This window comes from Hemicordylus capensis, chromosome 1, assembly GCF_027244095.1.
Source record: "Hemicordylus capensis ecotype Gifberg chromosome 1, rHemCap1.1.pri, whole genome shotgun sequence".
Taxonomy (NCBI): Eukaryota; Metazoa; Chordata; class Lepidosauria; order Squamata; family Cordylidae; genus Hemicordylus; species Hemicordylus capensis.
In genome coordinates, this window is record NC_069657.1 from 32,625,431 (window position 1) to 32,884,331 (window position 258,901).

General features: G+C 44.5%; 2 protein-coding genes, 3 long non-coding RNA genes and 1 pseudogene across 13 annotated transcripts in view; 3 read left to right on the plus strand and 3 right to left on the minus strand.

Moving 5' to 3' along the window:
• The window catches only part of FAM181A (family with sequence similarity 181 member A), a 3,273-nt gene extending 2,024 nt beyond the window's left edge, over positions 1-1,249 (minus strand). Inside the window, exon 1 of one of the 2 annotated variants that reach the window (XM_053285496.1) lies at positions 1,216-1,249. The gene's annotated coding sequence lies outside the window, so the exon portion shown is untranslated. Of the gene's footprint in view, positions 1-1,179 lie in introns of both variants that reach the window. The other variant, XM_053285497.1, reaches the window with a different exon arrangement.
• Positions 1,250-8,569: 7,320 nt separating this feature from the next.
• On the plus strand, positions 8,570-24,985 carry LOC128340427 (uncharacterized). Its single transcript, XR_008313709.1, has 3 exons — positions 8,570-8,680; positions 23,223-23,557; positions 24,729-24,985. It is a non-coding gene; the product is annotated as an uncharacterized LOC128340427 (long non-coding RNA).
• Positions 24,986-121,760: 96,775 nt separating this feature from the next.
• Positions 121,761-125,852, minus strand: LOC128326391 (uncharacterized). Its single transcript, XR_008308028.1, has 2 exons — positions 125,705-125,852; positions 121,761-125,268 (listed from the first exon to the last, which is right to left on the minus strand). It is a non-coding gene; the product is annotated as an uncharacterized LOC128326391 (long non-coding RNA).
• Positions 122,627-122,745, plus strand: LOC128341328 (uncharacterized; annotated as a pseudogene).
• PRIMA1 (proline rich membrane anchor 1) lies at positions 125,506-212,909 on the plus strand. Of its 5 annotated transcripts, none has more exons than XM_053253090.1 (5): positions 125,506-126,372; positions 127,312-127,452; positions 157,400-157,547; positions 193,057-193,186; positions 204,418-212,909. In XM_053253090.1, the coding sequence occupies exons 2-5, from the start codon at positions 127,360-127,362 to the stop codon at positions 204,518-204,520; spliced, it is 474 nt and encodes a 157-aa protein (XP_053109065.1). In that variant the 5' UTR covers positions 125,506-126,372; positions 127,312-127,359; the 3' UTR covers positions 204,521-212,909. The 5 variants fall into 5 exon arrangements, 3 of the variants coding, with proteins under 3 accessions (XP_053109065.1, XP_053109077.1, XP_053109059.1); XR_008308012.1 differs by lacking the exon at positions 125,506-126,372 and having other exon boundaries at positions 126,657-127,452; positions 204,418-206,625; positions 209,446-212,909; XR_008308018.1 differs by lacking the exon at positions 125,506-126,372 and having other exon boundaries at positions 126,657-127,452; positions 204,418-205,217; positions 209,446-212,909.
• Positions 204,765-219,007, minus strand: LOC128326386 (uncharacterized). Of its 4 annotated transcripts, none has more exons than XR_008308027.1 (5): positions 218,640-219,007; positions 216,807-217,029; positions 216,115-216,245; positions 215,566-215,720; positions 204,765-204,837 (listed from the first exon to the last, which is right to left on the minus strand). It is a non-coding gene; the product is annotated as an uncharacterized LOC128326386 (long non-coding RNA). The 4 variants fall into 4 exon arrangements; XR_008308026.1 differs by lacking the exon at positions 204,765-204,837 and adding an exon at positions 209,386-209,504; XR_008308025.1 differs by lacking the exon at positions 204,765-204,837 and adding an exon at positions 211,724-213,681 and having other exon boundaries at positions 218,640-219,006.
• Between the last annotated feature and the right edge of the window lie 39,894 nt (positions 219,008-258,901).

Sequence of the window (258,901 nt, forward strand, 5' to 3'; positions counted from 1 at the left end):
GATGTGAAGCTGTTGCTTGGTTGGTTTGGCACATTTGTATACCACCGCAATGACTCAGGTCTCCAGGCAGTTTACACAATAAAGCATGTTAGTTGCTTTAGATGTTATAGATTAGTACTGATGTTATAGACTAGATGCACAACTTTGGCATTCCTGCATATGTTGTACTACAATTCCCATCATCCCTGACTACTGGCCACTGTGGTTGAGGATGATGGAAGTTGTAGTATAACAACAGCTGGAGGGCCAAAGTTGTGCAGCCCTGGATTAGTGGGTTTATGCTGCAGGTCTGTAACATGTACCTGCTAATAATGTGATGTGTCAAGCAGCCCTTAAAGCAGCTTTTTACTTTTCTCATGTGACTGATTTGAATATTATACCTATGTTACCTAAACTTTAAATTCAGTTTAAAAGATGCTTTCTTCTGCATTCTGTCTGACATCACCAGCATCTACATGTGCACATTAATGGGGTAATAGAAACTCAAAGGTGCTTATCTTGTAAGTATGAACACACATCTGCTGTCATGCTCACAATATACACAACTCTACATGCCACACAGACATTCCTTATGTCATTGATAATTGCTTCATAGAATTATGCACGAAGCTATTATAATGCCACATAGATATCCACATACCCTCACAGTTACATCATATATACTCCCCACCTCCCACCCGCCCTGTGCCACAAGTGTACTATACCCAAAGAAGACAGTTATGCTGTTCCTTAAAAAAGCAATAACTTTAGCTGGATGAACATGTATTTGGTCCAAATAACTAGCTGATCCAAATATAGGTATTATCTCAAATCCTCATTTTTTCTCCTGTGGGACCAGGACCGCTGAAAAGACTCTTCTGTATTGTGCATGCATTTCCTTACAATTTCACTATAAACTCTCCGCTAAATAATGCATGCAGTACCACCATGCATATATATACTCATAACATTCATCTCCCAACATATTCCTTTCTGTCTCTCCCAATCTTACAAACATCACAATCTACCACTGAAGCCCCACTAATTAATCCTGTTACAACAGGTAGCATTTAACCCTTGAGTAGAAATCTATGCATTGCTTTCATGGCACTGCAGTCAAACACATATAGCCCTCCCAGCTAGATTGCCTCTTAAATATTGCGTGTTAACTGTAACTCTGGTAGAGAAGAGGACGCTCACCAGCTAATCTTGTTACATAGGTTAGACACTACCAACCTTTAGAGAAGCAGCCGGACTCTGTGAGTGTTTTGCAGCACTTGAGTAAGCTGAATGAATATCAAGTCCTTCTAGTTAGGAGGCTTTCTCAGACCAATCAGAAGCCACTTTGCCAAATACAAAGCATCCCAATCAGGCATTAGGCTCCCTGTTCTCACATTCTTTGCCATCACAAATTGTCACCATGGGGACAGCCACAGAAAGACAGCTAATAAATACGATCATTTCCCTGTGATTCCTACCATTCTCCCCCTTCCCAGTCCCCTCCTCCCTTTTTCTTAAACACAATCAAACATGATATGCTGAGGATGAGTAAAGAAAGTTTAGAGGCCCTTTTCTCTAAACTACTCCAAAGCTGTCTGAAGGCTGGCAGTAACCATGCTTGAGTAACATTGGACAATGCTAGTTTGGAAGACCAGGCTAGCCTACTTTTTAACTGTTCTTGATCGGGGCCTTTTTCCCCCTTCTTCCCTTAAAGGGAGGGTGATGTCAGAAAAAGGTAGGAAAGGAACAAATCTCTAAAGAGATGTGTAGATATCCATGGAAAAGGAGCTTGAGCGCTCAAGAATCTTGTCTTTATGTTTGCCCCCTCAATTGAGCCACACAAAAGCTGAATTACCCATTCAAACCACCCGGACAAAAGGATGGAGTTGGATAGTACTCTTGCATCTGTAGTCAAACAGTTAGAGACTTAAATCGAGTCGTCATGATGGAGAAAGAGTTAGACAAAGCCCATAGAATTGCCATCAGCAAACATTTTCCTGTGTCATATTAGTGGGTCTCCATGACTCCCCCTGGCCCAGGGACAATAGCACAAGTTTGCACACTCGACTACTGTCACCCTGCCAACGCTGGCAAGGAGCAGAAACAGGACAATCCTTTAAGGAGAAAGCATGCCCACTGCAGGGAAGGTAAGAAGAGAGGGAAGAAAAGCATGTGAAATGCTAATTGAGCTGCTTCCTTTATTGATTCAGAGTTATGTGAGTCCTCATCCTCCTTGCAGGGTTGTCCTTAGGGGTGGCAATAACTTAATAGTGTGGTAAAGCCAGGAGTCCCACACTGTGTGCTATCCCCACAGAGATCTTTAAGAATAAGAGGGAAAAGTTGCCCTGAGTGCATTTCAGAAATGCTAAACATTCAGAACTAAAGACAGCTTGCAATGCAATACCTTCAGTCATAACTTAACCCAAGGCTAGAGCAGACTCAAGTCTGACTGTTTCCAGTCTAAGCATAAACACTGATTATGCAGTGCCTTCAAGATATATGAAATGCTGTATATGCACTTCCAAACCCTGATTCCAGTCAAGCCAGTGAGAGCCTTTATCCCTTCAGAGTGCTAGATTGTCAAAACAACATTTTTGCCCTTGCCAAATAACTGCGTATTGAAATCAAACATCAACAGAGTGTTGAAGTGGGAGAAACTAGAGAAACAGGCCTATCCTAATCATGTTTACTCAAAAGTAAGTCTCACTGGTATCAATGGGACTTATTTCTAAGAATACATAGGATCACAGTGCTAGTTTATGTAAATAATAGTTAGGCTAATAAAGGGATCTTTGAGGCATATACTTTGCATGTTTAAAGTCTGTCATATATGTCTTTCAGTCACAAATATTTGTACTGATTTTATATTTGTCCCTTTAGAGCACTTTGTAGCTGCTATCTGTACAGTTTGCAGTAAATTGCCACAACACCAGGCTAGCATGTAGGACTAGGCTCAGGGATCTCCAGGTTCAAATCCCCATTCAGCCATTAAGATCATTAGGGTGACTCTGGACCAGTCACTTATTTCTCAGCCTGGCCTACTTCACATTGTTGTGAGTATAAAAGAGAACCTTGCACACCATCTTGAGCTTGGAGGAAGAGCAGGATATGAATATATTTTAAAGAGGATCTGTGAAATTGATTGCCAGGAAATCTAGGACCAACAAACGGAAGTACATTTTCACACAATGTATAATCAACTTGTGGAATTCTCTGCCACAAGATGTGGTGACAGCTAACAACCTGGATGGCTTTAAGAGGGGTTTGGATAACTTCATGGAGGAAAGGTCTATCAATGGCTACTAGTCGGAGGCTATAGGCCACCTCCAGCTGGAGAGAGGGCATGCCCTCATCTCCTGCTTGTGGGCTTCCCAGTGGCATCTGGTGGGCTACTGTGTGAAACACAATGCTGGACTAGATGGACCTTGGGCCTGATCCAACAGGGCTGTTCTTATGTTCTAACATACACCATTAAGACTGTTGATGAATTGATTGTGCAATGGCAGGCTGACCCAAGATGAGTGTTTGCTCCCTGCCTCTCACTATGGGGGGAAGAAAGGTAATTTAAATAACTTCAAAACTCTTCAGTTTTCATTTGAATGGTTTGGATTTTGTCTCTAATTCCTTGATTCTTGGAAATTTCTAAAGTTCTAAAATCTGAAAATGTACACATGCTATTACAGCCTGTTTCTTAGAACTAGTTCTCATGATTATGTGTAAACACTGAGCAGGATCCAGAGCATGGTTGTGTGAGAAAAGAAGCAGTGAATAGTTTGCCCTGCTCCACAGTGTTGCACAACTGCTAGTGAAAGACCTTCTCCAAGACACATACAAGATTGAGTGAGAGAAGCAATGTGTTGTGCAACGATTGGATTGTGCTCCATGTTGCACTAGAAGTAGTGCAACATCTTCCACTAGGCAAAAACAAATATAGCTTTCTTCATGCGGTGTCCTTAAGCAACAGACTTACTAGCACAGAGGTCAACATTCCAACCAATGGATTGAAATTACAACGAAGAAAATTTAGGCTAGACATTAGGAAGAATTTCCCAACTGTAAGCGCTGTTCAGTAACGGAATAGTCTGCCTCGTGCAGCGGTGGGCAATCCTTTGCTGGAGGTTTTCAAATAGAGGTTGGATGGTCATCTGTCAGGGATGCTGTAGCAGTTTCCTGTACGAAGCAAGAGGTTGGATTAGAAGACCTCCAAGATCCCTTTCAACTCTATTATTCTAGTCTGGTTCCTGCCTTTTGACAAAGAATCAGAAACAAAGAGGTCACTCACACAATCAAAAACTGTATTCTACCCATGTTTGGGAACTGCATGTGCTCCCATTTTTTGGTTGTGTGGAAGCAAGATAAAAGGAGAATTGGTAGAAGTGATTTTGTGAAAGCAAGGTAGGAGGAAAACCTGGGTAGCTTATCCTACCCTGGAAGTTTTTCACATGGGGCTTTTAAAGCCCTTTAACTCACATCTCCTTTGGAATGGAAGCGGTGCATCCACATATCCACATATCTGCCAGATTTATCCCAAATTCCCTGCAAGTTATAGGAGAGCAATTCACACACAATTTCAGTTTTTCCACTATGTGTTGGAGTGTAGCCCGATTTATATTCAGGTTTAAAAAAAAAAATCCACTATTTGCGGCGGTTTTATGGGACAACTTCAGGTTTGCAGTAAAGCCTCCCAGTAGAGCCTGCTGTGTGTAAAAGTCCCAGGTAGCTTTTCCTACCAAAAACTGGGAGCACACACAGCAACCAAACCCAGGCAGAGCACAGTTTTTGATTGTGTGAATGACCTCAAAATGTTTCAAACAGATGTTTCAACGTATCAAACAGATGTCTTATCTGATGTTTTTACAGGATTACCCTAGATTTTATTCAGCATGCATCCCTAAACTTTAAAGCATGACTACTCATCTTCAGCCCTCTTGCAGATGTTGGCCTACAACTCCCACCTTCCCTGACTATTAGCCAATGTGGCTGGAGATGCTGGGAGCTGTAGTCCAAACGCATTTCAACTAAAATATAGTCTTTATCAGTGACATTAGTTAAAACAGATCACGCTCCTTGTAATCCAATGTGGTCATTTTAAAATAAAATGTTGAAATCTCATAACAGAACTGTCTCTATAAACATCCTTTCCCTGTATCTTCAAACATCCTAGTCCAAAAACAACTGGACGGCCACAGTTGTGTAGCTCTGCTCTAAAGTCATGATATAAAAATAAAAAGCTTAGATCTTTCTCAGTTTTTTCCAAAACCGAAAATAAATAGGCCTATCTATTGAGGTCCTAGTAGAAATGCAAGTGTAGATTTTCATTAATACTTTATTTGTGTATTTCAGTTGCCTCCATAGATATCTACCAGGCTGCTCCTGAACTTATAGGAGTCAGAAATTGCTGTCATGTTTGTATCATGAGTTGCTTTAGCACAGAATCTGATGCCTAACGGTCCTCTGGTGGTAGCAGCCTGTATGGAAGACCCAGGAGCACGCAGGATACAAAAAAACCAGGAGAGTTCTATCATTCTCCTAGGTCCTGGTAATGAATGCAAGCTGTGTGAAAGGTGCACGATTGGAACATTCCTGCAACACTGGCTGCTGCCAACAAAACAGCTGTTGGGGATCTTGGAAGTCATAGTAACTTGAGTGCATTCAAAGATTGCACCAAACTGTGCTGGCAACAAGTCCAGCTGCAGGGATGTGTTGCTGCCAATAGAATCATTCTCAAATTCATCCTGCAATTTCAGTCTGGCTCTTTTGCCTGAATAGGATGGAAGTGGGCTAACATGCTTTAAACGACACTTTAAACAAGAAACTATTACTGTCCAAATCAGATTTCTGTAATCTTTTCAGGACATCTTTCAGTAGCAGTGACCCTTAACTAGAAGATTTAGTACAAATAAGAGATTACTATTTTGTGGACTTTTTAGAGCCATTCTTCTCAGCTTGGTAACTGGACCTGGTGGCTTCCATGCTAGAGTCCTGGTGCTCCTGAAGCATTGCTTTTCCACATCAGCTGGGAATTGAATTAAAATGGAAGTTCCATACAGCACTTTAATATAGCACTATATCATTGAACAGTGGCTTTCTCTGTGGACAAGATCTTCCTGTAATGCTTGCCAGTAATGCTTTCATTCATAAAAAGACCCTGGCAACTTCAGTTAAAGACCACACTACAGGATGCATTGAATGCATAGTTTGGCCCTTGTGCGCTTTATTTTTTGTATTGTTTTGGAATCAGCCTTGCAGGTCCCAGTCCAGTTTTGGACTGTGATGAGGTGGAGGAAGGTTTTAACACTTTCTTGTTGCAGGAGGAAATCAGGGAGTCATCAAGGAGAGGCAGGGCAGTAATAATGGGTGACTTCAATTACCCACACATAGACTAGGTAAATTTACAGTCAGGTCATGACAAAGAGGTCAGATTTCTAGATACGCTGAATGACTGTGCCCTACAACAGTTGGAACCAACCAGAGAGAAGATGACCTTGGACTTAATCCTGAGTAGCACCCAGGACCTGGTGCGTGATGTCAGTGTCATCAACCCTTTAGCGAACAGTGACCATAGTGCGATCAAATTCAGCATACACGCAGGGAGAGAATCACCAAGGAAGTCTAACACAGACACTGAATCTCAGAAGAGGAAACTTCTCCAAAATGAGTTTGGTGAAAAGAAAGCTGAAAAGGAAAATCAGGAGAGTGACTTTGCTCCAGAATGCATGAAGTTTACTCAAAACCACAATACTAGAAGCCCAGTTATAATGTATACCCAAAAGGAGGAAAGATACCACTAAGTCCAGGAGGATGCCAGCATGGCTAACAGGTAATGTCAAGGAAGCCATAAATGGGAAGAAGACTTCCTTCTGGAATTGGAAGGTCTCTCCAAATGAACAGAAAGGAACACAAACTCTGGCAAAAGAAATGCAAGGTGACAATAAGGGAGGCAAAAAGAGAGTTTGAGGAACATTTAGCTAAAAGCATCAAGGGGAATAACAAAACTTCTTTAATACATCAGAAGCAGAAAACCTATCAGGTAGGTGGTTGGACCATTAGACCATGAGGGAGTGAAAGGGCTTATTAAGGAGGATATGGAAGTTGCAGAGAAGCTAAATCAGTTCTTTGTGTCCATCTTCATGGCAGAGGATACTGAGTATACACCTGTTCCTGAACCAGGCTTTTCGGGGATGTATGCTAAAGAACTCAGTCAGATAGAAGTGACAAGAGATGATGTTCTGAATTGTCTCGAAAAACTAAAAACTAGCAAATCGCTAGGGCCGGATGGCATCCATCCAAGAGTCCTTAAAGAACTCAAATGTGAAATTGCCTACCTCCTTGCTAAAATATATAACTTATCCCTGCAATCAGGCTCTGTACCAGAGGACTGGAAAGTAGCCAATGTAACACCCATTTTCAAAAAGGGGAGATCTGGGAAATTACAGGCTGGTTAGCTTAAACATCCATTCCTGGCAAATTAATGGAAAACATCCTCAAGAATAAAATTGTAAAGCACATAGAAGAACAGGCTTGCCTCACAAATCTTGCCTCACAAACCTTTTGGAGTTCTTTGAGAGTGTCAACAAGTGTGTGGATCAAGATGATCCAGTTTACATAGTATACCTGGATTTCCAAAAAGCTTCTGACAAAGTTCCTCATCAAAGACTTCTGAGGAAACTTAGCAGTCATGGGATAAGGGAACAAGTGGATTGCTAGCTGGTTGAAGGACAGGAGACACAGGGTAGGTATAAATGGAGAGTTTTCATAATGGAGGGAAGTAAGAAGTGGGGTCCCCCAGGGATCTGTACTGGGACCGGTGCTTTTTAATTTATTCATAAATGATCTAGAAGTAGGGTAAGCAGCGAGGTGGCCAGATTTGCAGATGATACCAAACTCTTCCGGGTAGTGAAATCCAAAAGTGATTGTGAGGAGCTCCAAAAGGATCTTTCCAAATGGGGAGTGGGCAACAAAATGGCAAATGTGGTTCAATGTTGGCAAGTGTAAAGTGATGCACATTGGGATGAAAAAACCCCGCCAAGTATTCACTGATGGGATCTGAGCTGTGGGTGACTGACTAGGAGAGGGATCTTGGGGTCATGGTGGACAGCTTGTTGAAAGTGTTGACTCAATGTGCGGCAGCTGTGAAAAAGGCCAATTCCATGCTAGGGATTATTAGAAAGGGGACTGGAAATGAAACTGCTAATATTATAATGCCCTTATACAGAACAGAACTTTATTACGGTCATAGACCAATATACAAGAAATACAAACAATGCATCGTGTAAATACAATTTTAAAAGGAGAGAAATATATAAACTACTTATGAAATGCATTGCTAAACACCCAGGGGCGTAACGATAGGGGGGGCAGGGGGGGCACGTGCCCCAGGCGCCACTTGGGAGGGGGCGCCAAAAAGTGCCCCTGCCAGTCCCCTGCTTTTGGCAAAAAAAAATTATTGTGTGATTTTTTTTTTTTGTCATTACGGAGATCTCCGGTGGGCGGGAGCTCCCATTGGCTGCCGGAGAACTCATGACCACCATGCTGGTTGTCTCAGTTCCTCCCCCCCTGCTTGCTGCACGCAGGAGGAGTGGAGCGGAGTAGCTTGTGAGAGCTGCTGCTGCTGGGGACGTTCCTTGACTCTGTCTGCCTGCCGTTTGCCCACCACACTGCCCTCTGGCTGCATTTTATTCTTCTGTTCTGCATTAACAAAGTAAGTTTCATTGCTCAAATCTCTCTCTCTCCCCTGTGTGTGTTGTGTGTGAGAGAATGCCCCTACTCCCTTGCATAACGTCCTCCTTTTAGCTCTTCTGTGCTTTGCATAGCAGGCTTCACCTCCCCCCCCCCCCAAAACCGAGGGTAGCTGCCTGCAAGTGGAGCCAGTGGCGCTCTCCTGGCTTGCATTGTGTGAGTTTCTGGCTTGCATTGTGTTTCTGGCTTGCAATGTGTTTCTGGCTTGCATTGTGTGAGTCCCGGTGGGATTGCAAAAGGAAACTCACGCAATGCAAGCCAGGAGAGCGACTTGTGGCTCCACTTGCATTGCCCGAGTTTCCTTTTGCAATCCCACCTCTGCAAAAGGAAACTCATGCAATGCAAGTGGAGCCACAAGTCACTCTCCTGGCTTGCATGCATGAGTTTCCTTTTGCAGAGGTGGGATTGCAAAAGGAAACTAGTAGTACTAGTACACAAGATCTTTGCAGCTCTGCTAGTAATTACAACTTCTGGATCATCCCTTAGCATGGGGGGTGGGGTGGCAATTTAATTTGGAACTCATTAATATAATTTTTGAATAATGTTCAGTCTGTCTGGATTAATACTAGGTTTATTCTTTATAGCAGATTTTTATTAGCAACATACAGTCTATAACATTTTCAGCCTTGTTCATTTGGTGCATATTGTAGATGTTCTGTCTCCAAAACATAAGTACAGCATCTATATTTTTGAAGGGGGGGGGGAAATCCCATTTAATACAGTGTGAACAAATTGGTCCAAAAAGTAGCAATGGGAAGTTTTTCTTTCTGCCCCTGTAGCTTTAATAAAATAGAGTGCACAAATATCACTTGATTAACAGCTGCGATATTAATTTCCCTTTTTGGTTGCTTGACTCACAGAGAGAATCATGTCAAGGCAGTGGAGAACCAATTAAATTGATTTTAATCTTTGTTAGGGAAGATAACATGCCTTTTTCTCTCCTTGTTTAAATAATTACAGTTTCAGTAGGTATTATTTCTGGCTTTAAAGAAATTGGTATCTTAATGTAATGGAATTCTTCTAATTACATACTTAATAGTTTTTTAAAAGTTAATCACGGTTTTTCATTCAATGTGTATTTTGTTTTACATATTAAACTTATATTTTCCTTTGAGAGAGTTTTTAAAAAAAGAGGAAATTGGGAAGGCTTTTTTAAAACAAAGAAAAATCTCACCCCTACTTATTCATGATCTTTTTGATTTGCCTGTGTAATTTCAAGCAAGTCAGATGTAATTGCAAATAACATGCAGAAGATCCCAGGTTCAATCCCTACCTCCAGGTAGGGCTGGGAGAAACTCCTGCCTGAAACCTTGGAGAGCTGCTGCCAGTCAGTGTGGGCAATAGTGAGCTAGGTGGACCAATATCTGACTCTGTAGACAGCTTCCTACGTAATCAAACCATAACTTGCCCTTACGTTCAATCCAGTTGGATGCATTCACATTCACAGCTTACATCCAATAAACTGCTGAGTAAGCCCTCCAAACTAGGATCACACAGTGTGGTTTGCAATTCTGGTATATGAAGGGCCCAAACCTCAGTTTTGCTGTTCAGGTGCATAGGCAAACGGTGATTTAATTAAACCAGGAGGTTATTTATTAAGACTGTATGAGAGGGAAGCAGAAAGAGGAGGAGATCATGGCTCAAATAATGGTGGCTGAATGTGGCCATTGAGTTTCCCAGGAATACAACCAACGTAAAGTGTGCTACAAATAGACATTATTATAGAATTAATAAACATAGAATATCTATGATAGACTAGAATATATGTCTATTATAATTTAAGTCTCTATTATAATATAAGCATAAATCTTGAATAGACTAGAATATCTATGATGGAAAAGACTAGAATACCTGTCTTGTCTTTTCCATTTTGGGACACAAAACCTATTACTATGTTTAAAAGCATTTATTTTCTGGCCATGAGGACTGCAAACTTAGGCTGTTAGTATGCAAGACATTTCTTTAAAATATATATTTCTAAAGAGCCTTGTAGCCTCATGTTTCCTTTTTCCTGTCCCAGTATACTTGCATGGATGCAGCCCACAACCCACATTTGACTATGACTGTGACACATTTCCATATTTCCGGGGGCAGCCGGGGGGAAGGAGAGTGGAGGGGGGCGCAATTTCAGTGCTTGCCCCGGGCGCCGTTTTCCCTAGTTACGCCTCTGTAAACACCAGATCAAGTTTTGCAGATTATAAAACAAAACCTGGCCACTATATTAATAATTTTTTCATCTGGGTTATAAAAACTTCAAATAAAAAACCATCAGAGTGTCCTAAAAACTTAGACAATAAGGGGGAGATTAATCTCAAGCAGCAGGCTTCCTTAAAAAAATCACTTGGCCAGAACCACTAGGGCAGAGGCAGGCAGGGAAAGGGATGTCCTTGAATTTGCCCTCTAAAATGGCAAATGGAAGAGCGTCCATTCGGCTAATGTCAATGCACTTCTGAATTTGGGGATAATAATATAATACAGATAGGCTTGAGATTAAACAATTGCGCCCTAAGATAGACAGTCTTAGAAATAGAAGCAGCTTCCTTTTGCAATCCTACATCAATGGTGCGTTGTTTGATCTCCCCCTTAGCCCTGTCATTGCCCATCTGAAGCAGAACTTCTGGAGAAAACCCATAGTAAGTTAATTTATCACTAATCAATGAAAACCATTTAAATTTAAATGAATCATTCTTAATGAGGGAAGCCAAGCCTGAGCTGGAGGACATATAATGCCCTTAACATAATGATGGTGTGGTCACACCTGGAGTACTGCATACAATTCTAGTCACCACATCTAAAAAATGACATTGTAGAACTGGAAAAGGTGCAGAAGAGGGAAACCAAGATGATCAGGGGCCTAGAGCACCTTTCTTATGAGGCAAGGCTACAATACCTGGGGCTATTTAGTTTAGAAAAAAGACAACTGCGGGAAGACATGATGAGGTCTATAAAATCATGCATGGAGTCGAGAAAGTGGATAGAGAGAAATTCTTCTCCCTCTCACATAACACTAGTACCAGGGGGTCATCTCATGAAATTGATTGCCAGGAAATTTAGGACTAACAAACGGAAGTACTTTTTCACACAACGCATAATCAACTTGTGAAATTTTCTGCCACAAGATGTGGTGACAGTCAACAACCTGGATGGCTTTAAGAGGGGCTTGGATAACTTCATGGAGGAGAGGTCTATCATCGGCTACTAGTTGGAGGGCTATAGGCCACCTCCAGCCTCAAAGGCAGGATGCCTCTGAGTACCAGTTGCAAGGGAGTAACAGCAGGAGAGAAGACATGCCCTCACCTCCTGCCTGTGGGCTTCGAGGGGCATCTGGTGGGCCACTGTGCGAAACAGGTTGCTGGACTTGATGGGCCTTGGGCCTGATCCAGCAGGGTTTTTCTCATGTTCTTATGTTCTTTTTCCTGCAGTCCTGATCCAGACTGTGAGATCCTTGCAGGTGCTCTTTCCTCCATGATGGAAGCAGGAAGCTTCCATTGGCATCAGTGGAAGTTTTCCCTGCTGGTGGAAAAAGCAGCCACAATAGGGTCATGACAGAAGGAAAGGCTTAACATCTCCCTCCATCCCTGCTGTGGTCTGCATCTGTAAGTTCCCCATGGCTGATTTTAAAAAAAAAGTATGCAGGGTCAAACTTGAGTATAATTTAATAAGTATTTTGGATTCAAAAGTTTATTGCTTGCCAGGTTCAGCCTGTTTTAATGTCTCCTGTTTTATTGAGTTAGGCAGATGCATTAATTATGAATAGTCTGTTAAACGGCCGCCTGAATAGCCTCTATTAATTTCCTCAGTATCAGTTTCTGTTCCTGCTTGGAAGGGAGGAAGAAGACATTTCATTAGTTAGGGTTTCCTGACTCCCCCCCCCCCCATTCACTTTTGTAATAACATATATTTACAATATATTATTATAAGTTTAACAATTCTAGTATAAGTATTATAATAAAAATGAAATGAAAAACTAATGCAAGTAAACCAACAATTAAATCCTTCTCTGCCCCTTGCAAGAATAGAAATAGATACCGTATTGTGGCAATTAAGAGAGAGTATTCAAGGGGAAGTTAACAGTCTGTTCAGCAATCCTACTGCACTGTCTAAAGCAACAAAACAGACCAAATGCATGCAAGCAGGAAATGTCTAATTAAAGACACAGGAGCCCTGAAAAGCTGTAATAGCTCTTTGCCTGCCTGTATAGAGTGGGCAGGTTGGTGCTACAATTGCATTTTACTGCCAAAAAATCTGCCACAAATCAGCTCTCAAAAAATACAGAGAGCAACACAGAAAACACTGCAGTGTTATAGGCTGCCAACAGATGCTCTGTAAAAAGTGAATGAACAAAGTGACAATTCCAGAGAAAGTGGCTAGTGTGGAAGCAATCTCATTATACACCATTGCAGAGAGCTAGGCATAGACTCATTAATTCTGTCTCTTCCAGCATGAACAGCATGAGACGCTTTGGCAAAACTCTTGCTTTAGACTAGGGGTTTTCAAACTTTGGTCCCCAGATGTTGTTCCAACAACATTTGGGGACCCACGTTTGAGAACCCCTGCTTTAGATACTTCTGTTGCTCATGACGATTTTCCTGCTTCTTGCTTGTGCAGTGGAATGAGTAGCTGAGATGTATGATAAAGGAAAACTCTGCCAAAGCGTCTTGCAGTTCATACTGCAGAACATTAATCCTTCCTTCCAAGAATGTGACTGAGCTTCTTGGGGGTGGACAGAATCTGCAGAGAGGAAGCCTTTGAGTGCTTGATTTTTTTTTGCCAGGTCTCCCGTTGTCTATCCCTGAAACAGAGAAGGAAGACTGCCTCTCACTTTTCAAGGCTCTGTCAGTTTTCAAATATATATATATATATATATATATATATATATATATACACACACACACACACACACACACACACACACACACACACACACACCCCATATCTAGGGGATCTTCTTAAAGCCCTTTCCCACCCTTAATTAGTATGAGGACTGCTTTAAGCAAGGGCAAGGGTAGAGCCACCATTGGGCTAATGGGTTCAAAGAACCTGGGCCGCCACCAATCAGGGGCTTCAAGCACGGCCCCAGAAGCGGGGAGCATTGTTTTGGTCCCAAATGGGGCTGCGTGGCCCCATTTGGAGCTGAAATTGGCCTGCACTGCATTGGCAGTGTAGCCAGAGTGACTCCCCCTGCCTTAAAGGCAGGGAGAGCTCCTGGTCCTGCTGCCAATGCAGTGGGGCTGATTGATCTCTCTCCCAAACAGGACCGCACAGCCCAGTTTAGGAGAGAGGTCAGTCCATGCTGCACTGGCAGCACGGCCAGAACGGCTCTCCCTGCCTTTTAAGGCAGAGAGAGTCGCTCCGGCCCACTCTGCCCAACACAATGTGGGCCACTCTCCCTTACAAACGGGGCTACGTGAGTGTGGCCCCATTTGGGAGGGAGACCACATCCCCCGCGTCTGATGTCAGACGCGGGAGCGGAGCCAGGGGGCCACGGCAGCCATGCATGGGCTGCCGCCAGCCTCCCTATGCCATTGAGCAAGGGGAAGGGAAGTTTGTTCCACTGAAAGACCAGAGGTACCGTTATTGTTCCACAGCCATCTGCAAGTAACAGAGGCTCCTGGGCGCTTTCCAGATTAAACCCTACAACAGGGTCAGTACGGATCTGCTAAGTGTGCTTTCATACTTCCTGTGGTTGTGACACGGCAGTCCCTGCACTGACAGCAAGGTGTTCACATTTCTGATGCCCTTTAAAAAAATATCTTTGCATTATAGTGCTACAACGTTGAATGTGTATCGCAAAAAAGTAACTGTATTTTCACATTGTAGGAGTTTGAGATTCTTGGGATTGTTTTTAATATGATCCTGCCAAACTGAAGCATTTTACCGCAGTTGTAGCGTGTAATTTGGAAAGTGCCCTGGTTTGGAGAACTGTATGATTTGATAGAAGAGCAAAAAAATGTTCACAAGCAATGGGTACAGTCCAACCAAGGTAAGCAATGTTAAGTTCATTGATCCCACTGAAAATTGATTTCAGTAGGATATATTAAAGTATTCATTTAACACTTTCATTGAACTTAATGCACTTTAAATCCAACAAATGGCTGGATTGTGCCTAATGTCTCAAACTGTAGTTCTCTGTCTCAAATATATTTCCATGATATTCCATATTTGGACATGTTGCACATGTGTACAGGTATTTGTACACACAATTTTTTTTTTGGTAAATTACTGCACACACGTTCTTTTAAGATGAAACATGTTCCTTTAAAATGAAAAGTGAACCTGGGTACAGGCAGGATACAGATCGCAAGTGTACTTTTGTATGTGCATTGAATGTAGTGTGTGAATAACTGTACCTTGATACTGCTCTATATGTTCATACACTGTACACCAATTCTACATGCATTAAAGACGCATGAATAGAGCTATTGTCAATGTTTAGTATTTAACATGATGCAGGTATAGAAAGCTTAACTTACCATTGATTTCAATTTGCTCTTAACTGTCACTTTTTATATTTTTATATTATTACTTTCCCCATGTTTCATATTCTGCTGCTCAGATATGACAAACCATCTATCTTCATAAATAGTATAATATTTATTGATATTTGAGATCTGTATAAGGCAAATCACAAATCATTTATAATTTCTACTATGAAATAAATCTAGCAAGGGATTAAATTACGTTCTTACAATGAGACATACAAAGGGCAGGTTCACACTTAATGTGCAACCCTAAGTTCTCATGACCTCCCTCAGCCCTAGGAGTTGGCACTCCCCACTTCCATTCCCATGTGCATGTCTCCTTCCTTTGAACATTAGGCTATGCCGAGATTGGCTGCAACTTGAATCTACCAATCTCACCATATTGCTTCAAGTGACCCAAGATCTGAAACTCACTTCAGCCCTACCATACACTCTCCTCTATGTGTTCCTGAATTGCTTAACAAGAAGGGGAAGAAAGCATCCCATTTGTATCTGACAGCAAATTCCATTTTCTTTGATTTTATTTATGCTCAATTTTGCAGGAAAAAAATGATATAAGTGAACTACAAACAAAACAAAAATGGGGACAGCAACATTGTCATGAAATTCTGTTCCACAGAAACCTTCATTATATGGCAAAACTGCTAACTGAATTCTACACTGAATGCTATATTTTTATAGAGATTTTGATGCTCTACAATTGCCATATCTCAAACATTTTCAAATCGGAGCAAGGATTTGTGAGATATATGCAAAAAAGCAATTTTTGGCTGTTATTTTCCCAAGTTGGCAGCTAAATCTCAACTCTGAATATTTGGGATTTTTAGTATGTCACTTACAACTTTGTCCTCAGCGTCTGTACTGATTCTTAAGACTTAGATTCCCGCTCCCATTATTTTATCCTAAAATGATGGCTAAACATAGAATTTGCTTTTTTCACCACTGCACCACATTGATTTGATGTTTTCATTGAGTTTATTCACAAAATCTCTTTCCTCAAGACCTAAGATTTAGTGGCCAACAATGGACCAAGAAAAATAGATAATGTAATCTTGCACAAATAAGGCGGGGATACAACAATGTTTGTAAGAAAGCTTGAATGAAGCAGATCCATGAAGTCTTGTGATATGCCCTTTCAAAGGAATGTTGTACTGACATCAAAATACATATTTCCCTACAGTCTAGTATATTTAGAAGTTACAATTTTGCACATTCTTCTTGTGGTCTCAGTCCCCAAATCTTAGAATATTTAGAATTTTAAAATTCAGTACACAGCCAATTTTTTTTTAATATATACAATTTGTAAAGAAGAAAGTATTCCCAATCCAGCTCTTGGATAGTATCCCCAATCCACATATGTGCTGTGTGACAAGTCACACAGCTGAGCTTCACCATCTGCATCAGATGTGTCTATGAAATTTGGTGGGGACCAGAATGTGCCTTGCCATATGTATTTGCATCAGTATGTATATGCATGGATCTCCTTTGCTGGACTGAAACACATGATGTTATGCCAACAAATTAACCAGTATTAGGCTAGCTACACATTCATTATATACCAGCAACCCATAACACACAATGAGAAAGCAGTCCTAGACGTATCTGTCAAATAGGTATAGCTGGAATATATTAAGATCTTGGTGGTAATCCATTTAGAAGTATTTGCTGATGCAAGCACCATCCAAGAGTGTGTTCATACCAATATTCTTGTCATATTTTTCCCCATTTCACGCCATTTCCCCCATCCTGTAGCAATATTAATCTACCAGCCTTTCTCTTTGCAGAACTTTGGCCTCAGATTCCTGCCCCAACTCCCCGTAAATTAACATTGGATTAGTACAATTGTACCCATGCACCCATACTCAACCCAATATATTTGAAGCAACAGTGGAAAGAGAGGACTTGAAATGGGGTCATGAAATGGGTGGGTTGCATAGGAACATAGGAAGCTGCTTATACCAAGACAGACAATTGGTCCTCTAGTTCAGTATTATCTACACTGATTGGCAGTGGCTCTCCAGGGTTTGAGGCAGGAGTCTTTCCCAGCCCTACCTAGAGATGTCAGGGATTGAATCTGGGGCCTTCTGCATGCAAAGCAGATGTTCTAACCATTGAGCTATGGCCCCGGCCTTTTAGGATTCCAGGAATATGGCTAAATATCTTCAACTCTGAGAAGAGAAATCAAAGAAAGCAGTAGATGAAATTATTTTTATTTTATTTTATTTTATATTATTATTCGCAATTAGCAATGGATGCCCAGATGAAATTGTAAAATTGTGATTTAAAAAAATAATCTCAGTAATGATGGAAGAGGGGCAGGACAACAGCTGGGAAGAGGGGCAATGAAAAAACGGCAAGACTAATGCTGCACCAAATGTTCTCTCATTTTGATTTTCAGGTCAAAACAAGTGCATTTTAGAAATGGAAAACCATATAATTGTTAGAATGTTCTTTTTAAAATTCAGTTTATTAGCTTATCTGCTGAAATCTGATGCCATTTCCCCCCTCCTAATTACTGTGTTTTCTTGCTGGATTAGTCACATTGGGCTAGGTGCACATTGATTATTTGCCAGCAACACATACATGGAATGAGAAAAGTCAAGCAGGGCATCACATACTGAATGAGACGATAACTAATCACATTAAGCGAAATGCTGCTATCAGTAAAGGCAAAGAATTTGGAGTGAGGGCGCCATTTATTTGAACAAGCCAACACTTTTGAAGCAATTATTGAAAACCATCAAAGGCTAGGGTACCTTTCACTGCAGCTGAAAACTCACAAAAAGCAGTAAGTCCTTTTGGCTGAGCCCCAGTCCAGAACAATTGCTTGAAGGTTTAATGAGGTGCCAGCTTTTGAGCTACTCTACTCACCTCCTGAAAGTGGAATGCTAAAGAGTAACAATGCATGACAGATCACAGCATCTGATTTGCCTGCGCTAACCTCTTTAGTAATTATTAGTCGCAAACAATAAGAAAAGCCACTGATATAGATGCATCCCAAATCATATCCTGCTCCCACATTTCTACTTGCATTTTTATTTAGGCCATCGCCGATTAACTCTAATGCACCACCTCAATGCTCTGTGCTGCTCAGAGAGTAGCTCTTGAGGCTGCGCCAACAGTCCCTCCTTTGGTGTCCCTGTCCCCCTGCAGTTGGACGACAAAAGGGCAATGGAGTGAAGAGCACGATCTTCTGAATAAAGAAAGCCCTTTCAAGGTCAGCCTCAGGTTGAGCTGCACAGGGGTTTCCTCGAAGAGGCCACCGAAGCCCTTTTGTTCCTCTCTGCTTTCGCCATGTTCATCCCAATGTACATCTGAAAGGAACAATTAACAATAGGGCACTCCTCTTGGAGTTTCTAATGCACTTTGAAGTGTCCACTGAGGAAAGGCATAAGAATGATACATCATTTTAACTGTGAGACTGTCAAAGTCCTACAGCAGTTGAAAAAAATGTCTCCCCATGCCCTCCCAGCATGCAGACAGGGACCAGCTGTAGAGCCACTTCATATCTGACATGTCACTCCTCTGACGGCTGGCTTCCTGGGAGTTTGGGTATACAGAGATTTGAAGGGGGGTGGGGAGACCTGCGTTAAAGGAAACGCAGCAAGCCTTTCTTTCAAAACTTTCTTTTCCCATAAGAATTAGTCTCATATGTAAATGGATAGCAGTTGCTTTTGAAAACAACTATTTTAAATGTCATCTGGTGGTGGCCGTCTTCACGCAAAACACAGAAAACATCTGGCTACATGTAGGCCTTGGGCTAAGAAGTCTTAGGATAATATTACTAATGCGGAAATGATTTCAGAATTAGAAAATAATTTACGATGGGCTGCCTAACCCTGATTAAATTTTTCAATGGAAGTCCCATTGAAATTAATAGGACAAGTTAGTCATGACTAACAGTAGGACCTGTTAGTCCAAAGTTAGTCATAACCCCGGCTAACTTGGCAAAGAGGCCCCTTTTAACGTGGTGATTCTCTTTATTTAGCAGGGGGAGAGTAACAGGCCCTATCCACCCCCAGCACAGTACGTCCAGTGACTGTTGCTGGTGTCTATCTTGTGTTTCTTTTTTGTGTGTGAGCCCTTTGGAGACAGGGTTCCATCTTATTTGTTTGTTATTTCTCTGTGTAAACTGCCCTGAGCCATTTTTGGAAGGGCGGTATAGAAATCAAATGAATGAATGAATGAATGGCTTGTTCTATTAATTTCAGTGGGACTTCCACTGAGTAATTTAGTGAGGATGTCAGCCAATTTTTCCTTAATGTTTGCTGTGCAAAGTTGTCCTCAAAGACACTACCATTTGTTTGCTTATTACATTTATATCCCATTCTTCCTCCAGGGAGCCCAGAACAATATACATGGTGATGTTTATCCTTACAACAACCCTGTGAGGTGGACTAGGCTGAGAGATAAGTGACTGACCCAGAGTCACCCAGTAAGAACATAAGAACAGCCCTGCTGGATCAGGCCCAAGGCCCATCTAGTCCAGCATCCTGTTTCGCACAGTGGCCCACCAGATACCACTGGAAGCCACAGACAGGAGTTGAGGGCGTGCCCTCTCTCCTGCCATTACCCCTCTGCAACTGGTACTCAGAGGCATCCTGCCTTGGAGGCTGGAGGTGGCCCACAGCCCTCTGACTAGTAGCCATTGATAGACCTCTCCTCCATGAAGTCATTCAAACCCCTCTTAAAGCCATCCAGATTGTTGCCACATCCTGTGGCAGAGAGTTCCACAAGTGGATCACGTATTGTGTGAAAAAGTACTTCCATTTGTTGGTCCTAGACCTCCTGGCAATCAATTTCATGGAGTGACCACTGGTTCTAGTGTTGTGTGAGAGGGAAAAGAATTTCTCTCTCTCAACTTTCTCCACACCATGCATGATTTTATAGACCTCTATCATGTCTCCCCGCAGTCGTCTTTTTTCTAAACTAAAAAGCCCCAGGTGTTGTAGGCTTGCCTCATAAGAAAGGTGCTCTAGGCCCCTGATCATCTTGGTTGCCCTCTTCTGTACCTTCTCCAGTTCAACAATGTCCTTTTTAAGATGTGGTGACCAGAATTGTATGCAGTACTCCCAAGTGTGGTCGCACCATAGTTTTGTATAAGGGCATTATAATGTTAGCCGTTTTATTTTCAATCCCCTTTCTAATGATCCCTAGCATGGAATTGGCCTTTTTAACAGCTGCCGCACATTGAGTCGACACTGTCAACAAGCTGTCCACCACGACCCCAAGATCCCTCTCCTGGTCCGTCACCGACAGCTCGGATCCCATCAGCATATACTTGAAGTTGGGGTTTTTTGTCCCAATGTGCATCACTTTACAATTTCCATGTAAGTTCCATGGCTTGTAAGTTCCATGGTTTGTAAGTTCCATGGCTGAACAGAGATTTGAATTCTGGTGGGTCTACCTACTCCTAGTCCAACATTTGAACAACTACACCATGCCGGCTTGCAACCATAATATAGAAAGGTTCTAAATGTCTCTGTTGAAAGAAAAAGGAGGAATCTGAGAAGAGGTAAACATCTTTGTGTGTTTAAAACCATGCTGGTGGTAGAATTTTGGAATGAACTACTTCTGACTGCAGATGTGTGGTCACAATTTTAAAATGTTTCTCCAGCAAAAACATCTCCCTGCATATAACAAGCATCAGGAAGTCGGATGCAGCAAACCTTTCTCTTTGATGTGCTAGCTTACTACATGCAAGGAGCTTTTAATGTGGATGAACATCCATAAATAAGCATGATCCTTCACCCAGGGCTGGCCCAAGAAATGTTGCTGCCTGGAGTAGAGCTTCAAGTGCCACCTCTTCCTTCACCCCTTCTCATTCTGTCTATTAAAATCACACACCCCCATTGCCTTCCTTCTTTCACATCTCTCCCTTTTCCTTCATTAGCTATTTGTCCCTCTCTCTTTTATTTGCTTAGGGGAGCAAATGTAAAATTAAGGATTCCCATTGAGTTATCTCTATGGATCGATGGACATGTATGGATACTAGCTTACATACTGCACAGTGCCTTGCCAAGAACTAGTGCAAATAGGGTGCATGTGCTAGTTCTGTGTGAATCCCTGTTGCTTCCACACGAAGCAGTCCAGAGAGCCTCCGTGATTTCTAAGAATTGCATCAGCACTGAAGTGATTATTTCTCCATCTCTCCTAATGGGAGAAGCGTTGCTTTGGTGCTGATGCAATACTTAGGAGCTTTCCAAGCTTACTTCCAGTGTGGTGTGGACAGGTTTGGGCTCACACGGAACTGTAGGGGAAGAATGGCAGTTCAACTCCCATTGGCAGAGCAAATCCAGTTTGGGGCGAATTCAGCCAAGCAATAGGTCTGGACACAGTTCTTTGAGTTTGGAGAACAACACGGATTTATTTAGATGTTACAAAAGGGTAGGAAAGCTGAGCTAAAGGATGAAAGGGGAGAGAGACTAAAACAGCCATCTCTGGAGAGACAAAATGGAGACTAACACTGGAAGAACAAAGCGGGGAGGAGTCCAGCACTTTTATCCATGACCCTAAAACCCCACCAGTGGTCACTATGAGACATTGCAGCTGAGAGATGATGCTGCCAGGGTCCTAGTTCCAACAGGAACCAGCTCTGCAGTGGTCCTCCAAGGTTTTAGATGGACATTTCTATTCCCTAGCTGGAGATGCCAGGGATGGAACCTGGGACCTTCTGCATGCAAAGCAGATGCTCTTCCATTGGGCTTCCATCACCAAGTACAAACCAACTATTCTTCCTATATCAAAGCTGAAGGGGAAGAGCGGTTCCTCAGCACTGGCTCGTTACTGTTTACTGCTTGAGATAAACAGAAATGAGCTGCCTGCCCCCTCACTGGCTCCACCCTTGAGCAGGAGCCACCACTGATGCTTCCCCACCCCCTGCTATGCTCCACCCCTGCCTCCTTCACCAGCCCAGGTGCCCACTGCCCTGGCCCCGCCTCAGCTGCTGGGCACACCGCCACTGCATGGCACAAAGCAGCATGGATTGTGCCTCCAGCACACTCTGTGCTGCTATGCCAACAGAAGGACTTTCCCTCTCCATCCCCATCCTGCAGTCTCTTTCCTCCAGGACCAGACTTGTCCAGCCAGAAAATGGACACGTTTGATGCTTGGAGGGGAGAGAGAAAGGGAGAGAGAGTGCTAGTGTCACTGACTTAAGCAACATAGTGATGAAGAGGAGAAGCTCATAAGAACAGCCCTGCTGGATCAGGCTCAAGGCCCATCTTGTCCAGCATCCTGTTTCGCACAGTGGCCCACCAGATGCCGCTCGAAGCCACAGGCAAGAGGGTGGCAGCCCCCCCCCCCCCGCTGCCTCTTTCCTCCAAACATCAAACTTGCCCACTGTCTCCAGACATATTTATGCTGGAGGAAAGAGAATATTGGGGGGGGGGGGCGTTTGAAGGAGAACTGCTGTTGGTGCAGTAATGCAGTTCAACTGGTGCAGAGAGGGGCATCATGCCTTGTGCCATGTAAACACCCAGCAGTGAAGACACACTCCAGCAGCAGAGGCTGGGCAGCAGGGGGAAGAGAGGTCATTGCCTGCTGGCAGGTGGGGTGCCAGCGGGGTAATGACCAGAGATGGGGAAGTGCTAGCACAGATGCGGCAAGGACAGTGGCCAAAGGCAGCTGAGGTAACACCCGCAGACTGAAGTATGGGTGGGCAGGGTGCCTGCACTTGCCACCCTGTGGCACATTCACTGCCTGGTGCCTTTGCCTCACCTGGCCTCATGGGGGAGCCGCCCCTGTGTTTCCTTTACGAAGCTGCTTTGTACTGAATTAGACCATTTGTTCACCTAAGTACTGCCCACACTGACTGGCAAGGGCTCTTCAGGGTTTCAGGCAAGAGCCTTTCTTAGCCCTACCAAGGATTGGAGCTGGGACCTTCTGCATGCCAAGCCCAGCCTCAACCACCAAGCTGTGGCTGCCCTTTCCTAACTAATTCCCTAGTGTTGGAACCCATGCCATGAAGCCGTCAGTGGAGCCTTCTGCAAATCAGTCTCTCTCTGTCTAATTTCCCACCAGGTTGTGATCAGGATACATGAAGTAAGAGTGGTATGATGAAAAGACCTACTGAAATAACTTTCACTGGAGAAAGATCTTCCATTGATCCATATCTGGCTATCAACCATCACCAAAGTATTCAGGAGCCAATCCCCAAGATTGGGTCACATGAAGAAATGGAACCCAGCTGAAGGAGTGGGCGGTGAAGCTGGCTTTGGTTTAGCCTGCACTCCAGTGGAACATCCCTTTGCTGTCTCTCAGTGAATGACTCCCATTAACTCCCATTGGGAAAAGAATGTCTGTCTTTGTTGGGGTCAAGACTGCAGCTGGTGTAAAACCTGACAACTGCCTTGAAAGTGAGTGGACCCACCTCCACCAACAGGGACCTCATAGTTTGTTTCTAGGTACAGAGATCCTTGCACACACACATCCACAGTGATATATGCAATAGATAGGCTCTGTCTCTAGGCCCAGCACACCTTCCATGCTGATGGGCACTTCTTTAATATGTTATGAAGACCTTGGGGCTGAACTGTCGAAATGGTTGGCACTCAAATTCACACGAAAAATGTCACTGGACAGGAACAAAGCTTGCACTTCTGTGTTTGCAAAGTACCCCTTCTAACTGAGCAAAGAGACACCTTTTAAAGTGGTGATTCTCTTATATTTAGCAGGGAGGGAGAGCAACTGGTCCTCTCTAACCCCAGCACAGCATCCCTCCAGTGACTGTTTCTGGTATCTGCATTATATTTCTTTTTAGATTGTGAGCCCTTTGGTGACGGGGGACCATCTTATTTATGTATTATTTATTTTTCTATGCAAACCGCTTTGAGGACTTTGGTTGAAGAGCGGTATATAAATGTTGTAGTAGTAGTACATGGCAATCCTTCTTAGGTGTGTTTTCTAATCACAGAGACACATGCACATCCTTTAAACAGAAATTGCCCACAAATGTGAAGCCTAAATCTTTGTTGCTGGCTGCACCCAAATAAAGATACTTTAGTCATGTAGTCATATGCATTGTAGCAGATTAAATTAGAGATTAAATTTGCATAAATTTGTATATGGGTAAAAACAATAGTTCTGAAGCAGGAAGCATGCCTTATTTGTTTAAAGTGATGCATGCATGTATAGCATGTGTCATAGTCAATATAAAGCCTGTTCACGCAGTCATTTGAATCTAGGTTTAATGTGGGTGATTGTGTGAGACCATACCAAGGTGGGAATCTTGGGCCATAAACCACTTTAGCATTGGTTCTCACAATCACTTCAGTGTTGGTAACCCACATTAAACCTCAAATCAAATGACTGTGTGGACAAGCCTATACAAAGTATTCTCACACACAGGAGGAAGCATATCTTTTAAGATGATGTTTGCCATTTGCAATATTTTTAATAAGTGTATTTATGTATGTATGTATTTACTTATTTAAAATCTGTAGCCAGATTTCTAATAGTACTTCTTGTACTATTAACGGCTTCAGTTTGAGGAAAAGTCAGATTACCTGTCATCTTTTATTTTCCCAGATAATCCAGATATTAAAAGATCTAGAGTTGATTTCTCCTAAAGCAAAATGTGAAATGAATTTGGTGTCTCCATCTGAAAACCTTTAGCGAAAGCTGAAAGTATTTGCATAAGAAGAGCAAAGTTCTCAAGGAGGGTTTTCTGGTTCTTTAAATTGACACTGCATTTCATCTACAGTGTAATCTGAAGTAAATTAGGAGCTTTCTCCTCAATGAAATATTCATGGAATTTTGAAGGAAATAAAAAAAGTTCAAAAATATTCGAGGTGGGGGGAGAGATCTGTTTTATCCAGAGTAAGCCAGTTTCCAAAAATCTAAGATAGACAGATGTGTGTTATCAACTCAATTGTAACCTAGATTCCTGAAGCAGACACCTTTCACTATGGGTTTTTGAGGATGGATGAGGAGTCACAATCATACATCTCTGCCTTCCGGCCTCTTCTGGTCTATTCTGGGCTTTAAGTTATGAGCTAAATTTTGAGACCAATAAAAGCGACGTGCAGGGGGAGGGGAACAGTTGCTACCCAGAAGTCTGCCATTCAGGCAGATGGTGGAATGATTTGATATGAATAGCCACTGTCAGTCTCATACAGCGAACTTTTCAATTGTGCTACGTGTTGGACGGCATGTGACTAATGCCATTATTTTGCAGGCTGCAGGCAGGACACAGCTGTTTCTTTAAGAATGAAACTGGTTTCACTAATGGACAGTAAATTTATGGTTAAATCATTGGAGGAAATGCCCGACAGCCAACACCGTACTACATAATGAGAGCCGACCAAATCCCATCATCATGGCTATAACCAAGTCTTTTTCTTCTCTAAAGCACTGGGTGGGAAAAGGCTCTGGTTTGAGGTTGAAACTTGAACTAGCTTTATAGCTTTGCAGTCTTAAGCTGCTTCTTTACAACCCTGACAGCTCCTGTGTGAACAACCATTGGATTTCCTTATGCAATTCCAGACTTTCCTCACATGTATGTGCACATGTGCTCATATGCACACATACACACTTCAAGTAGTGTCTAGATTATGTTCTCAGCAAAGGGCAAGGGTGTATAGCTCATTTTCTTTGCAGGATGTAGCTTAGCTCTCTTGTTTGAGTTAACTGGAATTAGGGTGGCAAAGGGCAAAAAGCTGCCATCTCAAATTTCCAGGAGGTAGGTAGAGAAAGGAGACTTTAGTGGAAGGGGAAGATTCTCAGATAGGGTTAAAGTTCATGATTAAATTGCACGAAAGCAGTGTGTTTTAAGACCAGTGTTTTGCTGTGTATAATAATGAAATGGTATTTTCAATGTATCGGTCAAGCAATGGGGTGTGTGTGTGTGTTTGTGTGTGTTTGTTATGCATATATAATAAATGGACCCATTTAATTGTTTTTTTAACAATAGACAGTGAGGTCATTCACAGAATGAAAAACTGTGTTTTACTTGGGTTTGGGAGCTCTGTGTGCTCCCAATTTTCAGTTGTGTGGAAGCAAGGTAGGAGGAAAACCTGGGTAGAAGTGACTGTGTGGAAGCAAGGTAGGAGGAAAAGCTACCCGGGTTTTCCTTCTACTTTGCTTCCACGCAACTGAAAATAGGGAGCACACACAGCTCCCAAATCTGGGTAGAATACAATTTTGATTGTGTGAATGACCTCAGTATGTAGAACAGGGTGTGCTAAATTGTGGGGAGGAGAGTTCATTTTTCTTGGTGAAAGATCCCATTTCAGGAGGTGGAATGATGAAGCCACTACATTGGCTTAGCTGGAGCCAGCTGAGCAGCTACTTGGCTCCACCTTTCCCAGAACTATCTCCTTAGTGGCCATTCAACCTCCTCATAGGCAACTTCAATCTTTTGGTACCTAAACTGGCTTGTATTCCTTTTCCTCATCCTTTTCCCATTTGTATAATGTCTACATTAGGCTCTGCATGATTTCTATGTCCCCACTTCAGAGGTAACGTTGCTCGCATGGGGGGGGATTTTTTTTGCCAATCTCCCCTTCCCCATTCTTTAAAACAGGGTTGCAAAGAGCACTTCTGGGGGAAGGGGAAATTGGTGAAAATAGCCCCTCCATGTGCAAGTACCAGTGCATCCAAAGTGGAGACATTCCTGATGCAAAAAGGCATCCTTGCACTTCACAGATGCAGTATTAGTCAGGATGTTGGCAAATCATTTACGATTTTCTAAGCAGCATTTGTAGCTTTAAAAATTTACTCCTGAAATCGCCTTCCAACACATGAGCACCTAAGCTTCCAAAATGTGGATGCAACCACCGAGAAAGGGCTCAGCATTAGTCAGGATATCAAGATTATTATAACAAATAATATTGTTGTGTGAGTGTGTGAGAGAAAGAATAGCTTCTCCCTCTTAACTCTCACCACAGCATTCACAGTTTCAGAAATATTTATCGTGTCCCCCTAAACTAAAAAGCCTTGGCTTTATTAGCTGTCCTTCACAGCAAAGATGCTCCAATCTCCATTATAGTCACTGTTCTTTTTCAGTACCTTCCTCAGTTTGACCATTTTGGTATTTTAAAAATGGGGCATCCAAGAAAGCACCCAGTATTTCAAATGTGGGTGCACCGCAGAATTATATTACAAGCAAACCCGATCATTGGTCTACAATGAAATGAAGGGGCATATCCTTGATGGAGCTTGAGCGTTTGAAAAATTCACCTGCTGGTGACCAATGTTTCTGGCAGAAAAGCATGTAAGATACTCACTTCAATATACATATGCAGGACTCCCTCTAGTGACTGGCCCTAGTAGTGATGGCTTCTCTGTCATTTTTCACCAACAAATGCAGGGGCAGACAAATGTGATGATGTTATAAGGGCCTTCTTTAGACACTGTAGTATGCGTGTTCAAGTGTCTGTGCACAAGTATCTATTGCTGTATGAACGACAGCGCTTGCGTTCATTCCTTTAAATTACAGGCCCCCTGATATGCAAATACAGATACACTGTTCACAAAATGTACATGCACTGAATATATTGTGTGAATAGGGCTAAAGAGTTGCCCCAGCAGTTGTTATAGGAACCAGATGACCCTTTGCAGAGTAAATGAATCACAAGTACACAAGATGACACATGCTTATTTTAGATTCATTGCTCTAGAACAATTTCCATACCTTGTTATAATTATTTGTGATCACAGGAATAAATTTGAATAAGCATTCATTCAAAGAATGAATGTCTACTAGTCTGGTGGCTATAGGTCACCCCCAGCTTCTGGGGCAAGATGCCTCTCAGTACCAGTTGCAGGGGAGCAACAGCAGGAGAGAGGTCATGCACATACCTCTTGCCTGTGGGCTTCCCAGAGACTGGTTGGCCATTGTGGGAGAAAAGATGCTGGATTAGATGGGCCTTGGGCCTGATCCAGCATGGCTGTTCTTATCTTGGTATGTTAATGACTCACACAACGCTAGCCTGTGAATCTCCAGTTAGCGAAATTCTGTAATGTCCTTCCTTAGCTCAAGACTATTGTGCCTCCTCACCAGCTTCCTTGACATGCAACTTCCCAGTGGCTGCTGTGTGTGTTGTGCATTATATTGTGACCATTGGGAATGGAGGAACTGTGGTATCAATGGTGCATTTAAAAGGTGAGCTATTGGGTCTGATGGCTTAGCCATGGCCCTGAAAACAGGCTCTAGGGTTGAGTCTGTTGAGCCCTGGCTCATGTTAAACCCCAAATGACAGGACTGGAGATCTCTGTTCAGAGGCACTTGTGCAATGAAGCACTTGCGCAGTGACCAAAGCTGCACTAGCGTAAGACCATTGTGCAGCTGCACTAAATCATGGGGATTTTCAGAACTGTGCTCTTGCTTGTTTGTTTGCAGAATCCCATTCTTGTTGTTTCCTTTCATTCTCTGTTCATCTCTGTTCCTCCAGAACATACGAGAGTCCAAGAGGTGCTTCACAGGAGCAGTGTGAAGCACTGAAAGGAGGTCTGCAGGGAGGGTGGGTTTGACCCGCTCTCCCCGCAGATGATTGCTTACCCTTCCTTGGGTGAACGGATCACCTGCCCAGATGAGCGACGGTTCACCTATGGCTCTCCTGCACCTCGCCCGGCAGCTCCGTGGGTCAGGTGCAGGGAAGTGCTGCCATAAGGCGCCCCTGCCCCCTGAAGCCCTAATAATGCACCACACGAGTGCGCGGTGCATTACTGGGAGCCTCCCCCCCCCCGCCACCAGTGTTTTTGCTGCTCGTGAGAATCGCTTCCAAGTGTGTTTAGCAACATTTTGACTCTGAATACCCACTTCCTGTCATTTGTATCATTCAGAAGTTCAGTGGTAGGATGCTTCCTTACAGATTCAAAATTAGTCATCTTGTTCACCTCTCTTGCCTACAAAACTCCTCGTTGCCTCTGACACACACACATAAACACCTGGGCCCATAACCCAGTATTGCAGAATGATTCCTTGTTTTATAAGGAATTAAACAAAAGGCTTAACTTCAGTTGCAGGAACAACATCTTAATTATGTATTATTTCTTAACACTAGCTAAAAAGGTAACAGCCACTTCTGCAAGAGGGGGAGAGCAAAACCAACCGAACTAATAAAACAACCAATCAACAGAACCGAAGACTGACTCCACCACAAGGACTTAGCATAGATACATACATATAGAGGTAAGTATGCCTTGGACAAGTAGAGAGACAATGCTTAATTACACCGTAAATTCCAACACAAAATGTGTGAATAGGGCTGTGCACAATCTCACTGTCCCTTGTACAACACATTCAATTAGCCTGGAATGATTGTCCAAAAAGCTCTAATGCTATTCTTCTTGGTGTGTTTTTATACCTTGTCTGAGATTTTGAATGCTGCTTTTTAATATTATGTAACTGATGTTTACTGTTCTTAATAACACATTTTAATCATTTTATCCTAATTTTATATTTGTTGTATTTTAACTTATGTACACCACCTAGAGATGCACATGTCAGGCAATACAGAAATATGACTGGCAAATAAATAAATTTTATTCATTTAATTACTGTATTTATTTAAAATATGTATACCCCACCCATCCAGTACACTACTGCTTGGGGTGTTCGCTCAATAAAATAGTTACAGTATATAATAAAAGTAACAAAATTAACCAAATTAAGTAAACAAGTTAAAAGTCAGGTTAAAAACCACAGTGAGTATTAAGTTCCAAATTAAAAGTTACTGTAAAAGCTAAAAATTGAGAATTATAAAAACTAAAATAACTAAAGATGGAACATTAAGAAGCCTTTTTAAAAAGATGTGTTTTTAGTTGTTGGTTTTTTTAAAAAAAACACTGAGGGAGGGAGCATGGCAAAGTACTTCAGAGAGGGTGTTCCAAAGCCGAGAGGTCACAACCAAAAAGGCCCTGTCTCTAGTCCCCGCTAACCGGATCTCTGTTAGTGGTGGGGCCTTGAGCAGGGCCTGAGACGATGAGCAGATGGCCCTGGCAGGTTTATATGGGCAAATGCCATCCAACAGGTACCTCAGCCCCAAGCTGTGTAGCGCTTTAAAGGTCAAGACCAGCACCTTGAATCTAGCCTGGAAGCAGACCAGTAACCAATGAGGCTGCCGCAGGATGGGTGTGACACTCATGAAGCAACTTGCACCCATGAGCATCCTTGCAGCAGCATTCTGGACCAGCAGAACCTTCCGAACTGTCTTCAAGGGCAGCCCCACGCAGAGCACATTGCAGTAGTCCAATCTGGATGTTACCAACTTATGTGTGACTGAGGTCAGGTCCGACTTCTCCAAATAGGCTCGCAGCTGGCATACCAGCCATAGCTGGTAAAAGGTACTTCTGCATACCACCGCCACCTGCTCCTCCAAGGACAACGTCAGACCCAGAAGCACCCCCAAGCTGTGGACTTTGTCTTTCAGAGGGAGTGTGACCCTGTCCAAGACCAGATTTACCTCATTACTCGGATGATCAGTTCTACCAACCCAGAGCACTTCTGTCTTATCTGGATTAAGTTTCAGCTTGCTTGCCCCCATCCAGTCCAGGACAGCCTCCAAGCCCCAGTCCAGAGCATCCACTGCCTCCCTGGTGTCTGCTGACTTAAAAGATAGGTAGAGCTTGGGTGTCATCAGCATATTGATGGCACCGCAGCCCACATCCATGGATGACCTCTCCCAGAGGTTTCATGTAAATGTTACATGGGGGACAGAATACATCCCTGTGGCACCCCATAGGCCAAAGGCCAAGGGGTGGAGCAGGCATCCCCCAGCACCACCTTCTGAGTATGACCCTCCAGGTAGGAGCATAGCCACCATATAACCATGCCCCCAAGTCCCAACCCAGAGAGATGACCCAGAAGGATACCATGGTCAGTGGTATCGAAAGCTGCTGAGAAGTCCAGGAGAATCAACAGAGTCACAGTCCCGGCGTAGGTCATCCACCAGAGCGACCAAGGCAGTTTTCGCCCCATATTCAGGTCAGAAGCCACACTGGAAAGGATCTAAGTAATCAGTTTAATCCAAGATTGCCTGGAGCTGAGAAGCTACAACACTCTCTAACACCTTGCCCAAGAAGGGGAGGTTTGAAACTGGTCAAAAGTTATTTAAGTCATCTGGGTCCAATGAGGGCTTTTAAAGGAGGGGCCTAATGACTGCCTCCTTCAGGCGAGGAGGGACCACCCCCTGCTCTAGAGAGGCATTCACCACCCCTGCCACCCATGGACCCAGTCCCTCCCTATATACCTTTACCAACCATGAAAGGCAAGGGTCACATCCAAGATGATCAAGCAAAGCTCAGGCAGGGAGACAGTTAGACAGTGGGGTGGGTGGTATACCAACAGAATCCGAACCTTATCTCATGATCCCATCACTACATGCAGGCACTTGGTCAGAAAGGCGGACAGTGCATCTGGTGAGGGGGATGGTCTCCTGATGAACCAGGGCAACACCACCTCCCTGCCCACCCCGCCTTGGCTGATGCTACACCCGGAAACCTGGTGGACACAACTCGGAGAGATTTACATTTCCCCCCTCATCCAACCAGGTCTCCATAATGCATGAGAACCAGCGTGGTGTAGTGGTTAGAGTGCTGGACTAGGACCGGGGAGACCCGAGTTCAAATCCCCATTCAGCCATGAGACTAGCTGGGTGACTCTGGGCCAGTCACTTCTCTCTCAGCCTAAACTACTTCACAGGGTTGTTGTGAGGAGAAACTGAAGTATGTAGTACACCACTCTGGGCTTCTTGGAAGAAGAGCGGGAGATAAAATGCAAATAAATAAATAAGTAAGTAAGTAAATAAGTAAATAAATAAATAAAATGACAGGTCTGTGTGCTCATCCAGAATAACCTCCTGGATGGCTGTGGTCTTTGCATTTATGGACCTGTCATTTAATAGCACCAGCTTCAGGCAAAGAATTGTAAGTAAGTAAGTTGTTGTTTTGAATTCACTTTGGAAAGAGAAAGCAAAAAATATATTTGTGAACGAACGAATAGAATAAAATAAAACAATGACCTGGTTATATGTTACCTTCAGTGGTGTGCTTGCCACCTCCCTTCATAGCTGCTTCCAGGTCACTTCAGATAATACTGGAGTCAGTTCTGCCCATGTGGTTAGGGCAAATAAAGTGGTTACATGTCATGCCCAGAGCACACTGAAGCTGATGCTGCCAATATGTCTAATCCTCCGTAACCAGGGAGATGGAAAATACATGAACCAGAGCAGCATATATGGAAATATACAATACCCAGAGCAACCCCTGGGACAACAGCAAGCCGAGATGTGGGCTGGTTTACCAGGCTCAGTGTATCCAAATCCCAGAGATTTCTGAGGCCAGGTCTAGTAATGTTACAAGGTGGATTCTGGTGATGTCACAAGACTGCCAGGGCTTGAAAAATGGCGGGGTGGGTGGGGGTGGGGGGTGGTATATGGTACTGTAGTAGAACGCAATGGTAAACAGGCAGAGCCAGCAGCAGCCCCCAAATGATTAATCTTTGACACCTATCCCCTTGATTAAAAAAAGGAGCAAAGTGTAGAAAGGGATCACATATCGTGCACTGATACCTCAGCCTAATAACACTGCATTTGTGCAAATTGTGTTACACATGATTAAGCCTATTATATCCAGCTTGCATAAATACAATGTTACTAGACTGACACACTGTTGCACAATATGTCAATCAAATCTTTTTGGCATACTGGCAACCCTGTGTGCAAATCCAGCCTGATTCAATAGACTGTTGAACAGAAAACGAGAGTACGTACAAATTTGGATCAGTGGCATTATTGTTTTACATAAGGCTTAATAAAACTTTATTTACGTTTTATTTATTTTATTTTATTTTATTTTATTCCAGTTAAAATATTTCTATACCACCCCAAACTTGCAGTTTACAATAAATTATTCACAATTAATTATGGAATTTGGTTCCATAAAGGAAAGGGCACATTCTGTGAATCATACATTTATTTTATTTCTTTATTTTAGAAAATATATATCCTGCCTTTCCAATCACATGAAAGCTCAAGCGTTAAAAACACAGTAGATAAGATTTATCAGATTTATTGTTTAAGATTACGACAATAACATTTTATGAGCAAACAGTCTTACAACAAAGATTAGCAGATAAAGCTAAGAAGCATAACTAATTAAAGGCCCACTGGAAAGATCAGGTCTTCAGAAGTAATAAAAAGGAAGATAGGCTGGCTGACAGATAGATCTCCACGGGCAGGGAGTTCCACAGCCTGGGTGCCAGCATGGAGAAAACTTCTCATGTCACTACCAATTGAACTTCAGCTGCTGGGGAGCTTGGAAAAGAGTCCCTTCCCTTCAAGTTCTCTTAATAGAGGTAGGCAGATGAGAGAGCAGATTCATATCTCCTTCTCCTTCTTCTCCAGTTCCGCCTCCTCTCTGCAGAGCCTGCTCTCCGTTTCATCCAAATGCGGACAAGAGAGCGGGGTGGGGTGGGGTGGGGTGGGGAGTGGAATGGAACCCCAGGTCCATTGGACCTGCGGTTCTGCATTACATGTGAATATGGCCAATGTCTGTGAAAACCTATTTGATGTGCCTTTAGATGAGCCTTATTTACAATATGAAGCAAGTGATGTTTCATATTTACAACCAGTAGGGGGTGTGTTGTGCTTTAATTATTTTCTTCCAACCGCCACTTGAAATAATGACTCAGGCTGTAAATAAAGTGACAGCATCTGTTGCAGTTCCTGACAATCAAAAATATGTTTGGTTCCAAAACTGAGGTCTATGGATAACATGGTAAATGTGCAGTTACAGCCATTTCTTCAGGCTGCTTCTCATGAGAGTGGTGTGTGTGTGTGCTTGTTTGGTCCTTTTTTTACACATAACCGTGTTTTTAAAAAATACACGTTTCATTAATATAGTGATCTATGTATGTGGACAGTGGACAGTGGTCCATGGGTGTGAAGGATGCACATGTGTAATGTTCACCATGTGCAGTGGCACTAGCTAAGCACAGCGAAATATAATAAGATCATTATAAAATACACTATTGAAATATCCCTACGGGGCATTATGGCTGTACTAAATTTTATCCAAATTGGTCCCGGCATTGTAAAGTTGTTAGGGGGGAATACACACACAGAACCCTTTTGAAATGAAATGAGTTCTAGAATTCACTTATGGGATATCAAGGTTTCATGTCCTCTATAATCTTAACATGTATACCAAATTTGGTGCAAATCAGTTAGGCAGTTCACAAGTTAGCCCACTTCCACTCAAGGTCGCTCATCTGCCATCTTGAATTGGGGTGGATGATGTCATCACAAAATATGTAGTTGGGGTGTCACTATCTGGCACTACAACTGTACCTAATTTGGTTCAAATCGGTCCAGGCATTGCGACATTGTTAGGCACACATACACATAGACAGACACATGAACACACATACTGACAGCAATTGTTAGGAGGACACACACGGACAGTCACATGAACACACATACAGACGGCAAGATGAAGGCTGCTTTCCTTGATGAATGTAGGCTACAAACACACTACTGAAATGTTGCTGTGTGGCACTACAACTGTACAAAATTTGATCCAAATCAGTCCAGGCATTGCAAAAATTTTAGGGACACACACACTCATAGAGAGACGGATGGATGGACACACACATAGCAAAGTGATCTCATAAGACTACTTTCCATGAGGAAAGTAGGCTAAAAATCTCATATAAGCTGATCTCATATAAGTTCAATCCTATCAATAAACACTATACAGTATCTTTTAAAAAGGTACCCAGAAGGAGAAGAAGAGGCAAGACAACTGACCTTAAAAAAAACACACACATTCATAACCACTAGCAGATGAAGAAAAGCAGAGGGATCCATAAGTAGACTGACGTAAGCCAACGATCCAATATGCTTTTGCATTTCCAAAAGCTTTCTTCAAAAGTTGGGCTTACTTTTTAGCAGACAAGGACTGCAAACAGGCATTCCCTCTCTCTCCGCTTGTCATTTGCTAGAATTTTACATACATTAAAATTAATGTTTTCCCCCTCCAACTAGGTCAGTTGAATGCAAATGTTCTATTCCCTGGAGGATTAGGCATCATCACTCCACTAAGGGACATGCAGCACAAATCAATCCCCTCAGTACTTATCCCAAAGCAGATCCATGTGGATCAGTGTGCAAGTCTGGCTTTCCCAGCAAAGTCTTAATTGCAAAGTCCTAAATGTCAGCACAGGGGATATTTCTAGAAGGGATTCTCTGACTGTCACAGTGTCATGTGCCCAACTGCAATGAAAGATCAAAATTCTATGGCAACAGATGGAGGGCATCGGGAGCTGGGATTGTGGCCCTTCCATGAGGCAGGGTGAGGCGGTCACCTCAGGTGTCAGGAAGAGTGCAGGAGGTGGCAGGCACTTCCCCTTCTGCTGCCACAGACACACCCACCTGCAGATTGGGGGGCATCATATTGTCCTTTGTTGCAGGCAGCAAAAGGCCTTGGGCTTCCCTTGGTTGGGCAATTCTTGAGGCTCACATCCCCATGGGGGGTCCACTGCTCAGAGCCCCTGAACCCTACTGTTCTTCCTACTGTTGCTGCCTGCTCACCTGCAACTTTTAAGTGAGTGAACAGTGACAGGAGCAAAGAGAAGGAGCCGCACCTTCTCCTCCTCTTGCCATCTCCCTCTGTGTAGAGATGTAGAGGGGCAGGAAGCGAGCGAGCAAATGGGCAGTGGTGACTGCAGCAGGAAGAATGTAGGAGAAGGTAGGCTCACTCAAGGAGGGGCATACACTGTGGGCATCTTGCCCAAGGGCTCCCAAAGCCTGGAGACAGGGCCGGATTAAGATGCTGAGACTTGGTGTGTGAGCACTGTAAGATGTTCCCCTCAGCCGCTCCTGGAAGAGCAGAAGGTTCCAAGTTCCCTCCCTGGCATCTCCAAGAGAGGGCTGGGAGAGATTCCTGCCTGCAACCTTGGAGAAGCCACTGCCAGTCTGTGAAGACAATACTGAGCTAGATGGACCAGTGGTCTGAATCAGTATATGGCAACTTCCTATGTTCCTATGACCCTAAACTATGTCATGCTTCAAAAGGCCCCATAGCATTACAAAACAGGTCGGAAGTCCCAACCTGGCACGTCAATTACCTCGTCAATTACAGCAGTGTTCATCTGGAAAGGCAAACACTAAAGTCAACCACATGACCTTCTGCTGGGCCGGAGAGGGTGGGGGGTAAGACAGGAGAGCAACTGCCTCCCCCCCCCCCACAATGATCTAGTAGCAACCCCAGCTGTGCGGCTTGGGTGCACACATGACTGGCACTGCCACAAGGCGTGCAACATTCTGGTGGCTGGGTAAATGCATCCCAGCCTCCAGATATCCTAAAATGCATTGCACAATGAGTGCAGTGCATTGAGGGATTACCCCATGAGTCGGCCGCTCTAGGTGCCCGGCTCTGTGTATGCTCAGGCTATGTGCTGCTTGAGCATACACACGACCCTGAACCTGGATAAAAGGGCATGTTCGCACCCTTTTACCCAGGTAAAATCCCAGGGTAAATTCTCAGGCTATCTGGGGAGGCAGCACCGGAATCAGCCCTCAATCCTGACACTTTACACAAGCAACCCAACCCAGGCATGGATGATCATGTGAACTGCCTGACTGTCTGGAACTGTGATGGCAGGGGTTGGTCTAAACTGAGCCCTGCCCTAAAGACATTTGGATATAATTTAGTTATTTCTGCACAGATCAATAAACTCAGTATGATAAATAATTGTGTAGCCATGTAAGTATTTTTCTCTTAAATGATAATGTCTATTCTAGAGTCTTTCCCCCTTTATTTTTCAACCACATATGTAAAACTTGAAATATAGTCATTTTTTTAAAATTCAGAGGCCCCTCAGAATGAGAAGCTGTAGCTTCCTTAACTTAGCATCCAGGCATTTTAAATTCTGATTCTCAGATTTGATTTGATTTGATTTTTAACTAATTTTAAAATGAATTTTTCACACTGCTTTGTATTATATTTTGTATTTTCTTTTCTCCCTTTTTGTCTGTTATGATGTAATGTGTTATGTGGGTGGGGGTGGTGGGGGTGGTTATGTTTTAATCCTGTGTTGTGAGCCACCCAGAGAACAATTTGTTATGGGGCGGCTAGCAAATAAAGTTGTTCTTATTTATTTATTTATTTATTTATTTATTTATTTATTTATTTATTTATTTATAATAATTTTAGCTTCTGCTTAGATCCAGCATTGCCTGGAGCCAGCAGTGGACATCACAGTATGATGTTACTGACAAAATCACATGGACACCAGATTAAATTACAAGGAACCAGCTTTAGGCTGGATGTTAGGAGGAATTTCCTGACTTTGACTGTAGAACAGTCTACCCCGCACAACGGTGGGATCTCCTTTGCTGTAGTTTTTCAAACAGAGACTGGACAGGCATCTGTCAGGGATGCTTTAGCAGATCCCTGCACTGAGCAGAGGGTTAGACTAGAAGATCTCCAAGAACCCTTCCAGCTCTAACATTTGTTATTTCTATAAATGGCAGTGTGGGAATGGGAACATGAAGGAGATGTCTGTGGGGGTAAAGAAGGGGGGGATAGAGTCAGCACCCAAACAACTGTTAAAAGCAAAACAAAAGCCCTACTGGAAATGGGAGCTGTTTTTCAATGTTTACACAACAGAACACAAAACAAACTAAATAGCTTCACCTCAGTGCCACTGTTTGTATCCTATCATAAAAAACATAAGAGTCATATGGCCCAAAGCCTTTCTAGTCCTTCTAGTTGACCAGCCTAGATGCCACTAGGAAGCCCACAAGCAGGTGATGAAGGCATGCCTCCCCATTATCATTGCTCCTGTGCAGCTGCTATTGTTACAGTGAAGGCCTGATTTATATACTAAATATGCTTATTAGCTAGCATACAAAATTAGGCCTGTCTCATAGTGTCACCAAGTGACCAAGTTCTTTATATAGTGACCATGTAGGATCTGGGCGCAAGGAAGAAAGGAGATCAAACCAATCCTAAAAGGATTCAATGGGCTTTATTGAGTATAAAAGAATAACAACATCAATCTAGCAGAGCAGAAAGCAGAACACTCTATCAATATTACTAACAGTATTTAAACAGAACATCCTAGCCAGCACCAATGTTCAACCCGTGTTCCTAACTAACATATGTGTGTGTATTAAATCTTCCTAAAGCCTAATATAATTCAGATATAGACAGAAAAGGAGGGGGGGGAGGTAAAGAAGGCTGAGGACTGGCGTGGTTTGGGGAGATCAGGAATTAGTAGAGGGACGAAGGGAAGGAAGAAGAAGGGGAAGGGATGAAGGGATTCAAGGCTTGTAGGGGCAGCATATTACCAGGATCAGAGGCTTTGAGAGCGGTGGATCTTTCAGCTGAAGGAGCGAGGCTTTTGGCTGGAGACAGGAGCTTTTGGATCAAGCATGCAGTTTGCTCAGAGCACGGCTGAGAGTCAGAGCACCATGGCTGGGGAAGTCTTGACTTCTCACTGCGCAGTAGAAGTCACAGACAGTTCCTGTCCATGGACAGAAGTTCCTGCTTGTTGCCCCGCGGCAAACTCGTGAGCAGATCTTGCATGTAGGCACAAGATTGCTAACTCTCTGTCCAGTAGCCTCATTCTTTATAGTTGTATTTTCCTTTGATCTCTCATAAAGTCTATTCAAATCTCATCTTTTCCTGGGTCCCCAAAAAGGGGTGACAATGCTGTTACCTTCTGGACAATGTCTTTTAATTATTCAGGATATTGGCCAGTCCAGAGAGATCTGAATCTCATCTTCTGTAAACTGTGCGCTTAGAAAGGGAGGGGGGAAACATTGCACAAAGCAAATCTGCATCTCTGAGCTGCAAATGGGCATCTTCCCAGATTTTCCAGCCTGACCCCAAAAGGGTGTTAAAGTGTTAGTAAAGTAAGAATTAAAGTCTATAGGTGTTTTCTTTGTATGCATCTACCTATGTTGAATTTCTATAGAGAGCAATTGAGTCAATCATTGACAAGGATTAACATGGACTTCTTGTAACAGGAGAGGGGAGATCAGCCTCTGGCCTCTTCCACAGACATTATTTGATAGTGAGTCACATTTTAGCATTTGGATTGTTCAGGCCTGGCTTTTGTGCTTCCTTGAGTACCCATTTCACAATACAATGCTGGGTCACCTCTTCCCTCACAGATCGGTTGAGATCTGGGGTGTCAGTTCACCCTGAGCCCAGGCATTAATTGAACTCTTAATATAAAATGAAATCAGACACAGGCCTGAATTCCCTATACTTCTGGGTTGGTACCTCTGAGTCTAATATGTTGTGGTGCCCATAACGCTATTCCAAGGCATCATGCCTCTGAGCCTGGAGGTAGCCTAGTAGTCAGTGCTTTTTGTGTACAAACAAACAAACAAACAAACAAACAAACAAACCAGTACTTTTATCTTGGTTATTATATACATAGGCACCTTATTGTATATTTACATCTATCTATCTAGCTATCTAGCTATCTACACACACACATACACACAAACAAACAAACAAACACACACACACACACACCTCAGACAATCATAAGTAGGTATGGGAAACTGCATTGTGCTGCATAACCCAATGGGTAGTTCTCCTCTGATGGTTGCAAACTCATCTTGGATGTAAGCACCCAGCACTAACTCTATAGGCAACTTTGGTGCCCCAATGTCCACTACCTCGTTCGTGGCCCATTACATGCAAGGTGGCATGGCCATGCTCCAAAAGCACCCAGTGCAGCACTTCAGAACTCATTTCCCAGCTGAGATTGCAGCATCCGGCAGGGTTTTGTCTTCTTTCCCTACCAGTAGTCAGTACCAGTGCATAGCATCACAAAAAAAGCACTGTGAGTAGCCATTGATAGACTTGTCCCCATGAATTTGTTTTGGCTCCCTTTTAAAGCCATCCAAGTTGGTGGCCATCACCACATCCGGTGGCAACAATTTCCATAGACCAATTATGCCCTGTCTTAAATTTCCTGCCGTTTGATCTTTGTGTTCTGTCCTGGTTAGCCCTGTTCTAGTGTGGGTTATTATTTGTGGGTTGTCACTGTGGGGTGTGTGTGTGTGTGTGTGTGTGTGTGTGTGTGTGTGTGTGTTTGCAGTCTGATGATGAGCCTGTTGAGCCAGGAGCAAAAGATGGTGTTCCACAGACTTGCATGGCCCAGTGCCTTAGCAATCATCATACTGATGGGTGCTTCAAGGTCTGAATGTATACACTGGTAGATTTTACCCATCATGCCGTTTCACTGAAGTCAAATGAGGATGCACATTGCACATGTACAGTTGCAGCTCTATGAGGAAAATATACAACCCCTATAAACAGCAGAAGGTGATTTGTGACAGAGGATAAATGTTTCTTGTCTCCAGCCAAAAGGCTGTCATACCTGACTCTGCAGAGTACAGATGACTCTTGCACAACATGAAAAAGCTATTATAGCCAGCAACCTTTCTCCGCTTTTCTAATAAATGCATCCAGGCTACAGAGGAGGGACAGCATAAATAATGCAAAGCAGGGGAATAGGGTGAAACCTTGTCCATGGAAGGAACTTCTCCATCTCTCATGAAGATTTCCCAGGATTTGTTTGGCAATGAAATTGGGCCTAACTGAAAATATTAGAAATCAGTTGTCAGGTTTTCATGCACCAGCAGCTCATATTATTTATTTGTTTGTTTGTTTATCAGATTTGTACACCATTCCAAACTATCATCTGGGCATTTAACAACAACATAAAAACAAGTTTAAAACATACACAAAAACTTAAAACAATTGTAAATCAAACACAGATTAAAACCTAAACAATTTAAAAAGCTGAAAAAGCTTGGGTGAAGAGCAGTGTTCCCTCTAACAGGAATTCCCAGATGTTGCTGACTACAACTCCCATAATTCCCATGAAAAATCCATGGCCGCTGAGGATTCTGGGAGCTGTAGTCAACAACATCTGGGAATCCCTGTTAGAGGGAACACTGGTGAAGAGGTGGGTTTTCAAATGCTTTTTAAACATTGTCAGAGATGGGGAGAATCGTGTTTCAGTAGGGAGCGCATTCCACAATCTCTGGGCTGCAGCCGAGAAGGCCCTCCCGTGTGGCCACCAGCCAAGCTGGTGGCAACTGGAGACGGACCTCTCCAGGCGACCTCAATGTCAAAGACCCTTCCAAACATCTCCTTCCAAAAGGGCCTGTTTCTGCTTCTTGGCTGGTTTTTGGGAAAGGGAAATGGGGTCATTGTAAGGGTCTGTGCATTTTAGAGCTTTTTTTAAACAATGGAAGGAGATGTGTAATAGCCAACAGATGTATAGATAGTAGACTACAGCCCTATTCAGATGTTGTGTTCAGCACTTGTATGAGTGTACAGTGTGCACAGGTACAAATCTAAATACAAGTACAGATATATATGTGTTATGTTGAACGTGTGCAGAAGTTTATTGCACAGTAGTAAACCTCTTGTCTGTACCACACATTTGAGGGGCCTGTGCCGAGGTTCACTTTTAAAATGAATGCAGATACAGTCATTCACACACAAACATATACAGGTGTACAGAAATCTGCACTCAGGCACAATATAATGGCTAAATAAAGCTAATCTGGCAATGAGAAAGAGTTTTAGAATAGGGAAGGAATCATCCCACAAGTGCATGAAGGATCACTTACTTTTGTATGTGTCTGCCTGCTCTTTACGGTTTTCATCAGTGGTCTTGTTCTGGTGCCGTTGCATGTAGAGGGGAAGTGGGTAGCAATTGGAGAAAGATCCTTTTCAGTGGTGGCATCCCAATTATGGAACACTCTTCCCAGAGACACTTGGTTGGTGCCTATTTGTCTAGCTTTTCAGCACCAAGTGAAGTCAATTTCCTTTCCTGAGCTTGCTTTATTCATTCATTCATTCAGTTTCTATACCTCCCTTCCAAAATAGCTCATGGTGGTTTACAATTAAAACAAAACAATTAAAATCAATTAACAGTTAAAACAGAGATTATAAAACACCATAAAACAACAACAATTTAACAGTGAGAACAGCTTAAAAACCCTGAAAAGCCAGGTTACAACATTAAAAACATTTACAACAACCTAAAAACAATAACAATCCAAAAATCATTACATTAAAACACCAAAGTATGACTGGATGGATGACTGATATTATTCTTGCTGTTTCTCTGCTTTTATGGCTACCTATATTTTGTTATTTTTATAAAATACTTTGGTGTTTTAATGTAATGATTTTTGGATTGTTATTGTTAGCTGCCTTTGAAACTTTTTCTGAACAGCACAATGAAGATGTCTTATATAAAATGAATAAATATGCCCTAGTCTATTATTATGTCAGTTATTGTATCGTACAGTATCTCTCTCCTTGGACATGTTCACCAGGATCCAGCTCTGTTCACATCTAGGCACCAGGCAATTGACATTGCCCATTCAGGGAATGGTGCAAAGCTATATTCTCTCCTTTCTGCAAGCAGACCGAGAGCGCAAGAAACTATGCAACTTTGGGCATTCATTCAACCATGAGATCTTCTTGGGTGTGCGTATCTCTGTTCATTGTGCTAGTGCCAGAGCGGTGCGCATGCGTCCTCCTCGGCGAGCGCGGCAGCGTCAGAGATGAGCGCGTGTGCCGAGGAGGGTGCATGCACGCCGCTAGCGCTCGTCTCTTTTCAGCCTTTGCAAAGTTTAAAGCCTTTACAAAGTTTTTAGTAAAAACTAAACTTTAAACTTCTTACAAAGCTCGTCTCTTTGAAGCCTATTAGGCTTAGCCTAATACAAACGACGACGGGGGGAAATTACAAATTTTTCAACGGACCGGCGCCAGAGGGGGAAGAGTGGCGGGGGGGGAGTACTACCACCACCACCCCCCACTTAAAGAAACAGTCCCCCCCGTGCCGGACTTGGGGCCCACCGGACCATGCACACCCCTAGAGCCCGGTGGTTCCAAGGCGGCTAGCCTGCCTAATTCCCCCTTTCCTTAAATGAGGTTAAGGGGAGTGAGCGCTCCGTTAACCTCATTTTTTTGCTCGTGTGCCACTGTGGTGCACAATGACACATTAGTAGACCCCCGACCAGGAGGCTGCAGCCAGCCTCCTGGCCTCGGGAGTCTCTCCAGAATGAAAACATATCGATGAATACGCCTGTGCAGGGGTGTAGCAAGGCTGGAGTGGGCCCAGAGACAAGATCTTAAAATGGGCCCTTCACCAATATACACACACAAACACACTTCACAATATATAGTGCACTCACACTCACATCCCCATTATGAATAAGAAATTCGGAACATACCTGCTAATACCAGCTTTTTGCATGGAACATCCTATCATTCTTCCTCTCTCCCTTACAAAGGTGTTGCTAGGTACTTAAAAGATCCAGGGGGTACAACACGGGTGGGCGAGGAGTCATGTGACGTACCTCTGGGGAGCCCCTTGAGGCACAGGGGCCCCGAGACAACTGTCTCCCCTTGGCTAATGGTAGTTACACCCCTGCGCCTGTCCCTGTCCTGGGTTAGCCATAGGAACATAGGAAGGAACATAGGAAGCTTCTCTATACCGAGTCAAACCCTTGGTCCTTCTAGCTCCGTATTTTCTACACAGACTGGCAGCAGCTTCCCTGAAATTGGAGGCAGGAGCCTCAGCCCTGTTGCTGCCAAGGAGGGGAGGGCACTTGGAATCTTCTGCATGCAAGCATGTAGGTGCTCTTCCCAGAGCGGTCCCATCCCTTCCCCTAAAATAGGCCTGCTCAACTTTAGCCCTCTTGCAGATGTTGGCCTACAACTCCCATAATCCCTGTCTATAGGCTACTGTGGTTTGGGATTATGGGAGTTGTAGTCCAAAAATGGGGGGGGGGGCTAAATTGAGCAGGCCTGCCCCAAGGGGAATATCGTACAGTGTTCACACATATAGTCTCCCATTCAAATGCAAACCAGGGTGAATCTTGCTTAGCAAAAGGGAAAATTCATGCGTGGTACCACAAGACCTCTCCTCCCATGTGCCCCCCCCCAAAAATTGAGACGTCTATGCCCCTGTCAGCCAGTGGGACTTAGTCATGACTAACTTAGTTGGGATGTTGCCCAGTAATGGTTTTATCTGGAAGAGTTCTCCAATGCGAAATCCCCTATCTGCAGTCTGAAGTGAGAGCCACACCACGCCATTTTCCTTTTCATGTAGCTTGGCTTCCACTCTTCAGCAGAGAAATATCACAATTCATCATATCGGGGATCCACACCCAAGTTTTTCTCAGCTTTGCTCACCCTTGACAAGTGTGACGGCTCAACTTTCAACTTTAAGGCAAAATTATTGTGGGGCAGGATATATTAGAAATGCTTTTGGTTTACATTATAACTGCATACAGATGTGTTGCATCTACTTGCTGGAAAGCTAACAAGGTTTTATTTTAATGAGGATGTAATTCCTGGGCATGTGAACTGTTTCTTTAATCTAATTTTCACACAAATGTAATAAAGAGGTTTAAAAAACAACACCACAGTTGCTTTGCTCCCGTTAGGACTTGGCAGACATCAAAGACCCTGAGCCTGCTTCCTTGGCAACTTTGGGGCTTTGGATCTGGAATCACTTGCATTTTGCTTAATGCAGGTCTTAAACTGAAATGGCATGCACTGCCCTAGTCAGGGGCATTGCAGCCATCCAGCTTAAGGTTCCCTGTGCAAACTCCCCCAATGGGCCGTTTGCTTCCCTGATTCAGGTGATCAACAGTAGCTTGGGATGATCTGAAAGATGGAAGGGATGCTTTACTTGCTGTTTTTGTGTTAAGATGTAGTTTTATAAACATTGTACTCTAAGTAGCACCTCTCAGGCCTTCTGACAGGGCTGCCGCAATACCTAGCATTGCATTACATGCCCCATCGGCAGGGGTTGAGATATTTATTTATTTATAATATTTGGACACTGCCCCAAACTTACGTCTCTGGGTGGCTCACAATATAAAACAAATTAAAACAAAAATTAAAACATTAAAAGAGTTCTAGTTAAAAGGTTGGGTAAATATATGTGTCTTTAAAAACTTTTTGAAACTTGTCAGATGGAGAGGCTCTTCTTTCAGCAAGGAGCACATCCCAAAGTCTCGGGGTGGTAACAGAGAAGGCCTATTCCTGAGTGGCCACCAAACTAACTGGTGGCAACCACAGATGGACCTCTCCAGATGATCTCAAAGGGTGACGGAGCTCATAGTGAAGAAGATGTTCTCTTGACAGTCGTCAGAAATACCTGGAGGCTGGGCTCTACTTAAAATAAAGGTAAAGTTGTGCTGTCAAGTCAGTGTGGACTTCTGGCAACCTCAGAGCCATGTGGTTTTCTTTGGTAGAATACAAGAGGGGTTTACCATTGCCATCTCCTGCACAATATGAGACGATGCCTTTCAGCACCTTTCCTATATCGCTGCTGCCTAATATAGCTGTTTCCCATAGTCTGGGAAACATACCAGCGGGGATTCGAACCAGCAACCTCTTGCTCCCTAGGCAAGTTACTTCCCTGCTGCGCTCTATTTAAGGAAATAGTAATAGTTAATTCACTGTACATGAATGCAACACATTCCCAGGCTCATACTTGGAGGCAATAGTTATTCAGTGGTCAAAGAAATGCACATACTCAAAAGCACTCATCCTTTCACATGGCTCAGGATTGACACTGAAAACAAGTTCTGGGACTAAGCCCTGGTGCACAGAGTCTCGAAGGCCAGGAATTCCCAACTTTAGCTCCCCAGCTGAGTCCCATCATCCCCAGACAAGATGGTCAAAGGGATCATGGGAGTTGTAGGCCAACAACGTTTGAGGACACAGGGTTGCAAACCCCTGTTGTAGTCAAAGTGTACGTATATGTACGAGGCCTGTTTCGATTACTAAATGGTGAAGGAAGGAGGCACAGCTACAATACCCCTGCTAACTTGGCAAAGAGGCACCTTTTAATGTGGTGATTCTCTTTATTTAGCAGGGGGAGAGTAACTGGCCCTATCTACCCCCAGCACAGTACCTCCAGTGACTGTTGCTGGTTTCTGTCTTGTGTGTGTATTTATTTTATTTTTTTTAAGATTGTGAGCCTTTTGGGGACAGGGATCCATCTAATTTGTTTATCATTTCTCTGTGTAAACCACCCTGAGCCATTTTTGGAAGGGCGGTATAGAAATCAAATAAATAAATAAATAATAAAATAAATTGAACAAGGGGTGGGGGACAAGTGTCCCTGGGTCCACAGGCTGGATGAAAGCTTTCCCTTTACTCTTCCCCTTGTACATTTCTGATGAATAAGGCTGGTGGGGGCATCATCCCTTTTAGTCCCAGGGCCCACTCCGACCTTGCTGTGTCCCAAAAGACATGGAGATTGTTCACATGACCGGGTGGGCGGGGCAGAAGGATGGGAAGGGGAAGGCTGGTTTAACTCACCTTCCCCTCAGACGAGTGGTTGCCTGTTGCTAGGAGTGCAGGCCATGCTCCCAGACGATCTGTGCTACATGCCTGCAGCATGGAGCTCTGGAGACCAGGACGATGTGTCCTGGCCTCTGGAGATCCCACAATGCACCACATGGCATGTGTGATGCATTGGGAGATTCCCCCAGGAGAAGCGCGCTCTAAGCACACATCTCTGTGTTTGCGGGGGCTAAACATAACCCCAGGGAACACAGAATCCCGGTGCCCGGGTTAAGGGTTCGCTCAAGCCCTTATCCCTGGCTAAGAGCCAGGTTTCAAGGTGGGCTAGGCAGCACTGCCCCACTGGGATCGGGCCCGATCCCAGTGGTTCTCATGCTCAGCCTAACCCAGACTGGGCTTCCCTAGGCTGGTTTAGGGTGCACATGAGAATAGCTTCATTCTACGCATGCCAGGAAGCAGTTTCTTCTTTTTGTTTTTAATTTGCACACACCTCAGGGTTGGTAGTAAAATACCCATTCTGGGGCTAGGCTCCCTGCTAACTGGTGAAAGAGGCAACTTTTAAAAGTGGGCCTCCCCCAACTTTTAAAAGTGGTAATTCTCTTTATTTAGCACAGGGAAAGCAACTGGCCCTATCCAACCCCAGGACAGCAGCCCTCCAGTGTCTACTTTATATTTCTCTTTAGATTGTGTGTGGACAGGGTGCCATCTTATTTATTTATTATTTCTTTATGTAAACTGCTTTGGAAACTTTTGTTGAAAAGCGGTATATAAATATTTGTAGTAGTAGTAGTAGTAGTAGTAGTAGTAGTAGTGACATTTAAAAGGTATAACCTGCCTTTCACAGTTTCACGGAAATGTTGCTAAACCTGAATAAAAGTGTGCAACCTTCCCCTCACCCAACTGAACCCTCAAGAAAAACCTCCCCAAAACTTGCTTACGCTTTTGCAGTTGTGTGCCTTGTGTGGGTGGATGTCCAGGCAGGGGGCATGTTTCAACAGATGTTACTTTTCTGTTATGTAGAACTGAGGAGAGCATGTAAAGCCATGTAATGTGGGCAAAGTGCAGATCAGTGTTGGCCCGAATGTACAGGTGAACCTTGGAAAATTAGAATATTGTGCAAAAGTCCATTAATTTCAGTAATGCAAATTAAAAGGTGAAACTGATATATGAGACAGACGCATTACATGCAAAGCAAGATAAGTCAAGCCTTAATTTGTTATAATTGTGATGATCATGGCGTACAGCTCATGAAAACCCCAAATCCACAATCTCAGAAAATTAGAATATTACATGGAACCAAGAAGACACGGATTGAAGAATAGAACAATATCAGACCTCTGAAAAATATAAGCATGCATATGTATTCAGTACTTGGTTTGGGCCCCTTTTGCAGCAATTACTGCCTCAATGCGGCGTGGCATGGATGCTATCAGCCTGTGGCACTGATGAGGTGTTATGGAAGACCAGGATGCTTCATTAGCGGCCTTCAGCTCTTCTGCATTGTTTGGTCTCATGTCTCTCATCCTTCTCTCGGCAATGCCCCATAGATTCTCTATGGGGTCAGGTCAGGCGAGTTTGCTGGCCAATCAAGCACAGTACACTGTATACTTTTCAGAGGTGCGATATTGTTCTATTCTACAATCCTTGTCTTCTTGGTTCCATGTAATATTCTAATTTTCTGGGATTGTGGATTTGGGGTTTTCATGAGCTGTACGCCATGATCATCACAATTATAACAAATTAAGGCTTGACTTATCTCGCTTTGCATGTAATGCGTCTGTCTCATATATCAGTTTCACCTTTTAATTTGCATTACTGAAATTAATGGACTTTTGCACAATATTCTAATTTTCCGAGTTTCACCTGTACAAATCTGCACGTGTGTACACATGATCACTCAACAGACCGAATGTGTGTACATACACTCACACATACACGCACAAAACCTCAGAGAGGAAAAATTCCTCTTTCAGAAGCCAAATGACATAAGCGATCTGCCCCTCTAATGGGGTGGGGGAGAAGAGAACAAAACAGACATACTTAGGAACATAGGAGCATAGGGAACTGCCATATACTGAGTCAGACCATTGGTCTATCTAGCTCAGTATTGTCTTCACAGACTGGCAGCGGCTTCTCCAAGGTTGCAGGTAGGAATCTCTCACAGCCCTATCTTGGAGAAGCCAGGGAGGGAACTTGGAATCTTCTGCTCTTCCCAGGCTCCCCCTCTCTGAGTACCTTCCTCCCCCTTCCCTAAATACATTTCCGGGGGCCCTGATCATCACCACTTAGAAGCAAATCTCCCATACTGGGCTAGGTTGGGTAGGTTCCCCCCTCCTTCTCCAATGTAAAATTTCAATGTCTAGTGGGGGCGGGGGGAACAGACAAGTAGAATTAAAGTGTTCTTTAATTTAATTTAATTTAAAGGAAGCTATGTTTCATCTATTGAAGTGCGGAGTGCATCAAGCAAAGCTGTCATATTATGGACAATATTCATGCCTTCAATGATTATTAAGGGATATGTGGCAGGGGGGACCCACTCAGGGGCATAGCTAGGGGAGAGGGGGCCCGTGTTCATCCCGCTCTCTGGTGGCCCCCCAGAGTAAGGGAGATAATGAAGAAAATAGGGAGGGATAGAGCTGGAAGTCCCTCAGGAGCTGGGGGCCTGTGTTCTTTGAACCCTTTCGCTCAATTATAGCTACGCCCTTGGACCCACCCATGTTCTTCCAAGTGCTGCTGTTATGGACAGGACATTCCTCTTTTGAGCTGCCCAACTCATCTCTGAAAGGATGCAGGGGTCAAGAAATATATCACTTGAGGGGAAAAGGTTTCCTTGCTGGTTAATTGTTTCTTCCTTAGCTATCTAGCTGTGGAAATGTCAAAAGCCTCTAAGCACAGCAGGGCTAAAGAAAAGATAACAAGGTGCTAGCAAAAGAGAGATAACGACACCCTGGCATTTGGAGTATATGTTTTCTTTCCAGAAAAAAGTATTGCCTTATTGCTGCCGTTTAACCAGATGCTATCACCCGGGGCGTAACAAGGCTGGAGTGGGCCCAGAGACAAAATTTTAAAATGGGCCCCTCGCTGATACACACACACACAAACACACACACACACACACACACAGACACTTCACATGTGACTTGCCTCTGGGGGGCCCCTCGAGGCGTGGGGGCCCCCAGGCAGCCGCCTCCCCTTGCCTAATGGTAGCTACGCCCCTGCTATCACCCTCTTCAGGCATTCTGCAAGTGAGTATGCTGTGCACAGGTACGCGTTGCCAAGTGTGCACAGGCAAGGCCCACCCCTGCCATGGTGTGCTCAAACAACCCTATCTTCTTCACACTCTGTGATTACAGCATTTGTCTGAAGAGACAAAGGGCCAGTTCGGGCCATCCTTCTCCCTCAAACCCAGTTCATGTGATTATAAATGGGAATGAGCCAAGAATGCACCCATCCTGACATCTTTCCCAGATGTCCTGACATCCTCCCACCACATCCCTTTATCACATGGACGGTGTGGTTCATCCAAACCACCATTCAACATGCAACCCTAATACTGGGTCATGGGTAGTGGTGTGCACGGAACCACGCGGCACGGTCTGGCACTAAGCGGGGGTCTACCTTTAAGGGCAGGGGGGTAGAACTTACCCCTCCCGCCGCTCTTCCCCCTCCGGCGCTGCATTTTAGATTGAAGTTTCTGGGGCGGCAGCGTTCCTCCCTGCCTCCCCTGCCCCCGTCGTTGCCCGGAAGTCGCAGTAATACGAGCACGCATGTGCGCGGCGCGGCACGCATGCGCCTGTCGCCGCCATGCGCGTGCGCACCGCGACGCGCACATGCGTGCTCGTATTACTGCGACTTCCGGGCAACGACGGGGGCAGGGGAGGCAGGGAGGAACGCTGCCGCCCCAGAAACTTCAATCTAAAATGCAGCGCCGGAGGGGGAAGAGCGGTGGGAGGGGTAAGTTCTACCCCCCCTGCCCTTAAAGGTAGACCATGTTAGAGGTTGTTTATTTTTACCCACAATAGGTAAAACAGCAGAACACTAAGGAATGAGCACACACTTCAGTTACAGAGTAGGTAGCAGAGAATGGTTTGGATATTGCAGTTATTTAAAGAAAACACATGGAGATCCTTGTATGACTAAACACTAAATATTTATTGGTTAGATACACTTAGATAGGAAAGACCTATCTCTAATCTAAAGGACTACATAGTGGATAGGTAAGGAGAGAGAGAGAGATGTTTCCATCTGCTCTCTAGGAGGAAAGGAAGGATTGTGACTCAGCACAGGAAGTGCTGCAGAGTCAGTTCAGGGGTCACAGAGTAGGGACAGATCGGGAGACCCTGACTCACTGTCTCTACTTCCAATGCCCCTAGTGGTCATTAGGACAGTTGGTGCAAAAGGTCTGGAAGTTCATCTCCAACAGACGCCCCCCCTCAGTGCCGGACCGCCGGACCGGTCTGGTTCCTAACCGGTTCGGAGGCCTCCAACATGGCCTCCGAACCGGTTCATGCACATCCCTAGTCATGGGCACTATATTTTGGTAAAACATTCATGAGTAGAACAACACCTGAACAGGGTTAATGCACATTATGGTTTATGCATAGTGCTATTTCTCTATAAAACACAGAATTATTATTTTTTTAAATCAAAGAAATCAGTTCTCTCCCTGCCCCCCGCAACTCTGTGTAAAAAGAAACTGATACGGGGCAATTCATAGAGATGATATTCATGGGGCAATTCTCACAAAGCCCCAGCCAGGATCAACAGGAAACATAAAACATAAAACAAACTAAAATCTACAACTGTCAGGAATCTCTGCTGAATGGAACTTACAGTACTTGTGAATAGACATTATAGAAATATCTTGACTATGTGGAAGGGTATTGCTACTTACTAGAATACTATGTTAAGTGTTGTGTTGAACCTCAACTGCTGTGTGGAACCTCTCAAGTTCCAGAGTGGTTCTGGTCCTTTCTTGGGGAGAGATTCCAGAAGCTGGTGCTGGGGGATTTCTGCTCGACTCCTTGGCTTTTGGCCTGTGGGCCCTCACAAGGCTTAGTAATGTCCCTCATGCTGTTTAACATCGGCATGTAACCACTGGCAGAGGTCATCAGGGGGTTTGGACTGAAGTGTCATCAATATGCAGTTGACACTCAGCCCTGACATCAGATTCTATGGAAGCAGTGAATGTACTGAATTGGGGGCTAGAGGCAATATTGGGCTGGATGTGGGCTAGGAAACTGAGGTTAAATCCAGACAAGACAGAGGTGCTATTCATCAGTAGAAAAGCCAATCGGGATAGGCTGATTCAACCAGCTCTGCATGGGGTTGTATTCCCCTTGAAAGAGCAAGTGCACAGCTTGAGAATGTTGCAGGACCCAGCTCTGGTTTTGGATGCTCTGTTTTGGATGCCTTTGCACAGCTTGGCCTAGTGCACCGGCTGTGTCTTTCTCAAGAAGGTAGATCTAGCCATGGTTACCCATGCCTTAGTCATGTTGCAGCTGGATCACTGCAATGTGCTTTACATGGGGGTGCCTTTGAAGAATATTTTGAAACTTCAGTTGGTGAAGAATGCAGCTGCCAGGTTCTCTTTGGAACTGCTCACTCAGAGCATATTACATCTATGCTGAAAGAGCTGCCCTGGCTGCCAGTTTGTTTCCAGATCCAATTCACGGTGCTGGTTATTACCTTTAAAGCTCTTAGCGGTTTGGATATCTGACGGACTGCCTGCTCCCAAGAGTTTCTGCCCACTCAACAAGGTCGTTGTGAGGGGGCCTTTGCCCCATGTGCCAATGTTGAGAGAGTTTTGTATGTGAGACAGGGCCTTCTCTGTTGTGGCCCCCAGGCTCTCCCAGTGAATGTCCCCTCTTTGACATCTGTGGCTGCTTTTAAAAAACAACTAAGGTCATTTTTATTTGTTCAGGCTTTCCCCCCTAGGAGCTGCCAGGTCTCTCAGCTCACCTGCTTCTGTTTGTCTTTTTTATGGTGGTGCCCCCCACTCCATGGGGGGGGGGTGTTTTATGGTTTTTACTATTTAACCAATTTAAAGCTTTTAACTGTGATTTTTATGGAGTTTTATTGTTTAGCTTTTGTAAACTGCCTTGGGATGCCTTTTCTTATGAAAGAAAAGCAATACCTAGCCATACTAAATGGCTCTAGGGCAGAGGCATCCAGAAACAGTTGCTTAACAACTGTTACAATATAATACTATTTTCAACAAATATTCCATGAACCCTGAATTTCCAGTTTGTTAATCAGCTTATTCATAGTTCTTCCATAGATGGTCTGGATGAAACATATGTAAGCAGACCAGACATTTTCAGACTCATCAGTTGATTTCTTTGTATTCATGAGGTGTAGTTCATGAATCTTCAGTTCAGTCACAGGCCTCATTGCATTTCTTTTCATAGGTTATGGAAACATTGTGGAAAAGGATGGCATGGATTGGAGCTTTGCAATTGTTCTTTTCAGTATTCAAAAATAACTTAATAACTCAACCAGATGAATATGGCACAGAACCATTCCTTCAAAATGCCTTATAAGGTATTGAATAGTATGCTACAGGAATGCAGGTTTAAACCTTGTGATGAAGTGCGTGTTGGGTTGGTTTATTTTTGCCACCAACCTGACATTTTTTCCCCCTTGCTCAGGCTTCTCGTTTAGGCAATTTACAATCTTAGATTTGCATTTATGCAAATCAAGTGATCCATCCAAATGAGCAATAGCTCTCACTGGAAAAGAGGCAGAGCTATGAATAAATCTGCTTTTAGTCAAATACAATGTTTTGTGAAAAAACAGAAAACCATATGAAGGATCCACCTAATCAGCATCCTGTTTCCCCCAGTGGCCAACCAGATGCTTCTGGGAAGCTCCCAAGCAGTGCTTGAAGGCAAGAGTCCTTCCTTACTGTCATTGACCCCCCACTGATATTCCTGCTAACTGGGCAAAGAAGCACCATATAAAGTGATGGTTGTCATCAGGAGAGGCCCGTATAAGTAGGGCAGGGTGGTGGTGGTAAACAACCTGCAGGTACGACGTATTCCCATTCTCCTCTCCCCGCCCAGGCTACTTCATTCTGCCTCATTTCACCTGCTGCCACGTTAACCCTAGGCTGGTTGGTTATCCACCTAGTTGGAGAACCGATGAATAACCAGTCCGTGCGCCTTGGATTAATGTGGCAGAGAAAACAAGGCAGAGCAAGGTGGCTAAGGCAGGGAATGGAGAACGAGAACGAGCCATACCTGTGGCACATGCAGGCCTTTCTTTGTTGAAAGGTGGCATATAAATATTTATAACGGCCAACATAACATGCAGCAATAAGTCAACCAGAAGAGATCTGAATTGTGTACATTTTAAAATACGTGTTTATATTTATGGGGTGGGGTTGTGTTTCTTGCTGGTCAATTGGCTATAATAAAATTTTTATTCATTCAAGCCAGCAGAAGAAGGGTTGCACGTTCAGAGAGCCCTTGGTGTCCCTACATTGAAGGCTTCTTGTGATTTGTGCAGCTGAGGAGATTTGGAGGGGGGACAATTTTCGTGACTCTCCCCTTGCTGCAAAGGACCTTACCATTTGCATAAATATGTGCCTAAGGGCTGCACCGCCCTCAGGCACATGCCTATGCAAGTGGAAAGGGCTTTTGTAGTAAAGGAAGAAACACAAAAGTCACTCCCACTCCCACTCTGCAACTGCTCAGCTGCACAAGAAGGGAGGACAGCTGATCTTATGGTAGCAAGCATTAGTTGTCCTCTTTGCTAAGCAGGGTCCATCAGGGTTTGCACTTGTATGGGAGACTATATGGTACCCACTTTTCTAGCCTTAGGAGGAGAGTGAAGACTGCTCTTTTTATCCAGGCTTTTAGACAATGAGCTGTCCTTTGTGCTTTCAAAACTTTTTAGCTGTATTTGTTTTTATTGAATTGTTGTTCTCTTGTTGCTAACCGACCTGGGGGTCTTAGAACAAATGGTGGTATGTAAATATAGATAAATAAATAAATGTGAGAACTGTAGGATATTCCCCTTAGGGAATGTGGTCACTCTGGGAAAAGCTTGCATGCAGAGGATTCCAAGTTCCCTCCCGGGTATCTCCAGATAGGGCATGGGAAAGACTCCTGCCTGTAACCTTGGAGAAGCCACTGTCAGTCTGGGTAGATAATACTGAGCTAGATGGACCAATAGTCTGACTTAAGGCAGCTTCCTATGTTCCTACGGACATGTGCAGAACCAAGCTTAACCATGGTTCCGCATTACATCTGAACCAGCTCAACATCTGAATTTTCAGATGTTTTTCATAGAAGCTAAATAAACAGAACAAAGCCGGAAAAGCATATTGCTAGTAGCAGATTGTGAGCTATCTGTGACCAAGCAATGAACAGTATTGAGTCACTGGAGATGAAAACATTGTAGTAAGGGCATAATACAGTCCTAGGTTCCTATGGTCTCTGTGAATATGCAGCCCTTCTACAGCTGACTTACCACTACGTATCATTTTGGCCAGTAATAATAACACTCATTAGAAGCATACTAGTAGTAGCATACTTTCTTTGAACATGAAGAACCATCTCCTTCTTAAAACCAGTATTTTGGAAAACTAGTATTTTGGAAAATTGTGTTGTAAACCTCCCAGAGACGTGAGTTTTGGGCGGTATAAAATAAAATAAAATAAAATAAAATAAAATAAAATAAGCAATATTTGTAGCATGCATACAGCAACAATTAGCAGTGACTGTTTGCAAAATGGGTTGAGAAAATGTGGCCGAGTGTTCAGCATCAAAATATTTGCTTGTTCATTCTAGCCTGAATGTTGATTTGTAAATGCAGGATATGTTAGCAATCCATTTCTCCACAGGTTTGTACAGAAAGTATCTTGAGATTACCATACTGTGCCTGCTACATGAAAAAGGATACTGTGCTTTAGCTCATTGCATATGTATTTACATGTCAGATATTGAATTTCATCCTCTTAACAACTCCCATTGATTGCCTGTTTATTTTGGCACAGTCTGTCTCCTGCAGAAGAGAAGATCGGTTGAGATTAGCATAACTCCACTGAAGCCTTTTAAGTCAAATCTGTTTATACCAGTTGAGGATCTGACCTGCCAAATATAGGAGCTGCCTATGATTTTAGTCAGGGTGATTATGTTGTTGGTGTGCCTCTAAAGCTTGCCTGTTTCATCAAACATTACAATGTTGAAATGAAAGAGCATAGAAAAGAAATCTGAGAAACTTGTTCCTAAACACACTAGTCTTGTTTGAACAAGTTCAGGGGTGAACAAGTGTTCCAAACTATCCACACAGCCCTTTGCAAGCAGAGAGGCCTTGCTTCACCTTCGAATTACGGTAAGTGATCAGAAGCAGGGGTGTAGCAAGTTCGGAGTGGGCCCAGAGACAAGATTTTAAAATGGGCCCCGCCGCACTGAAGTAAATTTTATATTTACACACACACAAAAATATACACACACATACACACATACACACACACACACACACACACATCCTAGAATATCATCCTAAATTATTTTTTAAGTTTTTGTAAATTGTGGACGATGCAAGTCAGTTAATGGTACTAGAGAAAGACATTCTGTTCTGGTAGCTCCAGGTCTTAACACTCACATCAATTTCGGAGGATGAATACAACTGAAGGAAGCCCGGGCGGGTGTGTGGTTGGGATAGTTAGTCATGTGACCAGACAACTGTCTCCCCTTTCCCTATTATGGTTACACTCCTGAAACATGTACAAATAAGCCTCTGGTGAACCTCGAGCATTCCCTGATTGGTAAGAATAGAATCACCTTTGTTCATATGACATTCTATGGACACCGGACCTCAACAGGTCCTTAAATGAAACATTTTGACATTGAAACATTTTGCACATCCCCAGTGTACAGTGTACACAGGTTCAGATATATAAACACAGGTACAGTTATTTCTCCTGCTAACTGAGCAAAGAGGCACCTTTTAAAAGTGTCGATTCTCTTTATTTAGCAGGGGGAGAGCAACTGGCCCTATCCATCCCCATCACAACATCCCTCCAGTGGCTGTTGCTGGTGTCTACCTTATATTTCCTTTTTAGATTGTGAGCCCTTTGGAGGGCAGGGAGCCATTTAATTTATTTATTGAAAAGCGGTATATAAATATTCATTGCATTTGTATTTGTATTCACCTGTTATGCTGGACACAGATACAACAGTCCACTTCCTGTCTGTACTATACATTTGAGGTGCCTGTACCTAGGTTCACTTTTTAAAATGAACACAGGTACAGTCATCCACACCAAAACATCTACAAGTGTACAGCCATCTGTACACTTTTATGGCATAATGTCTGAACGATGCAACCGAGCAAGTCAAAGGTAGCCGGGGCCTTCCTGGCTCAAGTTGGGAGGATGAAGAGTTGCGCCCCAGCAGTATGAAGAGTGGGAAATTAATAGTGTGCCTAGTGGGGTGACGAAAGGCAGCAGCAGTGGGTGGCGAAGTGGTGCCCATGGTGGGGGAGGTAACACTTGTCATTTCCTGAGCCATTTCCTGCATCTTTGCCTGAGCTGACCACCTCACCCTGCCTCACAGAAGGACCATTCCTGCCCTGCCCTGAAAACAATTTCTCTTCAGACACTGTGAGTGCTGCAGGGCAAAAGTGTCCCCACAGTCTGTGCAGATAAATAGTGTCTCCACCGTGTGTGTTCTCTGATGTACAGAAAATGTGGGAAGGGATTCTCACTGCTCCCCTGTCAATCATCCCCTCACTCCCAACAAACACACTTCTGGCACTGGTTGTCTGAAGCGGGAGGAGCCGTACGCATGTTCAGTGGCGAGTCTATAAGCTGCAGTTGTGCTTGATCAAGGCAGAAGTTCACGGAATCGCCAGAGAACATGTACACGGCCCCTCTCCCTTCAGACAAATAGCACCATGAGCATGTCTATCAGGCATGAGGGTGTGATTGACAGCAGAGCAGCCGTCACGTTCAGGGTTTGACTGCCTGGGGTAGTGGGGTGCCCTGCACACATCCAAAAGTGAGGACTGAGCCAGTGCTGTGTTGGTGCTCATCTTTGGGGCCTGGGAGATAGCCAATTTATCCCATGACTCTGGCCGGAAAGCTGTTCACTGAGAACAAACACTACAAGACAGTTTGTAGCAGGTGCTGCAAATGTTTCAGCCAGTTTCCCCCCTTTTAATACAGAGACACATTAGTCAGATTATGTAACCTTCTATGCTCAGCCTGCTCATTTCTCCAAGGTTCTCTCCCCGTTTCTGTTCGTTGCGTCCAGTTTTGCAGCATAATGCTATTTGCAGTGCCATCCAGTTAACAGCAGCCATTTAGAGGGAGAGAAAAGAAAGATCTTTTACCCATATGTTTATCTTGCTAATGGGAATTAGCTGCATGGAAAATGAGCACAAACAGAATTCATTTGCCAAGGGAGAGAAGAGGGGAACAGGCTGGAAACTATCAGGCAGATTTAGTGTATGAACATCTCTTGCTAATGGCTGGCTGGTCTTGTTATTAATCTAGATATAATGAAGTTAAGCTTCTTTGTTAGCAGGCCTGGAGTATTGGTTACATTTCATTTCTTAGAAACAGATCCATTTTTCAGCCATATCTTATCATATTTTCAATCATGTCTTTAAAGGCCCGAAGAGTACAAGTAATGCAGGAAGACGCAAAGATAAAATTATAAAGATAAAATGCTCCAAAGTTTTAAATAATAAAATATAAAATGCTCCAAGGTTTTTGGCAAGGTGCAGATTTTGATAAGAACATGGGATTTCCCCCCACCCTGGCTTTGGCATATGGCTTTCTCCATATGAAAGAGCCAGAATTAAAATTCCACCAAGGCAGAAATGAATAAGTGAAGGGGAGCATCAGAGCCCCACCCACTGGCCCCGCCTCCAGCCTCCAAGGTCCCTTTGTGCATGGAAGCCCTATTAGGGCATTATGTTGTACAAGTGTACAGATGTACACTTGTGCATATTTTTGTGTGAATGTCTGTACTTTCATTCATTTTAAAAGTGAGCCTCAAATGCATGGTACAGATGAGAAGGGTACTTCTGTATGTGTGCTGCACATAACATGTCCATAAATGTATCTGTGTACAGATCTGTACATGTGTACACTGTACACTCATAAGAGTGTTCAACATAATGTCTGAATAGGACTAGAGTCTACACAGGTAGACTCAAACATGTACACTCCGTTCGGACATTGGATTGTACATGTATCTGTATACATGTACATGTGTTTGTGTGAATGACTGTGCATACATTTAAAAGTGAAACTGGACAGAGAGGCCCTCAAATACAGGGAACAGATATATACAGGCCAGTTTGGTTGATCTCCAACCTCAACATGTAACCAGGTCAGAGTCACACCAAGAGCACGCTCACCCTGATGTCTCTGAAGGACATCCCAATGTGCTTTTGGAATGTCCTTTAATCATGTGAGGAGGACACTAATCTGAATCACCCTTCTACATGTGTTCCAAACCCATGATTTTGGATTGCATGTAGAGAGGCAATCAGATCACACACACCCCCCCGCAATATGTGATAAAAAGACACCCCAGCAGAGCATCAGGACGACCTTCAGTGATGGGCAGGCACTCTCTTGACACAACTCTACCCTGGAGCTTTCCCAGACAGGCAGCTTTACTGTAGCAAGACGAGCTCAAAGTTAAGCCATTCTGAGCATTGCACCAAAGTGCTACTTTTTTAGGACGCATATAATGCACAATAACTGCAAATCGCCCAGGTGGGGTGGGGAGCTGAATGATGCCATTGGCTGTATGAACGGCGGCACTTTCTGTAGCTGTCCCAATGTTTCTGTAAGTGGTTCCCTCATATTTATTTATTTATTTATTTTTAAACATATTTCTATATCACCCTAAACTCATGTCTCTGGGTAGTTTGCAACAAGCAAATAAACATGAAGTTAAAACATTAGTTAAAATAAATGATAAGAGAAAACTTAAAAAGTAGTTAAAACAAAATAAAAATCGTAAAAGTTAAAACATTAATAAATAATAATAATAATAATAATTTGATTTCTATACCACCCTTCCAAAAATGGCTCAGGGTGGTTTACAAAGAGAAATAACAAATAAGATGGCTCCCTGTCCCCAAAGGGCTCACATTCTAAAAAGAAACATAAGTCACACACCAGCAACAGTCACTGGAAGTACTGTACTGGGGGTGGATAGGGCCAGTTACTCTCCCCCTGCTAAATAAAGAGAATCACCATGGTAAAAGGTGCCTCTTTGCCCAGTTAGCAGGGGTTACAAATTTAAACATTACAATTTAAATTTTAAAACAACATTTTTAAACAATGTTAAAACCGTTACAACAATATTTAATTAAAACCCTGGGTGAATAGGTGCATCCTTAAAGACTTTTTAAAAGTTGTCAGAGATAAGGAGGCTCTTATTTCAGCAAGGAGCATTTTCCAAAGCTCTGGGGCAGCAGTGGAGAAGGCCCGTCCCCGAGTAGCCACTGGACAAGCCAGTGGCAACTGTAGACGGACCTCTCCTGATGATCTCAGTGGGCGGTGGGGTTCATAACCAAGAAGACAAGGAGGTGGGTCTCACGATCCATGAGACCCGCTTTTTTAGAAACTGTGGGGAGAGCTCCCTGCAGACGAGCAGGCAGGGAGCCCTGGGCGGCCGGATCTGTCGCCCACACGGTTGCCAGCTCTGTGACGGAGCTGGCAGGGGGTGGGGAAGCGGGGGCCACACGGCCCCCACAAGCCACAGTATGCCCTGCGCAAGCGCGCAGGGCATACTGAGTAGACCCCCAAAGTCGGGAGGCGGCTTTTCGCCTCCCGGCCAGGGGTCTACTCATGAGTAGGCGTGGCGCAAAGGTGCGCCATGGCTACTCGTGATTTTAAAAAAGCAGGTTTGCGGAGCACTCACTCCGCAAACCTGCTTTTTACCAGGGGTTCCAGAGCGGGTTAGCTGCTCCAGAACCACCGGGCTCGGCTGTGAGCCCGGTGGTTCTGACGATCAGCAAAAATTGGGCTAGCGGAGGCTAGCCCGAGTTTTGCTGATCATCAGAATAACCCCATTCTCTTAAATACCCAAGGACCAAGCCATTTAGGGCTTCATAGGTTATAACCAGCACCTTGTAGTGTGCCCAGAAACGTATCGGCAGCCAGTGTAGATCTTTCAATACTGGAGTAATATGGTATCTCTGAGATGACCCAGAGACCAACCTGGCTGCTGCATTCTGTAGTTTCCGAACTACATACAAGGGCAGCCCCACGTAGAGCGCATTGCAGTAATCCAGTCTGGAGGTTACCAGCATATGTACCACTGTTCTGAGGTTGTACCTGAGCCATGTGGGTCCAATCGCCACTAAATGGAAGGAACAGGGTTGTATGATAACCACTGCACCCCTCTGGGCTCTCCCTATCCCTATTCTGTCCTAAATCCAAAAACCTGTTTCTCTGAACCTTCTTTTTTCTAGCCAGCCTAGAGTTCATCTAAACACTACACTTTCATCTCGGGCACCATGCTCAAATGGCCTCTTTGCAAGTTATCTGGTTAATCTCTGTAACACATTTTAATAATAATATTGCCTTAATCAGCTCTTTTCTCTGCTGTACCCCTAAACCCTTCAATAAACTGATTGTATCTGTGAACTTCAACTTACTCTCTGTCCGTTCATTTCCCCAGGATCAGTACTTTGCACAAATTTATTCTGACATGGGATTGCTCCACTCCAGCTGGCTAATTTCCCCACCACAAGCCTGGACGCATTTAGAGGTGTTTCACTAATCACCCCGGAGCATTTCCATTTACAATATCTATGTAAACTGCTTTGGGAACTTCTGTTGAAAAACAGTATATAAATATTTGTCATATTCATATTCGTATTAAATTGCCATTTGGAAAAGCTCCTGGTTAAATGTAGAGGCTGGTGATTATCAGAACTGGGCCATAGGATGTGTACTATTGTACATGCATTGAATGTATTGTGTGGATAGGACTGTGGAGTCCCTGGATGCATGATCAATTGTATGGAACTTCAATAAGGATTACATGTACAGAAGGCTATGTACTGCATGTTCAGATGTAATAGGCCCTTGTACAAAGGGCCCTTGAAGGTATGGGGGCAGCAAATTTAAAACCCATCCCCACCACTAACTTCCTTTATTCATTGATGAATGCATTTATAGAGCTATATTAGAATGTTCACATTAAAACTACTACCAGGATATACATATTGTGACCCCTGGTGATAAAGTGCAGTGTTCTAATTGAATTTAATGTATTTTAATTCTATTGTTCAGTAACTGCAACTCCAGTATGATAGTCAGTGGGCATTGGTTTAAATTCTTGAGAAAAATGGTTAAGCCAGATAAGTACCCACAAAAGATTTTTATTTGAAAAGTACTTATGTTCACACTACCGAATGAGATGGGAATCTGGTGGTAGAATGCTCCTAAAATAGTACAACAGACTGTACCTCACTTCAGCCAGCAACGTGTGGGTCATATTTTTGAATACAAACAAAAATCCTGCAAGTATCAAAAAAGTATGGCAGGGAAGTTTGATTGTTTATTTATATGTTAGGTTATTTATGTATTTATGTATTTATTATTTGTTCGATTATATTATTTAAATCTTATTTAAAAGATTTCTATCTTTACTTTCACAAAAAGTCCCAGGTTGAACTACAACCTTTCTCTTTGATGCTTTAATCAGTAGTCTACTTTCAGAGTGTTTAAAAAAACAAAACAAAAAAACCCCAAACACTACCCAATGGAGACGCATTCAAAAATACTATCTCTGACTTGCAGTCTAAAGTGTTTACAGTCTATTGCATACAGCCTTATTCTAATTTGAAAGCATTCAGAATCATTATTACACCCCGCAAACACCACAAACGCAGACTAGGACAAAATATGAAATAGGCAGAGGAAGGGAAAGGAGATGACAGAGGGGAAAGATTCCATAAAGTAAAGCGGGGGGGGGAGTGTTAGGAAGGGACCGAGAAAACACTGACTGACATGCCCCACAACTTTACGCTGATGTTGTAACATTGCATTTGTACAGTTGTGCAAGAGTGCACTTTATGCAATTGCAAAAATTGTGCAGAGTTGCACAATGATACAGCCATTATTTCCAGCTGCATCGTTGTGCAACTCTGGTTGTGCAAACTGTGCTCATGTGAAACTGCACATGGGCAATGTTACATCATGAATATAAAGTTGCACAAATATCAGTTGCTGTTTCCTCCCCCAGTATCAACTCTTCCTCAGGTCGATTGCTCCTGCAGATTTATGGGATTCTGAAGTTAAGGACAGCTACACTGTCTCAACCCCAGCTCCTTCTCCTGAAAGAGGGAGACTTCTCTCCAGGGATGCCAGGAATGGCTTCTCTCAAATCCATTTTTGAGCAGAGACTGGAGGTACCTCGAGCCTCTTTGTTGAAACTTTGAGGGGTTAATTCAGTTAGGTCCGAAGGGGAATGATTTGACAGTTGTGCTAAAAGACACAAGTGAAAGGAATGGGTTAACAGTTGCAGTAGGCATGTTTTCGGTTTGACTGATAGGATAGGAAAGAGAAAATGAAGTTGCTTTGGAGGCCTTCTCTCTGAGCTATTATATAGCAACAGAGACCATGTGTTTGCTTGCATTTGATAATAAAACTTTGCCTGCATTTGATAATAAGACTTGCAGAGTGAAATCTTACTGCCAGGGCCAGCATTTGTAACAACACCTCCCCAGCTCACCTCTCCTCAGCATTCCTTCATCAGCACCTAACATGATTAGCTAACCATGTAAAAGGTGCCACTAAAGTTGTTGTTATTGCTGCAACAGACGAGCACGGCCACCCCTCTGGAACTCACTGGCACCGTAACATGCTCGGGTTTGCTTCTGAGGGAGGCAACACAATGCTCAGAAAAGAACACAAAGAACAGCCATAAACTAGGTCTGTGTGCTCCACTGTGGAATCTATTTGCTTTTACCCTTGCTCCTCTTCTGAACATCTTCACCACATGTTCAGAACAGGTTTTTAAATACCAGTCTAAAAATAGTTTCGCAGGGCATTTTGAAATCAATATTTTACGAAGATCTTTAACACCACTGCTGCAGATATAAGAACATAAGGACAGCCCTGCTGGATCAGGCCCAAGGCCCATCTAGTCCAGCATCCTGTTTCTCACAGTGGCCCACCAGATGCCGCTGGAAGCCACAGCCCTCTCTCCTGCCATTTCTCCCCTGCAACTGGTACTCAGAGCCATCCTGCCTTTTGAGACTGGAGGTGGCCCACAGCCCTCCGACTAGTAGCCATTGATGGACCTCTCCTCCATGAAGTTATCCAAACCCCTCTTAAAGCCATCCAGGTTGTCGGCTGTCACTACGTCCTGTGGCATAGAATTCCACAAGTGGATCACGCGTTGTGTGAAAAAGTATTTCCGTTTGTTGGTCCTAGACCTCCTGGCAATCAATTTCATGGAGTGACCACTGGTTCTAGTGTTGTGTGAGAGGGAAAAGAATTTCTCTCTCTCCACTTTCTCCACACCATGCATGATTTTATAGACCTCTATCAGGTCTCCCCACAGTCGTCTTTTTTCTAAGCTAAAAAGCCCGAGGTGTTGTAGTTTTGCCTCATAAGAAAGGTGCTCTAGGCCCCTGGTCATCTTGGTTGCCCTCTTCTGCACCTTCTCCAGTTCAACAATGCCCTTTTTAAGATGTGGTGACCAGAATTGTACGCAGTACTCCAAGTGTGGTCGCACCATAGTTTTGTATAAGGGCATTATAATGTTAGCCGTTTTATTTTCAATCCCCTTTCTAATGATCCCTAGCATTGAATTGGCCTTTTTTACAGCTGCCGCACATTGAGTCGACACTTTCAACGAGCTGTCCACCACGACCCCAAGATCCCTCTCCTGGTCCGTCACCGACAGCTCGGATCCCATCAGCATATACTTGAAGCTGGGTTTTTTCGTCCCAATGTGCATCACTTTACACTTGCTAACATTGAACCACATTTGCCATTTTGTCGCCCACCCCCCAGTTTGGAGAGATCCTTTTGGAGCTCCTCACAATCCGTTTTGGATTTCACTACCCGGAAGAGTTTGGTATCATCTGCGAATTTGGCCATCTCGCTACTTACCCCTGCTTCTAGATCATTTATGGATAAATTAAAAAGCACCGGTCCCAGTACAGATCCCTGGGGGACCCCACTTCTTACTTCCCTCCATTGTGAAACTCTCCATTTATACCTACCCTCTGTTTCCTGTCTTTCAGCCAGTTAGCAATCCACACATGTACCTGTCCCCTTATCCTATGACTGCTAAGTTTCCTCAGGAGTCGTTGATGAGGAACTTTGTCAAAAGCTTTTTGGAAGTCCAGGTATACTATGTCAACTGGATCACCTTGATCCACACACTCGTTGACACCCTCAAATATGCCTGGCTGCTGTGATTGAAAGAGTGACTTGGACCTACATAGCTAACTGGATGCATGCTTACACAGAAATAGGACTCAGTACCTTAAGTGGCGCAGCAGGGAAATGCTTGACTAACAAGCAGAAGGTTGCCAGTTTGAATCCCTGCTGGTACAGTATCGGGCGGCAGTGATATAGGAAGATGCTGAAAGGCATCTTCTCATACTGCGTGGCTGGAGGCAATGGTAAACCCCTCCTGTATTCTACCAAAGAAAACCACAGGGCTCTGTGGGCACCAGGAGTCAAAATCGACTTGATGGCACACTTTACCTTATCTTACCTGACATCCAGACTAATGCCACACTTGCAGTAGAGTGTTTTTATTTGCACAATGGAGGAGGAGGGATTTTCAGTGATTCCTCCTTCCCTCTACAGCTACCTGTACCTCCAAAGAGTATGTCCAAGAGGATCCCCCAACCCTCAGAGACTTATTTTTGGAAGGCAGAGGTGGCTGCAAAAGGAAGAGAGGATCGCTCAAAATCACTCCCCACCACCCATGCATCAAAAAACACTGTCTGACATCCAGAGCAACGGAGAATTTGCAAGACTTTGCACCTTGGGTGCTCAAATGATGTTGGATTACAACTCCCATGTTCTTTGACCGTTGTGGCTGGGGATGAAGGCAGTTGTCGTCCAACAACATCTGGGCACCCTAAGTTGGAAACCTCTGCTCTAGCACATATCCATGAAAATGCTTGTGCATAATCATTAAGACACTGTGCAGTTCACAAACTGCATTCACAAACCGCAGCTGCTGAGGTGCCTTCTGAACTGCTGTTGAGATGGTAGGACCATTCTGCTTTTCTGCTGTACTTTTAACCTAAACCACAAGCATTCTGAACTTTGACATCCATGCTGAATTATCAGAGCTTTTACAGTGTGAAAGCAAACAGCACAGAGCAGAGAGTCTTCAATAAGAGTAATATTGGAATTGGAGGGGGTGGGGCTCCAAAGCTTGGCATGAGAATTAGGGTTTAAGTGTGTTTATCTGTGAGATGTTGGAGGATGTGTAATTAATGGGGAGAGGGAGGGAGAGAGAGAGAGAGAGTGCAGAGTAAAAAAAAATTCCAACAGGTTTCCTCTAATATAGAAACATAGGAAGCTGCCTTATACTGTTCTATCTAGCTCGGCATTGTCTACACTGACTGGCAGTGGCTCTCCAAGGTTTCAGGTGGGAGTCTTTCCCAGCCCTACCTGAAGATGACAGGGACTGCACCTGAGACCTTCTATGTGCAATGAGATGCTCTACCACTGTGCAATGGTTCTACGTGCTTTATTTATTGGGAAGCAGAGCTGGTCGTGCAGTAGCGTTCCTGAATTGTCCCCTTTGCTAAGCAGGGCAATTCATGCTTGGTTTGCTTTTGGATGGGAGACTACATGTGAGTGCCGTAAGATATTCTCCTTAGGGCATAGTGGCCACCATAGCATAGTTGAAGAGCATCTGCATGCTTGCATGCAGAAGGTCCCAGGTTCATGCCCTGGCGTCTCCAGGTAGGGTTGGTCAGGCCCGGAGCCTGACCACCAGCAGCCCGTGTGCGGCCACGGTGGCCCTGCTCACCCCACCCCCCGTGTCTGACGGCAGAGGTGGGGGGGCGTGGTCTGGAGCCGCGTAGCCCCTTTAGGAGCTAAACTAAGGCTGGCGCTGCTTTTGCAGTGCAGTCAGGAGCGGCTCTTCCCTGCAGGGCCACTCCTGGCCGTGCCGTGAATGCAGCGGCCATTTAACTCCCAAACAGGGGTTGCGTGGTCCCTGCGTGGGAGCTAAACCAGCACCCCCGCATCTGACCTCAGACGTGGGGTGTGTGTCGGGGCTGCGAGGCGCAGCCCCTGATTGGGTACAGCCCAGGTTCTTTGAACTCGTTCGCCCAATGGGGTTGGTAGAGACTCCTGCCTGGAACCTTGGAGAGCCTCTACCGGTCAGTGTAACCAGGCCTGCTCAACTTTGCCAACACCACCCCCAGCTGTTTTGGGATGACAACTCCCATAATCCCCAGCCACAGTGGCCAATAAACAGGGTTTATGGGCATTGTAGGCCAACATTTGCAGGAGGGCCGAAGTTGAGCAGGCCTGGAATACTGAACTAAATAGACCACTGGTCTGACTTGGTATAAGGCAGCATCCTAGCTTCCTGTGTCTCAGGAACCTAGATTTGTGGGCACCCACATTTTACAGAGAGCATGATTTGGTTTTTCTGCCTTGGGCACAAAAACATCTTGGGCAGGCCTTTTAGCTCTCCTCTGAGGACCTGATAGTGACCACAAGAGTGCCATTTGAAATCAGCCTTTTGGTATTTTTGAAGCTAGCAAGTCCAATGAAGGGACTGCATGTCTTGCTTTAGAAGTGAAGACTCCTGCTGGCTGCAGCGCATGACTGACCGTCTTACGTTATGGAAAGAAAAGCTCCTGAGTTCCTGCATCACCACAGAGGTGCCTGCCAAGGCTTTCTACGTGGGGAGAAATTGTTCAAAAGCCGTTCATCCATGAGGGATTCTGTTTTCAGTAACACTGCCAAGGTCAAAGAGACCAATTGAGCTCTGTTATGCTGAGTAAGTAATGGTCGGGCAAGGCAGAACAGCCTTGGGGCACTTTTAACTTTTACACCCACAGACTCCTGCAGATTTGATCATAACAGTGAGAAGGCGTAAGGGGAGAAAGGGGAGGGGGTAGCTCAGTGCCGTTTAGCATTGCCACCTTTTTGCCTGGCAGTTTAGGGACTGCCTAGCCATTCTGTGCACCTGTGGATATTGTGGCGGATGAGATCCCAGGTAATTGTGGGCATTAATTAGGGCAATTGCTTGCCATAATTTCATCAGATTCTAGCATCCCAGCTGTGGGGTGGGTGGAATGCAGGGGTCCAGATCCCTCCGCAAAGCATTTGAGGAGTTTCCTCCTTCATTTTACTGAATCCCCCCTATTAATAACCCATATCTCCTCCTGCAAAAGTGGCTTTCCTCTTCCCACAAAAAATGTAAGTGAGGGGTTGCTCCTCAAGCTGTTCCTCCCTCTGCATCCTTGGGGAAATGCACAGGGATTCAGGCCTCTATGAACAGCCCCCTAGATGCATGAAGACATGAACAGATACACCGTGAGTGAGGACAAAGGCAGTTAATGCTGATAAGTGATTAACGAGGAGGAGCAAGAGGATAGGTTCTGGCAAGGGAGAATGGCTTCAAGGCCGTCCTTAGAAAGCCCTGGTGGGGTGCAGGGCCCAGAACAAATCTGCTAGTGCATGGCCCCCTTCCAATTAATTCTAATGGGGGTTAAAAGAACGAGGCCTGGGGTGGTCGCCCTGCTTGCCATGCCCTAAAGACAGCCCTGAATGGCTATAGAATGATAGCAGGTAAATGGCCCCAGTACCCTAGCCTAACCATGTACCTCAGGAGTAAATCTCATTTATCTCAGTGCTGTTTCCCTCCTAGTTTATATGCTTTATATGCCTTCGCTGTGTTCCCCCTGCAAACAGGGGTGTTGCTAGGTACTTAAAAGATCCAGGGCCCAGGTCCACGAACCATTTTTGATAATTAAACTGAATTATACCCCCGCAAGAATAATTACGTATGTTTTTTAAAGTCTCTAATAATAAAGTCTCTAGTAGTAGTAGTAGAGGAAGAGGACACCCATAAAGGTGGAAGCAGCAGAGAGCTAGGGGAAGCTAAGCGCTCAGCTCTCTCCCATACTCTGCTCTCCTCCACTGCTGCACTTCCTTTCTCAAAGAGGAAAAAGGAGGTGGCTGATGGGATTTGGGGCTCTGAGCAATTCACTGGGTGCTCACACACCATGGGCCACGCCCTAATGACACTCTTGCCTGCTAGTAATGGGGGATATTACATTCTTTGTTTTTCAGAGATGCATTGTTCACTCCATCCCTAAGGTCTTGCAATATAAAAGTCCTTTTCCAACCTCATGTCGTAATACAAGCAATTCACTAGTATGCAATGATAGATAGATAGATAGATAGATAGATAGATAGATAGATAGATAGATAGATAGATTATATAAAGTAAAGTCATGAAACTATCCTTTTGGCATAATTGGCTAAGTGAAGTGAAGGCTTTGGCTTGATGTGCCTGTTCACCATTCTCTGTTGTTCAGTTTTTTAAAAATACAATATCTCCCCTGAAATAATGTAATGAATTTGGCACACATATTCAGAACACAACTCAATAGCTCAAGTTTAAACACCAGATCAACCTCCACACCTACTTTCAGGGAGGTCAAAAAGACGAGGGCCCACAGGAGTGTCCTTTTCAAGGCCAACAGCAGCTGTGGGGAACCCAATTTGGAGTGGGACTTTGGTAACACAAAGAACTAAAGCCCCCCATGCTGCAATCCCAATCCACAGGCCCCCAAACTAACTGCTATTTGCGGGGGGGGGGGGGGAGATGAGGCATGCAAGTGCTAAGCATGCAGTAAATGTCTGGTCTGATTTAACCCCGTGAGGTAGCCACTTCGCCATGCATCCTAGCAAGACTGCCTATGGATTTAATCCGAAAACATTAAGTTGCAGTTTTCACCCCTTCTGGTAATTTATTTCAACAACAACTACATCTAAAATAACACAAGACTTCTCCACCAAAGTGGCTACTGCTGTTAATTCCACTGCAGGGGCCTTTGCCAGTCAACTGCATCTCACACTTCATATCCCTACAGGAGGGTGATTATCTCTTAACAGCAACATCCTTTGCCATGGATTTGAAAGGCAAACTGGTGAGCACATTAAAATGTGGAGAGCTCCAACTATACTAAGCAGAGGGAAAGTGAAATTAAATAAAAGAGTAAATAGCATGACATGTCCTCTGCATATAGATATTGGGGTCTGGCCAGCCAGGTCTGGGGACAATCAGTTTATTGCACACAAATCCTGCTTGTGCTATTACACTTTGAAGAAAGAGCAAGAAGGAGAGAGAGAGAGAGAGAGATTAGCTGAGGGCAATTACAAAAATATATCTTGTTGCCTAATACGGCAGCAAACCACTTTGCGACAAGGAGCACAGCCATTTCAGAATGGCTTCAAATGCCAATAAAACTGTCTGCCTTATCCATTCCCAATAAAATATCATCCACTAGTTCAACCAAGACTGCAGTGAATCAGCTCCTCGGTCAAAAAAAGATCCTTACTACAATCTGCGGTCGATTATATTGTAACAAAGTAATGTTTTATTTCTTTCCGTCTTCATTAAGCGGACCTGAAAACTGAGTATCATTTTAATGGCCAGCACTACAAAATGGTCTTAATTCCCACCTCCCCCTGCATTAATACTTCAATCATTTTACAACAAAGCTAAACACTAAATGTCAGGAAGTATCCATCAGTTTGGATCCATCCAAGCCCAGATCCATCAGTTTGGCCTGTCTGAAGTTTAGAATGAAATACACACATTATGTTCAACACTTCTATAATGAGTGTACAATGAGTATACAGTGTACACAAGTACACATCTGTACACCAATACAGTTATTCACACAATAGGCCTGTTCCCACAATCATCAAGATCAGGGAAGGAGGCATTCTACCCTGGTTTGCATGATTGTGTGAACTCGGGAAAATCCCTCCAACCCAGGCTGCTCAAAGCAGGGTAGCCCAGCTTCCTACGCCATTAGCAGCACACAAACAAATATTCCCTTTGGGTCAGCAAATCTAGGAAATACATAAGTAAGCCAGGTGTAGTACTCATTGTTGAAATCAGGTGCTGATAGTCCTCCAAGGCCTCCATGGCTTCCCAACATGCTTTGCATTGCTAGTAGACTGGAGAGCCTCATTACATCAGCAGCTGCCCTCTGATTGGCCATGGAGCAGGAGGTGGACCCAGTCTTGCTGAAGCTGCTTGAGCCAGAGAATCATAGAGTGTACTTTGCAGACTGGCGCATCCGAGGCCAACAGCCCCTGTAGCCACGGCTCTCTGTTGTTTCCAGGCCTCCTGGGTCTCCATGGCTGGTTATAAAAGGCAAGTGGATCCACCTGACCAGAAATGCAAGGTAGGAGAGCTCTCCTCTCCTCCTACCTACTAGCTGAGGAGAAGGAGATTATGAGAAGTGTTTGGAAAAAGAGGAGCTGGTAGATATGGAAGGTGGGGGGGACTGGTCACGTGACAGCAAGCATGACTTGTCTTTTTTGTTAAGCAGGGTCTGCCTCAGTTTTCATTTGAATGGGTGACTACAAGTGAGCGCTGTAAAGGGATGGAGCCATAGCTCACTGGAAGAACATCTGCATGCTTGCATGGAGAAGGTCCCAAGTCCACTCCCTGGTATCTCCAGGTAGGGCTGGGAGAGACCCCCTACTTCAAACCTTGGAGAGCCACTGCCAGTTAGTGTAGACAACACTGAGCTAGATGGACCAATGGTCTGATGCAGTATAAGGCAGCTTCCTGTGTCCCAAATGCTGCCTTGCCTCATCGCCCTGATGGGGGCCAGCCCCCTTTCAAAACCAACCCTTGCAAGCTTTGAAAGTGGTGCAAGGAGAAGGGAGGAGGGAATGTTGCCAGCAGCCTCTTCTTCTTTCCTTGTGTTTCTTACAAGCTTTGCAAGGAGGTTGAGGAGATGCACCCCTTGAAAAATCTTGCAAGGGTCAGAGCAGTCCTGAAGAGCGGCTCCACTAGTGGTGACAGGGAGTATCTTGCCACCCTGCTGACACCCCAGTAATCTGCCACCTGAGGCGACTGCCTTGCCTTGCCTCTCCTCGCCTCATGAAAGGGCTGCCCTTGGGAACCATCACTGTTTATGCCAGTTTGGAACCAATTTCAATGTATATGGTGAATGTGACCGTCAGTATCAAAGATAGGCTCGTCTCGATTTCTGGTGGACTTCTGTGCTTTTAATGGTTACTCAACAACCAGGCATTCAGCAGGTCCTCTTCTGCATCTCACCACTCTAAGCTATGATCAGGTAATAGGAGCTGGTGTATATTTTGATGATCACTTGCATTAATTTTGTCTCCTCATCATAGGGCAAGAGGTGATGGAATCAAAACTTATGACTAACAAGACAGTGAGGTCATTCACATAATCAAAATCTGAGGCTGTTCTCAAGCACAGCCTAACCCAGGCTAGGAATGCCCAACCTGGGTTAGGCTGTACATGAGAACTGCCAAGATCGGGCCCAATCCTGGTGGGCCACTGCCGCCTAGCCCAGTTTTTTAGCCCAGCTGTTTCCCGAGGTTAAGTAAGGGACTGCTCCCTTATCCTGGGCTTGCCGCTTGTGTGCGAGCCGGGTTGCTTCCAGCCCGGTTGCACATAGAGATGAGCGCCTAGAGCACCCATCTCTTGGGGAAATCCCCCAATATATTGTGCATGTTGCAAGGTGCATTGTGGGATTCCTGGAGGCCGGGACAAGTCCCAGCCTCAGAGCGATTGGCCTTGCTCCACGATGCATGGATCAGGGCTGATCGCGTGGGAGCGTGGAGAATGCTCTCACCAGGAAAACAATGATCGCTGGGGGCGGGTGGGGGAGTAAGGTTTGGGAAGCCTTCCACCACACCTGCCTGCCTGCCAAATAGGTCATATGAATGGCCCCATTGTGTTCTACTCAGGTTTGGGAGCTCTGTGTGCTCCCAATTGTGTGGAAGCAAGTTAAGAGGAAAACCTGGGTAGGAGTGATTGTGTGGAAGCAAGGTAGGAGGAAAAGCTACCCAGGTTTTCCTCCTACCTTGCTTCCACACAATCAATTCTACCCAGGTTTTCCTCTTGCCTTGTTTCAGTTTTTGATTGTGTGAATGACCTCAGTGTTTCAGTGAGGTTAGCACTGACTAAGCATGACAGGAGACCTCTGGGTAAAACATAATCCAATTTATTGGAGGATACATGGGGTGGGGGGGGGTATAATGCACTGTGCATATTGCAAAATAGCAAACTTCCTATAGGGAGCTAGGAGCATAAAGCCATCCAAGAGAGTGAGGAATGCACACAAACCCTCCAATGTTTTTTGTGGGAGTGGGAGTCAGCGTGGTGTAGTGGTTAGAGTGCTGCACTAGGACCGGGGAGACCCGAGTTCAAATCCCCATATAGCCATGATACTTGCTAGGTGACTCTGGGCCAGTCACTTCTCTCTCAGCCTAACCTACTTCACAGGGTTGTTGTGAGGAGAAACTGAAGTATGTAGTACAACACTCTGGGCTCCTTGGAGGAAAAGCAGGATATAAAATGTAATAAATAAAAAAATAAAAATAAGTATATTTAAGTGTAAAGTGACCCCCTGCTAAGTGAGCAAAGAGGCACCTTTTAAAGTGGTGACTTTCTTATCTTTAGTAGGGGGAGAGCAACTGGCCCTAATTCCAGCACAGCATTTTTTCCCCTTCAGTAACTGCTGCTGGTATCGACCTTGTGCTTATTTTGTAAATGTGAGCCCTTCTGTGACAGGGAATCATTCTATTTCCTTTTCTCTGTAAACTGCTTTGAGAACTTTTTGTGGAATAGATTATATAAATCGGAGGAGGAGGAGAAGTTGAAGTTGTTCTGTATTTTATTTTGGGTGACACTAATGCTTCTGTAACTTGGGTGGTGGAGGCTCCGTATAATTTGGCAGCCAAGAAAATCTGGGGAAAGGAACTGGATAAAATTGCTGTAAACTGATACAAGGACCATGAAAAGTAGTGTCCGGAATGTGTACTGACTGTAAAGTTTCGTAATGGAAAATAAGAAGCTGCTTTATACCACCTCAGACCATTGGTCTATCTAGCTTAGTATTGTCTACTCTGACTGACAGTGGCTCTCCTAGCCACACCTAGAAATGCCAGGGAGTGAACTTGCAACCTTCTGCATGCAAACATTCAGATGCTCTTCCACCGATCTATGGCCCCATCCCTTAAGGGGATTTGAACTAACAGCCTCTTGCACTCTAGGCAAGCTGCTTCCCCGCTGCTGCACCGCCATCACTGGTGATATATCACTAAGATTTACCATGTATATATTGATGCTATTCTGTCATGATTCTATATTGTCATGGTACAATAAAGTTTCCCTGATCATATTGTTATGCTGTTTACACACACTCTACCAGATGTTATTGACTGGATTTGGTACTTTAATTATTGGGCCCTTTCCAAGGGTCTAGGATAACTAAAGAAAAATTAAAGATAGTGTGTAGTATTCATGCTGTCCCGAGTAGTGTGGTCTTCTGTAGTTAATGTGTGGTAATTTTATTGATCCCCAAGGTGTCAAGATGGTGTTCAAGTTCTTTTGGTACTGCACAAAGGGTTAGGGATGAGCCCAGACCTGTCCGGAGGCCATTCTGAAGGCCTCCGGACCGGTCCGGACATGAGGGTGGTCCGGCGGTCCAGCACTGGTGTGGGGGGCTCTTTAAGGGCAGGGGAGGGTGTACTCCCCCCCCGCACCACATTTCCCCCACTGGCGCGTTCGTTTTGAAAAGCTTCTGGGGCGGCAGGATACCTCCCTGCCGCCCCTTCCCCCAGTCATCAGCAAAAGGCTTCAAAAAGCCTTTTGCGCGTGTGCACGTCGCGGGTGCATGTCACGTCTCTGTGTCATGTGTGCACGCGCAAAAGGCTTTGTGAAGCCTTTTGCTGATGACTGGGGAAAGGGGCGGCAGGGAGGTATCCTGCCGCCCCAAAAGCTTTTCGAATTGAATGCGCCGGCGGGGGAAACGCGGCGGGGGGGAAGTAACCCTCCCCCACCCTTAAAGAGCCCCCCACACCAGTGCCGGACCACAGCTCCGCGGTTCCGTGCACATCCCTACAAAGGGCACCAAGAACTATTTGCACCACTATTGTTTTCTTTTCCCTGAGCCACTCAGTTTCAATCTGAAGTTCCTTGTACTTGGTTATTTTCTCCAGTTGTGTTTTGTCAACTCTTCTATTCCCTGGGATTGCAATATCAATTATCAGAACCCAATTCTTCTTGATGACTGTCAGATCCAGCGTATTGTGTGCCAGATGCCTATCAGTTTGTATTCGAAAATCCCAAAGGATCTTTCCCTCCCCATTTTCTGTGACCTTCTCAATCGGATGATTCTGCCAATTCTTGCTTGCTGGCAATTTGTGCCCTCTGGGCACTATCTTGATGAGGTGGAGGGGCTTGCGAGCTTTGAGGATGCAGAGTTTTATGCTGGAAGGTCACCCAAACCAGACAGGCCTCTGCTGAGAAGCTGGATTAAATGTGCCTAATCCCATAACCATGGTGAGAACAAGAAAAAAGAATTCTATACCGGATCAGTTGTCGCCCGGGTCAACAAGGGCCACGTTGAGTGCTAGAGTACCTGGGCACTTGTCAAAAAATGGGTCACAGGACTCAGGATCTTTAGCTGAGAAACCAGGACTAGAGACTGTAGCTATGGGAAGAACAAACTCAATGTCAAAAATTTACAGTCACAGAAAATCGAGGTATTATTATTATTATAATTATTTATTAATAATTTGATTTCTATACCACCCTTCCAAAAATGACTCAGGGCGGTTTACATAGAAAAATAACAAATAACTTATTACTTTAAATCGAAATGTGGATTCTAGAAAAGAATGTTTGAAATTTGGAGACAAAAACATCTGAACTCGGAAATTACGGAACTTATATTATATTATTATTGTTGTTGTTTACACAGTCAGACAGGTGTTATTGACTGGTTTGTTTTATCCAGATATCGAGTCCTTCCCAAGGACCTGGGATGGCTGAATTTTATTATCAATGTTGTCGCTGTTATTATTATAGATATCGTTGCAGAATATAGGCTGTTCCCAGTAATGCAGCTTTTTGTAATTGGCTGATGGTGATTTCTGTGGCCCCTATGATGTTGAGGTGCTCTTCAAGTTGTTTTGGAATTGCATCTAGGGCGCCAATTAGCACTGGGATGATTTGGGTCTTCTTCTGCCACAGCCTTTCAATTTCAATTTGTAGATCTTTGTATTTTGTGATTTTTTTTCTATTTCTATTTCTTCTATTCTGCTATCCCCTGGTATTGCTATGTCGATTATTTTGACTTGTTTTTCTTTCTTCTCGACTACATTTATATCTGCTGTATTGTGTGGCAGATGTTTGTCTGTTTGTTGTCGGAAGTCCCATAATATTTTTGCATCTTCATTTTCTACCACTTTTTCAATTTGATGGTCCCACCAATCTTTGGCTACAGGTAGCTTGTCTTTTTTGCAGATGTTCCAGTGTATCATCCCTGCTACCTTGTCATGCCTTTGTTTGTAGTCAGTCTATGCGATCTTTTTACAACAGCTGATTAGGTGGTCCGCAGTTTCATCTGCTTCTTTACAAAGGCGGCACTTGCTGTTTGTTGTTGATTTTTCTACTTTTGCTCTTAGTGCATTTGTTCTTAGTGCCTGTTCTTGTGCAGCCAATCTAAACCCTCTGTTTCTTTCTTCAAGTTGCCATTCTTAAGCCATTGCCAGATCTTGGTGATGTCTGATTTTCCACTTATATTGTGCAAATATTGACCATGCAGGGGCTTATTTTTTCATTTTTCTGTTCGGTCCTTGACTTGTTCTTTCTTGTAGGCCTGCTTTGTTTCATTGGTGTTGAATAGTTTTGCATTATTGACCATTTGAAGTGCATCTTCTTCACTGTCCTTGATATATTCTTCAAGGCCTCTTTTCTCCTCCTCTACTGTTTGATGGACTTGCAGCATTCCTCTTCCACCTGAGCTATCTACATCACTGTCTATAGCCTATCTACATCACTGCGGAGGTTTAGAGCATGATTGATGGTCAGTATTTTGTGGTCTTACGATCTAGCATCTCTAGCTCTGCCTGGGTCCAGTCTATTATTCCTGCAGTGTATCTGATAACAGGTATAGCCCAGTTGTTTATGGCCTGTATGTTGCTCCCGCCATTGAGTTTGGACTTTAGGATTTTTCTAACTCTTCTGATGTATTTACTTCTAATTTTTCTTTTAACTTCAGTGTGTGCAATGTTATCAGCCCGGAGATTATTATTATTATTATTATTATTATTATTAATAATAATAATAATAATAATAATAATAGAGTGAGCAAGCATCTCCCAAAACCTGGACCTCCCTCTTACATTCTAAAATGTGTATTACAAACATGCATTTAAACATAGAATCTAGAAAGCTGGTTTGGACCATACTGTCTGACCAGTCCTACTTCCACGCAATTAGGGACGTGAGCACACTTGTCCTGCCCACTTCCCATTGTGCCCTTGCCTAATTGTGTGGAGCAGTGGGAAAGTAAACTAGTGAATGTTGTTGCCTCAGACAACACACAATCCACTAAAGCTGAGAAATAGAAATACAGCTGGGTATACAAGGAAACCAAAATACATTTTATGGCTCAGCACTGAACTTTCTGCAAATTCATCAGGGCTGAGATAAAGCAGTTTCATCAACATATTCTGCTATACCACCCATAAAACCAAGGGAAGTCCATAAATACAAACTTTCCCTTTGAAAATTACAGATAGTTGGCTCTTGCCCTGCTGCCACAGGGTGATATTTCATTGCAAAGAGATGCAGTTTGCGGGGGTGGAGGGACCAAATGGATCAGATGAGTTTCAAATTTATGGCACGATGTGCTGCTGGATGTTTTTTCAAAATCCAAATCTTAATTAAATGACTCTTTACACCTTGCAAGATGCTATACTTGTCACTGAATAGTTTGTCTTTGTCAAGTTTGCTGTTTCACATTTTAAAAAATGATTATGTTGTTGGAGCTGCAGAGGTTATAAATTCTGAGCATCCTGTTGGACCAAAGGTCTAGTCAAGCCAATTCCAAAATGCCATTAGGTAGAATAGTCAATCGTTGTCATTGGGAGTCCAGCCTGTAGCAAAGACATCCAAGCATGAAGGCTGTCTGTGTGACAAGGAGGGACCATTAAATATGCCTTCAGGATTTGTAAAGTTGATCTCTCCCCTCTAGGAGAGGTGGAAACCATAAGGCCTTGCAGGATAAGAGTTCTGGGTACTGGCTGTTGTTGAACTCCCTGTTGTTGAAGGGTATCCCCATCTCTAGCAGGTTCATAAAGAGCACTCAAGACACATTTATTTTATCAAGCTTTCCATCAGCTGTGAGTTGGGTTTTTTATGGTTGCTGTTATTTCTGTTTAATTGGTTTAATTAATTCTAATCTGTGGTTTAGAAACATTACTGGCCTTTAAGGAAGCCCTTAAACCCACCCCTCTTTTTTTGGTGGTGGTGGGAGGGTCTGGCCTTCCAGGGTTTTAAAATTGTTGTAACTGTTGTAAATGTTTTAAAACATGTTTGAATTGCTTAGATTTTACATGGTTTTAAATTTGATTTTTAAGTGATTATATTTTGTTTTGGTTTTGTAAACCACCCTGATCTGTTTGGATGGGGCGGTATAGAAATGTAATAATGAATGAATGAATGAATGGTTATGGTTATGGTTGTTTTTCACTTTTGTAATGTGTGTGTGTGTGTGTGTGTGTTTCTAATTAACTGTTTTAATATTTGGTTTTAATTCTGGTTCTGTTTATTTGTAAACCTCCATGAGACATTTGTATGAGGCAGTATATAAATGTAATAGATAGATATATAGAGACAGATAGAGCGATAAAAAGGTAAGCTTCCCTCCCCTAACCCCACAACTCCATTCCATTGCATTGAAGTGATACTGATTATAGCTGATACTGATTATCAGCTCAGTGTGATCCAGACCATCCCCTGCATCAAGCTCTTTCCCCAGTGGCTTTGGTAGTTATCAAAAAGCACAGGACATAGTATGACTCTTCAGACTACTACAATGATGACGATGAATATTTATATACCTCTCTTCAACCAAAGTCCTCAAAGAGGTTTACATAGAAAAATAAATAATACATAAATAAGTTGGTCCCCTGTCCCCAAAGGGCTCACAATCTAAAAAGAAACATAAGGCAGATACTAGCAACAGCCAGTTGGAGCCTGTACTGGGGTTTGCTAGGGCCAGTTGCTCTCCCCCTTCTAAATATAAGAGAATCACCACTTTAAAAGGTGACTCTTTGCTCAGTTAGCATGGGTATTAGCACATTCTGAAATCTACTTACATAAGAACAGCCCTGCTGGATCATGCCCAAGGCCCATCTAGTCCAGCATCCTGTTTCACACAGTGGCCCACCAGATGCCCCTGGAAGCCTACAGACAGGAGTTGAGGGCATGCCCTCTTTCCTGCTGTTACTCCCCCGCAGCTGGTACTCAGAGGCATCCTGACTTTGAGGCTGGAGGTGGCCTATAGCGCCCCCCTGACCTAAGAAGTAGGAGTATCTTGCCATAGCAAAGCAGTATCCCCAATACTCAACTCTGCCTACTAAATAGATAGTATTGATGGCTGCTGATTGGCCCAGGAAATCAACAGGTGGTGGTGGTGGTTCCTGTCTTTCTGCTGAGAAAAGTTGTCTACAAGTATGACCAACATTATTTCTGTCCTAAACCAGATATCACAATTTGCCTAGATAATCAGTCCCATCCAAGAGAAACTGAAGCTGACCAGCTATCATGTTGGATATGGATGCCTCTGCTAACTGGGCAAGGAAGCACCTTTAAATGTAGTGGCTCATATGTGTGTGTGTATACATATATACACATACACACTGGGAGAGAAGTATCTCTTTTCAACCATAGGAGCGCAGAGTTCTTCTGGTGTCTGCTTCTGGAGTGTTCATTTGTGAGTTGCTCCAGAACAGAGAACCTTTTTGCATTCCTTTTGTTATATAAACTACTCTGTGAACTTTTTTGGTTGAAAAGTTGTACTCAATATATTAATGACTGAGAATGATAATGATAAAGATTTGAGACTTGCTTGTTGTTACCTGGATCCAAAGGGTTCAAGTCTCCGCCCCAGCCACAAAAGTGGTCACATCATTGCCTCCTTAAGGCAGGGGTTATCAGACTTGGGTCTCCAGATGTTGTTGGACTACAACTCCCATCATCCCGAGCCACAGTGGCCAAAGGGAAGGAATGGCTCCTGGTCCTTTTAAGGAGCCATAAACTGCAACTCTGACAGCTTAATTAGTATCAAAAGATATCACCTGCCCACCCACTCAAGGCAATCGTGAGAATCGCCCCAGTGTTTTGATTAGAAGTTTGTCCCAGTGGGGATCCTGTAGAGAGTGTGGGGGGTGGAGTCAGAAAGAAAAGGGAGGGAAAGGAGAAGGAGAAAATAGAGCTGTTTCTGGAGTAAAGTCTTAGTTAAACAAATATAAGATTGCTTGTATTTATGAGGGAAGCAACTATAAAAACCTCCTGCACTGCTCTTTTCTGGCCTGTTAGTACAAGGAGACTTATTAAGACTTATTATTTTTCAAATGAAAAACTAAAGTGCTTGCCTTTAGCCAGAACATGGTGGTAATACATAGTTTAAATCATCCCAACATTCCTTAAGTCAGTAGTTCAAGGTTCTCTGTGGGCTCAAGTCCTGATTGAAACCCTGATTTTGGCAAACCCTCCAATGGCATTTCAATATTATTTGAATAAACTGGTTTAGAAACACTGTCCATGTTGTTTGTGTCCTTTATTTTCAGAAAATCAACGCAGTATTAATAAGCTGCCAGGTGAGACGGCAGAACTTCCTGTTGAGCTGCTGTGTGGGGGGAAAGAACTCTGTGCTAAAAATATTTGGAGAGATTTATTTGATACATCCACACGACATCTTCTATAATTTATCATTTCAGCTCCTGCTAGCTGTCTTTTCCATGTTTTATTTTTGAATGATGCCTTTGCCACCTTGCATTAAATTTTCAGTACTTGATACTCTGCTTGATACAGCTCAATAGTATACCTGATGGTTGCTTTTTCCTAGCATTATCTCTTTGTTTTGCAAAGGTACCGACTCTAGTTTCCATAATTCTTCTCAATATAAATTAGTTGTGATTGTGGTGTAATAGGACTGTACTGTAGTTCAGTGGGAGAGCATCTGCTTTGCATACAGAAGGTCCCAGATTTCGTTCCTGGCATCCAGGTTTAGTTCCTGGCATCTCCAGGAACATAGGAAGCTGCCTTCTACCAAGTCAGATCATTGTTCCACCTAGCTCAGTATAGTCTACACAGGTTTGTTTGTTTGTTTGATTGATTGATTTATATACCACCCTTCCAAAATGGCTCAGGGCGGTTTACAACAGAATAAAAACAAGTAAAACCAGTTAACAATTAAAATCAAAACTATAACAGAATAAAACCAATTAAAACCTTCAAACAGCTAAAAACCCTGGAGAACCAGGGCAAACATTAAAACAGTTAAAACAAATTAAAAACCCTGAAAGGCCAGGCCAAACAGATGGGTTTTAAGGGCTCTCTTGAAGGACAGTAAGGAATTAAGATTACAAATTTCTGCCGGGAGTGCATTCCACAGCCCGGGAGCAGCTACAGAGAAGGCCCGCCTCTGAGTCGCCACCAAACGAACCGGTGGTAACTGTAGACGGACCTCCTCAGATGATCTTAACATGCGGATTGGCAGCAGCCAGTAGCCTATAGCCCTCAGACTAGTAGCTATTGATAGCTAGGGCTGTCCTTAGAGAGCCTTGGCAGGGTGCGGGGCCCAGGGCAAATCAGCCAGTATGGGGCCCCCTTCCAGTTAATTCTAGTGGGGGTTAAAAGAGCGGGGCCTGGGGCAGTCGCCCCATGCCCTAAGGTCAACCTTGTTGATAGACTTCTCCTTTGTGAATTCATCTAAACCTCTCTTAAAGCCATCCAGGCAGCTGGCAGTCAGCACATCCTGTGGCAGAGAATTCCACAAGTTGATTATGCTTTATGTGAAAAAGTTTGTCAGTCCTAAATTTCTTGGCAATCAGTTTCATCAGATGACCCCTGGTTCTAGTGTTCTGAGAGGGGGAGAAATTAAATGGTTGCAATAATTACTTTAATAATGAGATTTTTAAGTGTGTCTGTACAAATTTAATGGATAGCAAGTAACAGGATATTTCGTTCCGAAAGAAAAACAGGATTACTCTATGGGATGTCACTGAACCAATAAATATATCTATGAACTTTGGATAAACCCGTAAAATGAAGACCACATCAATCATGAACTAAGGAGACATCTTTAAATCAAATGAAAGTGATTTAAAGCAGGAAGACTGAAAACAATGACTACACACACAAGACCTGCACCTGGTCAAAAGTAACCAAAATGTTGTTTCCCCCCTTGGCTTGAGCCACTCTGAAGAATGTTCTAGAATTAGGCACGTTTGACTGGAGAAGCAATATTTCAGGACTCCTGTGGACCAGTGCCTGATTAAGTGGCGAATAAGTAGCAGCATTTTTCACTCTGAGGAGATTTGTAGTAAAGCATAAACCTTTCTGTCATCTCAGGGCAAAAAGCTAAGCCATTCCAGGAAGACGAGCGAGACAAGGAAAATGGAGCAGTGGCTTTAAATTTTAGCACAAGGTACTAGAGGTCCTTACAGGTCACTAAAACCCAATGAATTCACTCACTCTCTGCTTGATGTGCATGAGTCATAGGTGTGCATAAGGTTGGTGTGTATGAGTTATGCTTGCTTTATCTCTGTGCAGACAGCCTTTGGGAGAATTACATTATTTAAGTCTTCTATAAATAACCAACACTAAATCGCCTTTGTTGGGTAAGAGGTCAATAATGCTCTTTTGCAAGCAGAAACTTCAGGTTTGGTTCAAATAGTCACTATTATAATGAAACAAGCAGCACTTTATGTGAATTTTTTCCCCCCTTGGACTGCTGCAGCTAATAAATGAGCCATCTGGGATGGATGGTATCATCTGGGATGGATGGTATCATCTGGGAGGACAAATGCACATTGTGAATTTTGACAGGTTCTACACACCTAATGATGGAAAACAGGTGATAGTATTGCAGTACTTTCAGCTTTCAGTGTGCTATCAAGCTTTTGTTGTCCCGACCACTGGGCCGGCAGTGGCCAAATTTGCAATGGTACTTTAAACACTTTTAAACAGTTTTAAAAACACAAAAACAATTATATAATTTTATTGATGTTGTCAGAGGAACGGCGATGAAAATTGGCAGGGATGACCTCCAAAGATTGCTCCAGGGAGACTGTACCGCAATTTATTCATTGTTACCCTAACTGTGACTCTAACCCTTTCCTGCTAACTGAGCAAAGAGGCACCTTTTAAAAGCAGTGATTCTCTTTATTTAGTGGCTGTTGTTACCTCCAGTGGCATTTGCTGGGGTCTGCCTTGTGTTTCTTTTTAGATTATGAGCCCTATGTATTAGTTATTTTTTCTTTGTAAACCACTTTGCAAACTTTGGGTTGAAAAGCGGTATACTGTATAAATATTCGTCATACTCGTATTCCTTTCCTCTGTGCAAAAATGTCTGCAATTTCACCTGAATCATTTGCAGATAGGGATAAGGAAGGGGTGATAACATAGAGAAAGCTGTGAGTGCAACAATGACCCTATCCCCCAGCACAGCATCCCTCCAGTGGCTGTTGCTGGTGTCTGCCTTATGTTTCTTTTTTAGCTTGTGAGCCCTTTGGGGACAGGGAGCAATTTTATTTATTTGTGTACAGTGGTCCCTTGACTTACGAACTACTCGACATAAGTATTTTTCGAGTTACAAACGGCAGTTTTAGATCCGGTTTTAGATGCAGTTTTTTCGACTTACAAATTTTTAGATGGGGTTTCCTCGACTTACGAATTTTACATGCGGTTTCCTTGACTTGCCTGCCTGTTTACTGCCTGTTTATTCTTGAAAAGAAATGTCCCTGTGCAGTTTGCAAACCTTACTGGGGGTCTGGGTCTTTTTTCTAGGCTCCGGAACGCATTAATCCGTTCCCAATGCATTCCTATGGGAAACTGCTTTTCGACTTACGAACTTTTCGACTTACAAATGTGCATTCGGAACGGATTAATTTCGTAAGTAGAGGGACCACTGTATATCTATGTAAACCACTTGGGGAACTTTGGTTGAAAAGAGATATATAAATATTCATCATATTCATATTCCTTTCCTCTGTGCAAAAATGTCTGCAATTTCACCCGAATCATTTGGGGATGGGGATAAGGAAGGGGTGATAACAGAGAAAGCTGTGAGTGCAACAATGCTATCACTTATTATCTGGCTCTAGGGGTATAGACATTGCCAAAAATCATTATGAGCATTTGTCTCCTGAGAAGGTAGTGATGGCCAGAATTTGTGGGCCTGGCTCATGTATTAACCTCAACAAAGTCTGGAGCAGCAAAACGGAAAGCTTACGGTACATCATCATTGAGAACAAGAAGAAAGAGTATAGAACAAGCAGATATCTCTGTCTTCTTCCCCACAAACCTGTTTAGACACCCTCTACCAAGTCCCCCTACCATCATTGGTTAAATGGGCAGTGGCATCTCAGAATTTCCTCTGCCACGGAGGCTCGGATATGGAATGCCTTCCCCGAAAAGGCTCACTTGGTGCCAACCTGGGGCATCTTAGCCCCAGGTGAAAATGTTTTAAATTTGGACACAATAATTAAATATTTTATTAGCCATGTTTTGTGACTAATTTTAATATGGATGTTATGGTTTCTGAAGGTTTTAGTGATCTTTGGCTACTGCTCCTGTGATTAGTATTATTGTGTGAGTTTTAAATGGCATTTTATTTTGGGAGGTTCACATGCCCAGCACCAACAGGATGATCGTATGCGGCGGGAGGTAAGCTTTCCAAGGTTTCCTCTGCACCCGCCCTCACCCTTGATCGTGAGAAAGGCCCCTGTGTTTTATTTTCATGTGTACACCACTCTGGGAATCACTGAAGGATGGTTTATACACTGACAAAATAAGCTCTGGATGTTTCCATTTGTTCATTAAAAATACTAACCCTCTAGAAGTCTAGTTCACACATTGAAATATCTAACCTGATATTACATTTATTCTTATTACTATTCAGTTGAAGGGAAATACCTTTTGGTTTACAGGGATAAGTATGGGTGTGGCAGCTACAACTAAGCTCCAAAAAGCGAGGAAATTGAATGGAAATTGATGTTCATGCCATGAGAGCATGAGATGTGATATCCAATCTGAGATCTTGTACAGGTCTACAAAATCATAACCATGGAAACACAATTTGGCTAGGTCATCCATGCTCCAACCCACTACCTGGAGGAAGCTCCACTGATCTAATTTCTGCCTGTTATTCAGCTGTTACATACAGAGCTCTGGGCATGGGGGAGGCATGTAATGCTTCAACTATAGCAGTTATAACCCTCAGCGTGTGTGGTCCTCTGCAACATCTTTTGTGACGTCTGAACCCGTCAATGTCACGTTGCCAACATTAGGTTCTCTCTGCTGCCCAGCATTCACCTGACACTGTAAACAAGAGCTAAAGTTGAGTGGAGAATGTCAGGCAGTGGAATGAACCTGACATTGTCAACCTGATGACAGGTTTGGATGTTGCAAAATGAGCCTAAATTGTGGTTTGTGATAGGAGTGCACACACCCCAGGAACCTCTGATTCCCTCCAACTTATCTTTGGGCAATTATCTGAACCTGCCCATGGGGGGGGGGGAATAACAATAATAAGATGGTCCCTTGTCCCCAAAGAGCTCACAGTCTAAAAAGAAACACAAAATGGACACCAGCAACAGCCACTATATAGGGACATTGTACTGGAGTTCAAGAGACTGGTTGCTCTCCTCCTGCTACTGTAAATATAAAAGAATCATCACTTTGAAAGCGTAGAGGAAGAATGGCAGTTCAGTCCCCAAATAGTAAAGCAAGATCAGTTTGGTGAGAAAGCAGCAAAGCAAGAGTTCTTGAGACAGTTCTTTATTACTGAAGAACTACCAGGATTGATTTAAAGAAAAGGTTACAAACAAATGTGAAAGAGCCTGCAGCTTAATTTCAGCCCCTGGTGGCGCAGTGGTAAAACTGCCGCCCTGTAACCAGAAGGTTACAAGTTCGATCATGACCAGGGGCTCAAGGTTGACTCAGCCTTCCATCCTTCCGAGGTCGGTAAAATGAGTAGCCAGAATGTTGGGGGCAATATGCTAAATCATTGTAAACCGCTTAGAGAGCTCTGGCTGTAAAGCGGTATATAAATGTAAGTGCTATTGCTATTGCTATGGCTGAAGAGAGAGACCAAAACAAACAGCCATCTCTGGAGAGACAAAATGGAGACTAACCCTGGAAGAACAAGGAGAGGAGGAGTCCAGCACTTTTATCCATGACTCTCATACCCCAACAGTGGTCATTATGAGACATTGCAGCTGAGAGCTGATGCTGCCAGGGTCTTCGCTCCAACAGAAAGGTGGTCTGTGATTGATGGTTACTAAATGGCTTGGGACCAGGTAACCTGAGAGAGTGCCTTGCCCCATATGTCCCTACACGAACGTTAAGATCTTCTTTGGAGGCCCTCCTCTGGGTGACCCTGCCAAATGAGGTGAGGTGAGTGGCTAGCAAGGAGAGAGCCTTTTCGGTGGGTGCACCCTGTTTATTGAATAGCATCCCCAGTGAGGTTTGCCTGGTTTCATCACTTTGTTCTTTTAGACTCCAGATAAAGAGTCTAAAGAGCTTTTTGTTCACCCAGGCCATTTAAATTTTGGTTTTCAGATCTGATCTGATTTTTAACTAATTTTTAAATGAGTTTTTAAGCTGCTTTGTATTGTATTTTGTATTTTCTCTTCTTTCTTTTTGTCTCTGATTTAATGTGTTATGTGTTTTTATTGTATGTTTTAACCTTCTGTTGTGAGCCGCCCAGAGAAAAATTTGTTATTGTTCACCAGCCAGCGTGGTGTAGTGGTTAGAGCGCTGGACTAGAACAAGGGAGACCGGAGTTCAAATCCCCATTCAGCCATGAAACTAGCTGGGTGACTCTGGGCCAGTTGCATATCTCTCAGCCTAACCTACCTCACAGGGTTGTTGTGAGGAGAAACTGAAGGATGTAGTACACCGCTCTGGGCTCCCTGGAGGAAGAGCGGGATATAAAATGTAGATGATAATAATAATAATAATAAATAATGGGGCAGCTAACATATAAAGTTGTTCATTATTATTATTATTATTATTATTAGTAGTAGTAGTAGTGTGGGTGGTATTTTTTAAAATAATGGCTTATGCGTCCATTGACTATTTTTTATATAAAATTAGGCAGAGAAGAAATTACACAAATACATAAATACATAGGCAATTTCACTAATATTGAAACTGTTATCCTTTTTTAATTTTTGATGTGAACTGAACATCTCGATGCCAGGTTAACAGCTAGTCCTTTAGTGAATAAAGCTATTTTTTCATTCAATGATCCAAACAATCAGTGGAGCAATAATGCCATAAAGACTGTTTTTTTAGACAGTATTGGTATTGATGCATAATATAATTTGAAGTGCAAATGGATTTCCCATGTATGTAGGATAAGCAATTTGGTTCATCCAGTTGGAGACACAGAATAGGTGAGAGTGTTTGAAATGTTTTTGTTTTCTTGCAAAACTTGATGCTGACTCCAGAGTGCTCAGTAATGTGTCTCTGTCATTAGCTGCTAATGCTCAGGTGCTCTGCTGCCACTTATATAATCAAGCTTGAGAATCTACCACATCAGCTTTAAACAAATGTCATAAGGCTTTTTTTTTTTTTTTAAATGGAAACCCTGGGAAGAAATATTATATTTGTAGATGATATTTTATTATTCATGACTGAGTCAGAAAAGCATCTACTGAAATTCCAAACCTGATCACTCTGCCATGATTTCCCATTTTATAATACTTTACATTTATAAAATGCTTGTCATCAGAAGACCTTAAAATACTTAGGATGCCCTGGGATAAATGCCAGCATCAAAAGGATGCTTCAAACAGTGTTTTGCAGTTTCAGGGCAAAATCTTTTTGCTTTTGACTTTCAGTTGAGCATGGATTTTGTACTCAAACATTAAAGATGCAGCTGAATAGGTGACAAATTTAGGAGTCAGAAAAGGGCTAACGGGATATAAGCTGACATCCAGTGATCATTAAGGACTAGTTTGCAATCTCTCTCAGAGATAAAGGAATTGTTCTTTTTCTCTCTCTCCAAATGTAACAACCGAGATTATAGCTGTATTTCCTGAGGCACTGTCAGATACTTTTGGATAAACTCTGAGCCCTAAACTGAATTAAGTTCTAAACGAAATCACAGCTGCAGTAGCATCACTGAGAGCCTGTTGTGAAAGGGTTCATAATCAGCTCAGTCATAAAGAGGTCCTGCCTGTAACAATTTATCATGCTTGCGTACAAAACTGCAGGAGGAATTCCACTGTCAGTTCTGTTTTCCTAGACCTAAGCACCAGATTTCTACAGAAAATGCATCTTCCGATTTGAATTGCTTCAAGAAGGAACCAGAAGTTGGCACTACAGTTGATCACACATCTCAGTTCATCGGAAGTAGCTGAGTTGAGCCAGAGGTATCTCATACTGTGCAGGAGGAGGCAATGGTAACCCCCTGCTGTATTCTACCAAAGAAAACCACAGGGCTCTGTGGGTGCCAGGAGTCGAAATCGACTTGACAGCACACTTTTCTTTACTTTATGAGGAGGAGAGTTGGTCTTGTGGCAGTAAGCAGGAATTGTCTCCTTTGCTAAGCAGGGTCTGTTTGAAGGGGAAACTACATGTGTGAGCATTGTAAGATATTCCCCTTAGGGGATGGGGCTGCTCTGGAAAGCAGAAGGTTTCAAGTCTCCCCCTACCTGCGGCATCTCCAAATATAGTCGAGATTCCTGCCATAAAGAACATGTCTGCACCTTCTTCTGTGTGAGAGCCCATCCTCTATTTGAAAACAGATCATAACTCCCCTTAGTCTCTTCTTCTCCATGCTAAACCTACCCAGCTCCTTCAAGCGTTCATTCTGTATAGAAAAGGTCTCAAGGGAGATCCCCGGCATCTTCAGTTAAATGGATCTCAGGTATCAAAGGCTTCTACTTGCTGCCTTAGAGAGCTACTGCCAGTCAAAGCAGACCATGGAGACAAACCAATGGTCTGATTCAGGAGAAGGCAGGTTCATATCTTGACACTGGGGCCATTCACACGACCGGGCAGGTGGGCGGGGCAGGGGAAAGTTGCTCAAACCTGCCTTCCCCCACGGAAGAGCACAAAAATGCTGCTGGGAGCGCGGAGCATGCTCCCAAATTATCCGCGCTGTGGATGATCCATGCAGTGTGCAGCTCTGGAGGCCAGAATGACACATCCCAGCGTCCGTCCAGATAGCCCGCAATGCACCATGCCATGAATATTGCAGTGCATTGATGGGATCCCCCATTAAGGGAGTGGTTGCTCCCTTAACCTTGGATAAGAGCCAGGCTTGGGAGTAGGGTTAGGCTGGGTAGGTGCACCAGGATTGGCAGGGATCCTGGCACTCCCCAAAAGTGGCCTGGGATCCATGTGGATCCCAGCCCGGGCTAGGCTACTCGTGAGGACAGCCTCTTTAAATCTCTGCCCAGAAAACAGTGACATTGTCAAACACGGGCTTCTGTGTTAACAGAAAACAATCCACATGCCTAGGTGTTTCCCATCTTTAATCTTAAAGGCAAGCACAGAGCATCTGGCAAAATATACCCTTGAAATGACGACTGTGGCCAACTCAATTGAAATACATTCTGTTGTGTCAGCACCAGCATCTCCAAACATAGATCATGCAGTGACTTGTGGAGAGGTAACACCTTCTGGCAGCTTGCATTACTAACAACTAGAAAACAGATGGGTCTCCCTTCTGGGCTGCAGACCGAACTGTAATATATTTTCTGAATGGAACAGAAAAGCTTAATATTTCAGAAGGACAATGACAACAACAGCAGCAGCAGAAGGCCAATTTGAAGTCCCCGATTCAGATTGGCTGCAGCAAGTCGAAGCAACTGTTCTTCAGGTCTTCTTTAGTTGTAACACAAGTGGGTCCCAAACTTCTGGTGGTGGCAGCTTGTAGAACGATTTGGTCTCTTTTCGTGGGGAAATGGAAACGTGAACTTTGACTAAAAATAAACCTGGCTTCCATGTTCATATTCATGGCAGAAGGGGAGATATGTTTGCGGTTGAACTTTCACCATTGATTGATTTAGGCTTCATACAAGTATTAGTACATAGAGTAACTAAACATTCAAAAAGTTCAGTAAAAGGGGTTCTGTACAGCTCCCTAGCAGGACTCTTTGTATAGGGCAGCAGCAGCATTTCTCCTACTCCAAGGGAAGAAAGGAAGGGTGGGGTTTGGAGGCTGGGTTGTACATAAGATGTAAGTACAAAGCACTAGGAACATATGAAGAAAGGGCAGAGCCATCATTGGGCGAACGGGTTCAAAGAACCCGGAATACTGCCCCCAGGGGCAGCGCCTCACGACCCCAGGCATGATCCCCCCCCCAGTCTGATGTCAGACACGGGCAGCATTATTTCACTCCCAAACGGGGCCGCGCAGCCCTATGAATTATTAGTATTATTTACTAACACAACAGAAATATAACAGTGGCTGACATAATGCACAGCATACCGTGGGTAGTTCTGCACCATCCGCACTCCAGAAGGCATCTAAAGCAACGCTTGCCCTCTTGCGCAAGAGTGTCCTTGCACTGATACGTATGTAAATTCTGCTATCATGCTTGTGCCATTATTTCCAATGACCATAGCATCATGCAAGTGCGATTAAGCAATTGGATGCATTAGTGCAAGAACACTCTTGCACAACAATGCCGGCACTGCTTTAGCTACCTGCAGCAGCAGCATTGCCGCCATCCCGGCTCTCCCCCAAGCTATGCCCATGCACCTAAGAATATAAGAACAGCCCTCCTGGATCAGGCACAAGGCTCATCTAGTCCATTATCCTGTTTCATCTGTGCATCCTGTTTCATCTGCATCTGCGCAGCACAGGCATGCACATGGCCTCTGCACATGGAAGCCCTCAAATTTAAAGGGAGGTGCCGGCGATTCGGACAGCCGGATCACATTTCAGCACATCCCTCACTTCTGCCTTCTTCAGCTGCTCTGATGCTTTTGAATAACATCAGAGCATCTGAAGTAGGATAAAATGGAGACCTCATGCCTATATACTGTTATATTTCTGTTATTTTAATCAACAATAAAGTTATATATTAAAGTCCAGAGGTTGGTGTTTTCCCACAACAGTCAACAGAACTAGCTAAAGAAACAAGCTTTTTTAGACTTAAAGCACAATTTTTGTGTCATTGTTTAATTTGGCTTAGCATCCTTTGGCTTAGCATCTCTGACAGTCAAATTTAGAATAATAAAGGATTGATAGCCTTCATAAACATGGAATGGACCCCTTGACCCCATTATCCTTCTGGTATCTGACTCACTCCTTGTTCCGGGACTCTTAACCAAGGATCAATATCACATATACACTTACTAAGCCTTCCATCTTGGGATTTGAGTCATGCTTTTCTTTTGCCACTCAATAATGTCAAAGTACAACCTCATATATCCTGTCACTGCAAATCAGCAGTGACGTAACTCTGGCTGACCATCCTTTGAAAGCAGACATGTAACTGGAGCAATTTCTAATATCTAAACAAAAGTTGACACTGGGAATATATGAAGTCAACATCTCATCAACCAAAGCCTTGGGTTTGGCTGCTGGAGGTCAGCACCCTCTGTTATGGGCACTGGCTCTTTGCTCCAGGACTAATTTTACTGAAATCACTGGCAGACTCACAAAGGACTGGACAAGATGATGATTAACGGAAATGAGCTTGGATGAATAGCACACAACCCAACAAGGAATTTGGCCGTGCCCCAGGGACAGACGTAACCCATCTGGACTTGACTTTCATGCTGTTAAGGCCCAAGGACTAGAAGTAGGGTTGCCAGTTGACCTGAACTCTCCCCTTCCTCCTCTATGAACAGTTACACCCTGACCCTCAAAGCCTGCCATGGGCATAAATGCAAGGAAGGACATGAGACATTTTGTACATGCAAGTAAGTAAGTAAGTAAGTAAGAAGAATGGCTTTTTTGCTCTTGCTGTAACTTAGGAAGTGGAACTCCAAAGATTGCACCATCGGAGGCTAATGGGTGTTTCCACAGGAAATATCGGAGATTCCCACTTACATGTTGCACAGTGGCTGGAATCCAATGAGCTTCTGAGGCATGCCACATAGGAACATAGAGAGCTGCCTTACACCAAATCAGAGACTATTAGTCCAGCTAGCTCAGTATGGTCTGCTCTCAGTATTGGCAGTGGCCGTCCAGGCTTTCAGGCAGGAGCAGGGCTGTAGCAAGGTTGGAGTGGGCCCTGGGACAAAAAGTGAAGACCCTCACCCCACCCAACCCCACCTCCATCCTCCCTGCCAAAGATACACCTCCCCCCACCCCCGCCACATATCTTTGCTGCGGAAGGACTGTAAGGACATGGTAAAAAGCAAAACATTCTTGGCACACCCTCTCTCCCTATGCAAATACTATCACACACTCCCAACACATGCAGACACTTTTGTATTTTTGTCTGCTCAGTGACCAAAATAAAGATTCCATTCCAGACACTTTTACTCTCTCTCCACCCCCCTCCCCTCTCTCGCCCTCTCCCTCTCTTTCCCTCCCTCTCCCTCTCTTCCTCCCTCACCCTCTCTCTCTCCCCACTCTCTCTTACACACACAGACATTTCCCTTGCTCAGAATATACTATCTATCTATCTATCTATCTATCTATCTACACATACCATGGCTTGAAGCTGAGATGAGTCCTCCAGCAGTATGCCAGTGAGTCTGGGAGGCTTCTGTTTGAGAAGCACAAGCCAAAAATCTCCTTGAGTGCATGGGACAAGTGTGATACTTTGGAAACCATCTTATAAATGATATTTAATATCTTATCCTCAGCTTTAGTTTTAGTTTTTTAGTGATACCTTTTAATTTCAGTTTTAAAAAGTTAGGTTTTAGCCTTGTTAGGTTTTAGCCTTGTTAGGTTTTAACTTGTTAACCTTTTAACTTTTTTTTAACCCTATATAGTATCTATTTTATTAATGTTGTAAGTCGTCCCAAGCAGTGGTGCACTGAAGGAGCACTAGGAGAAGAGAGCCGGTCTTGTGGTAGCAAGCATGACTTGTCCCCCTAGCAAAACAGGGTCTGCCCTGATTGCATATGAAAGGGAGACTTGAAATGTGAGCACTGTAAGATGATGGAGCCATTCTGGGAAGAGCAGTGAGCACTGTAAGATGATGGAGCCATTCTGGGAAGAGCAGAAGGTTCCAAGTTCCCTCCTGGTATCTCCAAGATAGGGCTGAGAGAGAATCCTGCCTGCAACTTTGGAGAAGCTGCTGCCAGTCTGTGTAGAAGACAATACTGAACTAGATAGACCAATGGTCTGACTCAGTATATGGCAGCTTCCTATGTTCCTATGAAGGGGCGGGGTATAAATATTTTAAATAAATAAATAAACAGACAAACAAACAAACAGCTTTGCTTATGTCCTAGAAGTCTTAGTTTTTTTAATTGGTTCTGTCCACATCTACTCAATGAGTATGCACAAAATCAAGAGATGTTGGAAGTGCACTACCTTGGAACATGGAGATTTCATTCTTTGCTACTGTGGTCAATAGCCATTGACATACCTACCTATCTTCCTCAGTTTTGTCTAAACCTTTAAGAAGTTGCTATGCAAGTGGCAATGAGTTCCACAAGATATTATTTTTACTGGATGAAGGCAAACTATCTCTTCTTTCTGTTTATCTGCTGCAAATCTACTTCATCTGATGTCCCCAAATTCTCCTGTCAAAACTAAATAATTGCAAAGTGCATCACTTACTTTTACAGCTTCTTCACTTTCTTATGCAAAGAATATACAAACACAAATAAACACAAGTATTAAGCAACAGTAGTGAAAACGCTAGACCCTGTTTGTAATGCCATATTTCAGCTGAGAGTTTCTGATGACTTTTATTAATTATTGAATCATTTCATATATTATTCAAGCTTTCCCTGCCATTTAAAAACCCCTCTTTAAGCAGTGGAATCAATCAGCTGGAGGCTATCAGCATATGCACCACTGTTTTAAGGTCATTTACCTCCAGATATGGGCGTAGCTGACATATCAGCCGTAGCTGATAAAAAGCACTCCTGATGACTGCCTCAACCTGAGAAAGCAGAAAGAGTGTTACATTCAGGAGCACTCCTAAGCTATGTACCTGAACTTTCAGGGGGAGTGTCACCCCATCCAGAACAGGCAAATCTAAACCCTCTCTCAGGTCCCACCCACCCACAGTCAGTACCTCTATGCTATTTGGATTCAACTTCAGTTTGTTATTCCTCATCCAGCCCATTACCACCTCCAGGTGAGCATTTAGGGAAGTTATGTCATTTCCTGATGAGGCTGAGATGGAGAAATAGATCTGGGTGTCATCAGCATATTGTTTACACCCTGCACCAATGGAAGAGGGTGGAAGAGGTTTCACAGCAGGAGGTGTTCACAGGTTGCATAGGTTAGAGAAGCAGCTCCAAAAGCATCATCAACCTTCTGTCCTATTGGCCACTAGGAGCACTGAGAATATAGTAAGCAAGGGTCTTCCTCTTTGTTTCCCCTCTTGTTGTTTCTCTCTCTCTGCTCTGGCTTCTGATTGGTAGACTGATACTCTCAGGTCTCCACCTCCTCTTCCTGCCTGCGTGTTGCATTTTACTCTTCCCCCTTCCTTATTCTGCTGTTGTTATCTTGCTCACTTCGAGGGCCCGCTGGAGAGAGGGGTGAACACGGCCCCCTCTCCCCTAGCTACATCCTGCCATAGAAAGACATAGAAAGCTCAGGGACAAAGGCTCTCTATCCAAGTGCCAAAAAGCTCCAGTTTTGCCTCATCCGTCCAAAGGGCATTCTCCCAGAAGCATTGTGGCTTGTCAATATGCATTTTAGCAAATTCCAGTTATGACAAAACTGGAGCTTTTTGGCAAGTCACATCAGCTCTATGTCCACAGATGAAAAAATGAAGCTTTCAAAGAAAAGAACCCCACACCTACTGTGAAACATGGAGGAGGCTCGGTTATATTTTGGGGCTGCTTTGCTGCATCTGGCATGGGGTGCCTTGAGTCTGTGCAGGAAGCAATGAAATCTCAAGACTATCAAGACATTCTGGAGCGAAACGTACTGCCCAGTGTCAGTGTCAACAGGATAATGACCCAAAACACACAGCTAAAAGCACCCAAGAATGGCTAAGGACAAAACATTGGACTATTCTGAAGTGGCCTTCTAAGAGCCCTGATTTGAATCCTATTGAACATCTATGGGAAGAACTGAAACATGCAGTTCGGAGAAGGCACCCTTCAAACCTGACACAGCTGGAGTAGTTTGCTCAGGAATAGTGGACCAAACTACCTGTTAACAGGTGCAGAAGTCTCACTGAGAGCTACAGGAATCGTTTGTTTGCAGTGAATGCCTCTAAAGGTTGTGCAACAAAATATTAGGTTAAGGGTCTCATCATTTTTGTCCATGCCATTTCTTTTGTGTTATTATTTGAAATATTCTGTTGCATCAAAACTGTAAAGCAAAGTCTGATTTTGTTAAACCTGGAATAAACAATGATGGGTGCCAATTACATTTGTCAGTTTCAAATGATTTCCGAGACAATTGTGAGTTCTTTTTTCGTGCAGGGGTACCAACATGTGTCCACGTGTGTAAGTTTTGGGCGGTATAAAAATATGTTAAATAAATAAATAAATAAATAAATAAATATTATTATTATTTATGTATTTAACATATTTTTATACTGCCCAACATATACATCTATGGTCACTTTATACACAATAACCAAAATTTAAAACCAACAACAATAATAAAACATTGAAATGATTAAAACCGTTTGAAATCTCAGTACCAACTTTAAAACATGTTAACGAAAAGGCCTGATTAAAAAGCAACAAAGGAGGCTCTGATTCTCTTTGGGAGTGTGTTCCAGAGTCCTGGGGCAGCCCAGCTGCTCTTCATATAATGGCAGGGAAGATCATGGCCGCACAGGGGCAAATCGTAATGGATGTATCCAACATGGGGGCTTCATTTTTCAAGGAACACCTCAGCAACTCTCGTGGGTAACAATTTAGGAGAGTAGTGGCCCGTATGTGTGAAGCAGAGCTTCAGTAAACAAGCCGCTGGTGTGGCTCATTCCCACTCACCTGTCTCCGCCCTGGTGGCCTCATTCTGCCTTGCCACCCCGTTAACCTCAGACATGTGGGCTGCTCATTTATCCAGGTTGTGGAACCAGGCAAATGAGTAGCCCATGCACCTGGGATTAACACAATAATGGCGGAGGGGAGGCAGGATGATGCAGCCAGAGTGGGGAATGGTGAATGGGGATGAACTGCAACTGCCACCTGTTTCCTGCCATCCTGGCCACCTGTAGGGGCCACTACTGATTTAGGAGCTGCCTATTTAGCTGTTTCTCGTTTACTTGAGTCCTCAGCCCTGCGGGTTGTCAACTGTCCCTCATTACGGAAGATGTCCCTCATTTCAGGAATTAAATGTTGGTCCCTATAGGGACAGCATTTGTCCCTCATTTATCCAATAGCATATAATTAAATTGCATATACATCAATGATACTCAGGCTCTTGATTACCACTGTAATGATTACCCACCCACCCCCAGCCAGCCCTCACAAAGTTGTGGCCCTCATTCTGGAACTTGTGTCCCTTATTCTGGCAATGAAATGTTGGCAACCCTAGGCCCCTGCCCAAAGGCAGATCTCCCTGGTATACTACTCCTCAATAATATATAGTAGTACTCTTTATCTTGCTGAGCAAAATACGGTGCTAAGTCATCATTGCATGAACATAAAATACAGAAATACTAGCTGACCGGGCGCATAGCGTCTGCGCCCCTAGTTTGACTCTCCCCCCCCCACCCTGCAGCCCCTTCTCCCTGTCTTCCGGCAGGTGTCTCTGATGCCCACACGGCCCGCTTCTCCCCTCCCCCGCTCACGGTTTCTCCTGCCTCCTGCTGCTGTCGCCTCTTCCTAGTGGTCCAGCCGCCTCTTGACCCTGGCGGGCGTGCAGGCCACCGCTCCCTCACCGTGGCTGGGGCTGCTGCGGCCGCCTCCATTTTCCCCAGCAGCAGCTCAACGGCCTCCTGTCACGTGTGAGCTCCCGCCGCCTCAGCCTATCAGGTGCCTCCTCTGCCCAGCCAATCAGCTGGGTGCCAGGATGCACATTCTAAAGACGCGCCCAGGAGGATTATATATAGACTAGCCGACCTGCAAAGAGCATCTTTGCGCTCTTTGGGGCTGGCTGTTCCCCCCTCCCTCCTGCCCCACTCTTTTGCCCCCCTCCCCGTCTCTCCTGCTCTTCTCTCTTGCCCTCCCTCCCTCCCCTGCCCAACTCTCTCTCTTGCCCTCACTTTCCCTCCCACCCCTCTCTCACCCTCCTTCCCCCCTCTTGCCCCACTCTCTCTTGCCCTCCCCTCCCCCTCTCTCTCTTGCCCTCGCTCTCCATCCCACCCCTCTCTCACCCTCCTTCCCCACTCTCTTGCCCTCCCCATCCTGCCCCCTCCCCCTCCCTCCTGCCCCACTCTCTCTTGCCCTTCCCCTACCCTCCCTACCCTCCCTCCCCCCCCCAGCACTGAGTATTTTACCTTGCCAGGTGGCGAGCAGCCATTTTCGGCTGGACCTCACTGCCACCACAGGCCCTCCTAACTGGCCGGCGGCCGGCGGGCCAAAAAGTGCCCCACCACCACCGTTCCTCCTCCTGGGTGGCGAACAGGGAAGTCCCGCCACCCGTTTCCCTCCCGCCCTGGCCTCCAACGGGCACCTTGCCTCCGCAGCTGGGCCTGCCACCGCCTGGCCTTCATAGCTAGGCCTGCTGCCACCACCTGGCCTCTGTGGCCAGGCACGCAGCCACCACTGCAACCTAGCCTCCATGGCCGGGCCCGCCACTGCAGCCTGGCCTCTGCGGCCGGGTTGCCGCCAACCAATTCTCCTGGGTGCGCCTCAGCCAATCAAGTGCCTCCACCGCCCAGCCAATCAGCTGGGCACCAGGACGCACATTCTAAGGCGTACCCAGGAGAATTAAATATATAGATAGATGTTCCTAGCTAGTTGCATGACAGATCTGATTTGAATACCAATCTCTCTCTCACTCACTCTTTCCACTATTTCTTTCTCTAAGCACCAAAACACTTAAAAAGAAATTCATCCTTCCAACTATCAGTACACAAAATCCCGCCCCCACCACCACTTTCTTCCGTAAATAGTTTCCCTGAAACTGCACCCTGTTGTAGTGGTAAGAATTAACAGGAGTGGTGATGCTGGGAGAGTATCAAAGATCAGAAAGAGCAAAGGTAGGGACAGGCCTCAAGATGGTGCTAGAAGGTAGCAATGTCTTTGTGAAGAATGCCCAATACCCTTTGACCATGGGCACTTCCATGGGATTATTCCAACTTCAGCACAAATTTCAGTGAGAAGTTTTATACAGATGTTTTATATGTTGTACATATTTTGTACAACATGTACAGATGACATTTAGTGACACTGCGGAAATTGTTAGTGCCATCTGCTGGCCATCTGTTGACAGTCTGTTGAAACATTGGGTCTTTTCAATACTACTTCTGTTCTAATTTGGAAAAGACACCACTTTTTCAGCAGATGGCTGGTGTGTCACAGTGGCCAGCAGGTGGCACTATGAAATTTTGCAATGTTATTTAATATCAGCTAGATGTGTTGTTACATCTGTTGTTAAATCTGTGCTGAAATTGGAATAAATTACCATCTGGAAGAATCCCATAAGTCTTCTTCAGGGCAAAATGTTTTCATTATCTTCATTTGTCTTATTCTAGTATAGCAAAAACCAGCATATTTAAGAATATGCTTTGTTTTCAACCATTCCAGATCCAAGGAGCGACTTGAAACATAGGACCCTTTAAAAAAAAGTTTAATAATACAATAGAGATAATTAGAAATATTATAATAACCCTTAATTAATTTATTCATTCTTTCATTTATCATATTTTATACCACCTGATATGTACATCTCTAGATGGTGTACAGTATTTAAAACACAACAAATATAAAACAGAGTAAAAAAAAAATTCACAGAATAAGAAGTAAAAACAATCTCACAAGATACAAATTAAACAGTTTGAAATTATTAAAATTAAAATTATTGTAAATCTGCTCTTATTTTCTCCTCCTCTTTTAATCTCATCTTTTTCTTTCATCTCTTTGTGTAGAGTGAGGATCATAGCTCAGTAGCAGAGCACCTGGTCTCAATAATCAAATATATCATCTCAATCTAATCTCCAATTAAGCCTTAGGCTGACTGCAATGTATAGCTGCCCCATCTGGCAGACTGCTGCACTGCAACAGCCTTGCCTAAACATATAGTTCTCAGGCCCTGTACTGGCCCTACCAAGCCAGGCTAGGTTTTGGATGCTTCCTGAACGGGAAGGACACAAAGGTGTCCTCTTTGTACTGTGACCTTGCCGCAGTAACAGGGTTTTTCTCGTTCTGGTGTGTAGTGTCCTGCACTCCTTGTTTTTATGCTTAGCTTTCACCCCTTGGCTTTGCTTCCTGTTCCTGTCTTTTGCCTTGCTTCCTGTTCCTGGTTCAACTGCTTCGTTTCGACCCCTGGCTTTGGCTTTGCCTCTCACTTTGCTTACCCGATCCTGGTCCCTTGTCCAGCCCTTCCAGGAGGGCCAGATTAAAGTAAGATGCCCTCCCTCCTGCTGTCACTCCCCTGCAACTGGTACTCAGAGGCATCCTGCCTCTGAGGCTGGAGGTGGCTCACAGCCTTCCGACTAGTAGCCATTGATAGACCTCTCCATCAATATAATTAAGATAATAAACAATGCCTGACATGATGCGCAGCATTACAGCTCTATAGTGCTGTACCCTGGTGCAATCTCCATGGTGGCCAGTGAGCACTGCTCCAGCAGGGGCAATGAGACTAGGAAAATATCTTTTTTAAGAGGAGAGCTGGTCTTGTGGCGGCAAGCATGACTTGTCCCCATAGCTAAGCAGGGTCTGCTCTAGTTGCATATGAATGGGAGAATACATGTGTGAGCACTGTAAGATATCCCCCTTAAGGGATGGAGCCGCTCTGGGAAGAGAAGAAGGTTCCAAGTTCCCTCCCTGGCATCTCCAAGATAGGGATGAGAGAGATTCCTGCCTGCAACCTTGGCGAAGCCGCTGGCAGTCTGTGTAGACAATACTGAGCTAGATGGACCTATGGTCTGACTCGGTATATGGCAGCTTCCTATGTCCCTAAGCGGTGACAAACTTGCCCACCATCAGTACCCATAATGCTGTGCAGGGCTGAGGTGACTGATCCAGCATCCCACAGGGAGGGTACCCCACCCCCACTGCTCAGTTGGCTTCTTCACATGTCCAGAGATGGTTTGAGGGGTTAGCATGGCAGGTATGTGCTGTGCAAACCCCTCAAATGGCTTCTGTGCATGCATGGAGGTCAACTGAGCAGCAGGGTTGTGACAGCCTCCCTGCAGGATGCTGGGTTGGGTGCCTCTGCCCCAAACAGCTTTTTGGGTACCAGCAGCAGATATGTTTGCCACCGGTTAAAGAGCTATTTCCCTGCCCTCACTGCCACCCTGGAACCGTGCTCATTGACCACCACTGGCAGCCTTGGCACTGCTCAGAAGCAGCGTTTACGCAGGTTTCTCTGATGGGGGAACCTGTGGAAATGCTGATTCCTCAACCCCTGCTTTTGAACAGCATCAGGGCTGCCTTTGAAGTCTGCAGCAGCCCTGGGGCACAGCAATCTGGATGGAGTCACAACACTGAGCATCATGTTAGTCATTATGTCTGTACTGAGCATCAATATAACGTCCATTCAGTTTGCTTGAGCCAGGGGGACATTCCTAGTTTCTGAGCTATGGTCATCAATCATTACTTTGGTAATGGTGGACTAGAGTTCATAATAAAGAGTTCATCATCAAAAAGGGGCCCCTTCAAAAAGGGCATCCCCATTTTTTTAAATGGGCTCCCCATCTGTCAAAAAGGACAGCCCCATCTCAACATCAACATGTCCTGTCATAATCACTGTGCATTCCCCCACCCCTTGTTAGTCAATGATATGAACCAATATGGAAAAGGCTGTGCTATCATGGGTTATTGCTGTTGTGAATGGTCACTCTACTTGTCCATTTGAGCTCTGCTTAGAACTGTTGCAGAGTGACCCTCTGTGGCATTTTATTGGCCTTTTGGCCCTACTGTTTACAGTATTTTCCTCTGTGGACCTATGGATAGATGGATGGATAGATAGATAGATCTGAAAACTGAGAATAACACTTCATGCATCTGATAAGTGGGTGTGGCATTTTTGGTTAATCAATTCCTTGATCCGGGCCAGCTTTTGAATGAGGCTTCAGTTACTTGTATTGAAGTCCTAGAGTAAAGGCGGGGCTAACAAACAGCCAGCAGCAAGAGCATGGAAAAGCGGTCTGCACTTGCCTCTTTGTACATACTATCGAATTCATTAAACTATTAATACTAGCCAACCCCTCACAGAGCATCTGTGCGCTCTTTGGGTCCAGCAGTTACTTCTCCCCCCACTTCTGCCCCAGTCTCCACTTCCAGGCCCAGCTGCCTCTCCTCCCCACCACCACTTCTGCCCCCCCTTCTCCTCCGTCTCCTGGGCTTTGCCTCAGCGGCTCGGCCTGCCTCTGCGGCCAGGCCGGCCGCTGCCACGGCGACCAATCCTCCTGGGTGTGCCTCAGCTAATCAGGCCCGTCCACCATCCAGCCAATAAGCTGAGCGCTGGGACACACATTCCAAGGCATACCCAGGAGAATCTATATATATATTTCTCCTGGGTGTGCACAGGAGAAATGCGTCCCGGCAGCCCAGCTGATTAGCTGGGCTGCGGAGGCGCCTGATTGGTCCTGGCGGCACACCCAGGAGAACCAGTGGGCCAGGAGTATGGGCGGCCATGGTGGCCGCGGAGCCGAGGCAGCGGGCCCGGGCGGGCGAGGCGGTGGCGGGCCTGGGCGGAGCCGAGCCGGTGGCTGGCGGGCCTGGCCCGGCCGCGGAGGCCCAGCCGCGGAGGCAAGGCAGTGGGCCATGTGGCAGCGGCGGGCCCGGCCCGGCCGCGGGGAGGCCAGAGGCGGTGGCAGCGGGCCCGGCCGGGCCGCGGGGAGGCCAGAGGTGGCGGTGGCAGGCCCGGCCCGGTCCAGCCGCGGGGAGGCCAGAGGTGGCGGCGGTGGGCCCGGCCGTGGGGAGGCCAGAGGCGGCGGTGGCGGGCCCGCTTGAGGCACAGATGCTCTGTGCCCGGGCCCACTAGTTATATATATACAAGCCGACCCCGGACAGAGCATCTGTGCGCTCTTTGGGGCCGGCTACCTCTCCTCCCCCCCCCCCCGTCTCCAGCAGGGCCGAGTGCGGCGGCCGTCACCAGCGGGCCGAGTGCCAGTCTTTGCAGCAGGCCACCTCTCCCCCCACCCGCAGTATCGGGGCCCGCCACCACTGCTGCCTCCTCACCCGGTCCTCCTCCTCGCCTCGCCTCCTTGCCCCTCGCACCACCCATCGCAGCCAGGACAGGCCTGCTAATTGTCCTTTCTCCTGGGTGCGCCAGCCAATCAGGTGCCTCCGCAGCCCAGCCAATCAGCTGGGCTGCCGGGACGCATTTTCCCTGGCACACCCAGGAGAAATATATAGATAGATAGATTCCTGATTCTACTCCACTGCCTTGTCCTTGCATACCACAACTCTTTCCCTTGGATTCTACAGTGGGCTCTAGACCATAAAAAACTTTGGCTGCACAAGAAATCGTGTTGGTCCTGAAGGTGCCAGAAGATGATTTTTTAAAAAAAAAAAGTTTGGGTTTTGTTTTCGTTTTTTTAATAAGATTAACATGGCTACCCCTTTGGAATCTGAAGTGATGTCAGTCTCAGTTTGGCTACACAATCAATGGTTTTGACTATCGTCACTGAATCTATTTCTCTTTGGCAGAATATGAATCTTTGCTTGTTTCAATACAAAGGGGATGATGATGATGATGATGAAGAAGAATTCGATTTCTATACTACCCTTCCAAAAATGGCTCAGGGTCATTTACACAGAGAAATAATAAATAAATACATCCAGACTAGCACTGCACTAGTGCAAAAAAACAAAAAAACCAAAAAACAACTCATGACACATTGAGCCCTTTCTCACAATTACAGAATGGGCTCTAAAGGGGTGAGGGGAGGAAGCCACGAAATACTTAACCCCCACCCCTACCCTCTCACATGAGCAGTCCTTCCTTGCGCGGGTGAATTGCCCACCTAGATGGTCCTGCCAGTAGCTCTGAGAGTTGGGGTGCCAGGATGCATTGCCCCGCCCCCAGAGTTCCAGTAATGCACGGTACATAGTCTCATTATCTTTATAGGCCCTGATGAATCACCCAGCATACTTCCAGCATTTTTAAGGGATCTTAGCTGGTACTACTGCAGGGTGAAACAGTCTTTCTTTATTATTATTATTATTATTATTATTATTATTATTATTATTATTAATTCAATTTCTATACCGCCCTTCCAAAAATGGCTCAGGGCAGTTTACACAGAGAGATAATAAATAAATAAGATGGCTCCCTGTCCCCAAAGGTCTCACATTCTAAAAAAAAACACAAGATAGACACCAGCAACAGTCACTGGAGGTACTGTGCTGGAGATGGATAGGGCCAGTTACTCTCCCCCTGCTAAATAAAGAGAATCACCACGGTAAAAGGTGCCTCTTTGCCCAGTTAGCAGGGGTTAGCACAGCTCTTCCTAATGCTGGTTTCCACAGTGAAGTCCCACACACACCCATCAACTTGAGAAAAAGAGCTACTAAGATGCTTATTTCTTTTCCCGTAGAATAAGAACAGGGAAGAGGAGAGTTGCTTCAGCTTCCTGCATAATTTTTCCAACAAGTTGGAAATGAAAGAGAGTTGCTTAGAAAAAAATAATCAGATGACACTGAGAGAAATCCCTTAGATAGACTGATCCCTAGCCCAGTTAAGCAGAAGAAACCTTTATCTAAGCCTATTTAGACACATTGACGTCACCAGGATATGAACTTCAAGGGGATCAAATCTACTTAAATCCACAATTTTTGACATTACTGGATTGTGAACCAGATGATGGTGAGGCATCAGATGTCCACTGAAGAGAGCATGAGAGAATGGATACAGAATACTCAGATCATTTCTGAAAGTATACACATTTTGGTTTCTATAGTTTTCGCTGATCAAACCCAGTTTTAGAACTCAACCTAAAATAAACCAGTCAATAGTCAAACTCAATTGTCAAATGGCTTGAGGATATATGCTTGTTTGTACATGTTCATCTCATCCCTCCTAGCCGCCTTGGGATTTTCTTAATGAAAAGCGGGGTATAAATTTAACAATAAAAATAAATAAATAAAAAATTGAGGTGGTATAGGGAGCAGACACCTTCTTCATACAATGGATCAGATTATCTCCAAATCCTCTTTTCTGTCTGAAACATGCACATCCAGGGTGCATGATGCATTCTCATTTTGTGGGCCCCTGGAATGGTTATTATGTATATTTTTATCCAGCTCTTCCACCAAGGTAAGTTCATCTGAGAGACCATGAGGCTATTCACACAACCCCACAAAAGCGGGCGAATGCAGCCCAGCCTGCTTTCATGCAGTCATGAGAACCACCGCACTTGCGAAGGAGCTCGGTGGTTCTCTGGCAGCTAGCCCACCTAGGAACCCCTACCCCTAAACGAGCTTAACGGAGCGAGCTCATGAGGCACCTCCATGGCTGACCCATAGTCTGCTAGTAACTTTTTATTCAGTAATAACCTTAAGTTTATTTTAAACATAAGTTAAACATAAGTTTAAGTTTATGAGAGTTAAGATGCTTGCAGTTTTCACTCATGCTCTAAAAAGTGAAGGATCTTATCTTCTGCACAGTAGAAGCTGTAAAGACTTTCTTCAGTCTTGTGAATTATTGCTGGCTTTAGAAATTAGGCTTCATGCACTCACACTTTGCCTTGGCCTTTTAGCTCAAGATTGGGCTGGGGAGGGATGCATCCAGGCAGAAATTCAGTCGATCCAGGGCAGCTTCCCCAATCTGGCCCATAGTCTGCTAGTACGTTTTTAAGACTGAGCAGAAATTTGAATCGGGGTCCAATATTCTAAGTCCAATGCATGCCTTAGGGATGTGCACGAAACAGCATTTGCATTCCATTCTGAGCTTGGAATGGAACACAAATGCCTGGATCATTCCATCAGAACTGCTCAGGCTGGTTGTTCTGACGGAACAACCCCATTCCGAGTTGGAACGTTCCAAACGCCATTTTGGATTCCAAAATTGTCCTCTTCTGGCCTCTGCACACATGTGGCAGCTATTTGCATGGTGGTACTGACCATACAAATAGCTGCTGCACATGTGCAGAGGTTAGAAGAGCACCATTTTGGAGTCCAAAATGGCACTAAGAACATTTTGAGTGTTCCGACTCAGAACAGGCACTTTATTTGAATGGCGTTCTGATCCAAACTTGGAACACTCGAAATGGCCCGGTTCACAGTCAGAACATTCCGACAACGGACCATTCTGCATCCTAGCATGCCTTTGTCAGCTTCCTAGAGGCATTTGTTGGCCTCAGTGGGAAATAGGATGCTGAACTAGATAGGTCTTGGGCTTGATCTAACTGGGCTCTTCTTATGTAATTACCTTAACTGGGTAACTCTCATCAGCAAGTTCTCTGGGCAGTTTACAAAACAATAAAAATAGCCAATAAAAGATTAAAACATTTCAACAATTAAAATTAAAAAGTTAAAACTATTAAAACACAATTAAAACAGTATCTCTAATTAAAAGCCTGGGTGAACAAATGAGTCTTGACTGTCTTTCTAAAAGTTGTAAGAGATGGGGAGGATCTTATTTCAGCAGGAAGTGTGTTCCAAAGCCTCGGGGCAGCAATGGAGAAGGCCCGTCCCCAAGTAGCCACCAGACGAGCCATATAAATACATTTAAATACCACATCTGTTTCAAAAAGTATTTTGAATTACAGTAAACATTTAAGGTTTGGGGCATTAATTTTATTTATTATGCAAATAAGTAAGCTTTCTCAGCACAAAACCAGGCTTGTGAAACAATTAACTACTGCTTGGTGAACTGCAGTAGTTAATGTGCTATATGCCAAACCACAAAATAACTACCGCTAACAAATAACTACTGCTTGGTGAATTGTGGTATATGCCAAACCACAAAACTAAGTTCTAAGCTCTTAATGTATTATAAATGTTTAAAGAAGCCCACCGTGCCACTAACTAGAAGTTTCACCTCAAATTACTGTCACTATTGTGCCATCCCAATGTATACACAATAATATATATTAAAAGTGTCAGTATTAAGCTCTGGAAGGTAAATGCAAAGGAAATCCAAACAGCAGCAGATGCACAATATAGTTGTAAAATGTTCTGTTGTCAATTGCATTTCATTTTTGCAAGTTATTCTACTCACAGAGACTTCTTTGGGTGCATTTAAATAATTGATTACAGAATACTTTCTCTTTGCTTTAATATATAAATTGCAGTTGATGAGGACAAATTACTGAAAGCAGCTACACAGAAATGTAAAGTGACAAGAAAATGTGCCCCCTATGTAGCTGCACCACAGCACTTTTATCTTGTCTGATGATTATGTATTATTTTAAAGCAGGGTTGCACAGGGTTCGCGAGTTTGTTTTTAAAAATTTTTAATTAATCTTACCCCTTCAGGGGGAGTTGTCCAAGGTGGTGGTGGTGGGGTCCACGAAGGTTCCTCCCCCACCCCATCGGCCTCCATTACTTCAGAACATTACCCAGGCCACACAGAGGCCTATTGCGCAGGCATGGTGGCCTCCAAAATGGCCGTTGTGCAGAGGGGGAGAGGCCAAAAACTGACTGAAGAGTGTTCTGACGTAAGGGAGGCCAGTGAAGGGAGGGGGAACCTCCGTGGACCACCACCTCCACCTCAGACAACTCCCTATGAGGGGATAAGGTTTAAAAACAAACAAAAAAAAAAAAACTTGTGAACCTGCCCAGACCGGACTGGACCAGGCGGGTTCGAGGGGGTCCTGGAATGAACTGGCCTGATCTGGTTCGAGTCCAGTTTGGACTCGAACTGAACCAGACCAGCCAGTTCTGTGCACACCCCTAAAAGACATAAGACACCAGATCTTGTCTGGCAGGAACCCCAGTCTAAAACAAGCACACACCCAGCACCTTACAAATGCAGTGTCATAGTAGGACCTCATAATCCGCAGAGGTTCCATTCCCAATTACCACAGGTAATGAAACCATGGATAATGAGGCACTGAGTCTATGGGATTGCAGGGCTTAGATTTCCAGATTGACCCCCCCCCCAAAATCCTCAGAAAGCATCCCCAAAACGGGTGAAATAAAGTGCCCTATTGTGCTCTGCGGTCCTTCAGGTGTCGAAGGATGCCCCCACCCTGCAACTCCAAAAGTCCCCGAAATTCAGTGAAAAATTGTGGTGGGGGGGTTGTTTTTGTCCCATCACCTGGTTGCATAAAATGGCTCTCCTCCAAGGTCATTTCTGGCCATCTGACCCACTGATACATGGAATTAACCCCCTTTTGGATGGTTTTTCTCTGCATAAGCGGAGTTCGGGTGTCCGTTACCCGACCACGGATACGTGAAACCACAGATGGCAAGTTCATGGATAGTGAGGTAAGCTTACCTCCCTTGAAGACAGATGATTTGGGAATGGAAGTTCAAAAGAAATCCCAATACCACTCCAGAAGTTTTTAGAAGTTTTAGAACACAGGATAAATGAGACTTCTTCTCCTCTGAAACTGTCTTTCAAAACTTGGATTATAAACCTGTATAAATGTTTTTAGGGGAATCCCTGATTTTACTGACCTAGGTGTCCTGGCCATCATAACACAGGTCACATCTGCCAAATTCTATTCTCTAGCGCTCCTTAAGACAGCTTTGCTAGCTGCACTCGTGCCCCTGTATAAACAGAGACAAAACTATGCCTTCCTCCCTCACAGTTCCCTGGTGTTGCTTCTTGGGGCCAAAAAAATAACACCAAGAATCCCAAAGAGGACTTGGACAATTGCTAACAGCAGGGAGAACCACAGCTCTTTTGACATTAAGTCACTGTAAACACTGAAAGAAGAAGAAGAAAAACCAGTGCTGTAGTTTTTGACTTAAAACTAAAGTGCCTAAAGCTTTATCTCTCATTCTGTCAGGATCCAAGGAGGATGTATACAGAGAGTACAATTTATTATTTCTGTACCGTGACCAAGTGCAGAAATACCTTCAGGAAATCACCAGAAAGCTTGAAAAGCTAAGCATTCTCATGTCCCTGGCTCAGTAAGACTATAATTGAATCAGCCACAAGCTATTAAGTGCTGTGTGTTGCAGGGGAAGCTGGAGGGATAAGGAGTTCCATTTCTCAGCTTCATTATAGGAATATCTGTCTGCCTGTCTTGCACAGCCCTACCCGGGTAGGGCTGGTTGTGCGGCTGGTTATCCTACCCCACCAGGTAGCCAAGGTTCTTAACTCATTGGAGGATGCATGCATGCCTCCTATCCCACCACCTGGTTGCATAGGTGAGCAAGCTGCTGGGTAGCCAACTCAAACAAAGAGCTGGGACAAAGGAGCATCCCAGCAGCCGGCATTCCCTCAATGCATTGCACGAGCAGCGTGGTGCATTGTGGGATTCTTGGAGGCTGGGCTTTGTTTCCCCGTCCTCCAGATCACTGCACTGTTCAGCACAGGCAGGAGGATTGCCACAGTTGTGTGGGGAAAGGTAGGAACGACCCTGCCTTCCCCCACCCTCCGCAACCCCTATGTTTTTGGTTGTGTGAATGGCCTCTGTATCTATCTATCTTGAATCAATATTGATGACCAAGGTCATAATGGCTAGCATCCATAGCAGCACACGCAGAACAAAGCAAGTTACCACATGCCATTTTCTTCTCCCCCTGCTTACCCTTCTCCACTCTTCCATCTTATGCCATTGCTGAGGATCTCTCAACCCTTGGGAACAGCTTTTCCAGCTGCAGGGAGAACAGGAGAATTGCTTCCACTACTTTGTTCTGCATGTGCTGCTGTGGATGCTACCCAATGTCTCTGATTCATGGTCCTAACTTCAGGCTGAAAGTATAGCCCTCTTCGTGCATCATGTTCAACAACTGTAATCAGTGTACAGTGTACCTAAGTACAGATCTGTACACAGGTACAATTATTCACATGTTATGTTGAACACAGGTACAGCAGTACACTTCCTGTCTGTATACTGCATTTGAGCAGCCTATATATAGGTTCACTTTTAAAATGGACACAGCTAAGTCATTCACACAAAAATGAGTATGAGTGTACAAACACTTGTGCACTCATACAACATAATGTCTGAACAGGGCTTATGTTTGCTCAAAAACTGAGGTGGCCATTCAGTTTAAAAGATCTTAGTAGATTAATCAACTACTAGCTCTACCCACACAGAGTATCTGTGCACTAGTACTGAGAAGGCAGCGAGAACGCCTTCCTCAAGCCTGCCTTCCTCCCAAATACCAGGTCGGGCCATTTTCAGGCCATTTGGGGCCTCAGAATGGGCAAAAATGGCCCGACGTGGCATTTGAGAGGAAGGTAGGCCCGAGGAAGGAACTTTCACTGCCGTCTCTGCCCATATGGCAGAGACGACAGCAAGAGCTCCTTCTTCGGGCCTGCCTCCCTCCCAAATGCCAGGTTGGGCCTTTTTCAGGTCATTTCAGGTCATTTGGGAGGCAGGGAGCCCATGGGAGGAGCCCCCTCTGCCACCATCCCCACCACACTGCTGCAGCTTTACCCCAGAGACCTCCCCACCCTCACCTGAGCCCCAGATTCCTCCGCTCCTGCTCCTGCTCTTCCCTCCTCCTCCTCACAGGTCTGGAGTGGCTCCAAACTGGAGCTCCAGCGCCGCCCCAACCTAGAGCAGCGTCGTCGACATCAGCAGCACCAGGCATCGCCTGCACTCCAGGCACCTCCAGCATGCCACGGATGTGCATGCCACACATTGCCTTAGCACTTCAGATAGATAGATAGATAGATAGATAGATAGATAGATAGATAGATAGATAGATAGATAGATAGATAGATAGACAGATGGATGTTTTAGTTGAGGAAGGACTAGGCTTGTAGTTTAGGAGTGCTACTGGACCCAGCATTGCTCCTGAATTCTCAAGTGGCTGTTGTGGCCAAGAGTGCTTTTGCTCAGCATAGGCTGCTGCTGCTCCTGGAGAAAGCAGACTTGGCCACAGCCACACTCATCTACGTTATATTTCAGCTGGACGACTGCCATGCAGTCTTTATGGGGCTGCCTTTGAAGACCATCCAGAAACTTCGGTTGGTACAAAAAACTGACTGACATGATCTGCAGCCCAGAACAAAAACTATGCGTACCAGGGTCAATATACCATAAACCCATCAACAATATAGAGCTATCTAATAACACATAGAAACAGGCACATCTCCTCAAAATTCAAGTGTAAATTAATCAAGACAAATGATAGAATATGTGGTCTGTCGCACAAAGGAGCTTTCAGCTCAGGGACACTGAAGGGACATCTTGTGGATCTGCAGCCCTCTTTCCATCACCAGAGGGCTGCAGTTCATGTCAGCCACTGCTCCTGATGTTTTGACTGTGCCAGTTTTTGACTGTGCATGTCACTCAGTTATACCAGTTTCACAACTTCCTGGTCTATTTGGCAGCACAATTCAATGCGCTGGTTATTACCTTTAAAGCCTCAAAAAAACCTTAAGATCAGGTTACTCACACATTATCCAACATGAAACTTGTTGTAGGGAAGAGATTTCAATGTTCCCAATTATAACAGAGCAAGCATGTGTGAGCAGAACCAAGTCCATTAAGTCTATCTTGAAACAGTTATTTAAGGTCCAAAAACTTGTAAAGGTTTATTAAGGAAGTTACATACTTGGATAGAAATCCCGAGCTTTATGTCTTCATAGCGCGAGAGCAGAACAAGGAAGGACAGAAGGGATAGCAGACAAGCAGATAGGAAGAGGAGGGGGAGACCTGAGAGTATCAGGCTACCAATCAGAAGGGAGAGGAGAGCTGGTCTTGTGGTAGCAAGCATGACTTGTCCCCTTAGCTAAGCAGGGTCTGCCCTGGTTGCATATGAAATGGAGACTAGAAGTGTCAGCACTTTACAACATTCCCCACAGGATGGAGCTGCTCTGGGAAGAGCAGAAGGTTTCAAGTTCCCTCCCTGGCATCTCCAAGACAGGGCTGAGAGAGACTCCTGCCTGCAACCTTGGAGAAGCCGCTGCCAATCTGTGAAGACAATACTGAGTTAGAGAGACTAATGGTCTGACTCAGTATATGGCAGCTTCCTATGTTCCTAGGCCAGAGCAGAGAGAGAGGGACAACAAGAGGGGAAACAAAGAGGAAGACCCTTGCTTACTATATTCCCAATGCTCCTAGTGGCCAATAGGATGGAAGGCTGATGATGCTCTTGGAGCTGTTTCTCTAACCTATGCAATCTGTGAACACCTCCTGCTGTGAAACCTCTTCAACCCTCTTCCATTGTTGCAGGGTGTTTTCAATATGCTGATGACACCCAGATCTATTTCTCCATTTCAACCTCATCATGAAATGACATAACTTCCCTAAATGCCTGCCTGGAGGCGGTAATGGGCTGGAAGAGGGATAACAAACTGAAGTTGAATCCAAATCCAAATAAGATGGAGATACTGTGGCACAGTGGGGAAAACCATGACTAACAAGCAGAAGGTTGCCAGTCCAATTCCCCGCTGGTACTATATCAGGCAGCAGCGATATAGAAAGATGCTGAAAGGCATCATCTCATACTGCGTGGGAGAAGGCAATGATAAACCTTCCTCTATTCTACCAAAGAAAATCACAGGTCTCTGTGGGCACCAGGACTCAAAATTGACTTGATGGCACACGTTCCCTTTACTGACTGTGGGGGGTCGGGACCTGAGAGATGGTTTAGATTTACCTGTTTTAGATGGGGTGATGCTCCCCCTGAAAGATCAGGTACATAGCTTAGGAATGCTTTTGGATGCAACACTTTCTCTGCTTTCTCAGGTTGAGGCAGTCGCCAGGAGTGCTTTTTATCCGCTTCGGCTGATATGTCAGCTGATATGTCATTTCTGGAGGGGAATGACCTTAAAACAGTGGTGCATATGCTGAGGAAGACAAAGAGGAAGACCCTTGCTTACTATCTCTGTTCCCAATGCCCCAGGTGGTCAATAGGATAGAAGGTAGCATGAGCTGATGATCCTGAAGTTGCAGCTCCAACAAAATTGGAGATTTTTGTTGTTGAAAAAAGGGATTTCTGTGCTAGGCGGTATAGAAATACAATAAATAAATACATATTAAATAAATAATAACATTTCCTGTCCATTAAGATCATTCACAGGCAGCCTCCTGTGCATCCCACCAGCTTCAGAGATGCAGCTGGCCCCCTGCCTGGAATTTTTTTGGGGGGGCACCTGACACATGTGGGGGCCAGAAGACACATGTCAGGGTCTTCTCTCCTATGGCAGCCAGAATGTGGAAACTGCTCTGGAAGATTTGTTTAGCCCCGCCTCTGCCTGACTTGCACTGTCAAACCTGGCGGTCTCAGCAAGCTTTTGCAGGAGCTTTTAGAAGATTTAACTTATTTGATACTCTCTGGCTTTTTACCATGCTCACACTTTTTGCTGCTTTATTTTTATTGTAGTTTATTTATATTGTCACTTATTCTAGTCTTTAGACGTTGTTTTGTTTTCTGATGTAAGCAGTCTTGAGGGTTCTCTTCAAGAATGGAAAGGTGAGATGGAACTCTTAATAAAGAGGAATCAGTTTGCGCATGAATAAAACAATGCTTTTGAAGCAAAAAAAGAGCATAGTTTCCTTGCGTTTAGATCAGGATGACTCTCCTATGAAGCTAAGTGAGGCAATGGCCGCAGGCAGTGAGGGTGCCAGAGGGCAGCAAGAGCAGGTACCTGGCCCTGAGCATCACCCCATCTGATTGCTGTCACCACCATGCAAGGCTGTCCTTAGGGCAGGGCAAGCCGGGCAACTGCCCCGGGCTCCACTCCTTTAACTCCCATTAAAATTAATTGGAAGGGGCCCCCGCACTGGCTGATTTGCCCCAGGCCCCACGTACCTCCAGGGCTCTCTAAGGACACCCCAGCCACCATACCTCCTCTATGCTGGAGCCTGTTTTTGGCTCTTTTTCCTATTCCCCCACCCCACTCGCCCTGCTCACTGTTTCACTGGCTCTGCCCTCTGGGCCAGAACTGAGTGCTGATGCCACCCCTCTTTCACCTCACCAGCCTCACCAGCCAAGCCAGGTTCTGCTCTTACTGCAGCTGGGAATGATAGGAACTGTAGTTCAACAACAACTGCAGAGTCACAGAATAGTCACACCTGTACTACTGCTGGCCCTATTCCATGCTAATTGCCAAGACCTGGCTCCAGAGATGCGTGATCTGAATTCTGCTTCTGCAATGGGGATTTCTTGTCCCCTTAGAGATGTGAAGGCCATTTGGGGGAAAGGGGAAAAATGGGGGAGGGGGACAGAATTCCCCCATTTTTTTCTGGAAATCCCCCATCCCCCAGGCCTTCACATCTCTATGGTTCAAGCACCGTATGTTGCATTTTATTTATGTCATCCATTTATTACCATTAAATCCCTTAGGCACACTTAGAGTAGCCTAAATGTGCATCTCAATTCACTCCCAACCAGGGACTGACTAGCAATAGCAATAGCAATAGCACTTACATTTATATACCGCTCTATAGCCGGAGCTCTCTAAGCAGTTTACAATGATTTAGCATATTGCCCCCAACATTCTGGCTACTCATTTTACCGACCTCGGAAGGATGGAAGGCTGAGTCAGCCTTGAGCCCCTGGTCAGGATCGAACTTGTAACCTTCTGATTACAGGGCGGCAGTTTTACCACTGCGCCACCAGGGGCTCTGCAATGAGACCTGCTTAGCCTTCCATAAAGCTAAGGCAGTCTCAGCAGATCTAAGCAGGAATTTAACAGTGGGGGAACGGAAGAGGGTTTTTATATGTGCACATCTGTTTGTTTAACTGATGATGGTGGGTTACACCGAATCAACTTTTATTTTATTTTTTGGTATACCAACTTTAATTTCTTTTTGCGCAATAAAGGTCTTTTGTTGAGTGTTGAGAGTTATTTTGCGCATTGCTTTGCCAACATATCAACTTACAGAAAAACATAAGAAAGACTCTGCTGGATCAGGCCCAGGGCCTATCTAATCTATGACCCTGTTTCACACATTGATAGACCTGTCCATTGATAGACCCACTGAAAGCCATCCAGGCTGTTGGCTGTCACCACATCTTGTGACAGAGAAATCCACAGGTTGATTATGTGTTGTGTGAAAAAAGTACTTCCTTTTGTTGGTCCTAAATTTCTAGGCAATCAGTTTTATGGGATGATCCCTGGTTCTAGTATTATGCAAGAGGGAGAAATATTTCTCTCTATCCATTTTCTCCACACCATGCATGACTTTATAGACCTCTATCATGTCACCTTCTTTTTTCTAAACTAAAAAGCTCCAGGTGTTGTAGCCTTGCCTCAAGGTGCCCCAGGCCCTTGATCATCCTGGTTGCCCTCTTCTGCACCTCTCCTGCAGCAACGATGTGCAGATGCAGAACTTAACTATGTATCTGTTTCCCTTGGGCCATTCCCTGGTCTGGAGAGGTAGGTAGATAGATGCATACTAAGTTTTTGAGAAGATTATTCCTACATTCACTCCTCTGTCACTTCACTAAAATGAGGATCAAATGTAAACCAAGATCAATTTTTCATTGCTTTATCTGTCATTTTTCTTTGTCATGGGGGACTGATGAACCAGCAGTAGTATTCCCAACTCAGCAGAATGCATGCCAAGAAAATTAAATTAAATATTCCCACACTCAATAGTTGGAGATTGTGCAGCAGATATATAACAGACATTAGGTCCCAAAGTTTTGATTTAAATCTCAAACATCTTCACATTCAGATCCAAGCTAGTTGCACTGAGCCAAGACAGCAACAGTAACCACAGCCATAAACCGAATCTCTGTTCCAATCTGTATTTCACCTTATTTCAAGTGATATTATTAAAGTTGCCATTCTAAACACACTTAGAAGGGAGTTTTCAAGTGATATTATTAAAGTTGCCATTCTAAACACACTTAGAAGGGAGTATGCCCCTTGAGTTCAGTGGAACCTATTTCCAAATAAATACATTTAGGATTCTGCTGCACAACTTAAAATCCTATGCACATTTACTTGAGAGTGACACCCGTTGAGTTAAATGGGACTTATTTCTGTGTAAGCAGATTCTAAATTGCACTGCAGAGCTGCAATCCTAAGCACATTGACTTGAAAGGAAGCCTCATCATTGACCTCAGTGAGGCTTATTTCTGAGTTAGCATGTTTAGGATTGTGCTCCCTGGTTGTGAACCATTGCAAATTCACTTGGGAGCAAGGCCCAATGAACTCGTGCTGGGTTCACACAATTACAAGGATCCTGGTTTACAGCGGCGCAAGGAGCTCGCCAGTGGCCACGGGACAGGTTTGACCGGTGGCCCCCACTGTGGTGACGTGCATGAGCGCTAGTGTACGCTGGACACATCCCCTGCATATAATGCCATATGCAAGGGGGCGTGGTTATCAATGACACGATGGGTGAGCTGCCAATCTGCCTGCTGCACTTGGTGCTTCATTCGTGTGCCACTGGGGTAGTTGCAAACTCCAATGGTGTGTGAATGAAGCACCCAGGGAGAGCAGGGGCAGATAAGAAACTCGGCGGCCCCCCCAAGGTGTGGGGAAAAGTGGGGATGAGACTTTGGTTGCCCCCGGAAGTGCTCAGGGCCATGGTAGCCAGGGATGCTTGTCTCTCCCTGCCCCCGTGCTTAATGGTGGCCACGTGCCTGCTGGTTTAGTGAGCCCTCTGGAGCTGACTGTGAAAACCCAGAATTTAAGAGCAATCCTGGTCAAACTTCTGCTAGGAGAGGAGAGCTGGTCTTGTGGTAGCAAGCATGACTTGTCCCTTTAAGCTAAGCAGGATCCACCCTGGTTGCATATGAATGGGAGACTAGAAGTGTGAGCACTGTGAGATATTCCACTCAGGAGATGGAGCCACTCTGGGAAGAGCAGAAGGTTCCAAGTTCCCTCCCTCGCATCACCAAGACAGGGCTGAGAGAGGTTCCTGCCTGCAACCTTGGAGAAGCCGCTGGCAGTCTGTGAAGACAATACTGAGCTAGATAGACCAATGGTCTGACTCAGCATATAGCAACTTCCTATGTTCCTAAGCAGCATTAAACTGAACCCTGGTTATCCTGAGTAATTTTTTTAACCAGGATCATTGTGTTTGTATGAACGCTTGCTCGGCGGGACTTGCTTTCAACAAGCATCAACAGAATTGGGCCGCACAGTTCATGCATGTAATGTGAACCAATTGAATGGCTGAAATCCTGGCTAAATTTACTCAAGGAAGTCCCACTGAAATTAAAAGGACAAGTCAGGCATGCCTTTGAATGGGACTTCCTTGAGTAAATTAAGTCAGGATGCCCGCAAATGACACAAAAACTGTGACTCCAGCTCTCAACATCACAAGCTGTTTATTAGCATCTGTAAGATGAGATAAATTTAACTTACAGTAACAGCAGCCCCCATTCACACAAGGCAGCCTTCTCTGCAATTTGCTCATTAACAAGCTGGCAAAAAACCCTCTGCTTGTTTTCCTTTTTCTACATTTGCTCTGCTCCGAGTTTGTAATGAGGCAAGACTGTGGTGGTGCTTGCACAACAAAAGGCTGCTATTTGCTTCCCAGCAAGCCCTGCTAAATACTCCCAATGTTTTCATTATTACAGAATGGCAATACAAATGAAGGTCACAAAGTGTCTTTTCAGAATGCAAAGAAATGCACATAGCTGGAGTGGGAGTGGGGGAGGAGAGGGAAGGAAGGGAATTGCCCACTTGCTTACATTAATGGTGCCAACCGCTCTGGCAATCGAGTGCCGCTCTAGTGTGTATGCGCACTGCAACACATGTCCAACTCTTCCTCATCGTTACAGGAACCTAGGAAGCTGTCATGGGTCCACCTAGCTTAGGAGATCAGGGCTGTACAACGTCAGCCCTCTGGCTGTTGTCAGACTACAACTCCCATCATCCCCAGCCACAGTGGCCAATAGTCAGGGGTGATGGGAGCTGTACTACAATCACTGGCTCACATCCACACTAAGTTACTCATATGCAGCCTTATTGAAATTTACGGGACAAATTTACTTGTTTTATTTCAATGTGAATACTCAGTACTAATTTTCTGAAACTTGTCAGTCAGGCTGAGGAAAAGACCACACTGAGCTTCAGCACGTAACCAGCCAATCAGGAGCAGAGGAGGATGGTCTTCAGCAGTGTTCCCTCTAACAGGGATTTCCAGATGCTGTTGACTACAACTCCCAGAATCCACAAGCAAAAGCCATTGCAGCTGGTGGTTCTCAGAGTTGTAATCAACAACATCTGGGAATCCCTGTTAGAAGGGACACTGGTCTTCAGCCTCTTCCCTTCCCTTCTGCAGTAGACACATCGCTGAAGATGCATCAGCTTCAAGCTGGTGGTCTAACATAGACCACCAGCAGCTATGGGTAGGAGAAGGCCTAGGGTAGGAGAAGGCCTAGTTCAGGAGCTCCGCATGATTGTGCTTGTGTGTGTTAAAAAAAGCTAGGTTGGAGGCACCAGCAGTGATGGTCTGCTAAGCAGCAGCTGGGTCAGAAGGCTCCCTCCTACCCAGCAGCTGTACCTAGGTTCAAGACTGCAGAAATCCACTAGTCTACTAGTCTGTGACGAGTGAAAAATGATGCCCATGTGGAAAAAAAGTCCTGGCGAGCAATGTACCAACAGAGCTTGATGAGTAAAATATTTTGTCTGACTGATAAACTGAGCCAACATTTATTCACCCCTGCCCAGGTTGGCACACTTGGTGTGAAAAGATGAGATAAATTTAACTTACAGTAACAGCAGCCTGGTGGGAAAATTCCTCCCACCTAGCTGCTGCTTAGTTGATGGTCACTGCCGGTGCCTCTGACCCGATTACAAAAAACTAGGCTTCTCCTACCCTAATTATGATCATGAGAACTGCCTTTCTGACTTACAGTAGCAATCCATGGTTTTAGGCAGGATTCTCTCCCAGCCCTGGGAAAGATGCTCGGATTGAACCTGGGATGATTTGCAGAGAAGCAGGTGTTCTACCACCAAGCTATGGCCCATCCCTATAAGAATGTTTCTTATGTGACATGTGATTCATGTGGATGAACAACGATATAAGACTATGATCACTATTGTGGACCATCTCTTTGACACCAGTCAGTTACGCAGGCCTCATATTGAGTCAGACTTTTGGTTCAACTAGCACTACACGGACTGGCAGCAGTTCTCCAGGGTTTCAGACAAAGAAGGGTCTTTCCCAGCCCTGGAGATGCCAAGGATTGAATTTGGGACCTTCTTCGTGCAAAGCAGATGCTCTGCCACTGAACTATGGCCCCAAGAGCAACAGCAACATCAGCATCCCATCAATGCACATAGTGCAGTACAAAGTACAAGGTGGGTCCCTGCCCTGAGGAGCATTCAATCAAAATGTCAACACGTGGCTCATGATGACAATCTCGCCCTTCCTCCAAAGAGTTCAAGGCAGATTTTGGAGTCCATCATACATGAAAAATAATGCCACTGGGGTTTTCATCTCCCCCGACCCCTAATTCACATTGGGTTGCTGTGTCTGTTTCCATCCCCTTTCATCCCATCTCACTCCCCTAAATGCTGGAAATTGCAAAGCTGGTGGCCTAGCTGCAGGTGCATGCTCCATATCCCTCTTCTTCCCAATAATGGGGCTGTAGCTCAGTGGTAGAGTATCTGCTTTGCACGACTCCTGCCTGAAACCTTGGAGTCGCTGCTGCTGGTCAGTGTAGACAATACAGAGCTAGATGAACCAATGGCCTGACTCAATATAAGGCAGTTTCCTATGTTTTTGTGTGACTGTGGGTCTTTTCATTGTCCAAAAGCAGAGAGGGAGGAGTCATAAGAACAGCCCAGCTGGATCAGGATCAGGCCCAGGCCCATCTAGGCCAGCATCCTGTTTCACACAGTGGCCCACCAGATGCCTCTGGAAGGCCCACAGGCAAGAGGTGAGGGCATGCCTTCTCTCTTGCTGTTACTTCCCCGCAACTGGTATTCAGAGGCATCGCACCTCTGAGGCTGGAGGTGGCCCATAGATACTGGACGAGTAGCCATTGATAGGCCTGTCCTCCATGACTTTATCTAAGCCCCTTTTAAAGTCGTCCAGGCTGGTGGCTGACATCACATCTTAGGAACATAGGAACATAGGAAACTGCCATATACTGAGTCAGACCATTGGTCTATCTAGCTCAGTATTGTCTTCACAGACTGGCAGCGGCTTCTCCAAGGTTGCAGGCAGGCATCTCTCTCAGCCCTATCTTGGAGAAGCCAGGGAGGGAACTTGAAAACTTCTACTCTTCTCAGAGCGGCTTCATCCCCTGAGGGGAATATCTTGCAGTGCTCGCACATCAAGTCTCCCATTCATATGCAACCAGGGCAGACCCTGCTTAGCTATGGGGACAAGCAGACCAGCTCTCCTCTCCTCTCTCTCTTGAGGCAGAGAATTCCATAGATTAACTATGTGCTGTGTGAAAGTAGACTTCCTTTGTCGGTCCTAAATTTCCCGACCTTCAGTTTCATGGGATGACCCTTGGTTCTCGTGCTGGGAGAGAGGGAGGAAAATTCCTCTCTGTCCATTCTCTCTACTCCATGCATCATTTTATACACCTCTAACGTGTCTCCCCATAGCCGTCCCTTTTCCAAACTAAAGAGCCCCAGATGCTGTAGCCTGGCCTCATAAGGAAGGTCCAGGGGAGCTGCTGAGCTCTTGTCAGCTGGATGAGACATGGTCTGAGTGCTCCTGATTCCCTTCCCTCCAGGACTACAGGTTTTGTCTTAGTCACCCTTCCCGAGCCGAGAAGAAAGAGATGCCTGGAACGGTGCCTCTGCTGAAATCCCGCGTGCTGCCTCGGAGTGGTTTTGGCTGAGCCAGGCAGCAGTGCAGCCCTGGAGAGGCAGGCTGGGGTGTAGGCTGTATTCTAGGCCTGGGTCCAGCAGCACTCCTGCTCCTGTGCTGGCACGTCCCAACTCCCACGGCTGCCTGGCATCCACGCTGTAGTTTGGCCACTAATAATACCATCACATCGCGTCGTGATCAGGAGGCGGCACTTCATGGCTGCATTTGCCTCCCACGTTCCGTTGTCATTTGTTCCCTTTTGGGGCTTGTGGAACTCTGGAGGAGAGGGAGGATTCGGCGCGTATCCCTGCCCTTCCCTAAGAGCGGTTGTCGCTTCGCTTTTACTGCGCCTCCGCCACAAATGTGAAATGTTGCAATTAAAGCACAGATGGGGAAGTCCATGGGGGTTTACAACCAGGCATGTTGCAAGCCAACTCTTCAGCGGCTGAGAAGCCCCTCCTGTTCATTCTCTCAGCATCCCATTAAAAAACAAGCCTGTTGCTACTTTCTTCCTTGGGAGTCTAAATACTCTGGCCAACATCCTGATGGATGCTATGCATGCACAAGTGCACTAGCACAAGACTTCTGCACTCCCTGAGCAGAGAGCTGGTCTTGTGGTAGCAAGCATGACTTGTCCCCTTAGCTAAGCAGGGTCTGCCCTGGTTGCATATGAATGGGAGACTAGATGTGTGAGCACTGCAAGAGATTCCCCTCAGGGGATGGAGCCGCTCTGGGAAGAGCATCTAGGTTCCAAGTTCCCTCCCTCGCATCACCAAGACAGGGCTGAGAGAGATTCCTGCCAGCAACCTTGGAGGTGCCACTGCCAGTCTGTGTAGACAATACTGAGCTAGATGGATCTATGGTCTGACTCAGTATTTGGCAGCTTCCTATGTTCCTACCTGGTTGCTCTGGGTCTGGAGCATGCATTCCAGAATAGTGTTGTCCTAGAGTAGGGGTTCCCAACCTTTTTAAACCCCTTCTGTCACAAACCTTCATCACAAGTACCCCACAGAAATTGTGTGTGTGTACACACAATGTACACATGTATGCAAGCCCATAGCCAACTGGTGGCATGGTGTGTATGTGCCACACCAAAAATTTCCTCCCCAGCCTTATTGACTGTTAATTTTGAGGCTGGTTACAGACCTGCATGTATATACACAGAAATTAAAATGTTCCAGTCATGAGACAGGCTACTCTAGTCACTGGCTTAAACCCAGACTAAGTTGCTCATGAGTACTTCCACTGACATTAACAGGATGAGTAAACTTGTCCCATACATTTCAGTAAGGCTGCTTAGGGTGGATGTAAACCATTGACTGGAGTGGCCGGTCTCATACCTGTAATGCTTCAGTGTGTATAATGTGCATGTGCACGTACACATATATACATAAACACAAGTTTAAGTGTTACAGTTAGGGAGACAGGCTGCTTACAGTCACTGGGTCACAGCCACACTGTTATTCATAAGCAGCCTTATTGAAATGTATGGGACAAATTTACTTGGTTTATTTCAGTGTGAATACTCAGTGCTAATCTTCTGAAACCTGACAGTCAGGGTGATGGGAGGTGTACGCTGAGCTTCAGCATGTATCCAGCCAATCAGGAGCGGAGGAGGAGGGTCTTCAGCCTCTTCTGCACTGGACATATAGCTGAAGATGCAGAGGTCAAGCTGGTGATTTTCAGATGGGCAACGAATAGTGCAGCTATACAGCAGTGGAGCAGGAGGGCTCTGAGTCCCCCCTAGAAGCCCTTCAAGTACCGCCATTAATGCCCCCAAGCATGTTTGTATTTGTGTAACAAGGTGCACAACCTATGCCCCATGTGTTTGAAAGGGATCTTTTGGGCAATAGCACTATTTTGAAATTTTCTGTGATTTCACGCAGCTACACAATCTTCTTGCACTAGTGCAAGTTTGTTCATTGTACGAGTGCAGCGTGAGCCAGGATGTCAGCCACAGTGACCCATCCAGCGAGAGAATTCCAGAGGCGGGAAACTTGTTCTTGATGTATTTATTGTATTTATTTAGTATATTTATATACTGCCCCATACAAAAATGTCCCTGGGCACTTCACAGTATATAACCATTAAAACATTAACATAATTAAAACAATTTAAAATACAATAAAAACTCTAAAACCGAAGCTTTAAAACTATAAACTAAAAGCTTGACGAAACATGTATGTCTTTAAAGGTAAGGTGTGCTCTCAGGCCGATTTCGACTCCTGGCACCTACAGAGCCCTGTGGTTTTCTTTGGTAGAATACAGGAGGGGTTTATCATTGCCTCCTTGATGATGCCTTTCAGCATCTTCCCTTATCGCTGCTGCCCGATATAGTAGCAGCAGGGATTCGAACCAGCAACCTTCTGCTTGCTAGTCAAGCATTTCTCTGATGCACCAGGTCCTTCTTTAAAACATTCAGAGAAAGGGAAACTCTAATTTCATTAGGAAGCATGTTCCAGAGTCCTGGGGTAACTCTAGAAAAGGCCCAATTTCTAGTCACCACCAACCTAGCCGGTGACAACCACAACAGGCCCTCCCTAGATGATCTTAACAGGTCCTGGGGTTGGTTGATAAAAATACCTAGCATGTCTTTAGTGCATGTTTAATGGCTCAGTGGCAGAGTATTTGATTGGTCTAGAACCCAGGTTCAACCCCCAGCAGCACCCCCAGGCTAAAAGGATCCATGAGTATGAGATGTGAAAGACCCTTGCAGCTTCAAGTGTACTTCCCCTCAGGAATCCTTAAACAGCTCTGTGAAGTAAGGCAGTATTAGGATCCCCATCTTGCAAAGGAGGAGGGGGTGTGATGCTGGGACAATGGATCACATAAGGCTATGTAGCAAATTCATGAGTGGGGTGAGGTCTACAGCCACACTACCCTGAACACACCCGATCTCGTCTGATCTCAGAAGCGAAGTATGTTCAGGCCTGGTTAGTACTTGGATGGGAGACTGCCTGGAAATACCGGGTGCTGTGGGCTTTAAGAGAGGAGAGCTGGTCTAGGAGAGGAGAGCTGGTCTTGTGGCAGCAAGCATGACTTGTCCCCTTAGCTAAGCAGGGTCCACCCTAGTTGCATCTGAATGGGAGACTAGAAGTGTGAGCACTGCAAGATATTCCCCTCAGGGGATGAAGCCGCTCTGGGAAGAGCAGAAGGTTCCAAGTTCCCTCCCTGGCTTCTCCAAGATAGGGCTGGGAGAGATTCCTGCTTGCAACCTTGGAGAAGCCACTGCCAGTCTGTGAAGACAATACCTATGTTCTGAACTGAAGGCTTATTAGCTCACATTCCTAGCCATTATACCACATGAGCTCTTACCCAAAAGCTGCATTTAAAGTTACTGTTGTGGCTCAGATTGATTATATTCACGAAGTAGCATATATTTGTAGCAGTAGTACTGCCCTGACTTGTGCTGCTGGGATCTGTGTACCCACATGAGACACAAGAAGAGGGTGGGTGTTCTTTATAATAAAGTCTAGATTTTGCTTCCCACAACTCTGTTTGGCTATTTAGCATTCCTACGGCACTTGGAGCAAGACATTCTTTGTTTATAATGTTAATCTCACTTGGCTTCACAACAACCCTATGAGGTAGGGCATTATGATCCCCTTTTCACAGGGGGTCTTGAGAACAACTTACCCACAACCACCCAGCTAGCCTTATGAGCAGGTGTTTGAACTCAGGTCTCTGTGTGACCAACACTGTAGTCCATTAAACACTGTAGTCCGGGAGGTGAGCTGGTCTTGTGGTAGCAAGCATGAATTGTCCCCTTTGCTAAGCAGGGTCCACCCTGGTTGCATTTGAATGGGAGACTACATGTGAGCATTGGAAGAGATTCCCCTTAGGGGATGGAGCTGTTCTGGGAAGAGCATCTGCATAGTTGCATGCAGAAGGTTCCAAGTTCCCTCCCTGGCATCTCCAAGATAGGGCTGAGAGAGACTCCTGCCTGCAACCTTGGAGAAGCCACTGCCAGTCTGTGTAGACAATACTGCGCTAGATGGACCAATGGTCTGACTCGGTATATGGCAGCTGCCTCTGTTCCTACACATATTAGCCATGGTTGTCTGTAGACATCTTGGTACTTGAGGAATATCCCCAGGCTTTTTAGTGTGCTGTTTTGCTGGCTATATGTGTGTGTGTGTTTTAATATTGCTGTCTCTGTACTTTATTGTCACTGTATCTTTATTTGGGCTAGTAATTATTTTTTATTAAGAAAATCAGCAACAGTAGACAGTATCCAGATTGTCATGACTAAGCACCATTAAAATGAATGGGACTTAAGTTATAAATGGTACTTAGATGAGGCCCATTGTTGTTAATTTTATTAATTTTATAAGCTGCCTTGAAAGTTTAACCTGAAAGGCAGGATAGAAATACTGGCCGATATCCAGACTAAATGATTCATGAATAGTCCCACTGAAATGAATGGGGCAAGGTAGTCAACTAACTGCCCCCTTTAATCTCAATGAGTGATTTAGTCTGTAAGCCACTACAAGCAAGGCAATAAACAAACAATAAATAAATGCAACTTCTTATGGACAGAAGCATTATAACTCTCAAATACTAGATAATAGGCAAAATAAAAAAAAATTAAAAAATTAAACCAGGGAAGACCATTTCTCTTGCTAAATGGACAAAGAGGCCTCTTCTAAACTGCTTACTCTTTTTATATATGGGAGGGGAAGATCAGCTGTCCCTATTCAACCCCAGCACACGGCATCCCTCCAGTGGTTGTTGCTGGTGTGTCTCCCTTGTGTTTCTTTTTAGATTGTTATGAGGCTTTTTGGGGAGAGGCCAACACAGAACCATTTTCTTCTTTTTCTTTTGCTATTCAGACTAACTTTTTGTTGTTGTTGCAAAGTGGTGTGTGTGTGTGTGTAATACACACACACACACACACACACACACACACGGCATCATGGTTGGACTAGGACTGGGGAGACCAGAGTTCAAATCCCCATTGAGCCATAAAACTCCCTGGGTGACTCTGGGCCAATCACTGATCTCTCTCAGCCTAACCTACCTTACAGGGTTGTGGTGAGGAGAGACATAACCACGTACATAACCTCTGGGCTCCTTGGAGGAAGAGTCGGATATAAATGCAAAAACAAAACAAACAAATAAATATGCCTGCTGCCTCCTGCGTGCTGGACTAGAAGGTGCCCCTCAGTCTGACCCCGCTACACAATTCTGGTGATACCGGATTCTGCCCTTCTGTGCGGCAATCCTTTGCTTTGCTGTCCTGGCAGCCACATGGGATTGTTGGCTAGTAAGGTGGCCCCAACACTCACTCCGATTTCGCCTCGAGCACGCCGGGAGTGGGTTTTCCACTTTCCCTCTGGGCTGTTCCCACTCCCCTTCCCCATGCCAAACACATGTAGGGTGCCAGCCCGCTACGATCGGCCTCAATTTCCCGGTGATATCACTCCTGGTTATTTTAATGGCTTGATATTGTTGGGCGAGGTATCTCCAGGCATAGCTTCAGCCAGAGCTGGCCACCTTCTGTGCCTGAGGGAAGAAACAAAAACAAAACTAAACGCGACCCCCGGAGCCAAGTGCCAGATCCTCAAGGAACTCGCGGGATGGGGATGAAAAAATCACTGCAGAAACAGCAGCAAGCACAGGGGAGAGCCGAGAAGCCTCTGGCTTGGCTCACAGGCTCTTTGCACCCCCGCCCCCCACCCCGGTGTAGCGCTCCTACTCCTCTCCAGCCGTATTGTCGTCGTCCTTCTCCTCCATCATCATCATCATCATCATCATCCCTCCTCCTCCTCCTTTCTACTCGCTACCCCATGATGAGTTCCACTACTTCCCTCCCCAGCGTTCTTCTTTCCCCCGCTGCTGCTTTGGCGCTCTGCAGGATGATGGACAGCTGAGGATCTGCTACACCCGCGAGCTGTGCAAGCAAGCCCGGCAGACGCTGGCAAACAATCCGACTACTTACAGGAGGCAGAGAGCCGCTTTCCGCGGGGCCGCCGGAGGCACTTTCCGCTCGCCCTCTCCTTTTGGAGAGATTCGCGGCTGGGGGCGGAGTTGCGTTTCCATCCTGAGGCACCTTGCTTGGCACTTTTTTTTTTTTTTAAAGGGGGGTGGGTGGGCTGTTTCCGAAGGCTGCTGCTACTGCTTCTCTGTGTGGTGGTGTTGCTGCGGAGAGGGGAAGGCGATCCGAGGCGAGGGAGATCGGACTTGCAGGAATATCCGCTTGGGCCAGGCTTGGCGCCCTGTCCAGACAGGGGCCCTCTGTGCAGGTTGATCCATTGGTGCAGCTCCCCAAGAGCACCCCCCTCTCCGCGTTTCCCGCTTGAGCCCTCCCTCCGGCTCCGATCCTGGGATCCCCACGAGAGGATTGCCTTTACGCCCCCACGCGTCTGGCCGGAGGGGAAGCCTCTTCTCCCGAGCGAGGAGTTTTCCCCTCCCCCGATGAGCGGACTCCCCCGGCGGCGCTGAGAGGGGAACTTCGGGCGCATCGGCCAGGTTGGAACCGCCAGCTTTGCTACAGAGATTGCTGCAAACTTTTTCCCAGCTGCCCCCAGCAGCTCCGCTCCAGCATGTAAAGGGAAGCACCAGCAACGGCCTCTTTCCTCTCAGACGCGGCCCCTTCCGCCCCCAAGGGTAAGAAAAATAAAATATATTTCTTCTTGAGGACTGGTTCCCGCCTCCCCCCCTTAAAAAACAACAACAAACCATCTCAAGCCGCAGCCGCTGTTGCAGCAACCGCGGCAGCAGTAAACTGGGTTCGGTCTGCTCTGAACGGCGCCTGATCAGCGCCATGCAGCATCGGCGCCAACTCTCCCAGCTCACTCCCCTCACGACTGGAGGGTCTTCCCAGGAATGCTTCTGTGTGGCTCTGATATACAGTTGCATGAGGTTGTGGGTGGCGGGGAGAGGACTTGTACAATACAGAGTTTCAGGTTGGGAGGACGGCTATACTTCTCTTGTATCGAGTTTTCATATTGCAACGAGGGGTTTTCGGAGAACAAGAAGAGGGTATCGGGCGGTAGCACAGGGGTAGAACATCTGCTTGGCATGCTGAAGGTCCCGGGTTCAATCCCTGGCATCTCCAGGTAGGGCTGGGAAGGACCCCTGCCTGAAATCTCGGAGAAGCTGCTGCTGCTCGGTGTGTAGACAATACTGAGCTAGATGGACCAAGGGTCTGACTTGCTGAAAGACAGTTTGCAGTGTTCCTATAAGGCCTTAATTGCTTTCTATCCCGCTTTCCCTCAGAGCACCGGGCATGGTTTTCTACTTTGATCCTCACAACAACCCTGTGAGGTAGACCAGGGCTGCTCTTTGTGTTTTTCTCCCTCCTCCTACTTGTGAGCACTTCTTCCCCCGCCCCCCCCCCCTTTTCTCCGTCCAGGGCTTTTCAGGAGAGACAGGCAGGCTGCTTGGCCACCTTCTTCCCCTCTTCTCCTGGGGGCTCCCGGCTCCTGAGAAGAGGAGGGAGAAGAGAGGCGAGGAGAGGAGGCTGCAGTGTGCGTGCTGGGGATGGGGTGGGGTCCAGTGGCACTCCTGTCCGATTGCTCGCTCTCTCCCTCTCTCTCCCTCCAGTTACCCAGGTTGCGTGGAGAAGGAGTCCCCGCTGCGCCCAGAGGAGTAATGCTCATCAGAGAAGTCTTGCTGCTCCTCCATTGCTGCTGGCCTTCCTTGCTGTTGCACTGGGCCCTCCACCCCATCTGGGGCTTCATTCAGGTAACGCCTTGATTTGCTCCCCTCCCTCCCTTGGCCAGCTGCTCATCCCTTACAGTGCATTCCTTGCTTAGGGTGCACCCACCCTGAGCTGTAGCTCAGCGGGAGCACATCTGCTTGGCATGCAGATGGTCCCAGGTTCAGTCAGGGCTGGAGAGCCGCTGCCAGTCAGAGTAGACAGCACTGAACCCAGTGGAACAGTGGTCTGACTCAGTAGGTGGCAGCTTCCTACGTTCTCCGCTCCCAAGCAGGAGCCGCTTTTCAATTCCATCGCTTCTGAATTGCATACATCGCTCAGCTCGGGTGTAGAGATGGTCGAGAAGTGAAGTCCCTGGCTGCTGAAGTTCTTGCTTGAGTAAACTCTTGGTGCTTGAGAGGGCAGGTGTTGCAGACACACCCATGTGTATCCCAGGGTGCCTGGCAGCCTGCTCATGTGAATACTGCAGCATTAGGGTTTTGAGATACTTGCTGGAGACAGGAGCAGGGTACAGAGGGAGGGAAAGCTTGAGGAACAGCTCCAGACTTGAATTTTTTGAGGGGAGGAACATGCGAAGTTGCTTTATACTGAATCTGACCATTGGTCAGTCTGGCTCCGTATTGTCTACACTGACTGGCAGCAGCTCTCCAAGGGACCAGGCAGGAGTCTTTCCCAGCCCTACCTGGAGATCTTGGGGATTAAACCTGGGACCTTCTGCATGTGTGAAAGGCTGCATCCCCGAAGGAAGATGGAAAGGAAATACATTTTGGGGAGGGAGATATGGGCAGGGGCGTAGCTATAATTGAGCGAAAGGGTTCAAAGAACACGGGCCCCCAGCTCCTGAGGGCCCTCCAGCTCCATCCCTCCATATTTTCTTCATTATCTCCTACATTCTGGAGGGCCTCCAGAGAGAGGGATGACCACAGGCCCCCTCTCCCCTAGCTACACCCCTGGATATGGGTGATTCCTTTTGGCAGGGGAAGTTCAGTAAAATGCAGCCGGGGGCGTGGGGGCGGGGGCGGTCTGCAGCCCTGGATAAGGCTGGTAGGGTGGCGTGCGGGTGAAGAACTGTATGGAATCAGTTCCTACACATGACATTTAAAGTCATGGAATTATAGCATTGGGAGGGATTTTGGGAGGTCTTCTAGGCCACCCCCCTGCTCAGTGCATGTGGCCAGCCAGCCTCTGGTTGAAAAGCAACAATGAAGGAGAACCCACCACTGACAAGGCAGGTTGTTCCCTTGTCTAACGGCTCCCACAGTTGTCCGGCCTAAAGTGTCATTTCCCATGATAGGCTTAGTTTTTCCTTAGTAAATAATCCTCAGAGCAAAATCCTGGAGGATCAGGATTGCAGGGCCAGAGGGTGGTGGTGGTGGAAGGGGTGGGACTTTAGCACCACTTCTACCATGGTCCTGATGCTTGAGAGCCTGACCTGGCTCCTGTTTATCCCAGAAAACCACTCCCACCAGTGCTACTCTGATTCAAGTGCTTTCACGAAGGAAAGATCAAGCTCATCCAGACTAACGATGCTTTAAACATCCTGTGTAGTCCGGTCCTTGATTTTGGTGAGAGTTGTCAGTCAATCAATCAGTCAACAACAAGCAGCTGATTTCTGGTCATGATCCATGCTCATGTTCAGGTTATTTGCTGTGCCTTGGAGTATAGCAAAGATGTATCTGAAGTGCTTGAGGATCTGAGATGCTTGATGATAGGACTCTGTGCCTTAAAGTTAGTTGTTCCTTGCAATAATCTTCAGTTCTCACTTTGGTTGCATTTCGCTCCCCTAGCCACTTACTGCATTAGCTAAACTAGGCAGGTGAATAGCAAAGCGTGCGCCACGATAACTTGTTAGTTTCTGAGGCCGACAGATAAACTTGTTGGTCTCCAGAGCTGGCAACACTCTTGACACTGGCAGACCTTTTGCATGTAAATGTAGGGGCAGGGAGAGGTCGATGGTGCAGTTTAAAAATCCAACAGGGTTTTCAGGTGGTGGTGCTAATCCTTACCCTTCCTGTCTCTTCCCACCACTCCTGCAGTCCTTACCCACTACAATCCAACTCCCAGACAGGCTTTGCTATTGGAAGCGAGGTTAGGTGGGAGAAAAGCTCTTGTGGGCATGGAAAGCTTAGGGAGAGCTTACGTGCAAACCCCACTTGCATGCCCCTTAGCCTTTTAGCCTGCACCTCACCTACCATTTTGCGCTTGAATGGAACAGATCCCTGCCTAAGAGTTGTGTTTGCTGCTGTTCTGTGTGTTTGTCGGATCCACAGGACCTTTGGGTTTGTTTTGCCCAGATCTAACACAGCTACCCTTTCTGAAATGTTATCGTCTAGATTTGCATGCTTCTCTTGATCAGAGATTGTCTCTGATAGACCAGAGATGTCCCACAAAGCCGTTGCTTCTAAAAAAAACCCCAAACCTGGAAAGATTTTGGATTGTGTTTGCCACCAACCCCCCACTCTCCCCCCCCACCCCGCCCCTGCCCAGTCCTTTCTGGCACACAGGTGAGAAGCAGGTCTTTTTTCATTTGCACTGGAATATAAAGAGAGTAAGAAGCAGCAGGAACGCTCTCCTCCTGTTCAAAAGGGATTTCTGTTACTTACAAAAATGGCACTAGAATTTGGATCTCTGGGGAGGAGATCTATATAACACTCACCAGAGTGTGGGGGGCTCTCACCTCTGGCGAGCTGGCAAGTGAATGCCTGTCAGTGGTATTTACTTTCCAGTCAATATTGTTAGCCTTGCTGCCTATGTGAGGATCTGCATGCAGATTCCAAGTGTCTAAAAGGGTACTATAAAGAAGACGGAGTTCAATTGTATACAAAGACCACTGACGGCAGCACAAGAAATAATGGGAAACAGACTTGTGTTGGCTGTCGGAAATGTTTCTTAATATTTGAACTGTCATGTGAGGTGCCTGGTGAAGTTGTGGATTTGCCATCCGATTTTATGAGAGTGATTAAATCTAGAAAATCTTGCTGTTGCAGGCTGTGGGATGAGGTGATCTGTGACATTCTGTCTGTAGTCTACAGAGCTTTAATTGCTTAAAAGATGCTTTTAATCAAATGGAGGATGTGTTTTGGTGTTCTAAACATTCTACTAATAGTTTGAATCCTTCATCTTTAACCATTTCTGTGTTTCTTTCCATCTGTCTCCTTGTTGCTGTTGAAGATTCCCTCTTTGATTTCGGATCAATATGTTTTACTTAATGTCTTCTACTTAATGTTTTAACTATGATAAAAGAGCTTGTGTGGTTTGTAAGTTACATTCAGCTTGCAGAATTTTGGCTGAGGACTGTCTATACTTCATAAAAAGTTCGTTTCTTTTCATGTACGTTGGGGACATTTGCATGTAATAAATGAAAATTGCAGCAAAAAATCTTAGGAAATCATTGTATGATTAATTGCATTCTTACCCCCATCCTTTTGTTGATGAGCTCAGAGTGTTGTATGTGGCTTCCCCCTCAATTTTATCCTCACAACAATCTTGTAAGGTAAGTTAGACTGAGATAGTGATTGGTCCAAGGTTGCCCAGTAAGCTTCATGGCTGTGTGGCGATTTGAACCCAGCTTTCCCTTTGCCAAGTGTTACACTCAAGCCATATACCACACTGACCCAATTCAAACATAATGATGAATTGTGGTTGTTTGTTGCATGTGTGAGCTTTAGACACACACTGCCCACCCTCCTTCCCCTCCCTCCCTCCTTCACACACGAGAGGAAAAAATGTTTCCCGTTCTGATTTGTAACAAAACACAGTTTCCTGGTTCATCCAAATACAGGAAACCATGGTTAGTTCAAACCACAGTTAGTTAACAAAGCAGGATATCCAACCGCAGTTCATTCTTGGCTTGATATCCTGGTTTATTAACTAACTATCTTTTGCATAAACCACAGTTCCTTCTGTTTGGACAAAATAGGAAACCATAGCCTGCTTCAAACGGTGATGGGGAGTTTTACATTTGCCCTTCTTAAGGATGAAAGCGAGAGGAAGGGGAGGGAAGAGTGTTGGAGTCTGAGGCTTGCTGTGGCTTATGCATGTAATGGCAAACCATGGCTTGTTCTTTATTTTGTCTGAACTGAACCACTGACTTACAATTGTACGCCTGTGGCTCTCTTTCCAAACAGGTTACTTAGGTATAAATCTATTCCAGCATGGTGCCAATATTTTAGGCCCAAGAGACATGAAAAACCCAAACCTTCACTTGTGGGAATTAGCTCACATGGTACATGAATCAGTGCACTGTCACTGATCAGAATACATGTGTTTGAGCATTTTGTGTGCATCTGTCTGTCTGTCTGTCTATCTGTCTTAACTATTTTCAAACATCCCATCATTTGTTTACACACCATAACCTTCCTTTTTCAAACTGCCTTCCCCAGCCCCCCCCAATGGATTATCTTCCAAATTGAATTGAAGTCATGATAACTATAGTAGCTGACCTATTGACAACAGTCCCTGTTATTTGTTGTGGTAAGGGATCTGAGTCTTTCCCGACACATTTAAGTGATCAGCGCTGTTGAGCTTGCTAACCATAAAATCCAGCTTGTTCATTTATAGCAGGATTTCATTCTTCTTTTAATGTGCTGACGGGGAAGAGGGTTTGCAGAGTCTAATGACTGTAGGTGTGCAAACGAAGGCCCTTCTAAACAGCCTCATTTTGTTAGCAATTTGGCATCGCCTCTGATGTGACTGTGAACTCGACATCCGCTGGGTGCAGGCTGACTCGACGTTGCCAGCTCTCTGCTTCTGACTTGCCATGTGGGGTGACCTTGGTACTAATAGGTGGTGACCAGGGATCCCTGTGCAGACAGACCCCCAGACGTAATCGGCTGAAATTGTACTGCTAGGCTGTTTACATCTTGGCTGAGTGTTTACGTCTTGAAATGGGATTTGAGCAGCCTAATGATGTGTAGGAATGTACCCCTAGTAAATAGGACAGCCGTCCTCCAGTTCAGACAGCTGCAGTAATAAAGACCTCATTGCACACATCCTTTTGAGACTTATGCTTTGCTCATAGGTCTTGAAGGGAGTCATTGATAACCCGAGTGCTGGAAGCACAGAGAAAATGCTGTCCTTTTCCTCTGCTCGAAACTTGGCAGGTTCTACCTTTTGTTGTTGATGTTGCTTGGCTTAACTTTTTGCTTCTCCCCTCAAGATCCGTCAGCTGTCCAGATTGCAAAATCAGAATCTCCTGCTGCAGGCTGCTGTGTGCCAGAATCCAGGGGGCTAAACGAGCTTGTGTAATTGAAACAGGGCACGTTTTGAGACAAATGTAATTATGTGAAAAGAGCCCCCCCCCCTTTTCTTTTTTTTGAAACCTAGACCCTCCAGTCAATCAGTCAGTCGCCATGACTTACATAAGCACCTTTTATACAAGCTTTGTAGGTGATACATATAAAAATCAATAATACATTAAATTTGAACTGCATCATTTTGTCACACAGAAATCTCTATTAATCAGTCATGGAGATGTTATATATTTTTCTTACTGGTACCTCTGATCCTCAAAATGAGTAGCACATATACATACAGGTATGTAAGTATATAATCTTAATAAGGCCCACCTCTCTTTGCATTACCCCTTGATGGGGGGGGGAACTCCTTGATTTTGTACCATTTCTATATGATTCTGGCATCTGATTAGTATGAACCTGTGTTTCATTGCACATTAAGATTCTTAAAACTCCCCCAAGTGCAAGTTGGTGAAGTCCAGCAGTTTTTCTGGATATTTGCTGTGGTAGTATGGCTCTCCTTACTCCTTTAGGATATTCTAACTAGAAGTCTACCCAAGATCAGTGCTATATAGAATTTAGTTGACCCAATCTAACCTTTGTCCCTCCCTTTGCTGGCCTTGGACTGGGAGAGGAGAAGGAAGGAGTTTTAAACCCCACACTTTGATGAATATATGATGAATATTTATATACCGTTTTTATATACGTATATTTGTATACAGGAGAACCTCGTTATACACAGATTCTATTTCCATAGTTTCTCCTATTCACGGGTGTCTAATTGACACCTGGTTTCATTATCTGTGGATACGAAAGGGTTAAAACTCATGTATCCGTGGTTCCTAGAGGGCCGGAAGTGACCGCAGAGGTCATTTCCAAAAGCCATTTTGTCCATGGGAGCCATTTTGTAGCTCAGTTCAGAAAAAGAAATTGTGTTTGAAAAAAATCTGCAATTTGGGGCATTTACTGAACGCCAAGAGACCCACGGAGTATGGTAGGTCATTTTATGTGGCCCGTTTTTGTGGCTTTTTGGTTGTTGTTTTTTGAGTCTAGGAACCTAACCCCGATATTCCCATAGACTCAATGACTCATTATCCACAGTTTCGTTATCCGCAGTAATATACAGGAATGGAACCCCCGCAGAAAATGAGGTCCACCTGTACTCTTCTTTTCTCCCCTTGGATGACTTTTCATGGTTCCTTCCTATCTTCGAGGAGAAGCCGTCAGCCCCATTTCCAGACTCCTCCTTAGCCCTCTGACTAGCCTCCTGGTTCAAATCATTGCCAGCAGCATCAGCGTTCCTGCTGCTTCTGGGTCAGATTTTCATGAGACCTTACTGAATGGCCTTGCCCTGGTGATGTTGCTCACTCACCCAACTCAGGCTGCAAACGGCGGCACTTTTCTCCACCCCTGCTCTGTCCTGTGGAGCCTGAGCTCACGGACTCTCTGCAGGGGCTCTTCTGCTGTTGCTTTCAGTAGGTAAGTTGGGAGCATCTCAACAGCCTGATTCTCTATGGGAGAGTAATGAGAGGGTGGAATCATGTGCTCTCAGCCTTTTCATAGAAGGGAGAATTTCAGCAGGTGCCACTTCTCCTGTCCCACTTCTACATGGGCAGAAGAAATGATGTCTGCTGGACCTCTCTTTACTGTGCAAACAGTCTTGTCCACTATGGAATCTGGCACCTTTGCTGTTAGAAGTCCATGAATTCAGATGTCAGGTGGTGACCAGATTCTTTCTTTTCTTTCTTTTCTTTCTGTATTTATGTAAAAGGTTTATAAGGGAAACCTGTCAGGACAACTTATGGCAGTTACAACAATAAATGCAGTTAACACTTGGGACCATTTGAGAAAGTCTTCAGTATACTCTACCACAAAAGTAACAGCCCCCCCCCCCAGCAACACAGCTAAGTAAAGAGTGTCTCTCTCCCAAATGGTGCCAGGCAGTGTTCCCTGTAATAGGGATTCCCAGAAGTTGTTGACTACAACTCCCATCATCCTCAGCTGCAGTGGCCTTTGGGTGGGGATTACACTGGTGCTGTTCTACATCTTATGCCAGAATGTAGCATCAGCATCATGCATTGATGGGGAGAGATTGCTATGCACGCCACTCAGCCCATCTTGCCCACCCCAAGGATGGTCCTTTATGAGGTGAGGTGAGGCAGTCAATTACTGGGGCACCCACCAGCAGAGCAACAAGATCACTGCCTCTCCTGCCTCCCATTGCATGATCATGATTCTTCCCACGTGGGCCTCCCTTTTGCAGTCTGCTCTGCATCCGCCGTCTTTGAAGCAGCCGCCTTTAACCCATGCTCCGAACCCAGCCCGCCTCCCTCTGAAGTGTTTTGCCATTTCTCATTGGCTGAACAGCTCAGGGCTGACTGTAGGTTTAAACCAGTCCCGGCACTGTAGAACAGGGGTTCCCCCACCTTTGGTCCCCAGCCAGTGTGGGACTACAAATCCCATCATACCCCACCAAAAGCCATTGTGGCTGCAGAAGATGAGAGTTGTAGTCACACAATATCTGGGGACGCAAGGTTGGAGAACCCCTGTTGTAGAGCAAGAGGGCAACTGTGAGAATGGTTCTGAAGGCTACACTGGATGATGGGAGTTGTAGTCCAATGACATCTTGGGGGACCAAAGTTGGGAATCCCTCCCTGGTGCGGAGCAAAAGGATAGCTGTGGGAATGGGGTTGAAGATTGCTTTGCTAGTTGCATCCGGCCTTTTCTTTGCACTAGGCCTTCACAGCAGTTGTCTCTTGCTGCTAATCCAGTTTCCACTCTGCCTCTGTTTCCTGTTTGCCCCCTGGATATCCTGGAACATGGTTTGCTGAGAATGTTTGGTGAGAATGTCCTGCTAGGAATGCCTGCCTAATGCCTCCCCCTTCCTTCTCATAGAAGTACAGTTCCCAGGATTTCCTGAGAAGGATCTGAGTCCTGGGTGTATGTTCCCAGTTCTGACGTGTCTGATTTTTCTGTTATTTGGATTGGATTGGTCAAGTTTGGACAGCATGGAAAATTGAAGTATGTTGGAAATGGCAAAAGGAATCTTTGCATCTCCTCCCCCTACATGTGAACAGGAGGGTGCATGCCTGAGTGGACACGGGTGGCTGTTTTGCCTGGATTCTTCCTGAATCAGCATGGTGTCGTGATTAGAGTGTTGCCCTAAGACCGGGGGAGGCTGGCCCTTTGGCACCTCTCAACTGTGACTACCTCATAGGGCTGTTGTGAGAATAAAATCTGGGGGGGACAAAAAAATGCTGCCCTAGACCTCCTGGAGGAGGAATAGGTGAAAAATGTAATAAATGAAAATAGGCAGCTACTGATCATTGAGCAGTGGTCAGTGTTGGTTAACCACTCCAGATCCACTTATCTGGACTCATTGGGGATGCAATCTAACTCGGGCCTTGGCAAATTTTCTTTGATCTAGGAGCCAGACCAAAAATGCTGGCTACCTGACACTGATAATTAATTTGTAATTATTTTAACTGTTTTATATTTACTGATGTTTAATTTGAGGTCATTCACACAATCAAAAACTGTGTTCTACCTGGGTTTTGGAGCTGTGTGTGCTCCACATTTTTGGTTGTGTGGAAGCAAGGTAAGATTAAAAACCTGGGTAGCTTTTCCTCCTACCTTGCTTCCACACAATCACTTCTACCCAGGTTTTCCTCTTACCTTGCTTCCACACAACCAGAAATTGGGAACACACACAGTTCCCAAACCCAGGTAGAACACACTTTTTGATTGTGTGAATGACCTATTTTGTTTTCAGTTCTTGTAACTTTTTTTTGTATGGACTAATGGTCATGTAATAAAGATGTAATGTAACATAACTGTCCAGATCCACTCATCTGGACCAGCTGGGAATACAGTATAACTCAGACTTTGGCAAACTTTCTTTGGATCTAGGAGACAGCCCAAAAATTTAGGAGGCAGTTAGTGGACAAAATTACTAAACTTAGTGATGGACATTGTTGGTGGTTGGGGGCCCGCATAAATTTATTTATTTATTTATTTATTTATTTGATTTCTATACCACCCTTCCAAAAATGGCTCAAGGCGGTTTACATTAAAACAAAACAATTAAAATCAATTAACGGTTAAAACAGACTATAAAACACCATAAAACAATTAACAATTAAAACATCCAACACAGTTTAAAAACCTTGGAAACCCGGGTTACAGCAGATTAAAAACATTTAGAACAATTTAAAAACCTGGAAGGCCGGGTTTTGAGGGTTCTCCTAAAGGCCAATAATGAATTCAGATTACGGATTTCTGCAGGGAGTGCATTCCATAGCCCAAGACGAGCTACAGAGAAGGCCCGCCTTTGAGTCGCCACCAGACTAACCGGTGGCAACTGGAGACGGACCTCCTCAGTTGACCTTAACATGCAGTGCGTTATCATGCAGAAGAAGGCGCTCTCTACAGTAACCTGAACCTAAGCCGTTCAGGGCTTTAAATGAGCTTTTCTTTATCCCCTTTAAGTAACACACTTAGAACAGAAACAGGGATGTCTGGGAGAAATAAATATTTTATTTAATAACTCTGTCTCTGAATATCCTAATCTAGGCACTGCGGCTAAGTTTCTAGGCACCATGGCTCCCTAGCACCTGGGGTTTGTCAAGCCCTTACATTTGGTTTGGACAAAGAGAAGTTTGAGTCGATGGAATGCTGGAGACTGAGAATAATTGTCACTAAATCAATAGTTTTCATACTTCCACTGGTGCATAGAAGTTTCATAGGGTTTCTCAAGTTTGAGAGCCTTGGATTCCTAGATGTTCTTGAACTACAGTTCCCATAATCTCCAACCATTTGGCTGTTGGGGGTGATGATGATGGGAGTTGTAAACTCTTGGGACCCATGTTTGAGAACCCCTGCCATAGATGCTTCCATTCTTCTCAAGAGAGAGAAGGAAGAGAGAGGAGTTGAAAAGCTGCAGTGGAAATAAGGACTTCCCTGCTATGCTGTGACTAGTCTCACTCAGCTTTTAAGTCCTACACAGGCAGAAGAGAAGAGTAAGCAGCTGGCACAGTGTGTCCTTTTGGCAGTAGTGTTAGGATTGAAAAGTATCTGTCTCTTTTTCCTCTGAGTTATCCATAGTGGCACAGCAGAGTACAGAAGCCAAAGAAGCATAAATTCTGCTGCATTCATTAAAGTGAGACATCAACATTCCTCGCAGTTATTTGAAATTGTCAGCTGATGCACACGGATAGCCTTTTTATCTTTTTGAATTATTTGTCCAGTGTTTGTGTCTGAATCTGTTAGTGCCAAGGAAATCTTGGTTTTGTCATAGTATAGTGCACTGAAGCTTCAGTTGTGGCTCAGACTCTTTTGGGTTTGTTTGTTTGTTTGTTTGTTTTGCAAAGCGACAGTAGCAATAATGAGAAAGAACAACTAAAATAGCTACATTTCATAATAGTGATTTGAATGCCGCAGTATGGATGAGCTGTTAGAGGGCTTACCCTAATTGTAGAGATATGGAATATGGTTTCAGGTTAAAATACAGCAGATGTAGCTTTGCAGAAAAATAGCTAGCTGCACAAAGTTTTGTGTGTGTGTGTGTTACAATGTAACATGCATGCAGTTGCACAAGCGTGCTCTTGCACAGATGCAAATTTGCACAAACACATTTGAGCTACAGTATGGCCATTATTTTCAATGGCCAAACCATTGCACAACTACATTTCCACAACTGTTATATTTGTGCAAGAGCGCATTTGCGCAACTGTGTGCTTGTTATGTTACAGTGCGCACAGAACTTTGTGCTGGATTTCAGCTGACATTTTGCCAAAAAGATAGAGGAATGTAGGAAAAAACCCAGTAATCCTGAGATAAATGCAGGATTACAGTATTTGAAACTTTGCAACTCCTGTGGTTGTACAGCAATGACATTAAAGAAGCTTGTAAATCAAGAGTTCCCAACCTGTGATATTCCAGTTGTTGATAAACTACAACTCCCACCATCCCCAGCTACAATTTTGCCCCTGTTATAGATCACAGCTACCTACACTGGCTTCACTTTCTTAAATGTGTTTCTACATCAGCCATTGACTGTGCTGCTCTTTAAAAGAGGCACATTTTAAAAAGTGGTGATTCTCTTTATTTAGCAGGGGCAGAACAACTGGCCCAATCCATCCCCAACACAGCATCCCTCCAGTGACTGTTCTTGGTGTCTGTCTTATGTTTCTTTTTTAGATTGTGAGCCCTTTGGGGACAAGGAACCATCTAGATACTGAATTCTTTAAGGCATACCCATGGCTAATCCCGTGTGTGGCAGCTCTCGCGAGAGTTCGTGAGTGGCTGCCAGATAGCTAGGGATACGCCGTTACTGGTGGGCGGCGAGGGAAAGCACCGCCGCTAGGCTGGAAAGCGCCCGCCTTGCCAGCCAGGGAGGGAAAGCACTGGTCCGGCCTGCAGGCAGGGAAGAAAAGCGGCAGGCAGCGGCCAGGCCAGTGGGTGGGGAGGGAAGGGAAAGCAGACTAGGAGGTGGAGAACGGACTGGGGCTGAAAGCGGGGAGAAGAGACGGGGAGGATTAGGGGCACAGACGCTCTGCGCCAGGTCAGCTAGTTATACACACACACACACACACACACACACACACACACACACACACACACACACACACATATTGTGTGTGTATGTAAACCACTTTGGGAACTCTTGTTGAAAAGTGGTATATACATATTCTTTGTTATATAAATAGTCATCATCATCTTTTATCATAGAATGCTCATGGACATTCTGATTGTTAAAGAGTTTGTCAGTCAGCATGAAGTGCTTAGGGGCGGAAATGGCTGCATCCCGTTGGTCAGAAGGGAAGCAGAGAAATGAGGAAGTGGCACCATCACAGCAGCGATTAGCTGTTGCATGTTTGAATGTGTGTTTGTGGGATCTGAGAGCAGTGGCTGATGTCCAGACTAATGCTACACTAGTGCAACAAACCAAGATGCACCTGCGTGAGAAGGTCACGTAGCTGAGCAGATGCTCAAGGTTGCATCATCTCTTGCGCCCTCAGTCTGTTTGTGCAAGTGTTGAACCTGCGCAAAGGAGGGCAGATAGCTTTGCATCATTCCCTGCGACATTTATGTGAGAAGGAAGAGGTCTTTAAGCAGGAGGTGCAGCACAGTTCAAGCGCGTTGCACTGGTGCAAAACTAGTCTGGAACGCAAACTCTCAACTTATTTATTTTTATATATTTATTGTTAAATTTTTATACTGCCTTTTAGGGATGTGCGCGAAACACGATTTGGCATCCAAGTCACGGGCGCATCCCTTTAAAACCAGCGTTGTGCAGGGGCAGCTTGGAGATGCCCCGCCAATGCGCAGTTATAGCTGGTGGGGAGCGCCACCATTCTGGAACTGGTGACAGAGGAGGAGCAGGTATGGACCTGCTCTCCTCTGTGTTAAAGTGGCTCTGTAAGCCCTTGGTTTTAAAGGGATGTGCCTGCGATTCGGACGTCGAATTGCATTTCGAGCACATCCCTACCACCTTTCATTAAACCATCTCAAGGTGGTTTACAAAACCTCTAAGGCAATATAAGACTATAAAACAGTTACACAATAAAAATATTAAATTGGAATATAAAAATACAAATCTAATTAAAAGTTTTAAAAAACACACACAATAGGACCATAAAAACAGAGCAGCAGCAACAAAATCAATACTGATATAAAAGCTTGGGTAAAAAGTCAAGATTTTTCTTGCTTTCTAAAAACTGAGACGGAGGAGCAGATGCCCATCGGGAGAGCATTCCAAAGTCTGGGGGACAATAACTGAGAAGGCCCCATCCCACATGCACGAAAGCTGAGCCTCCCCCATTGTCGGCATGTGGAGTAGAGCCCCCTCCCGATGACCTTGTCAAGCAGGCAGAAACCCTTGGGAAGAACATAGGAACATTGGAAGCTGCCATATACTGAGTCAGACCATAGGTCCATCTAGCTCAGTATTGTCTTCACAGACTGGCAGTGGCTTCTCCAAGGTTGCAGGCAGGAATCTCTCTCAGCCCTATCTTGGAGATTCCAGGGAGGGAACTTGGAACCTTCTGCTCTTCCCAGAGTGGCTCCATCCCCTGAGGGGAATATCTTACAGTGCTCACATATCAAGTCTCCCATTCATATGCAACCAGGGTGGACCCTGCTTAGCTAAGGGGTCAAGTCATGCTTACAACACCAATTCTGCAGGCAGTCCCTCAGGTATCAAGGGCCCAAACTGTTAAAGGCTTTACAGGTCAAAACCAGCACTTTGAATTGGATCCAGGATACAGATTGGCAGCCAATGTAGTTCTATCAGAATGAGTGTAACTTAGGAGAACTAGCTAGTACAACATCCATGCACTATTGCAACCTGCTTGCACTAGTGTCGCATTAGTGTGGCTGTCAGCCAGTGTATGTAAACAGTGTATGATGCATGTGTACGTGAATAAAGAATTGGTGCAGGAAATAAAACCATGTTTGTAAATATCTGAAAGTCTCTACTTCTTAGTTATGTTGCCAATAATGGCACCAGTACAACAGAGTCGGCATTTACATTTCTAATCAGTGCTGAAGCATAGAGTTTTATTATCTCAGTGGAATTGCTATAGAGCCACCTCTATAAAATAAAACCAAGTTCTGGTCTCATGCATAAATTATAACATCGCTTATTGTCACATCACCTGGCAGAAAGAGTCTTTCTCTAATTAATTAATTAATTAATTAGACAATACATAAACATGAATAGTAAAACTGATACATAATGGCGTTCATTAACCATCTTTCCAGATATGTAAATAATTAGATGGAAGAGAATGACTAAAATTACCTTGATTTGTGAACATAATAAAATCTGACCACATCATGAAAAAATAATTAGAATTAGCTTGACCCGCTCGAAGATGAATAATATGGGTCAAATATGGCAATATGCCACATAGACTGATACCAAGGTGTCAGAAACATTATTTTATGCTTCCAGTATTGTGCAATGGATAATCTAGCCACAGTTAACATAAAAACTATAAGATCCTTAGACAATAATGCCAAATTAACCCCCGAAAATACATTTAATAGAGCCAACTCTGGTCTCTCATCTAACCTCTGTTGTGTATTTTTACCCATTTCTAAAAATACCTCTGTCCAAAAGCAGAAAATACTGGGACAAGACCACCATAGATGTAAGTATGTTCCCTTATTTCCACAGCCATTCCACCATAGCGGCGACAAACTCTTATTGATGTGGGATAATCTAGAAAGGGTCATATACAACCTGTGAAAGAGCTTAACAAAGTTCTCTCTAATTTGGGAAGAGGCAGAGAATACTGGCTTCCATTTCAGTATTCCATTCCATTGTGAGTCACTAATAGTTTGTTGTAGGTCATTTTCCCAGGCCAACTTAAGGCCAATTAATGGATCAGATGTTTGCATTATTAGAATCTCGTATAATCTAGAAATAAATCCCTTAGAAACTCCTGAAGCCTTTAATATTAATTCCTCAAATGTAGTAAAATTCCTATTAGCCTGCTTAACTATATCAGGATGTAAAATAAAGGACTGAAACTGAAGAAAATTTAACCAAGAGTAAAGCTTATTCATAAAATTCTCCCGAATTGGTTCTGAATCAGTTGGCTTATCCAAATAATAAAAATCCTTTAATCTATTTGCAACACCTCCAAAGACACCAAGTAATCGAGAGGGTGAGTCTAAAGCTGGAAATTTAGGATGGCTACAAATGGATAACAAGGGGGAATATGGGTATTTATTTATTTATTTGATTCCTATACCGCCTTTCCAAAAATGGCTCAGGGTGGTTTACAATTAAAAGCGAAACAAAATCAGTTAACAGTTAAAAACAGAGATTATAAAACACCATAAAAGAATTAACAGTTAAAACATTCAGAACAGTTTAAAAACCCTGGAAAACCAGGCTACAGCAAGTTAAAATCATTTACAACAATTAAAAAACCCTGGAAGGCCAGGCCAAACAGATTGGTTTTGAGGGCTCTCCTGAAGGCCAATAATGAATTCAAGTTACGGATTTCTGCTGGGAGAGCATTCCACAGCCCAGTAGCAGCAACAGTGAAGGCCTACCTCTGATTCACCACCAGATTAACCAGTGGTAACTGAAGATGGACCTCCTCAGATGACCTTAATGTGCGGTAGGGATCATGCAGAAGAAGGCGCTCTCTAAATTAACCTGGACTAAGCCATTCAGGGCTTTAAAGGTAATAACCAGCACTTTGTATTTTGCCCGGAAACATATCGGCAGCCAATGCAACTGTTTCAAAACAGGCATAATATGGTCTCTCCATGTTTCCCCAGAGACCAATCTGGCTGCTTCTTTGACATATCAGCCAATATTAAATTGGTGACGTCAGTTTATCTTATGTGCATAGGAATCAAAATATGGCCTGCAGACTCTTGGTGTAGATTAGAGAGTAATTTCCTGTCTCTCACACAGACAGATATAAAGATTCTGAACTTTACTATGAAGAGTGTTGGTGGATTACATGTCTCACTTTTCTCCCCTCACACAAACACACCTGCCTGTGCTGCAAACTGTGGTTCTGACATTATGGTCCATTTCGGGGAGATAAAGGCCTTGTTCAAACATCATGCAGAACCATTATTTAATGACATTCTGTGCAATGTTCAGTAGCCTCAGGCTTGTGTGCTCCCTTCTCCATCTTGAATTCAAGGGGAGGAGAATTTCAACTTCTTGTTATGGTTAGAAGAAACCAGGATTTGCCATGATGTCCCAACCCTGCAAATCCTGGCTTGGTGAGTCCATGGCTCAGTGGTAGAAAATCTGCTTTGCATGTAGAAGGTCCCAGGTTCAATCCCTGGCATATCCAGGTAGGGCTGGGAGATGCTCTTGCCTGAAACCTTGGAGAAGCCACTGCCAGTCACTGTAGTGAGCTTGATGGACCAATAGTCTGACTCGGTATAAGGTACCTTGCTTCATATGTTCATGTTTATGAACAAGCTGTGATAGGAGACACAGTTTGGATATCACAATGAATCTGTTTGTTCTAAACCAGGACTGGAAGTTGAAAGCTTCTTTCCCTCACGTGTAAATGGGGTTGCCCCCTCTGACTGAAGCTTTTCCTGGTTTTCCTGTCAAGCCATTTAAATCTTCAGGGTTGCTTTTGGTAGTCTTCATCTGGAGATAGATGCCAATTCTTGGGTATTGCAGGCTAATCATGGAATTTAGCAACCCTGTACACTAACAGGAGGGAGGAGCGTGTGAGCCTAACGCTTGTGAACATCATTCATTCATTTATTCAAATTTGTACACTGCCCCAAACTTTCGTCTCTGGGCGGTTAACAATAATATAAAACCATTTAAAAACATATACAAAAAACTTAAAAACAATTTAAAAGTAAACCAGAGATGAAAACCCAAAAATTTTATAGGAAGCTGAAAAAGCTTGGGTGAAAAGATGGGTTTTAAGGTGTTTTTTGAAAATTGCCAGAGATGGGGAGGATCGTATCTCAGCAGGGAGCACATTCCACAATCTCGGGGCAGTGACCGAGAAGGCCCGTCTCTGTGTAGCTACCAAATGAGTTGGCAGTAACTGGAGATGGACCTCCTCAGATGACCTCACTGGGCGGTGGGGCTTGTAGTGAAGAAGATGCTCTCCTATATACCCAGGGCCTAAGCTGTTTAGGGCTTTGTAAGTTATAGCTAGTACTTTGTATTTTGTCCAGTAACCTATTGGCAGCCAGTGTAGCTCCATCAGTAAAGGAGTAACATGGTCTCTCTGAGATGACCCAGAGACTAACTTGGCTACCGCATTCTGAACCAACTGAAGTTTCCAGACTACGTACAAAGGCAGCCCCACGTAGAGCGCATTACAGAAGTCAAGTCTGGAGGGCACAGCTGGCGTATCAGCCGGAGCTGATAGAAAGCACCCTTGGCCATCGCCTCAACCTTAGAAACCAGAGAGAGGTGTGAATCCAGAAGTACTCCCAGACTGCGGACCTGTTCCTTTTGGGGAAGTGTGACCCCATCTAGAACAGGTAGATCAAAATCATCTCTAGAGTTCCGACCCCACACAATAAGTACCTCCGTCTTATCTGGATTCAGCTTCAGTTTATTCTCCCTCATCCAGCCCATTACTGCTTCCAGGCAGGCATTTAGGGAGGATGTGCCAGTTCCTGAAGAAATTGACATGGAGAAGTAGATGTGGGTGTCATCAGCATTCAGGTAACACCCTGCGCCAAATCCCCTGATGATCTCTCCCCGCGGTTTCATGTAGATGTTAAAAAGCACTGGAGAAAGTATGGAGCCTTGATGGACACCATACTTAACAATTGGATTGTTAAGATATTGTAAAAACCAATAAAATTTTAAAATGGAAAAGGAGTCACGAACTGAAACCGATCCAGTTGAATTACATAAGAGGAATAGTTGGGCACCTCCAGCTCAGACATCAAATTAATTGTGGAATCTCCATCTAAGTTAGCCCAAATCCGAGAGATTTTATCTGCGAACACATCTTTAAACACATCACAGCGGGTAACTGATGACTCCAAATTCTGGTTCAAGGGAGGGGGAGCAGATACTAGTCCCCTCCCAACTCTGAACAACTCCTCTGGATGTGAACTCGCAGAGGCAATACGGACGGAAAAGAACTGCCTCTTTGCCGCACATATTGCCTGAGCATAGATCTTTAGTAGGGGTGTGCAATTCGGATTTTCTGTGTTTCGATTTGTAACCGAATCGAAACAGCCCTGATTCAATTTGGATCCGAATCTGACCCATCCGAATCACCCCAAATTCAATTCGGATCCGAATCGCGGCTGATTCGATTAGAATCGATTTGGGTTTTGGATCTGTCCTATTAATTTCCCCAGATTCCCAGCTTTCATTTAAAAAAAAAAGCTAAGCTCTAGCCCTTATAGAAGTGGAGTTATGGAACAAAATGTGTGGTCACTATTTTTCAAGTGTTTGGATTCTTTGGTGTATAATAACGTTCACTCAATGAATCCTTATGAGGATTCATTACACACCTTCATTTCTTCTATTCATTTTGACTGTCTTTTAGACAGTGCCAATTGTCAACTGCCATGTGCCAATTACACCCCACTCCAACCCGCAAGGCATTGAGGTACTACTCAGTTTAAATTAAGTGCCTAATGGGTAGAGGCTACCACCCAAATTGCAGAGGGATTGGGCAAAGGGCTGGTTTTTGGAGAATTGTTGAAGGTTTAGTGTCTTTGAGGCAGATTTGGGGTATAAAGTGGGATCTGGGGTGGAAGAGTGTGGTGAGGTGGTAGCGCCTAATGGGTGGAAGCTACCACCCAAATTATTATTATTATTATTATTACATTTATATCCTGCTTTTCCTCCAAGGAGCCCAGAGCGGTGTACTACATACTTGAGTTTCTCTTTCACAACAACCCTGTGAAGTAGGTTAGGCTGAGAGAGAAGTGACTGGCCCAGAGTCACCCAGCTAGTTTCATGGCTGAATGGGGATTTGAACTCTGGTCTCCCTGGTCCTAGTCCAGCACTCTAACCACTACACCACGCTGGCTCTCTAATTGCAGAGGGATTGGGCAAAGGGCTAGTTTTTGGTGAATAGTTGAAGGTTTAGTGTCTTTGAGGAAGATTTGGGGCATAAAGTGGGATCTGGGGTGGAAGAGTGTGGTGAGGTGGTAGTGCCTAATGGGTGGAAGCTACCACCCAAATTGCAGAGGGATTGGGCAAAGGGCTAGTTTTGGTGGATTGTTGAAGCTTTAGTGTTTTTGAGGCAGATTTGGGGCATAAAGTGGGATCTGGGGTGGAAGAGTGTAGTGAGGTGGTAGTGCCTAATGGGTGGAGGCTACTACCCAGATTGCAGAGGGATTGGGCAAAGGGCTGGTTTTTGGTGAATAGTTGAATTTTACTCATCTTTAAGGGTTTTCCCAGAAGGTATAATGGAGGTTTCAGCAGCCCCATAAGTGCACTTGGAGGGCGCTGTGGTGGCCCAGAGTGAGTGGTGGTGTAGTGTACATAGGGTGCCAGCCACTCCCATGGGGTTGCTAACCCATGGGGTACAGGGTTCTGTTGTTTCTGAGGTGGTCTGAGTGTAGATTCTGTGGTAGCAAATGAGAGTGGATTCATGGTTTTTATTGAAAATCTCATTTGCTACCAGAGAATCTACACTCAGAACACCTCAGAAACAACAGAACTCTGAACCCCATGGGCTAGAAACCCATGGGGGTGGCTGGCACCCTCTGTTCACTACACCACCACTCACTCTGGGCCACCCCAGCACTCCCCAAGTGCAGTTATGGGGCTGCTGAAACCTACATGATTTCCTATGGAAAACTTCAACAATTCTCCAAAAACCAGCCCTTTGCCCAATCCCTCTGCAATTTGGGTGGTAGCCTCTACCCATTAGGCACTTACATTAAACTGAGTAGTACCTCACTGCCTTGCAGGTGGGAGTGGGGTGTAGTTGGCACATGGCAGTTGACAATTGGCACTGTCTAAAAGACAGTCAAAATGAATAGAAGAAATGAAGGTGTGTAATGAATCCTCATAAGGATTCATTGAGTGAAAGTTATTATACACCAAAGAATCTGAACACTTGAAAAATAGTGACCACACATTTTGCTCCATAACTCCACTTCTATAAGGGCTAGAGCTTAGCTTTTTTAAAAAAATGAAAGCTGGGAATCTGGGGAAATTAATAGGACAGATCCGAAACCTGAATATATTCTAATCGAATCACCTGCGATTCGATTTGTACCCGAATCTAGCCAATGGACCACAGGGGTGATTCGTTTTGTCTCCGAATCACCCGAATCAGCTAGATTCGGGTACAAATCTATTTGTATCTGAATCGATTCGCACATCCCTAATATTTAGACGTGCTCTATGTCACAATCTGTCAGATTCGAGTTGAGTCTTTCTCCGCTTGTGCTCCAGTTGCCTATCTTGCCGCTTTAGTCCCTGTAGATCTTCCGTATACCAAGGGACCAATTTTGAAGCAGTCGGAGGGGACTCTTGGGAGCAATCGTGTCTGCTGCCCTGGTGAGCAAGTTGCTCCAATTCTCAACCAGGACATCAACAGGATCACTAGCAAAGCCAACACTGAATCCCTCCAAGGCTTCTTGGAATCTTACTGGATCCAATAACCTCTTCGGGCGGACCATTCTGATGGGCCCCTCGCCCCTGCGGAGGTGGGAAGTGGTTTTAAGTCCAACCTTAACCAGATGGTGTTCCGTCCATGACAATGGGGAAATCGCAGGAGTCCCCACCCACGGAACACCACCCTGATCAGAGTAAAAGACCAAATCAAGCATGTGACGTGCAATATGCGTTGGTCCAGAGACCACTTGGGATAGGCCCATAGTTGTCATGGCTGCTGTGAACTCCTGAGCTACCCTGGACAGATTGGTCCCCAAATGAACATTGAAGTCCCCCAGCACTAAGAGTCTAAGAGACTCCAATGCGAGTTCCGCAACCAAGTCTGTGAGCTCAGTAAGGGATTCTGCTGTGCAGCGGGGCGATCGGTACACCAACAGAAGTCCCAATCTATCCCTGGTCCCCAAACTCAAGTACACACATTCATTATGGTCTGATACCCTAACAGGGACCCTGTAAGGGAGATGCTATACTTATAGACCACAGTCACTCCTCCTCCCCGCCCACATCCCCTCACCTGCTCCTCTACAGAATATCCTGGAGGGAGAAGCTGGGACCAAACTGGACCACTAGTCTCCCCCAACCAAGTCTCGGTAATACATACCAGTCGGCCCCTTCATCCATGATCAAATCATGGATGAGTTCAGATTTATTTTGAACCGACCTGGCATTACAGAGGAGCAGGGAGAGGCTATGTGGGTTGTTGGCAGTGCTCCCCAAGGTCAAAGAGCTGGCAGGACAGCCGGAAGGGTAGACAGCTATTAAATTTCTGACTACCCTTCCCCTGGAATGGCCTGCTGACCTGCCAACGTTACTCCTTCTATTCCCCACCACCATCATCATGTGGAACAATAATTAAGTATGCTTCCATGTGACATCTGACCAGGGACTATGTGTTGAGATAATGATTTGTACAAACAGTGCAGCCTCACTTGTGAGAGTAGTCTGGGTTGGCTTCAGAGATCCTTGGCATGGTGCACCTTTATTCTACCCATGCACAGTCTGCATAACATGGCTTAATCTGTAGAAAAGTTGATCTGGATGTGGGCCATATGATCAAGGCACTTCTAGTTCTAGAGTTTTGTATTACAGTTTAATTTAGTGCAAATAGTATTTCAAAAATATCGGTGGCTCAGCAACCCACTTGACTTCATGGCCCTACTTGGGTATAACTGGCTGGTGAATTGCAATCTAACACTGCACTCTTAATCACACTTACTAGAGAGTGAGGTAATCGACATAATGAAAAACTGTATTCTACCTGGGTTGGGAAGCTGTGTGTGCTCCCAATTTTTGGTTGTGTAGAAGCAAGGTAGGAAGAAAATCTGGGCAGAAGTGATTGTGTGGAAGCAAGGTAGGAGGAAAAGCTACCAAGGTTTTACAATCACTTCTGTCCAGATTTTCCTCCTACCTTGCTTCCACAAAACCGAAAATTGGGAGCACACACAGCTCCCAAACCCAGGTAGAATATAGTTTTTGATTGTGTGAATTACCTCAGAATGTCCCATTGGATTCAGTGGGTCTTGCTTCTGCGTTTTAAAATTTTATTAGATTTTACAATCGCTTTTACATTCAAATTACATTTATCTAATTCTACACATAAGTAAATATTGACTTCCCGCTTGCCTATCTATGTGGTTCACAATAACTATCCATATAAACCATTGCTATAATAATTCAAAACATACATACTCCACAATACTACTCGATTTTACCTAACCCAACCTGCTGTTATTACTATATTTCAAACCCTACTGAAAAGTCCATATTAGAAAAAAATTGTTTAAGTAAAGCAAAAATGGTTCCCAATCTTCTTTAAAATATTCCAAATTTTCATCTCTTATAAGTGCTGTAAGCTTTGCCATCTCAGTATATTCCAAAATTTTTATCAACCAGTCTTCTTTTGAGGGCATTTTAGTGTCTTTCCATTTCTGCTCATATACTATCCTGGCCACTGTGCTTGCATACATAAAAAATGTTAAATTTCTTCTGGAGAACTCTCCTTGAGTTATTCCCAGCAGGAAGGATTTTGGCGTCTTAAGAAATGTCACTTTAAAATTTTCCTCAACTCACTGTATATCATATCCCCAAAAGCCTTTGCCTTCCCGCATGACCACCACATATGGAAAACAGTTCCTTCACATTGTCCACAAGTGGGTCTTGCTTCTGAGTAAACAAGCTCAGGATTGTGCTACATGGCATTTAAGTGTATGACTGAATAGATAACGCCCTACTTACTGGTTTGTTTTCTAGAAATGGTTTGTGCTTCATTTTACACGAACATGTTGTTTGTTAAAATTTCCATATGAAATTAAGCATAAAGTATTTCTTTATGGAAGTAACCAGAAAATAGTGAGTTGTGTCTTCAGTCATTCACTAAAGTGTCCTGTAGGACAATACTGTTATTGGCTCACGTGCACCCAAGCAGCATGTGTGCCTGCTGCTTCTGCAGTACTCATCAGTCCGCCCTGGCTCCTTGTGTAAGGAAGGTGGGGCTGTGGGAATAGGGCATTGCATTCCTCCTGCTTTGCCTGACTCCCAGCATTCCCAATGGGAGTTGGGTGCTGCAGCAGCGATGCAAACCATCATCCCCACAGAGCCTCCCCTGCCTGCACTAGGAACAGCGATAGACCGCTCAGTACTAAGAACGTAGAAATAGCCCTGATCAGGCCCAAGGCCTATCTAGTCCAGCATCCTGTTTCCCACAGTGGCCCACCAGATGCCTCTGGGAAGCCCACAAGCAGGAGTTGAAGTCTTATCCCTTCCTGCCATTGCTCCCCTGTAACTGGTATTTAGAGGCATCTTGCCTCTCAATCTGGAGGTAGCCTATAGCCATCCAGACTAGCAGCCATTGATAGACCTGCCCTCTGTGAATTTTTCGAAGTCCCTTTTTAAGGCCATCCAAGCTGGTGGCCATCATCACATTCCATGGCAGATAATTGTATAGAATTTGGCATTGTTCTCGAGTGCACAGCTCGCTGTACAATACGTTAGTCACTATTTTTTACCTTTTGCCTTCATTAATATCCGGGAGTTCCCACTTGCTCTGCAAAGCACATTCACCTAGAATGTCATACTCAATTAAAATGTATTTAAAACCACAGGCTCTCAAAACCCATACTGGCCACAGCTAAAGATATTGATGCACCCCTGAATGCATTTCAGGTCAAAGTAGATTCAAAGCAAAAGATTTCTATCTCAGACAGGCCAACTGAACAAAAGCTCAGAGTTGTGACCTCTGACAGGACATGTCACCAAAAAGACTGACAGTAACGTCTAGGCAGCCAAGTCCAGTAAATAGCACATCAGGCGTGAGTGACCTTATGCCAAAGAGGCATTTTTTGTGCAATAAACTGAATAAAAGCCAGTCTGATATCAGTTTGGTGGATTATTAAAAGGCAAAATGAACTGTAAAATTTGTGACAGATCTATATTTAGCTGAATCTTTCATAGTAGGGCAAAGTTTCATTCCTTCTAATCTGCCAACCCAAAGGCAGCTTGTATAGGCATTAGAGAAAGAAAAGAGCAATTACATATCAAATGACTCATCGTGCTTTGTGAGAGCAACTGTCTTCCCCATATTTTCTAGTAATACCATATGTTCCCATGTTCAGTTTTGTTTGAAGAAGCTTGTATAGAGTCTTTTTCGCTGTTAAACATAATTAAGATGAGCCTTTTCACATTTTCAGGTGAGTTGTGGAGTACATTAAGGTTACTTGGTGATTTTCATCCTGCAAAGACTATATTGGGTTGTTTATTTAAGCTCTAAACATAAGGTTTTAGAATCTTCACCCAGTTGCCTTCACCTCCATTGGCTTCCTTGAGATAGGCTTGGTATCGTTTTCCCAAGTTCCATACTTCATCTTGCCTCAAAGTCTACAGTTCCCATCATGCTCTGTTTTCAGTCCTCCATTTTAAAGAAGATTACACTAGTCTGTGAGACATTGAGGTAGTTCCCACGGTCAGTGGGAACTGCCAAAATGGGGTTAGTGGGGAGAGCGGGCTTAGCCCACAGACGGCCCGTTAGTCGGCTGCGAGCAGCCAAACCGGCTGCCCACATGACTGCCGGCTCCATTACGGAGCCGGCGGAGGCTGGGGAGTTTGGGGGCTGCATGGCCCCTGGAAACTCCAGCATGCCCTGCTTGAGTGTGCAGGGCATGTTGGAGAGACCCCTGAGCCAGGAGGCTGCTTTTGAGCCTCCCGGTCGGGGGCGGGGTCTACTTGTGAGTTGCCGCAGAGCTGTGCCGCTGCAACTCACAATCAGAAAGCCCAGGTTAGCAGAGTGCTCGCTCCGCTAACCTGGGCTTAGGGGAGCATTAGTTAAGCGGGTGACCCGCTTCTGTGAGACTGGGCTCGGCTGCGAACCCGGTAGTTCTCACGGTCTGCCAAAATCAGGATAGGCTTCCTTAGCACGATTTTGGCAGACCGTGAGAGTAGCCTCATTGCATTAGTCAGTGTTTTGCTTCTTCTACATTCATGGCTTCAGCAACATATACTTATTTCTGGAAAGTGTCTATAGCTCAGTGGTAGAGCAGATGTTTTGCATAAAGACAGTCCCGGGTTCAATTCCTATCACTAATAGTGAGAAATAATCTTGGGTGGCAGAGCTGAGAAAGACCCCTCTCTACCTCTAACCTTGGAGTGCCACTGCTTGTCAGTGTAGACCGGGGTTTCCAGTCTTGAGTCCCCAGATGTTGTTGGATTTCAGCTCCCCGCATAAGAAGAGCTTTGCTGGATTAGGCCCAAGGCCTATCTGGTCCAGCATCCTGTTTCTCACAGTGACCTGCCACATGTCTCTGGGAAGCCCTCAAGCAGGAGATGAAGGCATGTCCCCCCTCTCCTGCTATTGCTCCCCTGTAGCTAATATTCAGAGGCACCCTGCCTCCAAGCCTGGAGGTAGCCTATAGCCATCAAGACTAGTAGCCATTGATAGATGAGTCCTCCATACATTTATCTAATCCCCTTTTAAAGTTATCCAAGATGGTGGCCATCACCACATCCTGTGACAGAGAATTCCACAGATTAATTATGCACTATGTGAAGAAGTATTTGTTAGAGGTTGTTGATTTTTAACCACAATAGGTAAAAGAGCAGAGCACTAAGGAATGAGCACACACTCCAGTTACAGAGTAGGTAGCAGAGGATGTTTTGGATATTGCAGCTATTTAGAGAAAACACATGGAGATCTTTATATGACTAAACACTAAATATTTATTGGTTAAATACATTTAGATAGGAAAGACCTATATCTAATCTAAAGGACTACATAATGGATAGGTAAGGAGAGAGAGAGATGTTTCCATCTGCTCTCTAGGAGGAAAGGAAGGATTTGTGACTCAGCACAGGAAGTGCTGCAGAGTCGGTTCAGGGGTCATAGAGTAGGGACAGATAGGGAGACCCTGACTCACTGTCTCTACTCCCAATGCCCCTAGTGGTCATTAGGACAGTTGGTGCAAAAGGTTGATGCACTGGAAGTTCATCTCCAACTGCATTTGCTTTTGTCAGCACTAAATTTCCTGATGGGCAGTCTTATGGGATGGCCCCTGGTTCAGAGATCTCTTCAGCCATGGTGGCTGGGGATGGTGGGAGTTATAGTCCATCAACATCTGGGGACACAAGATTGGGAATCCCTGAAGTAAACAATACTGGGCTAGATACACCAGTACTCTGGCTCCGTGGAAGACAGCTTCACGTATACTCCAGAACTGCAACAGACTCCTTTATTTACTTGCTTAGTCTGAAAACCCAGGGTTTACAGCAGGCCTGCTCAATTTAGGCCCCCCCAGCTGTTTTTAGAACGACAACTTGCATAATACCCGAATCTCATTTCCCCCTCATGTGTTATTTAAATATCCATGAGGTCCAAGTAACAGCCTTAAGAAGGGAAGAGATTGGGAAGCCACGTGTGCATCCCTTGGGGGTTGCGGGGCGAGGGGGCCTGCCCCCTGCATCTGACGCCAGCAGCGTCTGATGTCAGACGCAGCAGCGGGTGTGGCCTTGCTCTGAAATGCGACCGCGTGCCCCGTTTCAGAGCAAATGAAGGCCAGTACTGTGCATGGAGCATGGCCAGGAGAGCAGCTCCCGGTCACGCTGCGAGCGCTGCACTGCTGGTATTTGCTCTGAAACAGAGTGTGTGGCCCCATTTTGGAACAAAGCCACGCCCCATGCGTCAGGCAAAGGGTGCATGGGGCTTACTTCCTCCCCTCCCCCAAGAAGCACACATGGCGGCGGTGGGCAGCTACAGCAGCCACCACCAGGAGCCAAGCGCATGGGCAGCCTACAAGGCTGCCCGCTACTCACTGGCACAGCGGGGCCCCTCCAAACGTGGGGCCCAGGGCTACCACCCCGGTCATACACCCCCTTAAGGTCGGGCCTGTGTGAATCTGATTCCCCATCCGAGTTGTGCAGCTGTGGTTAAGAAATCAATACTTGTTGATATCCAGATTACCATTGTATGTGTCGAAAAATACTACGTATGCGCAACAAGGGAAGGGTGATTTTTGCCAGTATCCCCTTCCCTCTGCACCCCACTGTGCTTTCCACAAATATGTCCCAGATGACTGCAGGACTCTCATGGTTCATATTTTTGGGAGGTGCCATGGTCTCTAGAGAGAAGGGAAGGTTGGTGACTATTGCCCCTCCCCTTTGCATGTATGAAATATTTTCTGCGCATGCCACATCAGTTTGGATGTCAGCCAGTATTATGCCAGCAACAGGTTTTAGTATTCATAGTATTTAGCATTTCACATGACCGGGCAGGGGAGCTGGGTCCCTCTCAGCTCCCCACCCCCACCCCCCGGGCTATGAAGTCAATGTTGCTGGGAGCACAGATTGTGCTCCCAGACAATCAGCGTTGCACCAAGCAGCGTGGATCTCTGGAAACTGGACACCTGGATATCCCTCAGTTCACTGCATGATGAGCACGATGCATTGGGGGATTCCCCTGAGAAATGGGTACATCTCTGTGTCTGCTCGCGCTGCAAACAGCCCAAGCAAGCACATGATCCCAGCAGCCAGGTTAAAGGCTAACAGCCAGACGATGGAGCCGGGTTTGGCAGTGCCGGAATCCAGGTGGATCCCAGCAGTTCTCACGGGCAGCTAAGCCCAGGCTTGATTGTCCAAGCCTAGATTTGACGGCTGCTGCTTATGCTGCTGCTACTACTACTACTACTATGGATATTTATACAGTATACAGGTGTCCAGTTTCAACCAAAGTTCTCAAAGCGGTTTACATAGAAAAAATAAATAAAATGGTCCCCTGTCCCCAAAGGGCTCGCAATCTAAAAAGAAACATAAGGTTTACACCAGCAACAGCCCCGGAGGGATGCTGTGCTGGGGTTGGATAGGGCCAGGTGCTCTCCCCCTGCTAAATAAAGAGAATCACCACTTTTAAAAGATGCCTCTTTGCTCAGTTAGCAAAGCTACTTGTGAGGACAGCCTTAAAGAATTCTCACGAGTGCCTGCAAACATTTTGATGTATTCTACACTGGTATGTGGTTGTTTTTGTAAGCATAAGGGGAATGTTGGCATACTTCTTGTGAATAAATTGGACTTTTCCTATGTTTGGTAATAGATTCTGACAAGCTATTGAAAGTACTGAAAGTTTCATTTAAATGTGTGGCATTTGGAGGTTCTTTGCAGTTCAGCTAAGCGTAGCTTTTCTTATTCTTTTCCCCCTCTTTCCCCTCAGGTCTTTGAGGTCCAAAATTCTGTCTCTAAGGCATAAGAGAAATAATGCTTTACATTTCTGCATTTGGGCATGTGACGATCTGCATTGTACTATACATTAGTGGATTTATTAGGTGGTTTTCTTTTCTTTCTTTCTTTTTACATGATTAGAGGAGTGTACATTCTATGTGCAGTTTGGATGCTGTTAGCAAGAAGGTTGAAGAAACCACACAGTTTTCTTTTCAAAGCATGAACCTTATATAATAATCACATGTATGTGTAACTAAAATAATCTGAGTGGTCACTGCTAATACCATTCCTTACATTATTTCTAGTATGGGTCTGAGTAAAAGAAAAGGGCGGGGGGAACCCTATTGAGAATAACATTTAATTTCATACTCAAGCTTAATGATACACTAATGTGCTCTCTCTTGGGTATAGAACAGACCTAAATAAATACATAAATGAGTTTAGCTGTTGGATACAATCCAAGTGAAATAGGTATGCCTGCAGCTAATTGAAACCAATAAGTAGTGCTACATACAGTTAAACTCGGTTGATTTCAGTGGAATTTAAGCATGCCTAGCTTCCTTTGAACTGTGACCATTAGCCCTCTTCTAGCAGAAAACTGCATGACTCTTGTAGGAGGCCCCTCTTCCCTGTCTCAGAGGTGATAAGAACCTTGCTGAATCAGGCCCAAGGCCAATGGAATGCAGAGTCCTGTTTCTCACAGTAGCCCACCAGATGCCTCTGGGAAGCCCCCAAACAGGAGATGAAAGCTTGCCCTGTGCCCCCTCTTCTGCTGTTGCTCCCCTGCCGCTGGTATTGCCTCTGAACCTGGATGTATCCTATAGACATCAAAACTAGTAGCTATTGGTAGACTTGTCCTCCATGAATTTGTCTAAGGCCCTTTAAAGCGACCCAAGCTGGTGGCCATCACCATATTCTGCTGCAAATCATTCCACAGATTAATTATGTGCTGTATGAAAAAGTTCCTCCTTTGGTCTGCCCTAAATTTCCTAGCAATCAGTTTTATGGGATGACCCCTGCTTCTAGTGTTTTGTGTGTGAGAGAGAAACTCCTCTCTGTCACTGGTTTCTGTCCGCTCTGAGCGCTGATCATTTGTACATATATTTCAAAAATCTATATTAATGTTGATTTATTTTTTATATTTGTATATTGATCTACATAAATGGAATGATTTTCAAAGGAGTTTATTTAGAAAAGGAGATTTAAATTTAAACTGTATCTCAGAAACAAAAGTCCTTGAGAACTACTGATGTAGAGCCAGAGAAGGCATACTGCTGGTTGACCACAAAAGAATGTCCTGAGAATGTCCATCACCGCCCAGAGCCTTTGGATGGGGTGGTCTATAAATGTAATAAATAAACAAATGTCATGAAATTGTATGTGCCTTTCTCTCATCCCTTTTAGGTGTGAACCCCCACTTAAATACTGATGTTACGTCCACATTGATGTTCAAGGCAATTAAGACCAGCCAGGATTTGAAACTCAGTTTAATAGAGGACTCTGGTTAGCTTTAATTCATTCTGATTCATGTTGATGCTAAGATGATAACCACTTTATTGTGGTTAGAGGAGGGTAGGATTCATATTTGAAAGAAGAGAGCAGAGCCTGGAAAAGGGGGTATGCCATTCAATGTCCCAGACTTGACCTCTTAACCCTGGTTAAGAAATTAAACAAAGTTACCCTTTATTTAGAGCTGTTGCCAGTTAGTGTAGACAGTACTGAGCTAGATGGACCAATGAACTGATTTGGTACAAGACAGCTTCCTATGTACATTTGCACTGGCCCATAACTGGTGTTGCTATGAAGAAAACTAGCAGCATTTTGTCCCTTTTACAGATCCTTCTTCAGTGTTTGCAGTATTTATTACTGTGTGTGAAATCTGGGGCATGCAGTCAGTAAATAATTTTTACTAGCTTTCCTTTACAGATCACTCAGGGTGAACCCCAGAAGTCATGCTCTAAACCTGTAGCAGAGAAAGTGACAGACAGCTGCCAGCAGATCTGCCAATGTAGACCACCTCCATTGCCACCCCCACCACCTCCTCCACCACCGCCCAGGTTGCTTGGGGTCTCATGTAAGTAGAGTTTGCTATGATGTCTCTGTGCATCCCAATAGGCAACTGGGAAAACTGTAATGTGAGGGTTTGGGGAGCGACTGTTACTTAAGTTGCATGATTCCATTAGAGAATGGGAAAATATTCTAACTAAAGATAGTTTTGGCTCATTTAACAAGAGATTTCTTTAGAGAAGCTAAATCCCCTTTGTGTTCTAAACCAGATGGTTCCTTTCTCAAAGCATCTCATTCACATTGGAGCCCCGGAGAAGATCATTTCCTATGTTGTCTTGTGATATGCATTAGCATCTGGTAAATGTTTTATGATACAGTGTTCAGATGGATGTATCATTTTGCCTGGATAAACCCTAACAAACTCAGTTCCACATGGAGCGCTAGAAGTGGGAATTTTAAAAAGGATGATAATGTGTTGGATTTCTGCTACTGGAGTATATGGAGACTACACCAATTTTTCTGATGTTTCCAGGCAAAATACAAAGTGCTGGTTATTACTTTTAAAGCCCTGAACGGCTTAGGTTCAGGTTACCTTAGAGAGTGCCTTCTTCTGCATGATCCCCACCACACGTTAAGGTCATCTGAGGAGGTCCGTCTTCAGTTACCACCAGTACATCTGGTGGCGACTCAGAGGCGGGCCTTCTCTGTAGCCGCTCCTGGACTGTGGAATACGCTCCCTGCAGAAATCTGTAATTTGAACTCTTTATTGGTTTTTAGGAGAGCCCTTAAGACCTATCTGCTTGGCCTGGCCTTCCAGGGTTTTTAAATTGTTGTAAAGGGTTTTTAATGTACCTGTTTTTCAGGGTTTTTAAACTGTTCTATTGTTTAATTGTTTTATGGTATTTTATATTTTTAATTGTTGATTGATTTTAACTGTCTTTGATTTATTTGTAAACCACCCTGAGCCAATTTTGGAAGGGTGGAATAAAAATTGAATAAATAAATAAAATTAATAATAATGATGATGATGATGATGTTCAGTCAGTATAAATAATATCCTTCTCTCTCTACTCTTTGGAGAGTGAGAGGTTAAAGTAATCTGCAAATATTTAGTGCAATATGGACGTTGCCTAAGAATACAGTTCATGCAATCTCTCTTGTAGCGAACTGTGTAGAGACGGATAGCTGACCTGTATGGAAAAGCATCAGCAGGCTGCTAAGCTACTTCTTGGGGTCAGGGTCACTCTGTTGTCTCTCAGAATGGTGGAGGGGCCAGGGATGGGGCCATAGCTGAAAGGAAGAGCATCTGTTTTGCATACAGAAGATCCCAGGTTCAATCCCTGGCATCTCCAGGTAGGGCTGGGAAAGACTCCTGCCTGAAACCTTGGAGAGCCACAGCCAGTCAGTGTAGCTGAGCTAGATGGACCAGTGGTCTGACTCGGTATAGGGCAGCTTCCTGTGTTCCCTCAAGCCGGCTCATGAGCAGGAAGCTTGGCTCAGTTCACCCCTGGATCGAGCCCCCCACCATTCAGCTCAAGGGTGAGCCAGTTCGCACATCTCTAATCCAGTGAAGCTGTACGGGTGCAATGAAAGATGAACCCATGCAAGAAGGTCACGTAGCTGAGCAGATGCTCAGGGTTGCTCAATCCCTTGCACTCTTGTTCCGCTTACGTGTTGCGCCCGCACAACGATAGCTTTGTGTCACTTCCTGCAGTGTATACACGGACTGAGGAGGAGATTTCGCAGCAGGATGTATGCCACCGATTGCATATGTGCACTTTCTTGTACCAGTGCAACAGTAGTCTGGAATAGGGATGTGCACGAACCGGTCCGGGGGCCATTATAGAAGCCTCCTAACTGGTTTGAATGTGGCCTGGTGGTTCTTTAAGGGGGGGTTGCACTTACCCCTCCCGCCGCTTCCCCCCTGAAAGAGCTCCATTTTTTTGAAATGTTTTTGGGTCGGCAGTGTTCCTCCGTGCCGCCCCTGTCCTCGTTGTTGGCCGGAAATACCGGAAGTGGCGATCGCACGTGCGCCCGCTACCACCGCACACATGCACATCGCACATTGTGTGCGCAACGTGCACACGCAACGTGCGTGGCGGGCGCACACGCGGTGGCAGCGGGCGCACATGCGCTCGCTACTTCTGGTATTTCCAGCCAACAACGGGGGTAGGGGCAGCAGGGAGGAACGTTGCCGCCCCAATAACATTTCAAAAAAATGGAGCGCTGGTGGGGGGAAAGCGGCGGGAGGGGTAAGTGCAACACCCCACCACCACCCTTAAAGGGAGGCCCCTGCAGGCGCTGGACCACACCTCTGTGGTTCCGTGCACATCCCTAGTCTGGAGCACACACTCTTGACTTACTGGAATTAGCTAATGCAGTCCTTGTATCAGTGCACCAATGTGGACTGAACCTTATGCACCAATGTGGTGTTTGTCTGCATGTCAGCCAGTGATTGGCCCACAGTTTTTTGAGCTTTTTGTGGTTGAATGGTGATTTAAACCCAGGTCTCCCAAGTCTGATACTCTCTACCACAGTGGTTTTTTGTTAAGCTTGTTGCTTGTTTTACTAGTTAAACAAGCAACAAGCTTAACAAAAAACCACTGTGGTTATGCCCACCGCTTTACTTGGAATAGTATTCGCAACTGTCTTAATTTTGTTAGGAGAGTGCTCAAAACCATCATCATACCATAATTTAAATCTGAAGGTATCTTTTTTCAGGAGTGGGAAATCTCCTGAATATGTATATTATATGGAAGCAGAAAAGAAAGAGACGCTGTTTGAAGTCTTTAGGAAAATAAGCCTTTGAGGACTAGAGGCCACTTCATCAGTCTCTATGCATGAGAATAACTGGACACAAATCTGACATCAAAAATAGCAACGTTCAAAAACCTGTGGGAGAAAATTTCCATCAGGACACACAGAAGCTGACCTTGGAGTAACCATGTTCAAGAAAAAGACTTCAAAGGAAGTTTGGAATTGCTGAATGATAATTTATTAGTAAATTGGATTGAATCCACTCAGATGAGGCTGAGGTTATTTTTCCCCACTACAGAAAGTAATTGTCCTTCTTTAGGCATTAAAATAGCACAGTAAAAGTGATGCATTATTTTCAGTGACGCGAGTCACTCTGTTCTCTTTTTGTATCCATTTGGCTCAACATACACTTGTGATAGACACACAGCTAACCTTGTGGTTTATAGCTTTTGGGCTCCACTGTTTTTACAAACTTCCTTCTCTTTACTCATGAAAGTGTGTGTGTGTGTGTGTGTGTGTGCACGCGCACATGCACAAGTACGGAGGATAACACTTCATGCATCTGGCAAAGTGGACTCCAGTTAGGAGTGAGACAGAAATTCTCAGTAGAGATCTGTTGGCTTGAATTTGGGAGGGCAGGAGGCAACATTTTTCATAAATGACTTGGAGGAGGGAGTACAGGGAATGCTTATCGGATTTCAGTTGTCTCTCCATCAGTTGGCCTAACAAAGGAGCCCTGGGGACCCACTGCCCCCTAGTGGGGCTCCTGTCCTCCTAGAACCCCTCACCCCCCAGAACCCCAGGAGCAGAGATGGTGCTATGCCAAAGCTGAGCTCCAGTGCTGGAGACGGAGGGCTTGATTGCTTGGGGACCCCCTCCCAATGTACCAACCCAGGAGAAGGGGAAGGTCAGCTCAGTTACCACAATAAATGTCCCTTTTTCTAAGGTGCCAGTGACGGGACCTTTCTGGTGTTTGCTACGATGGAGAAAGACAGCTACCCTCCTGACATGAGAAATGTATGTTCTCCGCTGCAAATGAGCCCATGCCCTGTTCATGATTCCTGTGTGGAATCATCTGTGGATCTGCCCATGTGAACCAAAGGTTGCTTGTATACACAGGAGTTTAGATTCTCATTTGGGGCTGCTATGCATGCAGCATCTCTGTGTGTGCATATCCACGGCACAGATGGAGCTACTCCTGACTCTGTTGTGGATATGGAAACAAATACTCTGCAGGAGCTGTGCGTGTGTGCGCGCTGAGGTAACAATTATTATTAATAATAATAATGATTGCTAGATTCTTTTACCTAATTTCTTAGTGCCGTTGCAGAGACCCATGGGGTGTTTTCTTATTTCACACTGTGAAGGCAGAAGCAGCATCTAATAAGGAAAGACCTTCACAGAAAAGCATCATGTTATTACAGAAAATTGCCCGGTGGCCTATGATTCTACAGTTTAGAATGTGGCAAGCTTGGAATGTGAGCTTGCCCCATTTATTCCTACCAGTGCTCAGATAAGTGCCTCATTATAGGAATGCAGCATGTATGGTATGGTGTATATATGGAAATTAATATACTTTGTGACACCTATTGACTATTCTTATGCCATTTTTAATCTCCTGAAGCAACAATCCTGTTGTCTTTATTTTCAAAATTTAATTAGTAAGACCAATTGTAGCATTTAGCAGTTGCAGAGAGGCAGGCACTGAGCTATGGCGGAAGGTACTTTGCAGGATTTCTGCTGCAGAGAATTAAAGAAGCATTTGACTTCTCTTTTTCTTTCTTTTTTCTTTTTCTTTTTTTGCAGTGTCTCTTTTACAAGGTGATATTTGTCTATCTGTGCCACACCACAGGGGTGCAAAGCAAGGAACAAAATAACAGTATTTTGACTCATTGGGCAGATATACCATATATCAGGAACTTTCAAAACAAAAGTCAGAATGCTTAGCTTCAGGAAGAAAAAGTGTCAGCATTTAGGACAATGTATTGATTCACCTACTACAGTATTTCCCCCACATTTGGAAACATAGGGGACATCATAATGGGCAGATTTTTCTCTCCCCACCTTTAAAAAAAATGTTCTGGCCCATATCCAGTGATTACATTGTACACAGAGAGAGATGTGCAAGCAGAGGATGCTCCCAACCACCTCATGGTCCTAAGAACATAAAAGCAGAACAAGTGCCTTGCTGGATCAGGCCCAAGGCCTACCTAGTCCAGCTTCCTGATTTCCACAGTGACCCACAATATGCCTCTGGGAAGCCCACAAGCAGGGGCTGAAGGCATGCCCCCCACTTTCCTGCCATTGCTCTCCTGCAACTAACTTTCAGAGGCATCGTGCCTCTGAACCTGGAGGTTACATATAGCCATCAAGACATATAGCCATTACATTTAGGTTACATATAGTCATTGATAAACATACCCTGCATGAATGTGTCTAATCCCCTTCTAAAGCCATCCAAGCTGGTAGTCATCACCACATCCTGTGGCAACATAAGAAGAGCCCTACTGGATGACACCCAAGGCCTGTCTAGTCCAGCATCTTGTTTCCTTCAGTGGCCCACCAGATGTCTCTGGGAAGGCCACAAGCAGTAGATGGCATGCCCCTTCGCCTGCCATTGCTCCCCAGCAACTGGTATTCAGAGGCATAGACTAATTCCATAGACTAATTATGTCATTCTTACAATTGTACCACGGATATAGTTATATAGGCACTTCCCGAGTTACAAACTCCCCTCTTACGAATGAGCGTCAGGATTCTGAGATTGCTTGAGATTTTGTGTAGGCGTCAAAGATCTCACAAGATTTTGCACAAAAGTCCATGATATGGTAAGAGTCTGTGTGGAAGTCCGAGATCTCGTGAGAGTTCGCATGGGAGTCTGAGATCTCAGAGGACTAGAACATAAGAAGAGCCCTGCTGGATCAGGCCCAAGGCCTGGCTGGTCCAGCATCCTGTTTGACACAGTGAGCCACGAGATGCCTCTGTAAATCCCACAGGCAAGCAGAGTAGCATCATGCCAGTGGCAAGGAAGGCCAAAGAACAAGGAAGGCAACTGTGCTCCAAGGTGTCTGAAGCAGACACAAAAGGAAGCCAGCAGGAGGAATTTTTTCCTCCCTCATCTTGATACCGTGTCAGCACATGTCATTATCTGACAAACAGGGGGCTACTGTACAGAAAGGCAGCAGCTGACTATTAGGCTTGTGGGATCCTAGATAGTGGAGACTGCAGTGCGTTTAAGGTGAAGGTAGCCTGCTCAAGATTTGCCTCAGTCTCCAAGGCTGACAGAAATGCCCTGACATATTACAAGGACATTTATCTTGAGAAAAAGAAGATAGGAACATAGGAAGCTGCCATATACTAAGTCAAACCATTGGTCTATCTAGCTCAGTGTTGTCTTCACAGACTGGCAACGGCTTCTCCAAGGATGCAGGCAGGAATCTCTCTCAGACCTATCTTGGAGATGCCAGGGAGGGAATTTGGAACCTTCTGATGCTCTTCCCAGAACGGCTCCATCCCCTGAGGGGAATATCTTACAGTGCTCACACTTCTAGTCTCCCATTCATATGCAGCCAGGGTGGACCCTGCTTAGCTTAGTGGACAAGTCATGCTTGCTACCACAAGACCAGCTCTCCTCCCTAACTGTCCAAACTTCCCTAGAAACATTTTTTTAAAAATGTGTCCCAAAAGAACCAAGGCCATCAACCTCATTAGCCCTTCAAAGTTCCCAGAAACCCCTTCAGCATCTCTACAAACGTCTCCCTCCTCCTCCTCCTAAGCCTCCCTTTCCTTCAAGTACCAGGGTAAACAAAACTTTTTCTTATTCAGTTTTATTCTTTTTCTGTTTTGTTTAATTACTGCTATTGCAACAGTATTCTTTTCTATTTTTTAATTGCAAGTGTACAGTATTTCAGCTAGGCTTGGAATCTAGCCACCCCTAACAATATTGTTTTTATGGAAAGTGCTCTCCATGTTCCAAACAAGCTTTTGGAACACAACCCATTTGTAAGTTGGAGACTTTCTATATCATAAAAAGTCATTCATACGCCATTTGCACATAGAGTTTTTTGTGACATTAAAGTGACCAGGCCAGTCCCTTTTCCTCTAGATCATCGTGTTAATATTATGACTGTCACCCCATTATTGACATCTGAAATTATTGACCAAAGGACTTGTAATTCATTAATAGGTTCACTGTAAATTTGCATGTGTATGAAACAGTAGGAAAACAGCCTAATTCCTTTTATTTGTAGACGATGCTTACACATGCCATATTATTCACCATCTTAGAAGAGGCATTTCTTGGGTCGAAGAAATGGGGGGAATACCTTTGTCTTTTGATAGATTGCTTCAAAATCAATTAATCTTATTTATTTTTAGTGCAGTTATAAATTACCTTTTTGCCAGTGCACCCAAGGTGGTTTGCAATTAACATCATATTATTATTATTGTTTACACAGTCAGACATGTGTTATTGACTGGTTTGTTTTAACCAGACATCGAGTCCTTCCCAAGGACCTGGGATGGCTGAATTTTATTATCAATATTGTTGCTGTTATTATTATAGATATCGTCGCAGAATATAGGCTGTTCCTAGTAAAGTTGCTTTTTGTAATTGGCTGATGGTGATTTCTGTGGCCCCTATGGTGTTGAGGTGCTCTTCAAGGTGTTCTGGAATTGCACCTAGGATTATTATTTCTTGTTTACACAGTCAGACAGGTGTTATTGACTGGTTTGTTTTATCCAGACATTGAGTCCTTCCCAAGGACCTGGGATGCCAGAATTTTATTGTATGTATGTATGTATGTATGTATGTATGTATTTATTGATGATTACTACTACTACTACTACTACTACTACTAATTTATTTATTCGATTTCTATACCACCTTTCCAAAAATGGCTCAGGGTGGTTTACACAGAGAAATAACAAATAAATAAGATGGATCCCTGTCCCCAAAGGGCTCACAATCTAAAAGGAACATAAGATAGACACCAGCAACAGTCACTGGAGGTACTGTGCTGGGGGTGGATAGGGCCAGTTACTCTCTCCCTGCTAAATAAAGAGAATCACCACGTTAAAAGATTTCCTTTTAGGGAGAGACTAATGTTTGGGCGGTATAGAAGTTAAACAAACAAACAAACAAACGGAACCTCTTTGCCAAGTTAGCAGGGGTCTTGAAAACCCCTGATATTGAAAACAAAGTTAAAGTAATCCAGAGATAATAAAATATACAAAAGATCAAACAATTTTAAAAAATAGGAAACTCTCAGCATAATCATAAGATAAGATGCACTGTCAGCCTCACAAGTGCTGGTGGAATAAAAATTACTCTGGAAGGAGGCAAATGCCACCTTGGCATGGGTTTAATCTTGCTAAACTCTGTAACCCACATTAAACCAAGATTCAAATGACTGTTTGATCCAGGCTTATGATTCTATGATTAATGTGTGCCGTTTCTTACACATACATAAGTAGATCAAGCATGGGATTTAACATGTAGTTGTACTTAGCTGAAATTAGGGATGTGCACGAGCCAGTCGGTGCCTCCTTTTGGAAGCACTGAACTGATTTGGGTGCCCGCCGCCAAACCAGTTCGCGGGACAGGGAGTGGTTCTCAGCATGTGCGCCGGCCATGTGTGTGCTGAAGCTGCATGCAGCCTGCAGGGAACGGCGACGCAGCTGCACACAGACTTTGCTTGAGTGAATGATGCACCTGGAAAAGCTGCGGGGTGGCAGTGGAGAAGTAAGGGCCTGCTTACCTGCTCTTCCCCCTTCCCACAGAGGAGGGCTGGTCTTGTGGTAGCAAGCATGACTTGTCCCCTTAGCTAAGCAGGGTCCGCCCTGGTTGCATATGAATGGGAGACTTGATGTGAGAGTACTGGAAGAGATTCCCCTCAGGGGATGGAGCCACTCTGGAAAGAGCAGGAAGTTTCAAGTTCCCTCCCTGGCTTCTCCAAGATAGAGCTGAGATTCCTGCCTGCAACCTTGGAGAAGCCACTGCCAGTCTGTGAAGACAATACTGAGCTAGATAGACCAATGGTCTGAATCAGTATGTGGCAGCTTCCTATGTTCCACCCCGCTGTGCATGCACGGATGGCTTGTGCATATCCCTAGCTGAAATAATTGCTAATGTAAACCAGTAACTGGTTTGATAGTCTCCTTTTTCTCTCTCTATACATTTTAGTTCTTTATAACCTAGTGAAGTCAGCAAAATGCTGCCCCACATTCTCAGTTAATACAATAAAGTCATTACAATCCCTTGGGAGTTACATAATTGACTAGGATTCCTCATCTCTCCAGGCTATAATTGTACTGGTTTGTTGTTCAAAAGGAAATCTTTTTTATCTCTGAAACTCAAGGTCTTGAGTCTCAGCCACAATAATGGACCTAATTTGTTAGTGATTTGTACTTGTACCAATGCCAACTTTAAAAAAAAAAGGCAAAACAACAGCACAGAGTAACTATTTGGCAACTATGCTAGCACAAAGTGTACAATTCAGTTTGTAGAACTTGAAATGTTTGTTCAGATGGCATGAAAGACAGCTTAAATGACTTGGTCATTATGCCATTTTACTAGAGGCCTATGTTCATCCTTGTGGCCCATCTGTGAGCAAGAGCTTGCCAGGAGGGAGGGAGACTATGGGTACCCTGCCTAGGTGGCCAGATTTGGCTTTTAAAAAGCCAAATTCTGGCTTATGGCCCATTTGACCCACGAGTATACCCCTTAGGTTCTGGCAACTCCCTCACCCACATGTGTAGCCCTGGTAGCAGCTATCTTTTTTCCAAAAGGCTAGCTTGCCACTACCATGGAAGATGGAAGAAGTAGTCAACCTTCCTGCCTCTTCCATTGTATATAGATGGTGATCTCATATGTCATAACAGGCATCTTCTTAGATGATGTGAAATACCTGAGATCCTCAATTTTTTGTTCATGTATCTCTGATGTAACTTGAAAATGCTTGTTCCTTTTTTAAATGAAGGTTTTTTCTCTCTTGAAAATCAAAATAAAAAGTTGTTGAAGAAGAAGAAGATGTCCTTTCGGTGTGAGGGGAAAAAGGGAATACCTCTTTTAAAATTGTGTTGTCATTTGTAGTCGATGTAAGTAGTGTTAAAAAGTAACATTTTAAAGAATTGACTGTCTAATTAAGGGCACTTCAGTAAATTAATTTTTTTTTCCTTTTACCCCCAGGTTACCTCAGGGGTCCAGCAATGGGGTGAGATACTTGTCTTGGGGGGAAGGCACTACCCTTCTTTACCCTACCCCCCACACCACCTGTGATCTAACCAATTAATCAATTAAGTTGCAGCCTTTGGGGGGGTCCTTTTTGTGCTACCCCCTCATTCCCCCCCCGCTCATAAAGTCACAGAAGCCTTCAAATTGGGGCTTCACCACCACAATATGGGGTGTGCGATATAGAACCTCTCATTAGGAATTAAGGCTGTGCACAAACCACATTTTGTGGTTTGGTTCAAATTTGAACCAAATTGCTGATCTGTGAACCAGTTTGGTTAAACCAACCAGCCAGTCCGGTCCGTTTTGACCAAATCAGTTCAGTGGTTCGAGCAGCTTTGCTTGTAAAGAGGAAACAGGTGAGGATTCATCTTTACGAGCAAAAGGGCGGGGAAATCCTTGAAAACTCTTCTAAAGGACGGTTAGAGGGCACCTTTAAAAGTAAATTAAGATTCTTACTGGCCCAACCACAGTGGCCACTGGCCGTCACTCCTCAAAACCCCCTGGTGCAGCCCAAGCACGTGGTGCTCCCTCCAGTAACTTGTCCGTGCGACGGTGGCACAGTTTCAGATGCATGGAGACCATTTGTGTGGCCTTTGTGCATTGTAAGGTGTGGTGGCCACCAGGCTGGTAAGAACCTTAATCTGCTTTTAAAGGTGCCCTCTCACCGCCCCTCCAGTTGCAGTTTAGAAGACTTTTCAAGGATTCCCCCACCCCTTTGGTTGTAAAGGGGAATTCTCACCAGATTCCCCTTTACAGGCATAGCCCCTCAGGACATTGAACTGGTCCGCCAAGGGCCGGGGTCGGTTCAGTTCAAATGTAGGTTGTGCCGCCTCCAGTCTGTTTCGCAGTTGAACCGCTGAACCAACCTGGTTTGAGGCAAACCGGTTCGGAATCGAACCGCTCGTACATACCCCTGATAGGAACCCCTCACCCCACTTCCCTACCCCATGAAGATGCCATGCAGACTCTGCTGTCTCTTCATTTATGGCGGCTGACATACAGAACAAGGATACAGCTGGGGAATCCTATCTAGCTGTTGACTGGAAAGCAAAGGGAAGAGAGAGAAAATTCAGTGAAGAAAAAGTGGCCGGCATACAGAGCAAGGATGCACCCATGCAGCAAGAGGGCAGCCTAACAGAACTTCCCAACTCACTGCACCGGTGCAGTGGGGATACGGCAATTTTCGTTGCCCTCTCCTCTCCCAGGCAGCTCTCTGTGCCACCCAACAATATGACCCTGAGGCCTACACAACCCTCAGGAACATATCTTTGGGTGATATGGAGGCCTTCATGGGGAAAGGGAGGGCGTCAAATATTGCTGCTTCCCCACTGCACCGGTGGGGAAGAAATTATTCCTGCTGCAGACTCTGATGCCGTTGATGGGGAAGTTCTGTTAGGCTGCCCTCTTGCTTCATGGGTGCATCCTTGCTCTGTATGCCGGCCACTTTTTCTTCACTGAATTTTCTTTCTCTTTCCTTTGATTTCCAGTCAATAGCTAGATAGGATTCTCCAGTTGCCTTGCTCTGAGTAATTCCTTTTTTTCTTTTTAGTAATATCTTTTGGTTTAGGTATAAAACCTTTCAGTAAAAATGCTAGCCCATTTGTTCATGCGAATTGCTCTACTGACTGAAGACTAAAATGCTTCAGAAAGAGTTATTGGTGAGTTAGAGACTGCTGGTTTCCATCCAAAGTATTCTCTAGGCTCTGCTGGCAGTGGTAGGAATAAAGCAGTGTCTGAGAATTCAATACATGTGGCTTTACATTTGACACAACCCCAACTCCAGTTAGAGCAAGAGCTAAGCCTTAGCCTTGATTAGCGAGTGCAGCAGTGGCTCAAGAGCTTTGGGAGCCTCACCTCTGAGCGATGCTAGAACATCTGGTTTGGGGGAGCAAAGGAGTGGCAAAGAATGTCAGGGGAGTGAAGAGTTTGCTATACGAGTTTGCTAGACATTGAGGCTATTCTCACGATGGGGGGAAACTGGGCTAAGGGAGCCCAGCCCAGTTTTCCCCCATCGTGAGAACCCGTGGGCGAGCCTGGTGGTTCAATGGGGGCTAGCCCACCAAAGTAGTGGTTAGCAGAACGAGTGCTCCGCTAACCCCGTTTCCCCGATCGTGAGACACTGTGGCACAGCTCCATGCTGCGGCAACTCTCAAACCCGGGGCATTCTGGGAGCATGCTGCCCATTTGCATGGGGCATGCTAGGACTTCTGGTGGCTGGACAGCCCCCAATCCCTGCCATCCCTACCGGCTCCATGACAGAGCTGGTAATCGTGTGGGCAGCCGATCTGGCTGCACAGGTTGGGCTCCGTGCTCATCTGTGGGGAGAGCGGATCAAGGCCGCTCTCCCCGCAGAAGCCCTGCAGGCTCTCCACAATGCTCATGTGGAGAGCCTCATTAAATACTTACGGAGGTAAAGTAATCCATTTTGTTAGTTTATTTGCCTTATTGATGATGTAGCTTGCTTGGCATTTTCAAACTTATTCAGAAAATGGGTCCCTTTCCTCTTAAAAAACTTTCCTGTCTGCTTTCCAGGCTAGTTTTCTCTTCCTGTCCAAGACCATGTGGCAGGAAAGCGTGGAATGGGGACAGAGGGTCAGTTCCAGGGCAGTTGAAATCTGCAGGGTAGATGACCTTGCTCTCACCCTGCGCACATGGTCTTACCTAGCCCAATTCCTGGCCAAGAAGGAAGCAAAGGGGTTGACCTGGCTCCTGGGAGGCTAGAGGAGTTTCCTACCTATCTGCTTGCACTGGCTTCAGGAGTGAGTGAATGAGACATCTTCAAATAACTTTGAAAATAATTAATTCAAGCTATAGGTTTCGAAAAGGCCAAGGAACAAGAGACATCATTGCTGATGCACGCTGGATAATTGAGAAAGCCAAAGAATACCAGAAAGAAGTCCATATGTGCTTTATTGGCTACAGAAAAGCCTTCGATTGAGTCGACCATATCAAGTTGTGGAATATCCTTAGGAAAATGGGCATCCCAGAACATCTCATTGTTCTCATGAGGAACCTATACATAGGACAGGAAGCCACAGTCCAGACAGAACATGGTGAAACAGTCTAGTTCCGGACTGGCAAAGGAGTAAGACAAGGCTGTATACTTTCTCCTTCTTTAGTCCATTTATATCCCAAACATATACTGAGAGAAGCTGGATTGGAAGAAGATGAGTGTGGTTTTAAAGTTGGAGGAAGAAACAACAATAACTTGTGCTACGCTGATGTTGCTACTCTGATAGCTGAGAATGCAGATGATCTACAAGCTCTAGTAATGAAAGTCAAGGAGCACAGTGAAAAAATGGGACTACAATTAAATGTAAAGAAGACTAAACTAATGACATCGGATACCTCAGAATTGATAATGAAGACATTGAATTGGTGGATAGCTTCTGCCTTTTAGGATCAACCATCAACAGTAAACGATCCAGCAGTCAAGAAATATGCCGCAGACTAGCACTTGGTAGGGTTGCAATGAAGGCCTTGAAAAGGATATTTAGATGCCGTGACATGTCTACACCTACAAAGATAGAATCATTTAGACAATGGTTTTCCCCATGATGCTCTATGAGTGCAAAAGCTGGACTTTGAAGAAGCAAGATAGAAAAAGCATTGACGCTTTTGAACTTTGGTGCTAGAGAAGTCTTTTGAGGATACCATGGACAGCCAGGAAAACAAACAAATGGATCATAGGACAAATCAATCCAGAATTTTCACTCAAGGCACAAATGATCAGGCTCAAACTATCATATTTCGGATTATGTGAAGAACCAGTTCCCTTGAGAAGTCTGTAATGCTGGGGAAAGTTGAAGGAAAGAGAGGAAGAGGACGACCAGCAGCAAGGTGGATGGACTAGATTACGACAGCAATGAATGCATCATTAAGAGACCTTAAAGACCAAGTTGAAGACTGATCATCCTGGAGAGAATCTATGTGGTCGCTAAGAGTTGACCCCAACTTGATGATGTTTAATCAATCAATCAATAGGCCCATAATATAGATGACTGCATTGTCTGACATTTTGGTGTAAAGCTCCAGTTTGGTGGATGGGGGGAGTGAAAGGGGGAGCAGGGAATATTTTGATGAAAGCACCCGCTACCCCTTGGAGTCATCGGGTGGGGCACCAAATGCTACCTCAGCCTTGCCACACCTGTCATCCTTCTTCCTACCATTGCTGTCCTCACCTCACCACTGTGCATTTGGCCCTCCTGTCCAGCAAGCCCTTCAGACTGCATCCTTCTTCCTCAGTGCATGCACCATATTGAAAAGGATTTCAAAATGTAACTGGACTGTGCCCGAAGCAAAATTCAAAGCTGTTTTGGAGGTTCCTCCATAGACTCTGAGAACTTGAGAGGAGGCCTAAGGGTTTTTTTTGGCAAGACCAGAAAAATTTCACTGACAAGCTTTGTGCTGCTACTGAGGAGATAAATGACATCTCAATAGTCAGCACCATCTTGCAGCCTTCCTTGCAGGATGGTTGTGAGGACAATGGTTGTAGGCTGAGCCATTCATGCGGCACTTAGCTCCTTGGAGGAAGGGTGGGATAACAAACGGAACTAAGAAATAAAATACTCTCTGGAGTGCTGAGAAAAATAATGTGTTCATTGCAGGACATCAGCAGTTTTGTTTAGCAGGCAGAATGGCCATGCCTATAAATAAAGGAGCTATTAGAACTTCTGATTCTAGGCGTGACACAGCTGAAGGAGGGAAAGCATTGTTTATATTCTTGCTTCTAAAGCCCTGGGGCCTTGCAGTATACTGTGTCTTGACCTTGTGAGTTTGTGGATGTAACCACTTTTAAGAGAAGAAAACAGAGTTTATTTGAGGGAACTTGACATTGTCTTTGCCTCCATATTAGTCAATCTTTTGGATGTACTGAATATTCTGTGTACCGTGTACAGCGCATGGGAAGCTTTTAGTAAGATTGTTCCATTGATGTAGTGTATTGCTCTCATATCCTGGATATTTACTGCATTCTGGACCAGTGTGGATAACTATTTGCCAAACAGGGCACTGACAAATACAACCATTTCCATTCCCCACCTCTTAAACTGGATGATGAGTTTGCCTCAGTATTTTATTACTTATTTACTTACAAATATTCACACCTTGTCTTTCCATCGCTATTGGTATTCGAAGTGGCTTGCCAAGTTGTATAAAACCATTAACAGGAAGAATTACACTAAAAAGTTATCCCTGAGGGACAATACTGACAGAAGTGCCAGTCTTTACTTTTTAGCACGCGCGAGAAAATCCTTTTAGCATAAGATAGACAGTACTTTCAGTATGTGAAAAGAGTACTTCCGATAGAATGGAATACTTGGGAGAAACATTATTTCTGTTCTGTAAAATGAAAATGATTAGTTTTTGTTTTGTTTTAAATATTTACATCCCACCTCAACATCAGTTTTCAAGGGAAACAATTTAAAATTGTTTTATTTTTGTATGGATTTTAATTTGCTACATTTAAAATCCATATTTATTATATATATTAAAGAATTTGTTTGTGTGACATAAAGTCATTCTTCCCAATGATCTACAAATACCAAATTTTGCCTGAACAACCCTGCCACTTAAATTAGCTGAATGCACTACACTTTACACCAGAATGTCCTTGGTGACAATTTAAATAACTTCTGTTGTATTTTTAGAAGAAATTCTGAATATCATTCTTCCCAGTTAGCTACAGATACCAAATCTACATGAAGAATCTTGCCACTGAAAGCTGGATGCACTATTTTTTTACACCAGAATATGGTGGGGAAAAGGTTTAATTATTATTAATTTTGTATTTTTAAAGAAAAAATCCTAATTTTAAATGTTATTGTTCAGAACAGATTTTTAATACTCAATAATCAGATCAATAATTCCAAAATAACATCAAGCTCAAGATAAGTAGATCTTTCACCGATTCAAATGTAGGATTATTCAAATTTACCATATATCGTCATCATTTACCATATCATCATCAGGATAGGGCATAATTTACCATATATGGTAAATTTGAGCTGCTTGGAGCGGTGCTGCCTACCACCTGTTCTCTTGACACTTGCCTGACATGGCTTATCTGTCTGGCAGGGTGGTTGTTGTAGAAGGCCTGGTAGAGATTATAAATGCTTCTCTGAGGGAGGGCAGGATGCTTCCTTATCTTAAGGAGGCAGTCATTAGACCACTTCTGAAGAAGCCTGCCTTGGAGCCTTCAGAGTTGAGTAACTACAAGCCTGTCTCCAACCTTTCGTGCCTGGGCAAGGTAATTGAGAGGGTGGTGGCCTCCCAGCTCCAGGGGGCTTGGAGGAAACCAATTATCTAGACCCATTTCAGACTGACTTTCAGGCAGGCTATGAGGTGGAGACTGCCTTGGTCGGCCTGATGGATGATTTCCAATTGGGAATTGACAGAGGAAGTGTGACTCTGTTGGTCCTTTTGGACCGCTCGGCGACTTTCAGTACTATCAACCATAGTATTCTTCTGGAGCGTCTGAGGGGTTGGGAGTGGGAGGACACTGCTTTGCAGTGGTTCCACTCCTACCTTTTGGGCAAGTGCCAGATGGTGTCCCTTGAAGACTGTTGTTCTTCCAAATCTTCAGGAGAGCAGAGCTGGTCTTGTGGTAGCAAGCATGACTTGTCTCCTTAGCTAAGCAGGGTCTGCCCTGGTTGCATATGAATGGGAGACTTGATGTGTGAGCACTGCAAAATATTCCCCTCAGGGGATGAAGCCGCTCTGGGAAGAGCAAAAGGTTTCAAGTTCCCTCCCTGGCTTCTCCAAAATAGGGCTGAGAGAGATTCCTGCCTGCAACCTTGGAGAAGCCGCTGCCAGTCTGTGAAGATAATACTGAGCTAGATATACCAGTGGTCTGACTCGGTATATGGCAGTTTCCTATGTTCAAATCTGAACTTTCCTATGGTGTCCCCCAGAGCTCCATATTGTCTCCGATGTTGTTTAACATCTATATGAAACTGCTGGGAGGGATCATCAGATTTGGTGCAGGGTGCTGTCAGTATGCTGATGACACTCAAATCTGCTTCCCTATGGCAACATCATCGGGAGAGGGCATAATCTCCCTAAATGCCTGCCTGGAGGCAATGACAGGCTGGATGAGGGATAACAAACTGAGATTGAATCCAGATAAGATGGAGGTACTCATTGTGCGGGGTCAAAACTCGGGAGACGATATTGATCTGCCTGTTCTGGATGGGGTCACACTTCCCCAGAAGGAACAGGTATGAAGTCTGTGGGTGTTTCTGGATCCAAGCCTCTCCCTGGTGTCCCAGGTCAAGGCAGTGGCGAGAGGTACTTTCTATCAGCTTTGGCTGATACGCCCACTGCGTCCGTTTCTTGAGATAAACGACTAGGGGTGTGCACGGAAAGGGCTGGCCCAGTTTGGTTCGAGTCCAAACTGGACTCGGACCAGACTGGCCAAGTTCGATCTGGCCCCCATCGAACCCCGCCCCCCACAGTCCAGTCTGGGGGTGTTCACAATTTTTTTTTAAATTAAATAAAAGAAATAATACCTGTAGCCCCTTCAGGGGGCTTCCTGTAGGCTGCGGGGTGTGTGTGTGTGCCCACAAAGGTTCCCCCTCCCCCCACTGGCCTCTGAAATAAAGGCCTCTTTTTGGCACTTTCGGGCCTCGTAACCGTGCGGCTGTCATTTTGGCTGCTGTCGCACATGCATAAATGGCCTCTGTGAGGCCTCCCACAGCCGCTCAGAGGTCATTTGTGCAGGCACAGTGGCCATTTTGTTTTTCCAAAATGGCCACCGCGCATACACAAATGACCTTTGCAAGGCTGTGGGCCATGCCAGGCCTTGCAGAGGCCATTTACACATGCACAGCAACTGCCCAAATGGCCGCTGCTCGCAGTTACGAGGCCCGAATGGGCCGAAAAGCAGCCATTTTACCCGGCCGCGGCTGTTATTTCAGAGACTAGCGGGGGAGGGGGAACCTTTGTGGATGCCCCCCCGTGGCCTACAGGAAGCCCCCCAAAGGGGCTACAGGTATTTTTATTTTATTTATTTATTAATTTAAAATATTATGGACTTTTCCAGAGGTTCGGTTCTGGTCCAGACAGAATCTGCGGGGGCGGGGTCGATCCCGAACCTCTGGACCGGTCCACACATCCCTATAAACAACCTCAGAACAGTGGTACATATGCTGGTAATCTCCAGACTGGATTACTACAATGCTCTGTGTGGGGCTGCCTTTGTACATAGTCCGGAAACTACAGCTGATCCAGAATGCGGCTGCCAGGTTGGTCTCTGAGTCATCTAGGAGAGACCATATTATTCCTGTATTGAATGAGCTTCACTGGCTGTCAATATGTTTCCGGGCAAAATACAAGGTGCTAGTTATAACGTATAAAGCCCTAAACAGCTTAGGCCCTGGGCATTTAAGAGAACGTTTTCTTTGTCATGAACCCCACCGCTCATTGAGATCATCAGGAGAGATCGCTCTGCAGTTGCCGATGGCATGTCTGGTGGCTACTCGGGAACAGGCCTTCTCCTCTGCTGCTCTGAAGTTTTGGAATGTGCTTTCTGTTGAAATAAGAGCCTCCCCATTTCTGACAATTTTTAAAAAATCTTTAAAGACACATCTGTTCACCCAGGCTTTTAAGCAAATACTGTTTTAATTGTTTTAACATTGTTTTAAAACATTGTTTTAAAATTTTAAATTGTTACATTGTTGATAGCATTTTTTTTTTGCTATCATTTATTTTAACTATTTTTTAAACTTTTCTGTTGTCATTTATTTTGTTTTGTTGTAAACCGCCCAGAGTTTTGGGCAGTATAAAAATATTTTTGTTTTTGTTGTTATTAATATAGTAATTATTCAATGAAATGCCAGTGAAATGCATGCTAAGCCCTGCTAACTTGGCAAAGAGGCACCTTTTTTACGTGGTGATTCTCTTTATTTAGCAGGGGGAGAGTAACTGGCCCTATCCACCCCCAGCACAGTACCTCCAGTGACTGTTGCTGGTGTCTATCGTGTTTCTTTTTAGATTGTGAGCCCTTTGGGGACAGGGATCCATCTTATTTATTTCTATGTGTAAACTGCCCTGTGCCATTTTTGGAAGGGCGGTATAGAAATTGAATAGATGATGATGATGATGATGTTTGAAGTTGACTCCTACATATGTCAAACTATTCTTTTATTTCCCTTTTGCAAGTATAAGCATATCAGTTAAACAAGTTGCTCTAGTAGGAACTAATCTGCCTACTTTCCTTTCACTATCCCTACAGCTGTACCAAATTCGGTACCAATTGTTTAGATTGTCGACAAGTTAGCCCATTTGTACCTCAAACATTTACGTGGCCACCATCCTGTAGTGGGGCAGATGACATCATCACAAACTATGCCATTGAGGTGTCCCTATGTGCTCCTACAGCTGTAGCAAATTTAGTTCAAATCGTTTAGGCAGTTCACAATTAGCCCACTTGCGCCTCAAACGTTTACGTATCCGCCATCTTGAACCGGGGTGGATGACATCATCATCAAACTACACCATTGAGGTGTCCCTGTGAGTCACTCACTACAACTGTACCAAATTTGGTTAGAGAGGCACAACACCCTAAAGGTTTTGGTAGGGGGCAAGTGGTAGCTTTAAGGGGCAGATACACAGGTCCTTACCTTTTCCTCCGCCACCCTGACGCTATTCCGGTTGTGCTGTGATGCTCAAAAGGCCATGTGCAGCTGCTTCCCTGTTCCCAGCAGCCGGTGTGCGGTGTCGAGACACACATGGCGTCCGTGCCAATGCCGCGTTCATGCTGCTGGGAACAGGGAAGTAGCTGCACACAGCTTTTGATGCAGCACAGCGCCACCACTGGAACGGTGGGGGTGGGGGTGGCAGGGCAGCAAGTAAGGACCTGTGTTACTGTTCCTTAAAGTTACCACCCTCCACCCCCTGCCTCCCTGAAACATTTTGTGCACATCCCTAAACCGCACCTTATATGAAAGGCTTAAGCCTGATTCTGGGATCTGCCTGGACTCAGATTGTCTATGTGATTTATATATTTTTCTTTGCAAGCTGTTTGACAACTGAGCTTGTGCCCTTGCTATCCAGGCAGTGTCTTTTTTTGTGAACCGTGAGGGTTTTTTCTCTAAAACTGTCAGTCTGGCACCTTTTGCAAGAATAACATTTATCCTTTAAAAATAGTGAGTGCAATGCCATGTATCATTCATTATATTTATTTTTAGATCTTGCCATGGGGGCTTTTGCTGACAAAAATGGAAACAAGGGAACTCAAGCCAGTATACTACTCCTTCTTTTTTAATGACTCCAGATTTGTAGCAGCATTGTAGCACTATCTTTCTACACAGTCGGGAGTAGATGAGCCAAAATGAACAGCATGCTTTGTTGACAGAATCTATAGTTTAATGTCTGCCTGGTTTGCTCCTCTCTGTACTGTATAGTGAATGGTACCCATAGTTTGCTAGGAGCATAGGATAATATTGTGCGTTGATTCAAACTTGTGAGAGAACATATCTCCGTTCCTAATCTGTGGCATACGCATGTGTGCAAAGCACAAAATATTACTATAGACCCTCCGTCTACTGCAAAGAATCAAGAATAAAGTCAGTAAACAAGGAAATCTGGTTTAGCAATTTAGGCTGCTGCAGTATGCTCTGTGTGGAGCTGTTCTGGAAACTGGGTCCCCAAATGGCATCGACTTCAAAATTCTAGTGTCTGCTTTCTGGGGCAGCAAAGTACCAAGAGTCTATTATCCCAGGTCAGCTGCTAGGCTGCTGATCAGATTCGGAGTCCACAGGGGGGTTGCTATAATTGAACAAGGGGGGACAAATGTTCTTAGACCCCTGAGGGAGGGGGCCTGTCAGCTGGGGAGTATACAAATTATTTGCATAGGAGTGAGAGAAAAGGTGTGCCAAGACTGTTTTCCACTGTATCCTTACCATTCTTCTGTAGCAAAGATACCTGGGGGAAGGGGCAAAGAAGGCTGGGGGCCCAGGGGCCTATCTTCACTTTTTGTTCCAAGGCCCACTCCAACCTCATTACGCCTCTGCTGTGCCCATCAAAGTATTGGTGTAGACCAGGGGTGCACAACTCAAACGTCCCATGGAGCCGAAATCAACCTGGACTTGGTGTGCAAGGTCCGCCACCCATCTCCCAGGACTGATGGAAGTAGGATGGGCTTTTGGGCGGCAGGTGCAGTGGCAAGGTGGCATGTTACTGTGAGGGCACTGCCACTGCTCCCGCCACTGCTTGCCCTGGCTTCCAAGCCCTTCTGCTTCTGTCTGGGCCAGGAACTTTTTGGGAATGTGTATGTACATGCACCCCGTGTCTCCGTCCAGGCGCATGCGTGCCCTCATTCCCAGCAAGCAGAGGGGCTTGGGAATCAGGGTGAGTGGTGCAGGGAAGTGGCGCCTTACCACTGCTCCTGCTGCCTGCCCTCTCACTCACTCACGTACATCACTGCAGGCCAACAAAGATGCATGTCGATTGGAAAAAATCTCCTATGTTGCTGTATGTTGTGCAGCCCTGAGGTGTGTGTGGACCACTTAGGGACCACCTTCTCCCATGCCTTCTTCCCTGTCCCTTGAGAGGCTGCAGAAGCTCTGTTCTGTGTGCCATCTTTTAGTCAGATAAAATCTATCTGAAGTAAGGACAGGACCGTCTTTGTTGTGGCACTGTGAAACGTACCTCCTAGGACAGATGTGTTTGGCTGCTTCCCTGTTTCATTTTTGTCAGCAGGTGAAAATTTATTTATTTATTTATTTATTTTTGCATTTTTATACCGCCTTTCGTTAAAATATAGCCCCAAGGCGGTTTACAAAAGTTAAAAACATACAATAAAAACACAATAAAAACAACATGCTAAGAGTATAAAAACATATAAAAACAGGCATAAAACAATACAAGAAATCAGAAGGCCTTCCCTTCCTGCTGTTGGCAGGCTGCTAAAATGATTGTGTTAGAACTGGACCAAAAGTTCTCAGAGAATAACTTTTGGTCGGATTTAGGAGGGCTTGCATGTCAAAGGGGGCTTAAGTAATTTTTTGCTTGTAAAAGAGTGGCAGAATTGGGGTTGGAGCAAAACTCACTGCCAGGGTGTATGGAGCTCCTCCAGGCAGCCATCATTCTCCCCACCCCCAAACCCTTTTAGCATAAAGCTATACTATGAGAGTGTGGGCTTCTGGGTTTAAAAAAAAAAGGCAACCCCCAGCCTAGAGGCTACCATTTCTGTTGTGAGGTTATATCATCACCTAGAGTCATTCTAGGGGGCTTTTGGAGAAAAAAATGGTGGCTGGGGTGACCTCAACAAAGTCCCGTGAGCAGCCGCAGAGCGGGACTGCTGGCGGCCTGTGTGCAGCCGCGGCCCTGCTGACCCCTGACATCAGCCACGCCCCCTGCATCTGATGTCAGACGCGGGGGCGTGGTCTGGCGGAATGGAGCCTTGAGGCTCCGTTCGGGACCGGGAGTTGCAGTTTAACTCCCGAAGGGGCCGCACGTATTCTCAGTATAGTCTTATTATCACTGTTATTGTTCTCAACAGATTTTTAACACTCAGTAGTCAGATCAATAATTCCAAAATGTCATCATGCCCAAGAAAAGCAGAATTCTTGTGCAGGATGTCATTCAATCTTGCATCACATTCAAATTTACTGTGATTTAAATTTACCAGATATGGTCATTATTCATTGTTTATCATCATTTTTGTTTTCTTTTGCACATTTCTGCAAAAATAAAAAGTATAGAAAAAGAAGCCTAGGTTCCAAAAATAATTAAAGCCTTGAACTAAAGAAAAAGTTCATGATCCATTCAAAAACATTTAAGAACCATTAATTTCAAAGAGTGGAAATTAAGGATATACTTAACTCAGAGTGTGTTTCCCAGACTATGGGAAACACGTATAGCAGGCAGCCTCAATATAGGAAGTTGCTGAAAAGCCATCTTATACTGTGCGGGAGGAGGCAATGGTAAACCCCTCCTGTATTCTACCCAGAAAACCAAGGGCTCTGTGGTCACCATGAATCAACACTGACTCAACAGCAAGATCTTTCCTTTTCTTTTCCTTAACTCAAAGAAACTGGAATTAAAAGTGCTTAATTTCGGTGTATTGTTCACAAATAGAGTATCTCCCCCCCCCCCCAGATCTCTTGGAAAGTGTTGCATAGATGCCTTGATACAGGATTTTAGGACGAACATCAAAGCATGTGGCTTGGTAAGGATCAGGTTCTAAGTAGGTTCAACATCCAGGACCCAAGGAGAGCCAGCTGTCCGTCCAAGTGGGTCAGAAGCAGGTTTGTGGTCCAAAACAGGCAGGGGTCAAGTCGCGGGCAGGTAAATGGAGTTTAAGCTGTGCCTGCACACAAGAGGCAAGTTGCCCAGATTGAGGGCAATCTCTGAGGTTAGGGTTTTATAGGAGCTGGTTGCTGACATCCTAATTAGAGCTACACTAGCACAATGAACAAGTTGCACTGATCTCAGAAGACTGCGTAGCTGCAAAAAATCATGGGGTTTTGGAAATTGCACTTTTGTGTTATTACACTCGTGCACAAAAGTTACCTGCAAAACATACGAGGTGCCACAAGTTGTGTACCTTACGCACAGGCACAAAGATGTTTGTCGTAGCACAGTACTGGTCTGGAATGCAAACAGTAGACAGTGCAACTAGCTAGTGGAACAGCCTTGCACTAGCGCAATATTCCTGCGCAACTGTAGGGTTAGGATGTCAGCCAGTAACTATAAACATTAAGAGTCTTGTGCTTGAATGACTAACAGAAATCTTATGGCACAAGTTTTTGTGGGCCTGAGCCCTCAGTATATGAAATGGAGACTTCACTTGGGTATATCAAGTGAAATCTATACCTGCAATCAGGTATATACCCTGATTACAGAAAGAAAAAAGTGTTTTAGCTTTGGTTTGTTCTTTAAAACACACACACCCCACAAAGCAAAATGAGTCCAAAAGGCCAAGCATTGTAACAGATCCTTTCTTTCTCAATATCTCTTCCTGGATATATTTAGTTTGGCTTCCATTGAGCTTTATGAGTGCTGTTCTGAAAAATCTGAGAATGTTTGTACAGTTCTCATTGAGGGGTTTGCATTTCAACTCTAAATCCAATGCAAATACAAATCTTGGCAGTTTCAGAGTTGTACGTTCAACTCTTATTTGCTAGCAGTTACGGGTAGAACATCTGTTCTTGCTTACACTAAAACAACTCTTGTTAACTCTTTTGGAAACTTCCTGTGAGGTGGTGGTTGCTTATTTTGGAAATAGGATGATTTAAACAGTTCAGTTTGGTTTATTACGATCATAGATCAGCACAAATGATTTAAACTTAAATTGTAACTAGTACAAATCAGTAGGTCAAGGCTTTAATCAATCTATATATATAATTCTCCTGGGTGTGCCCAGGAGAAATGCATCCCGGCAGCCCAGCTGATTGGCTGGGCTGCAGGGGGCGCCTGATTGGCTGGCAGCACACCCAGGAGAACGGCGGTGGCGGCCATGGCCGGGGAGCCAGGCGGGCCCGGCCGCGGAGGCAAGGCGGCGGGCCTGGCCGGGCCCGGCCGCAGCAGCACTCTCTGGCCCGGCGGCGGCGGCACTCTTGGGCCTGGCCGCGGAGGTAAGGCGGCAGGCCCGGCCGCAGCGCAGGCGGTGGTGGGCCCGGCGGCACTAGAGGCACAGATGCTCTGTGCCCGGGCCCACTAGTACTGTATAAAAATCAAGAAGGCACAAGTGCTCATCAACAGTCAAATGGGTGACTAGTGTGCTGTATGTTTTTCTGTGTGAGATGCCTGGTTAGGATGCTTGACACAGAATGATCTAGGAGAGGTAATTGTTAATAAGTGCAGCATTGTGAAGCAAGCATTGGTGAATCATCAGAGCAGCCATATCTAAAGAGGGAAGAAGTTTGGTGTAGCACTGATAATGGGAGAACCTTATTGATAATTTTTGTTTCTGATCAAGTTGACTGCTGTGTTTGGAATAGGGACGAAATCTCACCGTATGTCAGTTCAGCTAATGAACTTGAGTTAAATTGGCAGTGATGGCTTTGTTCCCATCTCTTGTGGCTTGGCTCAAGTGCTTTTGAGGTATGAGATGCTCTTTGTTCAGCTAGACTAGTTCTACCTCAGAAGCATGCTGTGATCTGGGTTGCAGAGGCTGCTCTGTGTGGCGATTGGTAGCTTGATGGTTCTAACTTCTGATGAAGATTGGACTAGATGAGCTTCTGGTTCCATCATAGTCTACAGTACTCTGGATTGTGTACTCCCTGCCCCCAAGCCCCCTCCCTGCCCCACATAAATCCTCCCCCTCTTGCCCTACTGGCTCTCACCATGCTTAAAGCTTACATCAGCATTGACTTTAACTATGAGGCTATTCTCACGACCAGCAAAAATCGGGCTAGGAGAGCCTAGCCAGATTTTTGCTGCTCATGTAAACCCCCGGGCTTGCAGGCAAGCCCTGTGGTTTACAAGCTGCTAACCTGCTTGAGAAGCTTCCCCTTAGCCCAGGTTAGCAGAGCGAGCACTTCGCTAATCAGGATTAACGGATTGTGTGCTCCCGCGGCATGGCTCTGTGCCGCAGCGACTCATGAGGAGACCCCCGACCGGGAGGCTAGAAAGCAGCCTCCCAGCTCGGGGGTCTCTCCAGCATTCTCTGCACACTCGCGCAGGGCATGCTGGAACTTCCGGGGGCCATGCGGCCCCCTAACTCCCAAGCCCCTGCCGGCTCCGTGACGGAACCAGCATTCGTGTGGGTGGCCGATCTGACCGCCCGGGCAGGGCTTGCTGATCGTCTGTGGGGAGAGCGGGCTACGCAAACCCTTTCAAAGAGGGTCTCACTGATCGTGAGACCCGCCTCTTATGTTTTTATTATTATTTATTATTATTAATTCGATTTCTATACCGCCCTTCCAAAAATGGCTCAGGTTTACACAGAGAAATAATAAATAAATAAGATGGCTCCCTGTCCCCAAAAGGCTCACATTCTAAAAAAACACACCAGCAACAGTCACTGGAGGTACTGTGCTGGGAGTGGATGGGGCCACTTACTCTCCCCCTGCTAAATCAAGAGAATCACCACGGTAAAAGGTACCTCTTTGCCCAGTTAGCAGGGAATGTTTACACTATGTTTACACTAACTGGGATTTGCTGTTATCCTGGGTTTTCAAAGCAGAGTTTGAAGCTGATTTAGCATACAACAACCTGTCAATAGCAAGCTCTGGTTAAGACTAACCATGGTTAAGGCTGGTATTGTTGAAGATTTTAACCATGGTTACAGATGGCAATAAGGGAGGGCAGGGGGAATTTGCACGATGTTTATGTGAATACCTGTACATCAGTCTTCTGGAATTTTCTGAAAGAGAATATTTGCTGACATTGTAATAGGATACAAAAAGTGAAATATGAGGTCAAATTTCCTTTAGGTTCCAGGAACTGTGGGTTGACTAACACATTAACCTGGATTTAAGCTTTACTGTACTAGGAGCATAGCATGTGATATTAGGCCTATATGAGTCTACCGAGACACATAAGGATCCATCCACAAAAACTATAATTGTTAAAAAAGGAGTCACTGGAATCTATGAGCACGGATCATGTGCATACAGGCAGCACATGGGCCTCATTCCATATATGGTGGTCAGTGAGTGGCTGGAGGCAAATGTGAGTTAGAGAATACATGTAGTAGATTGTTCACACAGGGGACATGTGTGAACGGACTCTTATAGTAGTCTTAATGGCAGTTCACAAAATTATAATTAGGTTAGGACAAATTCAGAAGCTGTGCATGCTCCCGTTTTGTGGTTGTGTGTGAGGAAAACAGAAAGGTTGGATGGGAATGAGTGACCATCTGGGTGAGAGGAGCTGGGGCTGAATGACAAAGAGGCTGTTCACACGATGGGAGAAATTCGGGCTAGCAGAGGCTAGTCCGATTTTCTCCCATCATGAGAACCACCGGGCACGGCTGCGAGCCCAGTGGTTCTTAAGCAGGTAACCCGCTAAACTACCCCTGGCCTTAAACCAGGTTTGCGGAGTGAGCACTCCGCAAACCTATTTTTAAAAATTGTGTGTTGCTGTGGCACGTCTCCGCTCCACAGCAGCTCACAAGGAGACCCCCAACTGGGAGGCTGAAAAGCAGGGGGTCTCTCCACCATGCTCTGCGCACTCGTTCAGGGCATGCTGGAGCTTCCGGGGGCTGCACGGCCCCCAGACTCCCAAGCCCCCACCGGCTCCATGATGGAGCCGGCCGTTGTGTGGGTGGCTGCTGCGGCCACCCGGAGCAGACTGCTTGGTCGTCTGTGGGGAGAACGGGCGAAGCGCGCTCTCCCTGCTAACCCTCTCCAGGCAGCTCCCACTGATCATGGGAACTGCCTCAGTGACTCCTACCTCGGTAAAGTGCTGGGTATGAGAGCTGGGTAGGCCAGCGCCATCTGACCTAGCTCCTCTCTCTCCCAGATGATCTCTTCCAACCTTGCTGTTTCCCTTGCACACGATCACAAAATAGGAGTGTGCACAACTCTCAAACGATTAATTATAATCATGTGAATTGCCTTTTATTCTTAACCACTCATCCAGTCGTCATTGACAACTTGGTGTTAAAGTCTTGGTGAGTAGCAGTGGAAAGGCTTCCTTCCTTCGCCTCTGTGGGCAGTAGCAGCTTCAGTCATTTTTTGTTTAAAGGTAAAGTGTGCTCTCGAGTCGGGGTTGACTTCTGGCTACCACAGAGCCCTGTGTTTGTCTTTGGTAGAATACAAGAGGGGTTTATCATTGCCTCCTTCCGCGCAGTCTTTCAGCATTTTCCTAGATCACTGCTGCCCAGTATAGGTGTTTCCCATAGTTTGGGAAACATACCAGCGGGAATTCGAACTGGCAACCTCTGGCTTGCTAGTCAAGTCATTTCCTGGTTTAGATTCCTGGAAACTAGCTTGTTCCAGTTGCTAGCCAACACCCTAACACAGCGCTTGTGCAAGAACATTGCCCTAGCACAAAGCTGTTGCACTAGCTACTTGTGCTAAGTCTGGAGCTCATGTGCCAGACTAGTGTTGTGCTAGTGCAAACATGTGTACAATTAGTGCAAACAAGGTGTACCAACAGTGACACACCGCACACATTTTGCAGGGAACCTTTGTGCCGGGGTGCAGTTCAGAAAATCCCTGTGACTCAACACAACTATGAGATTTTCTTGCAACGTTCATTGAGAAAGCACCGTGTTAGGATGTCCGCTGTCATTGTTTGTTATGCTCTAGAACACACCAGGAAATGACCCTGGTGTTAGGAAATGGAGTTCAGAAGTATAACACTGGATATTTATACTGGATATTTATTTATCACATTTATATACCACCCAAACTTTCATCTCTGGGCAAATATGCATTCTCATCATCACTTTTGTCAAAACGTGTGCATTGCCTTCAGATCAGTAGTAGGGATGTGCGAGCCGGCTTGCATCAAGCTGAATTCGACATCAAGCCAGCCCGGTTTGAGCGGTGCGAGTTCAAATCGGACCACTCTCGGTTCTAAGAACTGGCTCACAGGCTGGCTGGGGGTGGGGGTATACTTGTAAAGGAGGATCCGGCTAGCAGCCTAACCCAGGCTGGGTGAGCGGTAGAGCAGGAAGCCAGAGGAGGAAGCCCTCTGGCATCCCTCAGTGCACCATGCCAGGAGGGGAGGATCCTCCCTCAGCTGGGTGCTCTTGCCGCCCGGTTCACTATATGCTCAGGCAGTGTGCCTGGCCCTGGCACCGGGGTAAGGGTGTGCTCATGCCCTTAACCCTGGCTAAAATCTGGGGCAAACATAGGGTTAAGTGGGGTGGGAGCACCAGAGGCAAGAGTGATCTTGGCACTCCGCACGAGCAGCCGAACCCAGGCTGGGCTTCCCTGGCCTGGGTTAGGCTGCTTGTGAAAATAGTTTCAGTGAGTCAGAAGATATGTTTAGGGTGATTACTGGCATGATTGTTCCTGACATCGATGCACGCACGCACATGCATAGACCCCTGCTAACTGGGCAAAGAGGCACCTTTTAACATGGTGCTTCTCTTTATTTAGCAGGGGGAGAGTAACTGGCCCTGTCCACCCCCAGCACAGTACCTCCAGTGACTGTTGCTGGTGTCTATCTTGTGTTTCTTTTTAGATTGTGAGCCCTTTGGAGACAGGGTTCCATCTTATTTGTTTGTTGTTTCTCTGTGTAAACCGCCCTGAGCCATTTTTGGAAGGGCGGTATAGAATTAATAATAATAATAATAATAATAATAATAATAATAATAATAATAATAGACATATGCCAGGTCCGCATGCTGCAAGGGGGCTACCAGTACAATGGAGAAGGGCTAGAACTCGGTGGAAGAGCATCTGCTTTGCATGCAAATAGTCCTAGGTTCAATCTCTGACATCTCCAGGTAGACTGAGAAATACCCATCTGAAATCCTGGAGGGTCAGTCAGTGTCAAGAATACTGAGCCAGACTGACTACTTTTGGTATAAGACAGCTGGTCATTCCTGTAAGCCCTTTGTGAAATGCACAAGCCAACCCCTAAATGATTCCCAGTTTATCCAAATCATGGCCCATCTTCTAAAAAGAGTGGCTAAGAGTGACATCATAAAAGAGAGTCAAGTAAGTCAAGCTAAGAGAGTCAAGCCCCTTCTAATTCCCATGGCAGCAGGCACTAAAGAGCCTGGGCAGGAAAAGTCTGTTTTGGTAGATTTTGTAATCAAAGATGTTGTCAACTCACATTCTGATTTGAATAAGCTAGCTCAGTCTTTTTCTATGTTCTTATACGAAAAAGACAACTGCGGGGAGACATGATAGAGGTCTATAAAATCATGCATAGAGTGGAGAAAGTGGGTAGAGAGAAATTCTTCTCCCTCTCCCATAACACTAGTACCAGGGGTTATCTCATGAAATTGATTGACAGGAAATTTAGGACCAACAAACAGAAGTACTTTTTCACACATTGCATAATCAACTTGTGGAATTCTATGCCACAGGATGTGGTGACAGCCAACAACCTAGATGTCTTTAAGAGGGGCTTGTATAACTTCAAGGAGGAGAAGTCTATCAACAGCTACTAGTCGGAGGGCTATAGGCCACCTCCAGCCTCAAAGGCAGGATGCCTCTGAGTACCAGTTGCGGGAGAGTAACAGCAGGAGAGAGGGCATGCCCTCAACTCCTGCCTGTGGTTTCCGGCGGCATCTGGTGGGCCACTGTGTGAAGCAGGATGCTGGACTAGATGGGCCTTGGGCCTGATCCAGCAGGGCTGTTCTTATGTTCTTATATAGGTCTGTTCTTTTCTAGTTGTGTCTATGCCATTGTAATAACTGGGTTCTTTAACAATCGGAAGTCACAATACACTAGGAACGTCTCCTGCACAGATCCATGGAAGCATGTAGCAAGACATCATTTGTAGATCCATTGCCTTCTGCCCCCCCTTCACACTTGTGCTCTACTTCAGTTGAAAAGACAGGTTCAGAAGTAACAAGTAAACTCAATGGAAGTTTGGCTCTGACCATTCTACCCCAGAGGTTTGTGTAAGTGTTCCAAAGAATAATTGCTGTGATTGTGCAAGAGGAACTTTTCTAATGAAAGGACAAAACCAAACAAAGTTTTTTAAAAAGTGAATTTCTTTACAAGTAAAGAAATTTCTTCTTCGCCATATCTTTTAGATTGAGTACAAAATAGAAAAAAATGAATACATGTTCAGTTTTGTCGATTCTAATGGAAATGGGGTGGGGGGAATTATTTCCCTGTTGGACACTGTCCAACACAGAATCAAGCCAGTTTAAGCCTGTTAATTTTGTTGTCTTTAAGTGCACTTAAACTGCACTGGATTGTGGCCATTCTGCAATAGCAATTTGGGTTTTTGCAAGTCCAGTGGCCTGTGAAGGATTTTGGATTCTGACAGACCTCTCCAAAAACCGCATGCCATTATCAGTATCTCCTTTTGCTGTAAGATTTGATGCAATTTTCCCTGTCGCTCATGGCTGATCAAGCATTGCGGATGCATTTCTGAGGGTCAGGAACTGTGAAGCGAAGCTGATGTGGTGACATTCTGGATATGCCAAGGAGTCACTGAAACGCATTCATGAATACTGTACAAGATATTTTGTGTGTGGGGGGGTGTGTGTGTAAATTTGAAATGCATCCTCACCAACATCAATTTTGAAAGCGTAAATCTGAAATATATTTTTTTCATATGCCAAGTGAATGTTAGATGCATTTTAACATCTGTTTAAAAAAAAAACTGTAAATGTTGCAGCGTAACATGAGCAGTGCCAGACCTGCCCACTTCACTGTGGGACTTTAGGAACATAGGAAGCTGCCATATACTGAGTCAGACCATTGGTCTATCTAGCTCAGTATTGTCTTCACAGACTGGCAGCAGCTTCTCCAAGGTTGCAGGCAGGAATCGCTCTCAGCCCTATCTTGGAGAAGCCAGGGAGGGAACTTGGAATCTAGATGCTCTTCCCAGAGCAGCTCCATCCCCTGAGGAGAATATCTTACTGTGCTCACATGTCAAGTCTCACATTCATATGCAATCAGGGTGGACCCTGCTTAGCTAAGGGGACAAGTCATGCTTGCTACCACAAGACCAGCTCTCCTCTGTGACTTTGACACATGCAGCAATGCTGCTGTGCAGGTTGGCAATTCCAGTACTGATGACTCTTGCAGGATTACATGCCATGCACTACTTCTGCTGAGACTAATGTAAATGGTACACAATGTGCAATCGCAAGAGGATCAGCAGCACCAATGCACAGCAGTATTGCCACCCTTATTCCCTCTAAGGCATGCGCATGTGCGCGCACACGTAAGTTTTTTTTAATTTCTGCTCAGTTAATTTTCGATCCCGCTCAGGTTGAATCAGGAAGGCCCCATTCTGAATGCATGTGTGCAAACGCTGCCTTGATACTGCCGCCCAGAACAAAACTTATTCTGCTCACAGATGAAAAAAATTAGAGGGAACACTGATTGCCATGTGTGTGAGAGCCAGGCAGGTCTGGTGCTGCTTTTGTTACACTGCAGGACACGTAAGTGACTGTCTTGATTGTGAGGTATAGTTAGTACAAGCCTTGGCTGTCACTCCAAATAGATGTATTCATAGGGCTCTTTCATACAACCAAACAGGGCTGGGCAAGAGGGAAGGGAGGATCTGACTTTCCTGTCTTTCAGACAACTGGAGCCTGCTCTTGGCTCCGCCGTGTGTAGCCCACACGACCCCCGCACTGGTGTTCTCTGGATCTGCGATTGGGAGCTGGGGCCTCCAGCAATACCACAGTGCAGTGTGGGAGTAGCAGAGAGGCAGCCCACATTACTGCAGTAGGTCTGTTCTGCCTGGCCCCTCTTTCCAACCGGCTCTATGGTTAAAATGGCCACTGGCAGCCTCAGAGCACCTTTAAATGGGGCGGCTGCACGGACAACCAAAGAAGAAAGTAGGGTGGGCTTAGTTGTCCTCCTACCTCACTTTTTACCTGGGCAGCAAATCTGGACCACCCAGGTTAAGCACGACTAAGTCGGGAAGGCTCCTGATGCCCCAGATGATCAGAGATTCCTGGGTTAGCCCTCTCCTACTCCGGAATCTCTGGTTGTAAGAATTCCAATATGTTGAAACCGAAACCTCAAAACTACTTTTTGTTAGGTATATCCATATGTATCCATACTTATACAGCTCTCTGTTTTATAAAAGGTTGCCAGTACTTCTGCCTTGAAATATGCCTCTTAGTGAGTATCTGAGAGGTATAGCTGTTGTTTAGCTTCTTCACTCACTAGGAGTTGTTGTACTGGGCAGGCTCTGTAGTATATTTGATCTTTTTTTCCTGTTTGAAAAGCAGGCCTCCATGCCATATAACAATCTGCTTTTTAAAGCCCCCAGTTTGAAAAAGTAGTTTGTGATGTGGCATGGGGGAGAGCCTATCCCAGGCGCTAAGGAGCCTAGAAATTTAACCATAGTGCCTGGACTAGGATATTAAGAGATAGAGTTATTTAATAAAATAGTTGTCGTAGGCAGCCCTGTTTCTGTTTATGAGTAAGTATCTTATTTGTAAAAGGAGTAAAGAGAAGTCCATTTAGCGGCACCTTCCACAGTGTTTGTCACTAAGTTGGTAAGTCTGTCAAGTGTCCATTATCTGGCTCCTAAATTTTGGGGCTGGCTCCTAGATCCAAAAAAAGGCCAGTTTTATATTGTAAGTTGCCTTGATGCCATCCTGGCAAAAAGTGGGGTGTGAATTCTATAAACAGACACATTCATATTTTTCAAAACTGAAGCTCCTGGTGAGATGCATTAGAAAGTGGTCCCACAATAAGAGAATAACTGTTGTAAGACAGAGATTTTGGACTGTGGGCATCAGGAAAAATATTCTTTTTTCTTCCGGTAAAAAAAACCCCTGTACTCCTTTTTCTCCACTCAAGGTTATTATGACAGCAACTATAACTGTGGTTACAGACCTTGCCATTTGTTCTAGATACATCTTCTTTAATTTAGTGTAAAAGTCTAACAATAGCAGCATGCCATTTACTCAGTAAAAGAAATGCCAAATCTGATGAGCAGCCACCAAGAAGAGATGGTGGTTGCCAGCAACATGTAGAGGCTGTTCTCTCACACAGGCAAAACTGGGCTAACAAAGCCAAGGCCCGTCTTCCCCACACGCGAAAACCGCTGATATCGTGCCCGATCCCAGTGGTGCCTCGACGGCAAACCAGCCACACTCTTAAACAGGGTTACGGGAGCTAGCACTCCCTTAGACCCATTTTCTTGATCAGCTTCCAGCTGGGGCTGGGAGACTGTGTGGCTCCTGGCCAGCATTGGGGAAATCTCCATAATGCACTCACCCCATTATGGGAGTTGTGAGGTGAGGCATCCCAACCCTCCGCACTGCTGGAGAAGGCAGCTGCACGTCTGGGTGTGCGATCTCCATACTCAGAGCAGCAACAACCATCGTCGATGGGTAGGTAAGCTTTTCAGGGCTTCCTCCTCACTGTCCCATAAGCGCTTTCTCATTGATCATGAGAAAGGGCTCGTTGTCTATGAACGAGGCTAACTAATTTTGGCCATAGGTACCATCTCAGGGGGGAAATTAATAATAATAATAATAATAATAATAATAATAATAATAATAATAATAATATTAAAAATATTCATATTCAAAATCAAATGAATAATAATGATAATAATAAATGCTCATTGTGATTTTTGGCAACATCCACCTCCCTAGAGATGGAAAATAGATGACAGCATTGTTGCACTTGCAGCTTTCTCTTCCCCTTCTTTATCTCTACCCTCCAATTATTATGGTAAAATTGCAGTCATTCTGCACAGAGCAAAGAGTTAGGGTCAGGGTTATGTTGTACTCTCTCCATGGAGAACATTCCTTCCATTTTTCATTTCCATTTCTCTGACAAGATCAATACCTTTTAATAGTAGTTTCTGTGTTTTTATAAAAGCTTTTAAAACACCATTACAGATCTGGCTGCTGCAGGCCCAATGGTCAAGACAATAAAAGCATGACGACATACACAAAGCTGAAAGTATTGAAATGCGATCACCTATCTGCAGTCTCTAGGAGTGTAAATCTTGTAAGAAATCACAATGAGCATCCATCCTCCCACATGGTACTGACCACCTCAGCTGGCTCATGTACGAGTAGAATTGTCTTCAATTCTGACCCCATCTCAGTGAACTAAGAGCTAGTGCAGGTGGACATGAAAACATAAGCTAGATCAGGTCCAAGGCCAGTCTAGTCCAAACTACTGTTTCCCACACTGGCCCACCAGATGCCTCTGAGAAGCCCACAGGCAAGAGGTATGTGCATGCCCTCTCTCTTGCTGCTGTTCCCCTGCAACTAGTATTTAGAGGCATCTTGCCTCGGAAGCTGGAGCTGGCCCACAGCCACCAGTCTAGTAGCCATTGATAGACCATGAATTTGTCCAAGCCCCTTTTAAAGCCATCCAAGCTAGAGGCCATCTCCACAACCCAATGGCAGATAATTTCATTGATTAAAATATGTGCTGTTTGAAAAAGTACTTCTGTCGGCCCTAAATTTCTCAACTTTCATTTTCATGGGATGACCCCTAGTGTTGGGAGAGAGGGAGAAAAATTTCTCTCTGTCCACTTTCTCTACTCCATGCATAATTTTATGCACCTTGATTATGTCTCCCCGTGGTCACCTCTTTTCCAAATGAAAGAGCCCCAGATGCTGTAGCCTTGCCTCATAAGGAAGGTGTTCCAGGCCCCTGATCATCTTGGTTGCACTTTTCTGCACCTTTTCCAGTTCTATAATATCCTTCTTAAGATACGGTGACTAAAAGTGCATGCAGTACTCCAAATGTGGCCGCACCATAGATTTGTCTAAGGGCATTATATAAGTATCAGTATCAGTCTAAGGGCATTATAATATTAGCATTTTTATTTTCAGTCTCCACCTGGAGAAATTGTTGTTAGCACCTGATCTGCGGCTGGTGCTGTGGCGAACCATTGCCGTGTTTATTACCTGTGGTGGAAAGGGGGACAGCTCTACTTGGATATAAACTAATTTATTTGGCCATTTGCCTAAATTCTGGGTGACCTGATTGGCTCATAAGCCTCTTGTTTGCTAGCATTCAGCTGAGTGTGTGTTCTTTGCCATCATTATCTTTTACAGCTCCCACAGCTCCCATTTGCCCCACTGGAGAGTCCTGGTGGCCAGGCCCGGTTATCATTATAGCAGCATGCTGCACCACGCCACTGTTCCTCTTTCTAGTTTTCATCATTTGCTACAAAGCCATAAAAAGGTAAGAGTGTGTGAGTCTGTGTGTGCATGTTCAAGTGTAGAGCTGCAAGATAAGCTGTTTTATGGATGGTGTCCTGGTCAGATATTGGGCTGCTGGGCATCCTGCAAAGACCTGAAAACAAGAGCAATCAGCATTTCTAAACTGGTTCATGAAGCAGTTCTCCAGTAGCTGAGAACCAGTGGCCTTGTGATTTCTTCTGCAAGAACTCCCGCTCCTCTTTTTCTCTTTCTTCCTGGCCTATAAGCCCTGCCTTGGGACCCCACCATTTGCACTTCTGCTACTACTGGAATAGACTCCTTCTCCTATTGCCAGAGCGCTCTGTTTGGCTGCATTCTTAGACATAAGAGAGGAGAAGCACCACAATGTCATTTCCCATCCTTCCTCTGCAGGCTGTCCATGGGGAGTGGGTGCTGGAGTGCTGCTGTGCTGCCCCAAGGACAGGCTCACAATCCGCCACCCTGCTTCATGGTAGTGCTAGCCCTGTTGATGGTGTTTTGAGATGTGTGGGAGTTTTGTTTTCTCACTGCAAAATTTGAAGAGGAAAATTCATACAGTCAACACTGATAATGCCAATGGCTGACATGATGCGCAGCCTGCCACCTCCATCAGGATCCATTGCAGGGATTTGCTGCTGCCCCAAGGCAACGACTGCAGAAGCTGCATTTCCACAGGATTCCCCATTGTCCTGATTGGAGAAACCTGCAAGAAGGCAGCTTCTACATCTGCTTCCTCAGGACAGCATCAGAACTTCCGTTGAAGTGCACAAGCGCCCCACAGCAGATCCTTATAGAGGCACTAGGCTGTGCATCATGTCAGCCTGTAACAATGGCCCATAATGTTAGAAACATGAGCAACATTTTGAAAGGTCTGGTCAAAGAAGATGTTCATTTCAGGCCTGGGCACTGAACAGATAACTGTTCTGGCAACAATTGAGCCTTCCTAGGGAAGGAATTCCATATTAGGGGTGCCACTACTAAGAAGGCCCTCTCTTTTATGACTCACCTACTGTAGCTTCAGAAGGCAAAACTCAGAGGAGGGCCTCCAGTGACAAGTGTTGCATTAAGGTAGGCTCATGTGGGAGTTCCTTAAATACCTGGGTGGCCCCAACCCATTTAGGCTTTTAAAGAGAAGCTGTACAACTTATGGACCAGCAGCCAGGCCATTGTTTCAAAACGAGTGAGGGGTGATCCTTTTGGTCAGCCCAGGTTAGAAACATAGCAGCTGTATTTGAATACCTAGCAACTGACTGAAGTTTCTGAGAAGTGTTCAAAGGTATCCCCACATATAATGCATTGTAATTTGCAGTAGTCTAAATTGAATGTTACTCACGCATAGATAACCAAGGCCAAGCTGTCTCTGTTCAGGAGAGCTTGCACTGGTGCATCTGTCTCAGCTGGGGAAGACACTCCAAGCCACAGATACCACTTTGGCCTCCCCTGACAAAGAAGGATCTGTCAGCATTCTCAGATGTCAAACCTGATCCTTTAGGGGGATGCATCCCCATTCACAAATGACATTGTAGACCCCCTCCCTAAGCAGACAAGCCATCCATTTATCACACCTCCATCATGTCTGTCTCCAACCTCTCATGATTGGGTAAGATGATTGAGAGGGTGGTGGCTGACCAGCTCCAAGCAGTCTTGGAGGAAACAAATTATCTAAACCAATTTCAAACTGGCTTTAGGGTGGGCTGTGGGGTTGAGATGGCCTTGGTCGGCCTGATAGATGGCCTTCGCCAGGGAATTGACAGAGGGAGTGTGACTCTGCTGGTTCTTTTGGATCTCTCAGCAGCTTTCAATACCATCGACCATGGTGTCCTTCTTGATCGCCTGCCTGAGGGATTTGGAAATAGGAGGCACTGTTACAGAGGTTCCGCTCCTATGTCTTATGTAGATTTCAGATGGTGGTGTTTGGTGACAGTTGCTCTTCAAAACGGGAGCTACTATATGGAGTCCCTCTAGGCTCCATTCTGTCAACAATGCTTTTTAACATCTACATGAAACAGCTGGGTGAGGTCATCAGGGGATTTGGTGCTGGGTGTTATCAATATGCTGATGACACCCAAATCTATTTTTCCTTGTCATCAATATTTATTTATTTATTTGATTTCTATACTGCCCTTCCAAAAATGGCTCAGGGTGGTTTACACAGAGAAATAATAAATAAATAAGATGGATCCCTGTCCCCAAAGGGCTCACAATCTAAAAAGAAATGTAGACACCAGCAAGTCACTGGAGGTACTGTGCTGGGGGTGGATAGGGCCAGTATATCAGGAAATATATCAGGAAATAACATTAGCCCCTTAAATGCCTGCCTACAAGCAGTAATGGGCTGGATGAGGGATAATAAACTGAAGCCGAATCCAAGCAAGACGGAGGTGCTCATTGTTGGGGGTCATAATCTGTAAAATGGGATAGAACTTCCTGTTCTGGATGAGGTTACACTCCCCCAGAAAGAACAAAGTGCAGCAGCCAGATTGGTCTATGGGGTACCTCAGGAGGCCACCTTATGCCTGAGTTGCACTGGCTGCCGATATACTTCAGGGCAAAGTACAAAGTGCTGGTTATTACCTTTAAAGCCTTGAATGGCTTAGGTTCATGTTAGCTGAGAAAGCGCCTTTCTCTAAAACATCCCCACCACTCCATTGAGATCATCAGGAGGGGTCGGTCTTCAGGTGCCACCAGTTCATCTGATGGCAACCTGGGATCAAGCCTTCTCAGTTCTCTCCCCTGTGTTGTGGAATGTACTCCCTGTGGATATAAGAGGATTATCTTGGAGGCCTTCAGGAGAGCCTAAAAGACCCATCTTTTTAGCCTGGCTTTTAATGATATCTAGTTTTAGTTTTAATCTGGATAAGTGTTTTTATTTTATTTTAATTGTTTTATTGTATGTTTTATATTTTAATGTAAACTGCACTGAGCCACTTTAGGCCATAATGTATATCAGGTTGGGTTTTGTTTGCCCTGAATAAGTAGAGCATTTCACTTCCCCAGGAAATCCTTTTGTAAATGCTCTGCTGAGTGCATACCCTTGGGGCTATTGGCAACATTCTGCAATAAGTTCCTTGATCCTTTTAAGGAGATATTTATTGATGAAATTCAGAGAGGTGAGACAACATAACTTCCCTCTGAAATAGCACTGCTTTATGTGCAGCAAATAATCTGATGTTATTCATTTGGAACTGAATGAGAAATTCACTTTTTGCTTTTGTTTCTATTATCACAGTAGTGATTTTTAAAGCGATGGATAGAAGGTACAGAAAATAGTACAGGATTCTACAAATAGGCTAGTTCATTGCTGATTAAATCAACATTTTCTTAGTATTGGACTCTGGTGGAAGAAATGCCAGTTTTCATATCTATGACTCTAAGCTGCTTAGGATGGGTTCAATCCAGTTCACCACAGCGACAATGCCTGTGTACAGGAGGAACTTTAGAGGGCACAACAGAGTCTTCTTTCCCCCTCCTCTCCTCATGGACCACACATATGAACACAACAGCAGGCACTGATTTATTCTGGATTATTTATCCTTGGGAACGGTCAACACCAGTGCTTTCTTTTGGCTTAGCAATTTATCCAGACTTCTCAGTTATTTTTTTCAACTCAGTCCTTGTGAAGTGAAGATATTTCTGAATATAATGGAAAATATACATACCATGTTTACCGGAATCCAAGAATAGTTTCCCCCTAGATTCTTAGAAATCAGAGAGCCGTCTTAAATTCTAATTCCTCTTCCTTGTGTGGTTAAATAGAGGTATATGTAATTGGGTGCAAGAAAAGTCAAAATCTAAATAAATCTAGTGCAGTCTGATATCTGCAAACAAATGGGTTTGTGAGATGATAAGGACTTAGGCCAATGGATTGGAACAGTCCTCAAAAGACACACACAAGAGACAGTGACAGATGCAGAAATGTTTTTAGTTCCAAGAGGTCACTGTCAATACATAATCTTACTGAGCGCATTTACTGCTCGAACCTTCAGTAAATTTGGGCTCAGATCCGGAAAATGTCACAAATAAAGTAAATTCTGAAGCCTTCGCACATTGTTTCTGCTTCCTGCTTTTTTCTGCAACTGCACTGCCCTGCATAGTACCCGTAGGTCCAGAGAGCCAATAAGAAGAGAATCGCTAAGGTCTTCACGCACTCAGCCTAACCAAGGCTAGGGCAACCCAGCCTGGGTTAGGTTGCATGTGTGAAACTCTGGGAGCAAGGTCACTCCCAGCGCTGCACCAGTGCCAAGCCCCACTTCCAAACCTGGCGTTTAGCTTAACCTTGGCCAGCGATCATCTGGGCAGTCACCGCCAGGTTAAATAGCTTTCCCCTGGCAGTGAGCTGGGGGCAAGAAGTGGTCACACCCGTGCCATGGGGCACCTTGGGATGCGGGGGGGGGGGAAGTCCTCCTGCTCCCAGCATCTCCCTCTGCTGCATTGCTGCTCATGTGGGCACACGGTGCAGTGGAAGGGAGAACAGCAGCTGCTCAGCTGCCAGGGAAGGAAGTTGAGCTCCTGCCTTCCCCACAGCCCATCCGCCCTCCCTGGTGAGGTTGTGTGCATGACCTCAGTGTCGACTAGAATGGGAATGGTCAAAATAAACACTGACAGCGGGATGCATGGCAGCTGACAAGTCCCAGCCTCCAGAGATCCACTCTGCTCCGTGCAGCACGGATCATGTGGGCATGCAGCAGTGCATGAAAGGGAACACCAACTATCGTATGGGGGTCAGGGGGGGAGTGGATTCATCCCTGCCTCCCTCCCTGCCCTGGTAATGATGATGGGAACAGCCTGTTTAATTTCTCTTCCTGCCTTTTTGCCTGTTGTGCCTGACCAAGCATTTCTTTACATATGCCATATCTGTGCAAGGAAAAGGTCAGGCTTATAACCAGATCTCTTTATACAAACAAGACATCTCAGGAAGTCTGTGCTTATTGAAACAAAAAAAAAATTATACCCTGCACTGCCTGACAACTTGCTCACCAAACCTTCATAACTCATTTATTCAGTGTTTTTCATCTTTCATTGAAAATATTCATATTGTAGTGACCCAAATGAGTATATATTTGTGTCCTCAGAAGAGCAATAAGATTTTGAGTAGCAGTCTAGAATTCTCAGCTCTTGTTTTCAGAATCAAGAAAAAAAATCTGTTCTCATTTCTCCACTCAAGAGAACAACTTTTTTAAAAAGTGTAGGAGAGTACTTCTGAGAACATGGAGAGTTTAGGAAAAAATACATTTTAAAAAGAGCATTCCAACATGACCTAGCTAGCTTAGAAGAGAAATACCTCTGACAGGCCTTGGAGTACATGTTTTTTCTAATTTGTGCACTACTATTATCCAAATCTACTGGAAGACAGGTCTTGCATCTGGTCTACAAATCAGGATCCAGGAACCCCATTCAAATTACAATGAGGGTGGAATTGTGCACCATATTTAATATTTTTGAGTTTATATAGAGGGAATAATTGGCTGTACTCTAGCTCTTATTGCAATATAGCATCGATCAACTTTTATTCAGTATGGGATCACCATTTCCTCTTCCATTCTGTTTGTCAAAATGAAAATTAGAAGAATCATTAATGAAATCACCTAGAATGGGGACAGTTGTATAGTCTTCTTCTGGATGGAATATTGAACTCAAAGCAACAGACCACAAATCCATTGGAATCCAAACAGTGCTGTCTTCTCCAAGTCCTTTTAAATTCCTTTGCATCAGCCAGTACAGCAGCTGACATTCTGTGCAGCTCCCCTCGGGCATTGTTAGCACTGTGGGAGATGCTGCATGCTCTTTTAAAAAGCATTCATGCAATTGCACAAGAGCGATCTTGTGCAAATGCTGAAATTGTGTGAATGCAGTTGCACCATGTGCAACCATTGGAAGCGATGCTGTGCAGAATGTCAGCCAGTGAGGCCAGTTAGAACAGCAGGTAATCTCATTGTCTCTTAGTCTGCAGTCCTGAACGCATTTACCAGGGAGTAAGCCCCATTGAGCACAGTGGGACTTACTCTCTAGTAGGCATACATAGGATTGCAATGCATAGTCAATATGCATAGGAATGCACTCCATGCTTTTTACAATGCAAGTACTTTGACCAGATGCAGATAAAAAGATTTAAGAGAGAAACAAGCAGTCTGGAGAGGGCTAAGCACTATAGTTAAAATAACATATGGGATGGGAGGAAGGGAGCATGCATTATGTAATCCCCTTTTAATTCTGGTAGCTCAGTGATATTATATTGTTATAAGATGCTTATATAAAACCAAAAAGAGCAAAAAACCCTCCTTTTGTTATGTAAAGTAAAGAGACAGTATCTGTCTCCTGAGATATACAAGGGAGAGCAAACCTGTGTTTCCCAGACCTTTGTGCCATTCCTCCTTGCAAGTAATTAGCAGACCTCATGGGAAATGCTCCAGATGAGTTTTATTTTAGCATCTGGAAAGGTCTCTTAAGAATTACCAGTCCCTCCTCACTACCAAAGATGACTCTTTCAGCAGGCTGTTTTACCTAGGGAAGTGACTCTTTGGCCTTGCTAGACGTGGAATGAATAACTACTCCTCCTGGTTGATCAAAGGATTTGCTGACAAAGAATACTGTTGCTGAGTCAGTAGAGAAACACCAGAGAATGATCTTTCATCACAAGCACATTGGTGTAACCTTTTGCTCTTTGTGAGCATCTGACAACACGGGTACCAACTAGTCCTTGAATAAATGGTGGTTTTTAAAATCTTCCGGGTGCTTTCCAGTTTAGCTGCTCAACAGCAGCAAAATGCTTCCATTCAAGCAAATCACATTCAAAATGTAAACAGCAGAGGGAGCACTCTCGCAAAAACTAACAACCCAGAAAAGCAGCAACTTTTTAATGCTATCACCACATCATAGCACTGTATCAAAGCCAGCAATTAAATCTGAATCAAGGCATCGGAAATGTGAACGGCCCCCTGCTGTCAGCGTAGGGACTGCGGTGTCACAGCACGGGAAATGTGGAAGCACACTTCCGAGATCCGCTGTGACCCCATTGCAGGGTGTAATCTGGAAAGCACCCAGATGACAGTTAGAACCATAAACCCTATTCAGACATTATGTTGTGCGAGTGTCTGTATACTTGTACATATTTTTGTGTGAATAATTGTATCTGTGTTCATTTTAAAAGTGAACCTAAGTACATGTCCCTCAAATGCATGGTACAGCCAGGAAGTATACTGCTTTACTGGGGGAAGAGAACTGGTCTTGTGGCAGCAAGCATGAATTGCTGCCTTTGCTAAGCATGGTCTGCCCTGGTTTGTATTGTCTCACTTTTATGCTAGCACACTCATCTGAATCCTGCTCATCATGGAAGGGGGACCCAATTCCTCTGTGTAAGACAAAACTAGGTCACTAAAAGTGTGCATAGTCTGTTTAATGCAGGACTTCTCAGACTGGGGGTTGGGATCTCGCTAGGGTGCCCCAAACAACTCAGAAGGGAGTTCTGAGACAGAAGCCAACAACCACTTGGCTCCTCCCCCTCTCACAAAGCCCATGGCAACAACAACAACAATTTATATACCACTTTTCAACAAAGGTTTCCAAAGTGGTTTCCATAGAGAAATAACAAATAAATGAGATTGACCCCTGTCCCCGAAGGGCTCACCATCTAAAAAGAAACATCAGCCTGTCTGCCTCATTTGGAGGAAGGCAGGCCCGAGGAAGGCAGTCTTTCCCTGCTTCCTCTCTGACAGACGCCATCCCTCCCTTGGCTCGGTCACTCACTCACTCACTGACTGGTGAGTGTTTTGCTTTGGTTTCAGTTCAGCCCGCTCGTCTCTCCCAGCGAGCCTGCCCCAACCAGAGAGTAGCTCAAGCTGCAGCCATTCATGTTGTTAAATTGGGAGGCAGGAGAGCTCTTGCCACCATCCTGCTCCGCTGCCACTCACCGGCAGCTTTAAAAGTTTTTGGTTTTTTTTTTAAACATAAGCCCCACCCCTGAGTGGCCTTGCCCCTTGGAGTCCCCATCCCGAATTGAGCCAATGCAATGTTGGCAACCCTAATACAAGGTATGCAGATGGTATGTGTGTTGAACATTACATTTGGATAGGGTTTCTCTCCAATTTGCTCCTCTGTGTTGGTAGAAATGAATGTCAAGCAGGAGCTGAAAATATTTAATTAAGCATCGTCTAAATTATACTCTCTTGGTTTTAGGACTCATGAAAATTCATACATGTGAATGATGGAAAGGTTACAGATGCGGAAGCCCCATTTCGAACCATATAGAAGTTTCATTTATACAGAGCTGAGTGCTCATTCTGTTTGGTACACAGAGCTAAATCAGGGAATTACTACATAGCAAACTCACTGTGTCTGGTATGTGTTGTAGCAAACGGATGAAATGCTAAAGCAGTGCCCATATTTCTGGCCACAAAGTGAGTATTATGGATATGAAAACCCTTCAGCTCTCACCGGTACTAACTGTGGAGCATCTGCCTTACCTTAAAACAAGGTACTGGAGTAGGCAGAAAAGCAAAATAGAATCAGAGTGTGGAAACAATATAATGAGATGGATAAAAGAAAGAAAAAGAAACAAATAGAAAATACAGTTGGCTTTGCGTCCACATTTCAAAATCAGACAAATAAATGGCCACTGAAAAGGAGCAACTGTTTTCCTCAAGGTACAACTTGTGTATAGCTTTAGGCTGCATGTTAAATATGCTATAAATCACACGCTTTTCAAACATGGGTAATTGTTTTTAGAACATGCACATTTTGCAGAGCTTTAGATACCCTTTACAAGCTAGGCAAAGCAGAACAAGAAGAATGATAAAGGTCTGCGTTTGTTGTGTTTTTTTAAAGGATAATTAGAAATGAAACCTGAAATGTATGAGGGTTGTATCCAGATTTGCATAAGCAGGAGAAAGCTCATGCAAGGGAACTTCCCTGCCCCTTTCTCACCATAGCATCCCCCTGTGCTCCCCAAAGACTCTCCTGAGGGGACAGAAAACCCTTTGGAGGGTGGTAAAATTTGATGTGGGCAGCTGTAGGAGGAGGAGTGCTGAAAATCGTATGGGAGCACTTTAGGTGATTAGAACTTTTCTCACAGAAGGCGACTTCCAGTTTCCCGCAGCTATTTCTGGCAGCTGTCCACAACCCATTCCACCCGCTTCTGTAAAGGCCACCGGACTTCAAGAGAGGCTTTGGGGAGTGGAGACTGCTTTGGGGATCAGGGGTGGGAAACGTTCCTTCGTGTGAGCTTTCTTCCACTTGTGCAAAACCAGATGCCAACTCATCACCCAGTATCACTATTGTTTTGCAAGATGAGCATGTTTTAGAATCATCCTCCTCCAGTACTGCTCTGGTTCTGTAATAACCAAGACCACAACTAACATTAACAGACTACCCTTCTTATCTGCCAAGAAATACCAGATAGATTTTGTGAAAATAGAAATTCTTCTATTATAGCCATGCTTCTAATCTTGTAATCAACCATCCTAAACTCTTCAACCTGTTCCCACTAAAGCATACTGTGCTGAGTGTTCTTGGATTCCTGAAATTATGTCGGCCCTATGCAGACCTAACATTCCCAATCTCATGCCCAAAGTTTTACACCAAGATTAGAAGTGAGTTTCCAGCCCGTTTCCGAGCCAAAACTGACTGGCATTTCTCATTGTTAGCACCAATTTAGACATAGCTTTACATCATGGTTAAAGCAAGCTATGGGGAGAATTTGCACAGGAGAGGGAAGGAGTAAGGGGAGGGAGCCCACTGCATGCTCCTGGTCTCCTAACCATGGCTGGAAGATTCGAAATGTTATGCCTGCAATCGATTTTGGCTTTGTATATATTTAGGCCACTGGGACACCATAACCATGAGTTTTCATATTCAAATACCTCTGAGGACAGTGGCTGTTGAGTGGGGGAGGGAGGGCTAACAGTTTGAGCCAGTTTGCTAATACAGGAGAACCTTCTTATTCACGGTTCTGCATATCTGCGGGGTGTATAATAGACACCTGTTTCCAGTATCCATGGATTTGATAGGGTTAAAACCCATGTGTCAACAGTTCCCAGAGGGCCAGAAGTGACCACTGAAGTCACTTCTACCCTCTATTTTGTCTAAAGGAGCCATTTTGTGGCTCATTTCGTCAAAAATTGGACTTTCCCTATGATTTTTTTTTTTTTTGCAGTTTTTGGAGCCATTTCACCGGGGGGGGTGTATTCCTGGGCACATGGGGGACCCATGAAACACACTACTGTGTTGGGGGCCACTTTTTTTGGCTTCCCCCCCCTCCATCCTGGAACTTAACTCCCCCTCTCCCCATAGCTGTAATGCCTCGTTACTTGCAGTTCCGTTACTCATGGCAGTAGGCAAGGAATGGAACTCATGCGAATAATGAGGTTTTCCTGTATACTTGTGTGTGAGTTTAGTTTTGAAGCTAGGAAGAACCTTCTGCAGTCCTCTTCATTTTTTTGTCTCCACATTAACAGGAAATTCTTGTTTATCTTCATTGAACTACAATTCCCAGTCTTCTGTGAGAGAAGTGATAACTGTAAAATGGGTATAAAACTGATACAAGTTTGTAGTGTAAACAAAATTCTGGGGGAAGGGGAGGTCATCAAAATTTGCCTTCCCACCCACCCGCCACCCCAAGTGAGTGCTGGCACTGAGTTAGTTGATCCCACCTGCAGCACCAACGCATCTTCCAGAACACCAGTGCTTCGTTAGTTATGATGTTGACCTAACTAACATGTTCCTAGTGCATGTGTTTTTCCTATCACTAGCACTGGTGAATACGCTTAGATGATGAATTCTGCAGGAAAGCTAAGATAATTTGCAAATGTATGTAGGCTTGTCATAGGTCTGGTTCAAAGTCTTTATCCTTTGACTTGTATTGTTCCTTGAAATGTTGCTAAATTAAAACAGAAATGGGTTGCTCTAGGCAAGATAGGCTGTCCCTGGACTTTGTATGTATAGTTTTCTTCTCCAAATCAATTGATCAGTTCTGCTTTTCTGTCACTATTAGTGTTTTTTGAAAAATGTTTAACCTTACAGAGTAATATACAAACTATTCAATACCCATGTTGCAAATGTATGGAACTGCACAACAGACACACACAGAGATATGCTTATACCCAACAGCCTTTTTCTCTCATTAGTAGGACAACTTTTGAAATGTTGGATATTGATAACAAAGTTGTTTATCTGTTGTCTTTCCCTCCCCTCTTCTCGTGTTCCTTTTTTTATTATTAATATTGTGGCTGGGCCTCCACAAAGGAAACCACTGAGAAAAGAAGAGAACGGAACAAGTCGAGCTGAATATGCAATGACCTCCTCCCAGAACAGCAAGACAGTTGATGTTAACAATGCGGTGGTATAATTTCCGAGACTTCCCCTTGAGTAGTAAACATTAAAAGCACACACAGCATATGCAAGGTGGGTGATATGCAGCAATGAGAGAAGCCTGTGGCTGAGGACTTCATTTCAGAAATAGCGCACGTATCAGTTGTTCTGAGAAGAAAAGCAGACAACTCCTCTTCGACCTGTTGATTGCCACAAAGGGAGGGATAAACTTCAGTCAGGGCTACTCTGAGTAAAGGCCTCAAAACGGCATAATGACTGCATGCCACGTCTGTTGAAAGCAACTTCACAATGCCCCAAACTTCTTCTTTTCCTTTCCTTCTTATTTTTGATTGACTGTTTTAAAACAAAACAAAGCCCTGCTTCAGTAGAATCCTTTGATGGTGAAGGTGATCTGTCTAGAGCAGGAGCATATTGTAATTGGACCTGAAAATCCAAGCTTTACCTGCATGGCTCTGCATTTTTATTTTTATTTTCATTTATAAGCCATTGGCATTCCCATTCTTAATTATGATGGCATTGTTCAGTGGGAAAGTTTCCATTCACCCACAAAGCAACCTCCCCATAAATTACATGATTGCTCTCATAAAATCTACACCTACATCTACAGCCTGGTGACTATGCAATTTCCACGGCTGGAGACTTTTCAAACAGAAAGAAGTCGCAGTACGATCCTCAGCAATTAGCATTGCTAATCAAAGAGAAAAATACTACAGGTAACAACATTTAAAGGTGCTTTGAATACTGTTAATCCATAATCAGTCTTATTTTCCTCTTTGTTATCACGTAGCATTTTTGTCCTAGGTTTTAGAAAAATCCCAAATTTCTGCTCCTCGGTTGCAGTTCTGCACAATTTTGCACATGTATCAACACCACACAAATCTGTAGGCAGGATTTCAATAGAATGGCTTTAAATTATTTGGGTTGGGACGTGAAGGAAGGCTAATTGCAATGCAAATGGAAGCTCCTTTTTCTCTACTTGCCGCTCAGATGTCCTGAAGGCTCCTTGTTCCTGAGTATCTCTTCCTCCAAGGGACTTCTTCTGACTAAAAGGACTCTCCACTTAGGGAGAAAGCTGTGTTATCTCAGTCCTCTCTCGACAAAGGACTGCCAACTGTGCCAAATTATATGTGATAGCTCTGTGTTGTACCACTTTGTGATAAGGACCGCAAACAACTTAAGGCTGAATCCGCCAAACCCATTTTCATGTAACAATGTGTTAGGCTCAGTCACCTTAATTTCTTAAAAGCCATTGTTCAGTCGCAGGTGTTCACCAGCACCTAGATTGAGATGTTAAAAACATGACATCTATCGTTCTTATGCCTCTATTTATCACTGTTCCAAGAGCAGCCCCTGCTAAAACAAAAGTGTGCCATGCTCTAGCTTCTTGTCCGCTGTCGAGCTTCAGTGATATTCTGTCTTGGTGTGTTTGAGCAATCTAGACAAGCTGGCATAAGCACTGTTGCATCTTGCTTGCCAGTACAGTCCATTAGTGCTGGGAAGCTGGTGTTCCAGTTCCGTTTATTCGAGGATGGGCCCAGCCTCCAATATCTGTATCCATAACTCCAAAGAGGTAGACCCCAGTCCAGAGCACCACATCTGTACCAGTGTGCACCTAGTATTCCTCTGCACACTGGCTTCTTCCATTCATACCAACACTGGAGAAATGAGGAAGTTCTTGCAAGCCTATGATGGATGACCTGCGTGCACTGGATCTCCTGCCCACTAATATCACTGGTTGATGGTGTCAAGAGTTGATAGTCAAATGTTTAATATCCAACCCACAAACAAAATATGAGGCACCTGTGAAAATTTGGAACCTTGAAAGCCTAGTCCATTGTTACATTTCGGTAGAGAATTTCAATGTGGTAACAGCAGGGGCTGGCCCCAGCCTACACACACACACACACACACCCCATCAAAGATGATAATATATCACACTTATCTGTATGCAGAATGTGTCTCACATTATGATCCGCTTATCCTGCATAGAAGATTATGGACGGGATGGAATAGAGCCACAAAAGCCCGAGGCTGCATTGTTACTACTGTATATTGAATTGCTACATTGAATTTCTCTCTTCAGAAATACTTTCTGGCACCATCCTCCATTAAATTCTTGAGGTATTCCAATTTACATTTTTAAGCATCCTTTTTAGGTTACTAAATGATAGGTTATGTGTAAATATATGTATTCTCTAACAGGGAAAACAAAAAGCTGCTATTTAAGGTTTATGGAGAAATCCATTGAGTTATTAGTTTGTCCACTTAGCATTCTAACCTTTCTTCCCTGTCTAGGAATATAGCTATTACAACTGTTTAAATGTCAACGCTTCCTTAAGGGGGAATGGAAAGAGTTATCAACAACGCTGTGCTTAACAAACACAAATAATATCCTTCCAGATGTTTGGTACATTCTGGCACAAAATCAGTTGCCAAGTTTGGAATAGGGTTGCTTTGGCCAATGTATTTAAAATGTCACATATGTTTATAATTGCACTTTCCCCTCAATGCGGCGATGAATGTTTTCTGGCTCCCCTCCCTCACACACACTGAGAAGCTATTCCTGCGTGGTCATTTCCCCCAAGTCCTTTTTGTTATATTGGACTGTGGACATAACCTGGGCAGGTTCAGAATCACTGGCAGGCTAATGCTGCACATGCACAAGGAACAAAGAGTTGTGTACCTGTGTGGCGTCATGGGGATGTTGGAAGCTGCACCCTTGTGTAAAGGTTCCTTGCAAAACATATGAGGAAGAGGTTTGACAACAGGAGGCATACCACCTTATTTCACAAATGTTTTGCGAGCGCAACAGTAGGCTGGAACTCGAGCTTCTGGCATAGCACATCTGGATAGTGCCACATGTTTGTACAAGTGCAGTGTTAGTCGAGCTATCAGCCGCCAACTTACATTGCTAAGACATGATTTATACCTATGCATGCTGTATAGGCAGCCAATTATTTTAAAGGGATCTGTCAGTGATGGGGCTGGTTCAGATGTGATGCAGAAGTTCCCACATCATGCTCCTGAGTCTTGGGAGCACTTGCTCTCTCCTCTAATGCCCGAGCAAGCATCTACTTCCTATATTGGTTAAAATAAATCAAGATCAGTTATGATGTCCAAACAAGCCATCTTGGTTTATTAAAACCTAGTTACTTGTAATAAGCCATGATCTGTAGCTCACATCAAGCCTTGGTTTCCAAACATAGTTTATTTCAAGTGAGTCGGTTAGAACAAACCAAGATCAGTCAGTTCAGATGTTATGACTGGCCTTGGTTTATTTTAACCTACATTGGGAGTAGTTACTTGTGCAGGCATGGGAAGGGAGTGCATGCTTCCTGAGGCTCAGGGTCATCACACAAACCAAGGCTTTAATTGAGGCTCCATGTTACATCTGAACCAGTCCACTATCTCTGCCAGGTTATTGAATCCCAACTGGAAGTCGTCCCTGTCTCTTTTACAGCGCAGTAGCAGCAAGACAATGAAGCTATTGTTTCTCCCAAGCAACACGGACCCCCTCCCCCCACTTCATGTTGGAGCAAATAGAACTCTCTTTTGTTTCATATCAGGCAGAAAGGAAGGCTGGGCAAAGGGGCTAAGGGAGGAGCCATGGCTGCATCATCACTGCTGGGGTCGGTTGGTTATTTGAGCGTGTAAAGCTGCCTTGCTGCAAGTCAAACCATTGGTTCACTAGTCCAGTTCTGTGGATGGCAGCAGCTCTGAGGGCCACATGAGCTATTTAAACATATTGCCTTACAGCAGTGCCCTGCTGATGCAAGAGTGGAGTGCGCTGGTTCTGAGAGTCTGGAAAGCTTGTCCATACTGCTAGCAAATGCAGAGAGTCTCTGTGGCTTCTAAGGGTTGTGTCTGCCCAGTCGAATGTTTCCCCCTTTGGAAATGATGGGAGAAGCATCCTCCAGGAAAGATGCGATCCTTAGGAGCCACAGGGGCTCTCCACGTTTGCTAGCAGCATTGTCAGGTTTCCCAGACCCCTGTAACAAGCAGGCATGTCGCACTCCTCCATCGGTGGGCACTGTGCAGTATGTAAGGCATTGTTGTCCAATTTGAGTGGGGTTACTTTAAGACAGCAGCTGCTCAGGAATCTTAAATCACCCCCAATGGCACCTTTGCAGGGTCACAGCCGTTGTGGGGTTTAGCTTTCAGTGGGGAAATGGTGCCGAGGAGATGAGTGTGTGTTTTCGAAACCTTTCTCCAGATTGGGCCCCTGAATGGCTGCTCTTTTAAGGTTTTTGACAATTATATCTGTAGTATAAATTCCAGTTTGGCCCTTAAGAAAGGGTCTTTCCCGGAAGGGCTGCCTCTCGTCTTTTAACTGGAAGCGCCTGGGGTGGGCCGCCTGGGACCTTCTGCATGCAAAGCACAGATTCTGCTCTTATGCCATGACAGCCCTCTTCAGAATGTCACTGGTAAAACTCACTGTGACAATTGGCCATAAGCCAGGCGTTCCCAAACAAAGGCCATTGTAGCTGAGGATCATGGAAGTTGTAGTCCAGCAACATCCAAGGACCCAGAGAATCCCTGCCATAATTAAATTTTAATTGTTTTGTTTTTATTTTGATGCAAACTGCCCTGAGCCATTTTTGGAAGGGCAGTATATCAACCAATCAGTCAATCAATCGAATAAATAAATAAGCTACGGTCATCCAAACCTGCCTGAACCTTTGCCTACTGAGAAAAGCTGGAAGAAAGAGAACCTGAGAGTTGCCCTCACATTTGGCACTGCCATTGATTAAAGAGGTTTATTTATTCATTAAATGAACCATTCATTAAAGGGGGCTTGTTTGGCAGGATTTTTGCACATTAATTGAGTTTAACAAATGTTTCACCAGTAGCTGTGCCTGGTGAATTAGCTGCTGTTGGCCTGTTACATATGCTGCATCTCCCTGTAATGGCCATGTTTTCTGCAATTCATTTAAACTCTAGATGCCTCTGGAATAGTGGTCTTGTATAAGATGGCCCTCACCTTGAAAGCACCTTGAATTCTACAGAAGAATATTTACAAAGAGGTTATTTGTTACTGTTATCATTACTACGATACATCATTCAAAAATTTATGGAGAACTGTTGAGTTGTGCAATAGCAACATAATAACATATACAAATTCTATTATTTGCATTATTGTCCTCACATTGTCAGAATTATTAAATTATTACCAATATTTAACAGAATGCCTATTAAGAAATGCTTAGCAGATTCTATACATGTCAGTGAGCCACTCCAAATTGGTAGCGAAATCATACTTGTTTGGCTTCTCAGTGCAAGCCTTGTGAAATGTCAAGTTCAAAGATGGATACTGGCCATGATTTGCCAGGAATATAGAAGATTTTGCTTCTTCTGGAATATATAGAAAAAACTATTTCTGTTAGTATTTTTGGGACCACCAACTACCAGTAGGTTTGCCATGCTCCCCAGAATTCCGCGTATTGCCTGGAGTTTAAGCATCTCACCTGGATTGCTTAGCCCACCTAGATTCACCCAGATTTCAGATTTTGAGGGGTGTGTCTGTGTGTGTCTGTGTGTGTGTGTGTTAAGCTAAGCTCTAGCCCTTGTAGAAGCAGTTATGGAGCAAAACACTGCTGTTCTGCTCAACTGCTGGACTTGGATTAAGAGGGGGGAAACGCAGGAGGCTAGCTCAGAGAGTTTAACTTTCACAAGTACAGTAATCCCCTGAGGAATGTTGCCTTGTTTGTTATCAGCAGGGGATCTCTATCAGGCAGTTTAGAGGATAGCTTGCTTGTGATGTGACTCAATAACTGCCTACCAGACTATGTATTGTAATGTTTAAGGACTCAATGCATGCCTACTTAGAAGTGAGCACTGTTGGTTTCAATCAGATCTTCTCTCAAATAAGTGTGTACAGAACTGCAGCCTTAATTGAAAAGCTGTGCATTTTTTGGTTCTATTCCTGCTGTTAATATGTCAAAGAAAATGGTCAGGCAAAGATACCTTCCCCAACTATTGTTGGTAGATATCCAGAGCAAATACAAGTCAACAGGAAAGTGCAGCTGTTAATTTGCCTATGCAAATTATTTTCAAGCCAGTTTACATAATGTGTTAATTTGGCACCCAGATTTGGAGAGCCAGAATATGGCAGCCCTAACCACCACCACCACCCACAAGCAGCAGTACAACACGTTTACGGCACAGTGTGCACTATGCGCAGGCATAGCAGCTTATAGGACCAGGCAGGATGAGGATGCACTGGGGCAAGGGGGATGTATAATTTGTTCTGTCCGGTGGTGAAACTCCACCCTAGTATAACTGTAGCAACAGATACTGGTCCTGCCAGTACAATTCTTACCCAGCATTCTTAGGGTGAGAACCTTCAAGATGAATCCAACAGTGTAGCTTTTGAGTAAGGGGAATTGTATGATGAATGCAGGGAGAACTTCATGGCTGTGATCCATGAGAAACTATTTTGTGTGAAGCTGCACAAAGAAGTGTTTGTGGCCTCTAAAGCAGACCCTTTGGACTAAAAAGTACATATATATTATATATTTATTCGGTTTCTATACCACCCTTCCAAAAATGGCTCAGGGCGGTTTACACAGATAAATAATAAATAAATAAGATGGGTCCCTGTCCCCAAAGGGCTCACAATCTAAAAGGAACATAAGATAGACACCAGTAACAGTCACTGGAGGTACTGTGCTGGGGTGGATAGGGCCAGTTACTCTCCCCCTGCTAAATAAGGAGAATCACCATGTTAAAAGGTACCTCTTTGCTAAGTTAGCAGGGGTAATACAAAGGAAGACCACACTCAACTCTTGGGGCTGACCTACACCTTTTATATAGTCTTCCTTAGTCTATACCACTTTGGGGAACAGGGGGACAATATTTGGATGTCCTTCCACTTCACAGAATTCTGTAGCCATGGATTCCTAACATATCAGGTTTCTAATCTGGCTTTCCCCCTGACATCTACTCTTCCGTATGAGGCAAGATTTTATTTTATTTTATTTTACATTGGGGAGCATTCAATCATGCAACCTCCCCTCCCAGCATTTTGAATTGGTATAGTCCTGGAAGGCAGTACCACCTGGTGTTTCTGGATATGTAGCTCAGCCCTCAGTCTTCCAAAGAGGAGGACAAATGAGGTGATGCCCTCAACAGAGAACTCCTAGAGCTTTGCTACGTACCCAAGGTTTTGTTTGAAACAGTACAGATTTTTTTGCAAAAGCTTCCATAAAAGGAGCACATGTGCTTTCCAATACACTTAATTTAATACCAATGAAATATACAAGTCTTGACAGATAAAAGCTTCTTCACAATGGGGCCCCATTGCACTAAAAATTGGTAATTCGAGATAGCAATTTACAGGGATTTAAAGTTTATTTTTATTCTCTAAAATTAGATTCTAAAAGGCTCCACATATCTGGGGGGCATGTAGTCAGCAAGGTTTTCAGTCCTAACATAGCTCCACAAGTCTAGCTGAATGTGCACCATGGTTTCACCCAAAGAGCTATGATTTTTCTTGGTTTGCAATTTCTCTGCCATGATAAGAGATTTACGGGATATACATAGAGGGCATGATCCAGTTAGAGTTAAACACTTCTGAGTCCCATTTGTTTCCATGGGGGAGTAGAACAAAGCCCGATTTTAAATATTCTTCCATTGAACTGTGACTTACAGGCATTTAACTCTGACAGAATCATGACAATATATAATGTAAGTATGGACCTGAATTTCCATTGCCTCGCACTCTGCATCTTTGTTTGTACCATGCCAAATGGGTGTAAAACTCTCCTTTTTAGGTATAGTGTCATGCCCATTTTGCACTTGCTTTGCACAGGTATATATAATAACTAAATAGTCCAAGGCAATGGAGACTCGTGACTGTTATAAATATATTTTTATATATCTTTACAACCCCTCCCTGCATCTCTATGAACAAAATATATGATTTTTAAACTGCAAAGATAGCATATTAAAAAAAAACCTAATGCATGAATGTAAATACTCTTAAGATCTGCCTTCTTGACTGCGTGCCACATGTACAGATTCAAACCGCTATTGTCCATAGAAAAATCTGTACCAGTGGTTAAATGACTAAAGAGGATGGCCACGATCCAAAGAGTTCTTTTAAAGAACACACAAATGCCTCGTGCATTCACCAAGGTGGCTGTTTGGGGAGGGAAGGTTGAGAAACCTCATGTTGTGCATGGAGCTTCTTGGATCATGGCCAAAATCAATCTCAGAATAAATGTTGTCATGTTTCTAAGACAAGCCATTAATGTACGTCTCGCATTTAAGGATATTGCTCAATACTTATGTTCTGTACCAAAAAAAAAACCTGTGTTGCATATACAGATTGTGCAGTACCCTGTCTAAAAAGGCACCATAACTAATTTTTATTTTAAATAAAAATGTACTTATTAAAAAAGTTATCTGCTTTGTTATTTCTATAAATGAGACTCCTTTGCTATGCTACAGAAGTAAAATACCAACACATTAATTTTTCCTAATGCTGTCTGCAGTAATTTTAGCTGATTAAATATATGTTCCTATGAGATCTCTCCCTCTCCCCCCCCCCACCATTCCCACTTTCAGGATTAAGTTAGGGACTAATAACAAAGTAGACTCAGAGACAAAGTGCCCCCCGCCAAAGTGAACCACATTTAGATTTTTGAAAGCAACCATTAGAGGCATTCCTTGGTTTACACTTTGAATATATGAAGCTGCGTTAAACTGAGTTAGATCATTGGTCCATAACTGGCAGAGCAGAAAATGCCTTTCTGGTATTTCTCCAGGGTTTCAAATGGGTCTCTCCCAGCAGGGCTTGGACTTTCTATTTACAAAGCAAGATGTTCTACCACTGAGCTGCAGTTCCATTTAACCAGCCCCAGTCCCCTCTCACTGTCCCTTCAGACAATACTAAATTCTGTGCAATTGGGAAGATAAGCTCCAGTCAGCACCCCAGAAAGGCACTCTTTGGGTCAGTTGCCTCTTCTCCAAGGGTGCCATCCTTGGTCTTCTCTGAAACTTCATTACAGCACCATCCAATGCATGTTTACTTGGAAATATTTCCACAAGGTTCCCGATGAGGCTTTCTCCTAAGTAAACATGCCCAGGGCTCTTTCCAGATTGCATGCTGCCACAGTGTCATGACATGTCCCTTCAGTGTCTTTCCATACTGCCTATGTCTTGACATCACAGTCCCTGCGTAGTAAGCAAGATTCTGTTCACATTTCTGATGCCTTCTTTCCGATTTTATTGCTGCGTTGCAGCTGTATAACATTGCATCTGTGTTGCACAAAAATAGCTGTATTTGCCCGGTGAAGGAGGCAATGGATTTCAACTGCGGTTTTAAATCGGCGCCACAAAATGTCGCAGTTTACAACACTTTTTGCAGTGTGAAGCTTGCTATCCAGAAACCACCCAGAATTGCAGCCTGAAAGCAACAGCAATTTAGGGAGAGGAGAGGACTTGGCATTTGTTTGGGTCTTGCATGCATCCCGGTGAACCCTACTGACTGAGCAGGGCCTATTTTCTGGCCACTATCCTTAGTTACAATTGTGGGACCCTTTATTTATTTATTACATTTATATCCCGCTCTTCCTCCAAGGAACCCAGAGCAATGAGGGGAAAAGATCCACAAGTAACTAATAACTGCTTCCATTAACATTTTAATAATTAATTGTAATGTAATGCACTGAAAATGGATCTCGGCTCCTAAACACCATGCCATGGTTGGTTCTGGCCCAGTTGTGCACCCCTGATGTACAGACACACACACTTAAATGATACAATTATGAAATGGGCTATCTTAGTCACTGGCTTACATCCAGACGAAGTTATTCATGTGCACTCTCATTGAAATTAATATATTCAGTAAGACCACTTATGAGTAACCACTGGGCTCGGAGCAAGGTGGGGCAAGACGGTAGAGGTAGCCAGAGTGGGGGTGGAATGAGACTATACCTGCAGCTCGTTTTTTGCTTCCCCCCACCAGTTAAATTGTACTGGCTTCCACTGCATTCTGGCCCATTTGCTGGTCACTCCAGGGAGAAGCATATTAGGTGCACAAGTGTCCACGCATCCAATGCTCCATCTTCCTACCATTCAGGGGTGTAGCTATAATTGAGCAAAAGGGTTCAAAGAACATGGGCCCCCAGCTCCTGAGGGCGCTCTAGCTCCATCCCTCCCTATTTTCTTCATTGTCTCCCTCACTCTGGGGGGCCGCCAGAGAGGAGGATGAACACGGGCCCCCTCTCCTCTAGCTACGCCCCTGCTACCATCTGATTGTGCAGGTGGGGATGGTTTGTCTGAACCATCCCCTCAATGTGTGGATGAAATAGTACTTTAAAGTAATAATGTATCAACACGGCCCAATTAGTGGCAGCAAAACAGGTGCTGAGTGGGGTGTGTCACCACGTACATCTACAGTCCCCCATGTCTGACAAGGCCAGCATACCATTTGTCCAAGCTGACCCAGAGATTTTTACTATTTAACTCTGAATGCATCCAAATTCTGGCCTTTGCTTAACCCTGCGTCCCTCATTAAACTCTCCTCGTTCCCCTCCCCTTGGACCGCTGAAATGATGCTTCTGAAATGTCCTAACATCTGATTTCAAGATCAGAAAATGGAAAAGACTTCCCTTCTTCCACTCCCTCCATCCCATAAGAAATGCTTTCGTGACTGAAGATCTTGTTTAACACAGTCATTGTCAGGAGCAAAAGGAGAATGAAGAGAAAAAGCAGCATCACAGGAGACACATCCCAGTGACTGAGCCTGGGAGCCAAAGATCTCTTTCCCCATTTCTGATCCGCAATTTGAAGGTAATTCAATTAGACATTTCAAGCAATTTAAACATTTATGCATTGTCCAGCACCAAAGCATAAACGGTTCAGCAGCAAACAAGATTTGACAGCCTTCACAAGCCAAGTAAAATCTTGGCTTTAAAATCTTGAGCAGGGGGAGACTCTATTTAGTGCTTCCTGAGAGGTAGGGTGTGTGTGGTGTGTGTGTGCACGCATGCATGCGTGTGTAACAATAGTACATACTTCTCTATGAACTTTATATTCGAGTCAGCCATTTCATACCTCTTTTGAAGTAATTTGTGTAACAAACTGTTTCGTGAGCTACTCTTCCCAGTTTTTAGAGAGTGCAGAGTGAAGCATGCCATGATGGACCAGCAGGCAGTGATGGGAGTTGTAATCCAACAATATCTTGGGACCCAAGTTTGAGAAACTCTGCCCTAGAACAATTTTAAACAGAACAAACACTGCCCCTTTAAATCCCACCTTTTCCTTGCGGCCTTTGGTTTAAACACCTTGGGGCCAAACAACTTTACATTAAGCGCAAACCAACTTAAAACAAGAAATGAATGGGAAGTGCCTCCTTTTTGTGTCAAAAAGCAATCACAGGGAGCCAATTTGGACTGGAATTTGCCTCCACTCATCCCCTCCCACCCAACAGTCATTTCCTATCCTTTAAAGGTGGAATAGGTACCCGGACTCGAATAGCCCTGCAAGCATTATGGGAAACTGTGTGCGCTATCTCTCTTAAAGACCAGGAGGCGTTACAGACAGGGCTTCTGCCCCGAATCTCCTTCGGGAGAGCGTGTGCGTTCACACACCAGCCAAACTTACCTCGAAGTCCCTTCAAGATCCTTGGACCCACTCCACACACAAGTCAGGCTTTGTCTTGCGAATTCTAGCTTATCTCGAGGTATTTCCAAGTTTTTAAAATGCTGGTTTTAAGAGAGTTTTTCTGAAAACACCTGAGCAAATAGGGAAAGGCACTGATGTAGAATAATTATTATTATTTATTCGATTTCTATACCACCCTTCCAAAAATGGCTCAGGGCGGTTTACACAGAGAAATAATAAATAAATCAGATGGATCCCTGTCCCCAAAGGGCTTACAATCTAAAAAGAAACATAAGATATACACCAGCAACAGTCATTGGATGTTGGGGGCAATATGCTAAATCATTGTAAACCACTTAGAGAGCTCCGGCTATAAAGCGGTATATAAATGTAAGTGCTATTGCTATTGCTACTCTCTCCCCTGCTAAATAAAGAGAATCACCACATTAAAAGGTGCCTCTTTGCCAAGTTAGCAGGGGTTAACTTATCATTAGCATGGTGAAAGGGATACTGTCTTTGAAATGCTGATGTAGCTCTTTAGTAATCTCCCTCCCTCCCTCCCTCCCATTGGCTAGAAGGAAAACACGGAGGCATGCCATGTGAACTTGTAAAAACAAAAACCGAGAGCAGAAGGGAGGGGCTGCTTCCCTCAATGTCACGAGTGATTCAACGTGGCTTTGCTCAACATTTACCTCGCAGCATGAAACCATGTGCGAATAACTCCCATGAGAGACAGTCTGCTGGGCAACCATCATAGTGCTGTGCTGCTCTTTTCCTCTGGATCGATGGAACAGCATCATCCTCCTGCAGTTACCTCAGAAGGCTAGGACAGGTGGCTGGGATAGATGTGCTGTGCTCTTTCCATCTGGGGGGTGTGTGGAAATGGCATCATCATCAAAGTGGGCAGACAGGCAGCTGTGGAAGAAGAGAGGCACATGCGCACTAGGTCACTGCCTCACTCAGGCAATTCCTTACCCCAGGCAAGAAGACAGGTAGCAAACTATACCTCTGCTACAGATCCAGATCCAGAAGCACTGGTCTAATCTATCTATCTATCTATCTATCTGCTTGTTTGCCAAATTATGTGTTCATCAAGCTCCTGTGCAAGGAAGCACTGCTTCATTCTACTTTCAAGATCACCTCTGGGTGCTGCACTGCTCGGCAGGACTGGTATGAAGGGAAAGACCATGTCATATTCTGTTGGATGCTGCAGAGAGAAATCACCACCAAGCTTTATGAACACATATTTCCCAGCCTAAGTCCCAACCCAGGCAAACAGCAACAACCATGGACCATTTAACTACTGTGGTTGTTGAGTATGGTGGACTGGTTATGGGCACTTGAAGATCCCTGTTTTAAACATGCCGCCATCAACTGCAAAAAGAATATCTTGTAATGACATGAAAAATGAAATGAGTGAAGCTAAATGGTGAGCAACGGCATACATGTATGGGCAGACTTCAGGTTTGCAGAATCTACTTTGCCTTTCATTAGAACCCCAATGTCTACCAACTGGAGCAAGATGCAAAAGAATGGCTTGGGTGTGGAACCAGATTAAAGATGATGACTCGGAGGGTGGAGCCAATTTGCTGCTCTCCATGAGCCATATGCTGGGATAAACTGCATATTTATTTCATTTATTTATTGTTAAATTTGTATACCTTTCATTAAAACAATCTCAAGGTAGTATAAGAGGGGGCATCAATAAATAAGGTTAATTTACATGTTTCACACAGACATACGAACTGTTATGTACTCCCTCTGCATGTCTGAACTCATAGTTTCTGTGTAAAGTTGGCAACATTGTCACACTGACAGTAAGTTTCAAAATGGCGGCCCCTCTATCAGATTGCACCGGAGTTGGAGAGCAAAATGTCAGTTTTCACTCGAGTTAAACCAAATGAAATGTACTGTAGAATATGTGCACAATATTGGAACAGATGTTTATCTTTCTTTCTTTCTTTTTAAGTGAACTGTTTCAGAAATGGCCATACAAGTGTAATGAGTGAACTTTGGCCTTGTGGTTACTCAAGGATGATACAGATGTTCAAAATGCTGTGCATAATTGGCTATGCTTTTTAACCAATAATGTTTTTCTCTGATAGACTAAAAGTTTGTCAGTTGCTGGAATACATGAGTTGAGATAGGAAGTGGTCAAAAAACAGTTTCTGGAATAAACATTGTTGTTGTTATATTCACCATATTTATTGACACACTGTGGAGGAACAGCCCTGTATTCCTTCTAACCTTTTTACCACTGCCACCAAGTGGACTTTTGGTATGGCTGGGTCCACTTCAACAGCCCTTCTCTCTCACACACATATAAAAACCCTCAGTAATGTGGAAAGGCTTTTAGGCATGGGGTGGAGACAATCAACAAGCTTCTAATTTTCTTTTTTTTAATCAAGAAAATTTACTTTTAGAAAAATTGTTTCAATTAAAGCATTACTTTTGCCGCAAAAAAAAAAAAAGTTATTAACAGAGCAGGTCAGGGAAGATAAAAACTGGAAAAACGCTTCTACTACCTGACTCTATACTAGTTCCTCCTCAGAGTCCTCTGTGCTTTCTTGACAGCTTCTGGCTTGCTGGGTAGTTCTGATTACAGCACAGGCCTGGGGTTCAATCCTGCCAGGCTCTTCTCTTTCTTCTTAGTGATTTCAGCTGAGTTTCCCCCTCCAGCACACTGACTTCCAGCACTCTCTGTCTTCTGTCTTCAACCTTCTGTCTTCAACCTTCAACCCTGACTCTCTCTAGCAGACTTGACATCTCTGGCTTCCAAGACTCTCTGACCGAACCCTCAGCAACTCTCTAAATTTATACATTTTTCTAGACCAATAGTTCCTCAACTCAGCCAATCAGAACAAACCAAAAATTCCCTCCATTTTTAAAAATCTCGCTTCCCTCCCAAAATCAACGGTCAGTCTCTAGTTCACAAGTTGGAACTTTTGACCCGGCCAGCCTTCTCCATGCACAGGGATTTGCAACCACAGAATCTTATTTACAACAATGAAGTTTGGGGAATATAATATAATACAATTATATTGGGGCTTATTTACAAGAAGAGGTTTGGGGATATTAACAATACAGGGGCTTATTTACAGAACCCCAAGAGGTCTAGGCCTCAGAGCTGGTCTTGTGGTAGCAAGCATGACTTGTCCCCATAGCTAAGCAGGGTCTGCCCTGGTTGCATCTGAATGCGAGACTTGATATGTGAGCACTGCAAGATATTCCCCTCGGGATGAAGCCGCTCTGGGAAGAGCAGAAGCTTTCAAATTCCCTCCCTGGCATCACCAAGATAGGGCTGAGAGAGATTCCTGCCTGCAACCTTGGAGAAGCCGCTGCCAGTCTGTGAAGACAACACTCAGCTAGATAGACCAATGGTCTGACTCAGTATATGGCAGTTTCCTATGTTTCCTATTCCTTCTCACACACGCACACACCCATACAAATACAACTTTACCTCTGGGTTACCTCAGATCAGAGATTCTAACAGCTTAATTGTGGAGAAGGTAAATCTTTTTGCTGTTGCTATGGTTAAATGATTGGGAGCCAGAAACCCTTGCCAATCTACTGCAAGACACCGTGATCTTCCAGTCGATTCCCAATTCACCTTCTGCCTACCCTAGCACTTGCGCTTTCACGATATGCAGCCATCTCTCAATGTGGCCCCTCTGCAACCACTTCTTTGCATGAATCTGGCCTAACAGCTCAATCCTAACCATGTTTCCTTGGATCGAAGATCCACTTTATACAACCAACAGAATCAAGCCATTAATCCTGCCCCTCCCCCGATCATACAATTCCAGGCTGCAGGTAGGGAATGATCTGGTTACGAATATGAATATGACAAATATTGATATACGACTTTTCAACAAAAGTTCCCAAAATGGTTTACATAAATTTTATTTGTTTGTTTCTTTGCTTGTTTGTTTATTTATTGTTAGATTGTTATGCCACCCTTCATTAAAATAATCTTGCAAAATATTTTAAACAATATACAACCATAAAAACTGCACAATAAGAATTAACATGGAATATAAAAATACAAATCTAATTACAAGTTGAAAAAACATGTACAATACAACCATAAGATACAAAGCAGCAACAAATACTCATTTAAAAGCCTGGGTAAAAAGCCAAGATTTTACTTGCTTTCTAAAAACTGTAATGGAGACTGAAGAGCAGATGCCCACCAGGAAAGCATTCCAAAGTCTGGGGGCAATGACTGAGAAGGCCCCGTCCCACGTTCACGACTACCTGTCCTCACTTCATCCATGAACTCGACAAGTTTGCATAGAAAAAGAATAAGGTGGTTTCTGTCCCCGAAGGGCTCACAATAAAAAAATAAACATAAGACAGAAACCAGCAACAGCCTCTGGAGGGATGCTGTGCTGGGGGTGGATAGGGCCAGTTGCTCTCCCCCTGCTCAGTAAAGAGAATCACTACTTTAAAAAGGTGCCCCTTTGATCAGTTAGCAGGGGAATATGGTTGAATATTCTCCACTAACATGTCAGTGATTATACCACTTTAGGCCTTCAGGGTGGATGGAGCAGGAAGCTTAAATGTTTTGGGAGAAATTCTTGCATACAGAAAAGCAGCATATCAGAGGGAAGCATTCAGCCCAGCCTGCCTCCTGCTAACTGAACAGAAGGGACACTTTTGAAAGTGGTGGTTTTCTTTATATTTTGCAGGGAGAGAGCAACTGGCCGTGTCCAGCCCCAGCACAGCATCCTTCCCATGGTTGTTTATGGTGTTTAAAGGTAAAGTGTGCCATCGAGTCGGTGTCGACTCCTGGCGACCACAGAGCCCTGTGGTTGTCTTTGGTAGAATACAGGAGGGGTTTACCATTGCCATCTCCTGCACAGTATGAGAAGATGCCTTTCAGCATCTTCCTATATTGCTGCTGCCTGATATAGGTGTTGCCCATAGTCTGGGAACCATACCAGTGGGGATTCGAACCGGCAGCCTCTGGCTTGCTAGTCTAGTCATTCCCCCACTGCGCCATTAGGTGGCTACTGCTGGTGTTTACCTTATGTATATTTTATATTGTGAGCCTTTTGGGGACAGGGAACCATCCTATTTATATTTTTCTATGAAAACCACTTTGAGAACTTCTGTGGGAAAACGGTATATTATATTATAATTATTATTATTTCTTGTTTACACAGTCAGACAGGTGTTATTGACTGGTTTGTTTTATCCAGACATCGAGTCCTTCCCAAGGACCTGGGATGCCAGAATTTTATTGTCAATGGTTTATTATTATTATTATTATTATTATTATTATTATTATTAACATATTTTTATACCACACAAAACTTATGTCTCTGGGTGGTTTACAACAAAATAAAAACAGAAAGTAAAACATTAGTTAAAACAAAAATGAAAAGTTTAAAACATTACAATTTAAAATTTCTAAAAGACTATTTTAAAACAGCATTAAAACTACTAAAACAATATTAATTAAAAGCCTGGGTGAACAGATGCATCTTTAAAGTCTTTTTAAAAGCTGTCAGAGATGGGGAGGCTCTTATTTCACTAGGGAGCACATTCCAAAGCCTTGGGGCATCAGCAGAGAAGGCCAGTCCCTGAGTGGCCACCAAACGAGCCGGTGGCAAATGCAGACAGACCGGTGGGGTTAATGATGAAAAAGGCGTTCTCTTAAATACCCAGGGCCCAAGCTGTTTAGAGCTTTATAGATTATAACCAACACCTTGTATTTTGCCCGGAAATATATAAATATTTACAGTCGCTTTCTGGGTTCTCTATGTGCGAGGATTTATTTATTTATTTTAGTGGGTGCAGAATTTGACTGTTCAGGCCAGCCTCCCTCTCTTTGTGCCTGCTGCCCAAACCTATGGATGCTAGGAAAACATTTCCCCTTGCTTCAAGCCTGTTCAACAGCCTGAGTGCACTCTGAAGGTATTTGCCTCAAATATTCCAGAGTATATCATTTGTCCAAGCTGCCTGGCTTCATGCCATAGAGAAGAATAATCTGGGATGTCTAAAAAAGCCAACTCATCTATTTGGGTGGCTGCATCCTATCAGCTCATGCTAGCAGCAAACATTATGCCTTTAATCTAATCAAGAAGCCGAACTGATGGAAGCAACATGACATTCTATGGAATTCTGAATATCTAAAGGCATTTAGCATTGACATTATCTTGGGAGCAGGTCACATTTACCTTGATTTATGTCTAAAGAAGACTAAGCGACATTCTCAGTATACCTCTCCCTGGACGGCAGTAGCATCCTTCCAAATTATTAGTCAGTACATACAGTGGGTATTGGAAAGAATCACCCCCTTTGATAGACCTTAAATTCTGGTTCCCTTACATCTTGAAATGAAAACACAAAGAAAATTCCCTTCACCAGCTGTACTTATCCAATGCAACCTATAACATCCAACTGAAAAACATCACAATTACAGTCCAGAAAAAGTGCACATCTAGACGGAGCAATATTTGCCCACTCCTCCATACAGAACTGTTCAAGTTCGGTCACATTGGATGGTAGGTGTTGGTGGACTGCTATCCTCCCTGGATCCGGTTGGCCCTCCAAACTGGATGGAAGAGCAAGGAGGAAACTGGTAAGAGAGGTTACCAAGAGGCCAATGGCCACTCTGAAGGAGTTAAAGGACTTCATGGCAAAGAGTGGTTGTTCTGTGCATGTGACAACAATTTCACGAGTGCTCCACAGATGTGGCTTGTTCGGGAAGGTCTCAAGGAAAAAGCCACTTCTCAAGAAAGGCCACATTGAGCTTTGCCAGAAGGCACCTTGAAGATTCTGCTGCCAAATGGAAAAAGGTCTTATGGTCAGATGAGACCAAGATTGAACTATTTGGCCTCAACACCAAACAGTACACCTGGCGTAAATCCAACGCAGCTCACCATCCACAACACACCATACCTACAGTGAAGCATGGAGGTGGCAGCATCCTGTTGTGGGGGTGTTTCTCTGCCTCAGGGACTGGGGCTCTCGTTAAGGTAGAAGGAAAAATGGATGGGGCAAAATACCGTCAGATTCTGGAAGAAAACCTGCTACCCTCTGCCAGACAGTTGAGGATGGGCAGAAGATTCACATTTCAACATGACAATGATCCAAAGCACACAGCAAAATTGACCACACAGTGGCTGAAGGAGAAAAAAGTGAACGTCCTCATGTGGCCCAGTCAGAGCCCAGACCTAAATCCCATAGAAAATCTGTGGGGAGATTTGAAGATAGCAGTCCACCAACACCTACCATCCAATGTGACCGAACTTGAACAGTTCTGAATGGAGGAGTGGGCAAATATTGTTCCGTCTAGATGTGCAAGGTTGATAGAGAAGTATCCCAACAGACTCAAGGCTGTTATTAAAGCAAAAGGTGGTTCGACAAAATATTGACATTGGGGGGGTGATCCTTTTTCAATCTCAGTAATTCTTGTTTTTTATTTGTGACACTTTTTCTGGACTGTAATTGTGATGTTTTTCAGTTGGATGTTATAGGTTGCATTGGATAAGTACAGCTGGTGAAGGGAATTTTCTTTGTGTTTTCATTTCAGGATGTAAGGGAACCAGAATTTAAGGTCTATCAAAGGGGGTGATTCTTTCCAATACCCACTGTAGCTTCCCAAGCTAAAAGAAGTTCCAACATCACGTAACATAACATCTGCAACATCACTTCAGCCCAAACTTTCTGCTTCAAAAAACATTGTTCTCAAACCCAAGGCACTGTTAACAAATTACCAATGACCACAATCCGAAGCACTTCTACTGGGGAGTAAACTGTACTGAACTGGGTGGAGGCAGAGAAGTCAGAGGTGGCCACTTGTCACATTGGCTTGGATCATTTCTGCTTGGTTTTCCCAGAGGCTGTTGACAAGTTACTGGATGTTGTGAGGGCCACCATAGATAGCCTTGAACTCTCCCCTTCCTGGCTAAGGAGTATGGCCAGGTAGAATTGAAGCTTTTGCCAAGGGGCGAAACAAACTATTAAGTGACATTTGCAGTAAATCTCTCTTCTGTATCCATCCAAAGCTGCTTCAGCATCCTTCCCTCAGTGCCTCTTCAAGGTAGGGTAGGTTGCTGACATCTTTGAAAGGGGGCAGTGATTAAGCATCCCTTGACTTCTCTGAATTGATTTGGTTGCTCTCAGTGGCTGACCCAGTGCACAGTTTTCCATCTGCCTTGTAACAGAATGGCCATTTCCTATATCCATCGCTCATGCAACTGAGTTTGCACCATTCCCGTTTGCACAGGAGCATTCTTATGCCACTATGCACACAACTTGTTACAAGGCAGATGGGATGTTGCGCAGAATGTCAGCCACTGACTGATATCCTGAACAATAGGAGTTACTCTGAAGGACGCCTAATTTTAAAAGGACTTCCTTCAGGAACAAAAGAACATAGGAAGCTGACTTTATACCAAGTCAGACCACACTGGTCCATCTAGCTCGGTATTGTCTACACAGACTGGCAGCGGTGTCTCCAAGGTTGCCAGCAGGAATCTCTCTCAGCCCAATCTTGGAAATGCCAGGGAAGGAACTTGGAACCTTATGCATTCAAGCATGCAATCAAGCCAACTAGATCTTCAGCACAACTATTGTGTTTCACCCAAATCTTTATTCCTTTAATTTAGATACATTGGTTGCAAACCTCTAGCAACATCTCCTGTGCAAGTCCCATGGAAACGAATGGCATTTGGAGAAGCCTGTTCTCTAGCACAAACCACAAGAGAAGTTCCAGCTGGATTTGTGCTGAGCACTTCTCCCTCAATCCCCAGGGTGAACACATTGTTTTCAAGCAGCATATTTACAGAACAGTATGGTTTTCAGTCAGGAGCATGTTTCCCCAAATGACTGGGGGGCAGAAGGAAAGAGGATTGAAATAATGTACATTTCCCAGAAGATCACTGAAACTGCAGTAAATCATATTTTTGGTCACTGTAAAGCAGCAAATGTATGTGCTTTCAGTGGATCTACATCAGATGACATGGGGCCAGTTCAAATGAACACAGACCCCTACACACTGTGGCCCCAACATTATTGAATGTAGGGGTCTCTGTTCATCTGAACCAACCCTCAGTGACTCAAAACTTCAAGTATAAGATTTGTCAAAATGAAATTAGTGTAACTATGGAATTATGACAGTGGATCAATTGCCAACATCCTGACTAACTGGGCAAAGAGGCACCTTTTACAGTGGTGATTCTCTTTATTTAGCAAGGGGAGAGTAATTGACCCTATCCACCCCCAGCACAGTACTTCCAGTGACTGTTGCTGGTGTCTATCTTATGTTTCTTTTTAGAATGTGAGCCCTTTGGGGACAGGGAGCCATCTTATTTGTTTGTTATTTCTCTTTGTAAACCGCCCTGAGCCATTTTTGGAAGGGCGGTATAGAAATCGAATTATTATTATTATTATTATTACACAGCATCAGTGCTACCACTGGGTTCTAGACTCATGCAGCACGAGCAGTCACATGGGGGGAGGGGAATTTCCATGATTTCCCCTTCCCCTGAAAAGCACTGTGTGCCCACAGGGACATACTTTCAGGTGGCACAGAGTAAACTATACAACTTCCAGGGATCTATTATTGGATGAAACAGAGCACTTCACGACAAGGGTGGCTCCAGAGCGGGAGGGCAAGGGGTCAGGTACCCCTCCCAAACAAGTGACTTTTCCCCCTCCCCCATTTACGTTTCAGAAATCTAAGATGTGAGACACAGCTCAACCACCCATAAATGCACTCTGCCCCTTCTGTGCCCCCACTCAGATTTTTTCTGGTGCCACCACGGCTTCCGGAGGAAGAAGAGCTCACATCAATTTGCCCTTCCCTTGAACACTAATGCTGCAGTCAGTTTGGAATTTAGCACCAGCACTGGCGTTTTGTTAGTCAGGATGTTGGCCAGTAGCAGAGCCCGTGATTTGGATGCAGAAGGGCCCAGCTTCAATGCCCAGAATCCCGAGTTAAAAGATTTCAGGGAGGGACAGATGCTGCCTGAGACTAGAGAGTTACAGCCTGTTATACTAGATAATTTGGACTGTGGTCTGACTCAGGCATTCTTGTGGAATGGAAATGAACTCAGCAGAAACTCCATTGGTGGGATCCAATGAGCTGTAGCCGTTAGAGTGTCGGACTATAATTAATCAGGAGAACCATGTTAAAATTATTGAAACTCACTGGATGCCCTTGGGTCACTATATCTCTCAATCTAATCTACTTCACAGGCTTGTTGAGGGGATAAAATAGGCAGCAGGAATTATGCACATTGCCCTGTCTTGGAGGTAGAGCAGGACAAAAATGCAATGCATAAATAATGAATGTATTGGTTACTTTTGACCCAACCCTGCCAAAGTTAAGCCCTCTTTCATTCCAAAGATTTCCAGAAGAGATGTAAGATGCATGTATAGTATAATATCCCTTAATGATGAGTCAAATGCATGTGTTTCCGCTGAAAAAAATCATTCTGAACCATAAGCAAAACAAATAAACAACAACAACAACAAACCAGGCACAATCCAGCCAAAGTTTAACACATCATATTTAAATGGAACCATTCCGTGGATGTGCTTAAGGCTCCCACTGAAATCAACGGAACAAAAAAGCACGTCACCTTTGCTAGATCTTGCCATTTTTGTATGTTTTGCACTTCCCACTGCTAACCATTTATAATAATCACTATTATTTATAGAAGTCCTAGACAGATTAATCCTTTCCTTTTCTGCAGCCTTTCCTATCTCAGTGTTCAGTGCATCCATTTTACTCTCCACTAATTAAATGTGATTTTCTGAGCAGAAGCCTTCCCCCCACCCCCAATTGGAAATTTTGCCTCAGCAGAGCTGAAAAATGGAGGAGCCTGCCGCTCAGACAGTTAGCATTCAGTCTCTGTCTCTCAGCAGCATGCACCACCAGCCTCCAGGAAAGACAGAGCATGATCAATTCACTAGGGCAGGGTGGGCAACCTGAGAATCTCCAGCTGTTGTTGAACTACAACTCCCATCATCCTCAGACACAATTGCAATTAGAATGTGATGTTCAATGAATGGGATTCATTTTCAGAATCCCGTTTATTACACATTTGGCATTCAAGGATGGAGAGCGGTGCACATACCTAGATGTCCAGCAGCTCCAGAAGTCCTCTGTTCAGCTGCCCCCTGGCAACTGCCATGTTATTTTCCCACAGTGCCCTGATGCAGCATCAAAACAAAGCATTTTGTAAAAATAAGCATGGTGGTCAGCTAAAAACATAGCCACGCTCACTAGGTGCCAATTGTTTTCCCCCTGCAATGCCTTAAATAAGGCCTTTGCTGGGGCATGGTGGGAAAATAACATGAAGAATGGCAAGAGAGGAAGAGAGCTGGTCTTCTGGTAGCAAGCATGACTTGTCCCCTTAAGCTAAGCAGGATCTGCCCTGGTTGCATACGAAAGGGAGACTAGAAGTGTGAGCACTGTAAGACATTCCCCTTAGGGGATGGAGCCGCTCTGGGAAGAGCATCTAGGCTACAAGTTCCTTCCCTGGCATCTCCAAGATAGGGCTGAGAGAGATTCTTGCCTGCAACCTTGGAGAAGCCACTGCCAGTCTGTGTAGACAATACTGAGCGAGATGGACCTATGGTCTGACTCAGTATATGGCAGCTTCCTATGTTCTTCCTATTTTCCTAAGAGGGGGCTGCTTAGAGGACATTTTTGTGTGCTGGCTGCCATAAAAAGCAAGCAAGCAAGGGAAGAAGCAATGAAAATAAATGTTAATACTGAAACAAAACAAAAATGCATGAATGAATAACCAAATAAAAAATAACACATTAATTACTAAACAATAGATATTGGCTGCATTCAGATCTAGGAAGTGTCACTGCAGTAAAAGGAGCAATCCAACAGTACTTCCAGACTTACTGCGCTGGGACACAGGGAAGGGGCAATTTTTGACAACGTTCCCTTCCCCAGGAAACTCTCTGTGCCACCCAAAAAGTATGTCCCCGAGGGTTGTACAACTCTTGGGGAACATTTTCAGATGGCACCCTAGTGCAGGCAGTTAGGAAGCATGGTTAACCTGCTTCTCTTTCTGCACTAGTGCTTCCTTGCTCTGAATTTCAGCCACTTTTAATAACAAAAATGAAATTAAACAGGAAATGAACGTTTTGTCTTGGAAATTAAAAGGCATAGGGTTAGGGTTAGGACTGGCAACTTATAAGATTTCTGCATCCAATCAGATTTAACAACAGTATCATTGGCCTCAAGAACAAGTGACATGATTTCCTCAAAGCAACCTTGTACCCTATCCAGGTCTCCAACTTATTCTGCAAACTGCCTACAATCATCCCTTACCAACTGTGAGGGTTCCATTCTGGCAAAACCTCACCATTGGCAGATTCGCAGTTGGTGAGCAAACAGTGGGTTTGGGGAACTGCGGTTGTGAAAAGACCAATAAATCAAAGAAAAATTTAAAAAAATGCCAAAAATCACCCGGAATCACCAAGAATAAGGAAGAGAAATGAGCAAATTGAACCTCTGGGAAATTTTGATTGCCCCAAAATCACTCAAAGGCACTTTTGAACCCCCCCAAACCACTCAAAATCACTTTAAATCACAAGGAGTTGGTACGGTCAGCAAGAGGAATGAGCAGATTGAACTCTACCCCCCTCAAAATTGCGGGGGAGCCCCCTCAAAAAAACCCTCTAAAAATCTCGCCCACTGTGGATACTTGGGTCATGGTGGGCGAGACCGGTCACAATTTCCCAGCCGCGGATACTCAAAACCGTGATTGGGGAAACTGTGGTTGGTGAAGGATGACTGCATATGAATCTACTCCACTGAGAAGAATGGGTTGTGAAAGTATGCTAGTTGTTACCTGTATATTACCTGTATGTTATGCCCTGCCTTCTCGCCACATCATGGTTCTGCCCTTTGGACTTGGATAGCAAGGCTTCTGTCAGGAACAGTCATAAGACTGAAACTTCAAACACAATCACATGTTTCCTCTCCCTCTGTTTTACAAGCTATGCCTTGTTCCTCACAGCAGGTGTTTAAATTAAAATGTTGAGATGATTTCAAGGGGAAAGAAAAAGGATGCATGCAATGAAAGAAGCAGTGGAACATAACTGAACAAGATTGCTTGAGGACAGTCCATCCAGTACTGCCTTATGTAAATTCCATTATTTACGGGACTCAGTAAGTGATTGATTTTAAGGAGAAGCTAGATCCAATGGATAAAGGCGCGTTATTACATAAGTGCTGATAAACTGGCGCCCTGGAACATGACTGGAGGAGAGCGCTTCTGTTTGTGTCATAAAAAGACCTTGAGGGTAAAATCAGGCTAAGTCTCTTCCGTTTTAGAAAAAAAGGCTGTCGTTAGGTTGTAAGAATGTGTTAGTCTTCACCAGTAAAAGAATCCTTAAACCATTTCCCCACTGGGGAGACCCAAACTAGTCACATCTTGCCTATCAGGGGTGTTCCAAAGCAGAGCCAGTGTGGTGTAGTGGTTAGAGTGCAGGATAGGACCGGGGAGACCCGAGTTCAAATCCCCATTCAGCCATGATACTTGCTGGGTGACTCTGGGCCAGTCACTTCTCTCTCAGCCTAACCTACTCCACAGGGTTGTTGTGAGGAGGAACCTAAGTATGTAGTACACCGCTCTGGGCTCACTGGAGGAAGAGCAGAATATAAAATGTAAAAAAAAAAAAAAAAATTTGCTGCCTGAGGCTATCCAAATGCTAAAATTTAACTTACGATCAGATAATGTCTGTGGAAGAGGCCAGAAGCAGGGCTTGCATTTCCTCCTGCAAGAAGTCTACAGGTATGTTAATCCTTGTCAATTATTGCTCTGCTATGCCCAAAGGGGATACCCAATTGCTGTCTATAGAAATTCCACTCTAGGTATATGCACACAAAGAAAACATCTATAGATTTAATTCTTCTTTTCAGCTTCTGGGACCAGGCACCAGAAATCAAGAAAAGATGCCCATTTGCAGCTCAGAGATGCAGATTTGCTTTGGGCAAAAGAGAACAGTCTCCTCCCCAGAATAGCAGCTAACAGAAGATGGGATTGAAATCTCCCTGGACTGAGCTAATGTCCTGAACTAATATCAATAATTAAAAGACAATACCCAGAAGGTAACAGCAAATTGTCACCTTTTCTGGGATCCAGGAAGGATGAGGATATTTTGAATAGACTCTATGGAGATCAAAGAAAGGAGCAACTATAAAGAAGGAGGCTCACTGGACAGAGAGCTAGCAAGCTTTGCCTACAAGCAATACTTGCTCATGAGCGATCTCAGAGTTTGCTGCTCAAAGCCACGGGGCTAAGGCAGGAACTCTTTCCAGGGAGAAGGGACTGTTTGTGACTTCTGCTGCGCAGTGAGAAGTCAAGACTCCCCAGCCATGATACTCCCAGCAAGCTTTGCCTAACCAGCAGATCTGTGCTCAAGAGCCATCCCAGAGTTTGCTGCTAAAGCTGCGGGGCTAAAAGCAGGAACTCTTTCCATGGACAGGAACTGTCTTGACTTCTGCTGCACAGTAAACAGCCAAGACTACCCAGCCATGGTGCTCTCTCTCTCCGCTTTGCTCCAAGCAGCTGCCCCTAGCCTGCTTGACTGCTAGAAGCTTGCATCGCTCCCAAGCTCCTGTTCTCCAGCCCCTGCATCTCTTCTTCAGCTGAAGCCTCACTGCTTTCAAGCCTCTGACACTGGTAATATGCTGCTTCCACAAGCCTTGGATCCCTCCATCCTTCCCCCCTTCTTCTCCTCCCTCTTCCCTCTACTAATCTCTGATCTTCCCAAACCATGCCATTCCTCAACCTTCCTTACCCCAGCCTTTCCATCTATATCTGAATTATATTAAGCTCTAGGAAGATTTAACACACACACACATATGTTAGTTAGGCACATTAAACTACACCTTGAATTGGAAACATGTTTTTAATTTGGATGACTTGTCTGAATTTTATCCTGATGAGCAACTTTCTATAATAAAGCCCATTGAACTTTCTGAGTATATCTCCCTCTATCTCTTTTTGTGTGCCCAGATCCTACATGGTCACCATCTCAAAGAACCAATTCAGTTTGTGTATGATGTGACTTTTCATCTTTCCCTCTGAGTATATACAGAGTGCGAAACCAGGTGTAGTTCACAACAGATCCAGGGGCGATCCAAGAAATTACAGGCCAGTTAGCTTAATGTCTGTTCCAGGCAAATTGATGGAAAGCATTCTCAAGGATAGAATTGTAAAGCACATAGAGAACAGGCCCTGCTGAGGAAGAACCAGCATGGCTTCTGCAAAGTTAGATCTTACCTCACAAAACTTTTGGAGTTCTTTGAGAGTGTCAACAGGTGTATGGCTAAAGGTGATCCAGTTGACACAGTAAACCTGGACTTCCAAAAAGCTTTCAACAAAGTTCCTCATCAAAGATTCCTGAGAAAACTTAGCAGTCATGGGATAAGGGGACAAGTTCATGATTGGTAACTGGTTGAATGACAGGAAACATAGCATAGGTATAAATGGAGAGTTTTCACAATGGAGGGAAGTAAGAAGTGGGGTCCCCCAGGGATCTGTACTGGGACTGGTGCTTTTTAATTTATTCATAAATGATCTATAAGTTAGGGTAAGCAGCAAGGTGGCCAGATTTGCAGATGACACCAAATATTTAGGGTAATGAAATCCAAAACTGATTGTGAGGAGCTCCAAAAGGATCTCTCCAATCCGGGGACATGGGCAAAAAGGGGGGGGGAGGCAAATGCGGTGTAATATTGGCAAGTGTAAAGTGATGCATACTGGGGCAAAAAAACCCAACTTCACATATGCAGGATCTGAGCTGTCAGTGACTGACCAGGAGAGGGATCTTGGGGTTGTGGTGGACAGCTCGTTAAAAGTGTCAATTCAATGTGTGGCAGCTGTGAAAAAGGCCGATTCCATGACAGGGATCAATAGGAAGGGGGTTGAAAATGAAACAGTTAATATTGTAATGCCCTTATGCAAAACTATGGTGCGGCCACACTTTGATTACTGCTGCATACAGTTCTGGTCACCATACCTTAAGAAGGACATTGTAGAACTGGAAAAGGTGAAGAAGAGGGCAACCAAGATGATCAGGGGCCTAGAGCACCTTCCTTATGAGGCAAGCTACAACACCTGAGACTATTTAGTTTTTTAAAAAGATGACTGAGGGGAGATATGGTAGAAACTATAAAATCATGCATGTTGTGGAGAAAGTTGATAGAGATGATTTATTTCTCCCTCTCGCATAACATTAGAACCAGGGGCTATCCCATAAAATTGATTGCCAAGAAATTTAGCATCAACAAAAGGAAGCACTTTTTCAAACAATGTAAAATCAACTTGTGTGATTCTCTTCCACAAGATGTGGTGACAGCCAACAACCTGGATGGCTTTAAGAAGGGTCTGATAAATTCATGGAGGAGTGGTTTATCAATGACTATTACTACATATCTGAGGGCTGAAGGACACCTCCAGCCTCAGAGGCAGGATGCCTCTTAATACCAGTTGCAGAAGAGTAACAGCAGGAGAGAGGGCATGCCCTCACCTCCTGCCTGTGGGCTTCCCAGTGGCACCTGATGGACCACTGTGTGAAACAGGACACTGCACTAGATGGACCTTGAGCCTGATCCAGCAGTGCTGTTCTTATGAAACAAATGTTGGCAGTTTTGTTTCAAGATGCTGTTTTAACATGTGGCTTAAGGATCTCTAATCCCTGTCTCAAAAGAGGGGCTGCTTTCCAGAAATGTTTCTGGTATATGCCACCAATTCCTGCCCCCACACTGGTGCCCCAGTGTGACCAGAAAGGACACTTCCTGCCTGGGCCTTGTAATAGTTCTTGTGAAGGATGGGGTTGCCATAACTTTTCAGAATGGGCATTTTTTTTAAGCTGCAGACCTCTCTGGGGGAGAAAGTGTAGCTTCACAACTACGTTGCCAAAATGGAATGGCATGTTTTTGTTCTGATCCATGTTTATCTCCACAATGATGATGTCAATAGGACTTTCTCACACTGTGACAATGTGACTTTATCCCCAAAATGATGGTGCCCAGATACTTGCATTTTGGGCAGTAGATAGGCAGATAGATAGATAGATAGATAGATAGATAGCTCACAGGAATGTCATGTGGCTTGTCATAAACAATGCTAACACACTTACTCTTCTGCTCACAAACTGGAATGCATTGCAAAAGACAGGCATGGCTGTTTCCCACTGTCTGATGTCAGTGTTGAACCTGCCAGTTATGTCTACAGGGAAAGGGAACACATTGGTGGCTGTGTTAGGATGGAATTCTAATATGTGGGCTAGTTCAGCTCCCACAGAAAATGTGAAGGTGTTGTCAGGTCTCAGAAACTGTGGAAACAGTAGTAACCACACCAATAATTATGAGGCCTCTTCTTCATCCATTTTTTCCTATGCAGCTTTTGCTTCACAGGAGCTTCTGTTTCAGAATCTGATGAACTTGTGCTGCTGTTTTTTTTTTGGTGGGGGGGCAGTAGCTGGAGGCTCTCTGGCTTCAGTTTCCATAGCAGGAGCAGGGGTGGTGTTCCAGCGCCCATAATCACTTTCTATTTCAATATACTGGTTCACTGAGAAGGTTGTTTCTGGATCTGGAACTTGGCCTGCAGTAAAAACAACTATCTGGTGAATTTTGAGGACTGCTAGAGGGTAGGACAAGCTCTTTGGTGTCACTTACAAGGCCTTGCCTTTCCCACGCTTAATGTTCAAGGGTGCCAGTGGCAAAGATAGACCCACAGGCTGCAGCAGAGGCCTAGAGTCCTCCATGGTCTCTGAAGAACTGTTAAATGGCCTCCTCTAATCACTCTGCCACAGGGTCTGTTTGTAGAGGGGTCACTTGACCCCACTTCGGCCAATAAAATTACACAAAATGGCCAATAAAATTACACAAAATCACACCTGTACTGTCAAGCCTTTCTGGGTTCTGAAACCTATTCCTATTGGTCCAGGATGGCAGGGTGTGTTGGAGAGGGGTCACATGCCCACCTTCAGGGCATGCCCAGGCATATTCTGGGATGTGAGTGGAGGGGTGGCGGCAGAACTTCTGGAGTGATGGCATAGGCCTGGTTCTGACCTTTTCTGGCGATGTTGTCCACCTCTGACCCTTTCTGGTGATGTAAGCCTGCATGTTCTAAGAAGCAGAACTTCCAGTGACATAGGAGTTATGTGACCCAAAGTCCCGCTTTGATTGGGGTTTTGATATAAAGTATGTCTGCCTAGACTACTTCTGTACATTGCCTTGAGTGCACAGGTAAGTTCTGGAAAGGTAGTTTGATTAAAGCCAGTTGTTAATCTGGTTCCCAGCACACGACTCTGGCTTGTGCTGTGTTTAGCCCAATAGTGGCTGCTTTGGCTGGTGGCATCTTTCCAGGGTCTCAAGTAGGGGGCTTTCCCAGTGCCCATTAACTGATTCTTTAATTGGAGATTCCGGAGATTGAACCTGGAGCCTTCTGCATGCAAAGCGTATGCTCTTCCAGTGAGCAATGGTCTGCTCCCCATTCCTCTGCAGAATGTATTTCTAAACCCGAGAAGAGAGACTACTGAAATTTAGCTCCTCATATTTCTCCTCCAAGTTGACAGTGATGTACAATCTATATTTTGAAATCTGGAAGGCTTCTTGGTCAAGACTCAGCTCTTTCCTAACTACTATTTCAATTTATCTCCCTGTTCAGGGTTTTTCTTTGACTAAAGAAAAATGGCCCACAAAGCTTCAACCCCTGATAACTTGGCAAAGAGGCACCTTTTAATGTGATGATTCTCTTTATTTAGCAGGGGGAGAGTAACTGGCCCTATCAACCCCCAGCACAGTACCTCCAGTGACTGGTGTCTATCTTATGTTTCTTTTAGCTTGTGAGCCCTTTGGGGAGAGAGATCCATCTGATTTATTTATTATTTCTCTGTGTAAACCGCCCTGAGCCATTTTTGGAGGGGAGGTATAGAAATCGAATCAATAATAATAATAATAATAATAATAATAATAATAATAATAAAAAAATATCACTGGGAACAGCCTATATTCTGCGACGATATCTATAATAATAACAGCAACAACACTGATAATAAAATTCAGCCATTCCAGGTCCTTGGGAAGGACTCGATGTCTGGATAAAACAAACCAGTCAATAACACCTGTCTGACTGTGTAAATAATAATAATAATAATAATAATGACTGCACAAGAACAGGCACTAAGAACAAATGCAATAAGAGCAAAAGTAGAAAAATCCACAACAAACAGCAAGTGCCGCCTTTGCAAGCAGATGAAACAGTGGACCACCTAATCAGCTGTTGTAAAAAGATCGCACAGACTGACTACAAAGAAAGGCATGACAAAGTAGCAGGGATGATACACTCGAACATCTGCAAAAAATACAAGCTACCTGTAGCCAAAAATTGTTGGGACCATAAGATTGAAAAAGTTGAAGAAAATGAAGATGTAAAAATATTATGGGACTTCCAACTACAGACAGACAAACATCTGCCACACAATACACCAGATATAACTGTAGTCGAGAAGAAAGAAAAACAAGTGAAAATAATCGACATAGCAATACCAGGGGATAGCAGAATAGAAGAAAAAGAAATAGAAAAAAATCACCAAATACAAAGATCTACAAATTGAAATTGAAAGGCTGTGGCAGAAAAAGACCAAAATCATCCCAGTGGTAATTGGCGCCCTGGGTGCAGTTCCAAAAGACCTTGAAGAGCACCTCAACACCATAGGGGCCACAGAAATCACCATCAGCCAATTACAAAAAGCAGCTTTGCTGGGAACAGCCTATATTCTGCGACGATATCTATAACAACAGCAACAACATTGACTATAAAATTCTGGCATCCCAGGTCCTTGGGAAGGACTCGATGTCTGGATAAAACAAACCAGTCAATAACACCTGTCTGACTGTGTAGAATCATAATAATAATAATATCTATATGCATAAATTGACCAGTCTGAAAATAAATTGGGTTTCGTGGTTGTGGAGCTAGAGCACCATCAGACAGGAATTGTAGCAAATTCTTAGTCCTGTCCTAAATGTCCCATGAAAGCAGGGGTTCTCAACATTGGGTCCCCAGATGTTGTTGGACTACAATTCCCATCATCCTTTGGCCATTGCAAATAGGAATGATGGGAGTCTAACACTATCTGGTGAGTTTTGTACTCTTTTTTTTTTTTTAAACAACTTTGGCTGATATGCCAGCTGTGTCCATTTCTTGAGACAAACATCCACAGTGGTACATATGCAGGTTACCTCCAGACTTGACTAGTGCAATGCACTCTATGTGGGCCTGCCTTTGTGTATAATCTGGAAACTGCAGCTGGTCCAGAATCCGGCAGCCAGCTTGGTCTCTGGGTCATCTCACAGAGATCATATTACTCCTGTATTGAAAGAGCTATACTGGCTGATGATAAGTTTCCGGGCAAAATACAAGGTGCTAGTTATAACCTATAAAGCCCTAAACAGTTTAGGCCCTGGCTATTTAAGGGAATATCTTCTTTGCTTTGAATCCCACCACCCATTGAGATAATCAGAAGAGGTCCGTCTGCAGTTGCCACCGGCTCGTCTGATGGATACTCAGGCATGAGGCTTCTCTGTTGCAGCCCCAAGGAATGTGCTCCCTGCAGAAATATGAGCCTCTCCTTTTCCAACAACTTTTTAAAAAGCATACATTTTGTTCACCCAGGCTTTTAATTAGATGTACAGTTTTTAATACTTTTAAACATTGTGTTAAATTTCAAATTATTTTGTTTTAACATTTCAAATTTTGTTTTAATTGTATTGCTTTTTTACCGCCCAGAGACATAAGTTTTAGGCAGTATACAAATGTGTTAAATAAATAAATCTGGGGACCCAAGGTCAAAAACCCCGGCATTGACAAATGTGGGCAAACTGTGGGCTGGCCCTCTCTGTCACAAGAAGAGAGAAAAGGGCCAAGCTCCTTAACAGGGAAAACCTCAGGCTCCATTTGAAGGAGGGTCACGTCATTCCTGAAAGAGTCAACTTAGCACCTCTTCACTTCCAGAGTACATCCTGCTAGCAACTCCCCACCTGCTACTCTAGCTAACAAAACACTCCATGCTTCCAGGGTGACCAGTGACTAACATCATCATCGGAGACTTGAGACTAAGCTTCAGTTTAGCAACTACAGAGGAATCCACACACGTGCTGCAGTGGTTCTGATGATCTGCAAAAATCGGGCTAGGCTCCCCTAGCCCGATTTTTGCAGATCGTGGGAATAGCCCCTACATCTAGTCAGAACATCTAGCCCAGTATTGTCTAGGTTGGCAGCAACAGTCCAGGGCTCCCCCCACCCACTTTTAAAAAATGTGCTACTCGACACAAAATGTGCAGCTGCCAACAACAACAACAATAACAAAAAGTGCAGTTCTAAAAGAACATTTGTGCAATTAAAAAATTCAAGTAATACAAAAGTTGTATTATTTTAGAATGATATAAAAAGTGATTGATAGCAATAAGGAAAGTGGGTTGTCCAAGTTCCTCTGGAGCCGGATAATAATGAGTGTGCCCATTTCTCCTCTGACAGCCAAACCGCTTCCTATAGATTCCACTGCTCCTCCCCAAAGAATCCACTCTTAAATAACAGTGCTGTAAGACAATGCTGCCAAATTCCCATTTCTGAGGATTTTCTCCACACCCTGTATAGGTTTCTAAATGTTATGGAATGTGACTCTAGGCAGCAACATATGTGTGCACAGGTGTGTGCTGTAGCAGCACATGCTGTGTGTGTGAAGTATATTGTCAGGATCTCAATACAGCCATCTGCTTTCCACTGCCCAAGGAGGTTGAGGTGGCCTCAGAGTTTTCAGCCAGGGGTGCCTTAAGGCTTACTGGCAGGGCTTGTTCCATTCACCAGCCCCACCCTAGTGTTGCTACCGCCAGTGCTCAGTTAGAGTTCCAGGGCTCTTTCCATGCCGAGCCCTCCTCCTGGACTACCCCACTTCACTGGCCAGTCATCCCATATATAGCACCTGACAGATGGAACATAGGAATATAGGAGGAAGCTGCCATATACTGAGTCAGACCCTTGGTCCATCTAGCTCAGTATTATCTACACAGACTGGCAGCGGCTTCTCCAAGGTTGCAGGCAGGAATCTCTCTCAGCCCTATCTTGGTGATGCCAGGGAGGGAACTTGGAACCTTCTGCTCTTCCCAGAGCGGCTCCGTCCCCTGAGGGGAATATCTTATTGCGCTCCCACATCAAGTCTCCCATTCATATGCAACCAGGGCAGACCCTGCTTAGCTAAGGGGACAAGTCATGCTTGCTACCACAAGACCAGTTCTCCTCTCCCCAAAGCTGGAGCAAGTCTCGCGAGATCTCGCCTTGAGATCTCGTGAGAGCCTCTCTCGATCCCACGAAGCTATGCTGTCTGTTGATGGCGAGGCAACATCTCCCTGCCGTGGCCAGCGTGAACGCTTCCTAGTGTGCTTATTGATGTCTTCTTCTTCCCCGAAGCTCACCTCGTTTATCGGCCGCAATCAGCTCCACCTCGGGGATTCCCTTACGTACATTCACATACCATTGTGCCATTCTGAATTTCCCTTGAAAAAAGCCCTGCTCCAGGGTTTCAGACATGATCTTTCCCAGCCCTACCTGGAGATGCCAGGGATCGAACCTGGATATGGGCTGCCATATCACTATGCTACTGCAGTAGGTGCAGGCTTGGGCACACATGCCACATCAGGTTGACTGAAAACATCCCCACAACCACCCCAGATCTCTGGCTTTTATATTTAAAAAATTGGCAACTGGTCCAGAGGCCTACCTACTGCCCACAAATATCATCCAGACCAGATCAGAATTTAAAAAAAAAAAAAAAATCTGGTTGGTTGACAACTCTGTGACCAAGGCCAATGAAAATATCTTGCCAAACTCTCTGTTGATCAAAAAATGGGAATTACCATCCTACAGTAATTCCTGTATTTTATTTACATTTTGAATTACGGCAAGGCAAAGATGTTTTACAGGACTATTTTTTTTTAATTCTAAAAAAGTCTGCTGTGAGAGGTTTTAATTGCTCCATTGACAATCATATTTTAACCTTGAGAAAAGCACTTTCCCTCTTACCCACTGCTGCTTTTCTCTCTCCTAATCTCTTCCATCAACACGAGTGCTTTTACAAAGACTAATTCTTTGCTGCCACAGGACATTCTACAGCTGTCTTATCCAATGAATCTAATCAACCTGCTGTGGCGAGCTAAATTGTTACAAATGTGAGACTGATTGAAATTAGTGAGTCTTAACTCTTGATCCCAGTGTGAGAAAATGTGGCTTTGCATACTTAAATATCAAGCAATCCTCAAGAAGCCAAAGAGGAATAATAGCCCGAGATGAGTGGAGCAGCACTGACCGTGTCGGGCAGATTAATAAAACACTTAGGAAATCAAAGGCATTTAGGGTTGGGTTCTATTTCTAGGTTTTGTGTTTTACTCATGAAATAGTTATAGCAATTACATTCACTTCTCTTTGCAGAGGTGTTCGACATGGAGACTCAAGGGCTCAGATTTTCCCAAGTGCAGGAGCAACTCTAGAACAACCAGTATTGGGGAGCGAAGGGGTAGCAAACAACTTCAATAGGGAGCAATGATTTTGCTATACACTAAATGGTTCTAGAGATAAGGTAATTCATATTGTCAGTTTATTGCCACACCTGGAGTACTGCGTACAATTCTGGTCACCACATCTAAAACAGGACATTGTAGAACTGGAAAAGGTGCAGAAGAGGGCAACCAAGATGATCAGGGCCCTAGAGCACCTTTCTTATGAGGCAAGGCTACAACACCTGGGCTATTTAGTTTAGAAAAAAGACTACTGCAGGGAGACACGATAGAGGTCTGTAAAATCATGCATGGTGTGGAGAAAGTGGATCGAGGGAAATTTCTCTCTCACACATATAACACTAGAACCAGGGGTCATCCTGTTACCTGTGACTTAGCCATAGCAGCGCCATTTTAGATGAACTGAGCAAGAGTCTACTCCATTTTGTGAGCTGTTAGTTCCCATGTAGAAGCCATTTGTTCTCTTTCTCACCCTTGCTGTAACAGCCTTGAATTTAGCAACACATTGTGAATTACTGAGCCTTCCTGTGTGTTACACTGATCACAAGCAGGGAAGTTGCTGATAAGAAGTGCGCTCACTAGGAACCAAATATTTATGACACTAACAAAGAATCTTCAAAGACTAACATGGTGATGTAATGCTGGACCACCTGTCAAGCTTGTTGTTGTTGCTGATCGTGCTAAATTCTGTCAGTCTGTATATAAACTCCCGGCAGCCTTTTTCTCACTCTGTGAAGCTGTTCCCAGGGTCTGCCTTTTTGCTCTGCAGAGTCAAATAAAACTTTGAAAATGGTCTCCGGTTTGGTGAGTTCAACTGGCTAAGCGCACCAGGCTAATAAACCCAGAATTTTGGTAACAATCCCATGAAATTGATTGCCAAGAAATTTAGACAGAACACAGAAGTACTTTTTCACACAACACATATTCAACTTGTGGAATTCTCTGCCACAAGATGTGGTGTAGGCTACTAGCTTGGATGGTTTTAAGAGGGGTTTGGATAACTTCATGGAGGAGAGGTCTATCAACGGCTACTAGTCTGAGGGCTACAGGCCACCTCCAGCCTCAGAGGCAGGATGCAGGGGAGTAACAGCAGGAGAGAAGGCATGCCCTCACCTCCTGCCTGTGGGCTTCGAGCGGCATCTGGTGGGCCACTGTGCGAAACAGGATGCTGGACTAGATGGGCCTTGGGCCTGATCCAGCAGGGCTGTTCTTATGTTCTTATTTAGCTTATTAATGAAGCTTGCTTCTAGAGCTTTTGGAGTCAAGCAGTATATAAATAAGATAGATAGATAGATAGATAGATAGATAGATAGATAGATAGAATAAAAATAATAATGTTATACTTGTTCCGAAAATGGGCCAGATTCCTCTTAGAAAATCCTGTTTTTCTGGATTAGGCCATAATTTCCAGTTTGCTTTCCAGGCTAGTTTTCTCTTCTGGTCAAAGACCAGGTGGCAGGAAATACTGGAGTGGGGAGAGAGGTCCATTCTAGGCCAGCAAAAATCTGCAGGGGAGATGTCCTTCCCCCCACCTGCCCCCACACACATGGTCTCACAAAGCCCAGTTCTCAGAAGTTTACCTAGGTAATTTTGGAGCCTGGACCTAAAGGCTTCGGAGGCCCCCCCCCCCACACACACACACCCCATGACACATGCAGTAACACATGGGTTCTTAAGGGCACAAACAGCAACTGAACTTGCAAGAATCTAAAACAGCTATATTTATGCAAATTTGCATTAGCAGAAACATTTCAATGCACAACTTAACATATTCCCATCCCAAATGTTTCTTCCCCACCTTCCCCTCTGTCTCTAAAGCAGAGGTCAGACTTGGCCACCCAGCGCAGGGCCCAATCATGCTCGGTCGCCTGGCGCAGCACAGGCCGACGTTTCAGCGACCACACCACTGAGGACAGACTAAAGAGGATTTGGGGAGCCCCAGGGGTGTGGAGGCTCTGGACATTGGCCTGGATGTCCAGGGGTAAGAGCACTTCTGCCAGTTCCTGGCGAGGAAGGAAGTTAAGGGGTTGGCCTGGCTCCTGAGAGGCTAGAGGGATTTCCTACCTACCTAGTTGCACCGGCTTCTGCTTGTTCTGGGATTAAGGATTGAGGCTTCTTTAAACAATGGAGGCCTTTTAAAATTCAGGCTATAGGCTCAGAATATACTATGACTGTATTGTCTGACACTTTGCTGTAAAGTTCCAGTCTGGTGGATGGGGGAGCGGGGAGCGGGAAATATTTTGGGGTACCCCTTGGATTACTACCCCTTGAAGTCAACCTTGCATGCTGGAGAAGTTTGGGAGAATATTTGAACTGTGCTACATGTGCCCAGATATCTTCCAGATGGATGCTTCTGAAAGAGAAAGCAACTAAATATTTAAAACTAATCTCTAATCTGATTCTGCATGGTGATTTGTCAACGGATGGCTGGAAGGCTGATGTTCGATGGGAGAATAACCGTGCCAAATCCGAAGGTTTTATGCAGAGCTCAGTTCAGCTGAGCTGAGAGAAGAGCTTATGCACAACCAGATGACAGTAGGATTCTGCTAAAGAACACCGCAAGCAAACCCAGAATTGGTGCTGTGTTTTGACTCTCCAAAAAATCTTATTAGCTTGCCCATTCTGACCTTTATTTCCAGCAAATTTCTTTGTATTTTATTTATTTTATTTGAAACATTTGCACCTCACCTTTCTGCTACTTCAGGCCGGCTTACAACCAATAACTCTAGCATTCAAATCCAACAACAAAAACACAAAATATAAAATTAAATTTAACATAGAAGTTGCCTGCTACAGCAGCAAGAAAATCATTACATAAATGCTTGGGGAAAGGGAAACTGTTTTTTAATTTGGTCTCTGAATAATAAAAGAGTTGATACCTGTGTTTCCCAGATGTAGAACTCCCAGAATCCCCTGCTAGAATGGCTTTTGCTTGGGGATTATGGGAGTTGTAGTCAACAGCATCTGGGAATCTCATCTGGGTAGCTGAGACAGATAGGATCTTCTTGATGTTGGTACTTCAGCTGTGGAATTTGTTCCCTTATCTGCTTATCCGGCCCCAATCTGGTGGCTTTGGGGTCTAAAATAAAAACAGTGGGCAATATCCAGACCAACACTGCCCTTGTATTAAAACATTTTGTGTGTGCAATGGTTTTTGCAGACTCACACACCCCCTCCCTTCCTTCTGCTGTTCCCAGTGTATGTTCCTGAGGGTTCCTCAGCTATTGGGGACATTTTTTCAGGGGGAAGCAGAAGGAAGATGGATCAGCAAAAACTGTTGTGTGTACAAACCATTTTAGCATGAGGGCAGCATTAGAATGGATGCTGCTGCTTGGTGTTATTTTCTTGAGCTTTTCATGGGTTTAATGGGTTCTGTTGGTTTTACTGCTGCTTTTTATTGCTGCCATGTACTGCTGTTTTGCTCTTATTTTAATACTGTTGTATTCCAGTGTTTTTGATGATATTGTAATCTACCTTGGTAAGTTTTATATTGAAAGGTGGGGTAGAAAGGTTTTAATTTAAAAAAACACAGAATAATAAATAAATGGTCCCTGAAAAGCTAAGTCCAGCTGTATGATTTAGTAAGAAGATAGGAAGCTGCTATACTGAGTTGGATCCATGGTCCATCCAGCTCAGTATTGCCTGCACTGACTGGCAGCATCTCTCCAAGGTTTCAGGGAGGGGTTCTTCTCAGTTCTACCTGGAGATGGCAGGGATTGAAACCAGGTCCTTCTGTATGCAGAGCAGATGCTCTACCATTAAGCTACAGTTCCATTCCCCATTTAATCTTCTCCATTTAATTCAAATTTTCTGGCCCTACCTGGAGATGCTGTCAGAGATTGGACCTGGGATCTTCTGCATGTTCTCCCACTGAGCTACAGCCCCATCCGCCACCCCCAGTACTTATTTGTCTTCATATATAGTATGAAAGAATGTAATATCTGGAAATATCGGAGCTGGTCTTGTGATAGTGAGCATGGATTTTCTCCTTTGCTAAGCAGGGTCTGCCTTGGTTTGCATTTGGATGGGAGAGTGCTGCGAGATGTTCCTCTTAGGGGATGAGGCCACAGCCCAATGGTAGAGTGTCTATTTTGCATGCAGAAGGTCCCAGATTCAATCCCTGACAGCATCTCCAGTAGAGCTGGGAAGGTCTCCTGCCTCTAACCTTGCAGTACTGCTGCCAGCCAGTGTAGACAATAGTCTAGTTTCAATGGTCTGACTCAGTAGAAGGGAGTTTCTTTGTTCCTTTGAAACTTTTAAAAAGACATTTGGGTATTAATGTGGAGTTGTTCAGGGCAGAATTACACATTACACTTAACACGTCAGCTCTGGTTTGAGTTCTCCCTCTCCGGAAATGGACCTCCGAACCGGTTCATGCACATCCCTACTGTCAAGAGAGCTGGTCTTGTGGTAGCAAGTATGACTTGTTCCCTTAGCTAAGCAGGGTCTGCCCTGGTTGCATATGAAAGGGAGACTAGAAGTGTGAGCACTGTAAGATATTCCCCTCAGGGGACGGAGCCACTCTGGGAAGAGCATCTGATGTTCCAAGTTCCTTCCCCGGCATCTCCAAGATAGGGCTGAGAGAGACTCCTGCCTGCAACCTTGGAGAAGCCACTGCCAGTCTGTGTAGATAAAACTGAGTGATATGGACCTATGGTCTGACTCAGTATATGGCAGCTTCCTATGTTCTTCTCCCTCAATGCTGAGCAAGCAGGGTGTAGTGGTTAGAGTGCTGAACTAGGACCGGGGAGACCCGAGTTCAAATCCCCATTCAGCCATGATACTAGCTGGGTGACTCTGGGCCAGTCACCTCTCTCTCAGCCTAACCTACTTCACAGGGTTGTTGTGAGGAGAAACCTAAGTATGTAGTACACCGCTCTGGGCTCCTTGGAGGAAGAGCGGGATATAAAATGTTTTTTAAAAAATGCTTGTCTCCTTTTCTGTTCTCCTATTTAATCTGGGGTGAATGAGTTTCCCACCTCCCAGTACATCCATCCATCACAGTTTTTAGAAGACTTGTTAAATCTTGACTTTTTATCCAGGCCTTTACACGATTGTTCTATTGCTGCTTGTTCTGTTGTTTTTATGTTTGTATTTTATATATTTTAAATCAGATTTGTTCATATTTTTAGCGTAATACTTTTAACTGTTATTCTTATTATATATATATTTCAACTTTTGTAAACCTGCTTGGGATTGTTTTTAATGAAAGGTGGTATATAAATTTAACAATCAATCAATCAAATATTTCCACATCCCAAATGTTGCTACCATTGCCAGTTGGCTTCTTTGCTCAATGGTCTGGAAGTGGGGGTGGGGGGAATTTAGGAGGCTGCCCCTCAGCAGACAAGTCATCATTGCCAGACTGTTTCCAAGTACAAGCATGTTGAAGGTGATTCCATTCCCAGCACAGAAGATTGACCTTGATATACTGTCTTGTCCGATATTTTTTAAAATCCATCATCTGCAAATCAAGTTTAAATCATGAAACCTAATTAATGAAAGACAACAAGCAAACAAGCTCGGGTAGGGGAAAAGATCTTCCTGGAGGTGGCCAGAGCTTCCCTGAATAATTTGCTAGGCCTTGGTCATGCTTCAAAAACTTAATTCTTTCTAATTTCATTTAGGACGGGGGAGATGGGTGGGGAGGGAGGGAGGGGGGGATGAGAAAAGCAATATAGGATTTTTCTTTGCTTTTGACAGGCACATCCATCTCAAGTCTGCCTGTAAGGGCCGCAGCTCCTCTACTTCCCCTCCGAAACATTTAACAGTGCAAAACGAAAAAGCAATGCCAGGGAGAGATCTGACTCAGCAATTTCCTCCTGCCCATGTTTTCTCTATCAAGAAGCAGAGAAATGGGAGCTTCCCTGCTGCCTAACAAAGTGTTGACTGTATTAAAAATCTGAAGCTTTGTAAAATTATTATTATGGTTTTGGTGCTTCAGGCTTGATTGCTCCCTGATTCTCCCCTCTAACAAGCAGCCCTGCAGGAGCTGAAATTGCCCTTGCTCCTCAGGATGCCAAGAGAGGTCACTTGAAGGTGTGGGGGGAGGAGGGCGAACTCAGGCTGCCTTCATGTAATCAGAAGCCAAACTTTGCCGCTGGCTTTTAATGAGATAGGAAGGGGAGAGGTGCCCGGAGAGAGGGCATCAAGCAGAATGCTACGCTGCATGCTCCATGAGCCCTGATGGGCTTTGTTTTTCTTAGGTCAATACTGGCTGCAGGGGTGGCCTGAGCCAGGATCTAGGCCAGGGCTACACAGGTTCCATCCTCCAGGGCGCTTTCCCGATTGTGAGCCTTACAAAAAGCGGCGTGAACTGCAATGTTTTGTGGCGCCAAATGCAAACCACATTAGAGATCTGTTGCAAGGGGGCAAGCCTTCTACAACAGGCAAATACAGGTATTTTTTGCAATGCAGATGCGATGTTATAGGGCTGTGACACAGCAATAAAGCCCGAAAGAAGGCATCGGAAATATGAATGGCACCTTCCTTACAATGCAGGGGCTGTGATGTCAAAACACAGGCAATACGGAAGCCCATTTAAGGGACCCATTGCAACAGTGCGATAGCGTGCAATCTGGAAAGCACCCAGCTGCTGTTGGACTACAATTCCCATCAGCCCTGACTATTGGCCACTGTTGCTGGGGATGATGGGAGTGGCAGTACAACAGCAGCTGGAGGGCCAAAGTTGTGCAGCCCTGTTCTAGATCAAGACTGTAGAATGAGTGGGATGGCCACTTTAACGAGCACTGCTGCAGTCTAGATCTGGCTCACCACCACCACCACCACCAGCCACTGCTGTTTTGCCACAGAAAGACCGTTCCTATGGGCACCCATGGCCTCTTTCCTCCTGGACCAGTTCAGATCATGGTCATGGGGAGCCTGAGCTGAGCTGACATCCTACCAAGGGCAAAAGGATAAAGCCTCAACCCCCTGCCACTCTCACCCACACTGTTGTCCCTCTGCAGATTACTCCCCTTCCACAGCTACTGTTCGTTGCTGATGGAATTTATTTATTTGTTTGTTTATTTAACAAATTGTTATACCACCCCAAACTTACATCTCCAGACTGTTTACAATAAAGAACTCCATTGATATCGACTATCGATATTGACTTTTGCACCGACTATCCTAATGACAAAAGTCACCTAATGGCTCAGCAGGGAAATGCTTGACTAACAAGCAGAAGGTTGCCGGTTCGAATCCCCGCTGGAATGTTTCCCAGTCTATTGGAAACACCTATACTGGGCAGCAGCGATATAGGAAGATGCTGGCATCATCTCACACTGCACGGGAGGAGGCAATGGTAAACCCCTTCTTTATCCTACCAAAGAGACCACAGGGCTCTGTGGGTGCCAGGAGTCAAAATCGACTTGATGGCACACTTTACCTTTACCTTTATTCTAATGATCACTGCTGGCAGTGGGAGTAGAGGTAGCTAGTGAGGGTCTCCTTACCTGTCCCTGCTTGCCTCTACTCTATGACCCCTGCTTTGACTCCTCAGGTCCTTCTGTGTTGAGTCAGTCTTCTTCCTTTCCTCCTAGAAAGAAGATGGAAACATCTCTCTCTCCCCCTACCTATTCATTATGTAGCTAGTAGATAGGTTCAGGACTTTCCTATCCTAATCTATTTCACCAATAAACTAGTTAAGTAATTTAGACTCTACAGTGATCTCCATGTGTGTTCCTTATATACGTAGCTGCCACAACTAAACTGCACACGCTGTAACTGGAGTGGTAGCTTTCCTTGGCACTCTGCTACAATACTTTGTACTTTCTCCAAAGGGAAAGGGAAATAATCACAAACCCCAACACTATTGACTCAAGGAAAACTAAGCTTGCCCAGATAAATGACACATTAGAGAGGGAGAGAGAAGCAAAGTAAAATTTAAAGCAGGGCTGCACAACTTCGGCTCTCCAGATGTTGTTGTACTACAACTCCCATGTTCTCTGTCTGGCTGGGGATTATGGGAGTTGTAGTTCAACAGCAGCTAGAGGGCTGATGTTGGACACCCCTGATTTAAAGGAATGCTGAAATGAAATGTCCTCTCCCTACACACACACACACACACACTCTTCACCATCCAGTTTGCAGGCTGAGAAGCTGGGGGTGGGGCATGAAGAGATGTGCAATATTGCCCTCTCTCCAGTTTTGCTTCATAGTGACACCTTGCTATGCTGTGCAGTGCATAGTTCCTTAGAGTCTATGTTTCAACTGGGCAATTTTTTTACTCCACCAGGCCGCAGAGTGAGGGAAGCAGTTCCCTCACTCCAATTTGGCTTCACGATGACAGCCTGGCACACTGTGAACTGCCTGGTGCCTATGCTAGAAACATGATGTATCCATCCATCCATTGAAGGATGAACTGCTAGAAACTTTGAAGGCAGACTTGAAAGCTGACCAAGACAACACACACAACCCACAGTGATGTTTAAACCAAAAAAAGACAAAATAGGGGCAGGTTTTTGTTTTTTAAAATGTAAGTTGAAAATTCTGGAAAAAATCTGGAATATCCCTGACGGAGCGAGCTGCCATCCTGGGCACTCATGTTTGCCCTCCAGCCTTCGCTTCCTCTGCAGAACTCTTTCGTATCTCTAGGCTGGCAGTAGGTCAGTCAAGAGGCTGATTCTGATCCAGGGATTCAACCCCTTGTAAAAAAAAATTTTCTTAGTCATGCTATTCTGCCCTGTTTTACTTATTGCTTATCCTTACTTATTCCTTATTTTAAAAGCTTTGAAATAAGGTGGTTGACATATAAGCAAGGATGCTCCAATGCAGTGAGACAGCAGCCTAACAGTAGGGATGTGCAAATTGGCTCAATCATGAGCCGGTTCAAGCTCGAACCAGTTCAGTTTGAGGGCTCAACCTCGAACCAAACTGGGCCTGGTTCAGCTCAAGGTTGAGCTGAACATCCTGGGCTGGTTCGGGCCCGGTTCGGATTCAAACCGAACCAGGCAAACTGATTTTGTGCACATCCCTACCTAACAGCACTTCCAGGCCAACTGCTCCGGTGCAGCAAGGAAGTGGCAATTTTTGACACTCTCCCCTTCACCAGGAAGTCCTCTGTGCCACCCAAAAATAGTACCTGAGGGTTGCGCAGCCCTTGGGGATTTATTTTTGGGTTGCACAGAGGGATTCCTGGGAAGGGGATCTCAAAAACTGCTGCTTCCCCAATACAGCATTGCAGGTAGTTGGGAAGTGCAGTCTGCTTTTTTGCTGCCCTGGTACATCCTTGCTCTGTATGTCAGCCAGTATCTTCAAGACTGATGTGTCAGTTCTCAATCTCATATCTAGGTGGAAATACCTGAAGTTGCTTTGCTTTTTAATCCAGGCAGAGGAATTATCCACTGGGACTGTTTGGATGGGTGAGCTAGATGACAAATGAGGACATATAGCTTAACTAAGTGGCTCTCAGTTAATGCAATTAATTTGCTAATGGGTATTATTTGGAAAACCCAATTCCATTTCAATGAATGTTACAAAGTACTAAGTTCTTACTAATGAAATCAATAAGTATAATTGCCAAGAAGACTGGGAGAAAAGGAATTAACGTATGAGCAGTTTCTAATTTCATAATTATAAAATTTGGATCAAGAAAATACATTTTATAATGTGAACATTGGAAAAATTTACATATTATCCAAGAAAGGTACTGCTCTCGCTCTCTCTTTCGCTCTCTCTCTCTCTCGCTCTCTCATTTAATCTTTCTGTCCTCTCATTATGGGAAGGAAGGGACATTATCTTAAAGTCTTTGAGTGTCATTAGAAAACTCAGTTGGCTCAGCAAAGAAATTGCCTCCTCTTTAGGCTTGGCAATGAAAGCTTTAAAAGGGTATATCAAGTGCTTGGATTAAGTGATTTGCAGCCTGATCCTGCTGTGCCAGCGCACCAGAGCTTAGGACAGCCCATTCCAAAAATTTGGGAGCACAAATGGGGTTGCCACATGTTGGCAGAAGTAGGGAGACAGATGCTCTGTGCCTTTCACTGGTGCTAGGCAGCAATGCGAAAGGTATAGCCTTTCAGATTGCTGCATTTCCTTGCTGAGAGAAACTACCAGTGTTGCATTTCTGCCTGCTGAAGCTGCTAAAGACCCAGAGTCTCTTGCAGAAACAAAATGGCAACAATCCTGACATCACAAAATTTAGGCCCATTCACATGTTATGTGCAGAATGAATGTACAGTGTACACATCTGTGTACAGATCTGTACACAGGTACAGTCATTCGTATGTTATGCTGAATGCAGGTACAGTTCCTAAATGTACCATGCCTTTGAATGGCCTGTATCCAGGTTCACTTTTAAAATGAACACAGGTATAGTCATTCACACAAACATGTGTGTGACATCTGTACACTCATAAATGTCTGAATCAGGCTTTTGTTGCTGCACTTTTTCTTCATGCAAATGTTTAGGAACCTAGAACTAGGGCATTGTGTGGCTTTTATTATTATTATTATTAAAGGGGCTGTATTCTGCAGTTGTGTTCTCTGTTCCTATGAATCTCCCTGAATCGCCACTGAAGCAGCAACAAAGGCTGGGGTCGGGGAGGGGGGGTTGGAGTGATTGTCATCAGTACTGTTATGCTGTCTCAGTTGTCCTACTTCTCTGATCAGTGAGAAGCTCCAGAGCTTTGCAGCATGCCTTGGATTTTGGCTTCCCTTGGAGGAGATATTTCTGCAGACTTTTAGTGTCTTGGTGATATCTTGCTTTCTTTGCACAAACTGAGCACTGGATGACATTAGAAGATAGAAGAGCATCCCTAAAAGTCCGTAACAGATTACATCAGATTCCCAGAGAACAGGTTCCCTTACATCATGGGTACTCAACTTTAGCTCTCCTGCAGATGTTGGCCTTCAACAAATTAAAATTTTTAGGTTTTAATCTCGGGTTTATTTTTAAATGGTTAAATTGTTTTAAATTTTTAATATATATTTTTAACTTGTTTGGTGCTATTGTTAACCGTCCAGAGACGAAAGTTTGGGGCGGTGTACAAATCAGATAGATAGATAGATAGATAGATAGATAGATAGATAGATAGATAGATAGACAGACAGACAATCCCTGGCTATTGGCCACTGGACTGGGGATCATGGGAGTTGTAATCCAAAAATAGCCCTACATCCTAAGACACCAAAGCTCCTGCTTGGCTGCTTCCATTCCAGACTCCAGAAATCAGTCTGTTTCTGTAACCTTGTCACGACCTATTTGAAGGGGTGTATGACAGGGAGTGCAGCCTCACTGAGGTCACCACTGCCTTGCTGCTGTCTGGGAGCCATCAGCCATCTCCCTCACACTCCCCTCTGTACTTGGTTTCTCTGCCAGAAGCTCTCTAATGCCACAGCCAGGCAGTGATCCCAGCGAGAACAGGCAGCCTCTTCAAGGCACAGTGGAGGCTCTTCACTTACGGCAGAGTGGGCAACGCCCCCCGCCCCCAAAGGCCAAAAATGTCCAAAGAAACGAACAAAAATGGTCCAAAAACAATAATAATTGTCAGCCATTTTGTCCTCTGCCACCATTTTAGGTCTGACTGACTCAGTCACTGCAGCCCTGCACTTCCCTGCCTGTAGCTTGCAAGCCTGCAGCGTTGACATATAGTGGGTGCTGGTAGTAAAATTCCTTAAACACCTATAAGAGCCCACGAAACAGTTTCAAATAACAGTGTTCATAAGGCAGGAGCCAATCCCATGGCTTGCCTTTGTTGTCAACAGATGGGCTGAATTCAAATAGCCCTATCAGGAAGACATCACACTGATTGACAGCTCCCTCTGCCTCTGACTAGCAATCAGTGTGGCCGGGGGCAGTCCTTGTTCTAGTCTCTGAAGGAAGATTGCGGCAGTCGCCATTTTGTTCACTCTTGGACAGTGTGCCGAGAGAAGAGCTTGCTGAGAGAGAATTTATTTTGTTTGTTTAGCCTCAGATTATGTGAGTTAAGTTTATGTAATTGTCAGATTATGTAAGTTATGTAGTTGCTATCAGCAATTACAGCGCAGTAGGTAGCAATGTGCATTTGGGCACCTTTGAGGAACTAATCGACACAAAAGAAAACACGTAGGTAGCCCCCTGCACCTCTCCTCAGGTCTATACCTGAAGTGATCACTTTGCCCTTCCACATGAAAGGGCCACTTCTGCTAAATGCATGCTTTATTTGCACTTTTATTATCATGAACTTGCAATAATTACTAATTTGCTGCCAGGTCTGCCATGATTTAAAAACCATCATTTCACAAACTGGGAATCTAATCTTCCCATAGTTGCAGCCTGTAGATATTTCCTATCATCATTTGGACAGTTTTATTTAGAAAACAGGAGGGGTAGCTTAGAAGCTTTTTACACCCTCCTCCCTAGTTATGCACTCTGGGGCCCTGCCAAGCCACATCCCCCCCCCCCACCTCCTCCGCATTCACTCAGCCCACCAATTTCTTCATGCGGGACAGTGGAATAGGCATGGCCCCTCCCGCCCCTGGAAAGAGCAAGCTGCAAATGTGAGAAATAATTATAAACCCCTCATGCTAGTACTATGTGGAAAGAACAATTTTATTTGTGGAGGGTTTGGGTGGTTTTTTTTGTTTGTTTGTTTTTAGCATTTTTAAATACACCAAAGCTGCAGAGCCAGACAGATGGTTTTCTAAGCATTCAGGGTTACAAGTAAAAAGAGAGAGGGAAATGATCGATATATATTTTAAAACTCTCTGTTAGGCATTTCTGAAATAGTAAAAAGTGGCAGGTGGGCCAGGGTTCCAGAGAGGCCTATGCATAGGCCTCGCTGAAGCCTGAAGCTCCCCAGGCAGGCCTTGGAGATCAGCAGAAGCAGACAGTCAAGAAAGGGTTAACTTTTCTCCCAGCCCTATTGGTTCTCCTGGAGTCTTGTGCTCCTCCCTGGCTTGGAATTTGTATGGAACTGCAGAGCCCAGGAAGCTGGCTGTTGGATTGGAGGGCCTTCCTCCAACCAAGAAGGGAAGTAAAACATTTGCTGTTTGAAAGTAAACCCTTTGCTGTTTGTTTTCTGTGTGTGTGTGATTTGTACCCCTTGGTCAAGCTACCATGTTGCTCGCTCCCCCCATCCCACCCCCATGAACCATGTGTGTGTTGCACATGGGAGAGAAGTCCCATCTTCTGTGTGTGTGAGACAGAGAATTCTTAAGCTTTAAAAAACCAACCAACAAAACATTTTCAAAGTATACCAAAACATGTACTCATGGCATGTTTTTATTGCTGTCTGAAAACGAGTGTCCTTGAGTACAGAGGCTTTTACAGGTATGTTCCTTGGAATGACATAGCCACCTAATGGCGCAGTGGGGAAGTAACTTGCCTTGGGAGCAAGAGGTTGCTGGTTTGAATCCTCACGGCTGTTTCCCAGACTCCTATATCAGGCAGCAATGATATAGGAAGATACTGAAAGGCATCATCTCATACTGCATGGAGGAGGTAATGGTAATCCCCTCCTGTATTCTATCAAAGAAAACCACAGGGCTCTGTGGTCGCCAGGAGTGGACATCGACTTGATGGCACAACTTTACCTTTTACTTCCTATATGCCCACAGGAGTTAGTGTTGTTGTTGTGTTTTGGTTTTTTTGCTCCACCCCTGCGCCACCCACTTTGGCTCTGCCCACCTGCCTGGTGCCCACCCAGTCCCAGGAGTCACCAGCCGCCACTGTCAAGGGAGGCCTGTTCTCATGGGGATCAGGAGCAGTGCTGACTTGGTGACATAATCAGGCTGCGCCAGCACAGCTGCAATGAAGGCAGCTGGTCAGGTTTTGGCAGCGGTGGTGAAGGCTGTCAGTCAGCCAGCGGAGAAGGTAGGCAGGTAGTTGGGAAGCCAGCAGCGGAGAAGGAGAAAAGGAATGAACGAAAGTGAGCAAGGGAGCACTACCCCTCTCCACATGCTTAAATCTTATCCCAGAGTGTAGGATCCAAGGGGAAGAGTTGTGGTATGCAAGGACAAGGCAGTGGAGTGGAATCAGGAATATTAATATTTTAATGAATTTGATAGTATGTACAGAGTGGCAGGTGCAGACTGCTTTTCCATGCTCTTGCTGCTGGCTTTTTGTTAGCCCCACCTTTACTCTTGGACTGTAATACAAGTAATTCCATTCATTCCAGGTGAGGGCCCCAGCTTGTGGGAGGCCCCAAATTCCTGAACTGAGTCAGTTTGACTGCTGGTGTTGAATACAAGGCTTGGACCAGAGGAGCTTTGCTCTCAGGAGTTTGCAAACAGATAACGAAGGGGTTTTGCAGGAGTTTATCAGGAGATTGGCGGGGAAAGCTGTGGGGAGACACACAAGGCAAGAATAAGGTGAGTACAAGCCAACCTTTGTCATTGTCTTGGACAAAACTAAAAACCATTGATTAGCTGACAACTATACCCAGTACCTAGCTTCAAACCCCATATACTCTAAATAGCCAATAAAACTAGTTATGAAGGTAGATTGCCAGCAGGGGAGGGGCTGCTTCCCAGTGTATTGCATAGAATGTCGCATGCATGACTATTTGCCTGAGGGGCAGAAGTGCAAAGAGTTCTTGGCTCTCAGGGTTCTTCAGTGCAAAGAGCTTTTGGCTCTCAGGGAACAAGTTTGTTCCCTTGAAGCCAAAGTGGCTGACCTGGAGAAGCTCAGGGAGGGAGGGAGGGAGGTGTGTGGATGAGACCCTCAAGGATGTGGTAGAGACATCCCACTCCCAGGCTGACGGTGCTTCTGCTGTCATGGAGAATGAGGGTCTCAGGGAAGGAGAACATCGGTCTGAGGAAGAGGGAAATACTCCCTTAGTAGGGACCAGAACTTAGTAGGGACCAGAAGGACTTCGGGAGGGGATATCTTAGTAGTGGGTGATTCTATCATTATGAGCATAGAGAGATGGGTCTGTGACCCACGTGTAGACCACACGGTTACATGCCTACCTGCTGTGAAGGTTGTGGACGTCACACTGCATCTAGGTGACTGTTGTTGGTGTCTATCTTATGTTTCTTTTAGATTGTGAGTCCTTTGGGGACAGAGATCCATCTTATTTATTTATTATTTCTCTGTGTAAACCACCCTGAGCTATTTTTGGAAGGGCAGTATAGAAATTGAATTAATAATGATAATGATAATAATAATAATGATGTGCCCAGTGAGGCACTACCTCACTCATTATTAATAATAATAAGTGCCCAGTGAGGCACTACCTTGGCGTGGTTGTGGGGCTTGCGTGCTCTGAGGAAGGTGAGAGCTATGCCAGAGGTCCAACCATACTGGACAGGTCTCACCAGACAATGAGTGCCTCTCCCATCAACAATATGGTGAGACGTAACTTTAATCAATCTATACTGGATCGGTCATTGCCCGGGTCAACAAGGACCGTGCCAGGTGCTGGTGTCCCTGGACATCTGGTGGCAAGTGGGCTACAGGACTCAGGATCTTCAGTTGAGCAACCAGGGCTGGAGGTTACTGGAAGAAACGTCACTTAACCGGGGGAAAAATACGAAAAATGCCAACAAGGAAATAATGATCTGCTATTACAAGTCTAGTCCAACTAAAAGAGGTTATTTAAAAAGAATGTACCAAATCTGGAAAGAGAAGCATCCAGATACAGAAATAACAGAACAAAGGCTAGCAGACCAGAGAAGATTCATAATAAGAAACAAAGTATTCACAGGAGTTGAGCTGGAAGAACTGCAAAGAGCAACACAGGCTCAAGATATGGAAGAAGAATTACCACCAATTGAAGAAGTTGCTCAGGCGCAGGTGGAGGAGGTGTTGGAAATCGAGGATGCCACTGTTGCTGAACTGTTTCAAAATCAAAACCAGGCAATCTCCCCTTTGCCTTCACCTCAAAAACCCAAATGCCGTTTAACAGAAAAGCAACAAGAACTAAAGCGAAAAATAACTAAGCACATGAACCAAACAACCACCAGGGTTCAACTTTCAGCTCTAAAAACAGTTGCCAAAAAACAACTCGCTCAGGCATTAAAAGCTGTCAAGGCTGCACTTGCAGAAATAACAACCAAGAATTTGCAAGAAACAAACCAACTAATGTACAGTGCAGCAACAATAACAACACAAGAGCTCGGATATACGATAAGTGGACCTGTAAAAAAAGAAAGTAGTACATCACCTAAATGGAAGATTAGATTAGAAAATAAAATCTCCAGGCTTAGATCAGATGCTAGTAAATTGAAAGATATGAAAGATAAGAAGCCGAAGAATGAAAACACCAAACAGAATCTGATCCAAAAATACCACCTAGATTAAAGGAAAATTAGAGAAGTCCTGGAAATAATAAAGCAGCAAATAACAGCAGTGTCAAAGAAGATTAGCAGATACAAAGCCAGAATTACATAACACAGGCAGAATCTCCAATTCCAGTCGAATCAGAGACGTTTCTACCAAAGCATAGAAGGAGAACCTGCAAGAAACACAGAAACACCAAATAAAGAAGAAACAGTGCAATTCTGGGGGAAATTATGGGACAATCCAATAAATTATAATAAAATAGCAGGCTGGATGAAAGAGGTCGAAAAATGTAACCAACAAATGCAAGATCTAATAATAACACCAGAATTAATAAGTGAAAGAGCAAAGAAAATTAAAAATTGGACTGCTCCAGGCGACGATGAACTGCATGGCTTTTGGCTCAAACACCTAACAAGCCTTCATAAACAACTATCAAAACAGTTCCATCACATTTTGCAAGGAGGTGATATTGAACAACGGCTAACAAATGGGAAAACTCATCTCATCATGAAAGACCCAGCAAAAGGTGCACTTCCAAGTAATTATAGACCGATAACCTGCCTGCCAACCATATTCAAATTATTGAATGGAATAATAGCAGATGAAGTGATGCAACACTTATTAACTAACAAACAGCTTCCAGTTGAACAGAAAGGAAATTGCCCAAACACCAGAGGCACAAAAGACCAGCTGCTGATTGACAAAATGATTTTAGAAAATTGCAAGAGAAGAAAAACAAATCTAAGTGTTGCATGGATTGACTAAAAGAAAGCCTTCAATTCATTGCCTCACACATGGATACTAAAATGTTTAGAAACAATTGGTGTCAGCAAAAACATCCAAATATTTATTTAAAAAAGCAATGAGCATGTGGAGTACACAGTTGACAATCAATGGTGAGACACTTGGACAGGTTAGCATTAGAAGAGGCATTTTCCAAGGGGACTCACTATCCCATCTGTTGTTTGTAATCACCATGACCCCACTTTCACAAATACTAAACAAAACAGGCCTCGGATACCAAACATCTAAAACATCCAGTAAAATCAACCATCTGCTGTACATGGACGATCTGAAGTTGTATGGAAAGTCCCAGTCAGAAATTGAATCACTGCTAAGCACTGTCCGTATATTCAGTAGCAATACAGCAATGGAGTTTGGACTAGACAAGTGTGCTGCATTAATAATGAACAGAGGGAAAATAACAAAAAAACAGAAGGAATAGAACTGTCCAATGGAAGCAACATCAAGAACCTGGAAGAGAAAGAACATTACAAAGACTTGGGCATTCTCCAGGCTGATAACATTGCACACACTGAAGTTAAAAGAAAAATGGGAAGTGAATACATCAGGAGAGTTAGAAAAATCCTTAAGTCCAAACTCAATGGCAGGAACACCATACAAGCTATAAACGCCTGTTATCAGATACACTGCAGGAATAATAAACTGGACCCAGGCAGAGCTAGAGACGCTAGATCGTAAGACCAGGAAAATCATGACCATCAATCATGCTCTACACCCCCGCAGTGATGTAGATAGGCTATACCTCCCTCGCAGCTCAGGTGAAAGAAGAATGCTGCAAGTCCATCAAACAGTAGAGGAGGAGAAAAGAGGCCTTGAAGAATACATAAAGGACACTAAAGAAGATGCACTTCAAATGGTCAATAACAAGAAACTATTCAACACCAATGAAACAAAGCAGGCCTACAAGAAAGAACAAGTCAAGAACCGAGCAGAAAAATGGGGAAAGAAGCCTCTGCATGGTCAATATTTGCACAATATAAGTGGAAGATTAGACATCACCAAGACCTGGCAATGGCTTAAGAATGGTAACTTGAAGAAAGAAACAGAGGGTTTAATACTGGCTGCACAAGAACAGGCACTAAGAACAAATGTAATAAGAGCAAAAGTCGAAAAATCCACAACAAACAGCAAGTGCCGCCTTTGTAAAGAAGCAGATGAAACCGTGGACCACCTAATCAGCTGTTGTAAAAAGATCACACAGACTGATTACAAAGAAAGGCATGACAAGGTAGCAGGGATGATACACGGGAACATCTGCAAGAAATACAAGCTACCTGTAGCCAAAGATTGGTGGGACAATAAAATTGAAAAAGTGGTAGAAAATGAAGATGCAAAAATATTATGGGACTTCCGATGACAAACAGACAAATATCTGCCACACAATACACCAGATATAACTATAGTCGAGAAGAAAGAAAAACAAGTTAGAATAATCGACATAGCAATACCAGGGGATAGCAGAATAGAAGAAAAAGAAATAGAAAAAAATCACAAAATACAAAGATCTACAAACTGAAATTGAACGGCTGTTGCAGAAGAAGACCAAAATAATCCCAGTGGTAATTGGCGCCCTGGGTGCAGTCCCAAAAGACCTTGAAGAGCACCTCAACACCATAGGGGCCACAGAAATCACCATCAGCCAATTACAAAAAGTAGCTTTACTGGGAACAGCCTATATTCTGCGACGATATCTATAACAACAGCAACAACATTGACAATAAAATTCTGGCATCCCAGGTCCTTGGGAAGGACTCGATGTCTGGATAAAACAAACCAGTCAATAACACCTGTCTGACTGTGTGAATAAATAATAATAGGTAGGCTGTTGGGCAGTGCTGGGGAGGAGTCAGCTGTCGTGGTGCACGTTGGCACCAACCATGTTAGGAAATGCAGTAGGGAGGTCCTGGAAGCCAAATTTAGGCTGCTAGGTAGCGTACTGAAATCCAGGACCCCCAGAGTAGTGATGGCTGAAGTGCTACCTGTTCCATGAGCAGGGACAGCAAGACAGGCGGAGCTGAGGGGTCTCAATGCGTGGATCAGATGGTGGTGTCGGGAGGAGGGATTTAGATTTGTTAAGCACTGGGATACATTTTTGGGAAAGCGAAGGTGAAAAGGAGAAGTAGATTTGGGTGTCATCAGCATACTGATAACACCCAGCTGATGCCCTCACCCAGCGGTTTCATATAGATATTAAAAAGCATTGGTGA

Excerpts from the sequence above, each read along its gene's own strand:
- PRIMA1 (XM_053253084.1), top strand. The coding sequence starts at position 127,249 with ATGGGGTGGGGTCCAGTGGCACTCCTGTCCGATTGCTCGCTCTCTCCC. Across the intron at positions 157,548-193,056 it reads CAGGTTGCTTGGGGTCTCAT|CTCCCACAGCTCCCATTTGC; the intron begins GTAAGTAGAGTT and ends TATCTTTTACAG. Across the intron at positions 193,187-204,417 it reads TGCTACAAAGCCATAAAAAG|GAAACCACTGAGAAAAGAAG; the intron begins GTAAGAGTGTGT and ends GCCTCCACAAAG.